Below are 249,916 nucleotides of genomic sequence, written 5' to 3'. Positions count from 1 at the left end.
CCCGGCTCGCAGCACATTGTGCGGGCTTTGCACGGCGGAGCGACAGAGCGGATGGAAACCCGAAAGTATGCTCATAGGAAGCGGGAGGTAATGAATCCTGGTCAGGCCAGGCTCCTTAATAAAACCTTTAATGAAAATGTGATTCAGTTGGGGAAGTGGGTTGGGACTGGGGTGTCAACTACACAACGGTACCTCTAAACAAAATTAAATTACAAAATATAAATATCAGAAACAAATAAGTTTTCTTTTAATTAAAATGCAGGTCAGACTAAATTATCCACGTGCCAAACAATTTTACATCAATTAACATTTTTCTGCTGTGTGGGCAAAATAAATGAGCCCGTTTCCTGCGAGCTCTGCGTTGGCATTTATAACTCGGATGCCCCTAGCTTTGCCAAGCCAATGTCCTGCAGGTTGATTTAGATTTGGCCTTTTAAATCAGACACTGGGCACAGTAGATGGAAGGAGGGAAACTGGAGGGAAAACCAGGAGACTAACTTAAGTTTAAGAGTAAAAGCAGCTCTCTCTCTCGGGGTAAGAGTCTTTTTTTCTCTCAGACGGATGTCTGGCTCTTCTGATCCATTGATACATGTTTACTAGAACCAGAGATCTGTAGGCTGTGTGTAATAACCAGGTATTTGTTTTTGCCCCAGGGCCAGGACAAGTGTTTGTCCTGGGGACCTGGGATGGCAGGAGGAGGGAGGGCCGGCTTTCTCGCAGGCCAACCAGCCAAAGGGTGCACACAGAGCGATGTCCATCCATAAGCTCCATCCGCGCTGCTCCGCTCGCGCTGCGCCCTGGGAGGGTCTCGGGATCCGCAGCCGCAGAGCACCCCTTCTCTCCGTGTTTCCCCTGGACTGGCGTTCCGGGCCTCTCCTTCGGGTGCCAAGCCTTGCAAACTCCAAGTTCCTTAAAACAAACAGCGAACTTCAGGGACTCTGCCTCCAACTCTCTTTCGAGAGGTGGCACTAGGATTGGGTTGTCACCTGCACCCCCGTGGCCTGGTGGGCTCACCTACAGGTGCCAGGCTTGTCAGGAGCACCCTGCAGCCGTGCCACACTCGGGAATTCTGCAAAAGTGCCATAGTTTCACTTCCTAGCAAGGCAAGGAAACTCCTTGCTCGCTTTGCTTGTGGCTTGCTTTGGGATAAATTCTGCCACTTTTTCTAAATTACTCATCTTAACACGATCCAGGAGACTTCTGGACTATTGCAAAATTACCAGATACCACTGACTGCGCGTGCATGTGCGTGTGTGACTTCTTTTCCTTTCCCTTCCCCTATGTTCTCTAATTTGGGCAATACAGAAATAAGGATCAGTGAGCTCTGGAAGAAAAATGAGCTGGGAAGGTTAGACTGCAAAGGGAAAGAGGATTTTGCAGTTACCCCCACCCCCAGTATGATGGACAAGCCTATCTTACAAGTTACCAGAATGCTTTGATGGGGAGTTATCTTTAATTATGAACACTGTGATATCGTTCTACTTCCCAGCTTGCGAAAGAGTTAATTCTTTCCCAAAGACCATAGTTGCCCTTGTCTTCTCATCCTGATTCAGAGATGCAATAAAATATGAAGCAAATTTATGATCTGTTTCAAGCATTTTATTGCTGTATTTTTAAATTCATATATGCACATATAAGAACTATGATCTGTGAATAATTTGAAATGCTATAGTAGAATGATACGTTTTAGATAAAACATAACCATATCTTTATATAATTGTCTCAGATTAAAATAAAAAAGAAAAATAGATTTCTAATGTGGACCAAACTGAAAAACTAATGACAGCCATAAACTGCTAACCAACCATAAATTAACATCTTCATCAAATGCTAAAATGGTATCAGTGGTTATGTAAAGCAATTATTATTTCTCTTTATAAGTTTCAGAATAAAGTTCAGGGATATTTAAAGGATCCATTATTTACAAATGCTTTGCGATCTTAAAAGATTTCATATTTTATCAGGAAGATAGTTGCAACTCAAATCTGCTATGTTAATAGAGATGTTTAGAGATGAGAATTTAGCTTTAAACATAAAAGTGCTTCATGGCCTAACCTCATTTTATGCATTTCTCTGCTCTGGCAATTACTGAAGAAATTGGTATAAAGATTTCTTTGTTAAATATCCTTTATCTACTCTTTGAAAAGACAAGACAAATAATAGCTTATTATGGGAGAGCCTCATATTATAGACCTAACTAGTCAAAACATTAGATCATGCACTGTCGCTTCAAGTGAGTACAGCTATACTTGCTAGATATAGTCTCTCTTCAGAGCTATGGTCAAAATTCAGGTACCAGGCTGAACCTCTGTCCCCATCTGAGACTTCTATGAAAAGAAAATAATTTTCCTAACCAGGGTTCCACAGAAACATGAAGAGCCATGGAAGAGAAAAGGAAATCTATCAAATGCTCCAAACATCAGGAAGCAGGGTCCGGAAATAACATACTTTGATTTTCTTTTGGAGAAGCATCAGGCATATATATCGTTAATGTGTAGATTTCTCAAGAGAGTAAAAGTAAATATATCTGGAATTACTCAACAAAGTAAGTTTTTTTTTTTAATTAGAAAAAATGAAAACAAAATACTTCTTTGCACTATGGAGGATGTGGGTGGTATTATTTCTGCCATTCGTTGTCAGTTAAGGTATGCTGCTCTGTAGGGTAGTTATTGTGGAGAATCATCTCCAAAGGTCAAAGGTTAACTAAGCTCTTCACTGGCTAAGTCCTAGGACCTCTCTTCAATTTTTTGTAAGCATTGTTTAGTCTGAGTATTTCTTCTTTAAAAATAAATACTATTTTATAGCTTTTTGGTAAGTCTGAAATAAGTTCAAAGTAAAAAGTTAAAAAAAGGAATGCCTAATTTCAAAACAGGGAGGAAACACTACTTCCTGTAAACTTTCAGGTTCATAAACAAATTAAAAAGTGATTGCAAATACTTTTTTAAAATTCCATTTAAAGTATAAAACAAAGCATTTATAAAACTTTAAATATATTGGCCAGTTCTTAGAAGTTATGAGAATAAAAGTACATTTCATTTAAACATAAGAGCAATTCCTAAAGCAATTCCTAAAAAACATGGGTTTTCGGGTAGTAGCGACATACATTTATGTTAACTACAATGTCTACGTCTTAGAAATAAGTCATATGGAGTAAATGTTCTCTTGCAAACAAACAAAAAAAAACTCCAACTAATATGCCCTTTATGTTTGTGTTTAAATTTGACTCAATGATGAATCATTAGGTATTAGTACCTTTACCTATTATTTATATTCCTCTAGTTTCTCCTATGAGCACAAAATGTTATAAAGGAAATAAAATGCGTCATGAGTCTTTCTCTAAACACTTACTTTCTGTGTAGTCTGCAATATATCAGGTTCTCCTTATAAAAATTAATACATTTAGGAATTGAGAACACAAAGTGTACCTCAAATAATTAACGATAAACTGTATCAAACACTTAAAATTATCTAGCATAACCACTGAGTATTTTTTTTCTATCCAACTATATCGTGAATAGAAAATGCACATTATTACTCACATGATCATGGCTAATTCCACAAAGTTCTGCAGAATTTCTATTTACTCAATAAATGTTTTTTTAGAGTAAAATTGAAAACAAAGATGATTATTTCATAGACTGCCCATTTAATGACATAATTTATCCTAATTGTTAAACAATACTGAACTGACTTGTCCAAATGCACACAAATAAATACCTTCAGAGTCTAAGGCAAGTTCCTATAAAACCTTATTGACTCATGGCAGTGTTTCTTGGAAAAGCTAAGTGTCCCAGTGCAATGCTGTATGTATACTTACTGAAACAGCCACATGTCATTTTCATCAACAGTGCTCTTTATTATGTTTTTCTACAGTTTGGATTTCAGCTTTATGAATAAATAGAATACTGTCCAAATATTATTGTTTCATCCATTATGTGTGGTAAAGTGATCTGCGGAAGACAAAGGCCAGATCTAATATAATCTCTCCCCTATTTCTTATTGTCCTTATACATCTCTCCACAGAATATTAACAATTATTAAAACTGTAGCCTAGCAGGGTCAGCCTGGTTAAAATAAATTTACTAAGATACTTACTAGTCACTGACATTTCTTGTATCTGTATTTACTTCACACATAAATAAGCAAAAATATGTTGAAAAATACTCTAAATGTAACAATTAATGTACTTTTAGGGAGGGTATTAGAAAATAAGAATATATGTATATGTGTGCGTGGCGGGGAAATGAGAATGGAAGATATTACAGTACGACAGTACAATGTTTTCCCCCAAATAGTTTGCTATTTGTAGTCAAATCTAACATGTTCCTCGGAGGGAAAAAAGACATGATCGTTCATCTGTGCTTTAAAAGTTGATTTATTGAGTTCTTGTTGTAAATAAAATAAAATAGATTTACACATCACTTTTCTCACCTAAAATCTTTTAAAGACAATTTGCTTCTTCATAAATCCACATATATAACATTTTAAAATCAAAAGATCATATTAAACAAATGATTCAGGACAACAGTGTTTATAATATACAGCATTCCTCTGTCAAAAAAATATTTTTAAACATAAGTTTTGCCAAATTATTTCCTATTTAAAATTATGTAGTAGAGTTTTTTATGAGTTAAATTTACTCAAGAAGGTATTATAAACAGAATAAACATTTAAGCTAAAAAGTTCAAACATCAGTGATCACTGATTTAGATTAACGCTATAAAGTAATAACTGCTTTAGAGAAATACCAGCGTTTTATTTGATCGCTCATTATAATTTAAAATAATGCTACAGGGAATGTAATCTTGGCTTGCTAACTTTTTCTTAATTGAGTATGTGAATATGAATACCTAATAATGCAGTTCAAGTAAATAATAGTTTGCAACATTGGATAATTTAATAGGTTAAAACAGTGCACATTCTACGGGCGTATAATTCTAGTTTCATAATTATTGACATTATTTTATACTAAGATCAAAACCTAGATAATGTTTAGCTTTGATCTTTGAAATTGGTTTTAAGATTTCACTGTTGTATTAGAAGATGCTTATAGGAACAGGTACCCAAATTATTTTTTATGAGAAAATAAACAGAAGTAATGACGCAAATTTTGAGTAGGGAAGCTCTTTTGCCTTAGACTTTTGACCCAAAACTTAATGATGACATGGAGAAATACATTCAAGTGTGCCAGGAAAGCCAAAAGGAGGAAGATAAAACTTTCCATGTGGGTTGTTTATCAGCATGCCTTATTTAGTGATACATAGCTTTTTTCTTAACACCTTCAGGGTGTTTGGTTTTTGCTACCTGAATGCTTCTTTACTGTTGGTCATTGATATGAAACAGCATTATTAGTTATTCATTTCCTTTAATTTGAAACTTAGGGGAGACTACAAATGAAAAGATTTATTTTTTATGATACATAAAATACAGTTTTAAAAAAATTCTGGAGCCTCTATAACTGTATTTGGTTTTGGTTATTTTTCCCATATAATCATGTAAATCATATAAACATACAAACATATACCTGATGTATATGTTTTATTGTGTGTAAGTATGCACATAATTTTTCATTACAGAACATTACTTGGAATGAATGATGGAAGTTAATTAGAACTAGAGATGAGTCAGAATTTTAGAATAGTTTTAAAGAAATGAATTTATTACTTGTAACTACATTTATAATAAATTAGCTGCATGTGTGTGTTCTTGAGGAAGGGTAATCCAGTGCATAACATCACATGTAGAAGAGAGGAAATGCTCAATAAATGTTTAGTTGAAAAAAATGAATTAACTAATGACAAAAATTATTCCCTTTTACAAATACACAAGAACAGTTTTTAAAAGGCACAACATAGTTTAAGTATCTCCTTTACAATTTTATGTTTACATATTGCATTATACTTTAAAAATAAGTTCACTCATCTTACTGTGTTTAATCCTCATAATGAAACTTGGAGTTGAATAGGCCTTATTATTTTTATTTTGCACAAAAGGAAATGGACGCACTGAGAAGCAAAGTGACTTGCTGATGAGAAACCAGTTATGTCACAGCTAGAATCCATGTTTTTGAACTTATTTCACCATGACATTATTGTCTATTCATAAACACACTTTAATTACTAGATTTCAGTCTGTCATAAGATTCTCTTGCATTGATTCTACTGTCCACTGCTTTTGTATAATATTTTCTCAACCATTTTATTTATTACTTTCTATTCTAAATTCCTACCTCCTTCTAATTATAAATTAAGCAGGAAGTACAATGGAATAATTTCCTGTGTTCTCTCTGCTGTAACCTCACAAAAGTGTATTACTAAGATGAATTAAAGAATCTGGAGGTTTCCACTTCAGGCAGTATGGCAAACTAGATGTCCTGGTACAAAGTGAATGGGCTATGCTTTGTGGAAGGCAGGAGAGAAAGCACAGGGCCCTATTTGGGTGCGCGTGCGTGCGCGCGCGGGCACGTGTGTGCCCAGTGCTTGGGTTGAGGATGGGGTTTGCAGCAGCCAGGGTGCAGGGTGGGTGGGCACAGTAGTGGGAGAATAAGTGGGGGTAGTTTTAGGTTCTCCTTTGGCCTCTCCCTCAAATTAACTGTTGCATTAACAGTTTCCTGGATAAATCATTAAAACACAGTGGGTACACATTATGGTATACTGTGCCATAATGAGTAATAAATATACGAGGTCTGACAATTAAGTTCGAGCACTTGTTGCAGCGATGTTGCTAACTTTTTTTTGATATCAGAGGGATTATTTATTATAAATTTGTACCAACTGGACACACGGTTAACCAAGTTTACTATTTGGAAGTGCTGAAAAAGCTGCCTGAAAAAGTTAGACGAAAACGACCTGAATTTTTTGCCAACAATTCATGGCACTTGCATCACGACAATGCACCAGCTCACACGGCACTGTCTGTGAGGGAGTTTTTAGTCATTGGAACACTTTCCCTGCTCACCTGATCTGGTCCCCAATGACTTGTTTCTTTACCCAAAGATAAAGGAAATATTGAAAGGAAGACATTTTGATGACATTCAGCACATCAAGGGTAGTACGACGACAGCTCTGATGACCATTCCAGAAAAAGAGTTCCAAAATTGCTTTAAAGGGTTGACTACGTGCTCACATTGGAGCATAACTTCCCAAGGGGAGTACTTGGAAGGTGACCATAATGATATTCAGCAAAGAAGTATGTACCACTTTTTCTAGGATGAGTTCACGAACGTAATTGCCTGACCTCGTATGTAAAGCAATATGTATATGTCTGTAAAAACGTAGAGCTTTGTAAGAAAATTAAGAAGGATCAGATTTATAGAAAATACATTTATGTAAATTAAAAAAATGCACCCAAGATGATAATATATATTTCATAAAAAGATAAACATCAAACACTTTAGAATGTTTGCGCACAATGGGGAGGAGTATGATAGTGCGGGTTAGGTATAAAATAGAATAAGTAAATAAAGCCAGAGGGGCCTTGTTTGGACCAATTATAATTATGTACTATGAACTAAGAGGTATAAGGAATATGATTACTCAGCCTATGAACCAGAGATTAAAATAAAAGGAAGGAAGAAACAAACATAGTGGATGAGTTAAAGAGCCAATTACTTGTAGATACAGAGAAGAAACTAGAAGAGAGATCTAAAGAAATTACTTAGAATATAAATTAGATATACAAAATATGGGGAGAAAAAGTCAAACAACATGGAGTATAGAGTGAAAGGATCTAATACAGAGCCCGAGAGAGGTAATATTCAAAGAGATAATGGCTGAAAATATTCCATACTTGATGAAAAACACATATTCTGACTCAAGTATCACAGCATGACAAATAGAAAGAAACTTACAACATCAAAGCAAAGAGAACATATTAAAGCTGTCAGAGAGAAGACGCAGGCCACCTACCGAGTAATTAAACTGACTGATAATAACAATGGAAGTCTTCGGAACATGCAATATCTTCAAAGCCCTATGAAGAAATAACTCTCGACTTATATGTGTGCACCTAGTAAGATCGTGGTTTCAGACGGAGGGCAAAAATGAAAACATCGTCAACTAAGCAAAAATAGAGTTTAGACCAGCAGACCTTCTCTAAGGAATATTTAGAGCACGTACTTCAGGAAGGAGAAAATAAATGCTAGCAAATCTATGTACTTAGTAAGGTAAGTATTTTATAATGTTATTTTTAAAATTAATTTCCTTTTTAAAACAATAGGACATTTCTGAAGCATGAGAGTTCCAATCAGTGCAGCATGAATTACCTGGGTTTCATCACCTGCTTTGCCTGTTTATATAGAAACATTATCATTTATGTCAGATGCCAATCACTTGGCATCTGATGTTAGAAATCTTTCAATCATGGACACAATGCTGCATTGTAGTGTATGAAATTAAGCTTAGTAACTAGGTATAATTATTAAGTATAATAATTATATAATGTTGTAATTCAGGATCATACAAATAAACTCCAAGTCTAAAAGGTGAGGTGTTAAGAACAAATATTGCTATTTAGTTTCTCAGTTTATGTAAAGAAAAGCATTTAGGAAAGACTTAATTGCAATACTGGCAGAACCCTTATAGTTCACACTAAAGCCAAATGCTGCAATCAATCCTGGAATGATTTCAACATTTGCTTCTACAATAAACCTAACACTAACGTGTAGGGCAACTGCTGAATATATAATAGTTTTTGTGTGTTCTTATACATTAAATCTTATCAGTATCTAACTTGAATCTGAGTGGTCTTATAGAACAAGAAATTGTGTTCTATTGAGTCATAGTATACAAAGTAATAAAGAGCATTTATGGATGATTAAATATTGAAGTGAAGTTGAAGTATTTAATCTACTGCAAAACTCATTTAAGGCAAACGCACCCTGGCAATACAGATATTATTAATATTATATGTGAAGGGAACATTTTCACCCCGTCTATCTCACGGAAATTTAATTTCCCTCTTCTCTGAGAATTTGGAAGTTGTTAGAATGCGTCCATTTCCAGTAGTGCATAAAGTGTGTATTTATATATGAGAGAAGAATTTGAGTGACTTTAAAAAAAAAAATCCCACAGTGTTAAGTCTATTACTGTCTATTTACTATGACAGGTGAAGATAATAGGTAGAAACTTCAAAAAGCTATTTTAAGTTTATTATATGTTGATTTTGATGTCCATTTTCATGCCCCCATTCTGTTTTATTTTCTGCTGGGTTTTGTGATCAAGTACAAACTGGACTGATCTCAGATCAAATAAAAAATTGGCACTTTTTAAATAACAAAGCAAAGCAATGACATTTGCAGAAGTTAAAATCACAACTGAGCTGAGGATATTTAGGTTGGTTTTGATAGATTTCTTTCTTTTTAGCTTCTTTAAGATTTGACTTTGTATCTAAATAAAACATCAGAATCTGGGTACTGAATACCAAGTAAGAAGCGGCCCTTGTCTAGTTGTATAGGTTTGTCGTCCACTATCTCTAAATCAAAATAAGTTAAAAGTATAATCAGCAATTGCTTTATTTCAATAACTGCCAAAAATCGGCCTGGGCATTTGCTGGCTCCCAATCCAAAGGGCAGTAGATAAAACTTCAGCTTTTTCCCTCTTTTGAAAAAGGTGGTTTTCTTCTTACCATTTTCTACAAAACGGTCAAATCTAAACTCCTGTAAAGAAGAAATAGAGTGTTAAAATGAAAAATTTACATGAAATAGTTTGAGTTTAGATCCACAGAGTTGTCAGCTCCCCCTGCCTGTCTTAAAAGGCCCCTTTAGGCCAGCCAACACCAGAAAGTAAAATGTGACTAAGTGCAGATCATGTATGAACTATCAAAAAACTCAAATGTTACTAAGAAATGACTCCTCCCATATCAAAGTGAAATCCAAACACCACTATGATTTTTCTTTCCAATTCACATTTCTCTCCTGTGCTGAGTTCTCTAAGTATAGAGGCAGTATATCTATTTTTGTTCTCTAAGATGGGTCCTCACTTACGGGCACTTGATAGACCAATGTTGGGGGAGAGGTAAGATCTTCCACCATCGTGACTATGGAATATTGAGTAGGAGCTGCCTAACTGAGACTCTCCAGTAGGCTTTTTTCTATTCCTTCCCAGTCAGTTACTGATGGATGAGAACTATGACCTTAGGAGTCAATGCTTATATTGGGATTACATAGATATAAAATTCACATAAAGCCCTAGAGAGGCGCTAAGCCACAAAATTGGTCTTGTTTTTGATGATGTACTGAATTTCTTCTATGGCAGTTCTATTACAATGGACTCTCTTTGGGTTAACTCCAGAGCAGCAGTAGTTTTTGACATGTTTTTATAAATAAGTTATATTACTTGTTACAGAAAAGGATGGGACTGGTTTCTCTAGGTTGTTTGGCCCACCATGTTAATTCACTGTCACTTGAGTTTCCGAGAGGAGACTGAGTGACCTTTTTTCAGCCCATGGTGAATTAAACCATTGATTAAATTAATACACGTGGTATTTCCTGTATTCAGTGCTTATTAGCATTTGACCTGCTCAGCACACAACTTTGATATAAACTACATGAAGTCAAAAGCAAAGAAGCAGGTCAGACTGAAAGCATTTCAGGTTATAGAGAAAACCCTACAATACGTGGATAGATTCTGAATCCTTCACAGATGATCTAAGTTTCTTACTCAACCCCAGCATTAATGTCAGCAAAATCGTTTCTTTTAAAAGTGCTGGGTGTATCATCTTTTACCTGGGATACTTATTTTGATAAATACTCAAACTTAGAAAACACACTTTGGGTAGCTTCTAGTCCCTTCCAACTTGCAACGTTGATGCAATCATGATGGCAAAATTAGTCTGCATTAGAACACGAGTGTATTTTGCCACAGACAGTTCTGGGATGTATCTGAATAGGTCCTAACCAGTGTAAAACTAAAATCACCTGTTCATCCCTGTAGTAATGAATACGGGCACTCTTTGTTGACATGCACTTTGTTCCTGGAGATTTAGTATATGGCACTCTTTCCTGGTGACTTTTGTCTGTTAACGTGGCCCCGGCCTGTTTCCCTGAGTCAATACTACTGCTCCCTCCCACTCACTGACCAATCTGAGGAGAAGAGCGCTCTCCCTAAGAGCTCCTGGTCTAGGCCCAACCAGTTTAAGTCAATTTTGCCATGAAATGATTTGTTAGATGTGGTCTCGCTGCAGCTCCACGGTTTAAGCCAGAAAATACAAAAGGAAAACTTAGCCTGGATTATGACTTCATAACGTCCTCATTTTATAAGTTAAGCCAGAAATGGTCATGGCTTTCATGTTCTTCTTTGTGAAAGAGAATGTGCTGCCCTCTGAGAGGCCATAGTGATAACACCCATAATGCTCTCCTACTTCCATGACCTTCGCTTAGCGTTTACATTCAGTTCCCTCAAATTTCTGGTCAATCAGCCATGTCACTTCTCTAGTTTTCTGTCACATTCTATTCAATTTCCTCATAATAAACATCTTAGAAATTCCTATTTAGTTGGTTATATTATGAAACAAGAAGAGACCAACTTCTTTGTCTCTGTGACTCTCATCCAAGTCCAAGGGCACATAGGCATGAGTATAGTTTTGAGTGGAAATGTATTTCCAGTTTGTTTTCCATTGCCAGGGCATGGAGAACCAGAGCAGAAACCAATATTAGGAAGGGCATACGGCAGCTGCTAGGGATATAGTCTGGTTTTAGACAAAAAGAGAAGGGAGTATAATAGTCTCACCCCTGAGATTCTGGGGTCACAGTGTCATAGAACAAAGAGTTGGGAAGCTCACGATGAACACAATCCTTTGGAACAAGTTAAACATGGTAGTCATCAGGTTGACTTAAATGCTTTGCAGTAACCGTAATAGCTCGGTACTTCTTCATTGAAGACGATCAAGTAAATGCAATATTATTAAGTGGATGAGAACAGCGAAATCATAGGAGAAAGGGTAAGACACTGAAATTCCCCACTGCTCCTCTAATGATGGCTGTGTTTGACTCCTCGTCATCTTTCTTCTGTACAAGGTTTGTCTAGGCTCCAATCGTGGTAATCACACTGCTCTGGCTTCTGACTGATGTAGGTAGGACAGGGTGTGTGAGCCACGCTCGTCAGCGCTACGGGGAGAAGTCTGGGGGCATATCTGGGAGAAGTTCTCTGCTTGTGAAGGAAGAAAAACAAACAGTGAAAAAGGTTCATCCCCCCCTTTTTCCTCCGGACCTCGTTCTTTGTGAATATGATGCCTCCAACTGTCACAGCTTTCTTGCCACCAGGCTGAAGACAGAGCTAACCCACAGGAGATGGCAGAGCCAGGAAATCCCCGGAGATCGGAGTTGTCACACTGTCTTATTTACCTCTGTGTTTTTAAAGCATCCACCAGACTGCTATGCACATAGTAGAGGGTCCATGTATGTTTGTCGAATTAATGAATAAATACATGACAACAAAGTATATTTTAAAAGCAATCTTCAAGCTTTTGAAGAAAACAGATATTGAATGAGTAAATAAACATGTAGAGAATGAAGAGTAGATGAATATTCAGTGTTTACAGCAGGAAAATGGTATAATATTTAGCACTAGAAATCAAGACTGGAAAGATGATTCAATTTTCTGGATTTCGGTGTAAGAGAAGAATTTTTGGTATACGTAACTGAGAAACATCATATAACAACCTAACTTGTGTTCTCCAAATATTATGTTTAGTTCAGTTCAACAGATTTTTTTTTTTTAAAAAAAGTATGCGAAGCATTGAAGTTAGAAAGGCATAAAACATGGTCTTGCTGAGGTAGGTGACATATAGTATGACCAGGTCTTGTATTCACTCAATTCATCATTTGGGTGTAGGAATCTAGATTAGACACAAGGTGTGACTTCCTAGGAATGAACACTCTCAATGTTTTGAATGGATGACTGAGGGGCTGCACTGTGGACTCTGGTATACAGTCAGTCCTCCTGGGTGCAAGTTAACAAATGACAGAAGTTTCTTCTTATCTCCATGACTTGGGTTCCAAGGAGTGGAGGGCGGTAGCCAGCTCGTACTAACTAGCTCACGAGAGTGTGCACATCTCTTCTAAACTCCGTGTTCGGGGTCTTCGTGGTGGTAACATGAAATCAGCCAGGGTGGGAATATTTATACCATGAAAACTGATAAAATCAGGGCTTTTCAGAGTGCTGGTTTACCAGCTGGTTCCACCATAGCTGGTATGAAGTGCTGGTTTACTGGTATGGAAGAAATCCTCCCATGATGACACACCTGGATATGAGAACATAGCCAGGTGATAAGGCCTGGCTATATGCTCTTAAGGAAGAGGCCTCTTTTTTTCATTTCTGTGTCACCTATTATGCCCATCAGAATGCTTTTTGGATAGTTAGATGCTCAATATACATTTGTTGCCTTGAAATATACTGGGGGCACAATCTTTATTCCAGGTTGAGATACAGACAAAAATTTATTTAGAGTATTCTTCATTTGTCATGACGAATATATTCTAAGAACTGTGACAATAATCAAAATAATATTGATATAATAGTTTTTGTAGTGATTTAGAATTTTTTTTCAAGGGCTTTCGAATTCATTTATCACTTTATAATCCCTATTCCTCTGAGAGGTAGAGAGGGAAGACTTGCGTGAAATAAAGGAAGCCCTGTCAAGTTCAGAGCTTTAGGGGCTGCTCTGATGGCTTTGTAATAACTTTGTTGTTTCTCTACTTTTGGAGGCTACATGGTTATGATAATGTGTTACCATCTTAAATGATTGCCATTTTTTTCCATGGGGACCTCCCCAGGCCTCCCTTTATACTTCAGCCCCTCTAGCCATAGAAAAAACACCCAATAGATTTGGTCTTTTCCATAGCTCCAGTTTTGTATTTTGGCAAAAAAGAAATCATCACCATTTCTGATTCTTTGAGAGTCAGTGCTTGAATTCTGGATGGTAATAGACAAAATTTGATGAAGTCGTCAGAAAACATTAAAAGCTTTCCTTTCTTAGTTAATTTATCTAGACTTTCTCGGACAGCATTTAGACTGATACAGATAGAGGAAGAAAATATTGGGAAGGGGTGTTTCCTTTGCTCTCTCATTGTTATAAATTTTACTTGCCAATTTTTTTTTTTCCCCCACACAGGCAGGAGCTACCTGGCCAACTACATTACAATAAACTAAGTAACCAATACTCAGGAAAATAATTCCTAACACGGAGGTCATATGTTGGTGGTAGCTTAGAGACCCAGTTAGGTCCCCAAACACTTTTTGTTTAGCCCACATTGTGTTTTAAGCTTTATTTTTCCAAACATTAAAAAATTCTAAGCATCACCCAGAAACCTGTTTTATGAGTTAAAAACAAAACAAAACAAAACATGACTTGGCCATACCAGGTCTACATGCTTGTAAGAGCTGAGGATTAGTTCAGAAATAGCCAAAGTTTTGCCAGTTCTCACCACTCCTGCTAGTATTGCTATATTTATACACAAGCCACTTCATCTATTTGATGTTGTTCGGCCCAGTACATATTTGAATGTGCAGTATCTGTAGTGATTTAAAATTTTACCTAGAGTGTATTTTCACTTTCAGTACAATCATCCATCCCAGCACCTCCTTATTTATTCACCTTCTGTGGACACCCTCCTGTGTGTTAGGCACTGAGGAGGCAGAGAAAGCAGTGGTAGGGCATTTCCCCTTCTGAGCTTACAGCAAATGGGAGCACAGACAAGTAAACAAGTAATTGCAAAATACCATGTGGTACGCATCATAATAAATAAATAGAAAGTACACACAGGCCATAGAAGGGGCAGTGGTACATTGCCTGAGGAATAAGGTGAGAATCAGGGACACTGTCAAAGCAGAGGTGATTGAGGGTGATTCTTGTGGGTAATCTGGAGCCACTTGAGTGCACAAGGAGGGACATTCAGGAATGGAGAGATGAGTGAAGGAAGACCGTGTCCTTTTTCGGAAATGGAGTACTCTAGAGTCTCTGAGTTCTGAATATCCTGAAACCATGCCTTGTTGGGTTGAGAGAAGCTATGCTCTGTTAAGGCTCTGTAGTCTCTAGGGGCCCCAAGAATAACTATACTTACATCTGGAGTTAGTTTTCCTCATGTTTTTGACTCAACAGCTATTGCCTATTTTGTGTCTCTAAGGCTTGGTGTAGATCTGTGGGGCACAAAAGACAGGAAGTGGGGGCTGTGTACCTCTGACGAGCTCCCGGGCCAGGGACCTAGTGACAAATGGCCAAGGACAGAATTCTCTTTCTTACTGCCAGGGCATGGTTGCATTTGGATGGGCATCTGTTATATGAGTATCTACAGTATCTTACTGCTACCCTAAGTTTATAGAATGTTTATACAATGAATGGTTACATAGGACCTTGCCAAATTATGTAAAAATGGTACTGAACTATAATTAGCAATCTACAAGTAATTTCAAAGAAATGTTTATAGAATGAATGGTTACATAGGACCTTGCCAAATCATGTAAAAATGGTTCTGAACTATAATTAGCACTCCACAACTAATTTCAAGGAAACAATACTGTGGTGAAAAATTAGCTAGCTCATTTTAACATTAGCTGCGTGTAACTGGCTAATGTTAAGTCTAGGAAATAATAGAGAGTACTCATCAACTTAAGTTAGAGCTTAAGTTAGACTTGGTACTCACAATATTGTGATTTTTTGGCTTCCCAGATTTGGTATGAGGCAAATCTTTCTGATTCCTCTTAAGATAAATTGACCAATTTATTATGTGACATTTGGGCACTGCTATTTAGTATTCCACAGAAATACTAAAATATAAATATAAATCAGCACACGTTCAACATTTAACTTTGATTTTTAAATTTCTAAGTCTAATTCATGGTCTTTTCCATCATGGGGGCAGGGTCAAGGGTGGACGATAGGAGGAGCCCAAAGAAGAGTACCATAAAAGCAGCAGTGATGTGGCAAACTGTCTTGAGTATTTGTTGATAACTTTAATATTTATTTTACTATTGTGACATGAATAGTAAACTTAATGACTAGTGGAATAATCACGCAATAATGTTAATTAAATTAAAAATTGTAATTAGAAATAAAACTAAAACTTAAAAAATATTTTTCAAATATTAGTTATTTTGCCCTCCTTATTGACGACCTACTATGTGTGAAAATTTTGATATTTACAAGTGTGGAAATAAATCTTGTTGTTTGCAAAATGTTCATTTACTCACTAAGACCCTACTTCTGACTTAACCATCATCATTCATTTAATGCCTCTTCTGAAATACATAGAAACCATTAGCACATTCTCCCCTCACCTAAAACATTTTGTGCCTTGCTGACGAAATCAATACAAATTAACTCATTGTATTTGAAGTCTGTCCTCTTCTTATTAGTTTCCAAAATTCAACAATGTTTTAATCTAGCCTGGCTGCAAGACATCTCACTGAGAAACTGGGTTTGAAAGTGGTTCAGCTTTTGAACTGCTCAAAAAGAGCACAGAAGTTTCTCTTTGAAAAATGGCATTTTATATACAAAACCCACTGCAGCCACAGCGTTACTTCATGAGAAGCACAGGCAGAATATGACTGCATTCAATTTGCATGCAGGTGGTGAACCTCTGAAATGGTATTAAGAGATGAGCCAGGGTAGATTAATTTCCAGTCTTTGATATTCATTAACTCCAGCTTTGGAAAAAAATACAAGGCGATGACACAATTACCCTCAGAGCGTCACTTGTGAGCAGCAGCTTTACAATCTCAAGTTCATAATGCCATCCTAATTGATCAAGAAGGGGCACATATCTTTAGTAAGAGGTGAAAAAGTATATGGACTTAACTATGGCCGTGATGGTATTTGACTTTGGGATATCAACCCTGTTCTGCAAACACTTAGCAAAATATTCATCCTTATTTATTCTCTAAGCTGTCTGTCAATAGCTTGGCCTCTACGGTTTTCAATAATTCTCTGCCAAGAGAAACCTAATTTTGGCCTAAAAGTAATCATGGTCAAGGTACAATGTCCATTTCATTTGAAGACCCTAGCATTGAGTCTCATCACTGTGTTTCTACTCCTAGGTCACAAAAACTTTGAAAGAGAGATCCTTAGGAAATACTTCAGTACACAGGACAATTTTCCCATTGGAAGGAAACACAGAAGCCACGAAGCCATCTCAGATCCCATTTGGAGCAAGGCAGCAAAAGGAAGAGACAGAGAGAGATCATGAGGGAGAGGAATGTGCTTGCAGTATCTAAGGAGTAGCAATGACCAGCTTAAGTAATGTTTGGTTACCTCTGGAGCTTCAAAGACTTCAGGGTCCTGGTGCAAGACTGCAGGAAAGATGGCTATCAGGTCTCCCTTGCGCAGAAAGTAGTCCCTGGTCTCTGAAGGTAGAGTCAAATCCTCTTCAACATAACGAATGATGCTTGAAAATGAGCACAGTCGTAAAGCTTCGAGAATGGTGCTCTCTGAAGGAAACAAGCAACAGCTTCTTAAAATATGACTGCTCCCGAGGAGTGCCCGCCATTTGCCATTAAAGCTCATCACCAATAGCTTTGATTGGAAAGGACACCCTTTCCTAATCAGATCCACCGAGCACCAAGATGGAGCTCATGGTGGCTTTGCATGGCCAGAGAAAAGAGGGGGCGGGTGAGACAGCGCTGGCCTGGCCTCAACACAGCTTGGGGGCATTTCACAGACAGAAGGCAACAACACTGCAGTGCTTGGGCAGACAGTGATTAATTAGGATTTTCCCAGGAAGGAATGGTTTGCAAGAGGGCAATGCTGTGTTACGGGTATACCCATTGCAAATTAAAACCATGTCCCAGTTAAAGTCCACTGCTGGTAGGTTATTTCACCACCCTTCAAAACAGTTATACCTTTAACACAAGGCTCAGGCATTTCATAACCATTTAGGCAGTTAATAGTAAAGTAATTGTAGTAGTGCTTTCTGAGACAGCTGAACACTTAATTTCTTTTATGCTAGCTGTAAATAAAATGTGAGTCAGCATTTGCTGGAAAAATTTTAAAGGGAAAGTACTTTTATAGGATTCAAAAGAAAACCCTATTTCCCACAGCATCCAGTGAAAATAACAGCCACCAGCATAACGTGGAAAATTCCAGAAGCTGAAATGTCCTTGCTTTCCCAGTGGCCTTCACCTTTTGCTCCTAGCACGACAGATTTTATGGCTAATTTCCGGCAATTTATCCTGGCAGTTTGAGGAGGAATTCCTTCGGGAATAATATGCATAATTTGCATAAATCATTCTGATAGCATGCAGCTCCTGTCTAGGTCTGCATCTCTGCCTTCATAATCAAAACTGACTATGTTTCCACCAGCGTGAATGGGTCCTAGAACATAAAGCTTGATTCTTTCTAATCAGCAATGTGAAAAAGAGCTCCAAATTGAGTGTTTTTCCCCCTTCGCATGGTAACAAATGGTTGTGTTTATGGCTAGCAATGTAGAATCTCTCTCTCTCTTTCTCTCTCTCTGTCTCTCTCTCTCTTTTTCACACACACACACACACACACACACACACACATACACAGCCCAGTTTCCTAATGTTCAGCAAAGCTCTGAAACACAGTAGGTACCCAATTATTAGATTACAGAGGCAGACTGGTCAGTGAGAGCTTGCCTCAGCCACAAAATAAAAACAAATGCTATTTCACTCAAATTTAAATCTATGCGCAGCTTGCATAGTGATATCAAGTAGCTTTGGGTGCCTTCTCCCAGGAGGTTTTTCCCTAAGTGTGCATTTGTCTAAAGAAATGAGGCTGCGGCCAACTCTGTGTGGCCAGTGTGGTGATTCAATGTGACATACAGTGAAGCTGTGCATATTCTTTTGGACTGCCTTCGTTGTTATAATCAGGCAGAGTCAAATCGGTTTGTTGGTGATAAGGACAGAAAAGAACTTTGGTTTTGGAACATGGACTCTACTGCAGATAGCCACAAGGCACCTGACACGCCGGATTTTAGCTGGCAGGACACCAGAGACCAACATTTCTACGGTGAAAAGCGAGGGCCAGCTTCCCTGTACTGCTGCTGGCTCTGTTGGGTCAAGAGCAGCATAGCAGCGTTTTAGCGTGTGGTGTGAAATGGTAGCTGACATATGTCGCAGTGCTGTTCACCCAACAAGTCCAGTAGAGGTGTGGGAAGAAGAAATACAAAAACAACATAATTGTGGGGTGGCTGCTGTGACAGGGCAGGCATTTAACAGTCCCAATAACACGGTCACATCTGATTGGCTGACCTGCTCGCGGGAAGCATGGCAGCTTGCGCCCATTGCAGTATCACAAACGACAATTGGACAAGCATATCTTATGCAGAAGTTAATCACAATAATGGAGCACAAAGTGTGGCTTAGTGGTCAGATCGTAAATGACAAATCTGTTTTACCTTCCAGTACCAGTTATGTGCACAAGATGAGGTTGGCTCTCACTCTGAGCGATCATGACGATAATCATTAGACGACAAAAGTAATGAGCTTCATTATTATTAGCAATGGAGAGTGGAGTGGGGCTTCCGTGGCTCTGTGGGGCCACGTACGGACACAAAAGCCAGCAGCTTTTCCACCAGCCCCATAAGAATGCAGGCAGAGCTATATGTTGAGAAGAATGACAACTGCACACTAAAAAAAAAACCACAAAAAACGAACTGCAGCTTCTACTTGTAGTTGTCATAGTTGGGCAGACACCAGCCAGTGCCACTGACAGGCCAGCTGGGCCCTGGGAGGACTTCCATGCAGCACCAGGAGGTACAGTAAATTATCCTGCACGGTACAGCAACATCTGTTTCTGTGCTAGTGCCGAACAAACAAGGCAATTTAAAACATACCAAGGGATAACCAAGCAACAATTGAACATGACCCTCATTTTTCCCCCTTCTCACACACGAGGTGCTAAACTTCACTGTGCAAGCATTCCACCAAAGAGGGGCCAGGTTGGTATTTGATAAGGTGTTGTCAGAGAGATTTTAACATATTTCCAAAACGGAAAGAAAAAGCTTATAGTATTGTTATTCTTAGAATCTTCCTTCCCCCATCTATCTTTATTTCTTTTATGCCAAAGCTAGCACTCAGTTCTCAATTCGCTCTAGAATTAAAAAAAAAAAAAAGACTTTCCATATACTTATAAATATTCAGTCTTTAAACCTAATTTGCTATACTTAGTTCACATGCCTTCAAGCATTTGTCTTCCAATTTCCACTGAATAAATGCGTACTAATGAGAACTAGAGCAAGCTGCTGAGGCAAAGCTGGGTGACTTGGGTCTGGCCTGCCACCAGCTTGTGATAGGCGGGCAAATTGAGTTAAAATGAAAAGTCTTGTCAGCTGAAATTCAACATGGTAGCCAAACAGCAAGCTGTCAATCATTCCAGCCAAAACAAGGGACTGCAGGTAATAAAAGGTCATTGTGATCATTAGTGCACTTGGCTTTCACATGCAAGTTAATTTTAATTAAACATGATTTCTATCTGTAAATGTTTTATAAAACTTATTGTGCCTAATGGATTGTTAATTTATACTAACATTTTGCAGGTAATAGGACCCTCTATTTATTAAATGCACTGCAGAAAAATGGCTATCAAGAATGCAAATATTTGGGGGATAATTTACACCAGGCACTGCAAGGTGCCAATTGCAACGGTGATTAAAATAAGGCTGCCTGTGTTTTATTAAGAAAACACAGCTTTTACAGTAAACCGAGCTTTACTGTCCAGTATTACAGGAGGAAAGTGGATTACCAAATCCCCACAACCAGTTTACAATTCAGGGCCTGCATTACCTTCTTCACCTGGCTAGGGAAGATTTGTTTCTCTTCAGGATATAAAAATATTCTGATTCACTATCCGTTGTAAGCCAAAAGCTGGGCAATGTGTTGAGCTAAGATGCTTTACAAGGTAACTGTGAAGGAAAAGGGCAAATGAAAGGAAACGCTGGTGGAAAAAGGGCACACACACTTCCTCTTTTACCCTCAGATCTCAATTCTGGCTGTAGTAATTGACAGATGATTCTCATTTGCAGATTTAAAGCACTGAAGCAGCATAGGACTATCAATAATGCATGTTACAATGCAAACACAAATAAGCACATCCAAGTTTCTGCCTCACACTTAGGCCATGTCTGTGTATGTGGAATGAATGTACTGTGACATGGCCAGGCTGTTAATTTGGGTCATCTTAATGATTGGTGCAGACTGTCATACTATCTGATTAGCCATGGTGATCAGTGGATGGCAGCGATGGCTGGAGTGAAATGAGCAGCCAGGCCCTGCCACAATCTGCTGGGGCTAACACTTGGGTGGGTTTGGAAGATGGCAGATAAGAAACGGGGAGAAAGGGACCTGGAGGTAGTGTGCTCTAGCGGGTGAGGAGAAATGGAGTGAGGATCCAGATTTGTGCACATTTTTACATAACTGCCTTCAAGACAGGTGAGAACGTAAATCTGAAATTGTAATGATCAGATACTATGAAGTAAACTAACTAATTTTTGTCTCAACAATTGTATATTTTAAGTAAAGTTAAAAATAAATCTGAATTGGAATGGATGCCTACTTTCTGCATTGCACACATGGCCTTTGGGTTACCGCTAAAATATAGAAATGTAAGTTCAACGTTCAGACAGTCGATGAACGTTTATTCAGGTAATACTCCGCTGAGGGCACTGGGCCACTGGTCCTGGTGGAAAAAGAGAACACAGCATATGGATTTGGCCTTCAAGGACACTGCAATCTAAGTAGTTCAAAGTTGGAAGGTACATATAAAAGGAATGCTGCCCAAGCACCTAGTGAAGATGTACAATTTCTGATTGAATAACTCCAAAGATGGCATTCAGAAAGTCCATTTTAGGAGCAAGTTACTTTTTGTATGGAGCTGAAGTTTTCCTCTCTTTAACTTCTACCCTTTAGAAAACACAAAGGCAAAAAAAAAAATTCTAATTCATCTTCCACATAACAACCCTTTCAAAATATTTAAAGACAACAATGATGTCATTTTTAAATTGTATGTCAGAGGTGATATTCCCTTTAGTCTTCTGACATCCTAAATGAGTTCAATTAGTCAGTGTGCCCCTAAAATGAGACAGAACTGGGTGGAAAAGTACTTCAGGTGGAAAAGTAGAGAGGAACTATTTTTTCTGCCCTAGATACCATACTTCGATTAGTATTTTATCGGAGGCAGAGGAGAAACAGATTTTTGAAATAATAACACCACTGACTTTTCTTAAGCTTTTGATATCCCAGAGGTTATCAGCACTGGCTGTCTATTAGAATCGCCTGAGACGGTTAAATAATAATAATAATAATAATAATAATAATAGTAGTAATAATAATAATAATAATAATAATAATAATAATAATAAATGCTCCATCCCAAACCAATGGAATCAGAATCACTGCATTAACTAAACCCTTTAAATTAGTAGTTTTAAATCTTGGGGAGCTTTTCAAGTCATCAGCCTGCACTTCTGGCCAATGAAATCAGAATCCCAGTGGGTGGGAGTAGGAATGAGTATTTTCTGAAGCTCCCCAGATGATTCCAGTGAGGAATCCAGGCTGAGAACCATCGCTTCAAACCCTTTTCTGCTCAGCCGTACGTTTCCGTATCCTATTCTTCTGCAGTTGATTTTTAGACATAAATACAATAACATGCATCCTTATGAAGTTTCCTTTTCAATCCTTTCAACTCCTGCTTCTAGCATTCATTATATTATCTAACCCTCTCAGCTTTGTGTTGAGCTGAAAATTTGATAAACATCCAAATCAGTGTTTTTCCCCTTTTAATCCATGTTTCCTTATATTATGTATAAAAATCTCCCTATCTAATTTCTGGTGCACTCCTTTATGGGAGATGACTCTCTCTTCTAGCTAGAAGCTAGACTCTTCTAGCATGATGTAGAACTTATACCTCTTGTATATCCACCCCCTAGAAGAGAGGATTTTGTTCAACTTTACTGTTGTCTAAATTATGTATACTTCTAATTTGTCAAACACACAATTGTTTTATAATATTAAATGAGCTTTTTCAAAACAGTACCCACAACTGTGCCAAATACACCACACTAGGATGTTAAAACAAGGGAAACTGTGTGTCAGGTGTATATGGGAACTCTATGATCTTTGTCACTTGTCCCTAAATCTAAAACTATTCTAAAATGAATAGTTTATTTTTACTTAAAAAAGAAAACCCACAAAATTTTGATGTGAACCTCTAGCCCCACCGTCATGCTCAAACCCAACTATATTTGAGAATTAGTGATACATATTGTAAAACACAGTGGTCCAAGGTTTTTGGTACATCTCTAGAGGATTTTCCCCTGAGGTGACAGTGTTTATGGGTTTGCACTGAAGTTAGACAGACCTGGCATCAATTTCTGGCTCTGCCACTATCTAGTTGTCTGATGTGGGCTGGTTAACTAATCGTTCTGCACCTTGTTACACAATACTTAAATGAAGATAATAATACTTGAGGATGAAATAAATTAATACCGTGTTTCCCGGAAAATAAGACCTAGCCAGACAATCAGCTCTAATGCGTCTTTTGGAGCAAAAATTAATATAAGACTTGATCTTATATTACATTACATTACATTACATTATATATTATATAAGACTGAGTCTTCTAGTAAAATAACACCGGGCCTTATATTACTTTTTGCTCCAAAAGATGCATTAGAGCTGATTGCTCGGCTAGGTCTTATTTTCCGGGAAACAAGGTATATGTAAAGCAGTTAGCACAGTGCATGCCACATAGTAAAATAATGATCATGAGTATTGTCATTCTTACTGCCTCATCCTGAAATTAAAAATACAGTTACCTCGATTATCATCTAGCCCACATTTTCAGATCTTGTCCATGTGCATAGCACGGCTGGCTTTGTTGAATCGAGATACAGAGAATCCCTCTCCCCTTTCAGTTTGCACAATGAAAATGGACTCTAATGATTCTGGTATCAGACAGGTCTGAGGGAAAGGCTGTGTGTGCACAGAAAACCCAAATTAAAGTCCAGCTCTCTTCTTTACCTCTATGACCTTAGGCGAGTGATTTAGCACCCTGAGAATTTTCTCATCTGTGAAAATAATGACAAAAGAATAGCTGCCCTAGTCCCCCCGTAACCTGGTGAAGATCACATGAAACAATAAAGTCCATAAAATTGCTCTGAACTATTGAAATCAATAGATTTACTATGAATTATATCGAGTAATCATTATTATTTGTTATTACAGACTATTTTTTCCAACTAATTATTCCTTTCTGTTTCTCCACCCCAACCCCAACTGCTCACAAAAAAATGGGGTTAGAAGTCTTTTCAAGAATGTAGGTGGAGAATCACTCTAAGCTCTTAATTCCAGAGTTACTAGAATATACGATCTCCTCTTTCCAAAAAGTATTACAAATTTTGCAGAGCCCTAGCTTTACAGATCCTCCTTTTATCCCTCACTTGGACCATATGTGCAACTTTTCATTTTCAGAATATGTAATTGAACAAAGTTGGTGCCTGCAATTCACCTGAATGGCTCAGGAGTTATACTCCACTTTGCCTTATGTTCTTCTTAGAGTACAGTTGCTCTTTCTATATGGACTACTCAAAAAGAGTCCTCCTGTCGGGTAAGGTAGACTTGAATTTATACCAGCTTGGTTCACAAATACTTTAAAATGAAGAAAACAATATAAACATTCTAGGGATGGCATTGAAGTTAAATATCATTTTGGTGATAACAACAGATAACATTTATTGAACCTATACTTTTATTATTTACATATATTATTTGTGTAAACCTTGAAGAAGTAGGACTCAAGATTATTAGCTTTCCATTTATCAAAATTTCAACTTTGAGATTTTCCTCTCATTGTGTTATCTGTTCCTTTTCTCTCAGAGTTTTGCAAACTTCTGTTCTATCAACAACCCTTCCTATTGAGATCTAGGCCCCAAGTAACAGTTATCTGAACCTCATTGTATTTATTAACTTATTTTTAATTTAAATTTAATTGTGGAGACCTTTACTAAATTGATATAACATTTTAGTGAGGTCATGATGAGCAGAATCCTTACAAGTTACATAAGTATACAAAAACAAAGGTGTGTTTTTCTTTAAAAGAAAAGGGTAGAATGGTTTTAAAGAAAGATTTTTGAGAGCATTGGATAAAAGCATAAATCCATTACAACCTCTTACAACAGATGATTGCTTTGGGCTTGATATTTAAAAGCCCAATCTATGTTACACATTTTAACTTTTGCTGACATTAAGTGTATATTGATGTCAGAGGAAATGTGATAGATTCGAGGCCTACAGAATTGAGCCAGGAATGTCAATAAGATATGCCCAATGACTCGCACCATATATGCCCCATTGGGCTCTGTCTTCTACGATCACTCTAAACAAGAGAAATCATTTTTGTTCAGGAATAAGACACCCTTTTCTATGGCTTTCTAACTTTCCTTTTCAACCTTGCTGGATAATAAATGTATGCTGACATGCAATATCTCTCTCTCTAAAAAAAAATTATTTTCCCTTTGCTGTACTAATAACAAAATTCTCTGACCTGGTTAAACCAAAACAAAACAAAACAAAATGCAATATTCATTTCATCCTTGTGATCTTTTTGCTTATAATAAAAATTCAAGCTATCTCCTTAAAAAGAAATTGTACTTAGAATACATAGAACTCTTTTCTTAAGGAGATGAGAAGAGGAAGCACATACACTCACACCATGTGGTACACTGTAAATATTTAATTCTGTAAATGTTGCCTTCCGCACATATAGTTCATGTTCTTTTGATGTACAGAAATACGGTTGAGCTATGACTAGATTCAGAGGTTATCTGTTGTGTTACTGAGTCATAAAAATTTGCTTCACTCTGCATAAAACAGTCTATCGGGTGAAACTAAAAATGCACACTATTTTCTAGAAGATTAACTTCTCATAATGAACATTACCTGGCCTCTGCTGGTAACTGAGGGAGAGATGAACAGAGGTCCACCTTCTAGATGTCGGAAGGCACTGCCTTTACCCAGGTGGATTGTGGGATTGTTGTTGTTTATTTGTTGATGGTAAGTGAGCTGTAAATTTATGAGAGCTCCAAGGATGAAAATCTCTAGCTCTAGCTATGGACTTAAATGGACCCAAATTATAGCTCTGGAATTTACCATCTCTTCTGATCAAATATATTTAAACTTTTCTGCTTTAATACTACAATTTTAAAATGATCTTTTCTTTCAGCAATGAGGTTGAGAGTAAAAGGAGAGTTGATGAATTTAAACCGAATTTTTAAGAATAATAACTGTCTACAGAAGAAAGAAAAACCCCACATATTCCTTGAAGTTTATTTGCTCTTCTTTCCAGTATAAATCATCTGATTCATAAAATGCAATTGAAATTACTTGACTATATGGAAAATGCAACCTTCATCTTTACAGAACCATAAATCTCCTGCTCAGAAAATTCCATGTATCCCTGTAAAGGCAACTACCCAGAACTTTATGCAAATTTTGTACATTAGTCCCCCAATAATTCTCAAAAGAAAAAAAAATTGCATTTGCATTGGGATTATTTTCTTTCTCCAAGCAAATATAAAATTACTTTGATAATATGTGGCAAAAACAGCAAACTACACATTTTTCCTAATTGACTGAACAAGCTAGCCAACTGCCAGTACCAGGTAAGCTTCCTGCTATCGCCTCTGATGGGTTTTATCCTAACCAGTGGGAACAATCTCTTAAGCCATTCTTCTTAAGGCCAACTGGCGGTCAGCACTGAGCAACACCTGTAGGGCCTTTGCACCCAGAAGGACCTACCAAAAAATCTGGAGGATATTTAAAAGATAAAAAAATGGAGGCCAATGTGGGCTAAAATACCTAAACTGTCAAAGAAGTGAAGCAACAGAGATACATCAAGACTTACTCCTACATTTGTCCAAAGGAACTTGGTATACTGTATAGTAAAGGATACTGGAATACAAGATGAAAAGTCAATATAGAAGGAATGCAGAATAATGTGTTGATATGGAATTTAACTTTAGGAATTAAAGTTCACCACATAAAGATAGCGGTCTTCTTAAAACCACTAAAGGAGAATGCAATCCACTGTCATCAAAACCTCACGTCACTGGTATACAAAGGTGTTAGAAAAACAACTTAGTCACTCCGGACCAAAAATGTACTTAAAATAGTGACCATGGATGTATCTCATGAGTCAGTGAATATTTTATAAAATATTGACATTTCATATGGAATAATTTGTAGTTGTTGCTTTTTCTTTTCCTTTCTTCCTTCTCTTCCTTTTTCTTCCCTTTCCCCCTGAAGTGTGTCTAAATCATGAACTTCCCGTGGAAATCACTTGTATTACATTTTTGAGAATCATACACTCCAAGCTGTATAAAACATCCTTATCTCTGCATAAGAATACAGACACCATTTTAGGGTAGAATAAATACATTTTGTATATAAGTTGCATTTCTGAAATACTTTCTTTTTCAAGCCCCAAATACTTTTCCTGTCAAGACAGAGCAGCAGTGTTCGGAAAGCATTAGCACATCAACAGATGCTCAAAATCAAACGACTTAATAGGCAGAAACTTTTTTTTTTTCCTTCAAATAATTGCAAAGCTTTGGTCTAGCCTTTTGCATACCTTGCATAGTTAATTGCCTAGGCCTTAATGTTTACATGCAATGAGAGGATCTACAGCTATAAACTACATAATTTATAATTGATGTAAATGGGTGTTATTATGTCAATTAGGCAGCTGTGTCCTCCACCTCTTGGTAAACAGCTTTGAGTGATAAACTGAGTTTGCAGAGAAGTAACCTTCTTTTCTTCATAACAGATAAAAATAAATTACCTAGGTAGACCAGGCTGTCCAATTGTTCTCTGGTGAGGTGGATGGAAAATCCAGACCCTTGCTTTTGACCTGTTGACTGCAGCAAATGGTCAATTTCGTCACGCAGCACTGCCATAGCTTCTGGGTGCCGTAGAAGGTAATACATCGCCCAGAACATAGCTGGAATAGTGTTCGCCACAGAGGCCCAGAGAAAGCCTAAATGATGTGCTGGGAGAAAATAAGTGAAAAGGAAGATTAATAGCATTTATTACACTGATTAGATTTGCAGTCTGCTAATTAAAAGATGTTAGGACACAGACCCAGCCAAGGATCAGTGCATGCTAATGAGGACCAATAAGCTTCTGAAGTCTAATTTTCTGCTTAATGAGAATAGTTTAAAATGTAATGTGTGTGTGTGTGTGGGGGGGGGGGGGAGTTGGACGGGTGGGGGATGAGATAAGAGGAATAAATGCAGCTTAGTTATACTCTTTCTCATTATCACCATTAAGTATCTTGTTTTACCACCTCAGCAAAAAAAAAAAAAAAAAAAAGAAAAAGGAAAAAAAAAATCAATTACCACAGAGGGTTGTTTCGGAGTAAAACATTTTATCATTAGCCAATTAGAAAGAGCATAAAAATTTTCAAGGTCGCCATTTTGTCTTTTTATTTCAAAGGTCTAATGTAAATTATTCTGTTTTAAATAAGTAATCCTTCAGAAATTTCTTACCTCCTATTTCAACGTCCTTGGATGTATAGTATTTCTCCAGGATATCTTGCCTCATTTGAACAATTTCTGACCATCCCTGTATTTTAGCTAACTTTTCTGATGTCAAGCATTTTATGAGTTTCTTCTGAATAGACTTGGTATTTCCTAGAAGCTCAATAGGTACGTCTGATATTAAATGTGTGAATTTGTTATCAAATTTTAAAAAATCTTCTTTAAGTTCAGTGATAAGTTTTTTCCTATCAGCACCAAGGAATTTTCCATATATGGTTGTAAATGTAGCCTCAAATACAGCTGAGGTGCAGAATGTCAACAGGTGTGTCACGTCCCAATTTGTGGTTTTAAATAGTTGGTGTTCAAAGACTTCTTGTAGATTCTGCATCATGTTGTCCATCAGTGTGTCCAACGATTTCCCTTGTAAAAGTTGATAGCAGTCACGAAGTTCATTGTTCAGCTCACTGGTCATGAACTTTTGGATGGAAAATGCTTTCCTTATTATATTCTTACTAAACACTTTAAAGCTTAATTTGTGATTTTTCATCACGAATGGGTACTGGTAAGGATCCATAATAAATGTTATGTACTTTCCTAAAAGAAATGAGAATATGAGCTCATTTGGTAGCAAAACAAACAGCCCACCCCCACAATTTGAAACAATTTTAATTAAAATTACAAAGATCTTAATAACTACCATCTGGAAAGGTGCAACGCTCAATAAAAATAAAAATCCATTTCATTCATACATGTTTCTTTTTAAAATGGAAAATGGTGGGAAAAACTAGAAGCTTGAAGTTAAAAATTCTGAAATTCTTAATGACTTTTTAAAAGATAGTGTACTCTTCAAATTTTTATGTTAACTAAGTACCCAAATATTTAAATCACCCTTTAAATATTCTCACAATCCCCTGACTTAAACACTTTTCATACTTGTTCTCCAATAACACAAACAGAACACAAACAAACAAATCAAATTGGTAAGATGCCATTCCATTATTGATTATTTACACATCATGAAGAGCTTTTTCATACTTGGTACCATCTTAGCTTTGGTTGGACACAATCATTTTAACTCAAATAAATGAAGATGTGGTATGAAGTAGGTACTCACAAAAAATGCCTAATTCAACTCTAATAACAAGCCACAAATGCCAGCATTTTCATTTTTATGGATGAGAAAATAGTGGCTCAGGGAGATTTATTAAAATGTCCAAGGTCACATTCTGATTTGTAACTGAAATAGGATTCCCAATTAGAAACTGTTCATTCATTAATTCATTAATTAATTAATTCATTCATTCATTCATGTATTCATTCAAAATTTATTGAGATATAGACACTTGGTTAGATCTCTTTCCTCTTGAGGCATAAAGATGCAAAGAAAACATTGTATCATATGGATAGTGATATAGCAGAGGTGTGAACACAACGTCAGGGACACAGAGAGTGGAATTTGCTTCACTCTGCTTTCAGGAGTTATCAGAAAGTGTCCTTAGAGGTGGTGACATTTGGTCTTCTCGTATATCACTGTTGTCCAACCTTATCCGATTGAAAGACTTAGGGTGCTGGTTAAAAATACTGACTCCTGCCTCTGATTCATAAGGGTTGGAAGTGGGACCTACAAGTTTCTATTTTTCACAAGGACCTCAAGTGTTTCTTATAAGAAGGCACATTGAGGAACAGTCATTTTATAGTCTGTTTCTCAAATCCGGCAGGAACCTTTGAGAGTTCCTAGCTCCTCCTCCTTCCTTGCCCCCTCCCCAGGCATTTACAGTTTAAAAAGCTGAAGAAAGTCAAGAGAGGTTAAGGGACAAGACCTTGCTGCCTGTATAGTGGCAAGAAGTCACTCACTCCTCATGCACTTTCCTTTTCGAACAAAGTGCAAATTTTTCTCCCACTAGAGTACTGATTTAATTATACTCCTAATTATACGTATGATGGAGACAGTATTCAATAAAAGCACCTAATATGTCTTTCCTTTCCGAGAACACACATGATGTTTAGACGCTGCTACACTTTAACGCCTATTTATTGTCCTCTAGAAAAACAATATATAATTAGACATTAATTATTTAGGATCATTTACACTTTCCTCTTCACCTCATCATTCCTCTGTGTGTGTGCTGTATGTGCAGGTAGCTTTCTTAGATGAATAACTTCTTACTTGTTATTTATGACAACTACAACAGCATCACAGAACTTTAATAAAGTGGGCCAATCTAAGAATGAGGGTAAAGCTAGAAATGACTACTCATTCTGGCCTGATCCCAAAGCTGCATCTACAAAATAAACTCATGTTTTCCCGCCCCCTGCAGAGAGGAAAAAGGACTCAACTGCATTTGGGCATATTTTATGACACGTGCTTTCCCATAGCATCTTAATTAATTACAATTTTCAGCATATGTCTGACAAATAATTGAAAAAAACAGTTAATTCTCTTATTTTGCAAATGACAATTTCAGGCAAAGCTGTGTATTTTTACAGGTGGTGGGTGTGTCACATTTTTCTCCTTTCACTACATGAAAGGACTTTACTCAATATCTTTAGAGTTATTTTAAATGTGTCACTAAAGTTCAGAGAATGTATAAAAGGTTCAGTTTGTAAAACACAACTTTTACAGAATATCTTTAATTTTTCCTACGTACTTTCTACATTCATCAAAATCTAAGTGGAAAGGCAAAACTGTATTCAGTCATGACAGCACAAGCTACTGACCACTGGCCTGCTGAAGGAGAAGCTGTATGCACGTTAGAGTTTTTGTCTTTAATTTATCAATAAAATGTACACACATTTTAAGAAATGTTAACACTTTGGTCAACGTTGCTCAACAGTAGTTCGCCATAATCAGAAGTGTCTGGACGCTGATGGTAACCACTTTGAGCACCTCTTGTAATTGCAGAAGTCAAACGTGACTTGTATTCATCTTTTGTTACCGGTATATATTGAGTATTACAATTTTAATATAGTTTTTTCCTTTCTTAAAATGTGTATAAATTTTTTTTGTCACCCTCTGTATATTCCTTCTCTCTTTTTCTCTCTGTCTTTTGGGGGGAGGATACTGGAAGAAACTATAAGATTAATTTCAAATAAAAGGAATATAAGATAAATGTGGAAAAACTGATTTTGGTTTGTAACAATTATTAATAATTATAAAAACAAGCAGTTATTGCATATAGGCTCTTTGCTTTAAAAAATCATTACTGTTCAGTTTAGAGTAATCTGTTTATAGGTAAAATTCTCATTCGTTTCTAGGCTCTTTACATTGTAGGATCTGTATTTTCTCTTTCTCATTCTTATTTTAATTTTCTTCCACATCAAGGCATTGTGTTTTATTTATCTACTGTCTTTCTTAGTAAGATGTGGATTGCTTTAAAAGTAGATGTTTTGATTTTCTTGATTTTGCTTTTCAAGTGGGTTTGGAAGTACTAATAACCCTGGAGATGTTAGCTGGCTTTCCAACTTCTAATCTTCAGTATAAACAATTTAAGCTAAGTTTTCCAAAATTAATATTAATTTAAACCATCTGTCTACCATCTGCTAATGTGCGATGCAAAACCAGAGTTCTTTGTAATCTTTAATCAGACAGTTAGGAAAACACATATACATTCATAAAATGAATTTAAATTTCTTAACAAAGGAGATCTGAAAAGTTATTCTGAAGGCCATGTATCCTTGGAGCAAAATTAACTTTTCCTCCAGTGTGATTTTATGTAAATGAATGCCAAGTGTCAACAGGCAAGTTTCCTATTTCACAAAGATCACAGGCAGAAACAATATCCTTTGCCATGTTTTCAAATGAAAAAAGAATGCTGTCAGCAGTTGATATAAAATATTGATTGAAAGAATTTCAGAGTTTGCATTTGTCTAAAATATAAATGTCAAAATGGGGTTACTTCTGATATATATGTATATATACACATATATGTACATATACACACACATATATATACACACATATATATATACACATATATATATATACACACACACACACACACACACACACACACACACACACATTCATCCTTTTCAGCAGTAAATTTGAATTTGAAATAGGGTCAAGATTTTTAATGTGTTCTTTGCGAATAATTTCATTCTCTTCCCTTTTTAGGAGCTTAAGGGCCTTAAGATATTAACTCGAGCATTCCTATGTAACCTGTACATGATCCTTTACTAATTCACCAGCCTTCTCACTTCCTTCAAAACTGCTTCCTTCAGCAAATGAAGCTACATGATGCAAAGTATGTCAGTAAATGTTAAAGAAAACAAATTAGGTCTTCCACATGGACATCTCATATATATGTAAGAAGTTTGACATCTGGACTGTTAAAAGTTGAATTTTGATGTTTCATTTCAGATAGTTGGTACTTTACAGACACATATCCATGGGTATTCAGGACAACTATTTGACTATTTGGAATAGAAATGTCCAGTCAACAAATATGAGATAAATTTGAATATTAAAGAAATTTTCCATAATTATAAGCTTTTAATCTCCATGTATAGCTGGTTCATCAATACAATTTTTTTTAAAATCTCAAGTTGAAAATATTAGTTGGAGGAGTGGAATATCAGCTAACTTTCATTTTATGAGGATGACCACATTACATACTTTCCCTCTTATTAGAGAGATTTCACTAGCTGTTGACAATGACGTACAGTGGTGCTTCACTGGGATGACATCTAGGGAAAACGATTCGGCTGCACCACCACACAAAACCAATTAGAGACCTATTTTTTGTGACAGGTCACGAATTTACGTGGTTTCTCATGAAAAGATGTACTTTTAAATTTCTTTATTAAGATGGCATCCATGTCCCTTGAGACCTTTTGGGATGACAATCATTTGCTCATCATGTAAGAACATATACTCACTGCAATCATGTTATGGGACAAAGGTAGAAGACTCTGTGTTCCTCACTTCACATTTTTCAAATGAACTTTTTCACAAACTGATCATTAGAACCATACACAATGGGATTTATAGATGATGTAATACAGAATTGTACACCTGAAATCTATGTAATTTTACTAACAATTGTCACCCCAATAAATTAAAAAAAAAAATTTAATCTCAAAAAAAAAAAAAAAGAACCATACACATTAATAGGCTATCTTGACAGGAATTTATTCAGACTCTAGTAAGAAGCCAAAGAGAAGTAGTACACATATTTAACTGTGGTTGTCTACTGCTGAGTTCAAAAATATAACCATGGTCAAATTATTTAGGCATTAGAAATTCAGCAAGCTTCTCGGTATCTAAGACTAAGACATCAAGTATCAGCAAAAATTAGCTGTTTTTTGAAAAGTGAATACAATTATTCAAATCTGCCCCAAGTTTCTGCTTCATCATCGTAGGTTACTTCTGTGTAATGTATTTAAAAAGGAAAACTAAAAATTCCAATAATTTGTTGTATCTACTCATTCATTAGAACTTAAGCTTTAATTTTTTTAAAGTAAGAGTGACTGTTTGTTAAAGTGAAGATTATAGTTTCATATTAGGAAACCACTTAGAATATAAGTACCCGCTAAGGCCTTTATTTGTATTTTAGTATTTCATCAGCTCTAAGGTATTAGGAAATTCCGATCAAATATTTATTGTGACTCAATCAGTGCCAAGCTCTGGACTAAATGTTGGTAATAGAGGAGATAGAAAATAATGAAGGGAAATAGACAAGTGAATTAGCATTAAATTCACAATTTCTTAAGCACTATGACAGAAGTGATACTGTCATAGAGTAATTGGAGCCTGGAGAAGAAGCATCAATATAACATGGGGAGGGGAAATGGTCAGTGAAGTCTTTTGGGATGAAGTAATATATGACTATGGTCTCAGAAGATGAGTTCATGTCAGTCATCTTTTGAAGACGACTTAAAAAGAGAAGTGCAATATTCCAGCAGGAAAAAAAAAAACAAAAAAACAAGAGAAAACACAGAGGCACCAAAGGCCATGGTGTGTGAGGAGGAAATTTCAAACAATTGGGTGCATTAATGGTGCATTAAGCACAAGGCAAGCAGCAGCAAGAGATGAGGCTGGAGAGATGGAGCCAGATCTTGGGAACCCTTGTAAGGGTTATGTTATATACTACAATTTCTTTCTTTCTAAGACACATGATTTTTTTTTTTTTCAATTTTTCTAAAATCACAGTGCACACAATTATTTTTGGAAGACACTTGCTAGCTGCCAGGCAAAGGAGGAAGTTGTGATGAAGCAAATACAGCCTGCTCACGTGAGAACTCAACTATGCTGACAATTTCATCCAGCTGGGTCATTTTGTTTTCTAATGACATTAAAATGGTAGCGCTGAAGTAAAGTCACTCTACATACAAAAGGTAGCTTTTGATACTCAACAAAGTAATGATAGTAAGAAGAAATTACCTAAATTCTTTAGGAAAGGAACATAAAATTCTAAGTCTGGTTAGAGGAAAATGAAGGGGGCTGAGCAAAGAAAAGAAGCATGCAGAACGATGACCCAGATGAGGAACACGCAAAATCGAAGAAAGAACCAGATGCTGCAGCATCAAGAGAGTGAAGGAATAGAGGGTTTCAAGAAGGAATAAGGTATCAGCATTGTCAAGCCAGGTAGAGAGGTCTAGTCAGGTGAGGACCCATTATTGACCTGAGCAAGGCAGAAGCTGGTTATGGTGAGGAGGACTCTAGGAAATAAGCAACTAGAGGCTGCAAATACAGGTAACTCTCTTGAAAACTCTGGATGTCAAAGAGAAAAAAAAAGAAGTGAAAAGTATAATATTATAACTAGAAGGAAAGTACAGGAGAAGCTTAAGCATTGATATAACCTAAGGTTAAGGACCCAAAAGAGAAAAAAAATGAAGATACATGCATGAGAGGAATAAATAATAAAATGTCAGCCTAGAGGAAGCGGGAAGTAAGGGTCACAGAGACAGGTAAACGGATTGTCTTGAATCGTCTTTGAAATTGGAGAAAAGGTGGGAAGGACAGTTGTGAGAGATGGCACATTTGGTAGGTGTGTGGGGATCTGAGTGAGATCATACCTGATGCCTTCCATTTTCTTAGGAAGGAGATTAAACTGTGTTACCAGAGCCTGGTGAGAGATGCCAGGCTGGAACATGGCCTCTTCCTGCATTCTCAGCAGCACACTCAACCGGAAGTCAGAGGGTGAAGGAGTGTGTGGATAATCTAGTCTAAAGAGATCAGTCTTCCAGAGCACAGACAGGATAAACGAAAGTCAAGAAAAAGAATAGCTAATCCAGGTAATAAGCTGATGAGCAAGACTGTGTGCAAAGATGGCCACGATAAATTCTTGCTCTATTTCTACATGTGTTCCTTTGCAATGTGACTCAGCCACTCCACCCAGGAAGAGGTGGAGTCTATTTCCCTACTTTTGAATCCAGGCTGTACTTTGACTTGCTGTGACTGATGGAATGTGCTGGAAGTGAGATTTTGTAACGTCTGACTGAGGCTAGGTCTCAAGAGGCCTTGCAACTTTTCCTCGTACTCTCTTGAAACATTAGCTGACATGGAAGAATGTCTTCTTGAGGATGAAAAAGCATGTTGTCAGGGAGGTCCAGCCAGGCATGTTAATAAGGCCACCATGGACCATCAAGCCCCAGTCAGCAGCTAGATGACTTAAGCCACACAAGTCATTCAGGCAAGACCAGTTGTTGTTTTAAGGCACTAAATTGTGGGATGTTTGTTATGTAGCAATAGATAGTGACACATCTGGACAGTATGAGCCTTAAAGAAGGATGAACTAACAACATTCCTGCTTCTTTTCTTAGCCCTATGAGGTTGGGGTATGTAGTAAACTTGCTGTGTGTGTGGGTTTTTTTTTTCTTTCTTGTTTTGTAAACATTTTATTGAAGGTAGAAGGATAATGACATTTTCAAATTAAAAATACATTCTAGATTGGTGGTTGCTAGGGGCTCAGGTGGAAGGGAAGAGGAATGAATATGTAGAACACGGGATTTTTAGGGCAGTGAAGACTATTCTGTCTGATACTGTAGTGGTGGATAAATGACATTATGCATTTGTCAAAACTCAAAGAACTGCACAACACAAAGAGTGGACCCTAATGTAAATCACAGATGTTTAAGAACGTAGCAATATTGGCTCATCAGTTGTAAGAAATGTTGATATAATATGTTAATAATGGGGAAACTATGATCAAGAAAACAGGGGACATATGGGAACTCTCAGTACTATCTGATCAATTTTGTATAAACCTAAAACTGCTCCACAAAATGAAGTCCATTAATACATTCTAGCTTTTTAAAAACCATTCATGAAACCAAGGCAAACCAAACCAAAGCGACAGTGGCAGGAGAGTAGGGTTCCCTAGGTATCCTTAAGAGTGTTCTGTAATTAATTTTTTAATGTGAGGATTACAATATTGAAAAATATAGTTTTCTTTTGTATTAGCTCTACAAATAAAACAATAATATACAAATACTCCATATTTTGCCTAGAGAAAATATAATGACATTAAAGAACAAGTGAGAAATGCAGTGTATGAACAAGTAGGAAGTGCAACTTACCTCCTAGGAGAAGAGTGAAAGTGTCCCCATGTTGCTTTTGAAGAGTTTTCATGAAACCTATGGGATCTTTTTGTAATTTCAGGGCCTGTCCAAAGTAAGGAAGCCAACCTTTTATCAATGGAGGCTCACCAGGTCTCCTATAAGGGGAAAAAAAAAAAAAGGAGAAAAGAAAATAAATTAAACCATTCTTATTTTAATACATGTGGGTTACTAATCCAGTCTAGAAGTGGATTGAATGAATTGCACAGCTTTTTTCAATTCTTTTATTCAATGACTCCTATATCATCATAGAAATATATTTATTGAGCCTCTACTATGTGTGGTTCTGGGTAGACAGCTCAATTCAGACTTTTGGTGAGCAACTTTTTAAAGAAATTATGGCTTGTAAGGGCCAAATGGCTGGCTGAAATGACAGACACATTCTGTCAATATTTTGTGTCTGAAAGCTCTTGCTGTGCTCTGAGTGTTGGTTGTCAGGTAGTTATTCATAGTTCAGTGGCCATAGTAAAGCTCCTTGTTATCAGATGTTGATTTGACTGGAATTCCATCAGTAGAAAAGGGGTAATAAATAATCTTTGAAATTTTTTTTTTATTTTTAAAATTTTTCAATTACTGTTGACATTCAATAGGCAATTCATAATCTTGAAAAATGTTTTATGTTGCTGAGAACAAAAACCTCAACATCATTTCCACAAAGTATATTTTGTTATGTTCTTTTATGATGATTTTTATTTAAACTACAAATGAATAGAAATATTTGTTACATTTACAAGAGGTTGTTAAACATATGCAGCATGTTCAATGAAACATTCTGAATTACAAAAACAAGTTTCTTCTTTGATCTATAGTCCTAGCAAAACGAATTCAAAATTTCTTCCTAGTCATTTATTTGGTGAACTCAATCTGAGTTAAAGGAAAAAAGAATTCAAAGCTATTTTATCCTAGAAGGGATTAAAACAAATATTCAAGAGAACTCTGATGATTCTCTGTCCCATCTGTGAAGATGACATATTACATGCACAGCAACCCAGTTTGATTAATCACAAGATATTACTAGCTCAGATCTAATCAAAGATCAAGATTATGATCATACTCAACATGGACTTTTATGTAGCTAGATTAATGCTATCAGAAGCTTTTATTTTCCCATAACCCAACATGGTGGAATCAGACTTAAAAAACAAACACCAGATCTTTCGAGGGGGGAAAAAAAAAACTAAAACAAAATAAGTCCAAGGTGTGATAGAAATAAAAGGAAGTAGGTATCAAAACTTTGCTGTCTGTTTTTAGAAGACAATTTATCTTTATACTAATTTGCAAAATGTATGCTGCTATTTAAATACATACACTCAGAAATAGGGAGACAAGAAACATTGCATAGAAATGTCTATCTTATGCTTCACCCCTTCCCGCATTATTTTCTTGAATGCAACTGTTAGCGATGGAGACTCACTGTTTTGAGAAATATTATAAAAGAATGTGCCAAGAAAATATTGTTAACAGTTACTTTTACAGCCAAAAATTAAACAAGAGCTTGTACATACGATTGTAGAGTAGAATCCCCGCGCTAGCAACTGCCATAGTATACAGGTTATCAATCAAGGACCCTTTCAAAATTTACAACATCACCTTTCAACATATTAACTCTCTTCCTTGGTCTACTTTTACTCTGTTTTGGTTAATGTTGTATTGTGACAAAGATTTTCAAAGGCTTTTTGTCATATTCTAATTTAATGCAACTAATTTCATCCTCTATGTTGTCATTTGGTTAGAAACTGCATTCTTCCCGGGGTTCTGTGAGGGGTGAAGGAGGAAGATGAAGCTCAGAAATCCAGAGGATTGGTAACTTAATGGTCAGAATTAGGGAAACACAATAGGAAGCCATTTTATTGTTAGAAAGACGAGAGGGTCATCATTTCTTACAGCTGTGCTCATTTTGGCAGCAATAAGCTTAAAACTATTAAGCACATGTCACAACTTTGCATATTTTCAGGGAAAAAATACAGTGCTAGTTCAACTTATGACCCGTTGAAGACAGATAACAGAAATCTGTCTTCATGAGTATATTTGTAAAAGTTATTCAGGGAGAAAAGACATCAAAATAATGATCCAGAAAGGCCTGCTGACACCTGGGACACTACAAATACTGTGCTTTGTCTCTCTCCTGCTCTGTGACTTCGAAAATTAAATACCCATTTCCCAGTGCTGAGTGAAGGGATAAGGTGAGGTGCCCAATGTTTGTTGGGGGTGATCAAGTTCCAAAGCTTAAGAGAGAGAGGTCCTGAAGCAATAACCTAAAACAAAAAATACCAAACAAACAAATAAACAAGAACTATGGTTCATACTCCTCCTAATACCACTCAAATAATATACACTTTCTCAAATATCCTCTTCACTATTTGAGAGACTACAAGGACACATCTCAAAAATTATACAAATTAGATTTTACAAAGGTTCTCAGGGATTAAACCCAAGTTCTATGCATAAACCACTGCATCACTGCTCAATTTCTTCCATACAAGTTGTGGGACATGTGTTGAAGTTTATGCAGTGTCAAGTACGGCCCAAATTTGTATGGAAGCAAACAGTGGAGAAGAATCTAAGTACGTAAAATGGCTATAAAACAGAAAAGACATTTAAGACATTTTTCTTTGGTTAAAAAGAAGCATCTAAAGTTGAAAAGCATGGGTCAACACAAAATATTTGGTCTCTAATAATAAGTGAAGTTGGCAAAGACTCTATGCAAAGAGCTGACTTTCTCAGGGAAAGAACTACCTTCATTTAGAAGAACCCTTCATTTAGAAGAACCCTTCACTGGGTATTTTTGGTTATGATACGGTTCTCTGGGCACAACCTGGTGTAAAAGATAATGACATTTCTCTGCACAAGATACAAACATAAATTTGGGGGTTTTGGGTTAAGAAGCAAGAGAAATGAAGAAAGGAAGTGGAAGGACGGGATAAAATAGTAAGGCCACAACACGGTAACCTGAAACTCCGTGAGAAGACAATGCAGGACTAACTGGGAGGGGAGGAACTTCGAGAACCAGACATGACCAATCTTCAACGCTAAGAAATTATTTGTGGGCCTGGAAGCCAAAGGGCATTTTTTAAAATCTCAAAACATTCGGTAAAAGTCTGTCATACACACCACACAGTCTTGTCAGTGGTAGTTGAAAAAAGTGGAGGATATAGCTGAAGGACTTTACTGGGTGGACAGCACTAATTATAACATAGGACTGTCTCACAAAACACAGGACGCACTCACACAATCCCAGGGTGCCTCGTGTAGTTAGGGAACAGGTTCATTTTTCCCTCCATGTATATGATAAATCACATATTCTTTAGGACTCTCAATTCATATGTTGAACATAAATGATCTGCTTAATATCTGTTTACTGCAAGAATCAGACTTACTGTAATCTCTTTTCAGGATGAACATAATCCAACTCTGTCTAGAAAAATGATATAATTCATTACCATAAGTAATCTCCATTGTACCCTGACTTAACCTTCATTCCCTCCCCTTGTTCCCTCAAGTCCTATAACTGTGCAATCCACTGATGCTGTGTGATTGGCATATGGTGTTCACACAACCTTTGTCTCACAAAGCATCCCTGGATAAAAATGTCACTTTTCAGTCTCTCAACGATTCAATGATCTGCTCTTTGGTAACTTTGATACCACTCTAGAAAGGTCTGTCAACTTTGCGGGTTATAAATGAGGCCTTTACTTTTGAAATGTTTTGGCTCTATCAGGACGGCAGTTGACTTAAAACTTCATTTAATTTCCTGGTAGCAGAGATATGCACTGTTCAAGCACTTTTTCTCAACACATTAAATGTTATGGCAATGTAAACCAAGTAATGCTGAATGGTTATAACATTCTCCATCACTGGCATGGAATCAGAGCAAAACTAGTACGAACATGACGAAATATATCTCCAAACCCCAGAGCATAACTCTGCGAGCCATTTTCCAGTTGAATCTTTAGCAGTCAGTTCATCTGCAGTTGCGCGATCCAAACAAAGCTTTGTCTATAAAAAGTGACTTCTAAGCTAATTCCATTAGCAGATTCACTTCATCAAGTGAGTGATTTGTAAATGCTTCTTTGGATAAGAAGCTAAACCACATTCATGTAGTATTTTACTCAGAGAAGTCTATGATTGAGCTTTTGGTTTTTTTTTCCCTTAAAACTGAGAGAGATCCCCAGGTTGGTACCATGGAAATAATGTCAACACATATTTTTAAAAAGCTATCATTTAAAATTTAAGTGGTGAACACACAATGTAATTTATAGACGATGTGATACAGAATTGTACACCTGAAATCTATGTAATTTTACTCACAATTGTCACCTCAAAAAATTAAAAAAAAAAAATTTAATTGAGCTTCAAGCAGACCTCATAAACAATGACCACACCACTGGAGTAGATTTCTTTATGAACTTGAGCCTGGGTAAATAGGCGTAGTTCAGGCCCTCATCAGTTGTCACATGCTTTGCTGCAATAGCCTCCTGATCAGTTTTGCTATGTCGTGTGACTCAGATCCCAGGCCCTGCCAACTTCTACTGGTCTGGCAACTCTGGCCAATGTATTTAACCCTGGGTTCCTTACCTGTAAAATGTATATACCACTGTACTTTCCTCATGTGAGAATTAAATAAGTTTTCCATTTGCTTTCATACTTCCCATATATGCCTAATTTAGATTTTAGTTTAGGGTCACCGTAAGTGATTTGCTGGTCAGGGAATGGGAAACCGGAAACACCTTCTCACTTTGAAAGTAACTATAACTTTACATGCTTTGTAATCTCTGTGCGAACACTCTCTAAGGAACAAAAGTGGCTCAGAAGAGAGCTAGCTCTTAGGAGAAAGCCAGTCAATGTGAAACAGCCTAAACACTTCTAAAAGAGAGAAATCAATTCATAATTGAAAGTTATTTCAACTCCTTAATTAAAATAGAAAACCATGCAACTGAATTTGTAATTTCTGAGATGATCGGTTGCTAATTTATTTTACAGACAGGATTTGATTGGACTCCATGGAAGAGATATCAATTCCATTAACTCATCATTTCTTGCATTTGATTAAATCATTTGATTTTGAATGTTTAATCAAAAATCAGAACCCACATTTTGTGGAAACTAAATTATAACAGAGGACTAGCCCAGAAAGCCTTGGTAATGACAATACAGAGATCAATGCCAACAATATATAAACGCATAGTTATCAAACAATATTTCATCAATCCAAGCCAATAAAGAGACAGTTCCAGGGGTGGATGGGTGGCTCCGGCGGTTAGAGCGCGAGCTCTGGGCAACAGGGCTGCTGATTTGATTCCCACAAGGGCCAGAGAGCTGCGCCCTCCACAACTAGATTGAAGACAATGAGCTGCCACTGAGCTCCCGGTGGCTGGATCGCTCAATTGGTTGGAGCACGTGCTCTCAACCACAAGGTTGCTGGTTTGACTCCCGCAAGAGATGGTGGGCTGCACCCCGTGCAACTAAGATTGAACAACCACAACTGGACTTGGAGCTGAGCTGCACCCTCCAAACTAAGATTGAAAGGCCAACTTGACTTGGAGCTGATGGGTGCTGGCAAAAACACACTGTTCCCCAATAAAGTCCTGGAAATACACACTGTTCCCCAATAAAGTCTTGTTCCCCTTCCCCAATAAAATCTTTAAAAAAAAAAACAAAAACAGTTCCAAACTTTAAAGGATAGCACTAAAATAATCAAGCACAGCTCATCAGAACCATAGAAAAAGGAATTAAAGGGTACTCTGGTTTGCTGAGGTGGGAAGCTAAATAAAGCCTGAGAACCATATGTTACATCTGCTTCATAATGCAATAATTGATAACCATATTTTAATATTGGATAAATAATTAACATAGCACATTAGTATCTCTACATTTGTAACACAGCACATGGCACAGAGAGAAGCAATGTTTTGATCTTGTCATGAGTTAGAGGGCTTTTCAAAAGGGAAAATACTATTCTTTTCCAAAGATTGGTTCCTAGCTATAGCTGGTAATTTTAAGTCATTGCATAAAAGGAATGTATGACTACTTCATCATTAATCCATCATCATGAATATCAGAACATGAAACACAGAAGACATGGCATCACATTCACATGCAGAAATCCTCAAGGTTTGCAAATTCTATTAGAGATAACCTTTTACATATTTTAAACATAATTCTTACAGTGTCTTTTGCTTACGCTAGTGCCTCTTACGTGCGAATCTTCCCACTTGTTTTGTGAAATCAGTTTTCATTGTTTATACCATAATCACTACTTAGATAGCGTTCAATTGCTTGCTTTTCTGTGGCCTTGTTTTCTGTGTACTCATCACTAATTCTTATCAATCTCTTTGGGTACTCTCTGAAATTTCTCTCAATATGGTCAGACATATGGTCCTGTAATTTTCATACGGCTCTTCTATTGTCCATCACTTTTTCTTTTGCTCCATTTAATGAGAGACTTTCTTGACTTTATCCCTATCATAGATTGTTTTATTTCTACCGTTAGATTTCGACTTTCCAAGAGTTCTTTTGTGCGCCTGATTATTCCTTACACAAATTGCATTCCATCCTTGTTTTATGAATGCAATTTCTTATCTAAGAGTGTTAAACACAGTTCTTTTCCCCCATCCCTGTCCCCCAAGTCTCTTTTTTATCCTGTGTCTGTGTTATGGTTTCTCTCTTTCATAATGGAAGCTTTCTTTCCTCAATATCCCATGATCCTTAGCTTCCTTACACATTTGAAAATAAAGCTGTGCATGTGTGAGTGGGGCCAGTGGACTGCAGCATATGGTTATTGGAAGGGGACCTTGTCATTTCAATGACTTAACAGAACTTAAGCATAGGTTTAAACTTAGGTGTTATTGTCCATTTTCATACTATTGCTATATGAACAATCTATATGACTTCTGCATAATTCCATAAGCAGAACAGGGTCCTGAAACTGAAAGAGTTTTGAGAGACTCAACATGTGTTTTACAAAGAAGAAAAGAGAACCAGAGAAGTAAAATAACCAGCCCGACATCACACAGCAACAAAGCAGCAAAAACGATCAGGCACCAGGCTTCCTGACACCCAATGATTTGATTGCTCTGCAGCACACTGTCCAAGGAAAATCAAGTATACGACAGGGTTAAGGGAGCCCTGACTTTCTGAAATCAAATTTCTCTCTTTCCTGATATGTTTTGCACTTGCAATGAGTCCAGAGGTGGTAATCCTATAAAGTAAATAAACATAAGATGCTATCTCCCATAGGGCAACTTCTGTTTGTGGCTAAATGAGCCAAGATGAAGAAACACTTCAAATAAAAGACTCAGCTGGAATAACATAGCAAAGAGGCTGCTTAGCTTGAAAGGGAGTCTGGCACGTAGCCACCGTGATTCATAAACTCTAATGTAATAAACTTGTATGAACAAAAATCTAATTTCCATATTCAACACTGGTTACCTGAATGAGCCATATGAGAGCTAATTTTTGGAAACAGCATTAATTCTCTGGAAACAAAATGAGCCACTTGATACCAGCCAGAGTGTGGTAGCTAAAGGGTTTCAAATGCTACAACCCATCAATATATTTCTGCATCTTCCAGATTCTGAGAGGTATCACTAGAAACTTCTTAAACTGAATCTTAGTCTAGTTTAAATATTCTTTTAATCACCTCTGGTTGATAAAAACTATAACACAGGGCCAAAAATTAGGCATCTGAAGCAAAAGAAAAAATGAGGATACCTGAGGGTCAGAAAGTTTTAAAGCTTTCAATACCACGAACTCAGAGAGATACATTGCTTGTACCAAAGTGACAGTAAAGTGTAGAAATGAATTTGTGACACCAAAGTTCTTAGAGACTAGAACCAGCAGTATTTACCTCCAAAGGCTCAAATTAATTCTTACCAAAACCACAGTAAGGCTCTACAAACAGGGCATATGAGGGGCATTTGATATTCCTTAAACATAATTTTTTAAGGAAATAGCTTAAGAGCTGTGATAAATTGTAGTAGTATGCAAAAATATTCACTGTTGTTGTCTGTGGGAGCTTTATTCATTGACGCCTATTGAGGCCAGGCTTAGTCATGTGACTTTCTTCAGCCAATGAACTGTGAGCAATGGTGCATGCCCCCGCCTAGCAGAAGCTTTATCAGCCATCACATGGCTCCACTATGTTCTCTTCCTATTTCTACAAATAAAAAAATATCCCACATTGAAGATTCTCTCCAAATCTGGAAACTGTAATGAAGACAATGACTCATGGTGAACATATAGATTGAACAAGAAACAAATGTTTCAGTCGTACGCCACTGAGTTATTTGTTACTGCAGTGTAACCTAGGCAGAAATGACTGATATAAAAGTTACACAAGAAGAGATTTGTTTTGAATAATGAACTACGTGGCGCTTTGCAGACCTCAAACTGATTGCGAAATAAAAGTGTTGATATATTCTACCATCATCCTAGACCAATGCTTTGCAGACGCTTTTGATCTAATGTGTATAGTACGATATAATACACATATACATGTATAGATATATGACTGTAGCTATAACTGAAAGTCATGAAACAATATTTACTCTTAGTATGTGTGAGGCACTCTGATATTTTCTCTTCTATTTTATTTTTGAAAATGTTCTTTGAAACAACGAAGTCCATTTCAAGTCCCACTAATGCATCACAACCAATTATCCTACTCTATATCCAGTGTCTATATTCTTGAATGATCCCTATGTGTCTTCCTACTAGTTGGTTTCTCCCAAATTTTGATTCACCACAGAATCACCAAGCAGGAAAATTTTTTTTGACTATACTGCTCCCCAACCGCAGAGATGATGATTTAGTTGGTGTCGGTTGGAAACCATGACTTTAATATTTCAGAATTCCTCAGGATCTTTCTCAGATGAAGGCAAGAGAAAAACAGCCACTGTTGCACAGTGTAGCTAAGGCATGTGGTGATGACGCATTCGAAGTGACCCATCCCTGCGAGAATCAGCAAGATTTTAACATTTTATTTTATATCCAAACTATAGCTAGCTACAGAACATTTTAAAATAAATTGTTGTGACAACATTTAACTATCAACATTCATATAAATCACTAGGACATATATTTGTTTTATACTAACATGCATGCTTTCCTTCCTAAAAATCTGCCACCTCAATTTGGCCTACCAGGCACAGAAGATCCTGAAATCTCCTTATCTGGCCATTTAGCTCCTTTCAGATGCCAATGATTTCAAACGAATTTTAGCTACTGAATTAATTGGGTCACCCACTAATGAATGGATCCATCAATTCATTAGTTCAAACAATTACTCTGTACTCATTCTGTACTCAGTGTCAGGCACTGCTTTAGGTAACAAGGACACAAGGAAGAATACAAGACACAGGATTTTCCCTATGAAAATTCAATGTTGATGGAGGTAGGCGTTAGGTTGTAATAATTATTGTTCTTGTGATATAATAATATTCATGTCACAAGAAGGATATGTTAAAGACAATTTAACAAGAGGTGTGAGAATACTTTCCCTATATTTGATCTAGAAGATACTATACACCTTTTCTTAAAATTTAACTCTCCAAAATGCATATTGCAATTTCTACTGAATGAGATATGGGAGAGTCAAGTCATCAGTAGATGCCATACTCCAAAACCATCAATTGTCAGCCTTCACAAAGTGATCTGAGGTTTAACAACATAGTATGAACAGTGCTTTAATGCCAATAATCGTTAGCATCAGCCTTCCATGCCCACATGCTCTAGAATCTGTTCATAAGTTTAAAATAATCCTACTTTACAGTTTATTTAACTTCAAAATAAACAAGGACATAAGTTAACAGAGGCTTCTTTCTAATAATACTACTCTCAGAAGAAAAATACACGTTGGATGCTTGATACGGGTCAAGTTTCTTCAAATTGTGTATCTGTCCCTAATAATAAAATGAAGCAAACAGGTATAACTAGATGTTTTACTATAAACTGCCTTACTGTCCTAAAAATAATTAGAAACAAAGTCATAGATCATTCATACATAGAAATATTTAATTCTTTATGCCACAGGTAAAATCATTTTCTAATACAGCCCGGCAAAGATTTTTTAAAGTTTAAATGATAACAGCTTTGAAATTTATTTTTTAATTTGGATCTTCTGAGAAACTTATCATTCAAAATGTAAACTAAAAGCAGTGGAAACTTTTCTGTGTTTGGTCTTCAGGGGGCTTTTCATACAAGTAAATAAATTTACCTTATTCTAGAATGTTCTTGGGCATATCCGCTACAGAGCACTGTGGGGTTTGGCTCAGAAAAGGTCAATGATGCTGTGGAAGTTTATATAGTTTTCACTAGATGTATAAAATGTAACTACAAATGTTGATGTCTTAGATGATAAAAATATATAAAGGTGTATTTGAGGTGGAAGAACACAGAGGAGATGAGGAAGACTGGCGAGACTACCCGCCATGTACACCGTCACCTGAGCTTTGGGAAAATACTACCTGAAGAGTGTTTCAGTGGTTCCTTAATGTTCCAAAGCTGCCTGGTTCTGAGATGGTTTCTCTCCCCTCTGATGGCACTAGGAAGATGCAGCTCATTCTTCCATTTTGCAACCAGTGGGGCAGCCGGCAGATAGAGAGACCTTTCTCTCCCAGGCTACTCTGCTGTACTACATAACCCACAAGGTCCAGATGAAGTCTGAAGCAATTGCCACATGATAAAATGCTATGACTGGAAGATAATCAGGGAGAAGTGGATGAACATATTGAGACTCTGGAATTTAAAACAAATGTTGCAATGCTTCCCGAGAATCTAGGATGGCAACCTTGGCGGCTAAGAGCACAGGATTTGGAATCTGACTAGGTCCGACCTACTCAGTGTATACTCTTTGGGCTACATCTCTGCAGTTGGCTCTATTTTCTGCAAAGTAGGCCACCTCATTGGGTGGTTGTGAGGGTCCTATGGTGTATATGAAATACTTAGGAACATTCGGCTCTATCAATGATAGCTATTATTGTGAAGCACATATAATCTAACTTGAAAATTAACGGAGGAGAATATGAAGATATAGATAGGCGGATGACTTGCAACCATCTTAAAATTACAAAGACCCAAAATATAAATCTGGGCCTCTTGACTCGTAGCCTATGATTTTTCCAAACTACTGATATTTCCAAACTTTAGTTGTTCAAACACCACTGGGAAAATTTTTAGCCATATCCATGAAACACCTGCTCACACTATTTTCTTAGTCTCTTTCTTTAAATTGACTCATTTATTTCACTACTATAAAAGAATAAAAACAAAAAAAACACTGTTATTAAATTCTAGCTAGATGTTCAGGTCTTCTGACAGCGCCAAGCCCAGGGCCTGTTCTTGGTTTAAAAGGAAGATCAGTAGATGTTATAGGGAGTGTAGAATGGGTTGTTGACTTAAAAGGTTTAAAGCAAACTGCAAAGGCTTAACTTCCTCACAAGATGATCGATGTTGATGTCACACCCACAGTGGCCTCCTGACCATGGCAGGCTCACGGGCACTTTGGGAAAAGCTGTCTACATATACTGCGCTGCCATCTGGACAAGGACCCTGGAGCGTCAACATCAGGGAAGGAGATGGAAGGGAAGACCTGGCTGCCAGGACACCAGTGAAGTTGCTCCCGCACCACCACATCTCAATATAGGAGGTAGGAAGGCATGTTCTAAATAAGGTCCCAAAATCAAAGATAAAACCATTTTAACCAACAAGAATTTATTGAAGACACTAGGTGGAAAGCCTAATTGCAAAAGCCTTCCCTATAGTACTTACGAGTTTTTGTTTCTGAATTCCACGTACGGACGTTAGGAAGTATCTTTGCTGGGTGCTGTCAGTTTTATAGTAAGATGATCTCACAGCTGTAATGCGATGGGGGAAGTCACTATATTGGACGCCACCATCAACTCATGAAACTTTAAGAACTCTCAAAACTGATGGCAGAGCTCCAACAGCAGTAACGCACAGGAGCCGTCTGTGTCAGTCACAATCCGGGGCCCAGAGCAGGCCCTAACTGCTTGGGTCCTCCTTGCTACTGCAGATTTTGATTACACGATTTTGACTTTTTACAAAAGTCAGTGTGAAAAACAACAACAAAGACCAATCAATGTGAGATCCCTTTGGTAAACTTCAAAAACAGAAGGCAGCAGATAAAACAAGTATCTGAATAATCCTTGGTGAAACACTCAGTGTATTTTCACATTACCTTGTTGGCTTTGCCTCTTTCGTGTGTGAAGGCCTAGAACTAAAACTGGTTCTCTAGAAAGAGGGCTGTAGGTTTTGGTAATTTCCAGTATAAAATGCTGTGGTCAATTCGGATCTATTTTTCCTTGGGGTAAAAGCTTCAATAGTGGAGTGTAAAAAGCCTGAAGCTCTCCCCAAGTTCTCCCCCAAGGAGGGGTTTAGGGCTATCTCTTGGGTATACTTTTGACGTTTGTTCCTATCTCTATTATAGCTGACATGCAGTGTAAATATTTTGTGTAATGTGGTGGTCATTTGCATTATTCCATGACCTCATTGTTGGAAAGGACTATATATATTATTAGGATCTTAATGTAAGTCCAAAGTGTTTTGTTTTGTTTTTTACCAGTGTATATAGGCAGTCTTTGCTTTGCACAGTAGTGCAGGACCATAAAACTGTTGCAAAATAATTTTAATAATCAGTGGATAAAATCACTGTTCCGTGATCTTTAAAAGTTTCTGTTAAAGCATTAAAATCTCTCTTACTGTTATTATAAATGTATAGGGAAATGAGCACAGGAAAACTAATATTTACATAGTACACTGTAATTTAAAACAGTAGAAACACTGAGAAGTAACATTTTTAAAATATATTTGCATTAAAATATAGCTAACATACAGTATCATATTAGTTTCAGATATACATCATGGCTATGCAATAGTACCTACCTAGCACTCTACAGAGTTATTACCACATTATGAATTATATTCCCTATGCTAAAGAAGTGATCACCATAAGTCCAGCAACCATCTGACACCATACCATGCTACCACAATATTACTGACTATATTTCCTATGCTGTATATTACATCCCCAAGACTTGTTTTACATCTGGAACTTTGGACCTCTTATTCGAGAAGTAACTTTTTTTTTAATATAAAAAACTTATCAAGAGTAGTTTGAACAGTGGTTGCCTTCTTCTTCTTGTCATGTAACTTACTATCTGGAGTGAACATCTTTTCTATGCCTTGGTGAATTGTCGCGTTCCTTTTTAAGTTCGGATCAGCTTCCAACATTTTATCCTTTGGGCTTTCAATGTTGTGACATATCTCTTCGAGTCCCTTTAATGTGAAATAAGTTATTTGCATGGCCATATCTCCTGGGAGAGCATCCTTTCCATCAGGACCACTGTCCTCATTTATGTTGATAAGTTCCCTTCACTAAATCCCTCTGCTGTACATCTCGTCTCTAGAATGGCAGTAGTGTCACCATTCCCAGGGTCAACTATTTCTTCTGTAACTCTACTTATGGTAAAGTCTTACTTCCGGCATCATCACTTTCTGTTTCTTGGCTGATGGTTTTTGGTCAATTTCCTCTTTAAAGTATCCAATTTTTCACAGAGGTTGATCACTGGGAGACAAAGAAGCTACAGAACTACACACCTGTGTGAACTGAATAATAGATGTGTACTGACCTATCACCGACAGACTTTTAAAGAAGTCATATGATTGACCATTGATGGGCACCTGTTATTCACATAGTGATTTGTGGATTGAAGAGCTAGCAGTGAAGTTTGTACTTTATTTTTCACAGCAACATACTGCACCAACTGAAATTTGAACTGTGTTGTTGGGGAACTATTGTTAAATTTAACTAAATTGTGGTAACCGAACATTTGTGCATATCGAATCTGTGCCTAAAATGAAAAACTGTGTATTTTATATATATATTCACATCTATGCATAGATGTGTGTTTTAATATTGTGCTATGATGTATCTTTCATAACTTTCTTTTCTCATTTTACAATATTTCATGAGTATCTTTCTATACCAGTAAATCTATTCCTACTGTACCCTCTAAAAATGCACTGCATGTATTCCACTGAATAAGTATAAACAGCGTTGCTGTACTGATTTAAGCGACACAATATATGTAATGCTCTTAGAGGTACACTTATCACATAGCAACGACTAAATAAATGTTAGTTATTATTACTGATGAGCATCATTTAGTTTATTTCCTATTGATGGAAGCTTAGATGGCTCCCAGTTTTTAGCACATTATGATGAATATTCTTATACATAGATCACCGTGTGCTTGCCATGAAAAGATTAGCACAATCTTGGCTATTCTTACTCAGAACAAGGTTCTTAGATGATGACTCCTCCCAAGTAGGAAAATACAGGAGCCACAGCTAGTTTGTAGTTGGGAGGAAAGGTGGGAAATCGAACTCTGACTTTTTGAGCTGAGATACTTGTGGGCAGGACAGCCTGGGAGAGTTATACAACAGGTAACAATACACACACATCTTGAGTTTGTAAGAGGTGTAGACGCTTGGTGGTTATCAGTACACAGATGGGAAATAAAGTCCCAGAGTGTGAGACCCACCCAGGGAGAGCCAAAGGGAAGAGAGTAAAGGACAGGACCCCAGTCAAAACTCAGTATTTAAAAACGATAAACAATGAAAATAGTAGTAACAATAAAACAACATTCATTGAGTACTTACTACGAGCCAGGTAGTCTGTCAAGCATTTTACATACATTATTCCTATTAATGCCCCAATAACCATCTTTATGAGGAAAGTACTATTACGGCCTTTTCATAGATGAGAAAACGAAGCTTACAAAAGTTAAATAACCAGCCCATGGCCACTTACCAAAACATGGTACAGGCAGGCTCATCATCTGTATATTATGTTTCCAGGATCTGTACTCTTAGACTTTTGTATTCATCATCGTTGTTGTGTAATAAATTACCCTCAACCTGAGAGGTTTAAGACAACAACCATTTGTTATCTCACAGTATCTGTGTGTCAAGAATCCAGGCAAGGTTCAGGATGGCTCCAGCTTCGTTAGAAGCAAAGCACTAAGTGTTGCCAACACTCAAGAAGAAGGGAATGTACCAGGGGATAACTACCAGGAATCAAGGATCACAGGAGTAACTGAGAGGCCACCTATCACACCTTTCTGTTTGTGTCATATTGGGCTAATGAGAGGGACTCAGGAACCAAGGAGTGGGTGCTTCCACGTCACTGAGTGATACTCTATAATCTAGGCTATCATTTCAGTGCTTTGTTCTGCTACGAGGAGAGAGTTTAACCTGAAAAATGTAATGAGAAAACTCACAGAGCTAATAATTGAGAGGTTGGAAATTTTCAGAAAATTGAGGAGAAACTCCATAGAGGCCTGCAAATATGAAAGAAGATGTATGATGACCTGCAGCTCTCCAACTTAACTGAGAGTGAAACACGGTGGCCTGAAAGTGCACACACAAGATTTCCCATAAGCATAAAGGATAAGGACTTGCTGTTAGGTACAAGAAGAGAAGATCACCTAGATTTGCACACATTCTCACGATTCTGAGCAATGGGAGGGTGGCGCTTCCTGAACATGAGGGTTGGGGTAGGCTTTTCCTGGATTAAAGTTCTGACAAGAATGAAACAGAACTTTGTAAACATTTGGGAGAAGGCAGCCAAATCCTCCACATCAGGCCACTTTAGTGTTCTTGTAAGTTCCTTTCTGTCAGCTCAAGAACTCTGATAGGAGTTACTGCTTGTTTGCAAGGAAGCCAGTTTTAGTTCTGTGTCCTTTTCTTTTTGAGAACCAGAGATGATTTCAACTGTGTTTCTGTTATAGTGGAGCCAGACCAGTTGATCTTAGCTATCTCCAGATGGTCTGCATTGCTTAGACTGATTTCTGTTAAACTGTTTAATGTCATTAATAATCCTTTTAATACATTTAAATTTGTGCAGGGTAAAGGGGGAAGAACTGGTACAGATTGAAAGTCACAGCTCCTGCTGGACTTCTGTTGGTTTGTGAAATCCAACTCTGGTCTCTAGTACTTGTTCCAATTTTGCTGAACTCAAAGTAACCTGTTCCTTTAAGCTGTGCCCTTCAATTGCAATGATTTCACTAATAGAGACAATCAGGGATGTGGACTTGGCTGTTTTGAAAATGTATGCCTTTATTATGAAATGCACACTTTACAAAAATAAATTTCACTATAGTTTTTATTCTTAGGGGGGAAAGCATGTGGTGAAGGCAAGAAAATCAACCGCAAGATAAACTTCCACATTCAATGAATTCCAGGGCCATTGATTTTCATTCTTAAATATCTCCAGCCCAACTCACAAGGCATGGCCCTACCTGCCTTCCAACGAGACCCTAACAAAGACCTCCCAGCAGGCTGGTCTCCTTACTTTCAACCTCACACCTATAAAGAGAATAAAAATAAAACTTAACATAAATTGGGGCAGGCACAGTGCTAAATACTGGTTATGATCTCATTTAATCTTCACAATAAGGTGAGAAGGTAAATACTATTACTGCCTCTATTTTACAGATGAGCAAACTAAGACTTAGAGACATTAAACAATTTGCTCAAATCAGAAGTCAGTTCTATACTTCCCATTCAACCAGACTGTGAATGCAAATCATGCCACTTCGCTGATTAAATCTTTACTGGCTCCTTGGAACAAACAAAATGAAGCACAAATTCCTTTGCATGGCATTTAAATGATATGATCATAGTCAAATACGGAGTACTTTCTGTTTCCAGAATTTCACCCACATGGCTACACAGCCTACTACAACCCTACAAGACATGTGTGCCTTTCATTGTCGTAGATAAAGAAATGAAATCTGGAAGGGGATTTCCAGGGTCACAAAGATATTACTTACTATTCGGTAAAAATGGGATTCAAATCCGGTTTGTCTGACCCCAGTCCTGTACTGTGCCCTCAGGCACTCTGCCTGTCTCATCGCCTAGTCGCTACCAACCTCTCTGACTTCATCTTCTCCTCCTTTTCCTCCCCTTCATCCTACTCCTACACTCAAGTAATTCTGAAACACAGGCAGTTTGGGAAACATGCTTTTCCCTTTCCCCAGAATTTTTCTTTTCTTATTCACCTGGCAAGCTTCTAGATACTATGTAAGACTCAACCAAACCTCTTCTGATAAACCTTTTTGTCGATCTTCCTCCCTCCACTCTCTCCTTGCTGGAAGACGGTATCTTCTTTATTTTCAAAGATATTTTATCAATAATTATGAGAAGGCCGATACCGCATTAGAAATGTTTGTTTACAATAGACATTGATGAGGAATCATATATTGATTCACTTTGGGTAACTAATTATTCCTGAATGCCTACTGATGTGTCTTCTATTTATCTTTTCCTAGCTTTTAGCATAGTGCTTGACCCTTAAATACAACAACAACAACAACAACAAAAATCTGTAAAAATGAATAAGTAAATGGAGGCTTCCCTGAGGAACATGCAGGAGCTGAATCCATAGTGGTCATTTCTGATTCAGACTCTAAAGCTCCTGGAATATGGTTTGCCATGATTCACTTGCCTTCTCCTTTCGTGGAGGGGCCTCCTTGCTCTAAACACTGTTTTAAATGATGCATTAAATAGCAAAGGAACCCTTCTAGGTCCTGAAAGTTGCAAACACAAAGGAAACTTTTGCTAGGTAGTTGCGACAGTGACCCTTCACACTTGGTTTCTCCAGCTCTCTCATCTACCCTGTGTCAACCAGCATCTAAACCACGAACAACACAGGGCTTGTCGAGCAGACAGCATGGGGGAAGGGGCGGGGTGACGGCTCTCTCCGTCCTTTCACTGCTCAGTTCCAAGTGTTTCCTTTTCAGAGACTGTTTCACTCCAAAGAGATGAGGTTGATCTCAGTTTCACCCCCTAGATCCTGAGGACCGAGCATTTCATTCCTGTCCACTCTAATTTGACAGTGCCATGCTTCTCTCTTCCCTGTCTCCCCGACACCCAATCTCTCTCCCTAAGCTGCCCAACATTCATTGGCTCTCAGTACCACTGTCCCTGTCACTGTTCTCCCTGGTCAGACCCACTCTGCCCCCTCCAGAAGGGTTGGAAATACAGACTGCGTCTGGGCAGTTTCGGGATTCACCCAGGCCACGGAAGGGAAAACATTGCTTATACTGTTTCTCGTTGCTGTGTCTCAGCTCACACACACTGTCCACACCGGAGGTCAGCTGTGGGGTGTGAGTGTACGTGTGTGTGTATGTGTGTTTCTGTGTGTGCCTGTGCGTGTGTGTGTCTGTGTGTGTCTCTGTGTGTGTCTGTGCGTGTACGTGTGTCTGCGTGTGTGTGTGTGTGTGTGTGTGTGTGTGTGTGTAGTGGGTGGGTTCATGAGGCAGTCTTTGAGATCTGACCTATTTACAATTTGAACAATCCAGACAGTAAGATCCACTATTTTTCAGGCCACACTATATACTTACACACACACACACACACACACACACATACACACACACATACACAGAGCTATTGCTTCTGACTCATTTTTAATAATAATATTAGGTATTATTTATAGAACCCATTTATGTCAGACACTGCTAAATGCTATGAATGGATTATCTCATTTAATCTTTACAATCATCTTCTGAAGCACATTTTATCATTATTCTTTTTTACACAGAGAGGAACCGAGACGTGGGAGAGGTAAGAGACCTCTCTACATTGCACAGCAGGGAAGCTGGATTTGAGTGGGGCTGGGCCTCAGTACTCCTCAGGGAGAAGCTGGGCTCTGGCCCCTGGCCTGCAGCCTGAAGGCAACAGGAAAGCCACACCCCGGAACCATTATTCGATTAAGTGGATGCTCTTTCACCCAGGTTTCACTGACATTCATTTCATGTGCACAGACCTACGGGGTACGTGTGCAAATGTTGTGAGAGACCTGTGGTGGGGACAAAGCAGTGAGCTGAGCTGTAATCGCCATGAGGGAGTTCCCTCTGTTGCACCTGTCCTTTATCTATAAATTCTTGTCTGTCCTAAAGCCACTGAAGCATGAGAAACATAGAGACAGCATATAGAGTTGAAATACTGACAGAACAATGGCATAATTAGTTTGTCCAAAGGAACCCAAGCCAACCGCAATTTGGCTTGATTATGCATGGAATTAAAATTTGTTCCTGCCAATCACATTGGCATCATCATAAAAAAGGAACCCAGATCATGGCTGGCCAGTGAATTGGACCCTGGCAATGTATATAATTATTTACTATGTGTCATATATGAAAATGATGCTAGTCCATTATTGTCAGCCGGACATACATTAATATTTATTAATTCAGCAGGCATTAATTGAATGCCTACTGTGCCACAGGTACTGGGTCAGGCTCTATGTATAACACCTAGATGAAAAGCTATGATTTTTGCCCTCCCCTAGGAGTTCATTATCAAGAAGAGGGGTGATAAAATCAGGTGATTAAAGGAGGTGGAGATGAAGGCTGCACGGAGTATGAAATACTCTTGAGTTTGGGAGATTAGGGTCATGCTTTTATGCGGTAACCTAGAAAGGCTTCAGGGAGGAGGGGGCATTTTACGTCAAAAGGCAGACACTTTGGGGGTCGGCTGTCTAACAAAAGAGGATGTCAATATTTCACAAGCTATACCAACTAGACTAGGCAAACTGAGTTTGGGCAAATGGTTTTAACTTAGACAAACTGTTTCACCTTTCAAACAACTTAAAAAAATTAATACAGTCTCTTCAATTTTTTAAATGAGTGCCTAGTCCTAAAATATTAGCTCTCACTAACACACACAAGTTAGCTCAGGTCACACATTTCTCAAATATGTGAGTCCTACTCACATGCCAGGCACTGTCCTTGTCATTCTGGATACAGAGGTGAAACTCCCCTTACAGACTTTGCAGCCTACTGAGGGAAAAGAAATTAAATGGAGTAGATAAATTAGAAATATATAATTATGACTTGAGGGGAAAGAAGGAAACAGGGTCCTGTGAAAAAGGTAATGGAATAGACAATGCACATATATACCAATATTCTCTTTTAAAAACGTTGTTTTAGGTTTGCGTCATTAAATTTAACTGGGCTCAGGCTAAACAAATATATTTTACACTGCCAGGAGAGCCTACTTTTTCACGTTATCACAAATGCATTTTATTAACATAAAGGATATAACCCAAAAGGCTTATCTTCCAGAGGAAATGCAAATGGAATGAGGAAAATCTGAAATGACCACATAGGAGAGCGGGTCTGCGTTTTGCACAATGATTATTTTCATGATGCAACTAACTTATAAGTGACTCAGCAGAAGCAGAATGAGTAGAACTAACCAGAAGACTGAAATGAAGAGAAAAATAGTCTAGTATGCAATTATTTGGTTGGATGCTTCCTCTTCATTGATGTATTGATGATTACTATTACTGAACATCGTGACAAGTTGGTTTGCTATACTCATTATCTGCCTTAAAATATTATGCACAGCACCAAATGACAAATACTGTTGACTATTTAAAAAAAAAATAATTGTGTTAAGGTAATGTTATTATTTAATCAGGGACATTCAGATGAAAATGTATCTCCTGTAGAATGGTCAATTGTTCTACTCCTAATGTCTTTTACAACCTTACAGGAGGGTATTTCCACTCTAATTCCTTTGAGGCCATCCAGTTTCTCACTCAAACAACTTTAGTTACCAGGATATTATAGAAAGAAACCAGGGTTCTCATGTGAGCAGGGGTTATCCACCAAAGAAAAGGTTCTGGTTGATTTTCAAAATATTTTCCTTCATTAAATATAGCTAATTTTTCTCAAAGGGGGGAAAAACTTTGAATGAGTATGGAAAGTAGAAGGGACAAAAAACCCCAAGCCCTATCACTATGTGCTAAGTTGTACTAATGGATTTACAGACTGGAAAACAAACACACACAAAAAGGCTTTGGAAGTGAGGGTCTCCTCATAAGTAAGTAATTTGGAATTGGGCCGAATTACACATCCCCTCAAAGACCACCATATCAACCCTCTTGCAGTAGAAAAGTGTGTGGCTCCGCAGAGCATGCTGGCAAGAGAGGGCCAGGCCAGGAGCTGGAGAAGACGGATCCTCTCCCATCTTGAACACAGACTCGGAGGATCCTAAAAAGTCACCACTCTCCTAATGTTCCCAGGAAACAACTTAAATGTTTCAGGACTCAGTGATAATAGTGACCTTTAAAACTCTTGAGCTCTTAAAGCAGACAAGGCAAGTAATTCTTTTCTGATATTTTTGCACTAAAGCACACTGCATAATTCATTAGTCTACTCACCGAGTTACAAGGAATGAGACTCACCTCTAATTAGGTATCAGGTGGGCACGTTCCCATTAGGGAATGAAATTAGGTCAGTACACTTCCTATCCCTATTTGTAAAATATCTGTGATGGGAGAAATAACTCTTTTGGTTCCTTAGAGCAGGATGGGAGGGAAATGAATATCTAGTCCTTTTTTTTACATTCTAAAGAAGCGTTTTATTTGGCTTTTCATTAGCAGCTATAAATACTAGACATAGCCTAATACATAGTAAGTGCTTTTGACTGTTTTTATAAATGCACTTAACTTTGCTACATAAGAAAAGAATATGATGACATCATCCTCTGTTGAAATATTCGTATCAAATTCTCTATACAACTCTGAACTCCAACTCGACAGACAACTGCTCAATCTTCCAAAGAGTCTCGTAGTAGAGGAATAGTTTCAGAGGGTAATTACTTTTTTTCCCCAAGTAAGATCAGCCCTCCTGTCACCAGCAGTGTTTGAGATGTTTGGGGCTTTAACTTTGATGAATCCATGACATGCCAAGGTCTATGGGTCTACAGATTCATCATTCTCCAAATTTATAGGGATGTATGCAGTGTGATTTGATAAATTGTTTTGTTTTGCCTTTCATCACTCACACGATATTGAAAGGACGCTCCCTGTATATCTTGGGCATCATCTATCAAAAATAAGGCTTTGGGGAGAACAAATAAAATGCAGTAAAAACTTGTTGAACTGATAACTATATAATATGAACGTGTCATCTCTGAATAGGAAGGGCCACTATATGAGGCTCATATTTTATTGTATTTTTTTTTAGCAAGTTTACATGTCTGTTTCCTAGTGGCTTACACTGCATTTTGGTTCAAATATTTACAATGCTTCCCAAGCATCTTTGGGAGAAAAAGTGCTATAAATTAAAGTGATTATTAATCTTTCTAAATCTATTCTTTTTTTACTGGCATTTGCTTGGGAGACCTGTGCTTTCTTATGATGGATTGGTCTGGCAACTTAGTTGACATACTAGTACATGAAATAAGAAGTTAGAGCTTGATACTCAGTTTTGCTTTGTTTCATTTTTAAAGGGAAAGAAAAAATCTCTATTAAATTGACAAGTAAATTGATTAAAAAATGGTTAAAAAGAGAATACTGGGACTTTACAATTGCTAGACCTGGCAATTAAAATCAAGTGGCAATTGAAATCAATTATGCATCAAAATGCATAATTATTGCATTTATTAATTAAAATTCTATTTACATTGCATCATGAGAATGACAAGTTTCCTCTAATTAATAAAATGTTCTCTATCCAAGGCTACTAATGACTATGAGTGCATGAAAATATATGTGAATCCCAGAAGAAAATGGCTTCACAGGTTTCAGGGCCTAAATTTCTTGTCAGAGACATAAAACACAACAATCAATGGCTCTGTTAAACAGATTCCATGGTTAAAATGTTCACCTCTTTTTAGACCTTAGGTGATCTTCCACATAACAGATAATGGAAAACCTACTTTGCCAATATTTAGTGCTCAAATGAACGCGCCATCAGAGAAAATAAATGAAAGCAACAGGAAGACTTCAAATTTGCTTTTCTGGTAGGAGATATTTCTAAGATTGGTAATTTCCACGGCTGTCGATAGCATGGGGCAAATGGGAATTCTCATACATGATTAGCTTTAGAAAGAATTAGGTATATCTTACTGACACACAAAGATTTCTAAGGCATGCGGTTAAGTGAAATGGGTAAGTTATAAAATGACAAACAACTCTAATACCATCCAATTTATATAAATGCCACCTCCCCTTATATGCATATGTGTATGCATATATATATATAATATGTTATTATATATTATATATAATATATGTGACGTACATATATTATATACAATATATATATGAACACACACACATAGATAATGCAAAACTAAGCATCAAATCAAATTCCCAATCGTGCTTGGGACAGAGATTGGTGGGAATGGAAAGAGGGTGCAAGGTGGAGGGGCTTTTCACATTTTTCCTCCAGATACTCCTGTATCAGTTAAATTTTTTATAGTAAGATATGTCATCATGTTTCTTATATAATTATTACTGTAAGGAAAACATAGCTTTCTAAAAACTTGTGATGAATTACCTTATTCATAATTGTTCATAGAATTTCGCAGCAGGCATCTTTCAAAGCAGGCATCTTCAAAGACACCTGTCCATTTCATTAAGTCTATGGTTTACAAACTATACTCTGAAGCCTTAAGGATTTTCTAGTGTCCACTTGTGGGGAGAGAATGAAGGTTGCAGCTGGCGGGCTTCGGACACTAACACACACACGCACACACTTCTTGGCCAACTATGGCCTCCAGCTCTGACTTCCTATTTCACAAATTAGAATTAAATGTAAGATTTTGTGTGAGCAGTTTCAGGACTTAAAACTGTTTAAGGGCTATTCTGACTCCATTTTGAAGTTGTCCCCACAATGACAATGTGATTTGCCCAAAGCCACACCCCAGTGCCCTGTACCACATGGGCTCTCCATAAGCTCAGGGTCCCCCATTTCATACGCATAGCACACATCCCCTTACCTGGAAATCAGAAGCAGCCAGCAGTAAAGGGAAAGTGATGAGCATACCTCAGTCTATACCAGCTTTTCTATTCCTTCCACTTAAATGTTCATATTTATCTTTAAATCACTTAAAGTATTCTAGCTTCCTCAAGAGGGATAATTTTTGTAGGAGATAATCTGAATAAGTATGCAAATAAGAAAAGGTCGGTTTCCACTATTTTCCTCAAGATAAAAAGACTGCCCAACTAATTAATAAAATGACCATTATTAGAGTCAGTGAAATATAACACTAAAGTCACTAAGTACAAAACAGCTTAAATGAATTACCTCCCTCACCCAATTAAGAGCTGACCCACAAGATCCAAGAGGACCATAGCTCAAAGGAGGCAGAAGGGCCAGTCGTTCTGTAGGAACCAAAGCACAGTGGCACATCGTCCCATGAAAACAGTTCCTTGCCATTTGTGTCTGCAGAGGTGACTGAAGATAGACAGCCCAAAGACCCAGAGAGGACAAAGGGAGGTCACCCCACCAGGTTGTTAGGTATTGTCCCACAATGAAAAATGGCAATGAAATAACAACCTGACAGAGACAACCAGACCCCCGAATAGGTCTTTTTCTCATTCTTCCCACTAACAAGGATCTTCCTTCTCTGAATTCCTAATCTGTTTTTTTTTCTTTTTTAAAATTATGTTAGTATCACTCGTTTCAGCTTTGAATCATACATTGTCCAGTGCTGTGGCTTAATTATTAACTTGTGTGGGATGTATCTTCCCATCTAGATCATAAGCACAGGAGGACAGGGCTGTATCTTATAGGGTATCTTGTTAGGCTTATACAATGAATTAATAGGTAGCCAACAGAAATTACTGACTATCCACTATGTGCACTTTTCTAATACTAGAGATATAGAGGTGTGATGGTTAGTTTCATATGTCACTTGGCTAAGCTATAGTAGTAAGTTACCGGATTAAACAAACACTAATCTAGGTATTGCTGAGAACGCGTTTTCTAGATGGAGATTACCATCAGTAATAGGTGTGCGCCTTTCAATTGGTTGAAAGGCCTTAAAAGCAAAACTGAGTTTCCCTGAGAACGTAGAAAGTCTGCCTCAAGACTACAATATCAACTCCTGCCTGGAAGTCACCAACCTGCCATCCTGCTCTGTGGATTTTAGACTTGACAGCTGTGGTAATCCTGTGAATCATTATTTAAAAATGAATCACATATACAGAGGGTGCCAAGAAATGTATACACATTTCAAGAAATGAAAAAAACTATTAAAATGGTAATACTCAATATATACCGATAACAAAAGTGAATACAAGTCACGTTTGACTTCTTCCATTACAAGAGGTGCTCAGAGTGGTTACCATCAGTGTCCAGACACTTCTGATTACGGTGACTCTACTGCTTGAGCAACACTGACCAATGTGTCCACTTGTCTACATTTTTTGTGGCACCCCCGGTATATGTATGTATATATACACACATTATATACATACGTGTTATACACATATCATATATGTAATATACATATCTATATATCAAATACCTATACTCATCACAAGAATTGAACAAGATTCAAGGTTCTGTTATCATGGAACTTGCATTCTTCTAGGGGAAAACTAGTCACTAATCAAAAGAAAATAGTGAGTGACAAGCATTTGTAGAAAATAAAGCAAGACAAATATGACTGCACATGGCAAAGAGCTACTCTTAGACTAGGTGGGCTGGGGAGGCTTCTCGGAGGTGGTGACATTTAAGCTGAAACAGGAGTTGACATTCTACTACTTTTGTGTTTATTCCATAGAACTTGTATAAAGTGAATTACATAGTATGCACTCAATTATTTTGACTAAATAATGAGCAGATTAATAATATGATTTTATAGAAGATTGGCCATTCTAATTTTAGGCAACTAAGAGACAAGCTGAGTTCAAGACTTTAATGAGAAGAAATTCTTTTCTCCAAGCTGCAATTACATCAGCTTGGAGCTGGAGGCTCTTGTTTCTGACTTGATTAATGAATGGAGGTAACTGATTAAGTTGTTCTGGGTCTGCAATTCCTTTTACCTGCACTAATTTGAAAACAATATAGATACAACACAGTTGGTAGATGAAGTACAAAGCAGAACAAATATCCCTTTCCGACCCTATTCTGCCTCTTTTCACCTCCTTCTCCTCCTTTCCTTCAAAGCACACAAACACTCACTCACCCTCAGCCTACCAGACTTGATAGGTTATTTATCAGGGAGAAAAGATCCTGTATTTCATCATTCTTATCTATGATTCCTACTATCTGGCCAATTATTTGTTTATTCAATTGTTTACTGTATTATTGAATGGGGTGTGTGTGTGTGCGTGTGTGTGTGTGTGTGTGTGTGTGTGTTTGTGTGTGTAGGGGACAGATGGCCGAGAAAAAGTTGAGATTCCTCCAAACCTTCACCTGAGATGTCCTTAATTATTCAGGAGTTGTCACTCAGATCAATGGGGGGAGATGTGGGCCCGACAACCATTTCGGATGGGGCAGCAAGACCCAGTTCTGCCTCTTCAGGAATGCAGACTTGAAATTTATATTTCTTAACACATACGAGCTGACTTTTGAATGTGAGTATCTGAGGTGTATATTGTGGTAAAGACCCAATATAAGCAAAAGCTAGGGCCATCATCAGTTAGTGAACCCCTTCCATTTGTTAGTGACTAATGTTTCTTGGATTGGCAGATATTAGATGATATGCAAAAATTGGTATTTAATCTTGCCTACAAAAATATTCATTCTTTCAGTTAGGTTTTATGACGGTCAAGTATGAACAGAGTTGTCAGGTTCAAGGCTAAAGAAGATAAAGAGAAGCAAAAGAGGTACAACAGCAAAATTACAACATCCATTTCAGAAGCAATACATAAAAAAGCCAGACTCAGCCTTTCTAGCGGCATTGTCCCTGCCCTCCACCAGCTCAAGACAACATAGAACATTCCTGAACAGGACACTTGGGGCAGGGTAAGGTGCTGGCTTCTTTAAAGGTTCAAAAAGTTTTCAGTAGAGAATTCATGTCTTAAAACAATGATTTCAGAGGCTCAGGTGGTTGGAGCATTGTGCTCCTAACGCCACCGAGGTCACCAGTTCGACTCCCACATGGGCCAGTCAGCTGCGCCCTCTACAGCTAAGACTGTGAACAACAGCTTGACCTGGAGCTGAGCTGCCATGGGCTGCCAACTGATGGCCAACGGCCAGTGACCGACTGCCTCAGCCAGGTGGAGCGCAAGGCTCATAATACCAACATAGGCCAGGGAGCTGCGTCCTACACAACTAGACTGAAAATAATGAGTTGGTGAGGGAGCGGGGAAAAATCAAAAAGCAAAAAACAATGATCTCATTTGTTGGGAGGGGTTAACTAAGTGAGTTAAGACTGCGCTGTTGATCCCTTCGCAGGTTGTCACTCTGAGACCTCTTTCCCTGCTCCTCCTGTCTTGAGCTGTGATTCAAAAAGAATGAGTAGCCAAAAAGCGGTGAGTAGAGGCTGATGCTTCTGAACAGAGAAACGGAGAAGCATTTTCAAGGACACTCATAGGCAGTAGAGGTTGAGCAGAACAGGGAGTGTGTGAGGAGATAAGAGGTACGAGAAGGTGCTAAAGACTTAACATTTGTGCTCTAAGAAACACAATATTTTGCCCTACAGGCTTGAGTAGGAATTCCACAGTAGCAGGGCTATGTTTTGGGCTGGGTTCAAACCTATAGGCATAGAGTTGAAGAGTTTTTGTTTGTTTGCTTGTTGTTTTTTTCACCAAAGAAAAGGGGAAAGGGAAAGGTCCTGATAAGTGAAATAGATATAATATTTGTTTAGACTCAGGATCATAGATTTTTAGAATTAAAATGAACCAAGGAAATAAGTTGGTTTCTCACCTTCATTATTTCAATGATGAACTTGAAGCCCAAAGAGAAACACAACTCACCTGAAGAAACCCCCCTTTTCTTCTGCCATGGATAGTGTATACAGAGCCCCTGGAGGCTGTTAGAATGAGTTTTGTGTGAGCAAGAGTGACTCCATGTTGAATGAGCAAGAGTAACTCCCTTTTGGACATGCACAAAGAACTTAGCAGACAAGCCCAGAGAGCTGCCCAGTTGCTCTGGTAATTGGGCGTAACCAGCTACACCCCGAAGGTCTGCTACTGAAGATATGAGGACGTCAGGATCGCTAGCTAGCTGCCCTGATAAGATGATGTCAGGAAGGCACTCAGAATTGCACAAGAACTGAGGACTTTTGCAGCCCAGAGAGCGGATCTCAACTGGGAGGTGACCACGCTGCCACTCTGCTCCGAGAACCCAACACTCTGCTCCGTTCCGCTGGGACAGAACCTCTGCTGGACCGACCTCCCGGACCAGCCACCCTTCCTCGCTCCACCAGGACTCTGGTTGACTTTTGGACTGGCTCGTTACTCTATTTGACCCAGTTATTGTATTACTCTGTGTGCTTTACTGTTTGATGTATTGATGATTGATGTTTTACTGTTTGGTGTGTTGATGGTTGATGTTTGAGTAAAGAGCACGTTGAAAGGCATTTAAGATCGTGCGTGCTCTGTTCTTCACTCGTGCCATGGCTCCCACGGTCAATGCCAATAGACCCTGGGGGTCTTGGGGGTTAGTCCCTCTGACTTGCAGGAAGAGACTGCAGCACCGACTGTGAGCCTAGCAGTCGCTCGTGACAGATAGGTACTTCTGTTCTCTAGGTAGAGGCCACCCAGGCCTATCAATAGGTTCTTGCCAGGACACCATCTTTACAGAGCTCACCCTCGGCCCTAGTTTTCAAGAATATTATAGCAAGAGACCATTTCTAAATGAAATTCTATTTTGTTTTTTGCACTTCATGTGTCAGTCTGCTGTGGTCCCTCCTAGTCACACTGATTCAAGCTATGTACGTAATAATAAGTGTACATAATGTACGTAACAATAATAATGTAAATTATTTACATGCAGTAGCTCAAGGAAAGAAAGGTATTAGGCTTTTCCCTGTGAACCCAACACTTCTGATGACCCTGTACGTGCAGGGCCTTCTACTCTGTTTCCCCGAAAATAAGACCTAGCCGGACAATCAGCTCTAATGCATCTTTTGGAGCAAAAATTAATATAAGACTGGGTATTATATTATATTATATTATATCATATGATATTATATTAAAGACCCGGTCTTATGTTATAGTAAAATAAGACCAGGTCTAATATTAATTTTTGCTCTAAAAGATGCATTAGAGCTGTGTGTCTGGCTAGGTCTTATTTTTGGGGAAATATGGTATGTACCATTGCACACTCCTTTTCTGCCCACCCTGCCACCCACACCTTGAAATTTGAAGCTACCTACCTAGTCTCCCATTTGCTCCAGTCTCTTGGTATTTCTCCATCTTTTGTGAGTCCTGGTGTCTCAGGCAAGTTTTATGGGGCTGTGCTCTGTTGTGATTTTCCCTCATCTTGGCTTTAGATGAATCTGCTTGGAAAATACGGTTCTGCATAATGTTTACTCAGTTTTTCTAATCTTAACTCTTCATCAAATTCCGCTCGGCCTTTAACTCTGTACAGGAAGTGGAAAGCCCTTGCCATGTCCCTGTATGAACTTGATTTAAGAAGGCTTCCCACCTCCTCTACCACCAGCTCTGGGTTCCTACCCACTGACGACTTTCCGTTGTGAATGACACATATGTTTGTGTCTGCAGCTTGTGTCCCCCTTCTATCTGCTATAGCCACTTCCTGGGAGTGAATGCTAACAATACATATTTGAATTTCTGTAATTCTTGCCTTTGTAAGATGGGTGTGGGAGCCAAACCAGGAAACATAACTCAAACAAACCAGTGTTTTGAACAGAATTATGACCTGCAAGTAATTCATGATTCTATTAATTGTGTGTTCTTTCCAGCTCTGGGTGAGCTATTAGCCACCATTGAGTCTTTAACCATAATAAATGGGCAGACAAGGTGACAGTGGAAACAGATTCTTGATTAAAAATCCATGCCCTGCAAACCTGCAAATTAGGTAATCAGAGTGGATGGAATAGAGTTTCTTAGCAAACGTACCATAGAACTCGTGGAAAAGAAACAGCCACAGGTCTAAAGGATTTGAGAGAAGTGATGTTTGAAAAAGTACGAAAAGATGCTATAAAACGAGATGATGGTGTCTGATATCCATCTACGGCCTGAAAAAGGCCATAAAATATCTGGTCCTGAAGGATCCAACGAGCTAGCTTCAGGGGCCCCTTTCTGCCCCGCTGGAACTGAGCAAGGTTTTAGCACCTTGTTGACAGAGCCAAGAAGTGAATGATCGACACTAATGGGATTTTTAATCTTCAATCTAATTAACTTTGTTAAAATTAAGGCTTACTAGGAAGAATCGGCACAAAGAAATTAATTAAAGCAATAGAATTTTTGCTGGATTTAATAGCTGAGTACTGACTATAGCTATAATGTGCATACAGATATTTTAAATTCATTTCCACTTTTCTCTTGTGTGCTTTGGTATGTTGCAAACGAGCCTATGTTTCCAAAGCTGAGAGTGTCCCCCTTTGTCATTGGCACGGGCCACACTGTACTATCGAGGAGATTTCCTTGTCTGTCAGCACCATATACCTTCGACCTTGTTTGACCTGGTTTGCCTGGAGCCTGGTAAGTGTCTGGCTATGGCAAGTGTTTGCTATGTGTTTGCTGAAAGAATAAATGAGTAATAACTTTAGAAAATTGGTGGTAATAAGTGATGGCATTGATGTCCCAGCTTACTTGCCTCACCTTGTTGTTCCATGAAAAGAGGCAAAGATAAAGGAAATGGGCATTTTCTTCCCTGCAGGAACTAAGCAAGCTGATGTTTATGTAGTGTGCAGAAGAATCTTTCAGAGCGATGTAGCCCTGAGCAGACCACTATCAATTAAAATTCATATTCACCTGAGGTGCTATTAATGAAATGTAAAGCAATATCTTTGTTTTGGATCATAGAGAATTAGGATATTTTTGGTGGGTCAGCTACGTGCAACTTAATATATAGCTATATACAACTATTCAACTATACGTACAGCTAGTTACATATAACGATTCACTATATATACAGTTACCTACAAGTATTCAAATACATATATACATATATATGTGCATACATAAATACATACACACACACAATTATCCAACTATTACAATATGTTCAGGATAGCAATATTTGTAAATTTTATCACAAATTTCCCTGACTCAATATCATTACACAATGATCACAATTTAAATGTTTTCTTTTTTTGTTGTTTGATTTTTATGGCTGGAGGTCTTAACAATGAATAGTAATTAGATGATATTCTGCACAATGACAGTTTCAGTCCACTGAGTTTCATAGGCTTGTCTGTATTATTTGATTCCTTTAAATTTGGTAGTTTGTGTTATCTTCACTCCAAACTCTGGGACAAATCACATCTCATAGTAAGTAAATATGATCACGAATTCACTAAGTCACCAGAGTGGTTTTGTTCTTGTACTGACTTTCATTCTTTAACCAACCTTTCTTTTCTTTTTTTCTTTTTTTTTAAAGTAGCTACACTATATCACCAACAAGAGTACGACACTGGACATATATATATATATATATATATATATAATGAAGAAAACAGTCCCTCCTCTGGGATATCTGTAGCTGATATGGAAAGGCAACAAAAAAAAATCATACTATTATTGTACAATGTAGTAGCTGCGATCCAGAGGTGTCCATTGAAGGCCAGAGAGAAGACAGCAGGGACCCACATGGGGTAGGGAGGGGGATAGAGGAGTTCACACTTCGGAAAGTAGGCAGAATTTTAACAGATGGAGTCGAAGAATGAAGAAAAGGAATCAGCACAAACCAAGCATAGGGGCAGAAACTGGTTGGGGATGGGTGGGGAACAGATGATAGGGTAGAAAGAACAGTCTGATGTCTGGAAACCAGCTAGAAAGATCTAGACCAGTTTGCAAGGGCAAAGTCACTTAAAGTTTTGTTGCTATTGTTTATTAAAAATAGGATGGAGTATTTAAAAACTCCCTCTGGCACCAATGTGAAAAATAGGCAAGAATGAGGAAAGATTGGAAAAGCCCTAGGAAAGCCCCAGAAGGCCTCCTCCAACGGGTTCAGGGAAACAGCACATGGGGAACAGGAGGTGGTGGCAGACAGGTGCTTTCATTGTCCTTTGCCTCAGTCAGCTGGCATTTCCCAGCTCTCTCAGCTCCTTAAAGCAATGCTGTAACCCACCTCTACCTGCAGACCTATGGGAAGAAACTGACACAAATATACCTTGATTTATCAATTTACTACTCTTTAATTGCTGACCACCAAAGCCAAGGAAATGTATCGTAATGAAGCTGGGCCATCAAACAAGCCAGGGAGGCAAGGAGACCAGGGCCAGAATATGGACAAAAGTAAAGTGGGGCGAGCTGACTAGTAACATAAGGTAGGAAGATCAGTGAAGGCAAAGATGGGCAGGTCAGCACCGTAGGTCCAGGCAGACAAGTTACAAAGTCTAGCGTGTCAATTAAGTCCGAGGGTTGCACCAGGACAGAGAAATGACAGAGACCCACACTCTGGGAACATATATGGCAGACCAGGCAAAGGGTCCCAGAGACAGAGATCACAGTCTGGACAGGGGTCTGGGTATGGGCCACCGAGCACTCCTAAGGTCTGCCTGTGGAAAACCCTGCTTTTATGTTCAAACAGGTCTGGGCCCACATGTGGAGGCAGGTGGTCAAGTCCAGGTGCAGACCAAGGGCAGAGTGGTGGGAGGGGTCCACCCTGGGAACAGGCAATTGTCTGCACTCTGCAGAGAACTGAAAAATAATGGCCAAATGACTGAAAGTGGGTCGGCTCTTTATGAGTACCATGTGCCAACAATTTTAACTGTTTGGGGCAAAATATTTCTCATCCCCAAAATCTTTTGTTGATCTAAATTCTAAGCAGTTGTTGGGTTTAAACAAATTAGCTATTTTTTCTTACATTTTCCTTCACGAACATGGTATTCTGCAAGAAAGTTAAATTAGGAAAACTAACAGTTACAGAGCTGTCCCTTCTGTGACATCTAGACTCAGCTACACACATGTATTTCAAGAGTAAGTTTGTAACTGTTCATAAAGGCATAAACTCATTTTGAATGTAAATCATGGCTCCTGACTCAGTGGTTCTACATAGCCCTTTGTTGAAACAGTAGATTCTAAATAAAAATGATAGCAGAGGATTGTAATGGTGAAGAAACCGAACCTGGGATACAATTCTGGCATTTGATGCACCCCCCACCGTGGCCGCGGGTTTTTTATTTATGCTTCAAATTTTAAATAATGAAACAATGTAAACTGCAAAATGTAATATTTTTGTTTGGTAAATGTAAAATTTAGTTCATACATGAAGTATTTTCTAGTTTTGAATAATATCTATTAAATTGAAGTTTCTTCTCTATTAATTTAAAAAACTAAAATATTGAGAAAATACTTATTACGGATTGTTACATAATTTATCACTAAATGATACTGTCTTATAGAGAAAGAATTAAAAATCCCCTCTGGGTGTTCAATACTCTAGATACAACACTGTTCGAACAAAGGTGGTTGCAGTGGGGAGTGTGAGAGCAAGAAGTGAAAACTTGGCAGTTCCTAAGAGGACACACTTGAAATTTCCAGGCGTAATCGCAGGATCAGTCACCCACAATATTACGTACCTAGATTCTGACTAAGGGCAGGTACATTTTTCCTGCAGAGATTTACAAAAGATAAAAATGGCATTTTTATATAGTTCCAAGGCCAAGCCTTAGAGATCTGTAACATTTGTATTTTTCTACATCAGAGGGTGATGCATTACAGGGAGACCTCGAATTTGACCAGAATCACTCAGCATGTAAAGGCTAAACTGGGAGCTCCTGAGGGCAGGGGTTGTTCGTTTCATGGGGTTGTTCCCCAGTCCTATCACAATACATGGAACCGCTTAAGTGTTCTAAGTGTCAACAGAATGAATACGCAAACGAATACATTTCAAACAAAATGAAGGACTTCTAGCATGATAGGTCATTTTTCTTAAAATTTCTCAAATTCATCTATTGTTCATCTTCAGTTTTACACGCATTCTTCTTTCAGCCATGCATTAATAAATATTTACTGGTACCTACTATATGGCAGCACTATTTTAAGCATTGGGAATATAATAACTGAAGAAGCACACAGTTTAGTCTCATGAGTAAAGTGCTTCCTGATCACTGACTAACAAGATAGAACATCTTGTGTATGACACACCCGATGTGTACCTGCCTACACTTGCTTTAGCAACTGTGCCAGCCATTCAGGAAATAGGGACTAAATGGAATTCTCCTTTGAATTGCATGGAGTGACCTGGGTTGTACAGAGTGTAAAACCATCCAATATAAAACCTTCAAGGAACCTCTTCAGAGATTTATGGTTGAATTGAAATTTTGTCCTGCTAATTATAAGGGACAGTCACATTGGGTTTGGACTCGGAGCTTGTATTCTCTCATTAAATTTACCACCTGGGATGTAGTAGACCCTCAATAAATATTTATTAAATGAATTAATCATATAATATCCATAATGGCTCATTTGTGATATATTAATAATATATAAAATTCTCAGTAATATATTCTCTGTTGCAACTTGCTTTCTCTTACACTCTTAATTCAGTCTTAAATGGTGGTTCACTCCCGATTTGTTTTTTCTAGTTCACTGCATTAAAACACTGCTTTCTTCCCCGAAGCTTGCAATTTAAATATGCTAGCAGAAATTCCTATTAATTCCATTCCAAGTATTTGCACAGAACTGATCCACCATAGCCGTCTGCTAATGATGCATCTGTCATTTTATTGACACCCCTAAACAGCTTTATTCTCTTTTCTAATTAAGAGACAAAACTGGTATTGTCAGCTGATGAACCGACATTTGGGGGCTTTTGTTCTAATTTAAAAGGCAGCACATTATGATGCTAAAACAAAAACTCAGGAATGTTACTAGAAAAGCCCACTAGACAAAATATATTTACATGTACGATTTGAATTAAGCTTGTTAAAAGCCTAATACATATACAATATTTTGAGTTACAGAGGAAAAAACGTCCACTCATGGCAACATATATTCAAAACAAAAAGTGGTACTTCCTACCTAACTGGCCATTAAAATTCTGAACAAAGCAGTCTCATGCGTTTACTGGACAATCAAAAATCCTAAGAAAACAACTAAACCTTTTTAAAGCTGACCAAAATGACATACTAGAATATGTTGTCATAGAGATAATAGTAATATTTAAATAACAACTAAGTTAAGAACTAAACTTCTTATAGATAAACCATAGAAATGAGGGAAATAGCACATTTTTAATGGCTAAAAAAAGCAATGATTTCCTGATGATTATATTAGCCAATTGCCAGAAAAATGACAATTACATACAAGTACAGGACTAACAGCTCACCAGAACATTTTCAAGCAACTGACGAGGACAAGCTGTAAAAGCTTTATCACCATCACATTAAAAATCTAATCTAAAATCATGGCATGTCAGAAAATTAAGGATTCATCAAAATATTCCCAAAGGTTATGTGCTGAAAGGAATGCATAAGAAGGAACCACACTCTTATTTCTTTCAATAGAAATGTATCATAGGATCCACATTTTAAAATAAACGAACTATAAAATCTGGTCTGCCAAATGAGCTCGTCGTTAAAAGCAGTTAGCATACATTTTGGTACACCGTGTTTGATAGTGTTAGCTGCTCTTATTATTGTTATTATTATTGTGGTGTCAGAATCAGCTCATTGCCTTTCATGGTTCCCTCCCAAGGTTTAAAGGAACCCTAGAAGGATTTCTTGTGGCTGAGCCGTATTCCAGCTAATTCTGTTTCTACTCTCCGATCTGGGGAGTTTTGCTCTGGTTTGGCACTCTAGTTCCAAATTCTTGTCTTCTACCTCAATTCTCCTTCTCTGCCTGAGGCTCTGATCTGTATGTCTCGTTTGTATTACTCACTTCACCCCAATTTTGTCTTTCATATCACTCTCAGGATTGGAGACTATGGGCAAAACCTCTCACACATGTAACCCAGGGCTATGCTCAAATTCCTGCTTTTTGAGAAGCCAAGCTCAGGTATGTCGGCAGTGAATATCGTTCATTAAGCCTGCTACCTTCGTGAACCAAAGTTGAGTGCATCAATTGCCCGACTACACGAAGCCCCTAAAAGAGTCAGACCTTGAACCTCTGCTTAGAGACACATATAGGATTCTTGTGATTACTAATCTAGCAGCATTTATTCAGCATCAATTCTTTATTCCCAGAAAAGTCATCAGAACAAAAGAAAGTACCTTATCCTGATTAAAAAAAAAAGAACGCTCTCCCTCCCCCACAAAACAAAAACAAAAACAAACTCTCCTTTGGTGACAACAAAACCAACTTCTTAGTTACAAATAAGATGCTGGCTCATTTGTTAGGATGCAGTGGACACCCATGGGATCCAGTAACCATTCCTTCCACCATCCTCACAGGAGCTGCCATGTGCAATGTGACCCAATGATGGTTTCAGTTGATCGGTCCAGGTTGGGCATCTCACCCAACTGAACCAAACGGAGTTTTTTCTGGAATATTTGGACAAGCCAAGAGATGGGGCACATGTGGTGATATTCAGAACAGAGCAAAACAATGTCTTCATCAGTATGTGACCACACAGCTGCGGCTGGGGATGGTTATTCCATCCATAGAGAAGTAAAGAGGAAAACAATGCTTTGAGGTACAGAATACACGGTGGTAACCTGGTCTGGGTTCAAAGATAGCTGATGTTTCAGAAGGGATCTTATCTGTATGTACAGGCCTTTAGTATCCCAAAAAATCAGAACTCTTAGAGAACTTAAGGAAACTCTTAGGTTGGAGCAAAAGTAATTATGGTTTACAAGGTTAAAAATAATTGTAAAAACTGCAATTACTTTTGCATCAACCTAATACTTTTGTTAAACAACAATGTGATATATATTCAAGGCCACTTTATATCTATCTATCTATCTATCTATCTATCTATCTATTTATCTATCTATCTATCATCTAACTATCTATCTGAGAGAGTCAGAAAGACAGAGAGAAGCAAAGAGACTGTGATGCCAGTTTCTGAAAAGCAAGACAGCATAATGGCAATTGGATAACAGACTCAATTAAGAATGTATATAGTTGCATTTATATGACAGTATTTATATATGTATTGTGTTTTTAGGGGGCAGGAAGGTTAAAGTTGATGTTCATAGACCTGTGAAACATTCATAACCTTTTTGTTTAAATTCAACTTCATTAATATAGTCAAACTAGAATGCCTATTTTTCTTCATTCATTCATTCATGCATTCACTTACTCATTCATTCAACAGCCAGCTTGAAGGATGAAAGGCTGACCAAAAACTTTGGTCTGACTTTACTTTGAATAGAGCCTACTGACTTATGGAAGTCGATAGGCAGGGATTTCTAGCATCACTACTTCACTAGCCAGTGAGTAGGGCCGATAAACAGGGAACAATGAGGAAGCCCTTTGTCAAAGGAAGAGGTTGTAAGGCTATAAATACAGGCCCAACCTTAGGCAAACACCTGTCAGTCTTGACCACCTTAGGTGGCTCCCTGAGCCCATCAAACGCAACAAACACCCTTCCCTGGGATTTGTGTAGCTAGATGGAAACAACCTTCACAAATATTTTCTTGCTTTTGAAAAATATTTTTTGCTGCTTTCAGTTAAATGTGAATCTTAAAAAAGCCCTTCTGGGCAAAAGGCTCCACTCAGTGAGTGCTAGTAGAAATGGTTCACCTCATACACTGTTGGTGGGAATGCAGACTGGTGCAGCCGCTATGGAAGGCAGAGTGGAGGTTCCTCAAAAAATTAAGAATGGAATTACCATATGACCCAGAGTCCCTCTCTTGGGTATCTACCAAACAAATCTGAAACATTTATCCCTAAAGACATATGTGCTGCAATGTTCATTGCAGCTTTATTTATGGTGACCAAGACATGGAAACAACCAAAGTGGCCTTTGATAGATGAATGGATAAAGAAGTTGTGGCATATATACACAATGGAATACTATTCTGCCGTAAGAAAAGATGAAATAGTACCATTTGTGACAACATGGATGGATCTTGAAATTATAATGCTAAGCGAAATAAGTCAGACAGAAAAAGTAGAGAACTATATGATTTCACTGATATGTGGTATATAAAACAGAAAACAACAAAGGAATAAGACAAACAAATGAAGGAAGAAAAACTCATAGACATAGATAATAGTTTAAGGGTTACCAGAGAGTAAGAGGAGGGGGTGTGTAGAAGAGGGTAAACGGGGTTTAATATATGGTGATGGAAAGAGAACTGACTCTGGATGGTGAACACACAATGTGAGATGTAGATAATGCATTACAGAATTGTACACCTGAAATCTATGTAACTTTACTAACAATTGTCACCCAATAAATTTTAATTTTAAAAAAAAAGAAATGATTCAATTCTTTTCAACAGAAATTGTCACTTTTTCAACTTTTTTCTTGCTTTCTAATTTCTAGTTCTATTTATTTTATTTTTTATTTTAAAGGAAATAGAAAACTTTTTCTCCTTGACTCCCCTCCCACCATTTATAGATTTTATCCTCCATTAAAGAAAACCAACTCTTCTTTTCCCAGCCATTCTGTCGCTTTCTCTTTTAAACTTTTTCTTTCATCACACCTTCATTTTTCTCTCCAATATTGTACACGCCTATTTTAGTCTTCTAACCAGTGGAGCTTCCCTTTCAAATACACTCTTATTTTCCTTATATGTTCCTTTTGGTTCTTCCCACTGATAAGCTGGACTAGTCCCTTGTCTTCTTATCAGAGAAAAAAGTGACAGTACCTAACCAACCCCGGGCTGTGACGGGAAGACGAAAGTACCAAATTTTCTGCTTTATTTAAATTAAAAACATGAAATCAAAACTGAGATGTCCTGCAGCACTGGGGCATTGTTTTATTTAAAAAATAGAGGTTTCTATGATTTATAAGAATTCACAATAAACAAAGCATGGGCCCTTCAAAAATTGAAAACACAGAAAATAAAAGTGTTGACAGTTGCCAGGGACACAAATTTCCGATACTTTAGCCAGAAATATGGCTCCAATAAAGCACATCATATGGCAATAAAAGGATACAGATGATTTTGACCATTATATTCTTTCACTTTGCCCTAGCTTTTAACATTGAAATTAAAACTTAAAGCAACACTTAAAAATGCTATATTTGTGAGAAAGTAAGATTTTCTTAAGCATCCCTCCATTCCTATTTTCCATAATGCATTCATGCCATTTAAACTCTGTACGGCTGCAGTCAACACTTCCCAGGTCCAGTCTACCTGTAACTTCTTCCAGGCCCAAATTACTTCCCTGTGGCCCAACTTCCACCCCCCACACACAAAAAAATCCCTCCCCCCCACTTTTAGTGGAAATTATTCCAACTGTTTGGAGAAAAGCTAAATCAGGGGTCAGTCTGACCCTTAAAATCGTTCTTAAAATGTTTCTGGACATACGTAATTAGACAGTAAAATGTCAATGAAAACATTTCCAATAATTTAGGAAAACAAAATCTTACTCCTCCCTTTTGCACATGATTTTTAGAGGGAAATACAATCAGAATTGCCACTCTACCTCACATTCTCTGGGCCTGTTTGCTCATTTGGTCAGTTATTCATTCCAGAAACTGAAAAGACAGGTGTGCTCCTTTCGTGATGGCCTGACTCCATGATGGACCTGGTATTCACACCATTGTGTAGTCCCCTTCCACATTGGCCTAGGATAGGTTTGTGTGATAAATATATGACAGAAGTGAAGATATGTCACTTCTAAGATTAGTGGTTTCTGTATTGGGTTCTCTCTATCTTTCTGGGACCATGTTTTCTGGGGAAGCAAGCTTCTGTGTTGCAAAGACCTGCTTGGTAAACAGCTGAAAGCCTCCGGCTAACAGCCAGTAAAGCCTGCTAACAGTCATGTGACCAGATTTTTCAGCTTCAGTCAAATCTTGAGATGGCTGCAGCCCCAGTCAATATTGTGACTGCCACATCCTGAGAGACCCTGAGCCAAAACCAGCTAGCTAAGCCACTCACACTCACAGATCCTGACCCTCAGAAGCTGTAAGATAATAAATGTTGTTTTAAGCATCTCAAGTTGGGAGGAAGGGGTAACTTATTACATAGCAATACCGTGTTTCCCCCAAAATAAGACTGGGTCTTATATTAATTTTATCTCCAAAAGATGCATTAGGGCTTATGTTCAGGGGATGTCATCCTGAAAAACCATGCTAGGGCTTATTTTATGGTTAAGTCTTCTTTTCAGGGAAACATGATAGATAACTAGCATGCATTTAGAATAGAAGGTTCAATACATGAGTAGGGTGCACTGAGTTGTGGCCAAAATAGAAGCACAGCATGAGTGAGTTACTAAATTATTGTGATGGCTAACTATGTGTCAACTTGGCTGGGCTAAGGTGTCCAAACGCTTGGTCCACTAGTCTCAATGTTGGTGTAAAGGTATCTGTGGATGTGACTGACATTTACAATAAGTCGAGTTACCATAATGCCTGGTATATAATAAACACTATGTAAGATTTTATTAAATCATTAAATTAATTAATAGACTCTCTAAGCTGCAGACATAATGCTAAATTAGAATTTATTATAGAATTCAGACAAAATAAAGATATTTATTTTTTTGAAATCTGTAAGGTCATAATCAGTATTCAAAATTTCCTATGGTGTCAGACAGGTATTAGACTTATTGGGGTGATCACTTTGTAAGTTATATAAATGTCTAATCACTATGTTGTACACCCAAAACTAACAATACTGTATGTCAACTGTAATTGAAATATAAATTTTTAAAAAATTAACAAAATGTCTTCCAGGTTCAGAGATGATCTCACTCAAAAGTACCTATGAACACCATCTTCCCAATCAATTGCCAGCAAGTACATAAAAGGTGCTCGATAAATGTTTGGTGATGGGTTGAATTAAAGCCTGCCTTAACTTGTGTCTCCTGATTAATTCAGAAATGCATAATAATACCAAATAAAATTAGATATTTCTCCAAAGAAGATACACAAATGACCAATAAGCCCATGAAAAGATGCTCAACATCACTGATCATTAGAGAAATGCAAATCAAAATCACAATGAGACACCCCTTCATACCACAAGGAGGGCTGTAAAATGGTGCAGCTACTGTGGAAAACAGTCTGGCCGGTCCTCAAAAAGTTAAACCCAAAATTATCACATGATCCAGCAATTCCACTCCTAGGTGTATACCCAAGAGAAATAAACACATACATCCACACAAAAACATATAGACAAATATTCATATCAGTATTATTCGTAATAGCCAAAAAGTGGAAGCAAGCCAAATACCCATCAACTGATGAATGAATAAATGTGGTATATTCACACAGTGGAATATTATTCAGCCATAAACAGGAATGAAGTACTGATCTATGCTACAACTTGGATGGACCTTGAAAACATGATGCAAAGTGAAAGAAGCCAGACACAAAGGTCACGTGTTCTATGATTCAATTTATATGAAATACCCAGAATAGGCAAGTCCATAGAGGCAGAAAGTAGATTAATGATTAGCTAGAAATGAGGGGAGGGAGAATTGGGGATGACTGCCAAGAGGGTATTTCTGGGGGATAATGACAATGTTCCAGAGTTAGATAGTGGTGATGACTGCACAGCCTTGTGAATACACTAAAAACTGATGGAATTGACCCTTTCAAAAGGTGAATTTTATGGTGTATGAATTATATCTCAATTAAGAAAATAAATAGACACAACCACCCCCCTCTCAATTCAATATCATCTAAAAGTATGTGGCATATAATAGATGCTCAAGAAATGTAATTTTTCTTTTAAAAAATTACTCCTTGGATAATTCGAAGTTTTTTCAAGTATTTTTCAAGTGCGTGTTACTCTGTATATAGCTGGAAAAACAGCACCACCTGCTTTCAACATTGTGAAAGGAAGGATAAATAATCACAGCCTCACTCATTCATGATAGGTCATTTCCCTAGATAACATATTTCTCGCATTTCAGTATATCTTCCTAAGGCTGTCTGCAAGATTCTCTTCAGTATGAGGAATCTGGCTAACGAAAGCTGGTAGCAGTGGGAATGGAGACAGGACATGCTGATTCAGTGGGCATAATACCCTGCAGGTGTCATTCCCCTTCCCAGCTATCTCCTGTGTTGGCAGTTCTCTCATCCTATATCACAATACCGACAAATACACTTAGTACCCATAACTATAGTCACCATTGTTCCCTCTGCTCTCAGCTCTTGCAGTCCGTATAAAACTCATTTACTGACTCAGTGACAGCCAGGGTGATAACAAAGATGTCTGTACATAAAACCCCAAATTCAAGCTGGATCATTTCACCTATGACAGTTCTGCAGCCACTCCTGCAAGAGCCATCTACTCTTCTATCTCCATCACCTCTCCTAGCAAAGCGTTAGAATGTTGGGTGGCTGTAGTGATTACAATTAATATGCATAAAAGCACTTAAAATTAGCTTTGTGTGAAGCTTTTCCATTCTTTCTTTCCTCCCTCCCTTTCTTTCATTTCTTTTTAAATTCACTTATATCAAGTAACAAATTTATTTCATATAGACTATAGCCAGATATAATGTTAGATGTTGAGGATACACTGAATGAAAAAAGACACACCTACAAGAAGCTTATACTTTGCTTTAAAATGCTCCCCTCCCAGTAAGATTTCATGAGTCCACCTTTTGCTGAAGTGCAAGTTTCTAGGATTCTGGCTTTCTAGGTGCTAAAAAATTGTTGATTTAAAAGTAAATTCTGAGATATTTGTCATTAAGTTTAAGTAACCTTTCATTTCTTTCCTTCTGTTAAATTGGTTTTACAAAGTAGCTGTGCATACATTTCTTACCTTTAAAACATTCTTGTTTGTTTCCAAATATATTGCATACTTTTTGTGATAAATTCTCTCAAACACATGTGGACATCAAACTTTAAAATATAAGCTGTTTATAATGTCCTATTGGAGCTCATTATTTAAAGAAATAATGATGAAAATACTTATATAAATTCAAAATACTCATAACTGAATTGGAAATGAAATCTTATCTCTAGGATTTCTTTAAAGAGGAGAGGGGCATATTAAGAACTGAATTCCCTCACAATGCACCCACACACATTGCCCCTGCTTTACTGACAGAAGCCATGAGGGCCTATCTTATATACTGACACTTATACCACATTTCCCTGAAAATAAGACCTAGCCGGACAATCAGCTCTGTGTCTTTTGGAGAAAAAATTAAGATAAGACTCGGTTTTATATTATATAAGACCGGGTCTTATTTTACTATAACATAAGACGTGGTCTTACATAATAGTAAAGACCGGGTCTCATAGTATAGTAAAATAAAACCCGGTCTTATATTAATTTTTGCTCCAAAAGACGCATTTAGAGCTGATTATCCGGCTAGGTCTTATTTTCAGGGAAACATGGCAGACACATATCCAGAGATATTATCCTCCAATCATTAAAAGCATAATACATTCCCTCCTCTGCACTATTACTTATTAATGAAATCAGTCCAGGTCGAAATATCCATTGTCTCTATTGATTATACCCAAACCCTAACTGGTTAATCGTCTAGCAAAAGAATTATTTGATTCTGAGTTTCAACTGGCATCTCCACTCTTGGAAAATGCTGCAAATAAATTGTACCTGTGTACTTAAAACATTAAAATATATATTCTCCATATAAATAAAAAGATATATGTCTTGATGTAATCCTCTTTTTCCCCCTAATTCTAAAATAATGCCCCAACACTAAATATTCTTGAAAATAAAACCAACTACTTGATGCCATCACATTTTCCATGATTATAAAATATTCTATTTAAAAAGTACTGAACAAACCCAGATATTGTGCATTTGGGGAGGTTATAGAGATACCCATATTTGTAGCCTATTTCAAGTCAAGAAACTATAAGGCCCTGGCAATTTGTAATCGCCCTTTTTTCTGCTTAGAAAATTCTGGTTAAGGAAGAGACCCAAGATGGTGGAGTACATAAATACTGTGTCTGCTTCCTTCCGTGAACATATTAAAATTACAACTAAATTACAGAACAATCAACCTGGAGAATCATCTGAAGTCTAGCTGAACAGAAGTTTTATAACAAAGGATATAAAGAAGAAGCCACATCAATACTGGTAGAAGAGGCAGAGATGTGAAACAAGCTAGCCCCAAACTTCCATATGGCAGTTGAGAATTGGGAAGGATATCTTGGTCGTGGTAGTTCCCCCCAGGGGAGGGAGGGATCCCAACCGCAAACCAGTCTTCCCAGCCTGGAGTACTGGTGCCAGGAAGAGTAGCCCCCACAACATCTAGCTGTGAAAAATAGTGGGGATTCTGACCACCCAGGTAAAATGGAAGGCTGAGGATAACCCAGATGTCCTCTTAAACTACCTGTGCATAGAATCACTCACAGGCACTCACCTTGGGCTCCAGCTGAGGGACAGTAATTCAAGGGGTGTTGGAGACATATGGGGTTCAGACTGAGGTGTGTGGCTTCATGGGGAGGGCTGGAGGACAATCGCCATTTTCTCTGTGTGGGGTCCTTCTCCCGTGCAGCCAGCAGGTGGATGCCATCTTTCCTGTGTTGAGTCCTTCCCCACAAGCCAAATCTGAATCTAATTGGCCTGGTGAGCTATGCTGCTCCACCCTGCTGACTCACTGGAACACCACCCCACCCAACTCGCCCAACACCAGAGGCAATTTCTCCATGAGTAGCCAGCCCTGCCAGAATTGCACTCTTTCTTGGTTAACTATTGGAGTCCACAGGCACCAGGCAGGTAGCAGCTGGCCTCCAGGTGCTCTGAGACTTTTTGCTGACTAGCTCCAGGCTCAGCACTGGCACCAAACTAGAGTCTATATTAACCTGGTGACTACAACTCTTCCCACTCTAGTGACTTCCTGAGACCCCGCCTCACCCAACTTGTGTACTGCACAAGACTTTATTAGTGACTGAACCTTAAGGGAGCTGGCAGGTGGCAGTAGGCCTCTGGGTGTCCTGGCACTTCGTAGGGCTACCCCAGGCCTGGTACTCGTGGCAGACATACTCGGTTCACAGAGTGGCCTCTCCCACATGCCTCCAGGGTTAGCACAGGCAAAAAACAACTCTGGATTGCTTGTAGCTCCTACTAGTAGTCCCTGGACGGTCACAGGCCGTGACTGACCTGGGCTTACACCAAAGCCCCTTATAAGGGGCCCCAGAACCAACATTCTTGAAGGTTTGCTTAGACCACAGCAGAGCATCACCCAATTAGTTCCACAAGCAGCACACACAAAGGGTGGCATCAACAGGTACCAGAACCCAGTGGTGCAAATCCCACTGAATGGGGTAAGCCCCCTGTACAGCAGCCTGTAAGCTGTGGACATGGCTAAATCTCACAGCCAATCAGCCTGAGAGTCAATCCCACCTACTGACATGCCAATAGCAATCAAGGCTCAACAGTAACAGTAGGGCACACAGAACCCACAAAAAACACTTCTGGAACACCCAGAGCAGGTGACCAGGGAGACTGTGCCACTGGGTCCCACAGGGAACCTATTACATAAGGCCACCCAGCCAAGACAGGGAGACAGAGCAGATCTACCTAATACATAGAAACAAACACAGCGATGCAGCCAAAATGAGGAAATAAAGAAATATATCCAAAAATGAAAGAACAGGAGAAAACTCCAGAAAAAGAACTGAACAAAATGGAGGCAAGCAACCTACCAGATACAGAGTTCAAAACAATGATTATAAGGATACTCAAGGAACTTAGTGAGAACTTCAACAAATAGATAACAAGCATAAAAAAGGACACAGAAACCATAAAAAAGAACCAGTCAGGAGTGAAGAATACAATAACTGAAATGAAGAATGCAGAAGAAGGAATCACCAGCAGACTCAAAGAAGCAGAAGACTGAATCAGCGATTTGGAAGAAAAGATAGCAGGAAACACCCAACTAGAACAGCAAAGAGGAAAAAACCAATAATAAAAAAAATGAGGATAGCTTAAGAGACCTCTGGGATAACAGCAAGCATAACAACATTCGCATCATAGGGGTACCACAAGAGAGAAAGCTAGGGATTGAGAACCTATTTGAAGAAATAATGACTGAAAACTTTCCTAATCTGGTGGAGGAAATAGACATATACATCCAGGAAGTGCAGAGAGTCCCAAACAAGATGAACCCAAAATGCCCACACCTAACACGTTATAATTAGAATGGTAAAGGTTAAAGGCAAAGAGAGAATCCTAAAAGCAACAGGAGAAAGGCAACTAGTAACTTACAAGGGAGCCCTCATAAGATTTCCAGCTGATTACTCAGCAGAAACTTTGCAGGCCAGAAGGGATTGGCAGAAAATATTCAACATGATGAAAAGTAAGGACCTACAACCAAGACTACTCTACCCAGAAAAGCAATCATTTAGAACCAAAGGACAGATAAAGAGCTTCTTAGACAAGAAAATGCTAAAGGAGTTCATCACCGTCAAATCAGTATTACAAAGAATCTTAGAGGGACTTCTTTGAGATGGAAAAAAATATCAAAATTATGAATAATAAAATGGCAAAAGCTACATATTTATCAGCAATTACTTTGATGTAAATAGATTAAATGCTCAACTCAAATGACATAGGATGGCTGAATGGATAAGAAAACAAAATCCTTACATATGCTGTCTACAAGAGACTCATTTCAGATTGAAAGACACATGTGGACAGAAAGTAAAGGGATGGAAAAATCTATTTCATGAAAATGAAATGAAAAAACCAAAAAAAAAGCTGGGGTAACAACAGTTATATTAGACAAAATAGACTTTAAAGCAAGGGCTATAACAAGTGGCAAAGAAGGACCCAGCAATCCCACTTCCTGGTAATTATTTGAAGTAACCCAAATGCTACCTCAAGGGGATGTGTGCATCCGTATGTTCACTGCAGCATTGTTTACAATGGCCAAGATGTGGAGGCAGCCTGGGTGTCTGTCGATGGAAGAGTGGATAAAAAAAGAGGTGGTACTACATACAATGGAATATTGCTTGGCCATGGAAGGGAATGGGTTTTTGTCATCTGCGGCGGCATGGATGGACCTGGAGGGTACTGTGCTGAGTTGAGTGTAAGAAAAAGGCAACTGCGATGTGATTTTGCTTACATGTGGAATCTAAAGAACAAAATAAACAAACAAAACAGAAACAAACTCATAGATACAGAAAACATATTGATGGTTACCAGATGGGAGGCGAATTGGGGATGAGTGAAAAGGGGAAGGCATTAAGAAGCACAAATTGATTGTTACAAAGTAGTTATGTGGATAGCATAAGGAATATAGTCAATAATATTGTAATTACTATGTATGGTGTCAGATGGGCACTAGATTTATTGGGGTGGTTGATAGTTGGTAGAGCAGTTGGGGAGCAGGGTGAAAAAGATGAAGGTATTAAAAAATACAAACTGGTAGTTACAAAATAGTCAAGGGGATGTAAAGTAAAGCACAGGGAATATATTCAATAATATGATAATAACTATGTATAGTGCCAGGTGGATACTACTAGTCGGGGTATCATTTCTTAAATTATACAAATGTCTAACCACTATGCTGTACATCTGAAATTAATATAATATTTAATGTCCACTCTAATTGAAAAATTTTTAAAAAGGGGGAAAAGGTGAAGGGGAATAAGAAGTCCAAATTTCCAAGTATAAAACAAATAAGTCATGGGATGTAACATACAGCATGGGGAATATAGTCAAAAATTTTGTGATAAAGTGGAACAGTTTCAGACGGTTGCTGGACTTATCACGGTGAGCACTTCTTTAGGTACATAAATGTTGAATATCTACGGTGTACCCCTGAAACTAATATAATGTTGTATGTTAGCTATATTTTAATAAAAATCTTTTTAAAAAAGAAAATTCTGGTTAAACACACACACACACACACACAAAACCTTATGTACTATTCATTCTCAAACTTGAATGAGTAACACGCATTTTCAATAATACATAGGTTGAGTGTGGTTGAAGAAATATTTGAGACTTGTCCTATAAAATTTGGAAATTGAAGAGATTTCTCAAGGCACACTTGTGTTTCTCCTTTCGCTGGAACCACTTCTCCTGTTCACTCCACTGTGGGATGTGGATACAAATATCCCCAGGCGTTCATTTTCTGCCAGGACATTCTTGTGGTTTAAACATGCACATAAGCAATTAGTTTTATGCCTTCCAGTAAGAAATGGAACCAAACGCTCATGCTATGAAGGGATTACACATGTGTCACTGTGCACAAAATTCACCACTCTCTCCTCCCTCCTGCTTTTATGAACAATGCAGTGCTTAGGGATGGAGCAGCTCCTGGGGTACACACTGTTCAGGGGTGAGGGTAGAGGCAGTTCAGCATACTGAGAAGAGTCATATAAATAGCTTAAGTATTATTTAAACATTCTACATCAGCATCCATAGTGTCTAAAATGTTTCAAAAGGCATAAATTGACAAACGTTTATGAAGGTTGTATCCTTTACCAAAAAGTATAAATTTCCTCATTTATCAACACAAATTCAACTGCTAGAGTTTAGGGAACTGAAGTTGGCTTAGTGACCACAGCAGAAAATGACTTATCAGTTCTCCCTAAAGCTCTGAAATAAAAACAGAAGAAGCCAAATGGACATCCACCTCATCCTATTTTAACTCCTGGGCACTGTCAAAGGACACAGACTGCCAGAAAAGCAGGGACCCCACTGGCACATGCATTCAACATATGTATGAAAGGGCACCAATATAAACAGATGGTTGTGATGGCAACTGGGGCGGGGGTATGGTGGTGATTACAGGTAGAATGTGGATGGCCTCGTAAGTCCTTCTCAAATCTACATGCAATTGACTTGCTTCTGCTCACCAATGACTCCCCAAGCGTCTGAGACATAGGTGTAGAAAGGAATACATTCAACAAAATGGTAATGGCAAAAGAATTGCCTTCCACTTCAATGCAGGTCTGTCTCTAGCACCAGCAGTCTTGGGATCATCGAAGCCTTAAGACTGGACAGGCCCTAGTGTCCTTCCGGTCTAACCCTTCCCTGTGAGCAGAGGCAGCAAGTAACTGGCGCCCTAAGGGCAGGGCCAGAGCAAGCCTCCTGCCTCATAATTTGAAGGGCAGGGTGCCTTCCCACCCACAACTCCTCAGTACTGATCACACTTATAACAGAGTTACTGGGAACGCCCAAAGGGCCGTCATTTCTGGCATACCTCAAATGAGTTTATCCTCGAAGGTACAAAGTGCAGATATCTGGACTCAACATTAAAGGATTGAATCAGTCAGCATTAACGTAGTGTCCTCTGTGGGCAAAACACTCTAAGGACTGACCACAGCTACAGGGAGACAGCTGAGTGTTACGGGCTTAGGTACACGTGTGCACATGAGTTTGTGGGCACTGAGCCTTCGGAGGCAGTACTTCCTTTTATCGAGACCTGCAAGCTCAGCACCACAGCAATGCTTAGCATCACTGTGCAAGAGAGGCTAAGTCTTAGAGATGAAATTTAAATGATTCTTTCCTCCACCATTTAAAACAAGAATAAAAATCATTATACGCTTAAAGTTATGGACGAACAGGTGTTGGGGTGAGAAAAGACCATCAAATATACACGGAATAGGTTAACAATGAATGTGGAATGTGTATTTTAAGAAAGTTCAGGAAAATAAATGTTTAAGAAAAATGAGCAGTAATGCCACACACACACACACACACACACAAACGCGCGTGTGCACGCGTATGTATGTCCATAACATGACTGATGCTTTTCAAAGCCCACTGACTAATCAACTTGGTCTTCCCAGTAATCCTGTGATGAAGACAAAGAGGTGACAGCCTTCCCATTTTAAGAAGAAAATACTGAGGTCTAAACTGATTTGCTGCAGGCCAGATGGCTAGTAAGTAGTGACAAGATGATAGCTGGGACTCTTCATTCCCAGACCAGTATGTTTCTTTAGTTACTCTATCCTCAGTGTGCATTGAGGCTTTAGAGACAAAATTACCCTCAGCTCTATTTCAAAAGGGCAGCTAAAAAGAGAGAAAAATAAAGCAATGTGTTTGGTCTATTATTTTACTGAGCTCTCTAGATTCTTTACCTATTGAATATTTCATGAACATGAAGACCCCCCCCCTTAACTGCTTCATTCCTGCCCCAAATTCATAAGACAAAAATAATTTAATTTTGAACCTTTTGTAGTGTGAGGTGATTAGAAAATATCATCTTCAACAAACTTCTAATTATATCCTCAGGGTCAAACATTTGAAACCTTATTTTCATTAAACTGGCACTGCCATCAACTCTGCTTAATTTTTAATACAGCTCTTTTTCCATTTATCACTACCCTATATTCAGCTCGGAAGCAAAACCTTCCAACTTCTCCCTTGGTCCTGATACAGGAGAATGAGGGAGTTCCGCTATAGCTGCTGTTCTTCATTTATGAACCTGAAAGGCAATGCCACCTATTCTGATTGGATTGTCAGGAAGGGGTGGAACCCCTGTGAAAACTGAGAACGCTCTTAGGTCACTACAGCTCAAATCCAGTCTACAGACCCCGGACATGCTGGCCGCCAGGAGACCCAGAGAAGGAGAGGAAGTGCTCAGAAACTCTTACAGCAATTTCACACAGTAGTTTTATGTCTGTTGAATATAATAATAAAAAATTAGGTGGTATTTCAAATGCTTTTTATTTCACTTTTCTAGTCATTTATTTTTATTGTATTTTACAGAAGTATTGATCCACAACAAATTGGAAAAGGAATAAAAGAATTGGTCCATCGCCACAGGTAGTTTGAGAAGCACTGTGCTGGGCAACTCTACCAAACCTTTTGAGTCAGGTTTTATCTGGGAGGAATATAACAATTTCCTAGGATATCAAAGATGCCTACCTCTCAATGAGAGAACAAAAGTTCAATATAAACACGTATCTGTAATAACCACCTACATTTTCAATTATTCATTGTGTTCCGGTTCTCTGGCCAACTTCTGCATACATGGGTAATGAGAAGCGAACAATCCAGAAATGAGTCAAAACACATGTCAATAATGTGTAAGGTATTTCAGTAAAACCCAAGGGACCCTATTGGAAACCAGAAATTTAGCAAATTCGAACTCTTTAGTTATACCACTGACTGAGACCAGCCATGCTGAGAAAAGACTGGCTGTCCCTACCCTTCCTCTTCTTTTTGGTAGCTGAGGTGAAATGAGCAGGTGGTTTCAGTTCAGTTCCTCATTTATAAACTGGCTCTGCGAAAATACACACACAAAGCCACTTGTTTGGTAGTCTCAGAAGGGGGGCCAAGCACTGACCGGACATGAGACATAATTACCCTCTCACCCTAGAAGGAAGTCCCTGCAGGTTAGGGGTGATGTATATCAGTAGGTCAGGATGAAAAAAGCCAGCACAGCTGCTGCCTACGTGGGGAGAAGCTGAGGAAGAAAGAGAAGATTTTCATTTCCGGATTACTTCTTTCACCAGCACTGAACTGATTTAAGAAAATCAGTGATCACGTTATCATTAATATATGTTTTTTAATCCCTCATGTTCTTTCAGATTGTTAAATCTCCATCATTTTGAGGAGGTATTTTAAGTTATCGCCTCTTGAAAGTTGTACTTTTTTTTTTTTAAAGAACAAAATAAAATATGATGGAAAATTCCTTTTTTGGGGGGTAGGGGTAATGGACCCAATGGAATTGAGTTTGCTTACCATGATATTTTGTATGCATATAATTTCATGGGCAGACAATGGATGTGTTATCAACACTAACACATCCTGTTTCCTGTTCTCATAGGTTTCTTGGGCATTTCTGATAATGCAGACTCCCTCTAGTGGCTACAGTAATATATGTAAATTCACAGGTTTGTTAAGAAAGGGTTATCTTTTGTGATCTGGCTGTTTTTAAAAGAAAATAACTTTTTTTTATGTATAATTTCTTTTTGGAGTATTTCAAATGAGGTAATTATATATCAGTCAAAGAAAATGCAAAATTATCTCAGTGTATATGGTAAATATTATGTTTAGTTATAATTCTTATAACTGATTAGACACTCATTTATGCTTCTGAATGTTCAGAACAAAGAAGACTCATTACCAGACTTATTAATAGGGTCATGATTATTCTTTACCGATAACTAGCACTTACCATTTAGGTGACTGAAGTTTCACAGATTATTTCCAAAGCAGGTATCAGGTCATTAAACAGAATCATTATAACCTGATTCCCAGGATGAAGGCTTAATTTAACATAAAAAACATGTACCCTTTCAAGTGAAATTACTGATTTCTGAAATATTAGAACTAAAAGTTTTGGTTAAAGGAGATAATAATATATGTGGAAATTTTATAAACGGCACACACACACACACACACACACACACACCAAAAAAAAAAAAAAAACCAGAAAATTGAATATAAATTATTACTTTTGCCATCTAACCCTGACACCTTGTTTACAAATGAAACACAGAAATCTGGAAACCAAACAGCTCAAATGACTTACTCACGTCACTGAACCAGTTAGCAGAGTAGGGAACTGCAATCCGGGTACCCTGATTCATTCTTCTTGGACTATGCATGACTCAGGAAAAATAGTCCTAGGTTTGTTAGCTTTCTTCCCTTAAGTTGCATCTCAACACAGACTTGTGACTATAAAATATTTAGATTGATTTTTCCCCTAAAAAAGTCTCATTCCTTTAGAGATATCACATCTTTTTACATTTTATCGATTATTTAAGCACTTTCAGAGGCATTTGTTAATGGACAGAACAAGCTCTTTTTATGGAATGAAAATGAGAAATCAAGAACTAATAATAACAATGATATATGCAGATGCCTGGTCCTAATACTCTCCTAGTTACTATGGACTTCAGAGTTAAACCTTGAGTTTCTTCTAAATTTTTGGGATTTTGAGAACAAATGATGCCAAATTAGTAAAAGTGCTTTGAAAATTGTGGTAAGTGCTGTAAAAACAAATTCTCGTTTTAGTTAGCCAAAGTTAAATCACACTGAAAAAAAAAAAAAAAGATTTCATCTGTTGCTTTAGTTTCCTGAAAGATGAAGGTAAGTAGAAGGAAATCACTAATCTGTTTGGAGAGTGACTGAAAATAGAAGAGAATCACTAATTCTCTCCACAAATGTTATTGAGTGGCTGTGCTACATGCTGGAGAATACATTATAACTTCCTTCTGAAAGTTATGGCATTTGATTTGGACTAGAATTAAAATCCTCTTCCAGTCCTAGCTGTGAACTATCATATTCACATACAAATATAGTAATGGATGGCCAATTCTTGGGGAGAACCAAACACATTTCAATCATTGCATCTTTTCACGACATGAAAATTTCTAAGCCTCCTCTTATCAACCCATATTATAAACTCTGAGGAATAGAGAGTGTGTCTATCTTGTCCACATCTGTGTACCCAGCATGTAGGACAGCGCCAGGCACAGAGCAGGCACACACTCCGTGTTTGCTGAATTTGAACTCTGGAGATCATCAGAGTTCATCTGAAGGGTGAAGGGTTGAAGAACTGAAAGAGGAACTGATCTAAGGGAGGACGGGTATGCTTTAGTGAGTGGCCTGTCCAGGAGACAGTTAGCCTTTGTAAACAGCATGCTACCTAACCACCTGCTGCTGGGGGCAGACACTCCATTGGGCTTCACTTTTCAGAAAGGCTAATGTTGACTACATTCATCAATGTTTATCCAGAGATTATGCAGCATCCCCAAACTGTCCCCTACACTCCAAGTCGGTGGATGAAAAACACATCTTAACCACTGATAAAAATGTCAGAAAAGCAGATAACAGATATCAACATTGATTCTTCAGAGTTCATACAAAATAAACACACACCAAAACAGAACCAGTTTACCTTATTCACTTTTTATTCTTTAAAGGCTGACCAAGAGGCACAAAACAGGTCTCGCTTAGATGAGATGTCTTCACATATTAGACTTATTGATTGTGACAATATTTTTGGAAAACAAGAGTAGAATCATCTCACTCTATATTTCTGTGTCAAACAGAATGACCAACTTAAAAAAATAAAAAGAGCAGAAAACATAAAATTCAACTGGTTTTCCAATGTCCCATGTCTTTTTTAAATCCTAACACATGATGGGTGATAGAAGCTTCTTTTTACTGTCAGAGAGATCAAAGACAGGTTGAAAAAGAATCCATAAGCAGATGCTGCCCAGTGACAAACCTGAAAGAAGCAGACAGTGGGGCCAGATGTTGGGGTGACCTTTGCTCTGCAGAGCACGCTGGCATGGTGTTGATTTAGATGGTTGTTGGCAGAAGCTTTAGATCCAGCAGCAGGGGGAAAACACTAAACTATGGGATCCTTTCCTACTCTTTCCCCTCACTAGAAAACCTGAGCCCACTGGTCAGTAGCGCTGATAGCTGTCAAAGAAGTTGAATTCACCACACACCCTGCCAGGAGGTATCACATCAAAAAGGAGTTAGCTGCATGAGCACAAACATCTTCAGGCTGTGCCATTTTGCATCCCACTCAAGTTTCAACAGCTGTTTCTTGAGTGAATACAGACACAAAATAATTATGTAAAAAGGACAACATATTCAATATGCAGGACAATGTTTACATTTATTATACAGTCATTAATAGAGGATAGAACTAAGAAAGACTGACAGGTCTGAAAAGTTAATGCCCTCTCAATAAGTCGAATTAGTGCCCAGGAAAAGTTCTCTTTAACTGAACTCTGAACCATCAACTCTGAAGAAGGATGAGAAAGTATATTTTAATCAAGCAGAATTACTCAAATCAGTACTGCAGACACACACACGCACACACACACACACACACACACAAAACATAATGACATGTTACAGTTTGAAAGACTCCTATCACATTGTGTGATTATTCCCATCATTCACTCAATAGGAATTTAAAGGATGTTTCTAGTAACCCTAAGGTTCTTATTATTGTAAGCACTCGTAAACAAGGCAAAAGTCTCAAATCTTCGATTCTGACAGAATTTTAAATCTGCGCCACCGTACAATGCTAAAACACAGCACATAAATAGAAGCTTGCTTTATAATATTAGATATGATTGAAGACCACACAGTTCACGCTTTTAGACATTTTGTCACTTTACCTGGAGAAATATACACTGCTTATTCTGCATTGCTGCTGATGTCCAGCGCTTGTCAAAACCTCTATCTGTCAAGGCCTTCACAAAGAGTTGCAAAATGACAGATCAGGATGTCTGAGTGGATGGAGCCCCAGGAAAAATGGAACAGATAGAAAATTCATGACTCTAAACTACATCAAAGTGACTTCTGTCAACATCATGTCAAAAGAACTGTTCATTTTAAGAGGTTTTTTTTTTAAAAAAAAAATTACATAAACACTTTTTTGAGTATGAGCGCAGTGTAATGAAAAATTTTTCTTGGTGTACAGTATGATCATCCAAATGTTCTGAAAATGTACTTTATAGCTCACCCAGGAATAAGGAAAATTCTAATAGTAGACACTGTCTGCCAGTTAAAGCCAATGACATTCAAGAAAGATGTATGAAGATACTATCAGCTTAAAATAGGAGAAACCATCTGGCTATAAAGCAACAAAAGCATATTTTTTTTGCATATTTTCTGGACCCTACAAATTTCTACAACTGGATTAAATTGTATTCTTCCACAGTCAGTTGTGATCTGTTTTTCTGCTTAGTGTGACAATTCTAAAACACTTAATTCTGTGTTGTTTTCCTAAATAGGTTTCCTAAAATATCTGGTATTACTTTAATTTAAAAAAATCACTGTAAAACCCTCAAAATACATAATTTCATTAAACTATTGCTTTCAGAGGGGAATAAAAAAATAAATGGCTTATAATGTGCAGTACTGCATACACAGAACCACTCCATAATCACATTCAAACAGTCATTCACCGAAAGATATATGAGTTGCATAAATCTGGCAATGCCTACTCTCCCATTTTAATTCCCAACACCTTTCAGGGAGGACGGCTGGCACCTGGTGCCAGAACACAGGCAACTTGATGTCTCATTGCTCATACGTCACCGAAATAAACAGGATGAGTGACCTTGTGAAGTAAAGACCATGGACTAGGCAATGTGTGTATCTATAGAAGAGACAGGAGGGGAAAATACAAATAGTCCACCACACACAGACACACACACACACACAGACACACATTCACAGGCACCCATGCATGAACAGGGACACACGCACATGAAAGACGGATCAAACATGCAATTCCACCGTCACCGCAACTGCCTGGGATTCTGTCCATCAGTTACCCTACCTCACTTAGCTGGGAGTTAGCAATTTTTCCACTCGTCTCTTCTAACAGCTGCCCTTACAAAGGCCATCTACAACCCCTATACTAGTGGCCACTGACGGGGTGCACGCGCCCAGTTGCAAAAAAGGTCCATTATCTATGATCAGAAAGGTTTGCTTACCTCCATAATGACAAAAGATCGCAAACATAATGGCCACTTCCGGTTTTGAGAGAAGCAGCTTGCTTCAAAAGGAATCCCTTGCATTGTGTCTAAATATGTATGGGAAGTGCCGTCCATTAATGTAAATGTAGGACAAGACTGCCATTTCTTATTACAGGAAGAACTCCATAAATCTTGTGTCCTACTTACGAAAAGATGTTTATTACCTGTAAGTGTACAGAGGTGTGGGCTTCACAGCAGCGGTGATTGGTGATAAGCTTCTTTTTCTCAATTACATTGATAGCAAGCATTAGTGAAGATATATGCATTTCATTTCATGGTTCAGAAAGAACAAAGTATATGTATGTGTGATAGCAGTGGGTGGTTAATGAAATGGTCTGACAAACATAAGCTAATACATAACCATACCAGAATGTGAACTGGCACACCTGTTCCTGCTTCACAGACTTGCAGTTCCTCAGGAAAAGTTACCATTCTCCAGGATTGAAGCCACTACTATTTAGACATCAATATGCTCCAAGGAAATTTCAGTCACTTTTTTTCTGTTGTTGTTACAATCACTAAAGGGTGGCTATTTTTAATGATATCAAATCTCTTCTGCTTGTGTCCTAAGAGTAATGAAAACTTCACACATGCATGAAGCTCCAGTAATTATTTTAAACTGCCTTCTGTTGTCCCCCAGAGGAACACGGTGGTATTTGTTTGATGCAGTTTAATTAGTGTCAGGGTAATTAATGCTATGCTAGCTACATGAGATCAAAACCCTTTCTTTGTAACACTCTGGTAACTAAGAACTAAGAAAAGGAAGCGTTTTGAAAACGTCGAGGCATGGTGTTAACCTGGGTGCACGAGGGAGCCGACTTGCTCCTCTCTTTCTCCATGCCTCGCCCAAATGGCAATTTCAGTCCCTCCCAGGACAAGATCAGATCAGCAATACGCTGGAACCACACTGTCAGGCATATATGACCCAGTGGCTGCTATGGAATTAAATTCTTTTTTTATGGGTATAATCAAATTAACTAAAACATTCACGGTCGCCAGGCACCTTTTGCCAGAATTTAATCCTTTAATGATGAAATAGTAAACTTTTGCACTGATGGAGAACTAGAGTCCCTTGTAAACAGGGTGTGATATTACCATGCGCTGATATGTTTTTTCCAAATACAAGAATCACTGGTTTAATGAATGAATGTGATTCTGCTTAAGTGCCTGAATAAAATTTGCATTTAATAGTAGGTATAGATATTCTCTCTATTTGACAATAATGTTAAAAGAGGAAAAAACAGAGATAGGCAAGGAGAGAAGTTAAGTACACAAAAATTCTAGACACACACATAATGTGCACTACCATAAATCCTTTTAACTGTTTCTTTGGTAATAAGCAACGGTAGTATAAATCTCCCAACACACAAACTCAAGCTGATCACAGGCTTAAGGAAATAGCTCCAGTTATCTTGACTGGATAAATTATTATATCCTAGAGGTTATCCCAGTTTCTAATAAAGCACTATGGCTAACAAACAAAAATAAAAAGATCAACCATTTTCTTTATTTTATAACAGATGAAATTACAGCCTGCATAGAATAGACAGAATGGCACTGAATTTATTTTTACTCTCAAAAATGCACCACGCAATGTTCATTTTGGAAGAAGACTAGTGCTTTAACACAATGATGATAACCAGCATTAGACTGATAACATTTTTTATGGAAAGAGGAGGCTTAATGGCACATATCTAAAAAAATAAACATGACTGGTAGAAAGTCAATCCAAATGGATTTAGCCTATTATAGGTATAAGTATACTAAGCATGGAAATAACCTTTGCACTGCATAAGAAATGAACAAAGGAAAATACTTCTAGAAGGAACAAATGTTAAGTCTATAGTAGACTACAGTCGTTATGAAATTGGGTCTGTATCTATCAGTGGCTGAAATTAAGGTTAACGTTACAAAAGAAATTTCACTAGCTCAGGCTGGCGGAGTATCACCAGCTAAGAGGGCGTGTGTAGAATGCATCTTCTTGAGGTCATTCTTTACTGAGTACCTAGTGGGATCAGCTGACTAGCAAAATATGTTCTTTCGCATCCTCAGTTCTGCTTCCTGCAACTTAGTTGTTTATCAATTAAAGTAATAAATACAAGTGACTTTGATAACCCAAGAAATGCATTATGTAGTAAAGTAACCTCCAGGAACCCCGCAATAAGAACAGCGTGCAAAGTTCAACAACTGTGAAGGAACTATTAAAGAGGACACACAAACAAGTGACCTTGACTGACAAACGCACTTCATTCTGGCAATAAACAGCGGTGGTGCTGATAACTGTTCATTGGCGCAGAGAGTAATTACCTATCTGTCAGCGTTGCTGGTGTGTGCGAAATAGTATAAATGAAACATACATAATGTAGGGCAATAATATCGGGCATGCAGAACCTAATGTATTATCATCATTCTCAGGACCAGGTTTATGTGGCTGCCACCACTGAGTAAATGCCTTCTAGCCATGATAATTTCATTCTAATCTCTGTTCCATATTATAATTTTCATAGCTAAAAGATACTGAGGAGCAATACGTTTCAATCAAGGGCTAAATAGAACACAACCTGTAACTGGGTGTTTTATACACCTATATATATTTTTTCTTTCAAAAAATTTAGTCAATTTATGAAGAGACTGGAATAAGCTATAAATTTATGGGTGACAAACCCTGTCTGTACCAATGTCATCATGTTGGAGATGGGCTGAAAGGGGCCGAGGGGAGGGCTGGGAGCTTTGTCTCCGATTGCTCTCACCAAGGCACAATTCTATCTTTTTAAATGTTTCCGTTCTGTTCCAAAATATACAGCAAGAACGCATTTTTGAGCAAAATAAAAGATAGCCCCTATTCAATAGGAGAAAAACAATCACCTAAGATATATAGGAGACAATAGGAGAAAAACAATCACCTAAGACAAATTATTTTGATTTGCATGAATTGCTTAACTGTACAACAGAAACACAGAATAATCTCCCACATCTTAATACTCCACTATTCTTATAAAACTGTCTGACCCTTGCCTGCTTGTTTCTTCTTTCCTTTAATGAAAATGTAATTTGATGACACCTCTAAATCATATTTAAGACCATACAAATGAAACCAGGAAAATCTAAGTAGCAGGTGGGCCAGCAGGACAAACTCCCATTTCAAGAATGAAGCATGAGAAACCCTCACAGTTAACAGGGTGAACAAGAGAAAGCAACGTGTCCCAAACTGCGTAATAGAAACAGCGGCTGGTCAACTGGCTCTGTCATTCAGAAAGGGAAGAGAATATATGAATATTGAGAAAACACACTGGATTGTCTTAATCTAGTCCTCTTATTTTTACAGCAAGAGTGCATATTTTGGAAATGTTAGGGCAGACTGAACTAGTAATTAATGCACTAATCCGCCTTTTTAAAGAAGGATTTTAATTGAATGTCCAGTGTCACATTATGAAAGGACCTCATCTTCATTCTTTAACTTTTTGTTTGCTGGTTTCTCAATGTGGTTTTCTAAAATTAATATTGTAGGCGATAGGAGATTAGGCAAACCAGAGAAATTTTATAGCTCGTTTTCCTGCACTGCGAGCCTTTGTTCTCTTCATTTTTCCTTCTATATTCCTAGTCAGGGGAGAAAGCAAAGAAGCTGACTAAGTACACCAGCTTGTTAGGGATACGCTATATTAACTTTCAGAGAAGCCCTTCTATTTTAAAGAAAAGGCAAGGCTGACATAATCCTAAACACGAAGACATTATTAAAAATATTTTTTTAGTTGTTCAGATTATGACATTCAGTAGCTCGTCCATTCTACTCAAGCATCCCCCCACTGGATTAGCCCAATACAGAAAAGATTTTAACCAATTTCAATAAAACCTGGTATTTCAGGACACCCTATCACAAGGCATATCTGGTGGATGAATAATGTCTGTTAAGTTCCACAGATAGCTCTTAATCAACACAGCAGGTTATGCATCTGATTAACATAATACTCCTTACCTGAGCAACCTAAGTCTTTCTCGAAGAGTACCATCCTCTGTGTTTTACACGTACGTTTAAGAATAGAGTATGTATCAGAACATAGAGCATTTTCAGGGAAAGGTTTTATCCCATTTCACTGAGTCTAAGAATAATAGCACATTTTTCACATCTCACTTCTTTGAAACAGCTTCTTGTAGTCTCTGCCAACCAGGTGGCAGCTTTTCACACCTTTGATAAGATCAAGAGTGTCCAGCATCAAAGCATTTAGACTTGACTCTTGACTGTTGAATTCAATGAAATACAGTATTTCATGCTATTCTGACTTTAAGGAACATCTGTTCATATTTATCTTAAAATGGTCCTGATTACAATCACACCTTAACAAAATATCCAACCAAATAATACACTTATGTTGCGATAGATTATGTCTCTGAGACACAAAAACGTCTACTTAATTAACTAAATCAAACAAGTAGTTGATTTTACGGGGGGAAAAAAATCCACTAAACTTAACCATGGTTCTACTGACTGTATCAAGACCATACGCACCTGGCTTTGGATATATTCTGGATATATTCAGGCATTTGTCTCTGTGGCCAGCTCGATAATTAAGCATGGTCTCATTTTTTGGTGATTCTCAATCTAGGAATGGGGCAGAGTCAATGGATTTTTTTACTCCTCTCCAGCTCTGGAAAAGGAAGTGACTTCCTCCCTCCAGCTCAGAAGTATGGTCCTAGGGATCAAGTGTGTCTGATGGGCTGTGTCTTGTCACTATGGTGTGTTGAAGTGGTAAAAATACTGAGAACTAGTGGAGAATATAGTCTGCATAGTTCTAAACAATTTGGGTGGGGGAAACCACCTTTCCATAATTTTCTCAAATAGCCCCAGATATAATACATTTATCTATAAATGTGATTGCAATCAAGTTGTTTATTGTGTCCTTATACACCAGAAAACGGCTACTGCATTTCATAGATATTATTCTCAATGCTTGAAACCTAACTTTTTTAAATGAATGTGTTGAGTAAATGAATGAATCAATGAGTAAATGAATGATATTCTCTTCATCAGGTTAGTTATTTTTTTTTAAAAAATGTATATCGTAATTTGATGTTGCAAAGCTCACACTCACACACACACACACACACACACACATCTCAAAGTACTCCATCATGTTCTTTGGTGTTATAAGTTTTTTTATTTTTTTGTAATGGAATTATGTTGGATTGATGGTTTTGCAGTTAAAGTACACTTTTAAATCAGAAATTAACTTTTAATGTATGGCTTGGTGATGATAATACTGAGATATGTAAAGTGTAGTTGCCTTCTTACAGGCAATATACTTGATTAATTTTGAACAATTTAACAGTGAAAGATTAATTAAGAATTTCATTCTGTACAGGCCATCTTTCTTTTCCAATTACATTCCTTTAGAGCCACTATAACTGTTTTAATAATTGTACTGAAAAATGCTAGAAAGTATAAAGATAATACAGTGATTCAGCAAGAAGAATAAAATTCAGAAATGTGGCACTTTGATATTTGGGTCATTTAACAATGTAATGTTAAACTGAACTCCAACAGGTTATTATAACCTAGGCGGTCTAAAATCAGCCTTAAATATTTTTATTTATATAAAAACTTTTATTACATATCTATTTGAAAATACTTTGCTAAAAAAAGAAACACTACTAAGAACTCCCCTAATTAAATTCTAGATTATAAGCTTATAATAACATCTCTCTCTGAAAATATATTCAGTAGAATCCTTTGAAAAAAAGTATATACCCTAATGAGCTGTACGCTTGATCCTAACTCATGGAAATTTCAGAGTTCAAAGGTTAAGGTGAAGGTAGAGTTCATGGTAAAACTGACTATGAGACTGAGTAAAATGTGCTAATAATTAGTATAGGGAAAAAGTCTTAATTTAGGAGCTCTTTGTTACTCTTAAGCTAGGAAGATAGTTGTGCTCTAAACAATCATTTTTCTCATATACTAACGAGAGATTGTTAGTAATTTAGGTATGGAACTTCTCATCTTTCCAACTTAGGTAATCAGCATCCTAATTCTAATGAAAGAGAAGTAATTGTCAAAAATTTAGCAATTGTGAAAGTTTCCTTCACTGATTTGGTTTCTGATAAGTGAGTTGCAGCAAGAAATCTTGGTTGTCTGAGGACAATACAAATATGTTCTCGTCCTAAATAACAGCTCTAGTTATTTATTAACAGGATTAAATTAGGTCCATTTCATCACTTATCAGAAATATCAAAATAACCCTGTAAACAAAGACGTTGCTTGACAGAGAGGCTGTCCAGCATCACCGCCATCAACAGGCTTTACCAGAAAGACCTGGGTTGCAACTGTCTCAGCTATTCGCATTACACCTGTGTCTTACCTCTTTGAACCTCAGTAATAGTAATGCCTCATTGGTACATAGTAGGCCCTTTAGAAATGAGAGAAAAGATTATTATCAGAAAAAAATGTTTTCTTAAAACAAGGCATTTAAATTGCTATCAAAAACAGAACTGAGCAATCCATCTACTTAATGCCATCTAGTAGCTCACAGAATCAGAATTTGTATTAGAAACTGTGAGTGATTCAGCTTTCAACAATAAGACATTAGTATTCATTTAGAATCTACACCTGAATAACTCAAACTGCATATGCTATGCAACATATGTGTGTACCAAACAAGCCTTCAAGAGAGAAAATGAAAAGTCTGAGAGTTGTACTAAGATAATACTTTCACTGTTAATGGAGTTCATTTTCATTTAGTTTTGAAGTCCCTAGAGGCCAACAAAATGAATATCCAAGCCAACACTATTTCCCAAATTCCAGAGTCCATTATCTATCTCAATATGTTTGTCTAATTCAAGGCCACACACCCCCGATAAATGACTAGTAAATCAGCTTTCTGATGTCATCTCCAGATGAAAGTTCATTCCTAGGCAAAAATGTAAACCGAGTTGTGCTTATTTGGTACCAAAGAGTAACCTCGTCCTCTCTTTTGAGTGAACAGAGAACTCACAAACTCAATCAGAGTATAGCTGTTTAAGAACTCAATATATTCTACTGCAAAGGTGACTTGCAATCAAAAGTCAATCACGGGGAATGGCATTAACAGTCATTTTAAATGAAAAGTTTCCCCAATCACTAACAAGGCAGGGCTCTATTGGATAGTTATTCCCAAATTACACTAGTAAACCAGTTCACCAAAACATTAACATTTTATTAATTTAGTTTTGGTTTTCTTTCCTCATTTTTCTAACTTGTTTTTCGGAAGACTTAAAATCCAAAATTCAAAGTACAATTCTCTGTTCTGTGACCAATCATAAACTCTAGATTTCTGAAAAAGGTTTATTGGTCAATATATATATAGGAAATGAGATGAGGCCATATTTTAATAATTCACTACATAAGTATATCTGGAAATAGAGAGATATACATGGGCATATGATTGGCAGTGAGGAGAGCAAGAGAGATAGAGGGAAACTGTGCTTGGAATCAGAAGTGCTAATTACATAATTCTAATCCCGTCAGGTTTGCTGTTGTTTCTTTTCCAGCATCCAACTATGTACAATGGCCTCTGGGAGCACTGGCTCTAGGCAAGAAGGCAAAGGAACTGCTCTTTCCTTGCTTGTCTGATTGTATGTCAGTTCATCTTAATACCAAGTCATCTGGATTGAATAACATATTGGGAAACAGAGTGTGAGTCTCATCTAAACTAACATTGAGTCCTGACTGTAAATTTTATCTCATCTCTATATTTCACTTAGGATTATAAAAGATTTGAATGAAACACCAGCTTTACTCTTAAATTTACTGAGTTGGGAGATTCTAGGACATCACCTTCTGCTCTCCATTTTGTCCCCATAGCTGCTACCTGGTCACCCTATGTGACAAGACATCCTTATTCCATAGTCACAATCAGCTAATATCCCGCCACTTTTCTTTGGTACTTTGTAAAATTTTATCACAATTTTGTTGTATGTGAAATCTTTAAGGAAAGAAGTCACCAATGAAAAACCACAAAAGTATGAATAAAACATGTTTTAAAAGTATAAAGGCTGCTAAGCAGCCTAGACATTTCAGTTTGTTGCTTTACATGCTGTGTGCGATATCCTCCCATTTAACCATTTGATGCCGAATACTGAAGAGTTTCTAGAAGAAGGTGACTGAAAAGATGCCATATAATAAAATGAAAATACACATGAAAACATCCAGAAAAAATAATAAAAGAAGACCAAGAACAGAATGTGCAAAGTTTGGAAGGACTAACGTATTTTGTGGTTATTGAAATATAATACCTCTACATCGATCACCATGAGCTCAACTAGAGTTTCTGAAATGATACCATAATTTTTATATTCAATATTTTAATGACTTTTAAATTTTAGCTTGTTACTTTTCTGAATTAATGTTTTATTAGAAATTCATTATTTGTTCAAATATCGCTTAACAATAGTCTGCATTCTTGAATGTATATAAGTAGATACAATATATGCTTCTGATTATTAAATATTCAACACTAAAAGTATTAGTTATTAAAATCACAGCACATATAGCAAAATGATAGTCGAAAATATTTACATAAACTTTTCCTTCAAATAAAGCCTGAAGATATTTGTAAATGTGTGTGTAGAATACACACACACACACACACACACACGCGTGCGCACACACACACGCAAATAATGCATTCATTACTGCTTAGAATGTAAGTAAATAGATTAATGAAATGCTGAAAATTATTAAGAGACTAGAATTTTGGAAATTATAAGGCTGTTCATAAAAAAAATTATAAGGCTGTTCATATAAACAGCCTTATAATAGACTGTTTTCTATGTTCATCATTTTGATTGTGTATTTTACAAAGAATGAAGCAGCTCTGGAAGATATTAAAGGATATCTTTGGCCTAGTCTGCATGAAACTATAACTGTGTTACAAGCACAAGAAAAAGGATAAATGGTATAAACAATGTGTGGCTTTTTCAATGAAGAAAAAAGAACTTATCAACTGAGAAAAGTGTTCTCCTCAGAAGAACTTAAGACTCAAAAATAAAGCTGAACAGATCTCAAAGGATTCGATTTCTGAGTTAGCTTCACTATGTTGATTTTTCTTTCTCATGAGATATTTCACCTCACATTTCACCACAGTATTTGGTTGACAGTTTTCTGTAGGCCGTATCAAACACAGTACTCTTGGATAAGAACAATGGGGCTCAGTTCATTTTTCTGAGGGTGTTGTTCAAGCCACAGACAATCACAGCAGATTCAGTCTCACTGACTGCATAGTCTCAGAACCAGGCTCTGATTCTGGAATCTCTCCACCCCCTCCTAGCCTACCAGTGTCACCAGCTAAGTATTTCTAAAGCACAGATCTGAACAGACTCTCTCCAAAACTCCCAACAGCTTCCCACAGTGCAGATAAAACCCACCTTATTTAAAGTGGGGTCTGAGGCATCTCCTAACTTGACTCTAACTTACTTTAAAACACCATCACTCAAACACCATCACTCCTCGCTGAAGTCCGGTTAGGCCAAGCTGTTTACCATTCCTTAAACTTGCCTTAAATTTCTCTCTCTCTCTCTCTCTCTCTCTCTCTCTCTCTCTCTCTCTCTCTCTCCTCACATGGTTAGCTTTGCTCTGGCATTGTTTCAAGTCCAACCTACTCATTGGCACAGTCAAATGCCACTTCTTTCACATTTGTTCATTCATCATTCGTGGAGTAAATTCTGTTCAAGCAATTCCTGTATGCCAGGCACTATGTTGGGCCCTTTCTCTCTTGAGCCGTTCTTACATTCCCAATTCCTCTAATCTTAGTTAGGAGCAATCTTGCTTTTTCCTGAATCTTGCTATCACCTTGTCCATCAATCAGGATGCTTGGCGTATGTAGATTCAGAAACCTGCTTCACACGTCACTGCAGGACCACAGTGCTGGACCCACAGTGGGAACTCAATAAATGTCATGAATGGATCAATGGTCGAGTTACAGATGAATATGTAAATATAAAGCATTTCATAAAATACAGATGTTTTTATTTATATTATATTTATTATATATTTATAGAAGTATATAAAATTTATGCATATAAAAGATGTAGAGAGATCTGCTACTTCTTGAACAGCAGAATCACTGCAAACCAGGTCTCAGTTTTTACATACTTCACAGCTGGGTGGAAATTATTTCTGGATCGGTGGCCCCAAGGATCTGGGACCAGTCAATGCAGGGCAGCCCTCCTCTCTAGGAATGAGCAAAGGGTGGCTCTACAAAGAGGGTAAAGTGTCAGTGAAGGCCGCTTTCCCAGTGTTGATCTTGTCATCTGTCCCTCTTGGAGAGGAGCCCCTGCCTTAGAGAAGGAAGCCAAGGTCTGCAGAAAAGGATCCCCATATGCAATCTCTACTGACCATTCTAATCTCCTCTCTGACTCAACTTTTAGTTACCTCTTTGGAGAACTGGCTAAGTAGGGCATTTACCATTTAGTAAGGCAGATACAAGAAGGTACTCTTGTGAGGGTTATTTTAAATTCCACATATCCTTATAATGTGCCCTCCTTCTAGAAAATAATGTAGAATTTGATTTGAATCTTCCAAATAAGGCTTGCTCAGAAAGCCATCTACTCAGTCATCAAATCAACAATGCTAATTGCAATTTACAATGTGCAATGTAGCATGTGCTAATAGTCTTATTATAGTCCTTTCAATAATACAGATTTAAAATTATTTCTGTCTTGGTGACTATGTCTCATTTTCATAAATACTTAAAAAAATGATTTTATGGCCATCCTCACTTTTCTGTTCTGTACTATGATTATCCTACATCTCATAGGATTCCTTTGAGGATGAAAAGAAATTAAGTAAAGAACTTCACAGAGCATAGGCAGATGTTGGCAATTCAGGAAATCATAACTAGTAGCAGCAGCAACAGCAGTAGTAACATTTGTAGTAGTTGCTCTTAGCCTGGCTTTTCTTTTGCAATTAAAAATCTTCTTGAAATTCATATCCTAAAACTCTAAAAACAGAAACCCAATTTGTAGCTACAAATATAGCACTCTCACAGACAAAAATGTAGATACATCAGCAATCCTTTTTAAAACACTTCTCTGGAACTAGCCTTTTTCAGCAGCACTTATAATCTGGAGCTCAGAACAGGGAACAAGCTGGCCTGCCCAAGGGCAATTTTTGTACCATTAACTCAATGCTAGAATCATCATGTCACTTTAAACGCAGAGAGATAAATCTAAAGCCATAATTTTGTAATATGGTATATATTATCACCACTTGATCGTGCATTTTCAATTTGCATTTTGAAAAGTACTTTGTTTTGCTCATCATTGCAGCTCCAGCTGTGAACTGGTACGTTATAGCCAATCAAGACGCATTTGTTGAATAAATGCTTGTATTATTATAAAAGTAGATACAGTTTTTTTCTCCTTGGGATATGAATCTATGTTACAATACCGAAATTTTCTTAAACACTGTATGGCCAAAAGAGAATAATCAAAGAGAAAAGAAAATTCAGTATATGAGAGTACACTTTTATTGACTATCTGTATATACACATGGAAGAAGTAAGATACTAGCAGATTCTATAGAACTTTGCATACAATTCTACCAGTGCATATCACTGCCCGAAAACTTTTATGTCCATATTGATCTTCTCTCCTAAATATAAGCTACTTGAGGGTTCATATGCATCTTTACCATATCAGAGAAATTCAATAAAATATCAGCTGGATAAATGGATAGAGAACTGATTAGTGAATTAATTAAGTAGTACCATCAAACAAAAGTCGTCAGTGTATTGTATGAGACTTGTCAAATGATATGTTTCAGTACCTAACATCACAAAGTTTAAAAGCAAGCTTTGAATTAATCACACTGATACCAAGAAGCTTAACTGCAAGTCCAAACAAAGTCCAACACTATTAAAAGAAACACAACCAAATTCAGCACCCCAAAATAAAATCCTCAATCTCCAGCATGCAGTAAAAGCTATCAGGCAGGCAGAAAATCTGGAAAATATAGAAAAAACAATAATCAATAAAAGCTGCCCCCCAAAATAAGAGAGAGAAATGGGTAATATTTCAAATTAATAGACATAGAAATTAAAATGGCAAATATAAATGTACTTCATTTGTTCAAGAACACAGAAAAAAACATGAACTTAAAAAAAAAGAAATGGGAGGTCTAAAAATGGAAATTTTAGAGATGAAAATAAAATACCTGAAATAAAACTACACTGGATGAGATCTACAGATTGGATACTGTAGAAGAAGAAAGCAAACAACTTGAAGAAATAGCAGTAGAAACTATCCAAAAGGAAGAAAATACAGGTAAAACATTTAAAAAGAAATAAAAGCATTGTAATGACCTGTGGGACAATATAAAGCAGTCTAGGCAATACAAATAATTGGAATTCCAGAAAGACAGAAGAGAAAGAGGGAGACCAAAGCATTTTCAAGGAATAATGGCCCAAATTTTCCCAAATGTAATAAAAATTATGAACTCGTGGATCCTTTCTTTCTATATTATATTATCTCATAGAAATTGCATATTGGATGTATGAAAATTCAGCAACATAATTTAATAATAATTGTAAACACTTATATGACGTCTATCATATGCCAGACCCTGTTCAAAAAGCTTTACAGGTAGTAACCTACATAGTCCTCATTTGAAGACCCTTGTTATCCCCATTTTACAGATAAGGACACTGACTCCCAGAAATATTAGGCAGCTGTGCTCAATGTAGCCTAACACTTAAAACTGGATCCAGGACTCAAACCCATGAAATCTGGCTTCAGCTTCCAAGCTCTTAACTACTATGCTATACAGCCTCTGTTCCACCTGTGCAAAGAACAGACATTAACACTTTAAGACTCAAACTTGGTCAGAGGTTCCATTTTTACACTAAACATGATTTTAAAACAATTCAGTTCAATTGTGGCGTTTTACACAATATCCATTTACCCCTTATCATCCAGGATCCATTATTATGTCAATAAAATGTGTGCAAATTCATAAACAAACTGGCAAAAAGACCAAGAATATGGTAGCCTTCAAATCAGTGTGACTGGCCATTTAGCTACTGAGAAAAGCAGCAGTAAAGCTAGGTATCTCTGAAAGAATGAGCACCTGTGATTTTCTGAAACTAAATTTAAAAAGAAAACCAAGAACATCCAAATACAAGAGTTGTCAGTAACTTGACTCCTAGCAGCAATCAGAGGGTTCTTGCTGACACATGTAGCCTCTGTTTGTCCTTTGTCACATATGTGCTTCTCCTGCAAACTGTCAGGGACTTGTCAGAACTGATCTGGAAGTCTAAGGTCATTCCTCAATGACAGACAGTTCTGGATACGACAGTGTCCTGTTTGTAGTTCTGTGTCACCTACTGTATGAAAACTGATGTCCCGTCACTCTACTCTCAGGATAAATAGCTGCATGCAATGATGATATTTTTCTTTAAAGGTTAAAGAAAAAGTTAACAGGATAAACTCAACATTTAATCATATTTTAAACAAATATTTAATCTAATAATGCAGAGTGAAGAGTTATCTTGTAGAAAGATGTAGAATCCTTTCTCCCTATGTAAGAATAAAGCTGTCCATGCTCCTTATTTGGGAATTCAAACCATTAAACAAAACAAATCTAGGAATAAGGGAGTAAAGGGACTTCAGTACAAGACCTGAGACCCCAATGACTCCAAGGTCTCCAACCAATGAATTACAGGCTAGAATTCCGGAAGCATCTTTGTTTCTTTCCAACATACGTACCTTGAATTTTGGTAGGATTTCTGTTACTCTTCAAAGAAAAAACAAAGGGCAACTTAATACTCACATTGTCCTTGCTGAAAAAGAAAAATCTGGAAAAGTTTTGATTTTTTGAAAAAGTCTGACACCACTGAAATATACTAAGAGACTGTAAACTAACTATAAATAATCTTATTGAGGAAGAGGTGGGAAATCACTAACTATGAACATTGTTGTAAACTATATACTATATTTTTTAAAGGGGAAAATGAATATAAAAGGACACCCACTGGACAATTAATATGAATTAGCAAACAACACTTATGCTGCCCTTTCCTTATGAGGCTTCCTAACCCACCTTCTTTCATTTCCTCATTGCCCCCAACTTCTCTCACCCTTGTTAGTCACTTTATTCATTCTTAGAGATTTTACTACAAAATGTAGAGGAGAAAATATCCCATTCTGCCCCGATTCTAGGATCTTGCCTCTATTTTTCCATAATGCAAGTGCTGTGTTCACCTCTAGGTCTGAAGTGAGCCAAAGGCAGTTGTTTGGGGTGTAGGGAAGTAGTTTGATGGAGCTTCCTGGGGACAGAGTGTTCCATTCCAGACATGCGAGATCCCTTTTAGAATGGCAGACGCAGGATGTGTGCTAACCAGCCATTTGTATCCCTGCCTGAAAAATATTAGAGGTGATTTCCCACGGGGTAGCTGGAAAGGCGAATATGAGGTGGATTCCTCCAAGGACCTAACTTAGATTCCAGTGTCAAGGCAATGAAGAGTGGGGTGACTCCTTCAAGGTCATCAAGGTTCTATATATTGTACTGCAACAATCATGACTTAAATAGTCACGGGATGCCGGGGCTTCTAAAGTGCTAAACGAGTGATGTATAATTTGGAAGTGACTGGGGCAGATTTTTAAGGAACGTCAGCTCATGACAAATGGTTTGGGTAGGTTTTAGGACAACTATGAGAATACAACTGACCATATCCATCACCCAAAAAACTGGAGTAAATGGGATTTAGAAGAATAAAAATTTGGAGAGAGCACATGAACGTCACTTGCAAGGGCGACCAGCATTTGTGACACTGGAGATGGTTCTGCAACTAACTTCGTAAAATATCCTCCTCTGCTCACATCCTCAAATATCAACTGCTTAAAATATACCAAATTGTTAATTCTAAAATTTACGTTTTTTAAGACCCCACAAAGCAAAGCACAACTACGTCACCTTAAACCACTTTTGTGATAAATCAATAGTGTAGCAGGTCCACATACTGTTCACTGTCTGTCAAGATATTAATAGTGTTGATTTCTAAACACTCTAGAATCTGAAAAGCCAAACTGAGTTGATTAGCTAGCACAGATTGCTGCTTGTCTAAGTGACTTAGTTTATGTGACAGAGCTACAAGCTGCCTTTGGGTTCACAAGTCCTTCAAAACTAAAGATCCATGCTAATGGAAGTCTTTTCAGCATAAAGCACCCAACAATCAGAGTTAAAGTTTTATTTATTGGCTTTGACCATCTAGTTCTGTTATCAACCATAAGGGCCCATACACTTCATCAACCCCTAACAATAGCCGCAAGCTTGGACAATCTGTCTTGCGTCTTCATTGGGTAAGACTTCAATGGAATAGCTTGGATTAAAGAGCAGCCCACGCATAAAATGGAAACTCATTAAAATAAACTTTCTCAAAGGGGGAGACTTCGGTTCCAATTGAACTGAACTGTTTTTATTTCAAAGATGAAAGGCCCATTACCCAGTCATACATTCATGTGCTCTTGGCCTAAGTGCTTTCTGTTTGACGACTTTAACTTTGGGTCCCTTCCCATGTCTTTTTGGAGGCTTAAGAAACATAATAGGAATTCAGCTCTTATTGAGCCTGATTGGAACATAGTATCTGTGAACCTCTTAATAATACTTCAGACCTTTATGGTTTAATTTGCAATGGTGTCCCTTTTGTCTGCCTTACTGGCCTTTAATCTAAGGCACAATACACCCACTTTACATTTGTTTGCAGAAAAGCATTGAATACCTAAAGATTTTTTAATGTGCCCATTAGAAATAGTGATTTTTAAAAACACACAGGTATGGTTATTTACGTAACAGAATACAAAGATGAATGAATAAAAGGATGATGTCAAAGATGGTTGTTGCCAATTGTTTACATGAAAATTGACTTATAGCTCTGAGCCTGAAAACTTCACCTTGAACTTATTATGAGCGTATTTTCAGTGAAAGGAACAATACAATAAAAAGAAAAAGTCAAGAGACTGGATAAAATCTCTGTTACGTGAAAATATCAGCTGTCCTATAAAAGAGGAATATAACTAGTATTAGCTGAAGCAAATAATAATATTCTCAAAGCTTTTATTTTATATGAATGACCATTAAGTGAAATGAACCACAATCATGGTTACTTAGATACACAGAATATTCAGAGAAAATGTTAATGTCCAAAGCAATGCAAAAACATCCACACAGTGGTTGTACACACATGCCATCAAAAGGAAATTAACCTCTTTATAAGACCGGTTGCATGTCATTAAATAATTTTAATTCACACATCTTTGCCTGAGACCAAAATGTATGTCATGTGCATATTTTAAAAGATATTTGTTAAACAAATATAGATCTCTTATGATAAAATATTCCTTTAGATTATGTAATAATAAAGCTGTTTATGGATACTATTTAAATTTTATCACAATTAATAACTGACGGTCTCTGCATAATGGAAGTGTTATAATTTTTCAGCAAAATTTTTCAGCAGACTTTGTTAAAAGTCAGTTTTGTTTTGAATTTCATCTATTTATAAATTACTTACAAATAGGTTTTGTTCTTCATGCAAAAATTTATCAAAAATTAAATACATAAATATTTTTTTCTTTAAACAAAAATCTACTATTTAAAACAAAACAGAGACACAAAATCTCATAACATAACCACAAATGACAAAATATAGAAAAACATGTGATTCTTACTTATGTTAAAAACAACGCAACAGGCTCCAAATGCAGTCACTTGTGCTAAGCCCCACCATCACCAAACCAAGACTTAGTACCTAATTTACAGTTTCAGCCACGAATGGAATCTTAAACCAGTCAATCTGAAATTACCTGGTCAGCACTAGTGAGGTTATCTGCCTGATGGACCCCTACATCCCCTAAAGAAAGGTGACTGTCACAATCAGCTCTTCGCTAGTATAACTTCCTTGTTCGCCTCCCTCTGCCTCTAAGTGTCTTTCATTTTGTACAGCTCCTCAGAGGGACTTTCTATTTGTTAAATGAGATGCTGCCCAATTCATGAATCCTTGAATAAACCTAATAAGATCTTTACAATTTACTCAGTTTAATTTTGTTTTTTAATGCTTTGTTAAGTTTTTTTTACCTGTAAAGTCAATCTCACTTTTCTTGCATACATTTGTTTTGTGGCTGCTCTTGTTTTTAATAGGAAATACATTAAAACTTCAACATTAATTTTAACTAACAAACAATGAAACAAAGCCCACCTTCACTGAAAATACTAACAACTGTCATTCACCAAGTTACACAACTAGCTTAAGTACGAGATAAACATCTGTCCTGGCTGTTAGAAAGCTCTCAGTGAATTCTGTAGCGTTGCTCAGCCAGAATCACATAGATCTATTGTTTCTCTACTCCTTTTTTTAATATGTTAGTTTCTATATTTTATTTTATATATTTTTTTGGTCTTACCACATCTATCCTATCATCAATATGAAAGAAACAAATAAAATAAGCAACAAGCTCTCTGAGAAAACTAAATAGGTTTGTTTCACTTTAAGCATAACTAGCATACAAATGTAGGTAAAGAATGACTAAAAGATTCATATTTGTGACGCACAGCATTAGACATAGGAATTTTTTAGTGAGCTCTCCTATGGAAATTTGCAGTTTAAAAATATATATATATTATTTACAACTGTCCTGGAGTATATATCTAATATACAAAATAATACTTCATATTTGCATTCTATTATCTACCTCAAATGGTTTCATTTATTGTATTGCTCAAATAAGTCCACAGAATCTGGATTACTCCAAGAATGTTTGCTTATAAAAATATGATTATTGCTAATTAGAAGTTTTTCTTACCTAAAAAGGTAACTTACAAAACTTGCATTAAACATAAACCATTTGCAATTTTAAAAAAGATAACATAATAGGGGCATACATGGTTTCTTGTTATCAGAAGGTTGATTCATGGAAGTTTAGAAACTGTGATTAATTTCCTGTTTAACGATGTTGGCCAAAGCTTCCCACAACTTGAAGAAGACCACTGTGTAAGTTCTGCTTTCTGGATGTGAAGTTTTTTTTTCAACTTAAGCAGCATAGCCAGTGTATAAAAACTACAATGGAAATTGCATTTGGGAGCTATGGCCTCTCTAGGCCGCTCTTGAAAAACTGAAAAAAAGAGCAGCCAAAACCTGTCCAATATGTGCTCGCCAGACCTTACATGGCTCATCAGAGAAGTTCCCCAAAAACATACCCACTGTTGAAAATATGGCTATAAATATTAACCACAAAAATCATTTTAATTCAAACAAATATTGTTCTCATTTAAATAAATCATATAAATGTGGAATGATTTTTAACAAAGTATCAGATGATAAATAGCTTTTTAAATTTAGACATAATATTATCTGCTAAAGAAATCTAACATAATTAAAATGCTTTACTTCTGCACTGAAATTGTCACGTGTCAAAAAATAGATGGGACAGTAGCTTTCCCCTGACATTTACACATGCTAATAGTTGTCTGGAATGTTTGCGACTCTCATTTTTATGATATCATCTTCTGATGCTTTCCTAGGAAAACTGGGACACTATACTAGCAAATTTAAGAATAACAAATAGATGATTTAAAGGATGTATAGAGAGTTCTTGGGGAGTAGGGGAACTTAAAATGTTTTTTGCCTTCTTTTTCTTTTTCCCTTAATTTTCTCATTTGGTTTCGAAACATAAGGCCCTGTTCACTTCATTTAAGCCTCACAATGACTGGAAGCCTGATCAATCTGTCTTGTGTCTTCTTAGGGTGAAACTGCAATTGAGCGGAAGCAACAGATGAACAAAGCCCACATTCAAATCTGTAGCTCATTAAAATAACGTTAAAATAGAGTAAAATCTCAATTGTAAGTGAATTGTAGCTGGCTTTTTTCCTGTTAAATACGTTTGATTAATAAACTATACAATCATTAGGCCTGAATCAGTGATCTTTAAAAGTAAATTGAAATAAGTGTCTCCTTCTCTTTAAAAATTGGAACACTTTTGAAAAACATTTTAGAAATAGGTTTTCAGCAGAGCACTAAATGAGATGACATGGTAGCATGTCATCCCGTCAAGACATGATTCACGGAGATTCTATACAGTATATGGAGGAACCACCAAAGCAAACATTCTGGCTCTAAAGTCTTATAATTCTATGATGAGACATCATAGGGACAGTTTCTATTAACAAAAACCCACGTTGATTTGCTAGTAACAATTGGCTATCCAAACACCCAGTAAGTAAAATCTATAGAACTTTTGTGAGTTTTAAGTAACCCAGAAATTCAGTAGGAGCATCCACAAGTACACATGATCTCTGACAATTTGTTTTTAATTTGATCCTGTAGATTCCAGTCGGCACCTAATCCAGAGCTGAAACATTTGTACAACATTTAACATGGGGTAGTCAGGGTTTGTGAAAATCAAATTTTAGTTGGGAACACATTCGTATCCGTTCTTATGTATGTCTAATAGATAGTTTGATAAAAGGCATAATCACATGTTCTAGAAACTGCTTGGACAATCTGGAGATAACTATTAAAATAAAAAAGGCACAACTCTTCAAACTAAAATCCTCACCTCTAGGAAATCTATCCCATAAAAATAAAAGCACCAATATTAAATCATATGTAAACAAAGGTATTTAGTGCAAAATTGTTTCTTGGGCAAAAAAAGAGATAAAAAACAAAAACAAAGTAGAAAAACTATGGACCATCCGTACTATGGTATACTATATACCTTTAGAAGTGTGGGTTCTATTCCAGTTGACCAGAAAATTTTCCATAACGTATTCTTAAATGAAAAGTTAAGATGCAGAGAACATATCAAAAAAGAAAAAAACACTTAACAATAGCAAAATCCCTATTCACACGTGCATGTGTGCACACATGCAGGTTTGTTCCGATTATATGCTTTTAGACAAGATTTGAAAGGTCATGTAACAGGTTGTTGATAATGAACACGGAAAGGTGCTGGAGGAGGGGAAAGGCAGGTAGGAGACGGAAGGTAATCAAATTAAAACTATGAAGCCACTTTCATAAATAAAGAAGAGATGGCTGAGAAGCATGTCTAGTTGGAAGCTTTTCAGGCCATGGATAGCTCTGCAAGTCAATCCCTAGCTTCTCCATATGCTTGCTTTATAATTCTTTATAATTTTGGGGAAATCACTGAATTTCTCTAATCCTCCATTTTCTACATCTGTATAAAGTGAGGTAATAATAAAATGGGTATTAAATGAAAGCATATATTTAAAACACATGGCAAAGGAAATGATGACACTAGACCCTCAATGTACTGTGACTCAGAAATCCCTCACCCCTCTCTTGTCCTAGGGTTTAGGGAGCTGGCTTCCTTGCTGACAGGGGTATCTGGGATCAGGCTGAAGTAGTCACTAAAAGGCTCTCAAATATACACAAAACTGGGGTCTGAGACCTGCCAGATCAGAGAAAGGAAAGCGGGGAGACAGGGAGAGAAGTAAGGAAGTGGAATAGGGATGAAAGAGTGAATAACTTTGTAGACATTTTCTTGGTGATGAGAATAGAAAACATGACGACAAATCCCTTAATTCAGTATAGTGATAGAGAAGAGAATCTCTAAATGTTCAAAATTTGGGGCCTGATGATCTTCCTGGTGCCCCTTCTTTATTGTGTCCCGACCTGGCCCCCTGGCCCACCAAAGGCGCACTCATCCTTCAGCACAGCGACTCACGAGGTCTGCCCACAGCCACCACACGCAGTCCCGGTGGGCACTGGGTCAGAGATTTCTGAGTCGTCACAAAGGAAGCAGACGGTATGTTTCATGGATATCTGGTCCACTTGTGAGGATCTGACTGACATTTTTTAATTAAACTGGCCCACTGGAGTTTAATTAAGGTGTTGTCTTCTTGAGGTAAAACTAAAAAAAAAAATGTATATATATACATATATATATATTTATATATATAACCCTTTTATGGAACAAGTATGTAGAATAAAAACCTTCTTTCAGCCCTGTGATTTTTAAAAAACAAAAACCAATAAAAAACCCTCCATTGTTTCTCATATTCCCTAACCTTTTCATCTTTTAATTAGTAAAGTGTTGCAGAAGTGATTTAAAATGAACCATAGGCCATGCCCCAGCTACATATATCCAACAAACTATAGAGACTGAATATGCACCTTATGGGATCAGAAAACTCCTTCATTTTAATGCAATTTCATAGAAATCAGCTTAGAAAATATGTATTGACTAATCACCCTGCCATGACACAAGCTCCACCAAATATTTTGAATCCCCCGGGAAAACTCTCAATACCAAAAAAAAGGAAACAAAACAACTTCCTATTTTGGAAAGTGCACTGGAATTGGAATCAGGAGAACTGGCTTTGGCTTTAGCCCTACTGTATTCTGGCTCTGTCACCTGGAGGAAGTTACCTGGCCTCTCTGAACATCAGCTGCCTAATTTGTAAAGAGGGTGTTACACCTCACAGGTGGTGGTGAAGTTAAACGGGATAACGAATATGAAAGGTTGTGTAAACTCTGCGGTGCTGTACAAATGCAGGGAGCTATCACTATTGTTTGAGAAACAGAGATGAAAAGAGTTAAAATTTTTGTTTGTTTTGGAAAGGCAGTATATGGGAACAGATTCAAACACGTGGGGTTTTAGAGTCAGACAGATGTACACTTGTGTCTTGAGTGAGCCACTTACTAGCAGTGTTTTAATGTGATAAATAGAATACAAGTGCATAGCCAGCCTCTGTTTGACTCAATATGGCGTATTCATTCATTTGTTCATTCAGCAATCATTTTTGCACACCACCATGCCTGGCAGGGCCCTTCCCCACTCTAAAATGGGGGAAATAATACCCATATTCACTGCCCTGAGGACCAAAAAGTTAACAGCTCCTGACGTACAGCAGGTACTCAATATATCGGGTTTTGTTGGTTATACAATGAAGAATAAAGCAACAAACAAGGATTCCAGATACAGCTGACGTGATTTCTTCTTTAAGCTGAGAAACATAGATGTCAAATGTGCTTACTGTATTTTTATACTTTTTCATTTTACTCTTAAGTAATTTAGCATCACCTGCATAGCAAACAACGTTAAACCCCTTCCCGTTCCTTTTTTACCATTCCCGCATGTCCCTCACACTCTGAAAGTATAATCTGGGACTTTTGATGGCCAGGCCTGCAGCTGTTCAGACGACAGCTCTCAGGCTGCTGGGGCCACATTGCCGCAGGTGCAGAATGTGGGAAGGGCTTCAGGGTCTATGGCTTTTCCACACACCCGATGACTGTCACCCAGTGATTATGGGGGGAGAGAGTATGAACCCTCAGCATATATAAAGGTAATTCAGATTCCGGAGTCCTGCAGGATTAGGCTGAAATCCACTCTCCGGGAGATTCTGCCTGACATTCCTCCCCACCTCTGCCCACTTCCTCGTCTTCCTCCCTTCCCTGCCCTGCTTCCCTGGTTCCCTTACAGTCTCCCCCGGGGAGCTCCTGCACAGGAGTTTTACTTTGAAGACAATATGCTATTACAAATTCTCTTATAATTTATTTTACTTAATTTGAGCATAAATTTCACACCTCTGATTTCTTTTAAATACTATGTGTATAATAACACACCACTTCTCTTTGCTGACTAGGTTTCCTAATGACATAATTCTGAGCATTCATTGCTTTTCTTAAATTATTTTTTTCTCACAAATGATTTTCTGTTCAATTGAGATCTTTTAATGTATACATAACCAATGACACCCTTTTCACGATAATTCTCATGAATTAGGTCTTCATACAATACATACATTGATCAGAATTGTAAATGACAAAAAAGACCTGAATTCTTGAAAAGAATAATTATCAGGAAGATTCCAACATCAAAGTGACCACATATGTCCCACTATTTCATTTTTCTAAACTGAAAAAAATCTATAGGGAACAGCTGACTAAGTCGACTTCTTTAGGCAAAGATTATGCTAATATACTGGCCAGAAGAGTCAGGAAAAGTCAGTCTAGAAAGACCAATGAGAACAATATGAAGTCTTTTAGACTGAAACACTTAAAACCAATACTCAAGGTTCAAAGCCAGGACAAAGGACTTTGCCAATTCTAAGACAGAATTCCAAAGGAACCTTCCATTTCAAAACACAGGACATTAGGCAAGAATGTCATCACACTTGGATTTCAACATTTGAAGAAGTATGGTTCATTTGAAATGTATCTGAATATTGAACCAAAGTATGGAGCAAGAACATTTCAATCACCTCTTTCATTATTATCATTATCTCTTCATCCTCTCATTTGCCACCACAATGGAGAAGTTAGGCTTGTCACTCATATGGACAATAGGCTCTCGGGTTTAGCATGCAGTACCTGCTGTGGGACATATTCTTCTGTTAATGATCATGCATAACTCTCCATCCCCAAGGAACTGTCTCTGCACAGAAAAGGATACATAATCGTTATAATGCCAGAAAGAAGTAAACACAGCTCATTAAGTTTTCTATGGGAGGACTTGGAGACTATAATTATCCAGCATTGCCAGCGTCTCCAGGCAGTAGGCCGGTTCCTTTGCTAAGCCAGGGCTGTTTGAAGTTTTTATATCATACAACCAAGTTATCAAGGGTGGTGGTAGTAAGTATAATGGAAAAGGAACTTTTAGATTCCCTGGGTGCTTTCAGTGGACAGCACCTGCAGCTCTTCTTCAGAGGACACTTCTTTGATTATTGGACTCACTTGGTCCCAGTCAGTGAGCGGGCAGTGCCTAGATCTTAAAAGGTCCTTCCCCACACTCTGTTAGCCTCTTGTCTCAGTGGGAAAAAGTCTAAGATCTAATTTACATCAACAACATTGATGTGTAAAAGACTGTTATTCTTCTGGATGTATTCGAAGTTTAAGTTATTATACTTGTTGAGTAGAAGAAATTATATTCTCTCATAACATATATATGTGTGTATATATATATATATATGTATATATATGTATATATATGTATATATATATATATATATATGAAGTGCTATGCAAAGGAGGTGATACATACCAAATATTCAGTAAATATTAGATGCCGTTATTATAATGATTACTATCATTAAGAAAAACTCCAGAAAATTATCACATGCTTCTAAAAAAATCAGGAAAACAATTGAAATTCAATTTCAAAATGTCTAGGGAACTTTTGCTATTTCCTAAGTTCTTCATAATGCAGTTACAGAAAAGGTCTGTTAAGAGAGAAAATTCCCTAAAAGGCATTCAAGCTCAACGGCAACCTGAGACTGAGGGAAGAAAGTTCCACAACCAAACTAAAGAGAAGCTGAAAGATAACAGCCAATTTAAAGACATATGTTCAGATGGTTTTATGTTATTTGGTAACTCAAAGCAAAGTGAAAACATTAACACAGGGTCTCCTATGCTAAGTATTTCATTACTTGAACAGAACACTTACACACACTCACACACACACACACACACACACACACACTCCTCACTTTTCACAATAGTACAGAACCATAAAAATAACTATAAAAGCTGAAACTATGCAAAATGATCTTAATAATCAATGGAAAAAACAGTCTGAACAGACAAAGCAAGCTTCAGAACTAGAGTCCAATTATGACACTGATTGTGGAATGGTAAGACAGGAAATTTAAAATAACTGTGATGCATATGTTAGTGGTTCTAATGGAAAAAGTACACAACATATAAAAACAGATGTATAATACAGACAGAGAGACGACAACTTTAAGAAAGACTCAAAAGGAAATACTACAAATCAAAAAACAGTGTAACAGAAACAAAGAATGCTTTTGACGGGTTCATATACAGACTGGACAGAGCCAAGGATGACTGTCGGTGAGCTTAAGGATAGTTCAGTGCAATTTACCAACTGTAATGCAAAAGAAAGAAAGAATGAAGAAAAACAGAAAACAGCATCCAAAAAATGTGAAACAATTTCAAAATATGTAGCATATATACAAGGTTTGACAATTAAGATCACGAACTGGTTGCAATGACGTTGCTAACGTTTTTTGATAATCAGAAGGATTATTCATCATGAATTTATACCAACTGGACAAAGAATTAACCAAGTTTACTATTTGGAAGTGCTAAAAAGGCTGTGTGAAAAAGTTAGACGAAAACGACCTGAACTTTTCACCAATAATTCATGGCTCTTGCATCACGACGATATACTAGCTCACACAGCACTGTCTGTGAGGGAGTTTTTAGCCAATAAACAAATAACTGTATGGGGACACCCTCCCTACTCACCTGATCTGGCCCCCAATGACTTCTTTCTTCACCCGAAGCTAAAGGAAATATTGAAAGGAAGACATTTTGATGACATTCAGGACATCAAAGGTAATACGATGACAGCTCTGATGGCCATTCCAGAAAAAGAGCTCCAAAATTGCTTTGAAGGATGGACTAGGCACTAGTGTTTGTGCATAGCTTCCCAAGGGGAGTACTTTGAAGGTGACCGTAGTGATATTCAGCAATGAAGTATGAAGCACTTTTTCTAGGATGAGTTCGTGAACTTAATTGTCAGAACTCATATAATTGGACTACCAGAAGAAAAGAGAACAAAACAAAAATATTTGATGTAATAATGACTACGAATTTTCAAAAATAATGACAAACAACAAACTGCAGATGCAGGAAGCTCAAAGAGCATCATGCAGTTATCCTGAAAATCCACATGTAGGCATATCAGATTCTAACTGCAGAAAACCAGACAAAGAGAAAGTCCTGAAAGAAATCAGAGGGGAAAAACACTCCTACCTAAAGAGAAACTAGGATAAGAATTACAGCAGACTTCTCTTCATGCAAGCCAGAAGGGAGTGGATTGAAATATTTACTGTTGAAATAAACAACTTACATTCAAATACCAAAACAAGACATCTATCTATATGTACCAAAATTGTCCTTGCAAAATAAAAGAGATATAAAGATTTCCTCAGACAACAAAAAACGGAGGGAATGCATCACCAGCCAACCTGCCATACAAGAAACGTTAAAATATTTTCTTCAAGGAAAAGGAAAATGATATAGATCAAAAACTTGGGTCTATATAGGTAGAGAAATGAAGAGCGCTGGAGAAGGAGCATCAGCTAATTAAACATTCTTCTCAAGCTTACACTGAATATTCCCCAAGACAGACCACATTCTGGGCCATAAAATACACCTTAACCAAAAGTTAAGAAATCATACAAAGTGTGTTCTCAGACTACAATGGAATTAAGCTAGAAAAGAGTAACAGAAAGATAGCTGGAAAGTCCAGACATACTCAGGAATTAAACCACATATTTCTATACTACACGGATCATATGTAACTTATGGATCAAGGAAGTCCTGAGATAAATTACAAATATTTTGAAGTAAGTGAAAATGAAAATACAATTTAAGACTTGTAGGATACAGCAAAAGTAGTGGTTACAGGGACGTTTATAGCATTAAATGCACATATTATAAAGAAAAAATGATCAACAATCTAACATTCTACCTCAAGGAATAAGAGAAAGGAGCAATTTAGGCATAAAGCAGAAGAAAAGAAATAATACAATTTATAGCATAAATGAATTGAATTAAATTAAACATAAGAAAAAAGAAAAAAAAGAGTAAAGCAACTAATCCAAATGTTGGTACACTGAAAAAATCAATAACATTAATAAACCTCTAGCCAAGATAACTACAAAAAAAGAGAGAAGTCACAATTTACCAATCTCAGAAATGAAAAAAGGGTCATTACTATGCATCCCGTGGACATTAAAAGGATAATATTAACAACTCTACACCCACAAATTTGGTAATTTAGATGAAACGGACCAATTTCTTGAAATAAACTACCAATTCTCATAAAAAAATGATAATTTAAAAAGGTCTATATCTATTAAGGAAATCCAATCAATAATTCATAACCTTCCAAAAAGAAAGCACCATGCCCAGACGATATAGCATTGGTGAATTCTTCTAAATATTTAAGGAAGAAATGATCTCCATTCTCCACAAATCTTCCAGAACACTTCCTAACATCCTATGAGGCCAGTCACATTCAAATACCAAAACCAAATACCAATACATTGCGAGAAAGAAAAATTACAGACCAATATATCTTATGAATATACAAATCAAATCCAGCAATGTATAAATAGAATTATACACCATGACCAAGTGGGATTTATTCCAGGTTTGCAAGTCTGGTTCAACATTTGGGAATCAATTAATGTAATCTACCACATCAACAAGCTAAAGATGAAAAGTCATAAGACAATATTAATGGATGGAGAAAAAGCATTTGACAAAATCCAATACTGATGATGATAAAAAACCTCGCAGGAAACTGGAGATACAGGGAAATTTCTCATCTTTGTAAAGAACATCTCCACAAAACATAATATTTAATGGTGTAGGACTGAATGCTTTCCCCTAAGATAGAGAACAAGGACAAGGTATCTCCCGTCTCACACTCCTATATAACACCATAATGGCAATCCTAATTAGTCTAAGAAGACAATAAAAGAAAATAAGAGGTATACAGATTGGGAGAGAAGAAAGAAATAAAACTGTCTTAATTTGTAAATGATATAATTTTCTATGTACAAACCTCAGAAAACCGAAGGAAAAAAATGCTTGAACTAATAATAAATTATAGCAAGGTTATTTGAAACAAGAGTAATACACAAAAGCCAATTGCTTTCCTACCGTGTTTCCCAGAAAATAAGACCTAGCCGGACAATCAGCTCTAATGCGTCTTTTGGAGCAAAAATTAATATAAGACCTGGTCTTATTTTATTATAATATAAGACCGGGTCTTTATAATATAATATAATATAATATAATATAATATAATATAATATAATATAATATAATATAATACTGGGTCTTATATTAATTTTTGCTCCAAAAGACACATTAGAGCTGATTATCCGGCTAAGTCTTATTTTCGGGGAAACATGGTATATAGCATCGATGAATATTGGAGGTTGAAATGAAAAACACAATACTATGTATAACAGCACCCAAAAAGTGAAATATTTAGGTACAAATCTAAATATTGTACCGAAATCTAATAAAATATGTACAGGATCTATATGCAAAAAACTATAAAACTTTCATAAAAGAAACCAAAGATTTAAATAAATGGAGAGATAGTCTATGTTCATGGATTAGAAGACTCAATATTGTTAAGGCATCAATTCTGTCCAACTTGATCTATATAAATTCAGCACAATCCCAATTAAAACCCCAGAAATCTATTTTGTAGGTATTAACAGAGACAAATTAATATAAACTTCCTAAACTTCTAAAGCTGATTTACTGATCAGACAGGTTACCATTATTCCCACATAAGACCTATGATGGTAAAAACTAGAAAATTATGTGTTCAACTAAACTGAATTGTGATTCTGACAAATATTTTATAACAACAGAAATTATGTTCTGTCTTACTTCAATTTAAATCTAATTTCCAAGATATTTAGTTCATGTTACTACCGTGGACAAACATACCATTGTGTTAATTCATAGATAATTTTTTAATATAGACATGGATATTTCTTAATACAATAGAATACTGAACTACTAATCCCAAACCAGCTTTTAATATATGCATTTTTGCTTTTCATTTTTATGTTTGTGGAATGGTTTTACCTCTCAATTATATTGATGAATGCATTCGTATTTGCCACTTTAAGAAGGTGTAAAATGGATATTTAGGGCTGCAGCGGGTCATGCTGTTTATGCTCATGATCTTCGTTAGTCTGCTAAAATTCTTGCACATGACAGATCTTTTTTGATTACCTATTTCTCAGTTGTTCTGAGAAACAGACATTAGTTCAGTTAAAAATTATAATTAATACAGGTAATTAAAACCATATTAGGAGTGGGAATAGTAGAGAAATGGTTGTCTATGCAAGGTAATAAGATGTGTTTTGTTTATCAAAGGAAACATAGTGGTCTTTCCCTCAAGTAAAATATCTGGCTTTTCCAGACTGTGAAAGAGGACAGTGAAGACATATTTTGAATGCTTATAGGAAATTGTAGGAATTTTTTAAAATTCATTTTCCTTGGTTTATAATTACTGCAAATAATAAGACTAAAACGAAGCACTGAAATGCAATAAAACGTTAGCAAAACTTTCTTAGATTTGATGGGTGTATTCATCAGAGAAAACAATTCATGAATACTGTCAAATATTAGAATGTTGTTCTCGGTTAAAATGTCAGGGTGGTCTTGTAGAATTCAGTCTACACTTTATCAAAGGTAGCAAAAGGTTATTTTTCTTTGCAACCATCTATACATCATCAGAATAATTTTCTGTGCTTTTTGCTTACTTTATAAAGTATATCCTTGATTATTTTAAAACGTTTCTTATTTCTAAGAATGCTAGGGTTTGTTATAATTTTGTTTCCCTCTTCTATGTTTATTTAAAAATATTGTATGGCCATTTTGATTAAGATAGCCAGGCTAACACCATTCTTTCTTTCCAGGCATTTATGACCCACCTTCATCAAGTGACCAGATTTCTACTAATAACTCTTGATTTTGCCTTCGGAAGAGTAGACCCTAAATCAACCAAAAAAAACACCTTTTATTGAAGTTACTTTTTACATCTGAAATATCTCTGAAGTTTCCCAGATGGCTACTGGGCAATCACAAAGATTTTTTTTCTTTCATTATATAAAAAGAAGGACGCCAGAAATAGATTTATTAGCAGGCTCTATATTTCTTATTTGGTTCAACACTAATTAATTGTAAAAGCTGCATGGAAAGAGTTGTCAAATCAAAAGAGAAAAACCTGCTTTCGGTAGGTTAACTTTATATAGTAAGATATTATTAACATAAATACATCTCAAGGAGAGTATTTGTCAATGCCATTACTGTTCTTTCCCTCAGAAGAAACATAGTCACATACTTATAAAACAGTTATGTTTTATACTCTAACAGAAAATTTTACTCTCCTATATTCTAATACTATATTGGTTACTGTAATCATGAACCACAGCCATTTGATACTGTTAGCAGCAGATGGTTTCTGCTTTCTTCTCATGTGTCCCTGAAGGCTCTGCTAGAAAACCACAGGCTAGAAATTATGTCTTCAACAAAGGACAGACTCAGAACCATGATGGAAAGTACCAGATATTCTTAAATATTGACATTTCAATTACTAGAATATGGATTCAAGCTTCTACGTTAACATCACCTGGACAACTGGCATAATACACTATAGAGTTACTGGGTGGAATTTCCGGAATTCTTTTTTTAGTCCGGAAGCAGCTCAGTTAGGAAAAGCCAACCACTGACCCATGATCAAGGAGCTAAAAATTCCATAGGAACAGATGAGAGAGATCTAACTTTCGCTCCTTGTTTTGCAATGTTGTCGGTATTGTTTTGAATGTTCTGTTTGTTGGTGAGGGCATGGGGTCACCTTTGTCATTTCCTTGATCTACTGCAAACCTTCAACCTAATAGACACTTTTGCACAACTTAAAGTAACCATTCTTTACGTGTTTGAAAAGTTAAGAGCAGGTCTATAAGGTTTCTGAATGCTTTTCTTTTTGTCAAGTATGAAGGTATCAGATGGAAGAGAAGAAGAAAATGCATCATTATGTCCATAGTTTCTTCAAAAATATGCCCCGCCCAAGGACATGTGAGCAAATATCAAATAGATTGTTTTATTGTTTTCTTGGCTTCAACTTCTAACCACCCCCTGAATCATACTCCTACAGTTCAGCTCAATAAAAAAAGAAAAATAGTAAATGCCATGGCCTTCAAATACTAATACATTTTCCATTGTTTTATTTTATTATTATATTTTTTTTTAGCATGGAGCAGTAACTTGTTTCTTTTCATATAAAGGTGAACTTCCCTATGTACACATTTAGTACATTAAAAAATAATGTTATTGGGGCGGTCGGTGAGCTCAGTTGGTTAGAGCGCAGTGCTCTTAACAACAAGTCTGCCAGATCGATCCCTACATGGGCCACTGTGAGCTGCGCCTCCACAACTAGATTGAAACAACTACTTGACTTGGAGGTGATGGGTCCTGGAAAAACACACTTGAAATAAATAAAAGTTAAAACAAAAAACAAAAAAAAAACACCAAGCTACTTCTAAAAAACAATAATAATGTTATTAATTTCCTATATTATTTAGTTTCCAATATTCTATCTCTAACGTCTTTTTCTTATAAACCTAAACTCTTTCTGTTAGCTTCTCTGGAGAAATTTAATGTATCTTGTTTAAGATTTACACACTAGAGAATCAATATAAGTGGAATTTTTTCCCAATAAATTCATTCACAGAAATAAAAGTACCAAAAGTAAGATATTTAATATGTAATAATATTAACTGATATTAGCAAAGTTCTTGGGAAATAGGCCATTTTTCTCAACTAGCTTTCCTATTAATGAGGGTTAAAAATTTAGAGTCTATATTTATTGCTGAAATTCTTTCTAAATGGTATTGATACACTTCATGGTGGTTAAGAAAAAGGCTGTGGAGACATATAGACATGGGTTCAAAACCAAGTTTCCCAGTTATTAGTTGTGGACCCCTTGGCTAAACTGAACCTTTTTAAGCCTCCGCTTCCTTACCTGTACTAAACTACAAACATCCTACCTCAAAGGTATCAGCAGGTTTGGTTTCTTCTGAAACCCCTGTCCTTGGATTGCAGATGGCCAACCTGTATGCTCACATGGTATATGCTTTGTGCACATGCGTCCCTTTGCATTTATTTTACAATATTCCTCTGATATCAAAAAAGGGTAACAACGTCATATTGAATCTTGATTTGGACTGACGGACTTTTTTGGCCAAGGGGAATTGGCTGACGTCCATTGTGCACTTTGATACTTTGTTTCAGGGTTGTATTGGTACACCCATATTTCATCACCAGGACAAGAAAGCCCAAAAGATCGTCTTGCCTCTCCAAAAGGTCTTGGCAAACTGTGACTTTCCTTGGCTTTTGAGCTCCTTTGGGACTATTTTTGCACACAGCTTTCTCATGCCAAGATTTTCAGTTAAGATTTTCCTGTTTCTCTAACTGTCCAAATGCTTTTTCTCATGAGGCCACCACTCAGATTGGATTAGTGTCCATCCAAATGACCTCATCTAACCCTAATTACCTCTTTAAAGGCTCTATCTCCAAATATCATCACATTCCAAGATGCTGGGTTGTTAGGGCTTCAACATAAGAATTTGGGGAAGTGGAAGGGACACAGTTCAGCCCATAACACATACTAATATATTTTTCATTTTATTAGTTTAGTTCAATAAATTGTTTCTTTCCATATAAACAAATTGAACTTCCCATGGACACATAGAAAAATTCAATAAAAGTAGCTATTGTTACGTATGATATTATGAACATTATTTAATTATTCTTTGGTGGCTGACATGTCAGTATGCACCTTAGGTAATCATTCACAATATCTTACCAAAGCTATAGTTATTTATACAGACAGGCATGGGAAATTTGACCAAATGTTTACTTATATTAGAAATATAATATGGAAATATCTTTTGGAATAAATCCTTCATATTGTTTATTTAAATTGTAATTGGTCTCATTCTCCTAAAAGTAGAAGGGAAGTCAACTGAGTGTTAGAATAATGAAATATTGTCTATCTGTTAATTGTATACATAAAACATTTAAGAAGTTTGAACCAATGGAGTTTATTTCCAGATATTTCTTAGCCATTCCATCCAGACATGTAATTCAAGTCTAAATCAGAGATTTAATTGAAAAATTGATTTTAGTATTTTTCTTTCACCTGACATAGACCTGCTAATCTAGTGATGGACTGAATGTGCCATGGCAGAATGTTTCATAGGCTCCACCCCATGTCAAACTCACAGTGACACCTGGACAGCCAAATATATTAAGGAGAAACAGTGCAGGCTGCTAATTAAAGTATTGCTCTGAAATGACTTTTTAAGCAATGAAAATTGTGGATAACGCAGATATTTTCTTTAGAAAGACTCAAATTCAAGTATTATCATGGCCCCTACATTTGATAATAAAGGTTGGTTGGCATATACTGTGTTGAGCCTTCTTTTAAACATAATCCACATACCTATGAATTGTTTTAACTTTACACTGTTATTTCTGGTTCTCACTGCAAAACTGCATCCACAACCGAATAACTCTGTTTGAGAGAACTGTTACTGCTCTATCCTGAACCACCGAGGAATTTTGAAAGTTGATAAACTACAGATGTATATCTTCTTTAGCAAATAACCAGTTTTAAACACAGTTTTATTAGGACTCTATGATACAACGACATTAAGTTTAGGTGTAGTAAGTAACATCAGGATTAAAATGAAATGTATGCTTGTATTATAACTGGCTGATCATACAAATAATTATTAAATATAAACACATATGCTTTCATAGATTTGTTGGAGAGATTCGTTAATTGCTTAATGAAAGATGTCTTTCAGATACTAATTCCTTCATTTAGTTCAACAGATTAAATTTTATATGAGAACATATTAGCATGCAAGCAATGAAGTGATAAGGACAACCAAAAAGCTTAAATGTTAATGGATAAAAGATAGCATTCAGGTTATATTAAAAAACTGAACAGTATAATTTTCATCTTGTGTGCTTCCATTCGCTCTCTGCATAGGCAAAAATATCTTTTTAATATTCATCCAAATATTGCAATATCAAGATTATTTCTACATTTTTCCTGAATTGTAAATAAATGATAAAACTTTAAACAGGGTATGGATAATTCCAGATAAGGCAAGATTGTGCATTTTCTAATTTGTAGAACCAGTCAGGACTTGACATTTGCAACCAAAGCAAATCACTTTTCGTGCTACAGTTTTAGTCGTTATCTAATTTTATGGAGATTCTAGATTTCTAGTTTGCAGAAAGCTTTCATATTAAAAGAGCTTCACCACCAAGTTAATGTTGACAATTTTTTTGTGAGAGACAATTACCATTAATACCAACAGTCCTGTGTCTTCATTCCCTCCCGTCCCCTTAAACTGCTGCTCAATCTGGTATAATCTTTTTTCCTCCCCCAGTAGGGTGCAGAGAGCCCTCTAGCTTCTTCCAAGCCTGTTTCCTACTGAGGTACATATTGGCCAGCATACAGCTGCTCAGAAGAACTATTTGCATCTACAATGGGGTCATCCCACCACGTTCTTTTCAGATCAATATGATTGGTACAAACAATAGTTTGATTTTGATTACTCTATAGTACGCTTGGGTAGAGCCTCTGAATGCAAGTGAATTGCTTAGAAACAATGGGCTGGTTCATCATCCAAAGCGTCCCTTTTCAAACAGCTGCCTCCGCCACACTCACCCTGACAACGTCCAGAAAAACAGATGGTTTCAGCATTCATGGCCAGTTTAGTGAAAGCCCCTGAGTCAACCATTCAATGCATATTTTTTAATCTATTTGATATTAAGGGGTATTTCTCGCCACTAAGATTTTCAAATGTATTTAAATTCTCTTGCTGAATCTTAGTTAAATTAAAAAGAAAGAAATAGGTATTTAGTAGATAAAACTAAAATCCCTTTCTTAAGTCAGTAGAGCCAAGGTCTTTTGTTAAAACCTGCAGTGTAGACTCTCAAGTTTGCTGTGTGTCTTAATTCTGCAACACAAAAAGGTAGATTAAGAATGCAGCTAAGATCCCCCAGTGTTGATTTCCGTAGCTTCTGTTGTCTATTTTTAAAGGCAGGCCTTTAAGGTTCCTTTAAGAGCATGCATTCTGCGCCCCCCCCGCCCCCCATTTTGTTTTATCACAAGAAAAATCAGTTCTGAGAATTGCATAGGGAATAACACAAGTGACACTGTCATTCTGTGTGTTATCACTCATTTATAGCATATATTAAAATACATTTTGCATTCAGTCGGTTGCAATGGCTATGAAGACTTAAGTATTGATCCTAAATGCATTCATATTTTGGTGATTTAAAAAAACAAAACAGTAACTATGTTTTACATGTGAGCTATCTTCCCACTACTATTTATTTCAACATTTTTATAGTAAGCATTAAGAGCAAGAATATTTTTACCCATTAGCCAGGAAAAATATTTTAATTTCAAAAACAAATTATTAGAAAGAGGACAGTAAACAATTTAAAATTAAGTTTTTCATGACATAAGATACAAAATTTTGGAAAAGGTACCCAACTCAATGCTATATATTTTTTCTAAATACCATTTGTTTATATCGTAATTAAGGACACAAAAGAGATTAAACAGACATTCTGACATACTCTTGTTACCAGTTACCTTTTGTGTGATGTATTTAATCCCAAATTACATTTACAAATCTACAATACTGTATATACCCTCACTTTATGAAAGACTTCATTCCTAAAATTCGAGTACAGGAAGTTCGTAAACATAATTCCACTTTATCATCATTGATTTTATTATAAATCAATAGAAAATACTCACTTATTCAAATGACTTTACTCATCAGTAAAAGGGGATAAAAATTTTGTCAATATCATTGAGTTATTGGCTGGATTAAATTAGTGCTTATAAAAGCACTTAACACAGCACCTGGCTTATCACTGTTATCATTATCACCATCATCATCATCTCCACTAGAGAAATATAAAGAAACTATAGAGCAGAAGAAAGTATTAAGTCACCCAATGAGCAACGCTGAAAATTTGAAAGGGGAAAATTAAGGTCACAGCCTGGGCAGTGACCCTCTGCCCTTCGCTTTAGAAGAAGCACCTCTACAACTTCAGGACCTCTGCTTGCCTTCTCACCAAAACTCCTCTTCTGGGGACTACAAGATGTACCTCAGGTCTTGCAAGCAAGACCAGTGTTGAGGTAGTTTTCACCTCTGCTCTCGACTCCTTGATGCGCTCCCGGAACTCACAATTCATCCATCCATTCAGTAGCCTGTACCCAGGACAGACCAATGCATCTGCCAAGGGGCTATGGCTCCAGGTGAGCAGAGAGATGGGAGGTGGAGCTTCTCCCGCTCGGTGTGTATGTATCATCATATATCTCTCACCTTTAAATACAGACTAACAGAAACTCCCCTTTCCTCTAGAGTCACACTTCAGTTATTGCCCAATATGTCTCCTTCCCTTTCCTTCTAAGAGTGGTCTATATTTGCCACCTCTCCTTCCTCACCTCCTATTCCATCCTGGGCTTCTGCACCAAATGCTCCACTAAAACTTTAACAATTATCCAGTTGATTCCAAGGATCCCCTAATTGCCAAATCCAATGAACACTGCTCAGTTGCTCCGGTACTTAACTTTGCTACAAAATCTGAATCTGCTAAACACCATTCATTTAACCCATTCATTCATCTGCCCCTGTGCTGGGCCCTGGGGATACAAAGAAGCATTTATGGAGATTCTCTGCTTTATGGTAACCCTCTCACATCCTCTCCCGGCTTTCCTCTCTTTTCAGTCACTCTCACAGAGTGATTTACCTTCCTCTACCACCCAGTGAAATGTCAGTATTCTTCAGGGTTCTATGATCTATATCTGTCTATTATCCATCTATTCATTCAACAAAATCCTCACTGGGCACCTCCTATATCCAAATTTTATCTATGCCTATGACTTCAGTTAAATATAGCCTCCACACTGCCATCCTACATTCATCTAAAAAATATTGTGAAGCACTTACTCTGTGCCAGGTATAGTGCTAGGCTCATTCATTTATTGATGAATAAAGTAGTCTTCAGAGAGCTCTCTGCATAGTCTAGGAGAACGATAACTACGCAGGCAATTACAACAGTGAATGATGCGCAGAGATGAACGCACAGAGAAGGTTAACCTAACTTGCACTGAGGGTTTAGACTTCAAATGTACTCTAGCAAGAGAGGCATCATCAAATTTGTGTTTTAGGAAGATTACTCTGTCTATAATGTGGAAAATGGACTCAAAGGGGGCAAGCAGATGAGTTAAGAAGTGCTATAATAATCCAGGTAAACGATGATGAAAAACTGGATTGAGGAAGAGGCAGTGGGAACAGAACAAAATTAGATAGACTTTAGAGCAAATGGATCTATAATACTTGTTGCTTGAGCCCTGAGCTGGATATGTAAGAAACTCCTGAAAACATGGGGTTGGAAACATGGGGTCAGGTATGCTCACGTGGCTATGTTTCTATGGCCCAAAGAATATCACCCTGCTATAGATTGTACAATAGCAATTTGTAATGGCCTGTGTATGAGCCTGTCTCCTGCACCAGGCCAGTGGTTTTCAGTATTTTTCTACCTCCATACTATCCATATATTCAATCAACTTCCATCATAATATTTCTTATTAGAAGTAATGTGTGTGGAAAGACTCAGAGAAGAGGGAGGAAGTTCAGAATCTCTAGGGGAATAAATAGTAGGAGAATTGAAAATCCTCCCCTACATAGCAAGTTTCTTGACAGCAGGAAAGGTATCTTTCAAAATTTTGTTTACCTAAGACTTAGCACAATATCCGGGACCAAACAGGGAAGTTCAACGGTTCTTGAATGAATGAGTAAATGAATAAACAAATGTTAAAATAAAATGCTCCTGTAGCCGTACAGTCAGATTGTAAGAATACTCCAGAAAAAGAGAAAAGAGCTAGCTCTTCCCTCAGTCTGACGTTCTGTGATCGATTTTCCCTTTTGTGGCTCTTATATTTGGGGGTTGGGGATGAATACACATGAGAGATGATATGGGTATGAAAATAAGAGTGAAGTTTCAGGTCCAGAGAGTCCTGGAGTTTCAAGGCTGAAAGAACCCTCCATCTTTATCTCATTTCATCTCACTTTACAGATGAAGGAACTGAGATCTAAAAAGTTGAAGTAACTTTCTCAGTCGGTCATGGCAGCGCAACAGGACCGGGGTTTATTGACCCGAGCCCAATATTCTTTTTCTCTCCAAAACTTTGCCATCAAAAGTTTTCACAGGGTTTAAAACATCTAGATGTTGCAAATGATCCCAATACAGGGGCATTTTGAAGTCAAAGGAATGAATTTAGTCATTACCTTTGCTTCCTATGCAAAAAATTGACTGGAAAAAATAGATATTGGTTCCATCTGTGGGTCTGGTTTTACCTGTATGCTTCCCAATTCGTTCCCAATTCCTTTATAGGAATATACATTAGTAACCTGAAGCGACATTTAGTACATTAGATATTACACTTCATCTCCATGTAGACAAATGATTCTCTAAATCTTTAGTATGGTGGCAGGAGGGGGAACAAAGCTTGCCTGGAGCATTATCCAAGTGGGACAGTTGCTGAATACCTTAACACTGAGTTAAACCTCTGCCCTGGGTTTATACCTACTTCTCAGAGCCAACTCTACTTCCTGTCTATGGCTCTCTTCCGGATCCTCCAATTTCTCTGGGACAAAAATTATTTCTATATCATGGTGCCTAGTTTCTCTCCAGCACCATGATCACCATTTTAAACATCTCTGATGCTACCTGTGCACCTGTACAGAGGCCTCTTGCCCCTCCTTTTATGACCTGCCAGCGCTGGATGCACTTGTTGCTTAACGTCACTTCTCATTAACTTCCCACTGGAGGGACTTGTCCCTTTCGAGTTCTATCCCCGCTGGGTCTTTCTCTATTCTGGGCTCCCTAAATTACTTCTGGTTCCCATATTCTTAACTCTTTCCTTAAGATACAAACTATTTTAAAATTTTTAAATGATGTGTGTTCCATGAAGAAAAATTATAAAATAGAGATGAGGGAAAGAAGACAATAAATGTAACCTATCTCTCAGAGATAAGCACTGTTCGTATTTTGGTATATCTTCCTTATAAGCCCACACAATTCACATGTACATATACAGAGTTTTATTTGAAAAATGGCATCATACAGCATCAAAAACCAGCTTTTTTACTTAATAATATGGTATAAACGTTTTTTCATGTCAATAAATGTTCCTACACAATGTATTTTAATGGGTGAATATAATTCCTTTATGGGGATATACTATATGTTTACAATCCTTTGTTATTGGTTGTTATGTAGATTATTTTTCATGGAATATAATAAATGCTATAAGATATAGTGTGCATAAAGATGCAATAAATAACCATATAAGTCTTCAAGCACTTCTATCTTCTATAATTCTTTCCTGAAGATAAATGACCAGAATTGGAATTGCTTAGTGAAATGGCATGCACATTTTTAGGGCTTTCCACGCATATGGGAAAACTGTTCTTCAGAAAACCGGAAGCAGTATACACTACAACTGGCAGCAGTGTGAGACGGTTCACTGCCATTGAAATCCTTTTCTAAATAGCCTTCTCTATTTTGCCTCAAAAACTAGGTCATCCAAACTATTTACCGCAGGATCCAAGTTTACTGGAATTCTGCCTTCCCCAGCCTGTGAAACTGGGCCAGTGTCTGAACCGCTCTGATAGCACGTGAAAGGACACACCAGCACTTAGGCAGAGTAAATTTACAATAAAAGTTCATTTTTGTCCTTCCGTGTGTCACATACCAGCCACTATGGAAATTGTCATCGCCACTCTGTTTTGTTGTGTATCTTTTCAGGTATATGTTTGTTCTAAGAATAATACCACCATGATCTCCTTTCGAGGGATGTACTGTTATGAAAGGCTAGGCTGCCTATAGAATTAGAAAGCAATATCACCCATTGCCAGCAGATGCCACTACCTGATCCATGATGTATACCAGAAAAGAAATCTTTAAGTATGAGTTTCCGGCTCCTGTAAGCAAATCAGAGCTCTAGATCGATCATGAATGGTACCCAGCTGAGATTATGTCAAAACTATGTATGCAAAGTTTACTTACAAGCAGGGCTGCATACTTTGGGATATACTTTCATAATTAAGTGCCATGTCCAACTGGCACTTTATTTTATTCTGTTAAAATAAATTGTGTATGTGTGTGCATGTGTGTGTATGTGTGCATATGTGTACATATGTATGTATATGTATATATCAAGATAAACTCTAAAATGTCCTCAAGGGGTTTTATTAATTATGAGCTGCTCTCCAATGTATCTCTGCCACCCACAGAGTTCTAATGACTTTAAAATATGCTGGTAATGAGGAAAGACATATGGGATATTATGTAGAACTGAGGCAGGTGGTAAGAGATACAGAATGGAACTCAAGGAGAGATTTATTTTTTCTAATGTTCTCTGTGTGAAATTGAACACTATAGTATGTGAAGGGAAACTTCAAAATTGTCTTTTTCTATAGTTATAAGGGTATATATATATATATATATATATATATATATATTTGTCTGAAACCTTGACCATACACACACACACACACACACACACACACACACACACACACACAGATATAGATATATGTATCTATAACTTTTATTATAACTTTTCTTGCAATATATGAAGAAAGTAAAATCTGAGAAATTTCTACACTTGAATGAGTGGTACCCGTCAATATCTTCTTACTGAATACCTTGATTTCGGTTTTCTATTCAGGGATTATGAAAGCTTTGGTAAATTTACTATGCGTATACTACCTCTGTTACATGTTAAAGGGGTGAGATAAAATTTGAGAGAACCTACAGATAACACACACACACACGATTAATAATCTGGAAAATTTAACAGAGTGTACAAAAAGTAAAGGTCAAATATGAATTACTAAGGTCTTCCAGTGTTTGAAATGTTATTTTCCACGGAAGATTAAAAGGAAGACTTTGGTTTAGAATGCACCAGAATCCAATGGTTCTCTTTAAATGGATAACACTTTTAAAAATGAAGATGATGAATTCAGATTTGAAGAATGACAGGAATTTCTAATAAAAATAGTAATTTTTCAAAACAAAAAACAATGCCAAATGTCCACCACCTAGGGCTGTTGTTGATTTTTAACTTACTGAGAGCCTACAGAATAATTGTTTTGCCTTGTTGAAATCTGAAGCACTATGCTAATATTTAGCATTGCATCGGCTCCCACTGCTTTGCAAAGAAACCTTCCTCTCTATATTAAGCATCTTTACATATAATTTCTTTGAATCTCAAGCATGTAACCCTATCACGCCAAAGACTAATGTTCACTTTGTGGGAAAGCAACCCATCCCCTACAGAGAATGGATCAGACCTTTGGACTGACATCCTAGAGGAGTGAATATGTTACAGGACAACTGAGGGGGTCTTGCAATGGCAAAATAGACAAGATTTCTACTGTCCTGAAACGTACATTCTAGTAATTGTAAACAGACAAGAATAAGTACACAAACACATGAACGGAAAGCTTCAGACTGTGATAAATCTATAAAGGAAATGAAATGGATTCATTTGAAAGAGTGAGAGAACAGCTTTAGATAGGCTGGTAAGGAAAGGTCTTTCTGAGCTGTCCTTTGGATGACAAGCTTGCGTGTGTCATGGAAATGTGGGGGCTGAACTCCAGCCAAAAGTGCAAGGGTGCAAAGGGGAACCAGTTTGGCACTTCCGAGGAACAAAGAGGCCAGTGTGGCTGGTGCCCCGTGCATGGGGGACAGAGGGTGGGAGGAGGTTTCTGCCAGGGCCCTGTGGCCCCAGCTAGGACGTGCTCTCTCTTCTGAGGAAAACAGGAAGCCCTGCAGTCTGAAGCAGGGGACTGACACCATGATTTGATTAAGTTATAAAAGGCCTGTCCAAAAGGTGCAGGGTCTCTTTTGTCAGTCTTGAAGGATTTTTAGTATTTGAATATTTGTGCTAACTTGATGCATCGCATTGATCCATTTCGTTTTTTTTAAGATCTGCACGAGGTCTCAGTGTTTGGGAATGTTTTTGCATTGTTGTTGTGATGGTCCTGACAGTAATTTGAAATGTTCAGACAGATAATCTGATAGATTAAATTTAAAACAACATTTAAATTCTTACCATAATTTGTTTAACAGGCAGGGGTCAAGGCAGATGGCAGGGGCAGTGGGGCAGGCCGGATATGAAGGACTAGAAGTCAGTCCAGCAAAGGCAAGAGGAGGGCAGACAGCATTCAGTAGACAAAGTAGGTAAGTAGAGGCCCTGGAATTGGGGGCAAGCGCTTGGCAAGACAAAAGCATGACAAGAAGGAGGCACGGCGAGAAGCATTCAACTTGTAGGGCTGGAGGGAGAGAGACACAGACATAGATGCCTCGCATGCCACAGACGGTTGTCGGACCTTTGTCAGGGCAATGAAAAGGAGTGACATGATCACACTGCAGAAGGAATGAGAACTTGGAGGGAAAGTGTAAAGAAAGGAGGGCAGAGGGCTGAGGACAAAACCTTGGGCAAGGCCTATGCATGTAGAGGAGTTCGGAACCAAACAGGAGTCAGTGAAGGGTTATGCGAGCAGCCTCGTGGAAACCAGAGATAAAGGTTTACGGAGACTAAGAAGGGGGAAAACCCACCAGTTTTAATGATTACAACTTTAGGCAATGGTAGGGAGGCCAGAGGAGAAATAACTCTCTAAATCACACTGTGAATTCGTGGCAGAGCTGTGACTGGGGCTCAGAGTTGCACTACCTTCATAGAAGGCCAGCTGCAGGTGTGTGTATGCATGTGCGTGCGCACGCGTGTGTGCGTGTGTTTTAACACAGAGGAGAATGTTTTGCTGGGGTAGGGAGAAGCTGGATAGTCCTTAAAGATTCCATGTAAGTGCTTTACATGATGATTAGAGAAAGAACATTCTACCTCTTCTACTTTATTTGTAGCATTACTTTTCCTCCGTCTCCCTTTCATCCTCTGTCATAGCCCTATAATCTTCCTATTGTCTGGTTTCTTTTCCTCTTGATGAGGGGCTGGCAAATATTTTCTGTAAGGAGCTGGAAAGTAAATATTTTAAGCTTTGTGGTCCAAGAGACAAAATCAATTATATTAGGAGGTATCTATATAACAAGAGAGGACAAAATTTCCACATACTTCTCACTGATGAAATTTGAAATATAATAATAATCAAACACTTAAAAAAAAAACACTACAAGCCTACTAATAAAAAGAACGGAATTCTGTGGGGAGCTTTCAACATTTCACTTAAGTTCAAAGTTAGTGTTTCCAATCATCAAATCAGTTACAAACATTCACCTGTATAACCCAGCCCTAGCTCACATACCACATGAGAAGAGGCGCAGGGCTTGGGCTGGATTCGGCCTGCAGAACATAGTTTGCAGACTCCTGCCCTAACCACTCACCTCATTTGCCCACACTATGTGCTTTACACCTGGTGGGGCTGCAGGAGCAGCCAGAGAAAGGACTGGCTGACCAGCAGCGCCTGTGCTCACTTCATGTCCAGCTCGTCACTCCTTTTCCTCATTTTATCCCCACTTGTTCGAAGTGGGAAGCACTGTTTCCTGGTCTATAATGTGCGTCAAACAGGCACTTTGGATTTTATGTCCAATGGGATGATTTTAGAGCCTCGAAAGAGCTCTGTCCTTCAAAAACGAGGCTGGCTGATGGATGAAATTCCTTTAATTTCACAATTAGGTATAAATCTCAATTTGCAAATATACCTGGTGTCATGCAGGGTGTCATGCGGGGTCTCCGCTCCCCACATAAGAACGCGGGATACGGTGAGGCCAAAAAGGAACACCCATGGAGCCATAGATAGGGGAGTCTTACCACTATATTCTCTCTGGCGCTGGGTTAAAGACACGGAAGCAGGAGCCACATCATGCGTAATCCACCGTCCACTTCTCTGCCAACCAACCAACCAACCAACCAACCAACCAACCAACCAACCAACCAACCAACCCTTCTTGCTAACTGCAATCTGCTGTGCTAACTGCAATCCACGCTTGCTAGCTCAGCCACCATCCGCTGCTAGCCTAGCCACGGCAGTTATATTAGTGGCCAATGGCTCACTGGTTACAGCTGACGGCCAACTAGCCACAGCTGATGGCTATCTACTACCCGAGCCAGCACCTTTCCATGCGAAGCCGAGAGCCTGGAAACTGTACTCCTGGCTCTGTCCCCACACCTGGGAAGAGTGAGATCCTTCACACTAAGGTACAACTAAACGTGCAAGCAGTTTTAAGCACAAGGCTTTTTGGGAAGCAGATTTGGGAAGTAGATTGAGTACAAAGGGTGGCCACTTCCATAATGTTCTGTTGTAGTAGCTTTCCCTCCTTCCCCATCCTTTGCTCCTGCTCTCTAGGGTCACATTCTCAAACAAACTACCTGCACACAAGCCTCCGTCTCAGGTTCTGCTTTCTGGGGAATGCTGGCTAAGACAGCAGGTGCTGGGATAGGATGGAGAGCTATCAAGGAGTGGAGGAACGAAATGCAGAAAGGGGGCCTGTCAGCTTTGCATTCCGCTGGCGTGTGGCAAACACGGGGTCAGGATTCACTATGTGTTAAATAGTAGGGAAACAAAAACGTTGAAACTATGCCCCTGCCCTCTGTTTCTTGTAATCAGCTGTATTGTAGCCTAAGCCTCATAAAATTTAGCTTGGAAAGGACCTTAGAGATCAGAGAAAACTGACACTGTGAGAGGCTGATGCTAATTTTCTTTGAACCTTTTGATACGCCGTCTAATGTTATTTTTCTGAGTACTAGGGGAAATGTGGCCTTCTGGTACTACTTGGGGGGAAAAAAAGGTAAGTTTCTAGGGACTTTCAACTTCAGTTTGTGCTTCAAGTTTGGTTTAAAGATTCGTGGGCTCAGAGACAGAGTGGGGATTTCCAGCACTTACCGTGGAAAGCAGCCAGTCTCCAGTTGACTCACGTAGAGGACGCTAATGGGCCAGAACCCCCAAACCAACTACATTGTGTAGAGTCCCAGGGTGAAAGCTCAAGCCCTGGTCAAACCAGCGCCAAGGCCTTTCTGCTCTCTCCTGTCAGACAGCCACAGAGTGAAATGATCCAGCTGACGAATCAGCTGGAGGCTTGTTTGAATTTCAGCTCAACTGCTGTGTAGGAGTGGCCTTAGGCAATTCAGTTTTCTCTGCAAGGCAGGGAAATAATAGCTCCTTCACAACAGTGTGGTTTAGATTGAGTGAGATTATGGGTTTAGAGTCTAGGGCATAAAAGATGCCCAACAAGACAGAATTACCAGTGCCCCACATACTTGCTCTCTTATTCACAGATGGATATGTATGATCCCAACTTTCTCTCGGCCAGAAAAATAACAGAGAGGAAAAGTTCAGGAAGTACTTAAGATGAAGTGCCATTAGTACTTTCCTAGCATAAACACAGCCTTTCCAAGGGTCATGCAGTCTCCCCAGGCCTATGGGAGTTACAGAGATCAACAGGGGCCAGTGCCCTCTTGGGTGGCACTTCAAGACCCTGTAGCCCCACCGCTCACACCGGCCACTAGTGAGATGACCAAGTCCAGGGCAGGCTCTTACCAGTTTCACTCCAATGCATCTTAACAGCACTTGACCAATCTGTGCTGCTCAGCAGGACACCTCAAACCACCCACCCCCCCAAACACTCACACATGTGCCAACTGGCAATGCCCCAGTCCAGTACGGCCTGGGAGTCTACGCATAAATGTTTCTTGCCCCTGTGATCCTCCTACACGGGGAGTTCTCAAATATATTCCATGAAGCTTCTCAAGAGGTCATACCAGACTGAGTATAAGTGGCATCCATCTCCACAACACTCTGTTGTAGTAGCTTTCCCTCCTTCCCCATCCTTCACTCCTGCTCCCTGGGGGTCACATTCTCAAACAAACTACCTGCACACGAGCCTCTGTCTCAGGCTCTGCTTTCAGGGGAATGCTGGCTAAGACACTACCTATCCCCGTGGCTACCTAGAATAACAGGTTTATGGAGTTGAAAGGGACATTAACTAGAATTTACTTCAAGGATGAGAAATAAATGGGTGGGTGCCGCCTCGCTCCCCTCACTCCTGTGACAAAGGTCACCAACTAAAAGGACCACTCTTTCCCAATGAGCCAAGACGCAGCCGAAGACTCTCCATACTGCTTCAGATAGTCTCTATCAGCTCATTGAAGCTGATGCTGGAGATAAAATTCATTTGCTACCCTGGGTCCAACAGACCCAGCTGCTTCAAATCACAATTCTGCCACTTATTGGGTATATAGCCTTCAAACAACTTTTCTGAACCTTGTTTTTCTCATCTATAAAATGGGCGTAATAATTTTTTTACATTGTTGAGAATATTTAAATCTTTTTGTTTAATATTTAACAACAATATACTAAAGCACCTAAGAAGATATTTGACACATAGTAACTATTCAATAAATGTAAATCTGTTCTCCTTTCTTTTTGAAGTGTAAAAAGCAGGTGAAGTGTGGACACAATTACTCATTGTATGAACTTCGCAAATAAACCTCTGTCTTCATGTTTTACATCTGTAAAGAGGACATAATAATTCGTATCTCATTCCTCATCCTAGTGAGAATCAAATGAAATAATGAGTAGACCATACTACTGTTTTCAGTAGTACTAGTACTATTACTAACACTACATTAGTAATAATATAATTACTCATATTATTTCAAATAAAAAATTCTAAGGCCAAGTAAGACATTCATTAAGCATGTCTTTTTATTCTATATTTTTGATACTTGGACATCTTGAGGCTTTGCTGACACTGGAGGAACTGCATTACCCAGGGTTAGTCAATTCCTAGAGCTAATAAATGACTCACTTAAAAGCATCCCTTTCATATGCAAACCAATCAGTTCAGAGTCCACACCTCCGCCACCTCCATTGTCTTGGGTTCCCATAATCTGGGGGACCACCCCTTGCCCTAATCACACCAGGGCCAGGTACCGGACAGCTAGGGACAGCTCCTATGCTCTAGAGCTTGCTCAAATCATTCAAACTGGTGAATCCAAAATCTGCTTGCTCAGAGGGGTAGTAGGTGGGGAGAAGGGGGTTATCACTGTGTGAGGGATATAAATGATAAATGTTTAACTATTACATTGTTTTGTACACATGAAACTAATAAAAACAAAAACAAAAAACAAAAAACAAAATATGCTTGCCCTGCCTTGGCATTCCATCCTATGGAAGCCACAATAAAGGCTCTTCCCCTTCTCCCTCTGCCTCCTGACCAACTTGGTGCTTCCCTGTGTGCCCCCCGTCCCCAGCCCCCACCGTGGTACCGTACCAGGCATCACACCATACCTGAAAAAGAATAAAACTACATTTTAAAACAGTGAGACTATGAGATCCACGCCACCTACCCGATTAAAGGCAGAGCCTTAGGCCCCTGCTCTTTCTATCACATTAAGCTGCCAGTCTGACCACCGTCTAGAGGAAGACAAGCCCGAGGCAGGGTCTGTCTGCTGATAAACACACGCTGACCAACAAGTACACCAAGTACAAACGGGGTCCTGCTGCAGTGTGGGAAGAGGGAGGAGAGGGAGGACAAGTAACTCTTAGGCGACCTTCTCAGCCTGGTCAGCTCTGAACCCCATGATGGAGGGAGAACTGGACCCTTGGCTACAGAAATCTGGACTGTTGTATCTCAGCAGCATCAAAGATTGCTTCTTAAATTTCACAAACCAGTGAATACATCAGAGTAGAAATATTACTGCTGATGACACAGCTGGGCGTTGGGGGGTGGACAGGATGAAATGTGAGAGCTCGTCGATCTGCTAATTTCTGAGTTCACAGATCTTCCCTCTAAACCACAATCAAGGCCCTGACCAATCCTGCTATCACTTTCTGTATTTTTCTTGCACAGGCTAGATGCTATTTATGATCAGTTACATCTCTAAATATCTATATTCCTTACATTATTTTATAAAAATACATCTTAGTGGGTTCCCCTCTATCAACTGCACAAGAAATATACTAGAAAAAATAAAAGGAACAGCCAGCAACAAAGAATAACCACACGACAAATTATATAAACTAGAAAACAAAGAAGCTAACAGGTAAATGGTTTACAAGAAAAAATATGGAAAATGATCACAGTATGAGTATAGGATGTTAAATTCTTGTGAAAATGGAAATTCAGGCCTCTGGTATAATTCTCCCAGTACATGAAATACAAAAATCTTTAGTTTATGAAGGACACTGAAGCTCAGCGTGGTTAAGTCATTTGCATTAAGATGCAGCAGCTAATTAGTGAGAAAGTTACTGATGCTTGAAAGTCTAGAGATTTGAACCCACTCTATCATAGTTGCATAACATGGGTAACATGGATTATTTTCAGCAAAACAACATAAAAATTCTGACAAGAACTGACAATTTTATTTTGAGTGGTTTAAACCCAAGAGAAGAACAATATTTCAGAGAATATTTCAAATGATAGTTTTAAAAAGTTCAATGTAGAAATGAGATTTCTGAAGTCATAATTCATAATCAAAAATTTCTTAAAATGACACTCATTTCCTCCAAGAGATTGACAATATTAAAAATACGTATATATAAGTATAGATTTGTCACTAAGGTAGAAAAACCTTGAAAGTATCAACTAGAAAAGAGTAAATCAATTCCCGGACTGGTGGACACATTCATTAGGGAGAAAATATGGCTGCCCTCTGCTGACCACCTAAAACTCTACTTAGTGACATGTGGCTTATACCAGAATGCACATAAACCAGAATATATTTAGGAGTTGGTCTATTTCTAGTCACACAAGTTTTGTTTCCTAAATAAGACTTCGGATTACCATTTTGGTTTGTTCCCAAAAATTTCAGCATTCCATATGGTTGAAGATGTAGTCCCATCTTCTTAACAAGACCTTGTGTGAACTGTGTACAGTACTGCCTTCTCACCGTTCACTCCTATGCATATTCCATGGTGAGGAGAAATGGTGGGCTTATGAGGGAAGCAGGAAATGAGAAAGACAGGCTTTCCAAAGTTGAGAGTCTGAACTGCTTTCCACATTTTCAAATGTGAAAATTTCTTTAGTTTGCAAAAACTGTTATAAATCATAGCACCGAACACACACATTCAGCTTATGGAGAGTCACACGATACAGTAGTTCTCCTATTTACAGCTCAAAATCTACTATAGTAGATTTTTTGAGTGTATCAATAAGAATATAAATGTTGTGCCATGGACTAATTGAAACAAATTAAGCCTTTTGCAGAAAAAAAAATTAAAGTTGCAATTTTATCTTATCTAAGAGAATTATTTGTCAAGGTACATCATGAATCTGAAAAGGGTTCCTGGGATATATTAAAATTATTTTTGATAGAACATGAGAATAAACCCACCTATTCATGAGCGATCACATTGACTTTCTTTTCTGACTCCTCTTCAGTTATAGGTTTGATGGTCAATTTTACTTATATTAACCAAACAGCTAACCAAAAATATTGTAGAATTTCTATAACATTGCTAATAATTTACATGTAAGGAAATTAAGATAATTAATTATCAATACTTGGGTGGAACTGGTTTGAGAAGATCATACAAATAGGTAAGAAAATAGGTTACTTCACTAAAGTTTTCATGAGGCATTTGAAACTTTGGCTAAATGATGCAATGATCAAGGTAAGCAACTATATGTTATATTATACTTGTAGCACAAATCTGCACAGTAGTAAAAGCATATATTTTAAAAGTTCATATCCTTTTTGAGAGGTTACCATTTTTGGTGGCCATTATTCACATAAAAGTTCAAATCCCTCCAATCAGCTTTCTGATAACTGTTGTGTGCATTACTCTTACGAACCAAAATTAACCAAAAGACTCCGTAGTATTCTTTCCTCCAAAACATCTTCCCTCCCGAACTTATTACTCATGGGTATAATTATTAGTGAATAACAAATGTTTTTCAGGTATTTCTTACATTAATAAATAGGTAGGCAGGCAGATATTTAGATAGAGGGATATAAACAATATACAAAAATCTAAACTACAGGAGGTGAACTATGAGGCATTATCTTTTGAGGAGCAATTATTTTGTAATTTGCTCTTCTGGTGCATTTCTAATATTTCATTTATTTTTTAACAAATTTACTCATATTTTTCTGTGATAATTTTCCAAGTGAGGCTACTTTTTAAAGTCACATTAAATTTAATGATTGATCTACAGTCAGCTTGAGTTGTTATTTATATATAATGAGAGCAAGAAAGAGACCATTGACTGAGTCTTCTGTGTACATGAAACTGTACTAAGTATTTAACATCACTATCTCATTACTCTTCGAGTCAAAACTACGCAGTATGTCTTATTATCCCCAATTTACTTAGGAGAAAACTGAGGCCCAGAGAAGTTAAGTAATTATCTAAGAGTAGATAGCTGGTAGGTGGCTGTGTTTAACTTCAAAGGTTTGTTTGCCTTAGGCATAACCAAACGCCTGACTTGACCATTTGAAAGGCCAAACCAGACAACCAAGATGACGCAGTAGGTAAATGCTGTGTTTACCTTCTCTCACAACCACATCAAAATTACAACTACTCTATAAAAGAACCATTATTGAGAATCGTCTAAAATCAAGCTGAACTGAGGCCTTGCAACTATGCGCCAAAGAAGCCATCTCCAGACCGGAAGGAAGGGCAGAGATGCATATCGGGCTGGTCCCACACCCGCCTGTGACCATTAAAGATTGGGAGGGTTATTTCAGCTGTGGGGGGGGGTCCCCCCCATCCTCCAGAAGACCGAGAGGTCCCAGCCCGACCCCAACCCAGGGTTCCAGTGCCGGGAAAGAAGTCCCCATAATTTTTGGTTGTGAAAACCAGCAGAGATTGTGACTGAGGGAGACAGTGTGGTTGCTCCTGTTAAAGGGATTGCACGTGGATGTACCCACCAACAGCATCACTCGCTCTGAGCTCCAGCGCTGGGGCAGCAGCTAGAAAGATGGCAGGGACACATGGTGGGAAACTGAGGTATTTGGCTTGGGACGGGGACTGGAGAGGCAGCTTTGTCCTTGACAGGGGAGCTGGCAGAGGCCATTGCTTCTTTGTTGAGCCTTCCCTCTTCCCCACGTGCAGATGCAGGCGGCCACCATATCTGAGTCTCCATCGTTTGCTCGCCATGCCCCGGTGATTCAAGACCCGATCCTGCCCAATTTGGGGGCACACCCAGGCTGCTTCCAGTGGCTTTTTTGTGCAGACCGCCTGCCTTGGCTCAAGCTGTAGACTTTCCTAGGGTTTCTCAAAGGTTCGTGGAACCCAGACAAGCAGCATCTGGCTTGAGCGTGTCCTGTACCTCTGGCTGAGCAGCCCTAAGTTGGCATTAGCAGCAGCTGGCCTTGGTTCATAGCTTGGCCTCTCAAAGGTGCTAGTAAGCACAGCACGGGTGGCAGCCATCTGCAGATTTTTTTTCTGGCTCCTGCCGGGTGGCCCCAGGTGGGGCATGGGCTGTGGCTGAATTTGACCTATAGCGGATCCCCGCCAAGGTGGTCCTGGGGCTGGTGTCCCCAGTAGCCAGCTTTAAAATGAGCTGGAGCATCACCCAGCCCCCTCAAAGTATGACATACCCAAGGGGTGGATTGGGCGGGCACCAGAGTCCTGCTGAGGCAGATCCGGCTCTGTAGGCTCAGCCCCTGAACAACAACCCTCACACTGTAGTCAAGGCCAGTCCTTACAACCAGTGAGCCCAAGGGTCAGTCCCTCCCATTGATATGCAATTATCAACCAAGGCTCAACTACAAGAGGAAGGCAGATACAACCCACACAAGGGACACATCTGGAGTACATGTCTCAAGTGACCTGAAAGACTGTACCACTGAACTCCACAGTGCACCTACTACATAAGGCCACTCTACTAAGACCAGAAGACATAGCAGCCCTACCTAATACATAGGGGAAGGAGAAAAAACACACACACACACAGGGAGGCAGCCAAAAGGGGAAAACAAAGAAACATGTCCCAAATAACAGAACAAAGCTCCAGAAAAAGAACTAAGCAAAATGGAGATAAACAATCTATCAAACACAGAGTTCTAAACACTGGTTATAAGAATGCTCAATGATGCTCAATGATCTCAGGGAGAACTTCAACAGAGAGATACAAAGCATAAAGATGGAGATGGAAACCATGAAAAAGAACCAGTCACAAATAAAGGATACAATAACAGAAATGAAGAATATATTACAGGGAATCAACAGTAGATTAGATGAAGCAGAGGATCCAACCAGCGAAGTAGAAGATAAGGTAGCAGAAAACACCCAAGCAGAACAGCATAAAGAAAAAAGAATCCAAAAACTTGAGGTGAGTTTAAGGGGCCTCTGGGACAACATCAAATGTACCAACATTCGCATTATAGGGGTACCAGAAGGAGAACAGAGAGAGCAAGGAATTGAAAACCCATTTGAAGAAATAATGACGGAAAACTTCCCTAACCTGGTGAAGGAAACAGACATGCAAGCCCAGGAAGCACAGCGAGTCCCAAACAAGATAAACCCCAAAGTGGCCAACACCAAGACACACCATAATTAAAATCCCAAAGGTTAAATACAAAGAGAGACTCTTAAAAGCAGCAAGAGAAAACAGTTCGTTACCTATACAAGGGAACATCCATAAAACTGGCAGCTGATTTCTCAACAGAAACTTTGCAGGCAAGAAGGGAGTGGCTGGAAATATTCCAAGTGATGAAAAGCCACACATACAACTAAGATTACTCTACTCAGCAAAGCTGTCATTTAGAATTGAAGGACAGATAAAGAGCTTCCCAGACAAGAAAAAGCTGAAGTTCATCACCACCAAACCTGTATTACAAGGCATCTTAGAGGGACTTCTTTAAGATGGGAGGGGGGTTAAGGATGGGTGAAAGGGGAAGGGATTAAGAAGCACAAATTGGTTGTTACACAGTAGTCATGGGGATGTAGGGTATAGCCTAAGGAATATAGTCAATAATATTGTAATAACTAGGTATGGTGCCAGATAGGTACTAGATCTATCAGGGTGATAGGTGGAAATGGGGCTGGGGTCAGGGTGAAAAAGGTGAAGGTATTAAGCAATACAAATTGGTAGTTAATACAGTATGGGGAATATAATCAACAATGTTGTAAAGATCATGTAAGGTGCCAGATGGGCACTGGACTTATCAGGGGGATCACTTCACAGACTGTGTCCAATGTATAGTCACGGGATGTGGAGTACAACATAGGGAAGATAGTCAGTTGTATTGTAACAGCTGTATAAGATGTCAGATGGGTAGTAGCTTGGGGGTGGGCTACCACTTTAGGAGGGGTTTAAATGTCTATTACATTGCTTTGTACATCTGAAACTAAAAAAACAAACAAACAAACAAACAAAAAACACAGAAAAAAAGGCCACACCAAATAAAAACAATCCCTCAATAAAAGAACCACTACCTTTGAGTGGTTTTAATTCCTGGTTGACTTTCCAAAACAGACTGCTAACTATAGGACATCGGCAGTACAGGATTATTAGCTACACACCAGTTTTTATAGGTGACCCCATGATGTGCATAACATTGAAAATATTGTTGTAATGCTCATGACCATCATGCTCTGTTAAAAATGTTCTCTTCTGGGTTAAATTGTCATTAAATTATTATAATCATTAGCAGAAACTTGAACAAAAATTAAATGCATTACACATTTTGATATTTTATTATTAAACTTAAAAAACAAAATTTATTAGAATCTTATCCCTTAATGAAATGCATGGGAGGGAGTGGTGCAGTACCTTGATTAAATTAGTCTTGACAAACAAACATTTTGAATCTTTACCATTTCTAGCCCCCCCAAAGAGATTTTTATGACTTGAGACAATGGTAAGATTCAATGGTTAAGAGCTGAAAAATTGTAAAAGAAGAGGTAGGATAGACTCCTTGGCATCTAAGCATTTTCTTAGGCATATCAATGTTAGTTCAAAAGTTTACACAGTATATGAAAACTGAGAGCCCAGAAAGTACCTTCACACTATCTTCTACATGTCCTCTAAGGGATGTATAAACCCCATTTTGTATTCCAATTTTCTAAAGTTCTTTTTTACCACCATCTAAGTTCCCATTCCCCGTTACATTTTAATTGTTCAACTTTCTATAAAATTAATTAAATATTAATACTCGAATGTGAGAATTACTTTCCTATTACATGTTACAACAGTGTCAACAGCTGGTATGTGGTTCAGCATCCACATTTTCTGTATTTCCCATCTTTTCTTCTGCTCATCCAAAGCATTTGCTCCCTCCATCCTCCAAATATAATCCCCGCTTTCCCCACTCCATGTCTTGGTCCATGTGCCCACCTTCATTCCACCAATCCAGCCAAGCACACAAGACAAAGTCCTCTTCTCTCCTGAAGATTGAGACCCCACTCATCCTGCAAACACTGGGTCAATTATCACCTCTTTCCTGGAGTCTTCCCAGAAGAACACAGAAACTTGCTCTCTCCCTCCTTTTCAAAGTCCCAGCAAAAATCAGTGTTCTTACCATTCTTCTTTACTTCATCTTTATCGTTTAATATTCTATGAATAGACATCTTTACTTTTCCCTGCAATGGATTCCTAAATGCCATACTGGAAAGCAGACTGGCATCAAGCCCATTCATGTTTTCCACCTGGCACCATGCCATATTCCAATAACAAAGGGCAAACACATAAACCATAGGTGAGACCAACAGTGCATCATAAAACCAAACCAAAAGACAAAATCCACTTCTACATCTCAAAAATAATTTTGGGGAAAGAAAACTATGGCTGAAGGCAGAGTTTGGGGGCTGAAACATCTTCAAGTTCCGTTCACTGAACAGGCTAAGTGTGGAGAAGGCAGAACATCATATTAACAGCATATAGTTTTGCCCATGAGCTCCCTGTAGTGTGAGATGGACAAAATAGTTTATGTCCTCCTCGTTTTCCAAATGGGGACCCTAAGGCATAAAGAAGGTGAGGAACTTGCCCTGAATTTCTGAGCTGGGATAGGGTGGGAACAGAACACCAGCACAGCTCTGTTGACACACAGACCAAAGCTCTTTCTAGTAAACTCTACTGCTCTGTTATAAATGCCTATTAAAAGGGACATACTTTCCAAACCAATTATTTAAGGAGCCTTAATTTGCAATAAAGTGTTCAGCTACTGCAAAGAATAAAAACTACTGAACCATAAATCTAAAGCCAATATACTCCTCACAATAAACGCTACACAAACAATAACACAAATGAAAAACCCAAGGTGAGATCCTAAAAAGCAGCAGCCACACCTCCGGTCACACAGTGTCGGGCACAGCAGAGTCACCCACAGTCCATTGTGGGCCTCAGACTTCACACGTGGCTGGCCTCGAGATCTGTGAAAGCTATCACAGGAAAATGGGAGAACCTTTCTTTCCCTCATCAATCTCCCAGTGGCATGCAGAGATAATCCAAAAAGCAACTGATCATTTAATTCCAAGATTAATTTGCAGCATCTAAATAATTTGAAGCTATCACTAAAGACCTCAGTTGGAGTTAGAACTATCATTCTCAACCCAGGCTGAACATTGGGGAGTTTTGAAAACAACTTCCTCAATCCTCACCAACTGAATCAGAATCTCAGGGGTGGGATCTGAGCATCATTTTTAAAAATTTTATATGTTTTCATTCTGAAAATTCTGAAACTGTGTGAGAGTTAAGAATCACTTATTGGGAGAGTAGAAGTTTTGTCAGTTAAGTCATTCCCTTTTTTTCTTTATAGTTTCTGCCCAAATTGGCAGGTCTTTTTCAACTTCAAGTGACAGAACCCCAAGGTACTGAGGCTTAAGGCGGAATTTGCTCACATATCTAAAGTCAGAAGTGAAGCTGGCCCCAGGAGTGACAGGAACCAGGGGCTTGATGCCCTCAGAATATCCCCATTTGTATCCCTCTACCTTTCCGAGGCCCTCTCCCACTTGATGTCCTCTGTTGCCTGTTTTCCAGCTTGGATTCCACAGTCAATCATCATACTCACTCCACAGCTTATTCCTTCAACTATCTTCCCTCTCACGCTACGCGGAGCTCATGGGCAAAACCGTACCTCCATTAGTATGGCACTCTGCCTTCTCCACGCTTAGCCTGTGCAGGAAACATGGCCGGACAAAAGCACACAATCCTGCTAACAGGTCTCACTTTAAATTAATGACCCAAATCCTCCAGCGAGCCTTAATTCTGTCAGTAATCATGCCACATTTCCCTACGCCATTCACTTGCCCATGTTTCTGGACAACTAATTCAACTTTTCCTTCCCATTGTGGCTCAAACTCCTGATTCCTCACCCCCCACATTCCCTCTTGCTTCCTACTTCCTCTTCAGATTACTTCAGTTCCTGTGAGAGAAAGGAACTTTTGCAGACTCTCAGCACCAGAACCACTCACCAACCAGCATTACACACCCAGGCTCTGCCTTCCTACCTTGTTCTATGAAGGAAGAATCCATGCCCTGGTCTAAGCCAACCCTCCTCTTGCACGTGAGATCCCGCCTGTGACGGTTCATTTTGTGTTTCAGTTTGGTTGGGCCATGGTGCCCAGATATGTGAGAAACATTATTCTGCATGTTGCTGTGAGGGGTTTTGTTTGAGATTAACATTTAAATTGGTAGACTGCTCTCCATAACGCTGGTAGGGCTTATCCAATCAGCTAAAGGCCTGAATAGAATACAAGTACTGACTGCCTCTGAGCAGGAAAGAATTCTGTAGCACATGGCCCTTGGACCTAAATATCAACGTTGTCTTTTTCCTGGGTCTTCAGCCTGATGGCCCACTCTGCAAATTTTGAATTTGCCAGCCTCCAGAATCACGTGAGCCAGTTCCTTATAACAAATATTAGGTTGGTGCAAAAGTAATTGCCCTTTTGCAATTAGTTTTAACCTTTTAAACCGCAATTACTTTTGTACCAACCTAACACACACACACACACACACACACACACACACACACACACACACACACCCCCTATTGGCTGTGTTTCTCTGGAGAACCTAGACTCATACACCCATCTCTCTCATTAGCACAAGAAATTCTTTCTGGAAATTCCCACCTCTCGTTTATATCATCATTTTCTTTTTCTGTAGGATGTCGCCCGTTTGCACTCAAACATGCCCCTACCGGATACTGCCCTATATCTGATGCCCTCTCCAAGAAAACTTTGGGAAACATTTATCTAAAGTCACTGTCTCCAATCTCACTCCTCCCATTTTCCATTAAGCCTCCTCTAAACAGTATTTCAAAAACTTTTGTTGCGATCAACAATGCTCTCCACCTTGCTACACTCGAGAGTCACTTCTTGTTCCTCATCTTATGTGACCGGTCAGCAGCATTTAACACACAGTCTCTCTTCCTTGACACGCTTTCTTCACTTGGACACCAGACTCTCAAGGTTTCCCTCTACCTCGCTGATTGTCCCTTTTCAGTCCTCTTTCGCCTGTGTGCTGAATGTGGAGTGCCCAAGGCTCGGTTTTTGTCCTCTGCTCTCTTTCATGTCTACACGATCCCCTTAATCTCATCTATTCTCATTGCCTTAATTTTCTATCTATATGCCAATGACCAAAAAAACGTATAGCTCCAATCCAGACCTCTCTCCTGACCTTGAGACTTAAATATCTGACCGCCCATAGGACATGCTCATTTAGCTGTCTAATTAGAAATCTCAAATTTAACACATCTAAAACTGAGCCTTTGATCTTCCCTCCCAAATACGCCTCATCCACAGTTCGCCCCATCAGCCCCTAGCAATTCCATCCTCCAGCTGCTCAGGCCACGTATCTTAGAGTCTTATTAACTTCCTTCTTTCAGGAAGAAAGCTCTTCCTTGAAAACATATTCACATTCTGACTATTTCTCACCACAACCTGTCTGACCCAAGTCACTATCACTTCTTAATCTCCTACCGGTATCTGGCTTCCAGGCTGCCCACTACCCTGCAGCCAGAGTGGTCATTTAAAAACGGGAATCAGATGACCTGACTCTGCTATTCCCAACTCTCCAATGGCTCCCCATTTCCTAGGAATAAAAGCCAAAGCCTTACAATGGTCTTCAAAGCCCTTCACAATCTGGCTACTTGTTAATTCTCTGACCTGATTTTCAACAATGTTATGCATCACTCACTTCACTCCCACAACACTGGCCTGCTTACTGTTCCCCAGAGGCATTAGGCATGCTCCCACCTTACTGACCTTGCACTGGTTGTTCCTTCTGACTGGGAATATTCTTTCCACTGAAATTCCAGTTTCCTCTTCCCCACTTCCTTCAATTCTTTGTTCAAATATTACCTCCTCAATGAGAGTTAACCTATATAAAATTACAATCAGTTCCACTTCCAGATCCCTCTTATTCTGCTGTATTTTTTTCTGCCGCACTCACTCCTAACATGATAATTTACTTATTTATTTTGTTATTTAATGTGCGTCCCCAATGTGAGCTCCTGAATTACAGATTACTTTTGTCTGTTTTGTTCACTGGCATTTTCCAAGCATCTAAAACAATGTCTGGCACATACTTGACACTCAAGAAATATTTGTTAAATGAATGAATAAGGCAGATCTTCAGCTGTGCTCTCTGTTTTTCTCTGTTAAACTTTCTCCTAATGTACACCTCCTTCATTCAAGACGGGGCCTATGGCTGCTAGTCATTTCCAGGCTCACATCCTTACAATGCCAGGATCATCAATGAAAGGGGTCTTCCATATCAGCTGCAGTTTGAAAAAATTCAAGTGGAAGAGCTTTGGGTCACATGCCTACCCTTAATCCAATTACTTTGGCCCAGAAGACACATCTTGTGAAAGGACGGCAGATGGCATTTGTATGTAAAATGGGATGTTGGGGAAGATGTGATATCTGGGAGAATTGTCCCGAGCTAAAAGCTACCTCAATTTATTTCTACTAACCTACCCATCACTCTGGCCCTTCTCGTGATAAAAATTATGAAGTTAAATTGAAGAAAAACCATAATATCCCTGTCTACAATTGCCAAAGACAATACTACAACAGGGCATCACAAAGACACTGCATGTTCATCATGTCCAACAAAGTGGCCTCATCTTCTTACCCCAAACCGAATCCTCCTAAACAGTTTTTATCTTGTCGAACGACCCAGCTGCAGTCACTCACACTAGAAGCCTAAGAATCGTCCTTACACCCATCCTTTCTTCCATCTACATGCAACCTAACATCAAGTCCAGTAGTTCCTACTCCTAAGAATTTCTCGAATCTAGCCCTACCATCAACACTTGTTTTTCTATGGCTTATCTCTATCTTGACTACCTATGATATTGTGTAACGGAATGCAGGATTATTTATGTATCTCTATAGATTTTGGGCCCATGAGGACAGACACTGACTATCATCTCTGTATACCCAGCAGCAAAGAAGCACGAATATAAGTAGGCAACCAACACATATTTGGTGAATTGAACTGAAAAGAACATGTGAAGGGAAGACTAATCGATCTGAGAGACAGGGATTGGGATGGAAGGTCCATTTCTTTTGCCTTGGTGATTGCTGGGTAATTTACATTAACAGTAACAGTTGACATTAGTAGCCTCAACTTCTCCTCCTGCTGCAAGATCCAGCCTTAAGGGATCTTCTTACTTGACCTCTTGTTCAATGTGAAAGAAACTCAGTATATAAACACTGACAAGTACAGGTGTTAAGCAGTCTTGAATTAATAGAACAGGGAAGTGTGAACAGTTGAAGATTGGGATGTACTTAAAGCTGAGGCCTAACTCAGCTATAAACTCCTTGCAGGCAGAAATGGTATCTTATTCTGCTTTCTTCACCCCTCCAGGTTTTCCACATTGTAGGAGTTTAATAACGTATTTACTGAATAATGCATACCTGCTTTCCTTCAAGGGTCTGAGCAATGAAACCTTTCCAAATTCATCCTTCTGCCTCCAAAACTACTTCTATCCTCAGAGGTGAAATAAATTGTGGAGAGTCTTACCTCAAATACGTAGCAGAGCTAGTATTCAAACTCCTTCCCATCTCTCTGGTTTTAAAGCCCTAGCCCTTAACCATTCTGCCCTATTGTCACCTGAAGTATTCAACCATTCTGCCCTATTGTCACCTGAAGTATTCAACCATTCTGCCCTATTGTCACCTGAAGTATTCTGAACAAATATCAATATGGACGGTCAAATATCTCACTGTGCTCTTCTATTTTGTTTTTGGGCCAAGGGTCTCATCCAATTTCTGTTTCGAAATGGCCTTCTTGCCTCTGATTTGAGTTCTGGGGACATGCTTAGATTTCCAAATGTCCTTATCCAACCCCATTCAAAGAACTCTTTTTCTCTAATTCTCAGAAACAGTGTTGTTCTCGGTCTTCAAGAATGAGATGTTTCTCATTGCCCTGAACTCTGGGATTCAGGATCTCGTGATCCTCTTAAGTCAGGCCCTGAAAGTACTCTTGTAGTTTACAAGTGATCTAAGAGGAATTTCCAGTCAGTGGCTTAGCTCTGACTCATGTTGAGCCAGGATTCATATTCCCTATAGTCAGCTGTGTATGACAGGTTTCTCAGCATTTTGGGAACCGATAATGACTATAGAAAAATTGTCCACAGGCTTTATTTTCCACATTATGATGAGCACTGACTCTATTTAAGGGCAGTTCTTTTTAAAATTATTAATGCATTACTTATTGACTACCTAGTACACCAGATACTTTTTATCTAGGTGCTGAGGACATTGAGATGAATAAAAAACACACTCTGATTCTCATACTAGTTGCTGACACACTAGCCAAGGCCATTTATATTGACTAATAATTATAATTCATTGTGATGTGAATTCTGAGGTGCTCCGGGAGGCTAGGTGAGAAGATGATGAACTCTGCCTGAGAAAGAGCTGGAAAAACTCCAGAGAGATGGAGCTTTTATGCTGGTCTAAAAGGACAGAAAGAACTGTACTACAATGGAATCAGAAGAAGACATGCTGTGTATGAGAACAGGTGCATTCTGTAAAGCTGAAATATACCTAGTTTGGGGACAGGGGTGATTTGAGAATGGCAATGTCCTTGTAGAATCAGATCATTTCCCAAGTGATTATCTAATCTGACTTCCTTATTTACGAGAACACCGAGGCTCAGAGAAAGTTAGTGAGAAATGTTATCATGCCATTCTCTGTGGGATTTCCATTATTGCTTTTTTCATAAATATCATGCTCCTAGATTTTCTTTTTTTCACTAAGGATAAGTATTCTGAGTTATTTTCTTGACCTGGTTGTAAGTGTAGCATTCCAATGGAAACTTGGAAACAGCAGTTGGAAAAGCAAAGCCCTCACTGTGAAGGATTCCTCTTTCCGTGACCTTACCAAGGCTTCCAGGACCCTGGGAAAGCATGCTTTGGATGCAGCCAACATTCTCGTCCTTTTCTAAAGTCACCATGTGACAGACAGAAACAATGTCCCTGCATGTTTCTTCCTTGTTTTTCCTCTTATAAATAATCATGGGTTCTACAGAAGGGGGGGGTGGATTTAAAAAGAAATGTATGCATATCATAAATACAGTTATAAAACTGTCATTGTTCAAAGTGGTTGACAAATGAAAAATGATCAATTTTAAGTGATTAAATAACCTAGTATTATTCTAAATTTGTTACATAGGTCATGAAATAGTCTACCAATTTGAGTCATCTTAAAATAGTTAAAGTCCCTCTTACCCTATCATATAAACACAGTGTTTGAGACTCTGGTTATGTGTTCCTTTTTATAAGACAGTAATAATTTTTGAAGTCCGAAAACAGACATGAGTTCAGCTTTTGATTCTGTTTGGCCAGAATTTCTTCTCAAACATGACTGTTTTAAGAGTACAGACACAGAATTTCAAAGAGTGATTGAGTTATTTTAGTCCCACTAAAGCAGATTAAGGAAACTAACCTCAGTCAGTCACTTTGGCTCCTAAAGAGAAAAGACTAGCCCTTTAAAAATATTATAGTTGCCTATAAAGTGGAATGCAATTTGCATATATCTTCCAATGCAGTGTAATTAAGAACATTTTTACCTACCTACTCAATTTTATTAACTTATATTTGGGAGTAAAATTATTGCTCTATAGTAGCTCTCCAGTGAACGAAGAGAAAAGCACAAGAACAAATAAAATATATAGAAGTTCCTGGAATAAGGCTTTGGCTTGAACATTTTTGAGATCTATGTTTGTCTCCAGGTAAGGCAACTACTGCCTAAGAAATCAATTGCAATACAGCAGGGTTCAAACATAAATCATAAAACGAGGAGGGACATTGCTAAGACGCAGTCTAGCAAGACTATTATTCCATTATAGACCCATCCTGTAAAAACCAAGGCCAGGTAGGATAATTTTGTCAAAAAAAAAAAAGAAAAAACTTAGGCAAGGCGACTAAATACAACAGAAGACTCACAATTAGTGAAGAGATGAAAAATTAAGATTGTATCTTTGTCAAATAACATAAGTACTATTTATAGAACTTTTACCCAGAAATTTCATGACAATGGCACTTATTCTATTTTCTGTACTAAAGTTTATCTCTCTAGTAAAAAGTATACTCCATTCTTGGCTAGGAAATTAACTACTGAAGGTCCCCACCCCCATTATTGTTAAATTAAGTAGTGGAAAACAATATTCAATGTTGTACAAAGGAAACCAGGTCTACCTGCGACCTAAAGTGAGTAAAATCTGAGTAGCACAATAGGGCATATTGTGGACCACGTGCAGACCCATTATTGCTTATTTCTGGGGTGTAAACAGCCTTGACTTACGTGGTTATTATGATTTTATTCCATGGTCTCTAGGAACGCTGTGGAATTTGATTTTCTGTACCTGTTTGTTTGTTTGTTTGTTTGTTTGAAATATCGCAACCACAGAATGAGTTAGAAAAACTGAGTACTGGACATGTTATCTACAACCAAAGACTCCATCTACCTACAGTAAAGTAGGTTTCATCTCTAAGGCCTCCATGTATGGTAATTCTAGAGAGTAAAATAAGAGGGGAGTGTTCTATAAATAAATATGGAGATAGAAAGAAAACACTGATTTGAATCAATTCCTTTACTTTAGAAAAATAAAATTTTCAAAGACATTATTTTGGATTCTTTCTCTTAAAAAGTAAGAGCCTCTTTGTCTTCAAAATATGTCCTGTTTTTAGAATTGGGGTATTAAGCCATGTACTATCGTCTATAGATGCAACACAGCCACAAATGCTGTGGTCAAACGTCTTTACCCTTCTTCAGCTGACTGGTGATTTCATATGTTCTAGGAATATTTTTATCTTTTGGCATGAAGTTCTACACCATATGGTACAACACACTGACAAGCAAAAAGGGTAGAACTAGTTTTAAATATATACACATATATACACACATATATTTACACATTTATATATTCACACACACATACACTGCATGTATAGTGAAGGATGCATGTATGCCTGCAAAGAAATAAGGGCAAAATTACACATTCTACATACAGTATTGAGATTCTTCATCCCCGTGGAAAAGGTCATTCAAAATCCAAAACAAAATTAAAAGTTCCCTATAGATATAAAAACATTCAAGAGACATGTCAGGAACCACGACACTTTGCTACATCAAGGAATCTTTGAACTGTCTGTAACACTTTCGCATACAATATTTAATGCTGCTTCTCTAAGTGCAATAGTAACTGCAGCAATGGTGCAACAGCTTGTATAATACATTTAGGAAGGATTGTTCAAAGGAGACAAACACTGTCTTTAATTGATTCCCAGAGGGTAAAAATATTCTTCCCCTCTGAGTCCAGGTTGCTTCAACATGGTTTTCCTTTCGAAAGCAGTGATTTGAAATCAAATTTTACAAGTTTTCAGAAACATAAAGGTGTGACTCTCGGCCTGCTCACTATCCTTTCTGTGTCAAGAGGCAGAGTCTCCTAGATGAAAACATAGAAGAAAAGCTCCTTGACAATGATTTCTTGGATTTGACACTAAAAGCACAGGTAACAAAAGCAAAACAAACAAACAAACAACAACAACAAAAAAACACAAGTGGCAATATATCAAACTAAAACTCTTCTGCACAGCAAAGGAAACAACAAAATGAAAATATCTGCAGACCATATAGCTCATAAAGCACTAATATCCAAAAATCTATAGGGAACTCCTACAATTCAAGAGTAAAAAAACAAATAACCCGATTAAAAAATAGACAAAGGAAGTGAAGGGAAATTTTGTCCAAAGAAGACATACAAATGGCTAACAGGTATGTGAAAAGGTGTGTAACATCACTAATTATCAGGGAAATGCAAATCAAAAGCACAGTGAGATATCACCTCACACCTATTATAAAAATATAGGCTATTATAAAAATTAAAAAAGCTAAGTGTTGGCAAGGATGTGGAGGAAAGGGAAGCCTTGTGCACTGTTGGTGGGAACGTAAATTGCTGCAGTCACTATGGAAAACAGTATGGAGGTTCCTCAAAAATTTAAAAGCAGAAGAACTACCATATGATCCAGCAACTACACTTCAGGGTATTTATCCAAAAATGTTGAAATGAGGATCCCAAAGAGATATCTACACTCCCATGTTCATTGAAGCATTCTTCACAATAGCCAAGACATGGAAGCAACCTAAATGTCCATCAGTGGAGAAGCAGATTGTTTTTAAATGTGGTATACACATACAATAGAATAATATGCGTCCTTAAAAAAAGAAGGAAGTCACACTATTTGCAACAACACGGATGAACCTGGAAGACAAGGTCAGAAAAAAGTTAGACACGGGAGGACAAATACTACATGATACCGCTTATATGAGGAATCTAAAATAGTCAAACTCATAGAAGAAGAGTAGAATGGTGGTTAACAGGGGCTGGGGGTAGGGGAAAACAGAGAAGTATTAGTCAAAGGATACAAAGTTTCAGTTATACAAAGGGATCTACTTTACAGAATAGTGTCTATAGTTAATAATACTGGAGTGTATACTTAAAAATTTGCTGAGAGCATAGATAATTATGTTGTGTTCTTATCATCATAAATAAAGAGGGTGGGAGGAAACTGCTGTAGGTGCTGCTATGTTTGTGGCATACATTGTGGTGATGGTTTCATGGATGTATACTGATCTCTAAACACGTTAAATTCTATACATTAAATATGTACAGCTTTGTGTACGCAAAAAAAAAAAAAAAAGAGAGAAAAAAAAAGAGGCAAGGCTCTGCATCGTCTGTCCAGTTCTCCATTGTATCTGAAAAAAGGCCAGGCTGGGCACACAGTTAACCTCAAATCCTCTGCTGAGCCATTGAGTAGGTGCAAAAGCCAGTAAATGGGATAAGGAAAACGAGGTATTTTCTCACGTTGTCCATCAACTGTGACTTTCACACAATCTAGTGTCAGAGGGAGATAGCAGACTATTATTGTCTGTTTTTTTTAGACTTAACATAGTCTTTTAAAGCCCAAATGTATATATTCATACTGTGTTTCCTCAAAAATAAGAACTAGCTGGACAATCAGCTCTGATGCATCTTTTGGAGCAAAAATTAATATAAGACCCAGTATTATATTATATTATATTATACAGTGGTACCTCGGGTATTATATTAAATAAGACCCGGTCTTATATTATTAATTATATTATTATAAATATATTATAATATTATATATATAATTATATATAAATTAATAATATTAATTTTTGCTCCAAAAGACACATTAAAGCTGATTGGCCAGCTAGGTCTTATTTTCGGGGAAACACTGTATCTTAGTTAAATCTCTACTAGAAATGCTTAAAAGTTGTATTAAATCTTAATACTTTCATTTTTAGTAAACAATAAGTGAAAACGTCAGAACATCATTGTGAGAAAATTTTAAAAAGAGTAAGGAAAAAAGAAGAAAACCATATTACATGGTTGGGCTTGCAGTCAAACACTTTATTGGAATCCTAACTACACTATATGCCTTTGAAAACATTACTTAAATAAGACTGACTTTTTGCCTCTATGAAATAAGGACGTTGTTGTGAGGGAGGAGTCAATAAATTCCACATAATAATGACTATAAAGTACTTGCCTTTATGTCTAGGAAGCACCTAAGAAGAGCACAAAATGTTGGCTCTCGTTATTATAGTAAGTCAAAAACAATTCTAAAACACTATATACTCAATACACAAACTATAGAAAAAGAGTCAACAATGTTGGAGTACCTAAATCTAAAACGGTTAACGGTCCATTTTCCAAAGATGTTAATCCTTGTACATCCTGCCCCCAAAAGGACAGCACTGCTGAAATATATTATGACACTAAATTCTCCCTGGGTATGACTGAACAACAAGCTCCTTGTCTTCTTGGAATAAAGTGGTTTTTGTGTTCACAATTCTAATACAAAGCAATGCTTTCACCAGGGCAACTTTGATTTTCAAACAGAAAACCTAGTCCCTTTAATATTTATGAGTAATCATTTACCATTATTTGTTTTAAGTATATAAGTGCCAAAATGTATGCAATTCTATGTGATTAACCAAAACCAGGCTCAGCTCTTTCACAAAGGAGCTCGGATCTGTTAAATAAAGCACGATGCCCAGCTATGCCAGGGAGGGGGTTCGTAGCACATTTGTACAAATCCAGTACCTAGATCTGAAAGTCAACAACACATGTTTTTAAACTCTAAATTTTAAGAGTCAGGAATTTTAGGAATTGACTGCACTCCAATCGCTATGTTTTCAGTGAGGTTTACAATAAAGAATAATCACTGCACCAATATGTTCTCCATTTATAAATATTCATGATAGGTAAGCACTTGTTTATAAAATCTTCACTTTTTAATTAAAGCAGCAAAAAACTTGATATGGATGACATTTGATTTATCATTTTTATTTGCAGTTTGTGTATTTTTATAGTAATATGTGCAACTCTAAAATATTCATATTGGAAATAAATAACAATTACTGCACCAAGCTGTTCATTCATTCATTCATCCTTCGTTCTTATAACAAACACTCACTGAGAACCTACTCAGTGTCAGATACTGTGCTAGGTGCTAAAACTAAAGCTTCTAAAGTTTCTTCTTCATTATTACCAACTATTTAGGATAAATTTATGAGGAAACAGGACAATGATGTAAACCCTGTTATGGTTGCACTTTTATTAAAATTTCTATTAATTTCCGTATTAAGCAATTACAGATTTAATTAATGCTTTCCACTTTTCTAGAGACAAAAAAATGATCCCATCCCAAATACTTCTGTTGAAAAAAAATGTTAAAGCCATAAAAATGAGCAGCGCTTCAGCTATAAAAATGCATGATATAATAGATGTCACCTTCTCTTATTCAGCACGGTAGCTTCCTATAATTTTGTCCTTTGCCTTTCAAAGAACAGTAACCTGAACTAATTTCAATGGGATTTTACTTCGGATAAAGTCCAAAAATATTCTCTTACAAGAAGCTGTTAATCTTTCCTCTGCACTGGATGGCTTTTTCAGCACTTCTATTTTGGGGAAAATCAGTGAAGTACAGCGTCCCACTCCCGTAGATCTCTTCAAATCCTCAATCATCCTTAGCTTTCTCCTCCAGGCTCTGGGCAGCAGTAAGGAGGAATAACCAAGTCGGGGAAATAACAAATCTGACCCAATCACATCTGGGTCTCAATGCCTACAGCCTTTGTCTTATTTTCAAAAATATTCTGAAGATTTGTGGAGTTACCAGATATATCACAAGCATTCAAAACTTACTTGTGAATTGATGGATAAGCAAGAGAGACATCGATGAATAGCCCATGATAACCTGCGAAGTTTGGAGCCCAAAATTCTCATATTATTTATTAAATAGAGTGAGGAAAGCAATGAGGATTTAGAAATGGTTACTCTCTATCCTGGTCCTCGTGGGCAACCAGCAAAGTCATTCTAGTTCCCGTCTTTCCCACCCTTTGAATCTTCTTGCAAGCAGTACAATTTAATGCAAAGAGCATAGGGACGATGGGTATTGTGTTAGTTTTCTATGGTCACTGTAACGAGTTACCACAAATGCGTGGCTTAACCAATATAAATTTATTATCATGGTTCTGTAGGCCAGAAGACCAAAATGGGGTCTCCCTTGCTAAAATCAAGGTGTTCCCTGGGTTCCTTCCTGGAGGCTCTAGAGGGGATCCGATTTTCTCATCTTTTTAGCTTCATGAAGCTGCCCACATTCTTTGGTTTTTGGACTCCTTGATCCATCTCCAAAGCCTGCAATGGTCAATTGACCTCCTCTTTGTCTTCCCTCTTCCAGTTTTAATTTATGACTACACTGGGCCCTCCCGAATAGTTCAGGATAATCCCTCATCTTAAGGTTAGCTGATTTATCAACCTTCACGCCATCTTGCAACCATAATCTTCCTTTTCCAGGTAACCTAACATATCCATAGCTTCTGGGCATTAAGGTGTGAACAATTCAGAGTTAAGAGGGCTTTGTTCTGTCTACCATAGCCATAAGGGACCTGAATCAGAAACCCAGTTCTACACCTGAGAGCTCTGCAACCTTTGGCAAATTAGGTAAGCTCTTATTGTGTTTGTCTCTTCTTCTGAAAAATAGCTTACTATTAGTTATCTCAGGAACCACAATGAAGATTAAATGAGATAACACATGCAGAAGACCTAAGCACAGAGCCTGATATAAAGTAGGGCCTCAACATCATTCCTTTTGACAAGACGAAAATTCTGAGATGTCCTAAATTAAATTACAGCAAGCCAGAGGGTGGAAGGAAGAGACAACGGGTTAATCAGTTACCAACCACAGGTCTTACATTCCTCAGTGTATATTGGAACTTTGAATTAACTTCCAGGTGGCTATTTCTGCAATTATCTAAAAGAGAATCGCCAGGTGCCATCGAAAGCCAAGAACCTCCACTTCTTGCTTACAAGTGAACTTCCTGGACTGTGGCCCACAACCAATCCAAAGAAGCAAACACTTCTTCCTTACAGACTCTGCACCTATCCCAGAACTTCCCCGCTTCACCTTATCCCGCCCACTTTATCTGTAGCCCACATAAATTCTTTCAAAACAACTTCTGTCTTTCTTCCCCAAAAGCTGATGTATAAAAGAGCGCCATCAACTCAAGGACGGCGGACACGTTGCCTTCTCCACCTAACATGCTGCTGGTGCTTCAGACTTCATGCCCTTCAACCTGATCCTTTATGGCCCAATAAACCCTTTCATTAAAACAAAAAGTCAGCCATGGAAGTTAAGGGTTTTGTTTTGTTTTGTTGTTTTTTATAATTGCCATCTTCCTTTACCTTCCTCTCAAAAGTCAACATTGTGGAGAGGGGGTGGGGAGGAAGGAGCTGGATTTTGGCTCCAGGTCTATTTGGCTTATTCATTGCCATGCTCTCTGCTTTACACTACACTGCCTTCTACAAGGTTTTATTGTTGGAAAACACTGAGCCACGGATGACTGTACATACATAAATCGCCCCATATTACTGAGGTAAGCACTCCAAGATTTTATTCTGATAGAGGTAAGAGATTTATGTATGCTGATCCAGCATAAATTCTGAATTGATTTCTCTTATGCAAACAGATGATATATTTAAAGGGGTAGCCAGGATTTATCAGCCAAATGTGATTACAGCACTGAGCAATCCTCAATGTTGATAATATTAGCAGTTCTGAACGTCTCATGACCCATTAAATGGTCACTTTGAATAACACACAAAATAAACAGCAAAGTGTTTGTTTTTCCGGTTCACATGTTCCTGGAATTACACAACAGGAATCTTCTCCATCTTCAGGCACTTTTGTTTTTTTTTAAAGTTGCAAAATAAAACATCGAAGCAAGCCTGAATCTGTCTCAAATGGTAACAAGACCAACTCAAACTCTGCAGCTTAGAAAAGGAAAGTATAGCACCATGAAGTAATTGATTAGTTTAATCAAGAGCCAAAACGTGCCTGGCGATCTCCCTATAACCCACGTAAAAACACAAAAATTCACCTGTAAAATTCAGCATACTCTTGACAAGAAAATGGCTTTCAGCTGCCCATCTCCTTTTTCTATATTTTGCTATAAGAAAAGAGGAAGGAAAGAAAACATCCACTAATGGTGGCAACCTAGTTCTTTTTCTAGGCAGTGGTTGCAATGTGAGGGACTAGAACACCAGGGTTTTTTCAGGGAGTCATTAATCAGAAAGAGGAAATAATTGACTTATGTGATAGAGTGATGTCAACATTTTAAAACCACTTGATATCTACATAACCTTGACATCTTACAATTCAAAAAATCATTGAATTTTTACTTTGGCTAAACTTTATCTTAACAGCATTTAAATCTTATTTTTTTTAACCAAGTGTAGCATTTTGGGGGTGCAGGGACATGTGTGTTGGAGAAAACGAGATGAAAGAGGAAAAGAAATCCATCGTACTTTTTCCCCTAAAACAGCAACTAGGAGAAAAGGGTCTCTGGGAAGTGCCAAGAAAACCTGATGGGGCAAGCCAACTGTCATCTAAATTTCACACTTTACAAAATGTATTCACATTTCTCATGCACGTTGCTTCTCACATCTACCTGTGTGGTAGCTGTTATTTCCATTTTCTAGTTCAGGAAGATGACTCAGCTAGGTTAGTCAGACTGGTCAGCAGTCACAGAGTTTGTGTACCCTTTGAATCTCCTGCTGAGGACGGGGATTCTTTCTGCGGGAGCCTGGAAAATGTGATTTGGTGAGGCATCCTCTTCTGGGCTCAGTCTTTGAGATCTTTTTCTAGTTGAAGACTTTGTTCATCCAGCACAAGTTCAGTTGTGTTCTCAAAATCTAGTCTTTTCTGCTGTAGCCTCCAGAAGAGACTTAGCCCTGCCGACTCTTTGACGTAAGTCCAGTGAGACTCTGACCTCCAGAACTGTAAGTGAATAAGCCTATTGTCTTACACCTCTAAATTTGTGATAATTTTTTATAGCAGCAAAAGAAAACATACAGATTTTGGTACCTCAGAGTGCCCAATACCGAAATATGTGGAAGTGTCTGTTTTGAGAATTGGTCAATGGACAGATGTTGGGAGAATTTTGAGGAAGATGACAGAAAAACCCTAAATTGCCTTGAAGAGATAGTGACTAGAAATATAGATGTTAACAACTCCCCTAGTAGAGACTCAGAAAGAGTAAAGAGTATGGTAGGGAACATATTTATCATTTTAAAGAATACTTACATTGTCACAAATTGTAAGTAGAAATAGTAACCTTAAAGGCACTGCCAGTGAGGGCTCAGATGAAATGAGGAACATGTTACTGGAAACTGGAGAAAAGAAAATCCCTGTCATATAATTGCAGAAAGCTTAGCTGCGTTATGTCCCGCAGTTATGTGGAAAGCAAAATTGGCAAACAATGAACTTGGATACTTAGCTGAGGAGATGTTTAAGCAAAGTGTTGAAAGGTCAGCCTAATTTTTTCTTGCTGTAAGGAGGAAAGATATAAATGAAGGGAAGAACTGTTGAGCACAAAGGAACCAAGGATTGATGACTTGGGGAATTCTCATCCTACCTAATCTATCCAGACTGCAAAAGACACTAAAACTGGGAGATTCATTGTCAGGAAAAAGTACTCTGGAGAGAGGGCCAAAAATGTGGCTGGACAAGTTTTGCTAGTGCCAGGAAAGAATCAAAAGGCTGGAGTGTTCAGTCATAGATACTCATTCCCATGTACAGAGTCTCAGTCAGCCATTGACAAGATCAGGCACATAACTCCCATTTCTCCTCAGCCATATCTGAAGCAGCCAGGAATATAAATGAGATTATCCAGGAAGTGAGGAATAGGAGAGAGAACACACTCTGAAGGAGCCTGTTGTCTGATGAGTTAATCCCTGTGACACACATGGGAGTCCCATGAGGTATTTGGGAATTTTTGTCCCAGGGTGGATCATACCAGATTCCCAGACATGATTTAGAGGATTTATCTAATGAGATTTAGGACTTTTGAGCTGGTAGGACTTTGACTTGATACTGTAATGGGTTGCGACTCTTGTGGATGTTGGGATGGGGTGAGTATATCTTGCATGTAAAATGGACATAAATCTTGGGAGGTCAGTAGGAGTACTGTGGTTGGAAGAATAATGTCCCCAAAAAGATGTCTATGTCGTAATCCCCCAAACCTGTGAATATGGCACCTTACATGGCAAAAGTGACTGCAGATGTCACTAAATTAAGGACCTTGAGATGGGAAGATGATCCTGGATTAAAAGCAACAGGAATGTCAGAGTATGAAAAACAGATTTGAATTCTGGTGGCCTCTAGAAGCTGGAAGAGGGAAGGAAATGGATTCTGCCCTAGATCCACCGAAAGGAATGAAGCCCTACCAATCCCTTGATGGAGGCCAGGTAGGCCCATTTCAGACTTCTGGGGTCTAGAACTTTAAGATTCAAAAGTCTGTGTTATTGTTGTCTTCCCATCATGTTTTCTGTAAGCACTTTCCCCCTAACCATTACTAATCTTTTAATTCTATTTTACGTGTCTCCTTTAACAAACATATTTAGTGCCACTTTTTATTTCACTTACGTAGAAGAATTTACCCATTTTATATTTATTTTATATTGTTTTGGCTGGACTAATTTTTGTCAGTTTTGCAGGGGCTGGGGAGGTAGGGAAAGAATAGTAGAGACATGTCTGTTCTCAAGTCTGCCTTGTTATATAGACTCTTTTTATATGTTGTCTTCTACAATAATTTGGAAAGTAGATATCTATATTTAAGTCGATTAGTAGTAAACAGTAATTTAAAAAAACATGTATCTAATCATTAAACAAAAGCAATGTATCATACTATTCGTGACTTGCTGAAAATGAACTGGGTTTCTTAGCACCACCCAAATCATATCTTCTAAGTTAGAATCTTATTATTACCACCCACAAGGCTGGTTCTTCCAAAGGAAATAAAGATTCAAAACATTTTATGTAATGTGACCAGTCTATTGGGTATAAGCACTTTTTTGATTCTTCATTTTGTTGTCCTCCCCTGAAGAGTGCTGCATTTAGTTTTAGCGTGCAGATACATTTCTGGCTGATTATCTTGAACTTGTGGAAGCTTAGTTTTGCCCTTTATAAAAATGAGTCTATGGAAAGCTCAAGATCAAGCTTTTAGAACTTCTCAACATTTTATTTCAAATGTATCATTCTTTCTGTATTATAAATGAAATACGTATTTGTTGACAACAATTTCAAAATATATAGAAGCATAAAAATGTATCATCTCACAAAAATTTATCACCTAGACATAGCCACTGTAAAAAGTCTGGGTTTAGGTTCCAGAAATGGTGAAGTAGCTTGAATTAACCTAATATTTTCACAAATAACAAAACATAAAGTGGAAAAAAAATGATTTAAATGCACTGAAGAACAAGCAAAAGAAGGCAGATACTGGAGGGGAGTCAACTATTAAAGGACAAACCCATAACAAATTAGGCCCACAGCACTTAGTGGACAGCACTTCCCCTGAGGGCTCACTGTCCCCAAGGTGAGAGACAGCTGGAACTCACACAAAACCCTACAATATTACTGGTTGAGGTGTCAGAGTTTGGGGCTAGTGAAGTGGCTGGAAATCAAGAGAAAATTCTAGAAAAAAATAACACAAACACCCCTCAAATTCTAGGCCAACCTGGGAAGTGTGCCTCTGCAGGAGAGATTCAAAGAGTCCTGTGGAAGGAATGAGCTGCTGGAAGATTGAAAGAACTGAGCAGAGATTTCAGCTGCGGCCCACCGGTTGGGAAATAAGAGTTCAGGGTTGGAATCCTATCAAAGAAAAGCTTGATCTTGAGCTTTCCATAGATTCATTTTTACAAAGGGTATAACCAAGCTTCCACAAGTTCAAGATAATCAGCCAGCAATGTATCTGCACACAAAAACAAAATGCAGCACTCTTCAGGGAAGAACAACAAAATGAAGAATATAGAAAGACAGTGCTTATACCCAACGACTGGCCACATCAAATATGGGTGAAAATGTGGAGCAACTGGAACTCACATACAGTACTGGTGGAAGTGTAAAAAATAGTACAATTACATTGGAAAAGTGATAACTTTCCAAAGTGGTTGTGGGTATAAACTCTTTACCCTATGACCCATCAACCGTCTCCTAGCTTTTACTCCAAGAAAAAACTAAATAATATGTTCACAATAACTCTTGTGAAAGAATGTTTACAGAAGCTTTATTCATAATAGTCCCAAACTGGAAACAACTAAATTTCCATTAACAGAATGACCAAATTGTAGTATACGCACACACACACGCCAAATCTGATGTGTGTGTGTGTGTGTGTGTGTGTGTGTGTGTGTGTGTGTGTATATATATATATATCTCACAATTTATATATAAAATATAAACTACTCTGCAATGAAATAGTTGAATAGGGCCGGCCCGGTGGCTCAGGCGGTTAGAGCTCCATGCTCCTAACTCCGAAGACTGCCGGTTCGATTCCCACATGGGCTAGTGGGCTCTCAACCACAAGGGTGCCAGTTCAATTCCTCGAGTCCCGCAAGGGATGGTCGGCAGCGCCCCTGCAACTAAGATTGAACACGGCACCTTGAGCTGAGCTGCCTCCCGGATGGCTCAGTTGGTTGGAGAGCGTCCTCTCAACCACAAGGTTGCCGGTTCGACTCCCACAGGGGATGGTGGGCTGTGCCCCCCCTGCAACTAGAAAACGGCAACTGGACCTGGAGCTGAGCTGCGCCCTCCACAACTAAAACTGAAAGGACAACAACTTGAAGCTGAACGGCACCCTCCACAACTAAGATTGAAAGGACCACAACTTGACTTGGAAAAAAGTCCTGGAAGTACAACTGTTCCCCAATAAAGTCCTGTTCCCCTTCCCCAATAAAATCTTTAAAAAAAAAAAAAAAAGTTGAATAAATTACTGATACATGCAACAACATGTGTGAATCTCAAAATCTTTATGGTGAAGAAAGCTATACACAAAAGTAGGTACTGCATACTCCCATTTATATGAAGTTTTAGAATAGGCAAAACTAAATCAGAACTCAGGGATGGGGACTGACTAGAAAGGGGCATGAGGAAACTTTCTGGGTTAATGAAAACATTCCACATCTTGACTTGGCAGTTACATCGGTGCATACATTTATGAAAACCAATTGAATTGTACACAAAATCAGCACATTTCATTATATATAAATTTTACCCCCAAAATGGCGAAGGTATATCCTTGCAGCCTCTTACACTTTTGAGAAAGATAAAGCCAGTCCTGCCATTGGTGTGCTTTCTGGGCACTCACAGGTAGGACAGTCTGTTCTTCTACTCAACAGTTGTGCAAAATTAACATGAAACAAAGCCACTCCGTGACCATTATGGGTAAAGACAAAAACAAGACCATGTCTAAATAATGACAAAATTATGAACTTTCCAAATCAAAAAAATGACCAAATATCCCCCAAACCTTACTGATATTAGTGTCTGTTGCTAATTTACCAACTACAGAGTTAGCCTCAATCCATTCCTCTTGCCTTACAGTGAGATGTATTAAGATGTCCAATCATAGAATAGTCCCCGCTTTCTGACAGTATCTTACCAACAGAGTAAAATTTTGCTTCCTCAAACTCTCCCCCAAAATCATGTAACACAAACCCAAATACTATAAATAGACCATTATTTATAGACCATTAGGTCCTTTCTAATGATCTATAACCATTAGGTCTTTTACTGAGCATGAATGGTGTGTGTTCTTTCTTATTGCAATAAGCAATAACTCAACTTATAAACTGCAGGTATGTTCCTAGTGGTCTTTGGCTGGAGGCTATTAACACCATGTATATAAACATATCTCGTTTTGTAATTTTTATTACTTATCTTGAATGTTGCTTTCCATGTCTTCATATAGTCTACATTATATGTTTTGTAGCTACATAATTTTCTATTATTTGGATTGCTAGAATTTCTTTAACTAAACCAATATTTTTTTTTTAGAAATCAAGTTTTTTCTAATGTTTCACTGTAATAAGCAGCCCTAATGAGCATTGTCACAGGATATGGAGTACAACATAGGGAATAGAGTCAATGGAATTGTGACAGTTATATACGATGTCAGAGGGGTAGTAGATTATCACTTTGTGAGGGGTGTAAATGTCTACAAAACTATTACATTGTTTTGTACACCTCAAACTAATATAAAAAAAAATCTTTAAGGACCTTCATACTTATTTCACCAGGAGAGATTTTTTTTAAATAAAATTACTGGAACTATTGGCTCTAGATATATGACACATAATCCTAGAACAATACACTAGTCTGAATATAAAATCTTAGAAGTTATTGTAGGACAGCATTTCAATCCACTTCAAACAGGCTTTCATTCCTACCAACTCTCTGCATAGCTCTTGACAATTCTGCATCTTTTCAACTCTGATGGTCATTTCTTTGTCTTCAACAAACCGAACTTCTCAGCAGCATCTGACACAGGTAACTCCCCATAGTTGAAATATGTCTCTATCTAGTTTCCAGGAGGCTGTATTCGCTTGGGTTTCTTTTCCTATCATTGGTTTCTCTTTCTCTGTTTCCTCTGCTGGTTCCTCTTTCTCTGCCAGACTCTTCAGTAAAGAAAGTGGCCCAGGTATTCTGCTTCTCCATCAAACTCTCTCACCAAGTAACTGAATATACACTCGTGGCTTTATGTGCCATTTTCATATTTGTAAATGTGAATGAGTTTGGGGCCACTGAAGTAGCCCCAAATTATATATCCTGCATGGACCTCTCTCCTGCACACCAGAAACACGTCTTACTACCTATCTAACATGTCTCCAAATAAAATTATCGATGTCCTCCATCCCCCAAAACTTCAAGACACATAAAACAACGAAAAAAATAACATCTAAGTTTCATTTTTGACTCTTCTCTCCTTCACACACCACCTTTACCCCATTAGTGAGTCCTGTTGATTCTACCACCAAAAATATACCCCAATTCAAACCACTTCCCATCAACTCCACAGTTACAATTGTAGGCCAAGCCACTGGCATCTCTCCTGAGGAGCACAGCAATGGCTTCTGCAGTTGACAGTCTCACCAGATCATGTCTAACAGGGAAAAACACAATTTCACAAAAGGAAATCAAACTGCTGCCGTCAAAAGAGGGAGAATGAGACGGTATGTAGCCAAAGGAAACAAATAACCTCTGAAACTGGTTTCTACCTATTTTAAAAATATTTTATCAATTTGTAGTTAACATTTAAATTTTTACTTTGGAACATCTGGCATTCCTATAATACCTATATTACAAACTTCAGACATAACTGTTCAAAGGATGGTTATAGAATGAGAATAAAAATGTAATATATGTATGTGTAAAATCTTTTAAAAATAAACTAGATGGAAAACAATGGTGAACATTTTTTATAATGTTGGAGAGTACAAGGGCTCTCTAAGCAAGAGGTATATCCAGAAACTCTTAAACAAATACTAATAACAATAGTGAAAAATAACTGTTGTGGGTATGAAAGTGTGACAATTCCTATTATATAAGAGCTATTAATGGTCAAAAAGTGAGTGGTTAACAATCATTTATTATTAATGATCCAGAAACAAAGAGACAATTATCTTCTTTAAAAATGTTCAAAGTCCCTCAAAAGTAAATAAATAAAAATTAGGATAAAAATGAAGTTTTATTTTCGTTATGTATCAGATTGGTGAAATTAAAATTATTCATACTACTATTGACAGGATATGAAAAAACTGGCACTAACGTAAGTCATTAGTAGTAACATAAATTGGGACTTACAATATGTTGGCAACATCTATTAAAGTACAAAGCACACATACATTTTGACAACTACTCCACGATCCTACATAAATATTTCCACAAAAGCCCAAAGATATCCGTGTGTATGCGAGTGCGCGCGTGTGTGGTGTATCTCTATACAGTCATCACAAATAATGACTTCAATAACCTGACCTAGAAAGGTGTCAACGATGTACTACACAGGGAGATGTCTAAAATGTATTGTAAAGTATAAAAAGTTGCCACAAAATGTATTTTCTACATTTTTATTAACATACATTCAAACATACTAGCCTAAGCATAAAAAATCTGTACAAATATAAGAAACTCTTAACTATAGTGTCCTCTCTTAATGGTGGTATCATAGAGCATGTTCCAAGAGCATTAGAGTGAAATGTGCAAACAGAAGAAATAGTAAAATAAAGAATGTAACCTTCTTTGCCGAGATAAATATACTGAGACAGTATAATAAAACTTCTTTAGAATGCAGTGCTCTGTAGATTGCAGCATTAAACAGTCTTTTTGTTTGGAAGGAACTGGTAATGGATGGTATGAATCCCTTAGCACAACACTTTTTAGTGGGACAGAGAAAGATAAGCCTACTCTGAGTATGCTGGAAAACACTTTTGCCTTCCCAATTGTACCCCAAGTTCTACATTCTCACCCCGATTACCGTCAATGATCCTGAATGACCTAGTCAGCTTGCCTTCTCTTGCCCTACATGTAAGACGGGAGTAGAACAGATAACCTTCTTATCTACCAGCTCTCTTTAAAGGCATACCTAGAAATATGAGGTCAGACAATTAAGTTCCCGAACTTATCCTAGAAAAAGTGCTATATACCTCATTGCTGAATATCTCTATGGTCACCTTCGAAGTACTCCCCTTGGGAAGCTCTGCACCGATGCCAGCGCCTAGTCCACCCTTCAAAGCACTTTTGGAACTCTTTTTCTGGACTAGCCATCAGAGCTGTTGTTGTATTACCCTTGATGTCCTGAATGTCATCCAAATGTCTTCCTTTCAATATTTCCTTTATCTTCGGCTAAAGAAAGAAGTCACTGGGGGCCAGATCAGGTGAGTAGGGAGGGTGTTTCAATACAGTTATTTGTTTGCTGGCTAAAAACTCCCTCACAGACAATGCCGAGGTGCTGGTGCATGGTTGTGATGCAAGAGCCGTGAATTGTTGATGAAAAGTTCAGGTCATCTGACTTTTTCATACAGCCTTCTCAGAGCTTCCAAATAGTAAACTTGGTTAAATGTTTGTCCACTTAGTACAAATTCATAATGAATAATCCCTCTAATAGCAAAAAACGTTAGCAACATCATTGCAACAAGTTCTCTCACTTAATTGTCAGACCTCCTACCTCTGAACTGCTCTGCGGACATTGCAGATAGACTAGAAAGTGGAATCTACCTAGCATCCAAAAAACACTGAAGTTAAAGTCTCCTAAATCCTCATCTTGGGCTCTAAAGTAAGAGCACAGCTATTGGAAAAGGCAGCCTAGGAGAGGGCTTGGCATATTCCAGGAAGATCACAGAAAACTCATGTGGGGAAAAAAGCAAAGGCTCCCTTCCAGAGTATTCATCCATGAACATTCTAGAAATGTCCAGATTTTTGAAAGCAGTACAATGATGCCATTTTCCCCATCGAGAAGTAACCTATGTCACACATATATATCATAAACATATTTGTACATATATAGATATACATAAATCTCTATTTATACTTACACACACATACCCGTATGTTTGTGAATTTGAGGTATGTGATATCTAATCACAAAGCAGCAATTACTACTCATTGAAACTTACCTGCTTGTTTATCAAAAGCTATGAATAACCTGATCATATGAAAAAATAACCCAGTAAGACAAGGAAAATAGAGTGATTTCAAAGCATGTCAAAGGGAATGCTTTTATTTTGAATTTCTGTTCTACTTCCACATTGCAAATCAAATAAAGAAGTGACACACTTCTGAGTTTTGTTATTGCTTTGTTTTGTTCTAATAAAAATAGTAGAGCAAAGGCATAAAATCCACACTATAAACTCATTTAGTACTCACCAAAAACCCATGAGGTATTATTTCGTTTTTCCAAATAAGGTACAGTGAGGTAAACTGAGGCACAGAGCGGCATCCAGAATTATTGTTCATACATTTTTCTGAAACATTTCATTTTTAAATGAATGAAATGTAAGAAGATTCCCCCTTCCTAAAACACTGTATGACTGTTAGGCCCTAAACCATCAACTCGCTGCAACAAGGCACCAAAGTGTGTCTGTTTGGAGGCCACGCGTGATGCATAATGTATAACACAAACCTAGGGCTTATTACAACCTACACAGGAGCAGCAAGTCGAATTTGGTCCCAACGCTTTTCACATGTATGGGGATGTATGGGAAAGAAGCATACAAAACCCTGGTCGTTACACAGGATTCCAAACAACGGGGGTCCCCGCCAGCAAGTTTTGACTATCTGCACTGAAATCATGGAGGGACTCCTTTGGCCATCTGGGTGGCGCGCGGTCCGCGGGGCCCAGGGCGCATGCGTGGCCCGGGCCGCGGGGCCGCCTCCGGAGGCCGCCGGGGCGCCTACCTGGAGCGTCGGGCGCGCAGACACAGGACCAGGAGCAGCAAGAGCCCGGCCAGGGCCAGGCCCCGGGAGCTGAGCAGCTGCAGCAACAGCGGCTGCAGTGAGAAGTGGTCCATGCCGCTGGACATGTATTCCGCCGTCGGCTCGCGCGCGGCTGCGGGGAGCAGCCCGGGGTCTCTCTCCGAGCGGCGTGCGCGGCGCCTCTGCAGCCTGCGCTCCCTCGGTCGGCCCGAGAGACTGGCCTGCTCGCGGCACTGCCAGGAACGTCACCGCAGGCCCCCGAAGCTGGGTCGCAAAGTTCCCGGCCTCCCTCCGCCCCCGGCCCATCCTCCACCCACGCGCACGCCCGGCTCGGCGACCGCCTCCCGCCCGGCCGCTCCTGGAAAACGGGGCGGGAAGAAGGGCCGCAGCGGGGGCAGGGGCTGGGATTTCCCGAGAGCGGGCCTCTGAAGGCCCGAAGGAGGGGGAGTTTCTGTTCTGAGTTGGAAGTGCGTGTGGCTTGGGTTTCTCGTCCCTTAGCCTCAGCAGGGACTCTGCTTGCCCCCGAAGAGGGTGGCACTGTGCCCGCCGCGCTCCGGCACCGGGGACCTCGTAGGCACGATCCAGGGAGCCCGGCGGGCGGCTGGTACCTGCAGAGTGAGCTGTTGGGCGCCGGCCTCTTTCACCCTGCGGGTCCTGCTTGCGGTGACACTTTTCGCTGAGAGCCTGCTGCGTGTAGGGTTCTTCCCAGAGTCGGTGAATTCGGAGACGGGGCCGTGACCCCAGAGAGAAGATAGATGCAACCAGCTATTCCAGAACAACACTAAGAGCCAAAATAGAAGTGGTATGATACCCACAGGTTGTACCTATGAAAAATAAGGGAGAAGCTTTTCAAAGACCTTTTCCTGAGTAATCACCACGCACCGGGGACTTCACATGTGTTTATTTACTCTCCTCAAAAAACTTGTGATGTAACTTTTTGCAGCATTTTAAAGAACATACAAGGACACTCAGGTTAAGTAACTTACCCCTGTTAATTGATTAATAATAATAATAATAATAATACCATTGTAACCAAAGCTATTCCAAGACAACTTTTTTTTTTTTTTATGCAAGATTTTATTTCAACAGTTCTCTGGACTATTACAACTTCAGCACTGACCTTCGTGCCTGTGACCTTTCACTTTTCCAGACCATCCTCCCTGTTGCCACCTCCCTATAACACAGACCTACCCTCCTTTTCCCCTGTTCAAAATTCTTCATCGTTGCCTTTGTGATAAAGTCATAAATCTCCAACCTGCAATGAGAAACCCTCTGCAATTTCTCTTTCTGGTACAACTCCCATGGCTGGTGCAGTTCCATGTACATGAAAGGTTGAACCAATGTGTCCCTCACAATCAGCCTTTTCACACCTTTGTTTATGATATTCATTCTGCCTGAAAATTTTTCTTCTCTACCCTAAATACGTACTAAAATTCTACCTACCTGTCAAGGCCTAGGTCAAATCCCACTTCCTTCTAGGAATTCACTCTAACTTTTCTTTTGTAATTAAACCCCCCCCCTCCATACTTTCAACACTGTCTCTACTTTTACCCCATCCCATTTTCCCCACTGTGTCTCAGTTATTTCTGTCTTTCTTGCAGTAGAAGGCCAGAACTATCTCTTACACAACCATGTCTTCACCCTCCTGATCCCATACCCTGGGGTTGAGATAACAACACTGGAAGTACTTTGCATGTACCTGGCTCTCAGTCAGTGCTCCATAACTCAATTACTGCTGCTTTGCTACCCTTGGCCTTAAAGCTGTGAATGGCTGGGCCGGATTATAACTCGAGTGTTTATGAGTATCTTCATCTCTGACTTTTATGCTGGGGTGTTTCTACTGCGTCTCTTTCCTCCTATTGTAGATTCAATTTTCCAGGAAATCCAAAAGGTTTCGTAAGCCAACAGCTACTCTATCTCCTCCAAGAGAAAGCAAATTGGTTTCCATCACTCCTTGGCCAGCAGAGCCCATTTTTCAGAATGGTACCCATACTGTGCATTTCTGTAACCACTGCACAAAGCCCCTCTTGCTAGCTATTACAAGAAGCCTCAACCTTTATACTTTTATTTTCCGTTTGATTATCTGTGTGAAAATACAGGTAAAAACATCAAGTATTAATCAACTTACTGAACATTTACCACGTGCTAAACATTTCATAACAATAATGGCAAACCCCTGCTGTTAATCACTGTCTTCTGGAAGTGGAAGGAAGAAGACTGCAGTGTCACCTACTAGATTTGGTTAGCAATTGTGTCATATCCCCAAGGTATCTGTGTAGCACCTTACTTAGAACACTTTACGGTACACACTTAATACATTTTGAATATATGTTTCTCTTGTGTTTCCCATTTCTGTTTAAAGGGGTCTCCATCTGTTTACTGACCTGGTTCTGGTTGAAATAAAAATGTAAAGACATCTTGTATTCCTCTTTTGCTTTTGTAAGCCAATAACAACATCATGATATTCAATCTAGTTCAATTTATTTTACCTCATACACATGCCTTTGTCCCCATCACTTGTCTAACAGAGATGACTAGTTGACTCTCCATATCTATTTTCTCCTTCCTCCTCAGGAATTTTTAGCTGAGCATGTGTCTGTCCATTATAAACACTGCTTTCCCAGCCTTCCTTGTAGTTAGATGTAACCATATGACTAAATTCTTATCAGTAGACTAAGTGTAAGCTATTACTTCGGGAAAGTGCCTTTAAGAATGGACAGGCCCTTTGCCTCCTCATCGTTTTCTAGCTGGTTATAATGTGGACACTATGCCTGAATACTATGCCACAAAATACTATATTCAATATCATTTGTGGTTTACATGAAATTCAAAATTAACTGGGGATCCTATACTTTTATTTGCTAAAGCTGACAACTCAAGCTTATTTCCAGTACAAGGGTTCATAAGACATGTAGGTAAAGCAACTCTAAAATTCTAGCTGTCCAACTGTCCAGAAACCAGCCACAAATTGTCCCTTCAGGATCACTTACCAGTGTTAGTGTTTTGTGTACCTTGACCACACTAATTAGACCAGGGTCAACAGCCAGATCTAAAAGAGTCTTGGGGTAGCCTTTAGACTTGAGGTATCCAGATGTGGAAGTGTCTTCAGTACAGATAGCAACTGGCCTAAACATCTGTCTTCAGAAAAATATTGATTGTGAGATGCATGGAGAGAGAGAAATACAAGCTAAAACAATTCAAAGCTGAAGGAGCAAAGAGAGAGGGTAATACACTGGAGTCTCAGTAAGCGCTATGAAAATCCAGATGATGAGTCATACTCCGAAGCCTCTCCCACCAGCCCAGGTGACCCTCATCTACCAGCTGGTCTGAGCTGTCAGCCTCTTTCTGTCTGATCAATGAATAGGGCTTGAATTCTGGCCCTGCTTTCCTCCCTGGCGGTCTTCTCTTGATTCTAAAAAGCCTGTTTGGAAGTCACCAAAACTTGGGTAATGACTGTCTTCCCCCTACATTTCAACATCTCTGTCCTAATTCTTTCCTGACCTTGAAAATACTGATACACTTGATTGAGACCTCCAACTTCACCGACTTGGTCAACAACAAACTGCTAAGTGCAAATAATATCCACGGCAGTATACTTGGCCTACTGAAGCCATAAACATGAAAGAGGTGGCCCTTCCTTCAAAGAGCTGGGACTAACAGGACAAGAAGAATTGACATTGGAAAGGAAAAAGAAAAAAAGTTAATCAACACGAGACTGTGGCTGGACAATGGAGGGATTTAAGAACAAGCACCCATATGGTTCCAATTCTGTTGCAAATCATGTGCTGGGGAAAGGGTAGGTTATAGGGATCATTTGTTGAGAAACACATGAAAGTACCACTATGGAAAATGTCAAAGCAGAATTTCACACATTCTTTTTTCCAATATTGGGAAGTTCCAAATCTCAGATTTGAGTACTCAAGTCTGAAAGGTTCTATCAATTTTTTTTTAATTAAAGTTTATCAACTTTTAACATAAAATATAGATTGTATTCTGAGTTGAAGGGCTTCAGAACAGGCCTCCCCAAGATGTGCCGTTTAGGCATGTGGATTATTTTGAGCTGAAGGCAACTGAGACTCTACAAGCTCAAGAGAAATTTTTGTCTCTTCCTTAAAGAATTTAAATTGGGGGTCTTGCCAGTAGTAAGAGTTATGACCAGAAAGAACGTTTTTATGACCTAGCTCTATGGCAGGGAAAACTTCTAATTATCTTCCTGTGGGACTTACCTACCTCCCCTCTGAAGCCCCAGTGCCTTATCTCATTCCTTGGCTCAAGATGTCATTTATACCTCATTTTACCTTTCTGTCTCATGTATGTGCGGTCTTTGACTCCCTCATTTATGTGTGGTTCTCATACATGCGTATGTAAATTTGACTATTTTCTCTTGTTGTCTCAAGTCGATTTAATTATTAGACCAGTCAAAAGAACCTAGAAGGGTAGATGAAAGTTTCTTCCTCCCCTACAGAATCATATCTATAATTAAAAAGAATGACTGCTGTTATCTTTCTTCTCTTCCTCCTGAGCTTTATTTTCACCAATTTGATTTCCTATCCCCTTCTATTAGAATTAAAACCATTCCTGGACCAACTTGTGAAGCAGAGGAAAGAAAGAAAATGGAAGAAAAAGGAACATGAATTGAGAGGACTTGCTAAGTGTCGGGTAGTGCTTCATGTTTTACATACATTATTTCATCACATCTTCAAAACCAGTCTTTGATGTAGGTATTATTATTCCCTTTTACATAAAAGAAAACCAAGACTCATAGAGTTTAGGGCTATTCAGCTCCCATATTCGACTGTCAAGTTACCTCTCCTTTCATTGTACCATCATGCCTTCCTTAGAGGTTTCTTTCACTAACCCTTTACTATCTCTGCTCAGTCACTCTTGTCTCCATGTTTATGGATCCTGTTTTTACCATGAGGTATCCGTACCTGAGCTACCCCATGGGGAAAGTAGGGCCTCTGCGTTGTACCTTGGCCTACCTCAGCCCTTGTCTAGCTCTGAGGCCAGTCTCAGTTTTTCCATCTGAAATATACTAGAAGACTACCTTCCCTATAGGTTTATGGGGTTTAAATTGTGAGGAGTAAATATATGACAATTGAAATACCTGGAGCTTCTCCTTTTTTTTTTCCTTCACATTTGAGCACTTTCTGCTCCATTGTCACAAGGTATAAATACAAATGAGTTTATTAGACAAACTTATCCCAGCTGAGGTGTTGGCTTGTTGATATGTTGCTTCTGCCTGATTCAAATGTAAAATGCGCCACTTTCTTGGTTTCTTAAGGTAGCTATTCTGATTGCAGCCGAGACAACAATAACAGTATAAACTGATTCCTGAGATGCTATAAGCCTGAAATTATTAATAAATATGAGGCAACTTAGATGTCGGCCCTGAACCCAACTGAAAGTATCTTAAACCATAAATGCTTCCTCTTATTCTGTCTTTCTTTACAACTAAAAAAGTTGCACTTATTTCCTCTTTAGTTTTTCTTTCTCTTGTAAAGGCATTTTATAGTGTTGACCTAGCATTCAGTTTCCACATACAGACATGGCACGCAAAACTGCTTATTAAGTAAACCGCTGTTGAATGAACAAAGTGACCCAACAATAAAGAGTGTTGTTACATTTTAATTTTTCTTAAATAGAGTACAATTTTTAGGTCAGACCTGAATATAATTATTTTGAAGCAACTTTAAAAATGGTGAAACAGATGGCTCTGATTATCTCCAAAAGGAGGGAAAAGATTCAAGAGTTTTGTCATTTCTTGTTTAATAGTCTTGGCATTACTTATACATACTTGAGTTTTGAATACTCTGGCTTATAAATTCACAGTTCCATGCTAAACCTTAGTTTATTCTCACAGTCTGATCCTACTTCCCATGCTAAGATTCAAGATTTTTTTCTCTGTCTCTGACTTACTGGCTTTTCCAACATTTCATTTCCTGATTAGCCCTTGGACCCAGATTTCTGAGGACAGAACGCCCAAGGAATTCTCTAAGCCTTCATTTATATAAAAACCATTCCCTCACTAAGGGAAAGTTTTATAGACTCAAAAACTTTTTTTTTTTTTTGGATTGGGCCTTGCTGGTTATTAGAGATGCACCAAAGAGCCCTGGTCTGAAGTAAAATCTACCCACACCACCTCTTCCACCAGTTTTTGCTGTTTCTACCTGTTATAGAAGAGGTCCTGAGAAACAGACTCAGAAAGGGACACCAGCACAAGAATACATTAAGACAGGCTCTCAGGAAGTGAAGGAAACAGATAGACAGAGGGAGAAGTTGAGATGCAATACCGTCTAAACAAAAGACTCAGCCCAGGAGGATATCTCAAACTCAGATGGTAATGATTCTTGCATTCATTTCAGCTTGGAGTTGTTCTCTCTTTCATCAGCAGAGCTGTAGTAACACTAGCCTCTCAGCTTCTGAGGTGATACGGCAACCATATTTATGAAATCATTCTGATGTTAAAGAAAAAAGAAACTTTAAATTATTTATGAGTCAAAGTTTTATTACAATATTGCAAGCAGGAAAGCCTCTGGGAGATCAATTTAAACATTTACTCTGATTAGGACCATTGTAGAACAATGTTAGCTAACCATTGTTAGATTAGCTACAAAAGGAAAAGAATGGCTGAAAATCACCCAGCTGTTAATAGCAAAGATAGATATGCTAGAAATTTTGAATATTTTGATTTACGTGCAAACATTGAACTAATGCAAGAAGAAACTGATTTGTAATGATTCTGAAAAAAATCTTAACTGTCTGCTTGCCAGGGTTAAAATATGACTAAGGTAGGTATACACACACAGCATCAGCCAAGGGCTCCTAACATTTATGTCTGCATGTGTGGGATCTGTTTTGATCCTATGACAACTGGTAACTGGAAGGCAGGACTCTGTACCTTCACTTATTTCTGCAGTAAACCCAAACCCAGCAGGTACTGAAGTCTTTTCTGCAAATTTGTGAGAAGTCACATTGTACAGCACATAAGATTACATGCAAAAAATCTTTGACATTTTGTTTCCCATTTACAACTAATTCAAGTCCACTTTTAAATAACACTATACCATTTCACAGATAGTACAAGTACTTTATAATGTCAATGGAAAAAGCATTCTGTAAGAGTTTATTTGAGCCAAACTGACGACAATTGCCAGGAAGCAAAATCTCAATGTATTGAGAAAATGCTCCCCAAAACGGCGGTTTGCATCTTATTTTATATGTGGAATCAAAGGTGGAGGGTTACATGAAATCCATGGGTGATAGATTAAGAGGGTGGGAGAAAGCAAAGCAGGGAAATTTCTGGGATTGGATAAAAGTAAGTTGGAGAGGCATGTACTTCTCACACAGAGGTGGGTACAGGATAGTTAATAGTTCATTTTTTATAGCACACAAAGGTGGTAATCAGAGGACACAAATAGTAATGAGGAATTTTGTAGTTTCCTGCTCTGGTCCAGAAAAAGAGATTACTGACATTCCAAGGATATTATCTTAGGTGCAAAAAGACAATAAATGGGCTCACTTACGGTAGAGATTCACATTTGTCAAGGAAGCTACAGGCTACATGTGACTTCCCACCATGGCCCACCTTACATAGGAATTTTTATGTTCACACCATCCTATGTGGTATTTTCAGCCTCCTGAACTTGTCAGGTTTAACATGTGGCCCCTTTTCCAGCCACAATAATAATAAAATAACCTTGCCCTTTGTTGTGTATGGTATGTCCTCGTAGGTCATACTTTGTAGCTGAACCTCTGGAGCTATTTGAAATTTGAATGGGTTTATAGAGCTAGAAGCAGTGAGAGGTGATGGGAGTAAGTCCTAGAAAAATCAGCAGAGCTCTGAAAGTAACAGATCTTTTACAATTACTTTAGACAGGTGGAGACTGATCTGAGAGAATGGGAGAAATTTTGCTTTGTCAAAACATGCTGCTGAATTGAGTGTACAAAATCCTTAGTTTTAGTGGAATTTACATATACGCATACGCTCTCCCCCCAAATTTCAGGGTTTCCGTTCTTTTCCAATTAATTCCCTAAGAGACCCTGAGAAGCTATGAATTAAATTTGCATTGCAATTTAGCCAACCACAAGATTAAATTTTGAATTTGGTTTTTAGAAATTTCAATTCCGTGGCTATGGACGATAAACGCCACCTTCAGTGGTATTATGTATTATAGAAGGTTTTTGGTTCCTTACCAAAACCTTGAGTTGAAAATTTAAAACCCCAGTCTCATTTTTCCCCATCCATGTTCTTCAGCATATGTAAAAACATCCAAATCAATCCATGGTAATTTTACTCTTATTTCCACTAAATTGATCACATGGACATGCAAAGTCTTCCCTGGTGGTTTTAGGTGATATTTTAAATAGTGTTTTTCCACTGTATGCCACGGCCTGCCACTGCCTCACTTACCACTGGCAACAGGTTTATAATTCCCTGCTAGCCAGATCAGAGAATGAATTCGAGATTCCTATACATACTAAGATTCTGTTACTCTGTAATTACTTTAGGTAACAATAATTGTGCCCATCAAGAAGCAGAGTCCTCATGCATATTATGAGAACAAAAGATTAATTATAGGGATTACACTTTACACAATTGTGGGAGGAGTTAGGAAAGTGAAGGTGCACAAGGGAAACTTGGAAGAACAAAGAAGCACTAACCAGGCCTCCTGAAGCACTGGCAGGAGGACATGTTGAAGCTTGCAGAGAAATCACGAAGCCAAGCACATCTGCCAAAGTGGACTAAGAGAGAGGAGCTCATGGGGAGGAATACGGGAAACTGTGGCCTCTGTGCAGCTCTTGTCTTTGTGAGTCTGCAGCCAAGCATCCTATGGTGATCTGGGGACCTGTGGGGTCATCTGTGCCAACAGTTGGAATAGGATCTGAACAGGAAGTGAAGTGGAGTGAGGAAAATCTGGGGAAGTGAAGGAAGGTGCAGTGAGAAACTTAGAGGGTCAGAGTAAGGCTCTCCCAGTTTCACCACTTACTGTTATGAAGTTGAGAACATTAATTTTTTGAGCATTTCTATTTTTTTAGTTGTAAAACATAGATAAAATATTTACCTTTAGGGGTTGCTTGTGTGCACATAACATGTTTTACAAAAATTATTTTACCTTTTTGCCTATTTCTAAATTGACAGTAGAAGTTTTTCATAAGTTAAAATAGTTTCAAAAGATGTCTTTTGGCATATTTTAATTATCGACATTTGATATAGAAACTGCAATATTCTTTTCAATGTATCTATTCAATATAATTTAAATGCTATAGTGACTTAATGCCCAGAATCATCAATTTTTTTAAAAAATCCATGAATAAGCAATTCTTTAACAACCAGAAATTTTAGTGTTCCATTTTCTCCTTGAACTTATATTTCCATTTAATTTCTCCCATAGAGTGTTATTGTAACATAGTATATTTTTATGCTTGAAGGTCTTTTATTGATAACATTCTATATCTTTCTGCTATAAAAATATGTATATAAATTGAAATTAATTTTTTATATTCTCTGTGACCAGAAGACCTAAGTGTTTTTTCCCTCTTCATCTGGATTATGTTATCATGCCAATTATTATTGGCACATTATTGATCAGAGAAACTTAAATATATTACAGACATTGATAGATAAACCTAAACTGTCAAGTTTAATTAGAAATGCACATTTTAATACGTATAATACATATGAATGTATCTGCATATCTAGCTCTCTTCTCTGACAATGAGAAACTCGGATCCCATCACCCTCAATGTATTTACTTATTTGGTCATTCCCACCTATATGTAAACCACCCCCATCACCACCACCAGCATTGCTCCATTCCCACAGCCTCCTCATACCTCTCAGCTCTGATACCCGCCACTGTGAAGATGCCTTCTTCATGCCTCTCAGACACTCAGTGCTGTGCTTGCACTTCTACATCCCCCTTTGTGTTATTTTGCTCTGCCCCAACTACTGGCTTTTGGACTCAATTATTCTGAAAGGAAACAAGATAAGGAGCGGAAAGAGAGCACGCTATTTTATCATTCTTAACTCTTTTAATTTTGAGATAAAGAGATAGATGATAGATAGATAGACGATAGATAGGACACAGCCTTTCTATGAATTTCTCACATAGATAAAATAACTTACAGTGCCCTCCAATATTTACGATGGACACACTTTCATTACTTTCTTCTCAGGGTCTTCCTTTGACAAGAATTAAGGAGATAGAAGACTCTGGGTCTTTAAAAGAAAATTGTCCCTACTCCTTTAATCCAACTCTACAAATATATCTGACTTCAGAATATTCCAACACATGCAGAATATCCCATTTCTAACGGTACGCTTTGTCCAGAGGAGAAAAATGTATGAGAAAGGAAAAGACAAAGCCTTATCAAAAGTTTATGGGAAACTGGTTAAAGAAGCTTTCAGACAGTTTTTGATAAAAATTGGGGTGGGTAAAACAGAACCCTTTCTTTTGTAATATGAGGGAAGTTTCATCGTGAGAAGGGGATATGAGAAAGATAAACCAAATTAATGCCTTGACCACAGGCCAATGCTCAGGCAGAACAATTGTGGCAAAAAGTAAAAGTTGGGAATATGAAAAGAGATTTTCTTAAATCTTTCACTGCCTGCAAAGGTCTTGGAAAACCTTCATGGATTCTCAGAAGCACAGGTGTCCAATTTGGTAATTATCGGCCTGTGTGTTTGTCTTAGTCAGTATGGTACTTATAACAAAGTACCATAGACTGGATGGCTTATAACTAACAGAAGTTTACTTCTCACAGTTCTCCAGGCTGAAAGTCTGGGATCGGAGTACCAGCATGGTCAGATTCCGGTGAGAGTCCTCTTCCGGTTTGCAGACTGCCAAATTCTCATCGTATCCTCACATGGTGAAAAGAGGCTTCTCTCTGGCTTCTTCTTATAAAGGCACTATTAATCTCATTCATGAGGGCTGTACCTTCATGACCGAATCACCTCCCAATGACCACACCTTCAAATATCATCATATTACGGATTAGATTTCAACATATGAATTGGGGTGGGGAGACACAAAGATTCAGTCCATAACAGTGCTCAAAAAAATTAAAAGTAGCAATAAATTTTAGTGAATTGATGGCTGTGAAAAAAAACCAAAATAATTCATGCAGATAAGATAATCCAATAATATGGACAGGTAAGAATAAAAAAATATGTTAAAATGTTATTCATTAACGAGGATAAGCAGGAATTGAGTGTAAATTGCACTTACTTCAATAAGATAGACAATGAAATGGAAACTACAAAAGTTATTTTTCTTACATTTCTGTCTAAATTTTTTGCCTTTTAAAATACAACTTTTCATATTAATAGTCAACTCATCTCTGTTATATTATTTTAGATGTGTAATGAAAATTATTTGAACTATTCAGATTTAAGATGTAAATTATTCTTTACATCTTAAAGGTAGGAAGTATTTTTAGGAGTTGGGGTGTACTTATTCACCCATGTTGTTTCATCCTTTGGCGAATAGCTGAATGCTTACCAAAAGCTCAGTGCAGAGCCAAGCCTGGGCTATAATACTGAGTGAAGTTAGATGTGGTACTTGTACCCACATTCTAGAGATACAGTCTACAACCCTTTGATTGAAAACAAAAGGAACCATAACGTAAGCAAGAAAATGATATTCACTTTCAGAATATAGATTAGCGTGCCAAAATGAAAGACAGGACCTAGTGTCTGTAGCTCTCAGCTTCAGGACCCTGAGAACCACACCCTCTGCACCTAAAGGTCTTTGCTCTAATTTTAACCCCTCGGGTGAATATGGTCGATGTTCCTTCGGCCGTGTTTCCATCTCTGGGAATAGTTGTATGACTGTAATTGGTAGTTTTGCCATAATCACAAAAATTGAAGTTCCATAAAGATTAAAAAAATGGTGGTGGGGGCAGTATAGGGTTCCTACTGGAAGAAAGAAAGTAGTATATTTGGGGTAGGAATGTCCATTGCAGCTTTCAACCATGAACCAAAATCTGTATCTGGTTCATCTTACATAAAAGTCAGCTCATTAGTTTCTATTTAAAATTGTAAACTGCAATTCAGCACCTACAATGCAGTTCCTCTCTTCTCCTCCCCTCTCTTCTGTTTTTTCTTCTCTTATTTCTCACTCTCTCTTCCTCTATCTCCCATCTAGCCTTTCTTGAGAGGATCCTTAATCATCTTTGTATATATTTTTTTTAAAGTGGTGCATTATTTTTTTTGATAAAAAATAGAGCTATAATAAGTTTCAGCTTTGTAAAACCCTTTCTTACGTACATACATTTGCACATATAAATGCTATTCTCTTTGTGAAGCACAGTCCATAGAGAAAGCAACTCAATCACCAACCAGTGCCTGCAATTTGTGGCATCTACACTCGTGACCTATTAATATCTAGGGTGAAAGAAATGCTCCATGGGAACTGTGAAGGTTTAGAAAAGAAGGGTGGTACAAGGAAAGCAGTGGGACTCAGCTTATAAAACACTGGTTTCCTTGTAATGCACCCTATGGTCATGTAATGTTTTTGACCTTGATGTCATTTAAAAATTTTTGTTGTGTGGTTTTTTTTTCACTATTACTTACTATCTTAGTGGTTTTGAAAACTCATTAATAGACCTCCACATGGAAACTTAGCTCTGATCTTTTATTTTTAATATTTATCAATAATGACACATTTCAGACGCCGAACTGACATTACATTCCTTGATTCGAGGCTCATATTTAAAACCATTGTTTGTTTTCTCTGTCCATGAGATCTTAATATGCATGGCATGTCTCTCCTGCGTGGCAGCCAAATTTCCCTCAGGCGCGCCTTTTAACTACCCATGGCAAGCCTGTCCGGATTTGCAGTCACATAGACATCTGATCAGGCCGCAGTTTCAGCTGCTCTAGAAGCTTGTCCCATGGTAGTCAGCCATTGCTCACATTGTGCATTAGTCATGTCTCAGGGGTCCTTGACACAACATGCCTCCCCAGGACGTTCTTCTTCCCAGATGACCTTTGGACTCACTTAGAATTCTCACTTTTGTTTTTAGGCTTTTGGTGATGTGGAACGAAAATGTATTCATTTTTGAGCCTGCCTTTTGTCTAATATATAATAATTTCTCATGACTGTGGCCAAAAGAATATTGAAATTAATCATATTAGAAAGTTAATGAACATTTGGAGCACCTCTTCATTTAAAACATAAGGCATTTTTTTTCTAAAATACATACAATGTAATTAATGGAAATCTTTAAAATCATGCTCCCTCAAGCCCCATATGTCATTTGTGTGATTGTGCATAGTATATAATCTATATTTTAAATCAGGCCATTCCAAACATATTCTCAAAATTTGGTAAAAAATCCATCTATTCTTTTTTTCATAAGATAGGGTTTCAAAGAGTAAATTAACTTCTCACTGATGACATGTAAGATAAAATTTCCAGGTTCTTGATGAACTCCATGAGTTCTCTGTACATAGGAACTGAAAGGATACTGCTGGATATTTCCTTGGTAAAGGCGAATTCTTTCTCCAACTCTATTAACCAACATTCCCAGAGGAACCAAGGAAAGTACAGGTTTAGAGCATAACTGTTAATATGGTTATAGTAACAGAGGAAGTTATTCTGCTTTAAGGGCAGAGCACAATCAAGGGAATGCTTGATTACTGTGAAAAGTGAGGTATGCCAAGGAAATTGCTGGAGTATTCTGGATTTTTCCCAAACATTTTCGTTAAGACTTTGTAAAAGCAAATCATAAAGAATGATTTGTTTTCCCTCCTCGTTTTTGTAAAATCTTGCACTTTGGTCAATAAAAAAAAAAAAAAGGTGAACATGACATGTAATTATTGTCTCCAGATCACTGGTTCTCACAGTGCCATATTCATATACTCTAATTGATTTAAAAGTTGTTATTTTACAGAATTAATGATAGGATGTCCATGTCTATACTTCAGTTTTCGAGATCAGTTAACAAAGAAAAGTAACATTCAATGTGACTATGGCTTTCTGGTTGTCAAGAAGGAATTTGTCCTCTGTATACTTTCATTTCATCAGTTTACTTTTTTGCCTATTTTTTAAATTGGATTACTTGTGTTTTTACATTACTTAAATTTTGAGAGTACTTTCTATATTCTAGATGCTAGTCTACTGTTGGATATGTACTTTGCAAATAACTTTTTTTCCAGTTTATAGTGTGTCCTTTCATCCTTTCAACAATGTTATTCACAGAGCAAAACTATAAAAATGTAAGTTTTGATGAAGTCTGGTTTTTCTTTTTATGGATTGTGTTTATGGTGTCAAATCTTAGCTTTGCCTAACCCTAGATTCTGAAGATTTACTTTTATGATTTCTTTTTCAAAAACTTTTATAGTTTAACACTATAAATTAAAATCTTGTTCCACTTTGAGTTAATTTTTATATAAGATGTGAGACTTAAGTTGAGGTTCTTCTCCTTCTCCTCCTTCTCTTTTTTTTTTTTTTTTTTAGATGTCCAGGTACTCCAGCACTATTTGTCGAAAAGCCTACCTTTCCTTCATTGAATTGCTTTTGCATCTTTATCAAAAATCAGTTTGGGGTATTTGTGTGGGTCTATTTATGGGTCCAATTCTATTTGTGTGAATCTAATTCTGTTCAGTTGATCAATGTGTCTCTCCCTCCCCAATACCACACCACTTTGATCACTATAGCTATAAAAACAGTCGAAATCAAGCAGACTGATTCTTCATACTTTGTTCTTCTTTTTCAAAATTGTCTTAGTTATTCTAGTTCTTTACTTTTCAGTATAAATTTTAAAACAATCCTGTCCATATCTAAAATATTGCTGGGATTTTTATAGGAATTCTGTTAAACGTGTATATCAATTGGGGGAAACTTGACATTTTTGTTATGTTTGGTCTTAGTCTTCCAATACATGAATACATCTTTCCATTACTTTACATTTTCATTGATTTCTCTCATAGTATTTTATAGTTTTCAGCATACAAATCCTGTACATGTTTATTAGATTTATACTCAAGTATTTCATTATTTTGAGTGATTGTAGATGGTAGAACATTTTTAACTTCAGTGTCCACGTGTTTATTGCTAGTATGTAGAAATATAATTGATTTTTAAATATTTATCTTGCAGTCTCTGTCCTAAATTCCTATTAGTTCTAGGAGGGTTTTTGTTTTTGTTTGTTGTTGTATTTTTTTGCAGGTGATTCCTTGAGATTTGTACCTAGACAGTCATATTATCTGCAAGTAGAGGCAGTTTAATTATTCCTTTCAATCTGTACTTTTTTAATTTCCTTTTTAGCCTTCTGCATTGAGGAGAACTTGCAGCTCTATGTTTAGTGAGGGTGGTGAAATGGCTATCCTTCCTTTGCTCCTGATCTTAGGAGAAAAACATTTAATTATACATTATAAGTATATGTAAGTCTTTGCAAAGGCTCTTTATCAAGTTCAGGAAGTTCCTCTCTACTGCTGTTCTTCTGAGGGTTTTATCATGAAAGTTTATTGGCTCTGATAAATGCTTTTTCTGCATAGATTGATATAATCATGTATTTTCCTTCTTTAGCTTGTTAATGTGTGAATTACATTGATCAGTTTTCAAGTATTAACCCACCATGCATTCCTGAAATAAAACTCATGTGGTCATGGTGCATAATTCTTTTTCTATATTGCTGAATTCCATTGCTACTGTTTTGTCTGATATAAGCATAGCTACCTATGATTTTGGTTTTCATAAGATGGAAAATCTTTTTCCATTGCTTCAATTTCAATCTATATGGGTCCTTAAAGCTGAAGTAAATCTCCTGTGGGTAGAATATAGTTGGGTCTTGATTTTTTATCCATTTAGTCACTCTGTTCCTTTTGATTGGGGAATTTAATCCATTTACATGTAATGATTGATAAGTAAGGATTTACTAATGTCATTTTATTAATTATTTTTTGGCTGTTTTGAGTTCTTTGTTCTTTTCTTGCTCTCTTATTGAAGTCCTTTGTGAATTGATGATTTTCTACAATGGTATGCTTTGATTTCTTTTCTCTTTATCTTCTTGTGTATTCACTGTATGTTTTTGCTTTGTGGTTACCATGAGGCTTATGTAAAACATTTTATAGTTATAACAGTCTATTTTAAGCTGATAACAACTTAACTTCAATTGCTTAAAAACTTTCACCTTCCCCCACACACATTTTATGTTTTTGATGTCACAATTTACATTTTTATATTTTTATCTATTAACAAATTATTGTACTATAGTTATTTTTTAATACTTTTGATCGTTAACCTTTATGAACTTCTTTCAGCATTTCTTATAAGGTAGGTCTAGTGATGATGAAATCCCTTAGCTTTTGTCTGGGAAAGTCTTAATCTCCTTCATTTCTGAAGGATAGTTTTCCTGGGTAAAGTATTGTTGGTTGGCAAGTTTTTTTTCTTAAAGCACTTTGGACATATTACCCTATTCTCTCATGGCCAGTAAGATTTATGCTAAGAAACCTGCTGATAGCCTTATGAGAGTTCATTTTATTATTAGAAATATTTTTCTCTTGCACCTTCCAAAATTCTTTGAATTTATATAATTTTATTATACTATATCTTGAACAAGATCCTTTGGGTTGAATCATCCACCACTGGGATGTCCAAATCTCTCCCTAGATTTGAGAAATCCTCGGCCACTATTTCTTTAAATAAGTTATCTGCGCGTGGGACTACAATAATGTATGGATTAGGCTTTCTTTACTCTTTTTAATTTGTTTTCCTCTAACTGGATAATTTCAAATGACCTTTTTTAATTTCAGAGATTTAATCTTCTGCTTCATCAAATCTGATGTTGATGCTCTCTATTCCTTTTTTTCCTTTCATTCATTGTATTTTTAACCTGCATAACTTTTTATGCAGCTTGGTTCTTTTTTATGATTTCTATCTATTTGTTCAACTTATTTTGTTTGTATATATATTATTTTCCAGATTTTATTGAATTTTCTTTCTGCATTTTCTTGTAGCTCACTGACTTTCTCTAAAACAACTATTTTGAATTCTTTATCAGACAAATTGCAGATCTCCACTTCTTTGGGCTGGGTTACTGAAAAAATTATGTTCCTTTGGTGGTGTCATTTTTCATTGGTTTTTCATGTTTTTGGAGTCATGTGTTGCTGTGTTTGCATTTAAAGAAGTAGTCACCTTCTCCATTCTAGTTACTGGAAAGTAGTGCCTTCTGTCAGTCCTGCTAAGCACTCTGAGGGTTTTTCTGTAGATATGCCTATTTCACACCTCTTGTTCCCTCTTGGCAGGGAATTCTTAAGATGGTATTCCTTTTCTCAATCCTGCAAAGCCAAGTTAGGTGCTGACAGCTTCCCATTTGCTTTCCCTAGAACAGTGTTGAATGCTCAAATTTGTGTGCTTATTCCCAATCCCCTAGAGACAGGCCAGCTTTCTGAACATGTTCACTAATCATTTGCAAAGACTCCAAATCACTGTCCTCAAGGGTACACCCAAAGAGCCAGGTACTGTGTGTATGGGGGTGGTGGTGATGTCTGAGACACATTAATTATTGGGAGTGCCTATGGACCAATTGGGGGGATCTGCAGGCAAGGCATCCCTGCCAACTTGTGGGTGAACTTTCTAATGGAGTCTGTGAAATAGTTAATAGGTTCTAAATCCTTTTGATGCCCTCTATAAGCCCTGGTGGTGTTCTCCCAGCCCTCCCCCCTTCCTAGTCATATAGCACAGTTCAGAATTCTGGATGGGGTGAGAAAGAAGTGGACCTCTTTGGCAGTGCTCTGCACATCTGGGGAGGCTGGACACTCACTCACACACTTTCACTTTGCCCCATGGGAGAACTCATAGATGGCAAATATCTTTCTTAGAACTGAGTTGTGCTGCACTGGAGGGGAAATGATGCAGGTAAATAAAACGGTTCCTCTTAGCCTCTTTAATGCATCCACTCTTGGATATTTTTTGCTCCAACAGTGTGCTAGGAACTTCTCTGCTAGACTCCCAGACTTCCACAAAGTCACTCTTGTGCATGGATGATCACCAATATTGGCATTCTTCTGGAGGGAAGATAGTAGAAAACTCCTATTCTGCCATTGTGTTGACTCTAAAAGTTCTTTTCTCTCAATATTTGGAAAATATTTGCCACTTCCTTCTTGTTTCCATATATTCTGATGAGAAATCTGCTGTCGTTCACATTGCTTCCCCCATAAGTAAAGTGTTATTTTTCTCTTGCTGTTTTTAAGATTTTTTTCTTTATCTTTAGTTTTTCATAACTATATTATGTGTCATTATGTTGTGTCCTGATGTGAATTTCGTTAGGTTCACTGTTTGAGCTTCATGAATCTGTGTGTTTATGTCTCTTGCCAAATTTGGGAAGTTTTCAGCCATAATTTCTAGAAGTAGCTTTTCAGTTCCATACTCCTTCCTCTTTCCTGGGACTTTTGGTAACATGAATATTACATCTTTTGTTATGGGCTCACAGGTCTAGTAAGCTATGTTTAGTTTTTCCTACTTTTTTTCTCTCTGTTGTTCATATTGGGTAATTTCTATTGTTATATCTTCCAGTTCTCTGATTTTGCCTATTCCTTCTGATTTGCTGTGGAGCCCATCCATTGAGTTTTTAAATTTTCGCCTATTGTGTTTTTAGTTCTAAAATTTCCATTTTGGTTCTTCTTATATATTCAATTTCTTTGCTGAGATTCTATGGTTTTATTTATTTCAAGTGTGTTTTTAATTGCTCATTGATATACTTGTATGGTGACTGATAATTCTAACAACCCTGCCATCTTGATGTCATCTATGGATTGTGTTTTGCATTCAGTGTAAGATCATTTTGGTTCTTGTTACAATGAATGATTTCCAATTGATCCCTGGTCATTTTGGGTATTATGTCATGCAACTCTGTATTTCATATAAACTTTTTGTTTTATCTTGCTTCCTGTGTCACTGCTCCAGTGGAGAAAGAAGTAGGTGCTGTTTTATTACTGTCTCTTGAGAGTAGAAGCCCAAGTTTCCCATTGGGCTCTATTTATACTCAAGAAGTAATGGCTTCTTGTCACTGCTGGTCAGGGATAGAAGTTCTAGTACTCTCTGAGCCTCCATTGAAAACTTTCTGTCTACAGCTTCTCTGTTACTTCTCCCCTTGATGACTTCTACTGATACCATCTGAATGTGGACAGGAAACAGAAGTCTAGGATACTCAATGGTTTCTCCTGACACTGCAGGGGAAAAAGGTCCTTGTTACTACCTAAAGTAATGAAAATCCTGTCTCCTTACACATTTTTTTTAACCCAACCTGGTGACAACATTGAGGCACCTCAGTAGAGCTGGGCAGAGGTGTAAGTCCAGCCTTCTCACAGCCTTTGGTGATAAGAATGGGGTAGAGCCTTCTTTCTTTCTTTCTTTTTTTTTTTTTTTCTATGTTGTTTGCCTGGAGTAGAGTAGTTGTTCTGTGAAAGTGTTCTGTCTTGTTAGGCTTCCCCTTTCTTGGTCAAGGGCAAGAGAGAAGGCTTTTTTGGGGGGTGCTTTTTTGATCTGTGTCTGTTGGCATTTCCAGATTGTCATAAACAACAACAACAACAACAACAACAAACAGGAAACTTACCACCATGTCATTCTTTTGGTCCCAAAGGCCCTAGCCAGTCTACTTTCTTTTACGCTGCTTCTATGTAACAGTAGGAAGAGGAAAACGTATGTTTACTTCATCTTCCTGCAAGAGGAAATCTCTGCATAGGGTTTTGTTTTTTGTTTTTTGTTTTTGTTTTTCTTTTTAAGACACATTTACTTTTCCTTATATTTATCTTGGTAAAGATAAGTTCTTAAAAGCATACCAACTTGGCAAACTTTTTAAAAATAACAATACATCAAACTTTCTACAAGACCGATATAATGATAGATTATTGAATATGTGCAAGTGTCCTTTAATAAACAAATTGTGCACACACACACAATCCTATAGAGGTACTATTAAAATAGGAGTTCCCTTTCCTAGTAGATTCCGGTATTTGATGGGGATATATTTACTCTGTCTTAATCAACTTTGTTACTATAATGCTACATAAACAGTGTATCCCAAAACTCAGTGACTTAAAACCTATTATCTTGTTCATAGGTCTTCAGGTTGGCTGTAAGCTGGGTCGGCCATGCTAGACTTCAGATTCCAGACCCCAGGCTGCTCTTTGGGAGACGTGTGTCTCTCACCCTCCTTGAACCAGAAGCTCCTAGGTCATGGGAACAGCTTCCTGCGTCACACTTTGAAGTTCAGGCTGGGAACAGAAATTATCTTAGGCACATTCTTTTCATAGAGGATCACTGGGTCATCAAACCCCACGAGACATTCAAGGCCTCTACTTGCACGGTATTCTCTAACATTCCATTGACCCAAAGAAATCACATGGCTAAGTCCAACATCAATGACACAAGGAAGTGTATATGACACAAGGAAGTGTATATGACACAAGGAAGTGTATACCACCCACAGTGGGAAGTGAGAAGAGTCACTATTTGTTAAACATCAATACAAACTGTCACAATCTCCTTTAATAATCATGTTCCAATCGTAAAGAGGAAGAAAATCTAACTCATATGCAATCTGGCACTTTACAAATATACCTAAGGTCTTTCCCCTTTTTAGCCAGTTATTTAGAATCCTAGAGCCAATCTCCTCATGTGAGCTCCTAAATTAAGTACTTAGTAGTCATCCCCTGACTTTTCTCCTCATATATAATCTCATTGTGGCTTCTCCAAGTTTGGCCTCCAGTTGCTGTAGTTAATTCAGTGAAAGAGCTATTTTCTCTACTTTTATCTGGATCCAAATACAAAAAAAATAGGACTGACATCCTATTAAATGTGTGTGTGTGTGTGTGTGTGTGTGTGTATTTAAGTATTATGTCTATGGCATAATATGTCTATGGCCTTCTTTCCAAACCTTCTCTTCCTGCTTTAACTAACATGAAAATATATTGATTAGGATTTTATAACTGTTCTTTGAAGAACCTTGGGACAGTCACTCATCAAGTTAAGTATGTATACATCTGTCTTAATAGCCTATGTATAAATCTGTCTTAATATTCTATATCACATCATATTTATCTACATGTTTGGACTAGAAGATTTGGAACTTGAGAAAATATACATTATTTTTGATGTTTGTGTATGTGTGTGTTTTGTTGGGATTTTTTTAAAATTAAAGTTTATTGGGGTAACAATGGTTAGTAAAGTTACATAGGTTTCAAGTATCCAATTCTGTAATACATCATGTATAAATCCCATTGTGTGTTTACCACCGAGAGTCAGTTCTCCTTCCATCACCATATATTTGATCCCGTTTACCCTCATCTCCCACCCCCACCCCCCTTACCCTCTGGTAACCACTAAACTATTGTCTATGTCTATGAGTTTTTGTTTCTTTGTTTGTCTTGTTCCTTTGTTGCTTTCAACATGGATGGATCTTGAGATTATTATGCTAAGCGAAATAAGTCAGACAGAAAAAGTCAAGAACCATATGATTTCACTGATATATGAAATTTTGATATGGTGACAAAAGGAGTTTCTCTAGAATCATTACCTACATACTTAATTATTTCTTTTTCTTGCCTTCTTGCACGTTTCCATATCCTATAATTCTAAATTTCTGAAAGTGTATCCCTAATTTGAGATGATATAAAAACTTACAGGATCAACCAATTGTGGGAGAACAGAAAAAAACCTGGTATTTAATTCTGCCTGTGATATTTCCCAGATGTTTCATCTTGAATAAGTCAGGAGCCTTTTTGAGGCTGTATTCCCATGTGTACAGTGGAACTAATGATACTTATTTTACTGGATTATTGTGAAGGTTGCATGAGATAATGCATTTTAAATTCCTTTATGAACATGTAGTACTGTTTAATTAGAAATTACTGAAATATACAAATTGAATTGAAGGGGAACTGTTCATTTTCTCTGTGGTAAGTTCTAAGTCAAAACACTGGGAAAAAATGAGGGAGGACCTCCTTTGTTTAGACAGCTGGAGTGACTTCCTTTTTTATAATACTGTCCATGCCTTGGAGGAAGTTGACGGAGTTGGAGTTCCCTCAGATATACTGCATAAAAGATTTCATTAAGGAGAGCTTCCCCAGTGGTAAAATTCCCATGATGCATTTGCTTGGCATGAACCTTGGCTTTATCTTTTGTGTGTGTAGGAAGACCACGGTAGGCCCTAAGCACTCTTCCTTTTGGGGTACCCACCACATCATATTAAATATATTAAAATACACTCACAGCCCACTATAAAAACAATATTTTTCTATAAAGATGGAAAGCATTCTATAGTTTTGTTTTATAAATTATTTCCTTTAAGGAATTCATTTAAATTTTTATTGAATATTATTTATCAGCCATCATCTTGCCCTCTTAAGAATTCTTGAGAAATGATAAAATAAAACATAAATTATTTAAAATATTACTGTACTATTATGAATTCTGAATTTAACAAATATTGAGGTTGATGTGATTTTATGTTTTGTTGAAATTTAATCAAAACATCTTAATTTTTATTTTAGATTTTCTTTTCACATATTAGAACCCATTTTATTTTATTTTATTTTTTTTTCAGATCTCAAACATTTTGTTATGCTTCTTACAACACTATAATACTGAGGCATGCAGTCTGGGTAAAATGAATTCAAGGCCTGGCTCTTTCATTAAGTGTGTGTCCTTGGAAAACTGACCTAACATTTCTGGACCTGCCAGCCCCACTGCGGTACTGAAGCAAATGAATGCTTCAAACTTTTCCAATATAAAAATTTGTGTATATCCAGACCACCTTCCAACTCTCACTCGTCTATGTGGTAGGTACAAAAATGGTCCCCCATAAATGTCCCCGTGCTGATTCCTGGAACCTGTGAATATGTTACCTTACATGGCAAAAGGGACTTTGCAGATATAATTAAGGATCTTAGGATGGAGAGATTGTCATGAATTATTTAGATGGATCCAGTGTAACCACAAGTGTCCTTGTAAGAGAAAGAGGGAAACGGGAGAGTCAGAGAAGGAGATATGACAACAGAAGCATACGTTAGGGTGATGTCATTACTATCTTTGAAGACTGAAGGGGCCATAAGCCAAGGAATGTGGGCAGCTTCCAGAAGCTGGAAAAGGCAAATAATGGATTCTCTGCAAGAGTCCCCAGAAGGAACTCAGTCCTGCTGACATCCTTGTTTTAATTCAGTAAGATAATGGTAGGGTAATAAATTTGCATTGTTTTAAGTCACTGAACTTGTGTCAATTTGTTAAAGCAGCAATAGGAAACTAATAAAGGTTTGTGTCACTCACACAGTCACTTGTCTTCTTCCATCTTGATCTCAGGTTCTGTTTGTCTTAGAGTCAAATTCCTTAGACCCAGGTTACTCTTAATGCTTCCCACAAAGCCCTATGGGATCCTCCATGTTCTTATGCACAAGTTCATTTTCCTCTTCTCTCTTTTACACATAATCTGTCCTCATCTTCCCCCTAACACGATGCTTTATAACCCTTCCTCTCAAAGCACCTCTATCTAACGCAGAGAAGAAAGTTTACTCTGCATATGGTCTGCTGTTGCCCTTGAACCTGCTGGCTCAAACCATGATAGCTCTTTTCATGCTTTAACTTCAAAATCAAGAAAAAATGTAATACCATAATATAAAAACAGGGTTTTAAATATCTTAGCTCAAATAACTTTTTGGCTCCACCTGCCCTTATGAGGAAAACTGATGCTCCGTGAAGATGTATCTTGTGCATCTTGGACCTTTCTTTCCTCCTGGCACAACACCTGCATTTCTTTGGGGATATTTATACTTGAAAAGTCAAGCTTTAACTACAACCTGGATTTCCGTGGGGCATTACTTTTGTTAATTACAACAACTGCATTTTAGTCTCTGTTCTGTGATTGCCTCCATGCATGAAGCCGGGCAGGTACTGAAATGGCCACCAGCTCTAGACAGGGCAGGAAGGCATTTGAGTCAAATGAAGGGACGTTGGGAGATGAGAAGCCTGGTGAAGAAGGACAGGCTCAAAGGGAACGAGAGTCTGAGAGGTGGTAGGCAAAGAAGGAGTAAACAGAGAAGGCATTTTAAAAATCTGAGCTCTCAAACGTTGAGTAGTCTGAGTGATATTCAGATCACAGGTGTGGCCATTGTAGAGGACAAGTTATGTGGAACAGTAATGAAGTTTACCAGCATTCTGATGTTTGAGGCTGTCGTGAAGCAGATCAGTGGGCAACCGTTAGTCCATACCCTGAAGGACAGTTAAATGTGATTTCAGCCAATTTGCGATGGCTTCTTTCTCACACCTCTCAGTCAGTTGCGTGAAATCCTTTAAATAACTCTAAGTGCCTATAATGTATTGTAATTTTGTCTCAAGGTACTTTCTTTTTCATTTCTCAATATTGCCTATCTTCATGTGATAAGGAGGTTACAAGAAAAATACAGGAAATCCAACCCTTTGAGAGCAGATCAATACAAAGAAAACGCATCTCCAGCTGGCAGGCGAAGATTTTGAAACAACCGTTTTGAAGCAAATATACCCAGCTTATTGAAGAGTGGTAACTCAATGAGGTGCAAATAGTAAATGGTTTAATTTTTCTCCAATCATTACCTTCAGCAGTGCTGTTGTGAAACTCTTTCAGGTCTTTTAATAACATCTGTCGCAAACTTTATAGTTTGTGTGTCACTTTAAGACATAAAAATTCCAAACCAGTTTAATCCAATTTAAATCTTTGGTCTCACATACAATTTTATGCTCCTCTCCTCTGCTCTCCCCAAGGGCCACCAGGCTTCCACTGAGGGTCCTGAATGGGAGGGGCAAGGCTTGCTCCTGGGACGCCTCTTCTTTACTCCTCCCGCAGCCCACTTCCACCTCAAGTTCTTTACTTCTCCCTAGTGTTGAGACAGGAAAACAGCAGGACTGGAAAGCATCCATTTATCATGTGACTCTGGTATTGCACTCTTCCACTCAACCAGGATGTCATAGAAGGGCCATGAGTACCGTCTGCATGGGAAACGTCTAACTGCTCATCCTCCTGTGCAGCTCTTGTGTGTGTCCCTCCAGGAGGCTGGACAAGGTCTCCTTGCTGCCCGACTCCTTGTGCAGAAGATGGATTCTGGGAGGACCCCTGCCCTCTCAGCCCCCTTCCCAGGTGATCTACTCCACAGATTTTGCTCCTGTAGAGCTTGCTCCACGTGACTGACCCTCTTAGAGGGATGGAGGACTTATAAGATGGCCCAAGTGGGGCACTCAAGCTGTGTCAATTTGACTACCAAGAAACTCACACACCCTTGTCAACACAAGGTATGTTAGTGCAAGCTGTTTCATTTTGCCCGTTTTCCAGTTCTCTTTCTTCCCATGGCCCTGCCCCCTTACAGAAGCAGAAGTAGTAGATCAGTTGGGGAATGAGCTGTGAGGTATTCTCTTTGTAGGTATCCCAAATCTCCAGGATTGATTTCCTTCACACCCTGATTAGAGTAGGGGGCACACTCCCCTCCTCTTTGCTATAATAGAGGGGATGGGAATGGAGCAGCCGTCCTGCCAGACACTTGCTCCCTGTCCCACTCACCTCCAGCTTACAAGTCTAGTATGAGGGCATCCTGAGGTGATAGCTAGATGTAATAAGACCAGTTTGGTCACCTGAAGCAAGACTGGTAAAAAGGCAGCCAGGTCCCCAAATTCTTTGATACTAGACTGTTGACATCTTTGTCCTTAACTTTTGTTCCCAGTTTTCTATATAAGGGTCACAGGAGAAGTCTCTTCATGTGTCCTGATACAGAAAAAGCTAAAAGAATTGGCTGAAACAGCTTGAGCTCTCTAGAAACAGATGCTGAAATATGGTTTGGAGTGCAAGATGTTTATTAGGAATCCAACACCTATGAAAGAAGGGGGAGGAAGCAGATTTGGGCAGAAGAAGAAGTCCAAGCGTGATGTAAGACCGACAAAGTCTTGGTCAATCCATTGGGAACTCTGGCTTACAGATTGACTATCAGAGTGTCCCTTGTTGGGTCAAATTGACCAGGGCTTCATATCCCTACCTCACATAGTCACTGAGTGTACATAGCTTGGGAAAGAGGTGCTCTTGGGTGAGACCCTCTCTGCAGCTGAGGTGGACCCTGAAGGAGCTGAGACCTGCAGTCAGTCGCTGACCCCACTCCCCACAGTTGGGGAGAAGATCCTCCTTAAAGGGGGAGCTGGGTGGTGTTCCTCTGGTGTGCCACAAGAAAGCAATTGAAATTCTCCTGCCCTGCCCCAAATTTTGGTGATATGTACACGAAGGCTTATACAAAAGACCATAACGCAAAAAAATTTACTAAGGACAAGTACTAGAGTCATTTGATGCCTTCTCTTGCTATTTGTGCAGATGTAAAATTGTAAGTTAAGCATGGTAAGAAGTTAAGACAGAAAGAACATGGTCAGTGTGATTGGGAAGAAACCTCAAATGGCAAAGTGAAAGAGTCATAGTATATTCCCTACAAAATGGGCAAAGCTACCCAAATTTAAATAAACATCACATAGCACATCTCTTTTGAGTTCTGGAAAGAATCATTCTTTCAGTCTTCTAAGGCGTGATTACCAACCATGAAAGTGATGACAGTCACCTTCATGTAAGTCTTCCAGTGACGGTAATTGGGGAATAACAAAGTAAGCATAGTTTTCAGCTAGGCTGACTGATCCTTATCAGTTAGAATGTAGATCTCTGCCAAATAAGAGCGAGGGCAGGAAGGGAAAAGACTGTTTATATCACGTTGTTGATGATCAGGCAAAAAGTATTTATATGATTTGTGCAAGAACAGCAATTGATTTTCATATATTTATTCCTTGGGTTTCACAAAACACTGGGTGATTAGTGGGTGAAGACTCTTCTGAAAGAGATTTAAATCCTTTCCGATATGATTTTTGAATCACATTCATCCTATGTAGATTTGACCAGAATGTGCTGTTTTTACATGCCTTTATATACTGTATATTTGAACTGCTGCTAGAATCACTGGCTGTTTAAACATATTTTGTACATTCATGGATAAAATGAAAGATATATGAGATCTATCTGTGGCATCTTATTTTAATATTAATCTTCTGAGCATCTTCAATTTTTCACCCAATAACTGAAAAGTGGTCAGTTTTTGTAAACAGTGGTTATTTTAAGGGAGTGGGAGGGGAAATGGTGGTAAATAATGATGTGTATTTATACATATCACATGCTCAGGGCATGAGGGATGCATTAGATTTTGACAAGTTAATGGAAATCAATGAAAGAAAACAGAGGAGAAAAAGACAATAGGCAGTTTACTGAACTTATAAGAGAAGTAATACCACACAACAAAACAAGCAAACAGATATGTAACAACATTCTGAGGCCTCATTAAAAAATGAGTTGCATCTGACAGATGTGTAGTTGTATTCATTTTAAATCTCAGCCATATGGAGGCAGAAATCCTACTAAAACAGTGCTGTTTCAAGTAGTTATATCTATGAAATGCATGAGAAGTAATAGGTATCACTGAAAGTTAAAAGGTAAAATGGGCAACTAGAGTGTTCCTGTAAGTTCAGTGAGATGCTCAACCAAGAAATGGCAGTAGGGGATAACTGTGCAGATCCTCAGCAAATCGTTAGATTTTTCCACTTAGTTTTAATGAAAGTTGTGTTAATGTCCCTTGACATTGTAGTAACTTACTAAAACTTTAATTTTTTTAAAGGACATAACTAGAATTATGAATAATGAATTTTTTCTGATTGCATACATTATGTCAAGGAAAACACCTACCTCTCACCACCAATCTAATATCAGAGCATCTTGACCAGAAGAAGAATTCTAAAGAGCTTTCAAATATCATACAGATCTGCTTCTCACATCTTACCCAAACACATGGAGGTCAAGACTTATAAGAGCACTGATACCATTAATTTTAACAGCTTTTATATTTTTGCTACTAATAACTGACTAGTTTAATCAAATGTTTTGTTAAATTCAACTGTTGTAAAACAACTTTTTTTTCTCCCCAAATCACCAGAGTATAAACTAAATAGATTAGGCTGACCAATCTTCCCAAGACTATAGGTTGAGATAGCAGAATTTTTTTCTTTCAATCTTTTTTTGGTAAAAAACATCAACTAACGAAGCTAAATTTCATATAGCTAACTTTAATTTGGGATTTTTAGAGATTATTTTTAAGTTTTTAAAATATATGAATATAGGTATTTTATAAATAATTATATAATCTATATATGAGTTATGTATAACATATTATATATAAATTATATATTTACATTCAATATGTATATAAAGTGAAAACCACACTGAATGTTAACACTGGCATTCTGGATGTAAAATAGTTTTGTAGTCAATTCTTATTTTCTTGAGCATTTCATATTGGGTTTGCAAATACGATAAAATATAAAGTGAGACAGTCTGTGAAGAAATAATAAAATAAATAGGGTCATTTAGCATTTCGTACTGCTAGCCAAGTGTCTTTTAACAAGTTTGTTAGCTTTTTTTATAGACTTGGCTTTTTTATCTGTAGAAGATTAAGAATAATAGAACCCAAATAAAGATGGTGCAATAAGTAAACACTGTGGCTACCACCTGCCACAACCACATTAAAATTGCAACTAAATTATAGAACAGACAACCCTGAGAACCATATGAAGATTAGCTGAATAGAACCCCTATAAGCGAGACTATAAAGAAGAGGCCACGTCGAGACTAGTAGGAGGGGTGGAGATGCAAAATGGACTGACCACACATCCATGGATAGTAATTGAGCATCAGGAGTGATACCTTCGCAGCAGAGGTTCCCCTGAAGAATGGGGGGTCTCAGGCCCACACCTCAACAAAGTACTAGCAAATCGGATTCAGCAACACATTAAAAAGATCATACAACCAATCAAGTGGGATTCATTTCTGGTGTGCAAGGTTGGTACAATATCTGCAAATCAATTAATGTGATACCCTACATTAACAAAATGAAAGATAGAAATCATATGATCATATCAATAGATGCACAAAAAACATCTGACAAAATCTTGCATCCATTTATGATAAAAACTCACAGCAAAGTTGGAATAGAGGAAACATATCTCAACATAATAAAGGCCATATATGACAAACCCACAGCTAACATCATACTCAATGGGGGAAAGCTAAAAGCATTCTCATAAGATCAGGAATAAGAAAAGAATGTCCACTTTCACCACTTTTATTCAACATGGTATTGGAAGTCCTAGCCACAACAATCAGACAAGAAAAAAAAAATAAAAGGCATCCAAATTGGAAAGGAAGAAGTAAAACTGTCATTATTTGCAGATGACATAATACTATATATAGAGAACTTGAAAGATTCCACCAAAAAACAATTAGAACTGATAAATGAATTCAGTAAAGTAGCAAAATACAAAAGTAGCAAAATAACATTCAGAAATCCATTGAATTTTTAAACACCAATAATGAGCTATGAGAAAGAGAAATTAAGAAAACAATCCTATTTATAATTGCATCAAAAATAAAATAAAATACATAGGAATAAATTTAATCACGGAGGTAAAAGACCTGTACTTGGAAAATTATAAGACACTGAAGAAAGAAATTGAAGAAGATACAAATAAATGGAAGCATATACCATGCTCATGGATAGGAAGAATTAACATAGTTAAAATGTTCATACTACCTAAAGCAACCTATAGATTCACTGCACTCCCTATCAAAATACCAATGACATTTTTCATTGAACTAGAATAAATAATCCTAAAATGTATATGGAATCATAAATGACCCTAAATAACCACAGCAATCTTGAGAAAGAAGAACAAAGTTGGAAGTATCATGCTATCTGATACCACACTATACTGCAATGCCATAGTAATCAAACCACCATGGTATTGGCATAAAAACACAAATCAGTGCAACAGAATAGAGAGCTCAGAGATAAACCCATGTCTATATGATCATTTAATCTATGACAAAGGAGGCAAGAATATACAATGAAGTAAAGACAATCTATTGAATAAATGGTGCTGGGAAAATGGACAGGTACGTGCAAGCAAATGAAGCTAGACCACCTTCTTACTCCATATACAAGAATAAATTAAAAATGGATTAAAAACTTAAATGTAAGACCCGAAACCATAAAACTCCTAGAAGAAAACAAAGGTAATAAACTGACATTGCCCTTAGTAATATTTTTTTCCTGATATATCTCCTCGGTCAAGGGAAACAAAATAAAAAAAAAATCAAATAGAACTACATCAAACTAAAAAGCTTTTGCACAGCGAAGGAAACCACCAACAAAACAAAAAGACATTCTTCTGAATGAGAGAAGATATTCTCCAATGATACACCTGATAAGGGCTTAATATCTAAAATTTATAAAGAACTCATAAAACTCAATACCAAACAATCCAATTAAAAAAAGGGTAGAGGACCTGAGTAGACATTTCTCCAAAGAGGACATACAGATGGCCAAGAGACACATGAAAAGATGCTCAACATTACTAATCATCAGTGAAATGAAAATTCAAACCACAGTGAGCTACCACCTCACACCTGTTAGTTCTAGATGTCATTCTTCACAGGCCTGGCAGTTTCTTCTTCCTGACTCTTGAAACACTGGCCTTTAGGATGCTCCCCTCAGGATCCAGCTACCATGAATAGGCACTCTAGCTGCAGTCTCAGCTGAGCTCTCAGCCAAGGGCCAGCATCACACGCCAGTTTTGTGAGTAAGACACTTTGAATGTCCAGCCCATGTTAGATAACGAGAGCCACATGTTTTATCTGATCACAGGTGCATGAGAGACCCCAGTCAAGAACTGTCCAGCTGAGGATGGTCAAACCAGAGAACTATGAGAAATAATAATACATTTTTGTTTTAAGCCACTAAGTTTTGGGATGGTATGTTATGCAGCAATAGATTCTAGAAGTAATCATCTACCATTCCTTGGTCCATCTTTTTCTTGAACTAGGCTAGGATATTGAGTAAACTTTTTAATCTTTTGTATTCAGTTATTCATTGATTACTTTCACAAGACCTCTTCATTCATTCATCTGACATATATGGATTGCTACTACATATCAGGTTCTGTTCTAGATGCTGGAGATACATAAGTGAAAAATTCCCTTTCTTCACAGATCTTACATCTTATCTTAGTGAGGGAAATAGACAACAAACAAATTAAGTACGTTATACGGACTAAGAAGTAAAACAAAACAAGGAAGGAGAACACGAAATGTTGAGGGATAAGTAGAGTTGTAGGCATTTTATATAGGATGGGCAGCAAAGGCTCTCCTGAGAGAGTGAGTAAAAACTGCAGGAAGTGAGGGAGTTAACCTAGTGAAAAACTGAGGAACAGTGGAGTGTGCCTGGTGGAAAAGAGGACAGTTCAGATAGAACAAGGCTGAAAGTAACAAGAGATAAAGTCAAGAGGGACAATGTTGGGCCTTCTGGCTCATAGTAAAAACTTTGAATTTCATTCTGAGTAAGATATGAATCCACTGAAGAGTTTTGCACAGAGTGACATAATCAGACTTATATGTAAAAGCATTCTAAGTATTGTGTTGAGAATAGACAGCAAAGGGGCACAAGCAGGGAAACCGATGAGGGAATTATTGCAATCATCCAGGTAAGAGATGATAGTGTCTTGAGTTAAGGTGATATTTGATGAGTGACAAGGATGTGGGATTTCCTTTGACCAAACTTCTAGGTAATGTATTAAACTGTAGCTTGTTCATAGATTCTGGCAAAAGACATAAGACTCTTGGGTCAGAGACAAAGGACTTTCTTACTCATGGGATAACAAGCAGCATGAGCTTCATGTTTGTGTTAGTTCCCCTTGTCCTGCCAAGTCCCTTGGAGGCAATATGGTTGGGCTCAGATGAGCGCTACATAATTGGTGGGCACGTGCACAGCTGAGGAACACTGACCTTAGGAAATCTCTCTCTTTTATAGTAGGAGGCAGTAAGCAAACCTGCCCTTAGTCCTGAGGGTGACACTGCCCCATCCCTTCAGGTTGCTCACCACAAACACAACCTCTTAGGTATCCTGAGTGAGGAGTGGTCAGGACGTCACACTCTCGCATACCTCGTAAGAATGCGTAGGGATTCTCAGGTGTGCTTCCTGACAGGTTGAAGTGAGAAGTAGTCAAATTCTGGATATATTTTGAAGATAAAGTTAACAAGATTTTCTGGGGGCTTTGATTGTGAGATATCTTTCTAAATGATCAACCTTTTAGTAGTTTATCTGTTTGAGAACAATTTTATCTGCAAGTATTGGGAGTACCTTATGTTCATTTCTAGTATATCAAATATACTCCACCTTACCCAGCCCTAAACTTTAAAAATAACATATCCAGATCACAACATGCTTGAAAATCCTCAGGTGAAGAAACAAATTAAAAATCTGAATATTATAATTTTATCTCAATGTTGTCAACTAGTAAGATGATGCATTAGATAATACAGTTTATAAAAATAAGAAATTATATTTATTTTTTCTAATTAAAGAAAATATTTTCTCATTGCAAATTCTACTACTTCTAGAAAATTCCACTTTCAAACTGTGTTTTGCACTTGTGCAATTTCTAATTATAGCCTTCTTTAACTTTACTAGCGATTGAAACATCCAAATATACAAGACAATAACTACATTATATAAAAAAAAAATATTTACTATATCAAAGAACCAAATGTATAAAATTGTTATATAATGTATCTTCTTTGTCTTTAATCACAAGGAAAATTAAAATAAAATTCAAGTCACTGCAAGCAATGTTTCAGCAAACCAAGGTGTATTTGAAATTTTCTCAATCTGGGTAAACTTTTTAGTCCTCCATATTACAATTATACATAATCAATAAATAATAGTTAAAGCTCAAGCAGCTAGAGTATGATCAACAGAAAGCCTAATTAATATGTTCCATTGAAATGTGTGGTACTATTCTCAATACTGTCTAGAATTTAGAGTAATTCAATACCTGGAATATAGCACAAAGAATACTAATGCCCCACCCCCAGTCCTAGAGAATTCGATTCAACTGGTTTTGAATTGGCCCAGGCATGAGTATGTTTTTAAAAGCTCCATGGGTGAATTTAATGTTCAACCAGGATTGGGAACCTCTGCTCTGTTGAATTCCAATCTACCACTCCCCCAAAATCAATGATTGCCTCCCACTCTACCTTCATGAGATATATTGGAAATAAAATGGTTCTCATAGACAGACAGATCTCAGATATCCCAAGTCTTTTCTTCCTAGTCTTTCTCTTCATAGAACTTTAATAATTAGTTTGCCCTTCTTGCTCTTTTCATGGGCCCTAAAACTTCCAAATCTAAAAACTCCTGTCTATGCAAACCATAGACAAATTAACATTTGTCTATCCTCCAAATGTTAATAATGAGACCCAGACTCCATCTAGCTGAGGGACACTCTACCACTTCTGGTTGAGTGGAAATTGCCTCCAACATATTAATTCCCTGGCCTTAGGAATCCAAAGCCATCATCAAGAGTTCTGGAAATTCTCAGATACCTTCATTCTCCTACCCTCTTCAACTTTTGAGGTCTTATAGCCTTAGCCTGAACCATGGGAACTGTGGCCTGAAACTCATTTGTTCTTCAGTGCTCACATTCACTGAACAATCCCTTGAAGGGAGTATTCCTGAGTTTTACTGCGCTTTATCAACCATTTGCACAAGGGGAGAGAGTGAGGAGTGTCATTCTGAGAGGAACTGCTAATTGTCCTCCAGTATACATTGTCTCTTCCTTCTTTGTAGTAATTCACCACTCCCTTCCCTCCTAAAGAATGGCATTGTTTTGAAAGACATCCTTGTTCCTAAAAGAAATTCTGGTGACAACTGTAATAATGTATACCACATAAAGGCAATTTGAACAAGAATATACATACATATGTATATATATTCATAAATACCAAGCAATTATTTTCTTTAAAATATTTTGCTAAGATAAAATCTTGTTTTTCTGTCTAAAAACACTTTTCAGAACTTGAAACTAGAATATTAAGTGGCAGAAGACCATAAAATTTAACTGTCTTGTATATAAACAACCTGGAATTCTTATATATATATATATATATATATATATATATATATATATATATATATATATATATATATATAGTTTCAAGGTAAACAAATGCTGATACAACCAGTGTTGCCATTTATGCAAGACTAACTACTATGGCCTGTCACCACTTACACACCTCTCTGGTCTCAGCATTTTCTGTTTCTATGTTTGCTTAGGTTCTTTTAAAATTGAAATTTGATGACTGAGTAAGCTTCTGGCTATTGAACAATGGTAGAAGTGAGAGGCTTGGTAAATAAGAGATCCATTTTTATCTGAAAGAGCTCATTTATTCCACAATGTATAAACGGTTGTTAAAGAATTAGAGCATGCAAAAATGTATGCCTGTGGTAATGGTTGCATCTCCGTATTGTTAGCAAGAAGACAGAGGCTTTCTACCTCTTTCCATTAGCTAGAGCCAAGACTTGTCTCCTAAACAACAAACAGTTAGGCTGGAGGTAAGGGAAAGGGGAGAATGAGAGTATTGGGGGCAGGCTTGTGGTCATGGTGGAATTAATAAGTATTTTAAGAATGTGGCCTGCAAACCAGATCCCCTGGGTTCAAATCTCCATTTTGACTCTTAATATCTATATAATCTTGGGCAATTTGCTCAACATGTCTATGTCTACTCTTCATCTGTAAAATGAGGATAATGGTAGTTCCTACCTCACAGGGGTATTATAAAGATTAAGTTAATACATGTAATATTCTTACCATACTATTTTATATCATTACTTAGTTATTGTCATTAAGAAATCTCACTGACCAGGGTTGATACAAATTGAAATTTCGGTTTATGTGGGCCAAGTCTGATACATGGTATCCCATCAACTCTGCAACTAATAATACCAATTAACAAAAGTGACACATTTTATTATCTAAGAGATGAAGTGCAATCCCATTTGTCATAGAAAATTCCCTCTTACCCATACCTTCTATGGTGGATTAACCAACTTTAAATGAGAGTGAAAATCCTGAAGAAGACATCTGTTTTGTCTTATTTGGTATGCATGTCTTTATTTTCAAACGATAGCATGTACTTTTTGTGTTTTCTAGCCACAAGTACAGCACACATTATAGTCACATTCACATTTTGCTCTGCGTTAAACATCTGGTATCATCAGAAAAACAAGAAGGAAAAAAAACATGATAGTACTGTCAGAGTTAATAATTCAAGAATATTAATCCACTCTTATAATCATCTAGAATATATCATGGATAATTGGCCCTTGTGAATTTTTCTCCCTTGTGTCACTGAGTGAATTTCATAACTATTGCTGGGAAAAAAAAAATTTAGTCCGGTGCATGGTTCTCACTTATCTCTGATGCTGCTTTGTAGAAACTGATTCACATAATGAAAAGCTTAGCATCACCTTCAGTCAATTAGTGTTGATCAGCAGCTTGATAGCAAATGACCCATGACTCCAAAATAAAGCCCTTGCTGGTGGGAAAGTTCCAATGACATTGGAAGAGGAACTGTCAGAAGGGCTACATAGCAGTTTCAGCATTTGAGGGAAGGTGTATTATGATGTCACTGTTTCATGGCCTTCGTCAAACATAACAGTGGTAGGAGAAGGGGCGATGTCTAACCAGCTGTCATGGTGGAAAGCAACCACAGACCTCTCCACTGCACGCGGAAATAAGGTATAACATTATTTGAAGTTGAATACACTTTCAGACTTACAGCCACCCTTTTGTTCAAAGCCAGTTCTAACGTTTGGCTTCTGCCTGCTGCATCTCATGTTGCACAAAGTAATTTTCTTTAATTTTCAGAATAGCGTTAACTTCTACTGCACTGTCACATTTTACTATGCATTAAGCATCTGGTATCAATAGACCAAACAACACAGAAAGCAAGATGATACTGTCAGACTTAATAATTCAGAAATATTAACCAGCTCTCATAATTATCAGTAGTTCTTCATGTGTAATTGGCCCTCAATGTACATTTTGTACTTCTGTGTAACTCTCCGCACACCAGTATAATAGTGCCTAATCTTTCATGTAAGTAACAGAGTTAATTTGGTTAAATGAAATCAATTCATCATGATAGTGGTTCCTTGCCACACACAAAAAATTAGTTACACCACACACACACTCAAGCACCCATGTAAACACCCTACAAAACGGCTATTTTAAAACAACACCACAGACTTATTGCATACAGTAACAGATGAGGAAAGCTATTTCGCCTTAAGCAAACTTGAGAAAGAAGAGTAAACCATGTTCAACTTGCCTCTGAAGTGAATGTGTAGGCTTGGTTCCCTGCAAGCTTCAGTTTGAGACCATTTACTTCCCTGTTTAATTAAAATCTGTTTGTCATCTGCTGTGACTCTTTACCTGTAATACTGCAGGGTTGTTCCAGATCTGCCTTAAACTTGGTCTTAAACAGCTTTACCGCAATTTCGACACGTGATCACCAGTGGAGGACCTGAATGAAGCAGTGAGCACAGGTCAGAAGTTCTTGTTCTCCTAACACCCTTATTTGAGCATTTCAAGTTGAAAGACAGTCTAGTGTGTTGATCCTAGACAGACTTCTTAGTATTTCACTAATGGATATTAACATTTTACACGCAGTTTCCTGGTGTCTTCCATGGCTTGTGATTGTCAGGATATCTGACATGGCCACTTTCGTCTCTGGTGATTTTTCTGCAACTTATGTGAAGTGAACTTTGAAACAATCCAAAGAAACTTGCTAAAAGCAAGTGCTACATAATAGGAGCAACTGTGCTCTGAGTCAGGAAGGGAGGTTTACACATCAGCAAAGTGAATGCATTCCAATGGGCGTTGTGCTTGGTATGGCCCTGAACAGGTTCAAAGCAGTTGGGGTTGCTTTTTGTTTCTTCCCTATGTTTCAGATGGATAAAGCTTGGTGATGTTTGAGCTCTGTATAGGGGAAATGGAATATTTCTCATAAAGAAAGAACTTTCATGTGTTACATGAAGGATTCAATGAGTGCATTATCTGAGAGGGACTTTCAGTGACTGCCGCTGAGAGTTCTAGAATCATAGTGGGTCTGCCAATCATTCACGAAGGCGTTCTTAGAGGGAACTATCATGACAAATGGTGTTTCCTCTCTGATTTCGTAAGAGTTGGTTGCATAAATTAGCCCTTCTCTGTAATAAGGCTCCTAGTGAAAAGAAAAAGATGGAAGTTCTTAGAGTGCAGGATGGAGGGCTTCAGAGGTAAGATTGAGGAAGTAGAAGATATTTATGAACAAGCTTATTTATTTTGCCAAATCTAACTCCTGAAAAGAAGCAGAATAATATTCTTTAAGAGAGTTGTTTAACCTCTTTGAGACTCAAGTTCCTCATCTGTAAGCCATTAGCTAGAAGTTTTCTGAGGATGAAGTTTGTTATATAAAGCATGACACATATAAATGTTTTATAAATTTTGTTTACAGACTCTTATTTTCCTAGGATCCATTAAACACTAATGTAACACTTTTAATATTAACGTGCTGTGATTAAATTAAATGATTAAATATCACTATCTAACATGAAATATTATGAATATTGAATTCAAAAGATTCATTTCCCTTTAATCAAGGGCTTTAAAAAGTTTTCTGTTTTATGAAAGGTAATTTGATTGCAACTTAGAGTAAATATTTTTCCAAGGGAAACATTTTAAGACCTCATTTGGTGGGAAAAAACTTTAGGAATATATGTTGTAAAATAATAATATCTTAAGACTTCAGATGTGATTCCTGGTGTGTAAGTGGCAACAGAACTCCTAAAAGGAGACAATAAGTCTGAATAATTGATTTTTAAAACATCTTTGTTTCTGTTTCTTTAGTTTAAAAGAAGTATATTGAGCTCCTCCTATATGCTAAGCACTATGCTAGGGATAGAGAACAGAAATACAAAATAAGACATAGCCACTAACCTCAAGCTGACAGACAAATAGCAGCTGTTTATAAAAACAATCTCAATGCAGTGATAGAAATAGGCACTAGTCTTACTGGCCCACAGAGAGCGTGAACCTGACTTGTCCAGTGCACAGAAGGACCAGGGGTGTGAGTAGTTTTCTGAAGCAGGTATTGCCTCTGTTGGATCTAACAAGACTCAGGCAAAGATGGGTCAGGCATTCCAGGCAGAGCAGAGACTTGAGCAGAGGCACGGTGTGTGTGAGACAGTAGGATGTGCGCAGGGAGCTACAGGTGTAGGTGGGAGGAAGAGCATGAAACTCAGAGCCAACGCAAGACCTGGTCTCAAATCACGAAGAGTTCCGTATGCCAATTCAAGGGGTTTCAATTAACTCAATTAACAGGTGCGTGTTTAAAGATTTCATCAGGTTATCTAATCAGTCAGATTTGTATTTAAAATAAAATGCTCTGGGCTCCAAATGCTGTTTGGTTTGAACTTGAGTCTCTGTCGTGCGGGGTGTCAGGCGGGGTCTCTGGTCCCGCTCCCCACATAAGAACGCAGGACATGGTGAGGCCAAACAGGAACACCCACGGAGCCATAGGTAGGGGAGTCATACCACTATAGTCTCGCTGGCGGCTGGGTTGGAGAAACAGGAAACAGGAGCAACACAATTCTCAACCCTCACTGTGCCGCTTGCAGGCTCAGCCACCATCTTCTTGCTAGCCCCCATTTTCTGCTAGCGTAGCCACGGCAGTTATATTCGTGGCCAATGGCTCACTGGTTACAGCTGACGGCCAACTAGCCACAGCTGATGGCCATTTGATCACAGTCGATGGCCATTTACTACCTGAGCCAGCACCTTTCTATGTGAGGCCGAGAGCCTGGAAACTGCTTTTTGGGGCTCTGTCCCCACAGTCTCACCATTAATTTTCAGTGTAAAAAGCATTTGTATGTCATTGAGGAATCTCCGCGTATAATGATAGTCAACTCTGAGTTCTATCTTCTCTGGGACTGCTCCTAGTGGGGTCATCTTGGACTAGTTCTTGACTTCTCTGAGCTACATTTTTTCTCATCTGAAAAATGTGGATGGACAATACTTACCTTATAAAAGCAGATAACAATTAGTTTGAGGATGGTAACCCTGAATATTTTTTTTTTCAGTTCAAGCTATAACTCTAATGCTTACAACAGTCACTAGCTCATAATAGGCATTCAACAGATGCTTAATGAATGACAAGATTAATGGTAATAAAACTTTATCTATGTGACAACCTTAAAAAATCCACACTTCCAAATTTTCCAAATTTGGAAAATAGGGTCAATTAAAACAATAAAAGAAACAGGCATTTGTATTAGTCAGGGTTCTCCAGAGAAACAGAACCAATAGGATATATAAAGATATGTAAAAAGAGATTTATTGTGAGGGATTGGCTCATGTTATTATGGAGGCTGAGAGGTCCCACAGTCTGCCGTCTACAAGCTGGAGACCCAGGAAAGCCGTGGTGTGGTTCCGGTCCAAACCTGAAGACCCAAGAACCAGGAACATTGATGTCTGAGGGCAGGAGAAGATGGATGTTCAAGTTTGAGGAGAGAGCCAAATTTACCTTTCCTCTACTTTTTTGTTCTATTCCATAGGTTGGAAGTTGCCTGCCCACATTTTTGAGGGCCATCTTCCTTACTCAGTCTACTGATTCAAATGCAAATCTCTTCCAGAAACACCCTCACAGACACATGCAGAAAGAATGTTTTATCAGCTACCTGAGCTTCCCTTAGCCCAGTCAAGTTGACACATACAGTTAAAAATCACAGCATTATGTAGCCCAGGGCAAAAATTTGCTTCAAGAGTACATAAAAATAGTCATAAGAATATAAGCATGGCTGAATCCTGAATGAAATTAAACATTAGCCCCAAAAAGGATTTTAATATTGCCATCTCTGTTGTTTGGCCTCTCCTGGGTTTGCAGAATGCTGTGGGCAGAGGGAATTTCCCTAATTCCTGCAAAATGACGCAGAATAGATGGGTGCCAAAAAAAAAAAAAAAAAAGAACAACAATAAAATAAAATAAAATACTCCGACATTTTCGTGGAGGCCAAATTTAACAAGGATTTTGAAGATAAGATAGTGGGAGGGATATCCTGTACTGACTTAGGTGATGAAAAATAAAGACCTGAATTGGAACAGTGATGAGTTATTATCCTACCAATATCCTCTTACACATACATGACACACATGAAAAGACATACACTTTTAATTATAGCACTATTCGTAAGACTGAATACAACCATGGTGGTTTTGTTTACATCTAATGCCCAGATTTAAACATGTAGGATATTGGTAATTGCACTTCAAATATCTGTCAGTAGCTGGAAGAATCAGAAAATTTGATTTCTTCAGGTTTCCCCTCCCAATCATCTCATAATGAGTTCCCATTTGCTTAGCAAAGGTAATGTTGCCCCTTTGTGGAGCAAATTCAGTTCGGATGCTGTCTGAGAAAAGGGACAATACTTCTCGGCAGATTAGCCCTGCAACGTCATCTTAGCCTCTAGTTCCCTGCCCATAGATAATCACTAGAGCATGTGCTATAAATTAAGCATAAAGCAAATATATTGACTATGGATACTATTGTTAAATTTTGATCTGGAAATTCTATCCATTATAATACAAAAAAAGATACAATGGGTATAGATACTGCAAATTAGCTGATAAATATCTTTAATATTTTTATTTTTGTTAAATGTAAAAAAACTATTAGATTAATATCGGTGTTCAATAATGTGGCAAGTTATAAAGTAATTGCAAAAATATTGAATTTACTGTGTATTAGCAATAATCACTTAAAAACAATGGGAAATAATTTTATTCCTAACAACAATCAAAACGTAAAATAGGAGTAAGTTAAAAATGTGTACAAAAGATGAAGAAAACTGAAATTTCTTATAATACATGGTAAAAAATAGAGTTGAACAATTGAGTGAAATACAAAGTTTCTGAATTAGAAGATTTGCAATTTAACATGTGAATTCTACCCCGAATTAATCATAAAGTAAGGTGAACATAATGAGTATACTAACGGGGGAAATTTTAGAATGTAACACAATTATTCTACAATTTTTGGTAAGCAAGACCATGCTCAAAATTGCCATGCCAATTTTGAAAATAAACGGTAGTAGGGGTACTTTTCCTAAAAGATAGTAGTATTTGCAATGAAACAATGATAATTCCACCTATTTTTTGTTTGTTTGTTTGTTTGTTTTTTTCCTTACTGGTATTACAACAGTTAGACAAATCAATAGAACACTCTAGAACAGTATTTATAGGTGTGTATCAAGGAAATGTAGGACTACAAGTTATGTAAAGGTGTAAGTCAGGACTGCTCAGGTGTTTAATTTACTGATATAGATTGTGAGTTTCTAAGAAGTTATTACACACAATAGGTCTCAGGCTTATTTGGCTTCAGAATTCTTTTTAAAATGCATCTTGTAGGATAAATCTCCTTACAAATTTAAGGAGAGCTGAAGAGAAACAGACACATAATTGTACAATACTTTAAAGTTCCACAAAGGGAGTACCTCAATTCATTTGGGAAAGAATCAATTCAATAAGTGGAATTTAGACAGGTGGGTAAAATTTGGAAGTTTCAGATTTATTAACATTCACATTTAAAAGATGAATACATACTGCCAACAGGCATCTAAATACGGTCCAGTTGCATTACCATTCTGAATTGTCAGAGAAACGAAAGCAATACATAACTTTTGATTTAGGAGACTGGCCAAGATTCAAAATACATGTCCTGCATCCTATACTCCTAAAAATTGATCAAAAACTGAAGTCACATTTCCTGTTTTATACTCAAGTTTCTATGGCAAGAGCCCCCATCTTGCTTGACTACAGGAAACCCAGTGTTCCACCATGGCTGTCACCCTGTATGTCTTTGGGAATCCCAGAGGATGTGTACATGCTCCAAAGGTTGGTTCTGGAAGTCATCTTCCCCCAGCCAGTGGTCTCGCTCTGGACCACAGTTCTACACCCCTGCTGGCCTTCTCTTGCTCCCCCTAAGCAACTTTTTCCTAAATGAGGAAACCGATCACAGTTAATTCACCTCGGGCTAAATGAGAACAAACTATATACTTAACTAGATATACTGAAGACTGGGGAATAACAAATGGGTATTACAATGCAGAAAACACGCAAACATTACCTAGTAGATAGGACTCGAGGAATTTAGAGGCCTGGCTTCTCTACGAGTGTAGCCTACTGACAGCTTTTCTCCTTAATCTTGGGTGTCACCATGTCTCTAAGCTCTGGGATCACTGCTAATCAGTCCCCTTGAACATAGCTCTCCTATCCAAGGCCTAGCCTCTAAAGATGGGGAAAATAGAATTTTTTTCTTACTTTATATTTGCATAATCAAAAGGCCAATTCATTGTTTTTCTTAGAACAAAAGAGCAGTCTGCTCTCAAAGGCATTTTATGCCATGCTTTAATTAACTTGTCTATGTGTGTGTGTATATTATTTATAGGAGGAAGCTTGCTGTGGTAACTGAGAGTATGGGTTTAAATCTTGGCTTTACCTCTTCTTACCTAAATGGCCTTAGGTGAGTGACATAATTTCTCTGAGCTTTCATTTTCTCTTCTATACTAGGGATGGGATTAGTAACATTTACCTTTTGTTGTAGTAAGGATTAAATAAATTACTGGACATAGAATGCCATCCTGATGGTTGAATAAATTCCAAGTATAGTAACAATGCTCTTTCAATTGAACATATACTCATGAGCAGCACAGTTTAGTTTGAACATGAATCAAGTCTGAACATGAACTCTGATTCTAAGGGTAGGAGAAGGTTATTTCAATAATTTATTAGTTTGTTAAACAAATGTACACCTTATTTTGTATCATTTCTCTAAATACTAAAAACATGCTAAATGGAAAATAATTTGAAAGAGTCCAAAATAAAACAGAAACAAAGTCCCCCTTTTGAGTATCACCTATGTTTTTGCCCCACAGAAATAACCGCTGAGAACATTTTGGTGACCGTTTTTTCTTTCTGTGTGTGTGTGTGTGTGTGTGTGTGTGTGTCTATTGCTTTCTCTATTAATCAACCAGGTTGCCTACAGAAAACAGCACACTCACACTGGGGCAATTTGAGGAGAGTTTCATAAAGAGACTTTACAGAGCTGTGGGGTGGTTGTAGGGAAACTACAAGGGGACAGGGAGGACAGCAAGGAACTTGTTTTTACCCAGAAGCCTGAGCGGCTAATGGGAGGAGAAGTCCTGGGGCCTGGAGGTGGAGAAGCTGTGGGACACAGCTGCCTAGCCTTTTGGTGGAGAGATACAACAGGCCTAGAATAAACCCTTGTGCCTCCCTGGCCGCCCCCATACTGTTAATCACATGTCGGTGCTCCTCCTGGCCCAACCCAGCTAGAAGCCAAAGAGCAAGAGACCAGGTGATCACGCTTATACAACTGGATGGACGCAGAGCTAAAGGGTGACTTTATAAATCTACTGCAAGAAAAAGGACACTTTTGAAAGTGAGAAGGAGTGAATTACTCATAATACCAATAAACCCAGGACAAGACAGTAAGTACCCTGTTTCCCCAAAAATAAGACCTAGCTGCACAATCAGCTCTAATGCATCTTTTGGAGCAAAAATTAATATACAACCCAGTCTTATTTTACTGTAAGACTGGCTCTTATCTAACAAAATATAATATAATATAATATAATATAATATAATATAATATAATATAATATAATATAATATAATATAATATCGGGTCTTATATTAATTTTTGCTCCAAAAGATGCATTAGAGCTGATTGTCCAGCTAGGTCTTATTTTCGGGGAAACACAGTATAAACTGGGACTGTCCCAGGCAAACCAGGCTCTAACATCACCTTGTGGAGTAAAGCTGAGAGTAAATCTGGAGGGGAAATCTCTCTCTCTCTCCTCTATTATGAATTATTTTCTATGGAATGCTTGTTTTCTAAAACATAATTTTTATTGTATAATTCTCGGCATTATGGTTGTACCAAAATTGACCTCATCTTTGGATGTTAAGGCAATTTCTGAGTTTTCCACTATAATGCTGTGATGAACATCACTGAACACAAATCATTGCATATCTCTAATTATATAACAACTATTACTTGAGCAACTACTATGTGCCCCCCACTGAAGATACAAAGATGAGTATAACATAGTTCCTGCAGGCTAGTCTAGCGGTGGAAAGAACTTCCAACAGCTGCCTCAGCAGGAAGAATGTGCGTCTTCATACACTAAGCAAAGCTGCCATCCTCTGGGAGATGGAGAGGAGGAACAGGGATATGATACCCGGCCACAACCATGGTCTTTGCCTCTACTTGCGTTTGTTGCCCTCCCTGGGCTCCCATGTGGCTCTGGATTCTGTTTTATGGGGGTCATTCTTCCTGCCCATAGCTTCTTTATTCCATCCAGCAGTTACCAGGGTACAACTGAGTGGGGTTGGTGGTGTCTTCCTTTTATCTAGTCCCCTTCCCTTGGCAGGGAGCTGAATGGACAGGCTTGGCTACCAGATCCCTTCTAGCCTAGGCTAAGGGCAGAGATATTTCTTTCTAGCAGATAGTGTTTGGGATCATAGAGGCAGGACACAGCAGTGGTTGAAGCTAGATGGGCCAAGGAGCCTGGGGGTGAATTACAGAGTGGTAGACCAGGGCTCAGGAAGCCAACTGGACAAATTAGAAGAAGAGCATGTAGTAAAAGGTGAGTTGCGTCATTGTCTTGGCAAGTAGGAGAGACACTGGGTCCCGGCTTACTGGCTGGCTGGTTTTGTATGGGGCGGGCTGAATTCAACTTAGAGCCCCTAGAGAGAGACAGGGAGGCCTGATGCCACACTCTACATACCTGTGTATCGTCTCTCAAAATTGTTGTCAGCCTGGACAGATTGGCTTTTAATTTTTTGCCTTCCTTTCTGACTTCATTGCATCAATTCTCACCTGTGCTCATTCAGTCCTTCTGCTTTTCCTCTAACCTGCTGCACCCTCCCACCTCACAGTCTGGGTACCGGCTCTGCCGTCTGCCTGTGTGCTCTTCCACAAGATCTTTGCATAGCTGGCCTCTTACCCTATAGGGCCAGCTCCAATCCCATTTCTTAGAGAGGTCTTTTCCTACCTCATAAAGAGAAACCACAGGTCCCACACAGCGTCACTTCTGCTAAAACCCATGACATCAAATCTAGATTTAATATCTGACCTGCTGTTTCAGCCTCTCTCAAAAATATAGTCTTAATCAACCAGTCTGGAATTTTCTGGTCAACACAAATAACGTAATCTGTCACAGGGGCCCTTTCCGTCCTCCCCCCACCATAGAAAGAAGAGGCAACCTGTATGATAAAAACCTTTGCAATCCTCCTCCCCCAAAAAAAGGTGTTCTTGTATAAAAATAAACTTCTTTTCTTTTGTTAATAGCTCCCTTGCCCCTCCCTTTTAAACTCTTTGGAGAGCCCCTTCTAGTTACTAGACGAGATGCTGCCTGATTCCTGAATCACTTAATAAAGCCCATTAGGTCTTCGAATTTACTCAGTTGAATTTTGTTCTTTACCAGCCCCAATTCAGTTTAGCTTCCCCTAGACACCGTCCTAGTATCTTGTGTCATATTCCAAGTAACCTGTCACCAATTGAAATGATCTTGCTTTTCTGGTGACCTGTTTACCAAGCATCTCCCCTGACGTGTGTCTCAACCACACTGGGTGCTCCTGTCTTGCTCTTGCTTCTCTCTCTTATACACGAAAGGACACCTGGGGTGTAGATGGTGCTCTCTGTCCATCTCTGGATGGATGAATACCTGGTGGGTTTGCCACTGAGGCCTTTGCTCTGAGAGCTGGTTATTTTGTTTCCACTCTTAGCAATATACAGGTCTTCTAGAGAAGGATCTCTTTAATTAGTTAGGTAAGCGTGTCTTTTAATGATGTAAGCACAACACAAAATTTCTTTGGAATGGTTCAATTCATTCCCATGGAAAAGCTAATAAATAGAAAACTGTCCTGTTTTCTACAGGATATTGATTTATCAACTTTCCGTATATAACATAATGACACTAATTCAGGAACCCGGATGACTTTTCCCAGACACATTATTTGCCTTGGAAATACACCTTGGGTTAATCCAACATGGTTTATATGTAATTTAAAATATCAACTTTCTAATCTGTGAGGAAATTTTCAATTTTAAATACTTAGAATTTTAACACCTATTTTTTCCTGTCCTCCTTATTCCATAGCAACTGGATCAAGACAAGAGGCGAAAAGAAAGATGATTTTAAAACATCCTGGGCTGATTTTACATGGTTAAGTTTTCTTAGTCCAAAAATACTAAGATAATGTGTAACAGATAATGTGAAACATTCATCTGAAAGCAGAAATCACTCAGAGCCTGTGTCATAATCTTCGTCACTTTCCCATTTACTTAACAATTCTGTACAGATGTTCATACTTACAGACAGATGAATATTGGACAGTATTTATCTAATTAGCAAATATACAAATTAGAAAATTTTAACAAAAATATAACTCCTAGAGCACGTTTACAGCAACGTTCAGTAAAATGGCCTTCCCCGCTTGTCGCCTTGTTCTATTTCAGCTAGAGGTTGGTTGTTTAGTGACCAATGTTTAGTTATGTGCTTTCCTTAATTTGTTAACTAGTTGAATCTCAACAAAATATATAATTTATATAAACATGGGATGCATACTGTCATCTGGGCACATTTATAGGAAAGGCCATCTTCACTTTTGGAAGGACAGGTGATTTTGATGCTTTTATTAAAGAGAGTTGGAGTGTTCTGCTCTAGTGCACTGCCGCTCAATCTCGCCGTTGGTCTCTATCCCATTCTCTCATGCCACAGCACATCTGGATGGCGGTGGGTGAAGAGTGATGACATATCTTGAACTCTTTTTATAATCTTTCCCCTTTATACACCTTTTTCTTTTCTTTTCTTTTCTCTTCTTTCTTTCTTTCTTTTTTTTAAGAACCATGCAGATGTAACTGTAAAATCTTCATTCTAACGAGAGAGCCGAGAGCTTGGGAGAACCCACCTGGAAAATCCTCTTATTTTTAATATCTTTCCTGCTTTCTTTATATAAAGCTCATCAAGCTTATAGGTTAGGGAGAAATTAAATGAAAGTAATAGAGAACTAAAAATGGGGAAAATAGAGCAGCAACAAATTATAATAAAAATACCAATTGAGAAGGAAGTTGGAGTCACAAACTAGTAATAGTGCACATTTCTCTGTGGGGACATGTTAGTTAGTTCATTTGGAAGAATCTGTGATCCATCTTTAAAAATAACTCCATGGTAAGATTTGCTTATCTTAAGTGTTTGGAACTTTTGGCTTGGTAATCACAGGACAGACTTTTTGTTCTTAATAACCAGGGATTAATGAGAAAACCTGTAGGGAACTTATTGGTATTCATAATCTACAGAACAGGGAAAACTGGGATTCTGTGGCATTCCTTTTTTTTTTTTTCTATTTTGCCGCTTAGCTATAGAATGGATACATTCTTTTCTTCTGACTTTGAACTGGAGGAAATCTGAGTTGCCATCTCCTAAGTTTAGGCAACGATGTAAGAAGAATTCAAAGAAAGGCACAATTTAAACCTTGATCTCGTAGGGTTATGTGTGACACCTGGAAAGGATTTTAATTCACTCATTTATTTCTTCTCTGTGAAACGTACTGGTTTGATGTCAGAATGTCTGGGTATGAATCTTTGCTTTATTACTTCTTAGCTTACACCAGGAAGTTGCACAACATGTCTGACCTGTTTCTTCATCTGTAAAGGGGAGGTAATAAAATCTACCTCAAATGTTGCTGTGAATTCAATGAGCTATACTTTGCTTAGAAAAAAGTTTGCAATTAGTAAGCAGTTAACAAATGCTAGATGATAAATCTGTTTTATTGTTACTATTTGCTATTTGATAATTTTTTTTTGTCAGACCTTCTGCTAGAGATGGGAATAAAACACGATTGTGATGATATTCCTTCTCTGTTCTCTACCTTCTGAGAATCCAGTGTGAAACAGAGATTCTTACAAAGGATTCCAAAGATGGGTGTCAGGGAGTGTATAAATTCTATATAGAAATTTGGAAGAGAAAAAATTTTCTCCAATTCTATGCAAAAATTTGGATGAGAATTTATTTCAGAAAATCCTCATCATATCTTTTACTAGGTATGCATGCACACACATACTCCTATCTATTCCAATGAAAGAGGAATTGATACTAAAAAATTCAGCAAAAGTATTTTCACTTTCATAAGAAAGGATTTTTCTAAATCTTCTACACATTATCTAACACCTTCCCTGTCCATGATCTGATGATATGTTGCTGTAATCCCCCTACTAGGTTGTGAGTTCCCAAAGGGTAAGAATGGACTAGTAATGCCATTTGATCTCCAGTATCTAACATAGGGCTCAGCACTCAGTAAGTAGTCAATACAAATTTTGGTTCTTAACTGCACTTTGATCCCTGGGGATTTTTCGACAACTCAGGATAGTATTTTCGCTTTACTCAAAATTTGCTTTTCCTTTAAAATAATATACAAAAGGTGGAGGTAGGAAATGAACAACTATAACCCTGAACTCGGGGTTGGAGGTGATGAGAGACCCTCTGTGAGGGGCCCAGGTACGGAGGACGAGAACCAGCTTCTTCCCACTGAATGTCAGTGTTAGGTATCATTCCCAGGGCTATGGCTGTGAGACACTTGCCATTGCAGCTGAATACACATTAGAACTCACAGACAGAACTACCTGGTTTTAAAAATCTAGACAATTGGGAACCAATATTCTTGATCCTAACTAATGTAAAGATTACAATAAGGTGTTTGGAAGTTCCCTCAGACTGGAGGTCTGATGTTTTCATTCTCACTTCCTTGATTCAAGTCACTGCTATTTCTTGCCTGGTTTAGGTCTGGGGATCCAAACTGGTCTCCCTCTCCAGCCCCACCCAAGTGATCTGCTACCTCTACATTACATCCCCCCACCCCCCACTATGGCACTGGCAAATTCTCCAGTGACACCAAACCGCCTTTAGTTCCTCTGATCTCTGTCCTCAGGGCCTGCATTCATGCTGTTCTCTCCTCCTGAAAACCTTTTAATGCTACTCCCTCCTTCTCCATCTTACAGGCCATCCCAGTAGACCTCCTTTCTTTTGAATATGAAGTCATAATGAAGGTTTTGCTTCTCCAGGAAAGCATTCCCCAAACACTCCTCACCCTATGTCTGGGTATGGTGCCCCTCCTAGATATTGCCAAGGCACAATGAACCATCCTGAACACAGCAGCCCTTGCATCCACATTTTCTAATTATCTGCTCACCAGAGGAGACTTATGATTCTAATCAATTTTTCCCAAGTCCAGTAAGTTCTCAATAATTATCACATGAATGAATAAATGAATGGAAGACTCGGTGATTGTGTCAAGGGTCATGGACGTGTTTGTTATCGTTATTTTTTAGCAGTATTTATGGTCATGGGACGAAACTCACATGGCTACTAAAGATATTTCTTTTTGTATATAATTTTCAGATGGGGACTGAGAAGAAAAACTTTTAATTTAACAAAAACGCTGTCAAAGGAGTTTATAAACCATTTTGCAGTTAACGATAAGAGAGAAATGAGCTCAGTTCTCTCTAAATAGGTATTACTGTATCTGTATCTCAATTATACCAGTTCTCTTAGGATAATTCTTAGTAATATCTCCTTGTTTTCAAAAGTTTCCTGATTTTTACAATGAATTAGATAGTCATTCTATCTCTAAATACTTTGGGAATAAACAGAAGAGGAAGAAGAATTACATACACACACACACACACACACACACACACACACACACAGAGAGAACATTTGGAAATTTTTCTTAATTTTTGAAAATATGCAAAGAAAGCCAATGACGCAGCCCAGTTCTAGCTCAGAGCTTTGCACAATCATAATTGATGGTAAAAGGGAAGGAAGTGACTTTGTTAGAACGTCTTAAAAAGTTACTTTTTATCACGAACTCAAAGATAAACATTTATGGTTTCTTTTTATTTGGGGAAGTAAGGTTACTTTCAATTAACAGCTAAAGACTACTGTTTCCCTGAGTTCTTTTCAAAAGCCTCGAAAGTGTGTCTTGTTATTTTAGATTGTCTTTTGTTTGTCATCCTTTGTTTTGATTGCAGCTGATTGTTAATTTATAAACTAAATTGATACAACACAGTGACTATGTAATAACTAAGTGGTTTCTTTGAGAATGGCCTTGCTAGTTGACATATTAAAACACAATTGTGAGAACATCATATTCCCTCCCTGGAACTGCTTGAACTCAGTAAACAGTAGAAATACAGGAGGACTAATTTAAGTCAAGAACCAAGAGGCTCAACTTTTTGGAAAAATGAAAAGTTTCATTTCTATAAGGTCTAGTAACCCTTTAGCCATGTGTTCATTTCTCATATCTTTAATTGAAATTTATTTTATTTGAAGAGCTCATCTGTCTCTGTAACATCGCTAACATGTACTATGAATTTGAGGCTTTTTTTCATAGAGGTAGTTAATTATACAATGGATACCTTAAGGTTAGTAAGATTACCCGAAGGGGAATCAAACAGCATATGTTGTCTTGCTTATGTTATACCCTAGTCATGAAATTGCCATCCAGATCTCAACATGAGGCAATGAATGCCGTGTGGTCACCTACTCCCAGGACCAAAGGTGTGACCATCCCATTTCTCCATGTCTCACTGCCACTTTTTAACCAATAGTTGAGCCACAATATAAAGCAATCTTGTCTTCAAGCTACTGTCTGTTCTCTCTCTGCCAGGCTGGTTTGAGTTCTCTTATTGTTTCTCCACATTGTCCTGCATTTAAAGAAGAATAAATGTCACCTCTGAGTTTATGCATTAATTTCTCTGAAACCACACCCATACTAGCTCTGTGATCTTCGCAGTGTTAGCCATTGCCTTCCTTAATTCCTCTCAGTATTCTGTAGGAAGAACCTGATTCACCTAGCTCTTGAGCAGGTCAGAATCAGAGTTGACAGTATGTTAGCAGGCTATTTTACCCGTATAAGCCTGGTATCTGTCAAGCCAGGGTGAATCCCAATCACCCGTGAATTCACCAGTTTTGATCAATCCCAAATCCTGTGGTATTTGTCCAGATTGGAAATCTTCCTATGTTTTCTGGTTATTCTTTTTCCTTGACTGGGACTTGAACTTGAACAGTAGTTTGCTGGGCTGAGGCTCTGATACACTTTTTTGCTCATGCCACTTTCTACCAAGGGACCCTTAAAATCCTCCTTCCCAAGTTTACGTGTAAAAATAAAATTATTTTCCATAATAAGGGGGACTTAAATTTTATTAGCAAATGTTTCAGAAAAGTTTTATTGCTAAATAGTTGAAATGTCCATTGGGTATAACTCAAAAGATAGACAGTTTCTGTAGGTTTGAAGAAAAGGAGAGAGAAACTCAGCTACATAAGACACGAAAGATGAACTTGGATAAATGTACATGTCTACCCAGGACTGGCCTTGACTTAGCTTTTAAAACAGGCAGCTGTCTAAAGTAGAAGGAAACCAAAGTTAAGGATTGGAGAAACTTCCACATGCTAATAACCCTCTTATTTACCCCTTTTAAATGTGTGATTAATCCAAAAATGGATTTATAATCTTATATACAAGTCCACAGATGAAAAGAGTCCTTGCAGAAATCAGCTCCCAGATGGACACATCTCTAACTTGATTTGAAAATGAAATTAGGAGATTTAGGATGTTCCCCAATTGAGGTCTGGATGAGGCCTTCTTGACGCTCCTGCTTCATAATTAATATTTTGACTCAAAAAAATCTCTTTGCTTTTATCGTAGCATCAAATAAATCTTCAAAAACTAAAATTTCTGCCCATGGTGAAAAAAACATAGATTTCTCTGAGTAATCATTATGTACTATTGTAGAGTCACAGCACACGAATAGGGCCTTACAGACAAATAGGACTAAACGTCTTCATTTTTGGATCTGAGGAAATTAGAAAACCTAGACATAGAATGTCAATGTTTTTTAGTATTATTTTAAAAATATTCATTACCCATGAAGAAAATTCTATGATGACGCATTAGATTATCAGTCAACAAACTATTTTTAGGCTTCTAGGAATCAAGTGAGTTATCTTTTGTAGGGATTTAAGGACTGAGCTAATAGGGGTACAAATTTGAAAACCAATATGCGCTTGAATATACGTTTCTTTAAAGTTTAAGTTTCTCATAAAATAAACTGAAGTCACAAGTTTTATCTTCTAATTAAAAAAGTATAATAGACTAAGATAAGGGAACCAAGACAAAAGTCAAGCAATGAAGTCTGTTTTGTGATGTCAGAAAATATTTGATATTCTGTAGTGTTCCTTAATGTCACCCATTACTTAGGGCCTATTAGCCTAACTTGCTTTTGTCCATAGATAATATTAATCAACAATGTAACAGGACGCTCCCTTTGCAAAATCATCTAATGCCACTACTTTCCACATCAGCATCTATGGCAAAGTACATTTCAACTGTTTTGCTAACAAACTTTCTTCCCATTAATAATTAAACAGAGGAACAGCTTGTGGTATATGCTTGGAACTAACTTTACTATATATAGTTGGAAATGACAAGCCCTATGAAGATGTGACTGAAGCCGGGTAACATTTAAATATTCAGTTTTTCCTCTGTTACCTTGACTAGAGTAAAGTTGGTTCCCAAGGTAAAAACTAAGTGGTCTGCCGGCATATGGTATAACCTCCATTTGAGTGCTAAAAGCTGGATACTGTTTTTGTGAAACAGATGTTGTTGAGTGCAGCAATGCACAACTGACTCTAGCTAACAGCTGGGAATCCTTCGTGACCCATATAGCGAGAAATAAACATGGTTCTATGCTTGGCAAAAGTGTAAGAAAGCAAATTTCCATTTGTTAAGAGCTTATCAAAATGAAGAATAAATGTTTTTAGCCATAAACTGATTTTATTCACCAGAGTAATCTTTCCAGCAGCTTATGTGATGGCCTCATAATATTACTGGCACCCTTTGCCAGATGAAGGCTGCAGTTGCTCTGACATATAGTACAGATGGAAAATAAACATCTGCCTCAATCAAGAGAGAAGACCAAGGACAAGGTTGACAAATATTATCTGGCATGACTATCTTTGCAGGGAAGCATATAAATGCTACAGAACCAAAACCACTGGCATCGTCTGGTGTTGTCCTTATGTGGTTACTGACCATGAAGAGAGATGATTAGTATGCACTCTCCAAGGAGGAGTGGTGCAGATGCTCAGAATGATATGATTCCAACTCTCTAGGATCTGCCTTGTTGTAGACACACCAAGCGAGTCGCAGAGCGATTCCATTTTATTTTTTTCATGGTTCGGCTACATTTATTGTCTACAAAGTTACCCTTCTTGTTGTTGAGTGCCACAAACAAGGGGAGGAGGGAAAAAGAAGAGGAGCTAATTTGGAAAAGATAAAAACATCTTTTTTTTCCCCAGTCGTAGGAAAATGTCAACAAAGCCGCCTAATCCAAGTTCAAATCAAATGCTTTTCATTTAGATGAGGACTAAACCCCAACATTTTGATGATGTAACACTATATTCGATTACACGGTCCAACTTCACCTTTGGTAAAATCTGAGTGGGATAACATATGTTCTATGAAAAAGGCACACACACGCGTGCACACACACACACACACACACACACACACAGAACGGAATACACACATATCCTGCGGTCCTAGCACTGAGTTCCTTTTGTCCTCATTGCAACCAAATGATTCATGTGGCACAAATAATATGACAGATGTAGCTTTAAAAATTCAGTTTTACTGCGAGTGTCTTTTTGACTGAAACTTCTTTCATTTTCTGGTATCTCTTGTGACCATATGGAGTTTAGATGGCAGTGAATTCCCTTTCACTAACTCAAATCCTTTTCTGCACCTGGGCACAATTTTGGATAAGGAGGGAAGAAAACGGAAAAAGTGTCAGGCTTAATATACAGGGTTATATTATGAGTCAAGAGTACTATTACCTTTTTGTTGAAAGATAATTCAGTATGATGGTTTTATTAGAGTTTTATTTTTTTAAGTGACATGGTGAAGAATTCTATATATGGATTTTTGATTATTTCTTTCCCTTGAATAATAAAGAAAAACAGACTTGCTTACAGTGTGATAATCTAGTTGAAGCAATTATGATCTAAACGCTTTCTACTTCAGATTCTAGAATGAGGTGAAATCTCAGATTTCACTACTAATAACAGCAAACATTGTTTATTGTGTATCAACTGCTGTACTTAGCTCTTTATATGCACTAACACATCTAAACCTCACAAAAATTCTCTGAGTTATACACATTATTATTCCCATTTTGTAGAGGAGGAAATTGAGATACACAGAGGTTAAGTAATATGTCTAAAGTCACATAGGTCATAATAGTAGAACCAGCATTTGAACTGGAAGATCTAGTTCAATAATTCATGCTCTTAACCATGATGGTACTAGTAGTCCAATAAATTAAAGCTCATTGTAGCAAATATAAAGGTGTGTTGGTTCTGTTCTTTCATTTTTAACCCCCAAAGGGGATCATACTGTACATATTATTCTGCAACTTAAAAGCACAGTATTCCAGAATGTGTATATACAGTATATACATAGTGTATATATACTATACATAGGATTCACACACTCACACACACGAGGTCGGACAATTAAGTATCATCATTTATTTATCCATTCCTCTATTGCTTGTCATTTAGTCCTTTATTTTTTAATACATTAATTTGGTGATTTTTTCCCTAATCCAAACAATGAGATAATAGACATGCTTATGCTTATATCTCCACGTGTTGCTAGTGAATATCTGTATCACAGATTCCCAGAAGTGACAGTGATAGTCAAGAGGTGTATTTTTTTATTAGGTGAATTAAATTTTTTTTAAGTATAAAAACTATTGGCCAATAGGTTTACGCTCATTTATAATGACCTCCACAGTCACTGTTTTTCAGCTTTATTGAGCTATAATTTATATACAGTAAAATTCACTTGTTGAAGTGTAACAGTTCTATGAGCTTCGATGTGTGCATATACTTGTGCAGTCACCACCACAAACCAGATACACAGCTGTTCTGCCAACTCACAACTTCCTTCTTGCCCTGAGGGCAACCCTCTTCCTTCCCCCTGATACCTGTTCCTATAGTTTTCCGTTTTCACAGTATCATATAAATAGAGTCAAACAGTATATATACCTCTGGGATTTAGCATAATGCTTTTGAAATTCATCCATCTCCTTGCTCATATCAGTAGTTTCTTCCTGTTTATTGCTGAGTAATATGCAACTGTATGGTTGTACCGCAGTTTATCTATTCATTGAAGAGCATTTGGGTTGCTCTCAGATTTAGTGCTTATGAATAAAGCTGCTATATATGCCTAAAGATTTTTGCAGGAGCATAAGTGTTCATTTCTCTTGGGAAAATACACGGAATTGGAATTTGCTGATCATATGGTAAATACGTGTTTAACTTTATGAGAAAATGTCAAACTGTTTTCCAAAGTGTCTCTACCATGTTGTATTCCCAGCAGCAATGAGTGACAGTTCCAGGAGCTCTATATTCCTATCAATACTTGGTATCGCCATTTGTTGTTGCTGCTTTTGTTTAAATTTTAATCATTCTAATAGATGTATAGTGGTATCTCATGATTTTAATGTGCATTTTCCTAACAACTAATGACGTTAAACATCTTTTCTTGTGTATTTTTATTTTTTATCTTTTGTGTTTCTTCTTTGGTAAAGCATCTATTCAAATATTTTGCCCTTTTCTTTTTTTGAATTGAGACTTTTTATTTTTTAAAATTAAAGTTTATTGGGTTGACGTGGTTAGTAAAGTTATGTAGATTTCAGGTGTACAAGTCTGTAATACATCATCTATATGTCACATTGTGTATTCACCCAGAGTCAGTTCTCTTTCCATCACAAAATATGGATCTCCTTTACCGTCATCTACCACCCCCTCCCCTCTTACCCTCTGGTAACCACTAAATTATTGTCTGTTTCTATGAGTTTCTGTTTCTTCATTTGTTTGTCTTGTTCTTTTGTTGTTTTCAGTTTTATATGCCACATATCAGTGAAATCATATAGTTCTTGACTTTTTCATGTGGTCTGACTTATTTCACTTAGAATTATAATCTCAAGATCCATTCACGTTGTTGCAAATGGTACTATTTCATCTTTTCTTACGGCAGAATAGTATTCCATTGTGTATATATACCGCAACTTCTTTATCCATTCATCTATCAAACGCCATTTTGATTGTTTCCATGTCTTGGTCACCATAAATAAAGCTGCAATGAACACTGAAGCACATATGTCTTTATAGATAAATGTTTTCGGATTTGTTTGGTAGATACCCAAGAGAGGGACTGCTGGGTCATATGGTAATTCTATTTTTAATTTTTTAGGAACCACCACACTGCCTTCCATAGTGGCTGCACCAATCTGCATTCCCACCAATAGTGTATGAGGGTTCCTTTTTCTCCACATCCTCTCCAACACTTGTTACTATTGTTGATGATAGCCAGTCTAACTGGTGTGAGGTGATATCTCATTGTTGTTTTTATTTGCATTTCTCTGATGATTAGTAATGTTGAGCATTTTTTCATGTCTGTTGGTTATTTGTATGTCCTCTTTGGAGAAATGTCTCTTCAGATCCTCTGCCCATTTTTAAATTGGATTGTTTGTTTTTTTGTTGTTAAGTTGTCTGAGTTCCTTATATATTTTGTATATTAGCCCCTTATTGGAAGTGTTGTTTGCAAAAATCTTCTCCCATTCAGTTGGTTGCCTCTTTATTTTGTCGATGGTTTCTTTTGCTGTGCAGAAGCTTTTAAGTTTGATATAGTCCCATTCATTTATTTTAGCTTTTACTTCCCTTACCTTTGGGGTCAAATTGATAAAATCCTCTTTGAACCCAAAGTCTGTAAGTTTAGTACCTATGTTTTCTTCTATGCAGTTTATTGTTTCAGGTCTTGTGTTTAGGTCTTTGATCCATTTTGAGTTAATTTTGGTACATGGTGACAGATAGCAGTTTAGTTTCATTCTTTTGCATGTGGCTTTCCAAAGCTCTAAGCACCATTTATTGAAGAGGCTGTCTTTTCTCTATTGTATGTTTTTGGCTTCTTTGTCGAAAATTATCTATCCACATTTATGTGGGTTTATTTATGGGTTCTCAATTCTATTCCATTGGTCTTTTGTGTCCACTGTGTCTATTTTTCTGCCAATACCATACTGTTTTGATTATTGTTGCTTGTAGTACAAGCTGAAGTCAGGGAGTGTGATACCTCCAGCATTGTTCTTTTTTCTTAGGATTGCTTTGGCTATTCAGGGTCTTTTGTGGTTCTATACAAATCTGATGATTTTTTGTTCTATTTCTTTAAAAAAATGCCATTGGGATTTTGATGGGGATTGCATTAAGTCTGTATATTGCTTTGGGTGTATGGCCATTTTAACTGTGTTGATTCTTCCATTCCATGAACATGGAATACCTTTTCAAAAAATTGGATTGTTGTCTTCATTTTGGTGTTCAAGCATTTTTATGTATTGTGGACACCAGTTCTTAATCAGATAATGTGATTTATAAATATATTATTCTCATCCATGATTTTTCATTGTTTCAAAGAATTGAAGTTGTTAAAATGTTCATAAAATCAAATTTATCAATTTTTCTTCTTTGAATTGTGATTTACCTAAGAAATCTTTGCCTAAATCAAAGGTTTTCATCTCTGGTTTTTCTAAAATGTTTATAATGTTAGTTTATAATGTATACATAATGTAATGTGTTTATAATGTAGTTATAATATATAATGTTAGTTTAGTTTAGTTTAGTTTAATTTAGCTATACTTTAGATTAGATCTGATTCTTATATTTAGATGTATGACCCATTTGGAGTTAATTTTCATTTATGGTGCAAGTTATGCTTTTCCTGTATCTATTCAAATAAATAAGCTGTGACATAGTGAATTACATTCATTGATTTTTGACTGATGACCCAGCCTTGCATTCCTGAGATAAATTCCACTTGATTACATTATCTTTTTTATATAGATTCAAAGTAACAGTATTGTGTTGAGAATTTTTGCATAAATATTCACGGGGATATTGGTCTATAGTGTTTTATTGTTGTTCTCATAATATTTTTTATTTGGGTTTAGTATCAGGGTAATGCTGGCTTCATAAAATGAGCTCAGAGGTGTTCTTCCTTTTCATGTGTTTGGAAAAGTTTGTACAATATTGACATTATTTCTTCCTTGAATGTCTCATAGAATTCTATCTGGAGCTATCTCACTGCAGTTCTTTTCTCTGAGTTCCACCCCTCCCAACAAATTCTAGAGATCTTGGCCTTCCTGAACTTCCAACTCTGACTCCTCTACTCAGCCCGACCTCTGGGGCTTGGATTAGTTTTTCTTTTGTACTGAGGTCTGGAAAGCTTCTATGAGCAGTTAGCTTGGACAACTGTGGTTCTCACCTTGTTTCCTTTTCTCAGGGATCACTGTTTTGGGCTGTCTGTAATCAACAGTTTGAAATTGTTGTTTCATGTATTTTGTCTACATGTTTGAGGTGTATGGGCAAATCCGGTCCTTATTAGTACATCATGGCCATAAGTGAAAGTCTCCTAGACTCTGCTCCATGTTATACTGCAATTCAGAAACTTGGTTTAATTCAAACATCTGCTTTCTCTACTTCTGTTTCTGAGATGCTGGTGGGCTGCTGGAGGAAACCACATAAATGTGAGCAATGGTGACATTATATTTTTATGGTTCTCAATTTCAGCTGCCTTCTTAGCACCATTTCCCATCACAGCTATTTCAAATGCTTGCCAACCTCTTCAAGTCCCCAATTCCAACATCTAGAATCTTTCTCTAAACAAATTAACCTTTTTTATATGTTACAGAGAAGATTAAGGGCATCTTAATGGAAATTCCTCAAATCTCCCATCAATATGCCTGAAAACACATCTATTTCTGCTTCTGTTTTTTCTTTCCTCCAATCTTTTAGTAAGACGTGTTCTTCTCCTGTTCAAACCAAGTCCTTCCTCTGTATTCATTGTATACTTCCTTTACTCTTTTCTGTGACTTCAATCATGTGACTTGCTTCTTTCCTATGTTGCATTTTACTTCTACTATATTTTGCTAGTTATTGTAACTTTATTATTTTATCTGATAACATGATCATTGCAAAAGATTAAACTCTATGGAAGAGTAAAAACCATTCTCCATACATATTAAAAATTAATGTTTTACAAGTCAGCTATTGCTATTGTTTTCTGCTTCTGCGTAGTGGTCTTTTACAGGACACTCTTGATAGCCTCCTAAACTATGTAAACAACTGTTGCCTTTTGAATAATACTCCCAGTTCCTCAGTGCAAACCTTAGCCAAGTGTTCTCCTTTACTCACATTCTCCAATGCCTTCCTCTCTTTTGCAGAGTAAAAGCCAAAATTCTAAAAATGGCCTAGGAGATCCTACAGGACTGACCCTTCCTATTTCTTATCTTCTATTACGTCTCCTGCCTTCGTTTCATCCTAACCTCACTGGCCTTTTTATATCCGTTGTATAAGAAACACATTCTGAGTATTTGGCTCTGTGGTTCTGTCAATCTGGAATCCTCTTTCCCAGATATCCATCTGACTTGTTTGCTCACTTGTTTCATGTACCTCTTCAAAATTTATCTTGCTAGGCCTTCAATGAGTACTTTGTATAAAATAGCAATACTCCTATCCTGCCCTTGCACTCCTGGCAATATTTCATTTCATAGCCTTTAATATTACCAATTTAATATGTTTATTCGTTTATTGATTGCTTCTCCCTAGTAGACTGCAAGCTCCATGAAGGCAAGGATGTTTGTATTTTTGGTTCACTGTGGTATCAAAGTCACCTGAACAGTAACTGACATGAAGGAAGCATTTAAACAACGTTTCGTGAATACTTTGTGTCCCCCTCTGTCGATTTTTCATGGTTTCTCAGAGTAGAAACATTTATGTGGTAAGGTCTCAAGTTGTTTCTGTGTCAGCTGAAAGCTCTGATGGAACAACCCTCCTCCACATATCCTGGGATTATTGTTTTCATCCCTACTCATGAGCCTATATTCACTATTTCCTTGAGGTAACTTTATTTCAGAAGGGTTTGCTGACACAGATCTTGGTGAGGCAGATCTTGGAGCAGATCTGAATATTGTGCAGTGAATGACCTAAGATACAGCCATCTTTGTCGACCAAGAAATCATAGTCTTAATTGAATTACAGAAAGCTCCATATTTGCCTAAGAGACTTAAGCAACGATCCCTCCCCCAATAAAAGTAGATTCTTTCAATTAAAAAAATTATCTGCTACATACTATGTACATATGTAAAATTTTAATTTACATAAGTGGAATTATCATTTATTTACTGTCTTTCATTCAACCTGCTTTCCTTACTTAACAATATATTATCATTTTTCCACCTCAGTACATAAATAGTTGATTTATTCTCTTTTATGTTTGCAAAGCTGCCATTTTATTTTTAAACTCTTATTGATATCAATGTAAGACTCTTTAAACATCATTGAAGGCAACAACCCTGAAGATGCACTTTTAAACTGCTATTTCCTAAAGAAATTATTAGAAGTGGAATCTGTTCACCAAAATGTGTAAAGATTTAAAATTTAGTTTTATTGCTAAATTATCTGCAAAGAGCGGTGCCATTTATACTCACACCAATAATATAAATTACTTGATAGTTTCCCATATTCTCATCATCACTAGACATTATTTTTCAATCATTTTAGGTCTAATAGGGAAGATAAGTTATCTCATTGTTTTTATTTTGCACATCTTTGATTAATGGTAAGGTTAAGCATGTTTCTTATTTATGTTACCTATTTATATTTCTTGCTCTATGAATTTCCTTTTCATGGCTCCTTCTTTTTTTCTGATAAGATGATTCACTTTTTAGTACATGATTAAATTTTGTAATATTTCACGTACCTGAATTATGATGGTTCAACTTAGAATTTTTTGAGTTAATGATGGTGAAAAAGCGGTAGGTATCCAGTAGAAACTTTATCCCAGGCTAAAAATATGTGGTATGATACTCTCTTGGGAAACGGCAGTGGCAGTGAGCTGCTCTTTCTAGTCAGTCATGTGATCATGAAGATAAACAACTGATACTCTACAGTGTTGTGTGTTTACAGCATTTTTTGGATATTGTGTTTTGTGTTTTTGCATCCCATCATGTCTACAAAACGTTCATCTCTGTCTCCTGCTTCTGGTGCAAAGAAGAGGAAGGTAATTATTCTTGAGATGAAGCTCAAGATAACTGCCCAGCTGTAGGATAATGGAAGTGTTCTGACCATGTTTAAGTTAGACTAAACTATGGTGTTCAGTAGGTTAGATGTATTATACACATTTTTGACATAGGGTATTTTCAATTTACAATGAGTTAATAAGGACATAACCCCAGTATAAGCTGAGTCATATCTGTATATAGAATCAAGCCTGTTATTCAAATCATTTGTATTTTTACCTATTTGTTGATTTTTTTTGACCTACCAAATTCTAGAAGAGTTTTTTTTTTTTTTTAAATTAAAGTTTATTGGGATGACAATGGTTAGTAAAGTTACATAGATTTTGGGTATCCAATTCTGTAATCCATCATCTATATAGCACATTGTGTGTTCACTACCCAGAGTCAGTTCTCCTTACATCACCAAATATTGGATCCTGTTTACCCTTATCTATCTCCCCGCTCCCCCCTTACCCTCTGGTAACCACTGAACTATTGTCTGTATCTATGAGTTTTTGTTTCTTTGTTTGTCTTGTTCATTTGTTGCTTTCAGTTCTATATCCCACATATCAGTGAAAGCATATGGTTCTCGACTTATGGACCTTAGATTCAAAGAGGATTTTATTAATTTGACTTCAAAGGGGAGTAAAAGCTAAACTAAATGAATAGGACTATATCAAACTAAAAAGCTTCAGCACAGCAAAAGAAACCATTGACAAAATAAAGAGGCAACCAACCGAATGGGAGAATATATTTGCAAACAACACCTCCGATAAGGGGCTAATATCCAAAATATAGATGAGTTTTTAAAACTGTTCCATTACTACCATGGCATTGTTTAATTCTCCTTATATATATATAACACATTTTGCTTTATGTATAAAAATGCAATGCTATTGGATATATAAAGGTCAATGACTTCTGTATGCTTTTGATTGATTTTAATTCCTTGGCTGAGTAGTTTCTACTTAGCTGTTAAACATTTTTTTCCAAAATGTGATATATCTTGCATTTTTTCATCCAAAATTAGGGCTTTGCTAAAGTCTTGGCTTAAATAAAGTATTTTTCTTCATTTTTTCTTCTTTAATTTCCTTTGTTATAATGGAGGGGAGTTCTGTAAAGTGTGTTTCATTTTTTCTTGTATTTCTCTGTTTTCCATTTTCAACCTCCCATTCTTAACTAGATCTAATAATTCTGCTAAAGTTCATTAAATAACAATAGCAAACAAACATGAGCAAATCAACAAATAACTGCCCTGCCTAATTCCTTGCTTAAATGTGAATACTCTTCTAGTTCTCACTTTACACCTCTTTTGTCTTTTATTGTTAAGTCTTTAAATCCACCAGTTCCTTACATCACCTTTTTTCTACACTTCTGTCTGAAAATCTGGGCTTCTTCCTCACCTCACTATGGAATCTGCTGAGGCAAAAGTCACCAGTTGTACCTAAATTGCCCTCACCCAATCCATTCCTGTCAGGTCTCATATAATTTGACCTTTTCTGCATTTAAAACCATTTAACTCTCTTATGGAAATACTTTCATCCTTTGACTTTCACAACACATTCACTTCTTAGACTCCTTTGTTATTTTTGTCTCCTCTGTATGCCCTTCAAACACACAAGTTTATCTGTATTTATATCTTCAACATCTATCCATATGTGGATCATCCTGCAATCTGTTCCTCTAAGGAAAGTCTCTCTCCTGAACTCCAAATACATAGAATGCTGGATAGTCTATGTGGAGATCCCAAAAGAATCTAAGAGAACACACGCAACAAAGCTTATTGTCTTCCTTCAACTCTATTTGCTTTAGATTTCCAAACAGCACCTGAAAGCTTTTGTTATATCTGCTAGATTCTAGATTAGCTTTCTTCCACTAGGTCAATCATATTCAAATAAAAGACGAAATTATGAGGATCCATAGTTTGTTGGAAACTTAAGACAGTCAGACCTCTAGGTTAGAATTCACTTCTTGATGTCTTGCCCATATGATGAATGTGGAAACAAGAAAAAAGTGGAGAACTAATGTTATGGATAGTAAGTCCTTGAAGGTAGGGAATGAGTGTTATTTGCCTTTTGAAACTAGCATAGGACCTGGAGCATATTAAATATCCAATATATGATTATTAAATTAATTTAACTCACTCTTGGTTGAGTCTTACTTATAGCTTGAGACTTGGTTGAATGGTAGAAGAAAGAGACCAATATTTTCCATGGCTAATCCTAATGCTAAACCATAGGAACTAAAACTTTCCTATAAAATTGAAATTTTTATGCTAAATTGGGTGACTGTAGGATGAAAATGTTGAAATCTAAAAAAAGTCAACATTTTTACTAATTTATATAATTTTACTTTGTCAAAGAATCAAGTTTATTGGCACATTTAACTTGTAGCTATGTTAACTTTTTTTCTGGCATGCAAAAATATGTCATGTTTTTGACCCCAGTGTTTCTGCTTCCTCTTTAAACACTGTTGATTCTTTTATTGAATGCCCTAAAAGGTTCTGCCAGTTTTAAACCCAGGAGGCTGGTACCCCATCTGTTTAACTGGAAACCATCTAATCCAAACAGACACTTCTCTTCTTAGGAGGTATTTCCAAAGCTCTGTGATACCAAAACTTTCCATTCTGTGATGCATATATATCTCTCGATCTGACAACGTGTTGAACACATTGAGGTAAATGCCCAGATGTCCTTGCCACCATGGAGTTTGGTTAAATTCTGGCCAAGCCCCAGCAGTAGAATTCTAGAAAAGAGCAAGTCTCCCATAAAGAGAGAGGCTATCTGGGAATCTAATTTGCTCCAAACCCACATCACTCATATCTTGCTGTAAAGCTAAAGGAAATCCTATGGGTTTAGATAAAATACAACCCAGCCTATAATATCAGAATGACCCAGCCTTGTTCCAGAGCCGTAGGCTTTTAAATGTAGTATTCATAGTCAAGAAGGAACCTGCAGAATGATATAGAAACTGGATTGATTTTTCAGAATTGCAGTTACATTATATTTATTCTCCTGGCCATGTGAAACTTCCTCAGGAATTTCTACTGTAAGATTTTAATGCTACTTAGTTATTGACTAACATTTACACAGTCTACCAAAAATTATCTGCTTTTCATAGAGATTATGATTACTGCATTTACTATTTCTACTTTTTTCTTTTAATAGATTACCCCTGGTGTCTGACATTGCTTCATTATATTTAGACTAAATAATATGTGCTAAGATATACTATGGCTGAATACTACTAGTTTGGTTCCTTTGAAAGTCTGCTACTACTTAATTCAATTCCTTGATTCACAGTTTGTTCTGGAGAGAGAAGAGAACAGTGTTTAGCCATTACTAGCTTCACAGAAATATGACCTTTTATTGTTGCTGTCGAAACATTGCTTCTTGTCCATTTTTATTGCTCGGTAGTATTACATTAATCTTCCCATTTGCTAGGGAATAGCTGGTTTATATAAATGGAAAGAAAGAGTCCAAAAATAATTTCCTAACCCTTTTCTCCCTTATTTCTTTAATATATTTTATACACTGTCTATTATTCTACAGTCTTCATTTTATGTAATGCTATCATTTATGGTGTCTTAATGTTTGTTTCAGCCAGTACTTCCTTGAGTGCTTTTCCTAAATATTGTCACCTTAAAAATTACTTTTCAAATGCCTTGATTTTCACTTTTCTTCTCCTGGTTTCCTTTTCCATGACATATTCATTATTTTTCTATGGCCTTAATTTTTTTCACCATTGAATGGTACACACTAGATTAGAGGCTAAGTAGGTAAGTTTTTTAATTTCTAAAAACACTTATTTTAATAATTTATCCTATTGAGATCTGTGGCTTTCCAGCTCTTACAGATTTTTATCTTTGATTCCAGTGTGATCTGAATGTCACATCACTCTGGGTATGTCACTTGAGGTAACTTGCTTACCCTCTGGATTTCCCAAACTTGTAGGAGAGACCAGGAGGATGTGTGAATACCAATGTGAAGAGAACTACCACGTTCACCAAAACAGAAGCACTTACGTGTTTCTGAATAGAGGCATAACAGGTGAAGTAAAATAGAGCAATTTATTTATTCCCCAATTCTGCTGTTAGAAGTTTGCTATCCTACTGTATAAGCTAACATTTGACTATGTCCACCATGGACTATGCCTAAAAATCCAGGCTGCTCTTATTTTGGTCCTTTTGTTTTATTCAACTCTCATGGCACCATCAATATTTAAAATATAGTTCCTAATCAACTCTGTTAGCTTAATTCAGTGATGAAATTCAATTTTATTAGGTGGCAAATCTGTATAATGAAAGAATTGGGAAGAATTAAGCATGAGTATTAGGATTCTCTCTCTCTCTCTCTCTCTCTCTCTCTTGCTGTCTCTCTCTCTCTCTCTCATACACACACACAGACAGCCGCAAAAATCAAGGATTCACCCTTTTCAACAATGGATCACCTTTATTGCCCAACATCTTTTATGCATCGGGCACAAAATTATAAATACAACCAAGGGTAGAGGCATTGTCTATGTGTCTGTATCCAAATTTTTCTTTAAATTAAAAAAATATTCAAGAACATGATTTGTAATCTTTCATCTCATTAAAAAATAAATAAAATTAACATTAAAAAATAAATAAAATTTCTTACATTAAATAAAATTTCTTACATTAAATAAAAAATAAAAATAAAAAAATAAAAATAAAAAATAAAAATAAAAATAAAAAATAAAAATAAAAAATAAAAATAAAAAAATAAAATAAAATTTCTTACATTAAATAAAATTAAATAAAATTTCTTACATCTTCTTACATTAAAAAATAAATAAAATTAACAGTGTGAAAACAGGAATCTTGCCTGGTAATTAAACCCATAAATTTTAGTTTAATAAAACTACTAAAATATAATTGAATATTAAAAATGAATAAATGAATCTAGCATTGTTCCTGATGCACAGAACACAGTCAATAAGTACCTATTTTTTTCTATTATTGTGCTTAATATGAAACCTAAACTTTAAAGAAAAGTTTAGAAACTTTATTTTGTTATTTATTAATTAAAGCATTAATCTTCTTTTTTTGCCAACATATTTTAATATCCTAACTATAGGAAAAGGAATTAAGATTTACTGAGTTTAATGCTTACTTATTCTACTAAAATAGTCTTATGAGGGTGTACAAGTTTTGAAAGTTTTAAAACTGCATAACACAGTTTAAAGTAGCTGACCTCTTGAATAACTCTGTTTCAGAGGTTTGGATGAAATTGCAATTCACAAGAAAAGATGCAGAGATAAATATTCTAGTTCTATGAACCTCTAAACTCCCATCTTAAATCATCCCTTCTTCATTTAAAATATTTTCATCCTATAAAAATAAGGCCTTATATGACCACTCTGACCTGCCGAACCCCCTTATGTGATTTCATAGAACCCAATATTGTTTTTAAGACTCTTATCACATTTCCTTAACTATATATTGATATAATTATTACATTAAGATCTGATTTTTCCATCAGACTACAAATGCAGGACAGAAACCAAATCTGCCATGTGACTGTTGATCTCCAAGTCTTCCGCAATACATGACGTCTACTAGGTTCTATACTAAAACTTACTGAATGACTGAGCTTTATAGATTTATTTCTTGTACCAGGCATTAGACATTGATGGCAAATGGCTAATTGTAAAAACTAAGGATTTCTTCAGGTGCCTCTCAGTTGCTGGGGCAATCGATGGCAGAGTTAAGATTTTCTTCCACCACGTTCCACTCACTTCAATCATTAATCATTTAATCATTTATTCAACAAGTACAGAGGGTGCCAAAAAAAAGTATACATATTTTAAGAAAGGAAAAAACTGTATTAAAATTGTAATACTCAATATATACTGATAACAAAAGATGAATTCAAGTCATGTGTATACCTTTTTTTGGAACCCCGGGTAATTTTTGAATGCTTATTATGAGCCAGGCACTGTTTCAGGTGCTGGGGATACTCAGCCAACAAAAGACAGGTGCCTATTTTTGAGGAACTTATATTTGTAGACAGTAAGTTTTTGTGGATCGATGCATTTAAACACGTGACGTAGCAAGACTTTATTATAAGGTCTAAATATCTTTTAGTCACTTTAGTTTTAATGAGGTTTGTTGCCCAAAACAAGTATTTTCATCTTCCTAAGTGTTCACATCAACATCACCACCTGCCTCTGAGGCGTCCCCCCTTTTCACCCCCCCTTTTCATCCCCCCCCTGGCCTGAGGAAGAAGCCCCCACACGTTATGAGCTATCTCAGGATTTGTGGCTTGGAAAACAACCCTACGTACAAGGATTTTTCTGCAGACTTGTTCTGTGCTCTTTCAGACTTGGTTTCTGCTTTGTTTACTCTGTGGTACCTTCACTCTGTACCTCAGGCTACTGGCAGGAATAAGCGTCACTTAAAAAGTAATTTAGGAAATAAGTGTACTTCCCCTAGGGTGTAAATAAAAGGAAAAGTTGTGGTAAATAGCTAATGTAAGCAAAAGGTGCCTTGGGGGAACCCTAAGAGTCACTTCTTTCAAACCGGCAATAACTTCTGGGGCTATTGGTCCTGAGGCAGCAGCCGTCAACATTGTTTAAAAAAGCTCCCTTATGGTGTTCTCATTAATTAACTGCACTGTTTGTTGATTCTAGATTGATTCCGTTTGTTCTCGGGAGAGTGTTTTTGGAAACTCAGTAATGCCTTGATGCAGAATTTCATCTTCAGGCCCTAAATTCCCAGGGTGGTGGTTTACTGGGACATATAGAAGATGAAGTGAAAAAGAGAATTTGTTAGATAAAAATGATAATCAAAATATTTTAAATTCAGATGTAATTTTTGAAGATTTTCCCCACAGAGCAAAAAAATTACCTGAAGCAAAGTTTGACTGACAGGCCTGTTTAACAAACACAACAAGACAAATGGCATGCAAAACAGATAGGGAAGTATTTGTTGCTAATTACTTGAGAAAGCATTTTAATTAAGTTATTTGCCAATTAATGCCTCATTTTTAACATTCCATAAATATTTAAACGTGTTTCATAAACTTTCCTTCTTACGGAAACATTTGCAAATGATATTATGCAGTTTCTTTGGGAATCTCATCAGGAAAACAAAAACTATACAATTTAGAAGATTTTACTTGCCATTTTCCTAAGTAAATAAGTAAATTTTGTCTTTTTAATTTTGATAGATATTATACTTTACAATGCTCTATCTGCATAAATTTTTCTTCCATGTTTTGCCACAAAGAGCTAATAGATACAGGGTACATATTATTCTGATCTTCCATAAAAATTGAAAATAGCATAGGGCATAGAAGGTAGTATGTTTAATTTCAATCTTTTAGTCAAAAGCCAAAAAACTATTGTCAGGCAGGGCGGCTTGTGGGTCCTCTAGTCCCGCTCCCCACATAAGAACGCAGCATATGGCTAGGCCAAAAAGGAACAACCACGGAGCCATAGATAGGGGAGTCATACCCCTATAGTCTCACTGGCAGCCGGGTTGGAAACACAGGAAGCAGGAGCTACGCTATCTGCAACCTGCCGTCCACTTCTCTGCAATCCGCAACCCGCACTCCGCAGTACTAACTGCAATCCACCCTCCCCAGCCCCCATCTTCTTGCTAGCCCCCATTTGCTGCTTGCGTAGCCAGGGTAGTTATATTAGTGGCCAATGGCTCACTGGTTACAGCTGACGGCCAACTAGCCACAGCTGATGGCCATCCAATCACAGTTGATGGCCATTTACTACCTGAGCCAGCACCTTTCCACGTGAGGCCGAGAGCCTGGAAACTGCACTCCTGGCTCTGTCCCTACAAAATTCAACAAATAGCAATTGTTAACGTTTCAATCATCTTCAACCTAAAACCTCCAGAATGGAAATAAAATGAAAGACAATGCACAGAAGCAAAACAGAAAGGTTTTGCTGTGCTGTTACCAAGTTGGGGCTTAATTTGTAATATAAGAAATTATGAACTGAACCAAAAACATCTCCAGCATTTAGCTTCTCTTTCCCTGCTTATTTTTAACTTAGAATAACCATGCTTATGCTTGTTGCCTACTTTAAGTAGTTTCCATGAAACTAAGGGATGAGACTAGATTATGTTTAGAATGTAGCCAGAGGACTAAGGACACTCACTCCTTCATCAGCACACAGCATTTTTTCATCTAATGGAAGCACTGGCCATGTAATAAATCAACCAAAAGGGAAGGTCTGATCTACCTGAAATGCTGACCTACCTGCAGTGAAGGCTCCCACCACACTGGTCCCTCTTGTTCAGTGGAAATCAGAGGTGAGGGAAAGGAGCTTCAGGGGGTTTCCTAACTGTGAATTGTTTGAGGCTTCAGAGGCAGCGGAAGTAAGTAGGGCTCCTAAAGGAACGTGAGTTACGGGGCGCTCACTGGGAACCTTGCATTAGTGTGAGTACTCGGAGACAGGAGCATAGCACATGGGGCCCACGACCGGGGCCTCCAGCCCGCATGTACCCCATTAATAGATCAGTGTCCCAGCATGAGGAAAGCAAATTGCATCTGTCCCACATGGGAGAGTTGAACAGTATTAACAAAAAGACCATGTACTGTAGGAACTCAGCTATGCAAATTATAGTAACTTAACTTGGTTCAGTTAGTTCTGGGACCATGGAAGTGCTTTTTGTTGCTATCTAGATGAAACCTAACAGTGAAGATAAATGTGAGCATGTTATCACTTATGGGTGAAGGTTATCTCTTGCTGCCACTGGTGACGTGGGGTAGAATCACATAGTGGGGGGCCAGTAAAGGAGTGAGGGGGCCACTTTATACTGTCAGGCCCTCCCAGAATTTCCATGTGTTTTCTGAGTGGCGGTGAAATTAGGCCATTGGGGTTATGTGGATGTTAACACTCTGTACTCATCTTAAATGAGTTAAATGGTATCATCTCCTTTACTTGCAGTTTGCTTAGTGTCTAGATTCTAAATATTTCTGTTATCCTGGACTTATGGTTTAACTAGCAATCAAATTTCAAATGATCTTGAAACTAGGGGGGAAAATACAAGGGGGAATAAAAGGCGGACACAAAGGGCATTTTTACATTCAAATAATGAATGGAGGGAAATGCTATAGGTCACACTGCTGCTTCTAGCAATGAGGGAATAACTGGGACTGGACTTGCCTTCCTACTGTAATTAACGAAAAACTGGACAAAACTTTGTGGGACCGTTTTCAGACATTGCACAACAGCCGTGCAGGACTGTGATCCCTGAGAATGGCTGCCCTGGCTTTCTGCCTAGAGGCACTTTCCTGACCAGCGTGCAGGGCAGTGATGCCACAGGGCCCTGGCTGGGTCAGGAAGACAGAGGCTGGAGTTAGGGGAGGTTGAGGCAGCTGGAACCTGTGGGGCAGAGAAGCAGAGGGTGTGGGGAGTGGGCCACAGAGAAAGAGCTCCAGGGATTCACAAGGTCCTGGATTAGTGCTGAACACTCATCTGGGTACAAACACAGGGCAAACCTCTGCTGGAGGGCACGAAGGACAACCAGAGCTGTAAAGGAACACTCTCCAGATCTCCCACAGGGCTCAGAGAAGCTGGAGGACAGAACGGGCCTTGCAAAGAGGCATTCAGCTGCAGAATAAACTAAAACTCAGGAAAGCAGTGGCCTTTTAAAATAACCAGACATAGTGACAGAGTTTCATCTTCCTTTGTGACCAATTAATAGAATCTGAATATTTTGAAACGTCCATTATGATTGCTTCCCCCACCTCTGAATTATTTAGACTAGTTTTAGTTTCCAAATATAGGGGTTTGGGAGAATATATTTTCATTATTGATTCCCAGTTTTTTAGAATTTTGTGACATCACTTTGAGGCCTAATACATGGTTCATTTTTGTGATTATTTCAGCTCTGCTTGAAAAAAAGTATCATCTCTATTTTGGGAGTGCAGCCGTATCTTGAGAATAATCTACTGAATTAAATTTATGAATTAGACTGTTCAAATCTATACCTTTACTGATTTTGGCTCTGGATGGACATTAAAATCTACAACTATGGTTGTAGATTTGCTGATGTTTTCTTGTTATTTTGACAATTTTTGCTTTGTACATGAGAGGCAAGGTTGCAACGAGTGCAGGTTATATCATATTTTCTTGGTGAAATGTCTTTTATTATATCATATTAAATTCTATTAGTTATGATATTATCAATCAATAAGTTTCCTTTTGTTTAGGATTTGTCTGGTGTATCTTATTCTATCATTTTTCTTCAAACATTCTGAGGAAAGAGTGAAGTGAGGAAAAACTAATGGTGTCTCTTCCCACCCTTACTGATAAATTATTAACAGAACTTGATGCTTGAAGAAAAATAATAAATACATCTTTGACCTTTAAACTATCAAACTTTTTTGTAACTCTCTAGTCCTGCATTACACATTATAAAGATTATCACCAGTATTGTATGGGTTGGTGTCTGGATTCTGGTAAAGCATAAGATCTCCTCAAAGAAGATTGTCACCCCACTTGACAAATACCTGAAATTCATCATTGTAATTATTCATACTAGTTAACTCTGAAATTCTGTCTTTGAATTTTTGCTTTTGTTATAGTTGTCTGGTGTATTCCTTACGCAGTAATGTAACTTTGAAGCTGTTGCATTACTGCGTAAGGAATACACCAGACAACTATAAGAAATGGTGCACTTCTGGTCCTCCATCAACTTGTCTCTCATTTGTTTTATCCTCTTTTTTCTGGAGAACAATCTTAAGTTTGTCCTGCTTATTGCTGATTTGATTTTATGTAGTGTCTACTGTACTTTTCATTGTCATTTTATGTGTTGTTTAATTATATTTTTCTTCAACATGCTTATATCATTTCCATTTCATTCTTTTTTCTTTCCTCTTTCTTCTTCATGTGTGAGTTCCCATTTCATAAAGGCTATATTTTCTTATATTCTACTGAGTTTTCAGTTTTGTTATTCCCTCACCCCAACAGCTATAGTAAATCACATTTGGAATTCCCTTCTTCCTCCGAATCTTTACATTCTCTTCATTCTATACCTATTTTCAATCCCTTGCCTCTGGTTTATTATATTTTGTATGTGTTTGTATTTAATTTTTTCTTTTTCACTCAGACCAGAGATAGCTATACAGATCTGATCTTCACCAGTAGGAAATTGATTAGCTAGATTTTCAGTGGTTTTATTTCCTGCCCATTTGGGGGTTCATTAAATCTAATTCTCAGATCTATTGTTGGAAAGCTGATTCATATGTGCAGTCTCTGGAACATCTAACTCCCAGAGTACACCACACCTTCATCTAATATGGCTCTGTCGCATTCAGATGGGACCTTATATTCGAGTATTCCAGTTTGTTGGCTCTGATACTCTCAACAAACAGATCATACAAACCAACAGGCCTTAAGCAGAAAGCACTCCTGCTCTTCCTGCTTTTGGTCCCCCAGCACATAAAAGACTCAGATTTCAGTGTGTACCATTACTGGGGCCTTCTTTTCTTTTCCGATCTGTTTGTGACCAGATGATGGGCTCTCACTGCATTTTTTTTTCAATACTATTTTTTTTTTTTTGTCTTGTAGAATAAGGTTGGAGTCACTGTAGTAGGGTCTGAAACCTGAGGCTATTTCCCTCAAAATATAGGTACAGAGATTTGGAAAAGTGGTCAGTACTTCTGAGGGAAACATTTTAGAATAGTTGGATAACGTTCGGGGAAGTTTCTCTGAGAGAAAAACAGTTGCATTTTGGGGAGTTGTGTCTTCCTTGGAGGGATGTGAAGTTCTTGGGAGAGGGGATCCACATTTGGCATTCAAGAGAGTATTGACGTAGGGAAGGCAGAGAGGGATAGCACATTTCCTAATTCCTAACATTTTTATAAACTGCTCTAGTCACATGACTATCTTGTTGTCCCCCAAACATGTCATGTGCTCTCTTCTTCGTCTTTGCACATCTTCTCCTCTTGCCTAGAATACCCTCACTCCTCTCTCACCTTACCTGGGTAATTCCTACTTATTATTCAGCTCTCATATTAAGCACTTCTTACTCTAGAATGGATGCCCTTCCATTTTACTCCTAAAGCATGTTGGCATATTTTTATTATAGTACTCATTTTCCTCAGTTGTTACTGCTTGTCTGTGCCAATTTGGAGGACAACATAGTTTTATTAATCACAGTATTCCTAAGTTCATGCAAGTGGCACACCGTACATATTCAAGAAATACCAAATAAATTAACGCATGGGCAAATCACAAATGAATAAGTTTTGGATGGAATGAAAGAGATAAGGAGATAGGGCAAGATAAGACAAGTTCATTTTCCCATGAATAGCAGTCTGGTGTTAAGGAAAGAGATTTGTATTACCCAGTCCCGTGTAATTTATTATAATTGCTATTATTCCCTGCAATCTGGGATCTACACCCATGTGATGAAATTTGACAAATAGCTGAAAGGTGCTCACTTAGAAACATATCTGCACCTGCCACATTACTGGAGATTTCAAATTTTTAGAGTTATTACCAATGTTAACTATTGCCTCCCCTAATCCCCCCCTTTTTTTAATGTGCAAATAGCCCTAATTAGGGTCTGTGATTCAGCTGTCCTGTTTCTGTTGGGCAATAAGAGAAAAAGACAAGGAACAAACATAGGTAAAACATTACACACACCGGCAGAGTACTACTATTCCTCATCCTTTTTAATCATTAATACCTGTGCCAGATTGTCACCTTTTTGAAGAAAAGGGCATTCAGATTTAGAGAAGCACAAAGCAATTTGGCCAAGGTCACCTAGAAAGAAAATAATTTAATGGGATTTGAATCCAGGTCTCACTGCTGTACGATTGGAATTGTAATGCTGTGCCTGTGTACCTCTGGTCTTCTAAAAAGCTGAACCTGATGCAGCGGCCCATAATGATATTTGTTTTTAAGATATTTACTGGTCTGAACTGAAGGGTATTTATGAGCATGCGTGCTGCTGGGAGAATAGGCCTAACAGGAAAAGCAGATAGGGGGTTTAAGAAATGGAAGTGAGTGCCTGCCAGGTGGCTCAGGCGGTTGGAGCTCTGTGCTCCTAACTCTGAAGGCTGCCGGTTCGATTCCCACATGGGCCAGTGGGCTCTCAACCACAAGGTTGCCAGTTCAACTCCTCGAGTCCTGCAAGGGATGGTGGGCAGTGCCCTCTGCAACTAGCAACGGCAACTGGACCTGGAGCTGAGCTGCGCCCTCCACAACTAAGACTGAAAAGACAACAACTTAAAACTGAATGGCACCCTCCACAACTAAGATTGAAAAGACAACAACTTGACTTGGAAAAAAGTCCTGGAAGTACACACTGTTCCCCAATAAAGTCCTGTTCTCCTTCCCCAATAAAGAAGGAAGAAAGGAAGGAAGGAAGGAAGGAAGGAAGAAAGAAAGAAAGAGAGTCTGTGTGAAATACGAGTATGTTTATACAGGTATAAACGTGAGTGTTAAAAAAAAAAAGTGATGTGATGTGTTTTACACTCCTTTTCACAACCTCGGGCATACAATTCTGCCTAAAGCAGTATGGAGTTGGGCAAGTCACCCCCATTTCTGAGCTTCAGTTTCCTCCCTGACTGTGGGAGTGATAGCCCTTCCTGCTGTGACTACCTCTGAAGTTTGTAAGGGAGAAAAAGGTCATGAACACAGAGAGCATTTCTATAAAGTAGGAGTGGATGGCAGAGTAATGGCCCCTCAAAGATATCCCCATCCTAATGTCCAGAGCCTGTGACTATGTTAATTTATGCAGCAAAGGGGACTTTGCAGATGTGATTGTGTTAAGAGTTTTAGGATAGGGAGATTGTCCAGGTGATCCCAATGTAATCACAGGTGTCCTTATAAGGGAAAGAGGAAGGAAGGAGGAAGGAGAGAGCCATGTTGGATTGCTTGCTTTGAAGATGGAGGAAGGGACCACAAGCCAAAGTACGCAGGTGGCCTCTAGAAACTGGAAAAGTCAAGGAACGCATTTTGCCCTAGAGCCTCCAGAAGGACCATAATTCTGGTGACACCTTGACTTTGGGCCAGTAAGGCTTCATTTTATACTGTGACCTACAGAACTGTAGGGTCATACATTTGTACGGTTTTAAGCCACTAAATCTGTGATAAATTTTTACAGCAGCAATAGGAATAGGAATTAGGACTAGGCCTGAGCAAGGCAAAAGTCAATCATTCATAGAAACTGGTATTTGTAGCCTGTTTGGTTTTTGGGAGGGGCTCCAAGAACATGCTAATTTGCATGTGGCTGCCAGCAGCTAGGCAGCTGCCGGTGATCTCCTTCAGCTATCTGTTGGCTGGAAGCTAGCAAAAGACTCGATTAAGGCAGTTTCACTGTAAGTGAGTCACCTGCAGCACCGTCTCTGCTTTGACGCATATAGACCGGTTAGAACTCGCTTCCATACATTTTCTGTGCGGAGCCAGCAGTAGCCACCAAACACCCAACAGCCAATCACAACAAATGATTCCATGAATTTATGGTCTCTGAAATACATGCATAAATGTATACTCATAGGAACATGTTTGGAGTTATTAACAAGAATATGCTTCTGAAGTAAGTTTAGTTAAATCTTTCAGCATACATCAGACATCAGTAATAATAGCTGCCTTTTCTTTTTCTTTCTTTCTTCTTCTTCTTTTTTTTTTTTTAACAAAATGTCAAAACAAAACAACTTGATTTTGATGGTAGTTTTAGATTTCCAGAACAGTTTGGCTAACATGAAAAGGCTGAAAGCCTGGATTCATAAGCTTACTAAGAATTTTAGACTACGCTTGGATTTGAAGCAGAAGTAGAAATGCTAGATGCACACAGCCTGTGATTCTAGTGGTAAAGGAGGGTGAAAATCAAAGAATTCGATGCCACAATAGTTCAAGGATTGACCATCAACTGCAGGGATCTTGGATACACCCGTGATCATAAAAGCAAGCGCACTAGATATTTGAGGCATTATTTGCTAAATGCCTTCTCCCTCCCCGAGTTGTGAATCATTTCCTCATCAGCTATTGCCATAAGGAACTTCCAAAATCAGAGAGGTTCTGAGAAGAGACAGAGCAAAACTTCTCACCACTTAGGAAAACGAAACCTTCTGTTGTCCTTTCAGAAAAAAATGTGTAATGATTCATAGAATTGATAATGACTCAGAAGACACTTGATTTCTGTAGAAATAGCAACGTTGGCAGTTGCTCTTTGACCCTCCACTGTTGATCAGCTTACCAGATTTAAAGTGATGAACTCCTTACCAAGGGAGGAAAGACTCCAGTTATTTATTTCGTAGATGTGACTAAATATTGTTTCTAGAACTGCAGATAGCATGGTTTGGTCAACCGTTTTAGGGAAAGAGCAGCTAAGTATTTAATC

General features: G+C 37.7%; 1 protein-coding gene across 1 annotated transcript; it reads right to left on the bottom strand.

Moving 5' to 3' along the window:
• Positions 1–6,986: 6,986 nt before the first annotated feature.
• LOC117034014 (cytochrome P450 7B1) lies at positions 6,987–138,102 on the bottom strand. The gene is made up of 6 exons (XM_033126615.1): positions 137,987–138,102; positions 37,007–37,143; positions 28,496–29,080; positions 27,790–27,996; positions 17,245–17,420; positions 6,987–9,655 (listed from the first exon to the last, which is right to left on the bottom strand). Exons 2-6 carry the CDS (start codon positions 37,056–37,058, stop codon positions 9,368–9,370), a joined length of 1,308 nt encoding a protein of 435 aa, XP_032982506.1. The 5' UTR covers positions 37,059–37,143; positions 137,987–138,102; the 3' UTR covers positions 6,987–9,367.
• Between the last annotated feature and the right edge of the window lie 111,814 nt (positions 138,103–249,916).

Source organism: Rhinolophus ferrumequinum, chromosome 14, assembly GCF_004115265.2.
Source record: "Rhinolophus ferrumequinum isolate MPI-CBG mRhiFer1 chromosome 14, mRhiFer1_v1.p, whole genome shotgun sequence".
Taxonomy (NCBI): domain Eukaryota; kingdom Metazoa; phylum Chordata; class Mammalia; order Chiroptera; family Rhinolophidae; genus Rhinolophus; species Rhinolophus ferrumequinum.
Note: the sequence above shows the minus strand (reverse complement) of the source record. Positions and strands in the feature narration are given on the sequence as shown.

What these genes read in the sequence shown, in the direction of transcription:
- LOC117034014 (XM_033126615.1), bottom strand. Translation starts at nt 37,058, where the DNA reads ATGAAAACTCTTCAAAAGCAACATGGGGACACTTTCACTCTTCTCCTA. An exon ending in TTTCACTCTTCTCCTAGGAG is followed by an intron (nt 29,081 to 37,006) that starts GTAAGTTGCACT and finishes CATTTCTTTTAG; the next exon opens with GAAAGTACATAACATTTATT. An exon ending in CAAGGACGTTGAAATAGGAG is followed by an intron (nt 27,997 to 28,495) that starts GTAAGAAATTTC and finishes ATTTTCTCCCAG; the next exon opens with CACATCATTTAGGCTTTCTC.